Source organism: Cupressus sempervirens, chromosome 8 (assembly GCF_028749045.1).
Source record: "Cupressus sempervirens isolate cs-2001-9-10 chromosome 8, ASM2874904v1, whole genome shotgun sequence".
In the NCBI taxonomy this organism is placed as follows: Eukaryota; Viridiplantae; Streptophyta; class Pinopsida; order Cupressales; family Cupressaceae; genus Cupressus; species Cupressus sempervirens.
Genome location: NC_143125.1, coordinates 237,865,581 through 238,153,938, shown reverse-complemented (window position 1 = coordinate 238,153,938; position 288,358 = coordinate 237,865,581). Strand labels below are relative to the sequence as shown.

The window sequence follows — 288,358 nt, the reverse complement described above, 5'->3', positions numbered from 1 at the left end:
ATATTGTAAGTTACAAATTTTGATCAAGTTTTCTTTAAAAACTCTGTATATACCAAACAAATTAGTTAATGTACTCACAAAGTTAGTTAAGTGTTTCTGTCACTCATGTCAAAGGGGGAGATTATTAACCTCATAATGGTTTTTGACACTTGAGTACCAATACACTTAACTACTTTCTATATTGGAGCCGAGTACACCATGTATGCCAAGCCACAACAAGAGCCGAGTTAGGAAAGACTTCAGGTGCCGAGTGATCTTCATGTGTCGAGTAGTCTTCAGGTGCCGAGTGAAGATCAAGTGCCGAATGACTTTAAGTGCTGAGCAAAATAAAGTGTCGAGCAGATACAAGTGCCGAGTGATATTTAAGTGCTGAGTCATAGATGATGCCGAGAAATATAGAAATGAAACAAGTGTCGAGTAAGCCAGTTTGTTATTAGTGTCAAGCACATGGAATCAGCAAGTGCCGAGTAACACAGAATGTACATATGAGTTTGTAACTTCATTGATTCATATGTAAATCATTTTCATGGCCGACATGTGACAAATCTCAAAGGATTAAATGAAAAGATCGAATCTTTTATTTCTCCTATGCAATCTACATGCAGCCAATAAGAAAAATGATGAAGGCATGCAACCAATGGAAGAAGTGCAAACAATGAGCAGGAAATAGAGATTGAATATGGATCATAGATCCATACCTAACCCTAAATCCTCAAATGTCTTTATAAGGAAGGCAAAATTTCATTGTAAAATATATGAGTGGATATACAAGGGTGTGTAAGAAAAACTACTTTTAGAGTAAGGACTATCAGATCACAAAGGATCAAGATCAGAGAAAGCAAATCAAGTGCTTGTATTCAACAATCGAAGGATTGTAATCTATTAGGTTTATTGTACCTAATACTTTCTAGCAATTGTATTAGAATAAAAATCCTATGGTAATAGTTTAGCTTAACAGCTATTTCATAGATCCTTTGAATAGGTGATTAAATCCTTTAACAGGGTGACACTTCATGTAAAGTGTTGATAAATCCTCTAACCAGGTCACTATTGATACAGTGTAAAGCCTTTAATAGGGCAGACCATCAGAAGTGGTTAAAACCTTACTACTACAGCAAATTTCGTGGGTATCATCCCCACCCCAGTTTTACCTTCTTATTCCTGGAGGATTTCTGGGTGACCAAAATCTCAAGTGTTATGTGGTGATTCTTATGTGTTTCTCATAATTGTTTGATAGGTTTGTATGTATGCAATCTATTTTCTATTTAAAGATTTTAAATACATTACTTCTGATTCACAACCTCCCCCCCCCCCCCCTCAGAAGCATTCTTCCCATTTGAATATTCCAACAATATTTTTGATTTCTATCTATATTTTAATTGAATGGTCTTCTATTATTTGAATATTCTATTAGTCTCTCTCTTATTTTATGTATTATAAGAGCCTATGTGCCTTGATCCTTTCCTTTGAGAATGTTCGTGTAGGAAAAAGTAAAAAGAAACACCAATTGCAAGGCAAGTTACTTGAGCATACAGGCTCGAGTACACAGTACGGGACCCCATAATAACAGAGTACCAAAGTACTAATCGGTACGTATAAGGTACATTGACTCATTGAATTATATTGAAAATTTCATCAATGGTAAGAGTTCTTTTACATTATGATGAAATATATTTTTATGATAGACTATTCAAGTTTATTATAAAATATATGATCCACACATGCAAATATATATATATATGGTAGTTTATGAGAAGGATATTTTTCAAAGAATGCTATTTAATAACTTGATATTATATATCAAATATAAGCAAGACTGTATGAAGGAAAATTTATGATTTGATGCATATGAGATAAGTATTGGTGTAATGCCCCGCCCGGAGATCCTTGGAAACAAGGATGAAAACAAGACAGAACAATTTTTTATTTTTTTTTTACAAGTGTAAAAGCACATGAGACAACCTACACAAACCAAACGATCACAACGGAAGACTGAAAGACAACCAAGCACCAACAGATCTCCAAATGCCACTACCAACTAGAACACAATCACAAAGCCACAAAGACCTACCAAGCTGAAAGACATAAGCTGACTCTTGGAAACTGGCTAAGTCTGAAATCCTGAAGCCCTGAAATTTGGCTAAGTCTAAATTTCTGAAGCCTTGATTTTTCCTAAAATCTACACCTTAGCTCGTAGAGGTCTGATATATTTTAAGCCCCTTACAACACCTGAGAAGCACTAGGAAGGTAAGAAAACCAAAAGGGTATCTAAAACCAACTTTCAAACTTTATTTCGACAAGCCGAACTAGCCCCTATTTTTCGCGCGAAGACAGAGCACCAGTATTTCTTCTCGCGCGAAGACTTTCATCGGCTCGCACGAAGATTCTCAACGGCTCGCGCGAGGACTTTTCATCCTCACGCGAAGACTTCATTTCTCGCACGAAGATTCTCATTCTCGCGCTAATATTCTCATCCTTGCGCGAAAGAGAATCATCCTCCCGCGAAGATTTGAATCAACACGCACCCAAAAACATAAAAACAAGGCTAGAAAAAGAATGAAACAAAGTTCCTCCACACCGGGGAGTACCGGATCCACTTTTTGAGGTAAGGACACTCGAATCCAAGCTAAGAGATGGACAACTGGAAGCAAAGTCTAACCATCTAAAACAATAGCAAGGGAAGAACAGACAGAAACATTGCCATAAACTAAAGTAACATCGCAATGAGCATGAAAATAACCTCTTACATTTAAGCATAAATATCAAAGCAATAAACTAATTAACCAAACTAGGTACGCGGTTCCTCCCAACCATCAATGGCGTCATAGGACCATCGTGGGCCCTAGCCATCCCTCGCGCATAACATCCCAAGCCACCGATTAGATCATCGGTGCTGTCGTGATAGGGACATCACTACTAAACATGCTACAATATAAGTAATGAAATCTAACATGCTAGTAGTAACATAAGATAACCCTAAAATCGGATAACATCATCTACTACATGCTAATCATCATAATGAGGAAAGCTTTAAAACTAACATCATCTAAGCATGATAACATCATAATGAGAGCATAAATCACAAGAAGCATACTCCGTATACCGAAGTACCAAGTGACACATCCAGCAACGATCATGCTAGAACAATGGAACGTCTCTGTACACCGGTCCCTAGCAGTGGTGAAGGTAGCTACGCCTCCCAACCACGTGGCACCCGTAGGTCCACACCCGCCATGCTGATGGAGATGATGATCCAACCACACACACGCCAAGCAGTATGATGACTAAATCCAAGACAAAGACAATGCATAAACTACAGGTCCTGGTCAGACACCTCAATGGGCTACTACGTAGGGACTAACATCATGGAGAGTCGCTTGGCATCGAAAAGCCCAAGCTAGTATAGGCAGCTACTCTTCTCAACAGAAGCGCACAACCTAGGGCAGCTACTCTTCACGACGGAAGGCGCACAACCCACACATTTTAATTATCTTGTATTTATTACCACCCAAAGTTTTAATTTAATTATCACTTATATAAAACTTCCTCTGCCAACCGGGAATTAGTCACCAGGTTACAGGATAGAAGCCCCCTCCATATGCTAGCCTACCCTACCCATGCTCATCCAACGATGAGTGCCCGAAGGCATGCAAACTCCCAACCCAACCCCAATGATCACAACTTCTGGAAGTACCACGGAAGATCGGGCCCCGCAAGTCACCCGACAATATACATGTGTGTAGCACACCACCATCACAGAGATCATACACAAGGACAGGATGAGAATGCAAACAAAAGTCAATCGACTGAAAACATAATCGGGATTACGGATGCTACACACATCCCAATGCAACAAATGATGCAAAAGTGTTATGACTGGTGTCCAAACGGATCATCCAGGTCCACGAACCACAATGTGCCAAGAAAACCTGAGAAAACAAGGCAGCACGCAAAACGAGGTAAAAACTCTAAATTTTGGAAAAATTCCAAAATTAAAACCCATTTGGCCTTTGGGTTCAAAAACCCCAAAAATCCAAAAATAATTGAAAATGGACACCGTATGCAAAAACGGCCAGCATAACGGCCCGAAAACCCAAACCCCCATTTGAAAAATAGGTAAAGCGTTCATACCCGACCAACCGGGCAGAACTAGCAAACAGAAACGGAGGGGAACACTAGTTCACAGCCTCCTAACATATTGCTACAAGAAACGGAAGCAGAAATAGAGAAAAAACATTAAAACGGGAAGGCCCTACCTGACAGCAAAAAGGGCCGAAATTGAAACCCGTAGAATAAAATAAATACTCCGCCGAAACTGCTGAAACTTTCGGCAAAGCGAGAACTCCTTGAGCCGAATCCAACGGGACAAACCTTGCAAAGATCCCACGCTCACAGCTCCCGCAACGAGCAAAACAATAATCTTTCAGAAGAGGATTTCCAAATTTGCTCTCCAAACTCAATTTTCCAAAATGTGAGAAGTGAATAATGAATTCACTTTTCCAATATTTATTCATTTTGAGTGAATAACTGGTAATGGAAAATAGCTAGCTGGAGTAGTTAAACTCTGAAACAACCCAAACAAAAATAGGTTATTATCCGTAATGGAAATTCACCTAAGGCAAAGCTGCCAGAAATTAAATCCAAAATATTAAAAACCCAAAAACCCAAAATTACAGAAAAACACTTAACACTTTTGCGACAAATGCGAACTTCTAAATGCACAGACATGTTCACTGGTCTAATCACATAATGCAATTGAGTTCAGATTCACTAATCACTGAAAGGTTTTAATACAAAACAAGTAAATAAGGATACGTCGACCATATAGGAGCGACATTGGCAAAATATGAATAGCTGGATCACTAACTCCATAGGCCACTGCCAGGGATGTAATTCCTACACACTAGAACACATGATCAAGTGCAATTGCATATAATATAATAGCCGAAGCAATTAAAGCATTTAAATAACTCATTAATCCATTTACACCACTCACATTCGCATTAATCATAAAAGACGAGAATGAAGTAAATAACCATAGTATAGAATCCATCTCATAACATAGTCAACAATTAGGTCCAATACATCATATCACCAGATAATCAGTTATCATAGATCTACTGTCATCTCAAAATAACATCAACATGCAAATATGATAAACTAAACAGCATAGCAACAAAGCATCTATGGTACGGAAATCAAAGTATAACATTCGACCCTCAGGTCGTCTCAAGGTACAAATATCAAAAGAGTATCAAGTATCTCTCGAAACAAAAATAGACAAGCTACAGACTGTAAACACGAGAGGCACTACAATTGGTCCCCCACTAGTATAGGCTTATTCCTGGAAGCCAGCAAAAAGGTAGGGGTACAATCCCCTCAATCGTGTAGCATCTTCCCAAGTCGCAGAGGCCTCATCGCTCGGGTCCCATTGGACCCTTACCTGCTCTATGTCCCGACCTCGCAAGGTCAACCTCTGGTGCTGTAGGATATGAATGGGCTCCTGCCCGTCCGCTACCTGCAAAGCGTCCCAATCAAGAACATGGGTCACATCAAGGATATACTGCCGCAAAACATAAACATGGAAAACATCATGTATGCGCGATAGGCTAGGTGGCAACGCTAGACGATAAGCAACAGGACCAATCCTCTCGAGGATCTCAAACGGTCCGACAAAACGTGGCACCAACATAGAGCCTTTCCCATAATGGATGGGGCTCTTCCTCGGCCGCACTCTCAAAAACACCCTGTGACCAACAGAAAAGTGACGATCCAACCTATGGGCATCTGCATACTTCTTCTGCCTATCCTGAGCAGTAACCAAATGCTCCCTAATGCGATCAACCTGTTGCTCCATATCCTGAAGCATCTCTAGGCCCAAAAGAACACGATCCTCCAAACGATCCCAACTCAAAGGGGTACGGCATGGTCTACCATACAAGGCCTGAAAAGGTGACATGCCAAGAGAACTATGATAACCATTGTTGTATGCAAACTCAACAAGGTATAAATAGTCCTCTCACTTCACCTGCCTATCCATAACATACATGCGAAGCATATCCTCCAGAACTTGATTTACTCTCTCAGTCTGACCATCGGTCTCTGGGTGATAGGCTGAACTGAAATTGAGCTGAGCGCCCAACGCATGCTATAGAGATGTCCATAGTGTAGAAGTAAACACTGGATCTCTATCTGAAATGATACGACGAGGGATCCCATGCAAACAAACAATATCCACCATGAAAACATGCGCTACAGAAGAAGCATTGTAGGATTCTCTCATGGGTGAAAAATGTGCTACCTTGGACAACTTGTCCACTGTCACCATGATACAATCATGTCTCTGCGATGACATAGGCAACCCTGTAATAAAATCAATAGATATTGTATCCCACTTCCACTCTGGAATAGTATGAGGCTGCAAAAGACCCGCCGGATGCTGATGCTCTGCCTTCACTCTCTGGCACTCGAGACATCTAGCAAAAAAGTCAGCAACATCACGTCTCATCCCTGCCCAGAATTATAGCTATTTGAGATCAGCATGCATCTTCTTGACTCCGGGATGTGCGGAATATGTTGCACAATGTGCTTCCGACAAAACTAAGGTATGGAGATCACCCGACAAGGATACATAAATATGCCTTGAGTGTCGCAATAGTCCATCAGACTCAAGCATATAACCTATAAATCTCCCCTCAAGGGTATGTCCAGACTCGATCTCCGCCCTCACCTCCTGATACCAAGAGTCACTAGGCAAGGCCTCCAAAATACGGCTCCGCAAGTCCACTCCCAATGACATCACTGATACCTCATGTCGCCTCCTGCTCAAGGCATCTGCGACAACATTCTCCTTCCCTTTGATGTAATGAACATCAAAGTCATACTCGCATAGGAACTCCATCCAACGACGTTGTCGTGCATTCAAGTTTGGTTGAGTAAAGATATACTACAAGCTCCTATGATCGCTATGCAACTCAAACCTGTGTCCCAAAAGAAAATGCCTCCAACGGACAAGGGCATGCACTACGGCCGCAAGTTCCAAATCATGAGTGGGGTAGTTTAGCTCATGGTCCTTGAGTTTTCTAGACTCAAACGCAATCACTTGACCATCCTGCATTAACACCGCACCCACACCTTCCAACGAAGCATCTGTGCAAACCATAAAATCACCTACAGGATTAGGCACTGCAAGGATTGGTGCACTAGTCAAACACTCCTTAAGAGTAACAAAAGCTGCCTCACACTGGTCTGACCAAACAAACTTCTTCCCTTTCCTCTGAAGAGAAGTGATGGGATGGGCTACTCATGAAAAATCCTTCACAAAGCGACGGTAGTAACCTTCTAATCCCATGAAACTACGAACCTCTGAGACATTAGTGGGTGCCGGCCAATCCATGATAGCACGAATCTTCTCTGGATCCACTGCAATTCCATCACCAGTGATGATATGTCCCAAATACTTCACCTCTGACTGGAAGAACCCACATTTACTCAGGTTGCCATACAGCTGATGGTCTCTCAAGCACTGCAATACCTGACGTAAATGGACTTTGTGCTCCTCCATAGTCTTCGAGTAGATCAATATGTCATCCAAAAACACAATGACACATTGATCGAGGTATATGCGAAATACCCCATTCATCAAACTCATGAACACTGATGGTGCATTGGTCAACTCAAAAGGTACAACTGTGAACTCGTAATGCCCATATCGTGTACGAAATGTTGTTCGATGAATATCAGCCTCTTGGATACGAAGCTGATGGTATCCTGACTTCAGATCAATCTTTGAGAACACTCGTGCTCCCTTCATCTGATCAAACAAGTCATCTATCCTTGGCAAAGGATAACGGTTCTTCGCCGTCACCTTATTCAATTGTCGATAGTCAATGCACAAACGCAAAGAACCATCCTTCTTCTTCACGAAGATGACTGGTGCACCCCACGGGGATACACTAGAACAAATGTGGCCCTTGGCCAATAATTCCTCCAACTGCAACTTGAGCTCACTCAACTCCTAAGTAGTCATGCAGTAAGGAGCTCATGAAATCAGTTCTTCTCCTGGTACAAGATCGATCCGAAAATCAATGTCACGCTACGGTGGCATACTTGGAATCTCATCAGGAAACACATCAACATACTCACGAAGGAGTGGGTGATCATCGAGTGTTACCATATGGCTCTCGGCTTCCTCAAGATCACTGAGAGATACAAGAAACAACTGACAACCCTTTCGTACACTCCGCTTCAGCTGATTAGCTGAGATCATACGAAGCGAGACTGGTCATTGAACTCCCAAAAGTTTCACCTGCCCACCTGTGTCATCCACACACTGTACCACCTTATGATGGCAATCGATATTGGCCTGATGGGAAGCTAACCAATCCATGCCCAACACAATGTCATACGATCGCAGAGGTAGAATGCGTAGATCCACTGCGGTGGTGAAGGTTCCCAAATCCAAACAACTCCTAACCAATGAGTCAATAGCCACCTTAGAACCCGTGGCTAACTCAACCTACCATCTATCAACCTGACGCATTGCCACTAGCCCACATTGCTGAACAAGAGATGGTGAAATGAAAGAATCGGTGGCACCAAAGTCAAACAAAACTGAAGTTGAAATACCATACAACATACCTGTAGCCTCAACTATCGTACCTTGATGCTCAGCTTGACGGTTGTCAACCGTCGCAAAGACTCTATGATTCTGACCCGCATCTCCTACAGTAGGCTCAGATCTCGCTGCTCCCTTACCAGGTCCTGTAGATGGTTTGATGGGACAGTCATAAGATTTATGGCCAGGTTGGCCACAAGAGTAACAATTCCCAAAAAAGTTGGGTCCTGTCCCACAACCACTCTGAGTAGCACTAGGATATGGTGCACTACCTCTGCTGGAAGTCTGCTGACTGAACTGAGGAGGACGATCTTGGTGAGATTTCTGGCCTTTGTTCTGATTATCTCCTTTCTTCCCTGAGGTACCAGAATATAGCCCCCCTCTAGCCCTATGTCGATAACGACCTTTCTTACCCCCTTGAGGGGGTTCTGATTGGGCTTGACCCTTTCCAGTGGACTGGGTAAACTGAGAATCTTGTCCTGAATACCTTGCACTTTGGTTCTGAGAACCAGATCTGCTACTGAATCCTCTAGCCAAATTTTCCTCTGCAATACGTGCCTTCTCTACCGTGAGCACAAGACTCCTAGGCTGATGCATTCGGACTTCTCCAATGAGGGAATCCTTAAGGCCTCGAATAAAATGATGCGCTAAGAGAAAATCATCATTGTTGTAGCATGAATATTGCCTAATTTCAAAGAATCGAATCTCGCACTAATCCACAGTCATATTCCCTTGACAGATAGCATGGAACTCATCAGCACAGACCTCCCTGTACTGAGGAGATAAGAATCTCTCTCAGAATCTCTCCTCAAAAATCTCCCAGGTGAGATCTGCAACGCTAAGCTGAAGCTTCTGACTCTCAATATTCCACCAAATGGATCCATGGTCCCTCAACTGCATAATTGCACAACAGGCCCTCATGTTGGTTGAATATGGATACATGGTGAAGCAGCGCTCCATGTCTAGAAACCAAGTCTCAGCCTTGAGGCCACTTCCCTTACCATCAGAAGGTGGTGGTTTGGAACTCTAAAGGGACTTCATGATATCCAACCTGATGGAGTCCTCACTATTGCAGTCTCTACCACCCCGATGGTGTCCTCTGCCACCTGGTGGAGTAAGAGAACGCTCACAATCACGTTCCTCCTCTCTATGCTTAGAGTGATGGGAATCTCCATGATGAGATCCCTCTTCCTGATTTTGATTCTGCTGGCGCTCCTCAACACGAGGGCCCAAAAGAGCAAGAATCTCCTGGAGGACAGGCATCACCGCCCCTCCGCCATTCTGATCACCAATAGTACCAGGTTCTTCCCCTCCTCCCTGACGTTCCTCTTCATGGTGCTCATTTCCACGCTTACCACTACGGGTACCACCACGGCCACTAGGTCTACGTGCAGGAGGCATCACTGATAGGAAGCAACAAGATAATGTCAGAACAATCAGATCACAGCATAAGAGTTAGAACAATAAACCAAGGAGAAAACAGATAATAAAACAAGATAGCAATACACAACAGAAAGCAAAACCATAGTGGAAGCATAACACAGAGATCCCAATGTTGCAACATGGGCTCTGATACCAGATGTAATGCCCCACTCGGAGATCCTTGGAAACAAGGATGAAAACAAGACAGAACAAATTTTTTTTTTGTTTTTACAAGTGTAAAAGCACATGAGACAACCTACACAAACCAAAAGATCACAACGGAAGACTGAAAGACAACCAAGTACCAACGAATCTCCAAACGCCACTACCAACTAGAACACAATCACAAAGCCATAAAGACCTACCAAGCTGAAAGACATAAGCTGACTCTTGGAAACTGGCTTAGTCTGAAATCTTGAAGCCCTGAAATTTGGCTAAGTCTGAATTTCTGAAGCCCTGATTTTTCCTAGAATCTACACCTTAGCTCGTAGAGGTCTGAAACCCATCTCAAATGAATCGTCGCATATATTAAAATATATCTTAAGTATTCCTTATACTTAAACGATATATTTTAAGCCCCTTACAACACCTGAGAAGCGCTAGGAAGGTAAGAAAACCAAAAGGGTATCTAAAACCAACTTTCAAACTTTATTTCAACAAGCCGAACTAGCCCTTGTTTTTCGCGCGAAGACAGAGCACCAGTATTTCTTCTTGCGCGAAGACTTTCACCGGCTCATGCGAGGATTCTCAATGGCTCGTGCGAGGACTTTTCATCCTTGCGCGAAGACTTCATTTCTCGCGCGAAGAAATCTACGGCTCGCACGAAGATTCTCATTCTCGCGCGAAAGAGAATCATCCTCCCGCAAAGATTTGAATCAGCACGCACCCAAAAACATTAAAAAAAGGCTAGAAAAAGAACGAAACAAAGTTCCTCCACACCGGGGAGTACTGGATCCACTTTTCGAGGTAAGGACACTTGAATCCAAGCTAAGAGATGGACAACTACAAGCAAAGTCTAACCATCTAAAACAATAGCAAGGGAAGAACAGAAGGAAACATTGCCATAAACTAAAGCAACATCGCAGTGAGCATGAAAATAACCTCTTACATTTAAGCATAAATATCAAAGCAATAAACCATTTAACCAAACTAGGTACGCGGTTCCTCCCAACTATCAATGGTGTCATAGGACCATCGTGGGCCCTAGCCATCCCCCGCGCATAACATCCCAAGCCACCGATTAGATCATCGGTGCTGTCGTGATAGGGACATCACTACTAAACATGCTACAATATAAGTAATGAAATCTAACATGCTAGTAGTAACATAAGATAACCCTAAAATCAGATAACATCATCTACTACATGCTAATCATCATAATGAGGAAAGCGTTAAAACTAACATCATGTAAGCATGATAACATCATAATGAGAGCATAAATCACAAGAAGCATACTTCGTATACCGAAGTACCAAGTGACACATCCAGCAACGATCACGCTAGAACAATGGAACGTCTTTGTACACCGGTCCCTAGCAGTGGTGAAGGTAGCTACGCCTCCCAACCACGTGGCACCCGTAGGTCCACACTCGCCGTGCTGATGGAGATGATGATCCAACCACACACATGCCAAGCAGTATGATGACTGAATCCAAGACAAAGACAATGCATAAACTACAGGTCCTGGTCAGACACCTCAATGGGCTACTACGTAGGGACTAACATCATGGAGAGTCGCTTGGCATCGAAAAGCCCAAGCTAGTATAGGCATCTACTCTTCTCAACAGAAGGCGCACAACCTAGGGCAGCTACTCTTCACGATGGAAGGCGCACAACCCACACATTTTAATTATCTTGTATTTATTACCACCCAAAGTTTTAATTTAATTATCACTTATATAAAACTTCCTTTGCCAACCGGGAAGTAGTCACCAGGTTACATGATAGAAGCCCCCTCCATATGCTAGCCTACCCTACCCATGCTCATCCAACGATGAGTGCCCGAAGGCATGCAAACTCCCAACCCAACCCCAATGATCACAACTTTCGGAAGTACCACGGAAGATCGGGCCCCGCAGGTCACCCGACAATATACATGTGTGTGGCGCACCACCATCACAGAGATCATACACAAGGACAGGATGAGAATGCAAACAAAAGTCAATTGACTGAAAACATAATCGGGATGACGGATGCTACATGCATCCCAATGCAACAAAAGATGCAAAAGTGTTATGACTAGTGTCCAAACGGATCATCTAGGTCCACGAACCACAATGTGCCAAGAAAACCCGAGAAAATAGGGCGGCATGCAAAACGAGGTAAAAACTCTAAATTTTGGAAAAATTCCAAAATTAAAACCCATTTGGCCTTTGGGTTCAAAAACCCCAAAAATCCAAAAATAATGGAAAACGGACACCGTATGCAAAAATGGCCAACATAACGGCCCAAAAACCCAAACCCCCATTTCAAAAATAGGTAAAACGTTTATACCCGACCAACCAAGCAGAACTAGCAAACAAAAACGGAGGGGAACACTAGTTCACAACCTCCTAACATATTGCTACAAGAAACGAAAGCAGAAATAGAGAAAAAACATTAAAACGGGAAGGCCCTACCTGACAGCAAAAAGGGTCAAAATTGAAACCCGTAGAATAAAATAAATACTCCGCCGAAATTGCTGAAACTTTCGGCAAAGCGAGAACTCCTCGAGCCAAATCCAACGAGACAAACCTTGCAAAGATCCCACGCTCACAGCTCTCGCAACGAGAAAAACAATAATCCTTCAGAAGAGGATTTCCAAATTTGCTCTCCAAACTCAATTTTCCAAAATGTGAGAAGTGAATAATGAATTCACTTTTCCAATATTTATTCATTTTGAGTGAATAGCTGGTAATGGAAAATAGCTAGCTGGAGTAGTTAAACTCTGAAACAACCCAAACGAAAATAGGTTATTATCCGTAATGGAAATTCACCTAAGGCAAAGCTGCCAGAAATTAAATCCAAAATATTAAAAACTTGAAAACCCAAAATTACAGAAAAACACTTAACACTTTTGCGACAAATGCGAACTTCTAAATGCACAGACATGTTCACTGGTCTAATCACATAATGCAATTGAGTTCGGATTCACTAATCATCGAAAGGTTTTAATATAAAACAAGTAAATAAGGATACGTCGACCATATAGGAGCAACATTGGCAAAATATGAATAGCTGGATCACTAACTCCATAGGCCACTGCCAGGGATGTAATTCCTGCACACTAGAACACACGATCAAGTGCAATTGCATATAATATAATAGTCGAAGCAATTAAAGCATTTAAATAACTCATTAATCCATTTACACCACTCACATTCGCATTAATCATAAAAGACGAGAATGAAGTAAATAACCATAGTATAGAATCCATCTCATAACATAGTCAACAATTAGGTCCAATACATCATATCACCAGACAATCAGTTATCATAGATCTACTGTCATCTCAAAATAACATCAACATGCAAATATGATAAACTAAACAGCATAGCAACAAAGCATCTATGGTACGGAAATCAAAGTATAACATTTGACCCTCAGGTCGTCTCAAGGTACAAATATCAAAAGAGTATCAAGTATCTCTCGAAACAAAAATAGACAAGGTACAGACTACAAACACGGGAGGCACTACAATTGGTCATTATTGAGTATTACATTTATTTACTTATCACTTGAATTTCATTACTCACTATTAAAGCTATTTGTTTTGATCTATTCCTCTAAGGATGTTAATGTGGAATATGAGAGGCAAATTATTACAAAATTCCACATCATCACCCTCTCACATGAGGTGTGAGGTAAGTTATTTTCTTTATATTGTTATTTTCAAAAAAAATTATTAATATGAAATATTATTATTAGTAACTTTCTTATTATTGACACATTTTTGTATAGAATATCGAATAATCTATCAATGATCCTAGTTACAAAGAAATGAAATCAAAATATATGAAACTGAAAAATATATATGAAAAATGAAGAATGAAATATAATATTGAATTAAGGGATAGAGAGTGCAGTTGATTTTGCATAAACAAGACCATCCTAGTATTCTAATAACAATAGACAATGGAAAAAGAAAGAATTTAACCAATTATGATAGAAGGGAAAGCCATGTGATTAGATAGTACATAGGGGTCTATTTTCTCATCCACATCATGATCTCTTAAGATAGGGAGTGGGTGGAGGGAGAGGCAGAATAAATTCGAGCACCTGACAAATATCCTCCAGGGAACCGCTTGTAGCTTGTTTTATGCACCCTTTGTACCATCAATCTACCATCTCAAGATGATCGTAATAAGGAGAGAGAAAGATTCATATTCATTAGATTAGCATTCATTTTCTCATCCACATCATGATCTCTTAAGATAGGGAGTGGGTGGAGGGAGAGGCGGAGTAAATTTGAGCACCTGATGGATATCCTCCAGGGAACCGCTTGTAGCTTGTTTCACACGCCCTTTGCACTGTCAATCTACCATCTCAAAATGATCATAATAAGGAGAGAGAAAGATTCCTGTGTCAAATAATTATCTTCATTAGATTAATCTTCTCAACCACATTATGATATCTTAAAGTAGGGAGTGGGTGGAGGGAGAGGCGGACTAAATTCAAGCACATGACGGATATCCTCCATGGAACCACTTGTAGCTTGTTTCATGCGCCCTTTGCACGGTAAATCTACCATCTCAAGATTATCATAATAAGAAGGGAAGAAATCATCACAAGACTCATCTTTCTTTAGAGCTATTATATACTAATAATTATTTGTGTTTATAGGATCCATGACCAAAAGGAGTATTGAGGAAGTATATTTTTCATTCCTTTACTCTACTTCATTGTGAAAATCAACAAAGAGTGTATGATGTGACTGCATCGTGTATGCTTTGTGCCTTCATGCATCATGTGTCTACATCGTGTATACTTCGTGTCTTCATGCATTAATGTGTCTTCTTCATGTATGCTTTGTGTTTGCAAACACTCAGATATTTACTTCATGCATTATGACATTAGCCACATGCATACCTTATGTATTCTTTCATTCTAGTGTATAACTTGTATATTAAATTTACAATAAAGTTTTAGTGTAAACAATCATTGCTTGAGGACAAGCAATTTGAGGAAGGGTGGACTGTCATGTCCCCTAATTTGAGTAATATAAGTAAATTATTATGAATAAATAAATATATTATTTCTTAAATGTTAAAAGAAATATTGATATATTACTAATGGTATAATATATTATTAAAGGATAAATAATAATATATTATTGATATAATAATACATTACTAAGGTAATAAGGTAATATTAAAGGTCAAATCATTAAGAAATAAAATAATAATAATAATAATGTTATTATCATACAATATGATATTACATTATAATTATAATACGATAATAGTATTAAAATATAATAAATAAAAGATTGATAATATTAGTAAGGTAATCAACATATCAATTGTACACATAATAATAACAATAATGTTATTAATAAATTATCTACATTGTTATTAAATAAATATTGAATATATAAATATTAATAGAAGTGCATCAAGCATTATTATATATATATATATATATATATATATATATATATATATATATATATATATATATATATATATATATATATATATATATATATATATATATATATATATATATATATATATATATATATATATATATATAATTATGATAGTATAAAAATATATAAATAAATGATTAATGACATTATATTATGAAATGGACATGCCACATAGTTACATGCCTACAAAATCATGTACACATGCACGCACATGCATTAATGGGCATATACATATGCATGTATGGCTACATCTTACATCATCATGTCTTCTTGAGATCATTGATATGTCTATGATGAAATTCATTTTGGTATCATTGATATATGTATATATACTTACATGCTACAATGATGTATCACTTGATCATTCTAACATGTATGGATGTATCCATACGACAACATACTTCAATAACATTTTCAGAGATGGCATCATTAATCCATGGTTGGGTGTCACTGTCGTGCTGTGGATAAATAAGTAATTTATGATTGTAACAATTACTTATGTTAATCCATATGATTATTATAAGTAATTAAAATGTCTCAAGCAATGAATACTTATCGGCACTTGATTATTTTATAAGTCAATGAGATTCCCTTAGGTAGTACATTATCGGCTCACAATAACTGATCCACTTATTTTGTTGTTAATTAATCAAGGCAACCAGCATAACAAGTAAAGGCAACAGTTCACTATGCCTATTCAAATATTATATATGGAGAATGTTAAGTCAACAATTGAGGATACGACAGAGAGATGGAACGACAACACATTAATAGTTGTATAAATATTCAGACCCGACTGCACATCAAAATACACGACTCACCATTGTTGAAGCATTGCAGATTGCATACATAATAAAGTTATATCAGAGAAAACATGGCAAAAGATATAAATAAAGAAAGGAAAAGTAGCAAAAATGAATGATCCTAAAAAGGGTCATTACATACTATTATGAGGTATGTATCTTATCTTGTCTAATTACAAGCATTTTCATTACTTATTCAATATCAACTCTAATATAATATATGAATAGTGGTCCATGTTAGAGGCATTGTTAAAGATCCATTTTTACCCTATTCATTTTGGTGAACCTTTGATAGAAAAATCTTTCTTTTTGGTGTTAAATTTAAATCTTGCATTGTATTTCTTTCATTTATATGTTTCAAGATATAAAAAAATGCAAAGAAAAATTTTAAATATAAAAAAATTTACATTGTCATGCTTTTAGTATTTCAATATGTATGATTCTTGTTTGGAATACTATGATGAGGCTTTTATTGCAAAAGAGGATAGATTCCCTAATGAGTTACATGGTAGTGATGATGAAAATGGTTCGGATAAGATCTCCATTGAGATCTATTACATTTCCACAATCCATAATAATGCTATTTGATTGTGTCTAGTTTTTTTACATCAACATTTTTGGATCATACTACATGATCCATCATTAACATGCTAGAGAGATAAGATCTCCATTGATCCTATTCCTATTTCACTCTCCTCCACAACCTCTTCAATTGACCTTTACCATAGGGTGTGTGCATGGTTACCTACATGTTCTAATATATGCAACATTAATAAACCTAAGATAATATATCCTACACCTTTGATGATGGTAAATGGATATCCTCGAATAACAAGTAAGGGTAAACCTAGAGATCCTTTGGATTTCTTTGATAACAATGATTTTGTTTCACATGCTTATTGCACATGGAATAACCCTCAGCCTACTAATAAGATTTCTTTACTGCCTTCTCAACCTACTCTTCCTCAAGCTCCTAAGTTTTCTTTTACTTTTAAGGAGTATAACTTACTTGATCAATTATGTGCTACTTTTGCTAAGATATATTTATGGGAGTTGCTTCCAACTTCTCTGACATATTATGAGGCATTGCAAAAAGATTTATCCAGTCTTCCTTCGTCACTTCCTAATTAAAAGAACATTCATTCTATTTTAGATTGCATGCATGCTATGCCTTCTGTACCTCCTATTGTGTTTTCTAATAATGACTTACCTTCTATTGAGGTGCAAAATCAATATGATGTTCTTATGGTTGTTATTTCTATTAATCAGTATATTATTCAAAGAACATTAATTGATAATGGATCTAGGCTTAATTTTTATAGCATGGAGATACTTAAAGCAATTAAGGTTGATCTTATCACTATTCAACTTGATAATGTTCCTATATGTGGATTCAATAATATTGCAAAAAGAACTTTTGGCATTATTGCCTTACCTATTAATGTTGGTCTAGTTATTCTAAATGAGCCTATTCATTTTATGCCTAGACATCTCAATTATAACCTTCTTTTAAGAAGACCTTGGTTACATACTATGCATGCAGTTCCTTCTACTCTTCATCGCAAGGTTTGATTCATTTATAACAACTTAATGTATACATTACATGTAGATGATGTGCCAAATCCTTTCTTAAATGTATAATATATCAAGATCTTTGGGCCTCTTCAACCAAGTAAAGTGATTGAAAAACAACCTGACATTCAACAATTAGAACTTTAATCTTCTTCTTAGACTGAGGATGATTCGGGGACATTGGATTTTAATCCTACTTTCATTCGAGAATATAAGGTCTTTGATTTGGAATTCATGAAGCAACAAAGTGAATTTGAGAAACAAGTTTTTATTCCTTCACTACTTTCTGAGGAATTAAAAAGTAATTTTGTCATCACTTCAATTAATGAAACGATTGAAATGATAAAACTTGATTGTTCTAACATTGTGACATATGTCACTGCTTGGACTCCATCTAAAATAGCTGATTGGTATGGTTCTGGTTATTATTTTCTTAAGAAATTGGGATTTAATGGGAAAGGATGTGGTAAGTATGAGCAAGGTAGACAAGTACCTCTGGATAATGAAATTATGATCATACGTATGGATTAGGATTTAATCTATATAAACAACCATCAACTTTTCCCCTTAATGTTAATCATATATGTGGTGGATAGTTGAAATTGGTTAACCCACTTCTCATTGACATGAATCAAGCACCTACTTTGGATATTTTTCCTAAAGATGAAACCTTAATGGAATTTTTAGGGGTTTATGATGATTTACCTAAGTTCCATCATAAAAGAAGGAAGCCTTATTATTTAAATATAGATGCTTATTTGGAGAACATGATAACCAGGATATTCTTCCTTTACTAATGGATCCTATGATATGAAGTGATTTGATAATAAGTGAGATAGTTGATATTAAAATGGATGATAATAATCTTGAAAAGATAATAAAGATTGGAAAATTTTTTAATAAGGATGAACATATTCAATTGCATTCCCTTTTAGTTGAATTCAAGGATTATTTTTCTTGGACATATTCAGATATGTTAGGTATAGATTCTAAGATTGTTACTCATAATACTATTTTAAAACCAAATATAAAATTTGTGAAGTAGAAAATTTGAAAGATGAATCCACAGATTGCTTTATTAGTCAAAAGTGAAATTGAAAAATTAATGGATTCTGAATTTATCCATTCTATTGATTACTCAGATTGGATTTCAAACCTTGTTCCTATTTCAAAAGGAGAAAATAAGATAAGGATATGTAATAGTTTTTCACAATTTAAATCAGGCTTCCTTAAAGGATGATTTCCCATTACCCAATATTGAAATGATTGTGGATTTAATGATGGGTCATGCTTTGTTATCTTTTATGGATGGTTTTTCTACATATAATCAAATCTTTATTCCTCCTAAAGATCAATTTAAAAGTGCATTTATAACACCTTGGGGAAAATTTTGTTAGGTCATGATACCTTTTAGATTAAAGAATGCAGGAGCAACTTATCAACGAGCTATGACTTTGACTTTTCATGATTACTCCATAAGATTATTGAAGATTATGTGGATGATATCTTAGCAAAGTCTATATAAAGAGAAAATCATGCTACTATCTTGCAACAAATATTTGAAAGGATTAGAAGTTACAACATGAGATTGAATCCTAAGAAATGTGTTTTTGGAGTAGACTCTAGTAAATGATGCAGGAGCATCCAGAGGTATAAGGGCAATCCTGTGTCACCCAAAAAATATGCTTAGACTTAGTTTATGTTTCATGTCTTTACATTTTTGGATACCCATTTGGCTCAAATAAAGGTTCCAACTCTCATAGTTCAACTATCAGTGTGTTTGAAAATCCTGAAAAAATAGGAGCATGTATTTGGGCCATCATTTCGGTAAACTAGAAGGTGTGAATTGGCCAGATGAATGTAATCATGATTTAGAGCATTCTAGAAAAAGAATCAGGTCAATAGGCCCCACGATTTGAAAGTTATTGCAGTTTTTTGGGTTTTGGAGACCCCCTAAGAATGCTTCGAATTCAGGTTAGGGGCATTAAATGACCTCAAAAAGGGCCAAAAAATGGGGGAGGAGTGTAGCTCATCCATAGGGCTATAGAGCGCTTCGAGAGCTTTCCAAAAATGTAAACGGTTCGTCAATCGGACTACGGTTCAAAAGTTATGCCTCCCGGAAGTTCGGTTACCGTTTCTAGATTCTTCTAGAATTGCACTGACTTCTAACGCAGCTTCCGGAACCTTCTATTTGGTCGATGGATGCCTACTAGCACTTTCTAGAATGTACTCCTAGTCCTTAACCCTCTAGGGTCTATTTAAGGAGATTTCTGGCATTGTAAAAGGTAGTTCAGAGTGGAGTTTGAGAGGAGGTACCATAAGGAGAAGTTATCTCTAGATTTATGCTATTGTAAGCCCCTAGGGCATGTTTTGAAGTTTATTTTCCTGTACTGGTTGTACTAGCTTATTTTCTCAGTTAATATAATTTCCCTTTTCTTTTGTTTCTATTTTGTTCTTGGGTTGTGTCCCCATCAGTAAATTATTAGGATTTATAATCTCTAAGAGAGGCATAGAAGTTGATACTAAAAAGATTGATGTTATTATTAATATGCCTCCTCCTAAGAATATTTCTTAGCTACATTATTCACAAGGAAAGATACAAGCTATTCATTGCTTTGTTTCTAAATTACTTGATCAAACAATTCCTTTTACTTCCTTTCTTAGAAAGGATACCACTTTCTCTTGGAATGATGAATGTAAACAAAATTTTGAGCAATTTAAGGAGTATCTTGCAAATATTCCTATCTTGAAGCTAGCTAAATTTGATAAGCCATTTCATTTGTATACCTGAGCAACTCTAAAGGTCGTGAGAGCCTTGTTAGCTCAAAATGATGATACTGGTACGGAAAGACTTGTGTATTAAATTAGTTAGACTTTACTTGATTATGAAACAAGTTACACAAATTTGGAAAGACAATGTCTAGCTATAGTTTATGCATATTAGAAACTCAAGTATTATCTTATAAATGTTGAAGTCAATGTGATCGTCAAGTTTAATCCTTTGAAACATCTTTTCTCACAAACTAATCTCTTTGGCCATTTGGAAAAGTGGGTGATGTTACTTACAAAATTTGATCTTAATTTCATTTCGTAGAAGTATAGACAAGATTTAACATATTATTTAGTTGAAGCTCCTTGTCCTCATTCAGATACATGTTCTGCTTCTATAGAATTTATTGATGGTAATATTTTAGATATTCAACAAGATGATATTTGGAAATTCTATTTTGATGGATCTAAATGTACGACAAGTTCCAGTGTTGGTATTATTTTAATTTCTCCTAAAAAAAATCCAATTCCTTTATCATATAAATGAAATTTTTCTTGTACTAATGACATTGTAGAGTATGAAAGTCTTATAGGTAGTTTACAAGTAGCTTCATTCCTTAGCATCAAACACTTGCAAATATATGGAGATTCACAATTGAATGTTGAACAAATTAAAGGAGTTTATCAAACTAAGAATGATAAACTGACACAATATAAAGATTTGGCTCTTGATGTGCTTTCAAAATTCTCTTCTTATATGATTCAAATATTACCTAGGAAAGATAATCAACATGCAATTTCCATGGCAAGCATAGGTTCTTTGGTGGGTTTTGAAAATAATGCTGAAGACTTTTAGTTTACTATACAAACTCTTAAAAACCCTACAACTTCTAAAAAGATTACCTCTGACTGTTTCAATTTGCATTTGGATGAACGGTATTCTCATATTTTTTATTTTTTGAAAGATAGTACTTTTCTTGAATCAGCAACAAGAAACACATGTAATCGTATGAGGAAGCTTGTAGCACATTACATTATTTTAGGAGATATGCTTTTCAAATGCTCTTATGAAGGATTGTTATTAAGATATCTCAACAAAACTAAAATTTCAATAGCTTTGGTAGAAGCTCATTCTAGTTCTTGTGGAGGGCATTTTGGTGGAAAATCTCTGGTTAATAAATTACTTAGAATGGGATATTATTGGCAAACAATGGAGCAAGAGTCTTTTATGTTTATTAAGAAATGTCCTCAATGTCAACGAAATAGTAATTTGATTCATGTTCCTGCTCATGAGCTTTGTAATCAAGTTTCTCCATGGTCTTTTAGTATTTGGGGTTTTGACCTTATGGAAAAATCTCACTAGCTTCTTCTCAAGGACATACTTACATTCTGACTACCATGAAGTGGGTTGAAGGTATCCCTCTTTGTTCAACAACTACGGATGTTATTTGTGATTTAATCCTTAATAATATCATAACATGATTTGGTATACCTTCAGTGATAGTTTCAGATAATGGTACCTCTTTTAAAAACAAAGAAGTCATGAAATTCGTGGAGGAATATCAAATTCAACATAAATTTTCAACTTCATATTACCCTCAATCTAATGGTCAATCTAAAGCATCAAATAAAATCATTGAGCAGATTCTAAGAGAAATAATTAACAAGCATGCGAAACATTGGCATACTCAATTGACATATGCTTTACAGGCTTATAGGACAAGTGTTTGTACTTCCACGGGTAATTCTCCTTACAATCTAATTTATGGTATTGATGCTATTATGCCTTTGGAATTAGAAATACCTTCTTTTTGTATTTAATTTCATGGGATAATTGACAAAGAAATTTTTTGGGAACAATGCTTACAAGAGCTAGAAATGTTGGATGAACAATGAATGCATGCATTAGAACATATAAAATCTTATCATAAATATTTATAGAAGCAACATAATCACAATGTAATTAAATGAAAACTTTTGATTGGTGACTTAGTTCTATGTGAGAATCAACAAAATGTGAATGCTTTACCTAGTGAAAAAGGAAAGTTTAGCCCCAACTGGCTTGGACCTTTTGTTGTCATTGAAGATTTTGGTTGAGGTGCTTATAAACTAGGTCATGTGGACGATGTTTCTTTTAAGGAACCTATTAATATTATGCATCTTAAATTTTATTATCCTTAAGTTCATTATTTTCTTTTTGCATTTCTATATTCCTTATAGCCTTTGTTTTATAGGTTATGTAGTTTTAGTAAAATTACATATTGAATATATTTATGCACCTTTTTTTCTTTCTATTAAGTTTTATATAAAAAATAGAACTAATTAGTAAAGAAAATTTTTCATTCATGAAAAAGTGATTAGAAGTTCTTATACATATATGGCCAATGACCTTATCTATCTCTATGCCTATCACTGTGCTCTGATGGCTGATGGATGTTGGATCTCTCTAGCCTATAATAGGAAGAGGTAGTTCTATGTGTCCATGTATTTCTCCTAGATATGCTCATACCATGTGAGCACTCTTAGGAACTCTATAGCTTAGCTATCAGTTTCTCTTCCCTTTCTCTGCACATCCTTAACTCTCAATGGACAACTGCAAAGACATCGACATGCCTATCGGGATATCTATAGCCAAGAGAGGACTCTCACTCACTCACCAATAGTCTATAGGATATGCATGTATCCTTCAAAATCTTAGCTACAAAACTCCTCCACTCTACTATGCTAGCTATAGAATAAAAATCACATTTATCAATTTCATACTTTTTCAAATCAAATTACATATTTAATCATATCTCATATTTCATACCTGGGTCTCCCTCCTAGACATCACTAAAAGGTTTGGATGGTGCGGGTATGGAGTGACTACTCTGTCCATGCTCACTATGTCTAGGCCAAGCTGGTGGTGTCTTTGTGTGGGCGTGTGGGGGCCATCGAGATCTTAGTGGTAATATGTGATAAATGTGTACATCTTCACCAATATCACTAGTTGGAGGCATCTCCTTTGCTCTCTCCTCTGCTCTCTCCTCTACTCTCTCCTCCTCCATGGGATCTCCCTCACTAATGTGCTCCTCCTCATCTCTAATATCCACATCCTCCTTTATTGTACCATCATCGTAGTGTGTCCTCTATGAAACACCTAGATCACTTGTAGGATAATCCTCAGGGAAGATGGGGTGGGACCCTTGCAAACTCTAGTACTTGATGTAATTTCATCTCATGCCTAAATAGGTCACATTTTATGGTACCTCTATATCCTTTATATCATTGGCATCACTATGCTCTATGTCTACTTCCAATGGTCAGCGTATGGCATGGGGTCTTAGATAATACCTTGTCAAATGTACATAGGGAGGCATTTCTCTAGGGACACCTTATACCAAGTTGAACTATATCATCACCCAATCATAACAGTATGGCATCACTATATGATTCTGATGACCCTCTATTAGCTTTTGTTACTATAAGTATCTCATCTAGAATCATGTATTCGGCCACTCTGTCATCTGATAGTAGGGTCTCCATATCACAACTACACTTAAAATGTGGTCTAGAGATAATCTCCAATAGAGAATATATCCAAATTTATAGGCATTCTTTAGAGGATAAGAAAATACTCTTGGTGTGCTTGCATCTACCATCACTAGGATGTCCTATGCAATGAACATGTAAAGTGCTCAAATAGCCAATTCTATAAGAGTGTGCATATCAATAGACTCTCTCTAATATCTCACTAGCTGACATAGCTCATGGTATGGTTGGGCTAACATGTTGCGACCCCATGAGAACATAGTCCTCTCACCCTCCATCCTCCATATAACATGGGTAAGAGGTGTAGAAAATATGGTACCCTCCATCCTCCATCCTCCATCCTCTAATGTCACTATAATCTCTGATGAGGGAAGATGAAAGGAGCATGTATCCTCATCTGAGCTCTCTATTAGAGCCCATGACATGGCTTGGTGTAGCCTAATCTATGGTAGGACTACTATATAGTATAGTCCTACATCTCTCAATATGTGTATCTCATCTTCATCAAGATCAAACAATATCTCTTTGATGATAACAAGAAACTCTCCAAAGGGATGCTCTCAATGACGAACCATATCCTGTAAGCACAAAAAAACATCATATCAGTAATTTGTATCATAAAATTTTCAAATTGAACTTGACTAGGTCAAGGTTGACCTAACTTAGGTTAGGGTAGACCTTCATGGTTCAAGGTCAACCTTTCTGGGTCAAGGTTGACCTTGCTGGGTTAGGATCAACCTTCTTGGGTCAACGACAACCTCATCTTAGAATAAGTGGAAATCTGCAAGTCTATGTTAACCTTCTTGGGTCAAGATTGAAATTACTAGGTTAGGGTTGACCTTTAAGGGTCAAGTTCAACCTTTCCTACAAAAATCAAATATTTTCAAAGTACAGAAACAAACAATAGCAAACTCACCTTAGGAAGTGACCATCTGGTAGCTAAGCACTATCTTAGAAGATCCATGCATATCACTCGAACTTCTTCTCTCCTTGGCATCTTTCTTCTTCTTTTTAAATCTAGAAAAAGTATGAATGAGCAAGTATGACTTCCTTTTCATTATTTATAGGTAAAATTTTCTAGGTTTCTTTTAGGGTTTGCTCATGGTAAACTCAAATTCCCCTTTTCTTATGCATTTAGATAGACATTCACTCTTTTCATCATAACTTGAGTTTGGTAACTTTTTTTTTAGTGTCATCAGTGGCATTAGAGTTGTGATACACATACTTAACTCCTTGAATCAATTTAGGAAGGGTAAGAATCCTTCTAATTGCTTTAATAAAGATCTTTTCAACAAATTGCACATTCAAGTCTAGAGTTATCCTTATCACCCTATTTCAACCTTCAAAAATAGAAAGCTGACTCAGAGGGGCATAATGGACTTTATACACTTCTCAAGCATAATTTAGTAAGCTTTAGGTGATTTATGGTTTTTTTATTAACCTTATGTGTTGCAGATTCTAACAATCTTTTTGTAGGATCTTTACATTGAGGACTTGGCTATATCCTTTTTATTTACTATAATGTTTTCTTACTTTAGCTTGCATATTCATATAATATCATATCTGAGTTAAATTGGGTGCTAAATGTGTCATCCTAAAATGGAATCACTTCCATCTTGGTACATTTGGCACCCTCTTGTAGTATACTTATCATGATAGATTTGCATTTAGGACACATTTTGCACTTTATTCCTTCATTCTAGGTGAAATTAGGGTTAGGATCTTGAAGATTCTCCTTAATTTACCTCCTCTATGGCTCTATTTTCTAGGTAGGACCTAGGAATAGGCCCTCCTAGCCTTCATAATATTCATTATAGGATTTTGTGCCTATTCTTGGCATGTAGTCATCTTCTAATATCATTTCTAAGTTTCCAGGCATCCTTGAGATCTCTTATTTTCTACTCTGACTAGGTCTAGACCCCTAGGTCAACCCTGACCTAAGAAAGAGTTGAGTTTGTCCCTGATAAAGGTAGGTTCAAGATCGTCCTTGACCTTCTTCGAGATTTGATCCCCCTTTTCAAATTTTGGTCTCGAATGGCCCCAAAATCAATGTCGAGCTTTTGGATCCGAATGCAGAAGGGTTTTAATTTAAGATTCATTTATTTATTTTCCTTTCTTAGTTGGTGATTGTGATTGGACCATAATTTGAGGTGAAGTTTGAATTATGGGTCCTCAAATTACTCTAGGAGACTCACTTTGAAGCCTCTATATAAAGATTCTCATTTTGCATTGCTTTACAGCAAGAAGTCAGAGAAGTATGCAAGCAATGGTGAAATGAAGATGAAATATTGCAAGAGAATGATATATAAGATCAAGCAATTATTGATATTAAGTATTTTTTTGAATACACCATTTTGAACATCTATTTGGAGAAAGAGGGATCCTATCTTCCTTGATATGCCATTATCAATATTGAAGCATTCAAAGATGCAATCATAGGGTAGCAATTACAGATTATGAGTTTGGTGGGAGTTCTTTAGCCTTGGGCGCTTGGTATGCTTTTTTATCTTATTCAAGTCTATGCATTTCTTTCTCGTATATATTCATGTCAAGGTTTCAATCTATTGGATTAGATCTTGGCAATATTACACATTCAATACACACACACATTCTATTATATCCTACTATTTGTAGAGGTGGAAATCACCAAAATAGGGATTTGACTAAGGAAAACCCTATATAGACACCCCAAAACCCTATTTTTAGATATATGAAGGTGCTATTTTGAGAATTGGAGTGTAAATTTGGATACCCTTTTTAACAAACTTCCAAGATCTGCGAACAAAATTTTCATCAGAGCAATGCAGATCAAGGTCAATTTTTTGGGGCACAATTGTGCCTCGAGGTAAGATTGTGCCTCACTATCTAGGTTAAGGTCAACCTACCCTCAAAAAGATAAAATTTTTATGTGTTTTCTCTATCTTGACATTTCCAGTCTACAACAGGTTGCAAAATTTCCAAAAATTGTGCATAGGCATCAGAAAAAAGGTAATTTCAGATTAGTTATATTATGAGGTATGTATCATATCTTGTCTAATTTCAATCATTTTCATTACTTATTCCATATAAAATCTCAAATAATATATGAATAGTGGTGAATGTTAAAGGCATTGTTAAAGATCCATTTTTACCCTATGCACCTTCAAAAGTGATACTAAATTTTTTATACCAAAAATTTGAAATAACTTCAAGAATACTCATGATATGGTAATAAACCTCAATTGGGAAGATGATATATTCAAGTTGAACCTCCACATCTAAAATTAGGACTTTTGAGCTCATATGATAGACTTACTAGTAGAAAGCTTCCACAAATAGCAACTATGCACTAAGACAACCCCTATTTAGGAGATAGAAAGGAAATATTTTTGGATGATGCAAGATTTCTCGTCCACCCAGGATGCTCCTGCATCAAACACTTGAACTAATTTGAGAAGTGACCTTCTCACTTCTCAAACATTTAAAGGAAAACCAAGATGGTCAACCTTATACCTTGTTAACCATGATTAATCTTCTACTAGTCTCCCTTTCTATTTGACCAAAAATTATTCATAAGTTTTGTTCTATGTACTTCTACCAACATGATTGTCCAGAATCTCCTTAATCTTCTTTATAGATGAAGTAGTTGTTGGTGTTACTCTCATAACTTTCATATTACCATTTAGTGTCAAAAAGAGAATGTTAGTGAAAATTTTAGTTGGTGAACACTTGTCATGCCCAAATTTACAAGGAAAAATACAACCAACAATTGTTTTTTGAAAGGTGAACAAAAGGAAAATACATATAGACCTATGTATTGTTATGAATACTCTATCAAACTATGGGATGTTTGGAAAATAACAACTCATTCTTTCTCAAGTTCATTAGGATATTACTTATTTGATCATTGATATGGAGGTAATGCTTAACAACATTTAGGAATACTTTAGCCATGTCTTAGGGTTCATGGGCAAAATTCTAGGGTATAGTTTGAAGATAAATAATTCTAGTTGGTGTAGGAGGATTTGTTTCATGTGGAATTCTAGATTTCTAGGTTTCAAGGGAGACTAATTAGTTTTCTAACATTTGTTGAAGATCCAAGCTATAGCATAAGAGATAGATAATGTTATCATTTTGATTCCTCATTGTAACCTTGTTTTAAAATGTTGCATATATAAATGTGGAACACCAATCCTTTATCAATATAGTTGTAAGAACTTAATAATTTGTGAATGTGTATATGTGTATATTTACCCTAAATAATCTAATTCAATCTTCTTACCTTAATTCATTACATTCCATGCCAATTCTATTCCATTTTATTTTATTTTGTGTAGGTAACTTCCATTTTAAATAGATTCTTACATTTGCTTATTATGCCTTAATCTCATCAATATCCCATGAATTAGGTCATTAGATTAATCGTTAATTTTATATTTTTATTTATTTATTTATTATTGTCATTATTATAATAATGACTTCTTTTACATTATTTAAAATTTAAATTAAATATACTTGATAATAAAGTATCTTCATAAGCTATACTAATCCTACGTAAGATATTCTATGTACTAAATAATACTTAATATGCATACATATAGGTATGTATCAAACAAATACATTAAAAAAAATATTAATGAACTTATTTAATAATACTTTTTTCTAAACTTTTATCATCAATTAATATTTAAATTTAGTAATCCTAATACTGAAATAATTAAGCTTACATATAACTAATAACCTTTACTTACTTATCAACTTATCTAATTAATAATTACTCTTACTTACTCCCCCCCCGCACTAACCAACTTTCCTCTCATACACTCTAACACTTTTATCCATGATATAATACTTACTACTAATTAAGCATCTTAGATTTCTAACTATATCTAAATAAATTTCTGCTTACTAACATTTTTACCTAGCTCCCTTACTTTAACACCTATCTTCATTCCCTTTTCAAAAATGTGATCCCCTTTCCCCTAGACCCACATGCCATGCATGACATCATCATTTACTACATGATCTCCTTTTGGGGTGTCCCTCCTCCCTAGGTTTCAAAGGAAGGTCTTGTCTACATTAATAGGAGGAAAGGATGTTGACATGCTCCCACCTCCCTTTTCACTTTTTCTTCCTCACCTTTTTAAGATGGGTGATTTCCTTGGGAGAATGGGGCCCTTCCCATGTGGGAGGAGAGGGGGCTATGTGGTGTATCCAAGGGTGGTCAACCTTTGGGAGGTTTCCAAGGATTTAAAATATATTTTGTTTAAAAGTTAATATGGGATGTCCTTTCTAACCAAGGGGTGGCTATATAAGACTTATTAGTTTATTGACTTTTTTGTTTGAGTGATACTATACACATGATCCACTTTCTCTCAAGGGATACCTAGGCTAGGTACTTTGTTTTTAGATTAATATATTTTGAGTACTATCCATATCTTGACCCTTGGGGTATTTGCATGTGTGTGTGTGTGTGTGTGTGTGTGTGTGTGTGTGTGTGTGTGTGTGTGTGTGTGTGTGTGTGTGTGTGTGTGTATTGCTTCTAACATAAGGAGGGCAAAGAATAACTAGGGCCAAAGACACACCCAGCAATCCAAACCAACATTGTAGAGTTAACACAATGGAAGCAAACGCACAAAGAGGATAGCACCACTAAGAGAGAACAATATTTTTTTATTGATTCATGAAATAATCAGCATACATGAATAGCTGTAAGGCCTTCAGGGTTACGACCGAAACAAATATACATTCAAGATCAAAGTTCCAACATCAAATTCGCAGCTCCAAACACATATGCAACAAACTTCCTTTTTTGAATTCTGATCTTAACTCCCTCTAATCTACTCTAACTCTAAGCCTATATATGCTATTTATACTTGCCAAAATAGCTTGTAGATCATTCTAGAACATTACATAATAGAAAGGTCGACCCAATAACCCAAGAGATATTGCAATCAAAGTCAATCCTGCAAGTTGGTCCACATAGAAAATGTAGAAATCAAGTCCAAAATGCTAACACTCAACATAAACAGGATAACTCGACACATGAAGAGTCACTCAGCATACACTAGGTAACTCAACACATGAAGAGCAGCTCAGTGCACACACTGTAGAACTTGGCACACACTGTAGAGATGGGATAACACATGAACCTGAGTGTTAACATGATGTGGGGTAACCTCAACTCAGCTTAAACTGCAAAATTACTAGCACTTAACAATTCCTACAACTCGATAATGACTGAAACTCAAAAATAATTGGCAAAATGAGAAAAAATGAGCAAGATAACACGTTAACCCAAGATGCTCATACATCAGACAACTAGGGTAGAAATAAATGATTCTCTTGAATCATTGAGATATCACAACCTAAGTTGAATCCAACTTAGATTGATAAATCCATGTAACATCTTCAACTAGTCTATTTTTCCACTTCACCAAATATTCATAGTAGTCCTTTCCTCTTGTGCTTTTGCAAACTGTTTGATCTAATATTTGTTCAATCTCTTCAATCTACTTCTTAGGATATTCATCAAAAATAAAAACTTCATAATCTGACTCATGATACTTATATAGATCAACAACATTGAATATAGGAGATATATCCATTTCATTAGGTAACTCAACTTCACGAGCATTTCCACTATCAAACTTCTTCAAGATCTTACAAGGTCCAAACTTCTTCATCTTTAGCTTACTGTATGTTCCAACCAAAAATCTTCCTTTCTTCAAATGAACCATCACCTCATCACCAATTTCAAAAATATGATGCCTTCTAGACTTATCAGCATTCTCCTTGTACTTCTGATTACTTTGTTTCAACTTTAGCTTCAGTTCCTTATGCAAAGACTCCATGAAATTAGAAAAATCTTCTCCTGTAGAACTTCTCTTCTCTTCACCAGCAACATCTCTTAAATATAATACTCCTCTAGGCTTCATTCCAATAACAATCTCAAAAGGTGTCTTTCTTGTACTTCTATTCACAAAATTATTATATGCAAACTCAGCTTATGCCAATACCATCTTTGAATTATGTGTTTCATCTCCAACTAAGCATCTCATCAAATTACCCAAGCTTCTATTTACAACCTCTATCTATCCATTAGTCTAGGGATGGAATGTAGAACTAAACTTCAGCTCAGTAACCATCTTCTTCCACAAAGTTTTCCAAAAATAACCAACAAACTTACTATCTCTATTAGAAATAATACTTCTCGGTAATCCATGCAATCTAAGAACCTCTTTGAAGAAAAGTTTAGGAACATACTCAACATCTGATGTCTTCTCACATGGTATAAAATGAACCATTTTAGAAAATCTATCCACAACAACAAGTATAGAATCATACCCCTTTGCTATTTTTTGGAAAACCAAGACCAAAATCCATACTAATGTCACTTCAAGGTTTCTTAAGAATAGAAATAGGTGTATAAAATCCAATATTATAACTTACTCCTTTTGCAACTTGACAAACTCCACAACTCTTCACAAATTTCTAAACATACTTATACATCTATGCCCAATAATACTTCTCTTTCAACAAACTCAATGTCTTATCAATTCCAAAATGTATAGCCAATCCACCATTATGCTTTTCCTTAATCAGATTCAACCTCATAGAACTTATAGGGATACACAATTGAATACCTTTGAACAACACACCTTCTTGAATGAAATATTCATCATGCTTGTTGATATGATCTATCAGATTTGGTGCTCTACACTCTCTCCATGCCTCAAAAAAATCAAAACCAACATCATACAATTCTTTCATTTCATCAAACCCAAGAACTTCAACATTTATTTTAGGTCAACAAAGAATGTCTTCTACTCAATGCATCAGAAACTCTATTAGTAACTCCACTCTTATGCTTAATCACAAATGTAAAACTTTGCAAATACTCAACCCACTTCATATGTCTTTGATTCAATTAATGTTGACTTTTCAAGTACTATAAAGCTTTATCATCAGTATACAACACAAACTCTTTAGGAATCAAATAATGTCACCACTTCTTCAATGCTTGAACAATAGCATAAAACTCTTGATCATACATACAATACTTCCTTTTAACATCATTCAAATTCTCACTAAAGAAAGCAATAGGTTTAATACAGCTCCGATTGCACTATCACTTGCATCACACTCAACTTGAAATACCTTATTGAAATCAGGCAAAGCCAATATGGGAAACTTAGCAACCTTTTCTTTTAAATTCTCAAAACTCTTATCAACTCCATGTGTCCACTTGAATTCTTTTTTATCTCCTCTCATTGTCTCATTCATAGCATTACAAACAACACTAAAATTATTTATAAACTTTTTGTAAAAAATAGCCAAACCATGTAATGATCTTACCTCATCCACATTCTTAGGTGTAGGCCATTCCAAAATTGCTTTAACCTTTTTTGGATCCATCCTTAAACCATCAGCTGAAATAACAAATCCCAAATACACAATCTCCTCTTGCATAAGATAACACTTTTTCAGATTAATCAACAACTTTTTCTCTTCAATCTCTATAATACTTGTCTAACATGCTCAAGATGTTCTTCCTTAGTCTTGTTGAATATCATAATATCATCCAAATAAACAATCAAAAACTTACCCAACAATCTTTTCAGAACTTCATTCATCAACCTCATGAAAGTACTAGGTACATTAGTCAAACCAAAAGACATAACCAACCATTCATACAAACCACCTTTTGTCTTGAAAGTAGTCTTTCATTCATCACCTTCTCTGATTCTGATCTGATGATAGCCACTCTTCAAATGAATCTTGGTAAAATACTTTGCGCCACTCAAACGGTCCATTATGTCATCCATCCTCAATATAGGAAACCTATATTTCACTATGATCATGTTAATAGCTCTAGAATCAGTACACATTCTCCATTCTCCATTTTTGTTTAGTGCTAATCTAGCAAGTACAACACATGGACTCAAACTTTCTCTAATTAAACCCTTCTACAATTACTTGTGCAATTGTTTGTTAAGTTCTTCATTCTTTGTAGGTGTCAATCTATATGGTGCTTTGTTTGGAAAACTAGCTCCAGGAATTAGATCCATACAATGACTTATACTTCTTACTGGTGGTAAACCATTAGAAATATCTTCAGCAACAATATCCTTATACTCATTCAACAATTTTGTAATTTCCTCTGGTACTCGGCTACCACTATCTATTGCTTGGCCATTACTACCAACACTTGGTCCTCTAGGAACTATAGCAAAACAAACTTGATTTTTTCTCACTTCTTTTTCAAATTGTTTCCCATTAACCATGCAAACTTTTATCATAGTACAATTAACCTCATCTAGACTTTCAATCATAGGCAGCAATATTTGCGTCTTCCCATTCACCCAAAGAGTATATTGATTCAATATTCCATCATGTACAACATATCTATCATATTGCCTAGGTCTACCTAACAAAATATGACAATAATCCATAGGCATAATATCACCCAACACTTTATCAAAGTAATGTCCAATCTTGAACTTCACAACACATTGTTCACTTACCAATATCTTATGCTCATCTTTGATTTATGAAACATGATAGGGTTTGGGATGTTTCAGCCTTTGCAACTAAAACTTTGTAACCATCTCTTCTAACACCAAATTTGTAGAACTTCCACTATCAATGATCACCTTGCAGCATTTTCTAGCCATCTTACATTTGGTCTTGAAAAGACTTCTTCTAAGAATAGGTTCCTCATCACTTCCCTTATTACATAAGGTTCTTCTCACCATCAAATTTTCTCCAGCCTCAGGTCCACTTGGTGAACTCTCAATGTCCTCTTGAATCATAGCATTTCTATTATTTTTCCCATTTTTAGAAGATCTACATTCAAAAGATCTATGCCCTTCATTACCACATCTAAAACAATTACCACAAAAACTTCCTCTAGAATAAGAATTACCTCTTCCTCGGTAATATCCAGTACCTCCTCGATATGAACTACCACCATTCCACTTAGTCTTGTATTTGTCATCATTCTTCCATTCAGATTTTCCTTTATCTTGCACATAACTATCAGATCTACCAACTTCACCATAAGATCTACCTCTACCTCTCTAGAATCTATCACCTCTACCTCTGTGTCTTTGTTCATGCTTCTTTATCAATATCTCCTCAACCTTCAAGGCTTATTGATATGCTTCTTCCTCACTTTCTAATTTCACAAAACTTGTTTCATCTTGAATTCTAGATCTCATTCCATTTATGTACCTTGCAATTTTCTCAACATCATCATCCACATGTCCAGATCTAATGCCCACTCTATAGAATTCCTCAATATACTCTTTCACAGTCATGCCTTTTTGCTTCAAATTTTGCATCTTTCTCAACAAGCTAACTTGGTAATCAATAGGAAGGAATTTTTTCTCTACCTTGTTCACCATTTTTGGCCAAGTTCTAATTTTCTCCTTTCCTCTCCTTTTTCTATATGTTTGCAAATGTTCCCACCATAATAAAGCATGACCTTTCAGCATAGTAACTACAATCTTCACCATTCTATTATTAGGAGTGTTTTCATACTCAAAAAACTTCTCCATATCTAAGATCCAATCCAACATAGCATTGGTGTCCAACTTTCCATCATAAGAAACAACTTCTATAGTAGGCTTTGAAAATGCCCTAGACAATACTCTCAGCAATCTTTCCTCATCTTGATCTTCTTCTAGTTCTGGATTAGGATTTGGTGCTACTGCTTCATCATCACTCACATACTCAAGATGCGCTCCTCTCCTCTAGAATGTCTCCACAGCATCTAATATGGCTGCAATTTGTCTCAATTGATCCAATATAGCATTATCGACATTTTCTCTGCCATGAACCATCTTTATAAATATGGTTCCTGCAAGATCGTAACCCTCTACAAGTAATAGGTCAAATCTATAGATCTGCAACCCTACAAAGAAATCTAAATTAGGGTTCTACATGATCCAATATCCACAAGGATGAACCTCAAGCTCTAATACCACCTGACAGAAGGAGGGCAAAGAATAACTAGGGCCAAAGGCACACCCAACAATCCAAACCAACCTTGCAGAGTTAACACAATGGAAGAAAATACACAAAGAGGGCAACATCATAGAGAGAGAACAATATTATTTTATTGATTCATGAAATAATCAGCATACATGCCCAATTGTAAGACCTTCTAGGTTACAGCTAGATACAAATATAAATTCAAGATCAAAGTTCTAGCATCAAATTTGCAGCTCCAAACACATATGCAAAAAAAAATTTGAACTTTTGCATTTTTCTCTTTACTCCCTCTAATATGCTCTAACTCTAAGCCTAAATACTCTATTTATACTTTCCAAAATGGCTTACAGAACATTCTACAAAATTACATAATAGAAAGGCCGACCATATAATAGTTTAGACAATTCTCAAGAAAAGATCTCATCATAGATGTCATGATCAAAATCAATCCCACAACTTGGCTTGCATAGAAAATGAAAAAATCACATCCAAAATGTTAACACTCAGCATAAATAGGACAACTTGACACATGAAGAGTCAGTCGGCATACACTAGGTAACTCAACGCATGAAGAGCAGCTTGGCACACACACTTTAGAGATGGGATAACACGTGAATTTGAGTGTTAACATGATGTGGGATAACCTCAACTTGGCCTAAACTACAAAATTACTGGCACTCAACAATTGTTGCAACTTGGAAATGACTAAAAGTCAGCAATAATTGGCAAAATGAGCAAAAATGAGCAAGATAACATGTCAACCTAGGACGCTCCTGCATCAACTTCATGGGTAGGAACTAATATTTTATTAGTATTCTATATAGAAGATTCTTAGGCATAACTTTTTCTAAATATTTTATTGTTTTGTAATAGAAAGTGAGATTAATTTATACTCTCCATATAAATTCCAGAGAGGAAAAGGTGCATCTACAGAAAGGTGTTCACAATGAGACTTATGCATTATCTTCCATTTTCATTTTAGGAGAACATGATTATGGGTTACTAATGGCCTGACTTAACTTCCCTATTTCTTCTAATTGCAAGTTGGATATTATTACTTGCATCTATGTAATCCAAAATTTTATAGGTACTAGAACTATCAAAGTTATCCATATTATTTTACATTACATAGGATCAAATATAAATGAAACTAGAAGATGCATAATCTCATATATGGAGTTTATATTTATTGAAACATATTGAGTCATTACTCATATGATCCATTTTAATACATGAACTTTTATTTTCCATAGCATCAAGATACATAACAGAGAACTTTATAATAAATCATTAAGTTTACATTTAATAACTCTTACAATGTTTTCTTTCATACAAGATGTCTATAATATTTGACCATTGATTTAGAAGTAAATCTTCATAAGGAAAAATAACTAAATTTTCATAACTTCTATATGGGTTCACAACAATGGTTGTTCTTCTAAATGAACTGATTCTTTCCTTTCTATACAACTATGAAGATGGTACAAACTTTCTCTTGCAAACACAACTATATATAACCTAAAATCTCGCTTTATGCAATAGGAAGTAAATCTCTCTCACATTACAAAGAACAACAATGGAATTTTGATATCACAACACATTATGAGATGACATGGAAAGGGTTGATTTCTTCACAACACATTATTCTTCAATAATTCCAAGGGTGAAACCCTAATCTCTTCATAGGATCCATTCTTAGAAAAACTGCAAAACAATACCAAACTAGGAACCATGGAGGCTCACCTCCCATCCTAGGCCTCCCAAGAGGCCACCCACCGAGTTGGGGAAACAAAGCCCAAATAGGACACATACAAACATTTGCCTACATCCACACAACACAACACAACAATCCCTTCCATGGCTTGCACAATGATTCACCATTAGAATCATGAATACATTGGAGAATGCCATATCCATAATACAAATATCAAATTGCAATTGCATTTTTACCTATCAAGGCTATCATAAAAATCTCCTCCTTCCTACACAATCCCTTATACCTCCCAAAACATCAAAATGCATATGGCTTCAATGGAGCCCATACTCCATGAAAGAAAGAATAACTCCTCATCATGAGGTAAAAAATTTCAATTACAATGTTTAGTCCAACTAACCCCTTCACCCAAGGCTACTCTTCCCTTCCAAGGGTGAGTGAAGCCTTCAAACCCATTAACAATACAAAATTCAATTCAAAACAAGGAGATCAAGAAAGAAAACAAAGTAAATACATGTAGCACAATGCACAATCACACCATCACAACACAACACAAAGATTTACAATAACAATACATAAACCCATAACAACACTACATGCTTTCAGATTCATTATGCAATGCTAAGAATGGTCATGGTTTGAGCACCAGCCTTGGTCCAAGCTAAAGTCAATGATAGTTGATGAAGAGATCCCTTCTTCTTAGCCTCCCTCCAAAACCCTAGATGTCTCTAAACTTAAAGAGTGGGTGAACACCCCACTAGTTTGTCCAAGTCTCCCTAAAAAGGCTTTCCCACTATCAATTTTGGCAAAAACACCAAGTCACTCCCTCTTACAATCTTGTCCCCCCCTCTCCCCCCCCAAGTTTTCTATTTTTGACTTAGTGGAAGCATGGGGAGAAACTCATGTGACAACTCAATTTTCGAATTGGTGGAAGAATGCATTGGTAAAGGGTCCCTCTAGGCTAGCTAAGCATTAACATGGTCAAATTTAGGCCCATAACATGTTATCCTGACATATGGGTAGCTTATTTTCACACAAAGAACACTTTGGGACCACCTAATGACCCTTCAAAACCCTAGTCAAGTCTAAATTTGACTTTCCCTTGATATTGACTCATCCCATCCCTTGTCAAGTGGGTTTACTTCATCTTTAATAAGGTAATTAGTTTAAGGGTTAAATGCTACCATGACCAAAACCCTAGGTGACATGTCATTAACACATAAATATCTACAAGTGTCAAGTGACACATTAAAGCACATTACATACCATCATGATATGTCTGTAATGCATCTTTGAGATTAAAATTTCCACACACACATGCAAGCTTACGTTTACAAAATAAAATACATCACAATGAGGCTTTTGAATCTTCCAAAGATTCACCTTGGTTAAATCATGTTCACATGAGTTTGGACCTTATTTCCCCAATAAATTTCCATGGTTCCACTTCCTGTACACCAAACTCGAGCATTAGTAGTCCAAAGGAAAATCACATACAATGCATATCATATCGCATACAAATTCCAATGTTACGTAATCCATATTAACATAATTCAATTAAATTTCTTTTCTAAATCATTTCAAATAAAAAATTTCAAAACATTGCATATCACATTTAATCTTAAAACACATGATCGAATTAACATTTGCATCACATAAAAATATAATTTCTATCTTACCATGTGTAAAATTGCATCCATATTTGTTCGATCATTCCATACAAAAATAAATAAAATTGGTTCTTAATTCATATCCTAGATTGAAATTACTACTATAAATGCCGAAATCAATAGATAATATAAGCCACCATCCATCTAAGTCTCAAATGAATGTCAAGATATGCAAACCCTAAGTATCAAAATGCAAGTAAAATATCTATGCTATGAAGGGTCAGAGTGAGGCTTCACATCCTCCCCCCTAGGCATGTACTTCCTCTTAGAGTTCATCAAAAAGGTATGGATACTAAGTTTTCATCTAAGTTGCATCCTCCCGTGAAGTCATGTCCTCATCATAACAATCCCACTAGACTCTAACCTTGTCCATCTCTCTACCTTGAAGTGTGAGGGTCTGTCAAGCCAAAATGTGAATGGGCTCCAATGCTATCTGTTTGTATGCTCCACCTACAAATCATCATAATCTATGATGTGAAATTTTTCATAAATATACTTTCTTAATATAGATACATGAAATACATCATGGATGCATGATAGGCTAGGTGGCAGGGCTAAATGATAAGCAACTAGTCCTATCCACTCCAAAATCTTAAAAGGACCCACAAAGAAAGGTGCTAGCTTAGAGCCCTTTCCAAAATGGATTAGGCTCTTATGTGGTCGTACTCTCAAGAAGAATCTATCACTAACCATGTATTCTCTATCCACCCTCTTCACATTTGCATATTTCTTTTGTCTATCTTGGGCCTCTCTAAGACATTGTCTAATCAGAATCACCTACCGCTCCATATCCTTGATTAACTGGGGCCCTATAGATATCTTGTCTTCAATTATATCCCAACTCAAGGGTGTTCTATAGTACCTACCATACAAGGCTTGATAGGGTGGCATGCCTATGGAAGTGTGATACCTATTATTATAGGCAAATTCTACAAGATGAAGGGCTTCCCACTTGGACTGGTGGTCCATTACATACATTCATAATATATCCTCTAGGATTTGGTTAACTCTCTCTATTTTCCCATTTGTCTGAGGATGATAGGTCATGCTAAAGTTGAGCTTGGTACCTAGTGATGTTTGCAATTCCCTCCAAAAGGATGATGTAAATAAAGAATCTCTATTTGAGATTATCTTACAAGGAATTCCATGGTGTCTAACAATGTCTTGTAAGAACACCTGTACAACTATAGGTGTCATGAAGGTAGTGCAAATGAGTGAAAAGTGTGAAAATCTAGTCAAAATGTTAACCATCACCATGATGGATTCATGATGATGAGAAGACATCAAAAGACCAACAATAAAATCCATGGAGATAGTGTCCCACTTCCACTTAGGTATCTCATGTAGTTGCAAGAGTCCACCTGGATGTTTGTGCACTACCTTAACTCTGTAACACTCTAGGCATTTGGTTATGATGTTTGCAATCTATATTCTCATTCTTGGCCAATGATATAATTGTCTCAAATCAACATGAAGCTTCTTAATGCCTGGATGTACTGCATAGGGTGCTCTGTGAGCTTCCAAAATAATGAACTCATATAAGTCACCTATGGAGTGTACATAAATGTGCCCTTTATGACATAGTAATCCATCTAGACTTAATGAAAGATCAAAAAATCTTCCCTCTAAGGGTCTCTAAGAGTGGATTAACTGACAAACTTTTGCATAAAATACATCTTTGGGTAGATGGTGTAGTATGCACTCTCTCAAATCTATCTCAATAATCATAGAAGATATCTTATGATGCCTTCTACTCAAGGTATCTACAACTACATTATCCTTTCCCTTAATGTAATGTACATCAAAGTCATACTCACATAAGAACTCCATCCATCTTCTCTGTCAAGCATTAACATTCAGCTGTGTGAAAATATATTGCAAACTTGTGTGGTTTGAATAAAGCTCAAAGTGATGACCTAGAAGAAAGTGGCACCATTTTGCCAAGGCATGAACCACTACTGCAAGCTCCAAATCATGGGTAGGATAATTGATCTTGTGAGTCTTAAGTTTCCCAGACTCATATGCTATAACTCGGCCATTCTGCATGAGAATGGCTCCAATCCCATCCAATTAAGCATCTATGCATACTACAAACTCTAATGAAGGGGTAGGTACTACAAGGATTGGTGTTCTAGTGAGTGCTCTTTTGAGTTCATGGAAGGCCTTCTCACACTTCTCTATCCATTCAAACTTCTTCCCTTTCCTTTGAAGGGATGTGATGGGATGAGCTATCCTAGAAAATCCTGCCACAAATCATCTATAATACCCTGCTAATCCCATGAAGCTTCTAACTTCTATAACATTAGTTGGTGCTGGCCAATCCATGATGGCCTAGATTTTGGATGGGTCCACTGAGATTCCATCTCCTTATATCAGATGGCCTAATAATGCACTTCCCTTTTTGAAGAAGGCACACTTTGACAAACTACCATATAGTTGATTTTCCCTTAAGTGTTGCAACATGTGTCTCAAGTGCTCTTCGTGTTCCTTCTCATCACGAGAATATATCAATATATCATCAAGGAATACTACTACAAACTTATCCAAAAATTTATAGAACACCCCATTCATAAGGCTCATAAATATAGCTAGGGCATTTGTAAGACCAAATGGTACCACTCTAAATTCGTAATGACCATACTTGGTACAAAATGTAGTCTTATGAATGTCACTTTCCACAATCTACAACTGTTGATACCCAAACTTCAAATCTATCTTGGAGAATACTCAAGTACCTTATAACTAATCAAATAGGTTATCAATTCTAGGGAGTGGGTATTGATTCTTAATAGTTACCTTATTCAATTGTTGTTAATCAATACACAATCTGAGTGATCCATCCTTCTTATTTACAAAGATCACCAGTGCACCCCAAGGTGATACACTAGGATGGATATGTCCTTTCTCTAAGAATTCCTCCAACTAAATCTTAAGTTCATTAAGTTCACGTGTATCCATCCTATATGGGGATCTAGAGATAGGCTCAACTCCTGGCACAAGATCTATGTGGAAATCAACTGCCTTAAGTGGTCACATACCTGGAAGCTCTAAGGGAAACACATCCTCAAATTCTTGTAATATTGGATGGTCATCTAGAGAAGGTTCCCTCTCATCTTCTTCCTCATTATTACTAATAGATATTGAAAAGAACACATCCCTTTCATAGACACCACTTAAGCTATGTGGCAAAGATCATATGAAGAGACACTAGCCTTTGCATCCTTGAAATTACCGTAGGAGTACCATGATCATCAAAATACTCAACCTTCTTCTATTTCTAGTCCATCTTAGCATTATGTACAAATAGGAAATCCATGCCAAGGACTACATCATAAGATCCTAGGGGAGTAACATGTAGATATGAGGTCATGCTCATGTCTCCAATTTGAAACTGACAATCATGAATTAAGGAATTAACTATCACCCTAGCCCTAGAGGCCAACTTAAGTTCCCAATTATTATCTTGTCTAGTTGCAACTAGCCTATTTAACACTCCACTACAAAAGGAGATACAAAAGAATTAGTGGCTCTAGAATCAAACAATATAGAAACATTAATACCTCTGATTATATGTATGGCCTTAATAACTACGGCCTGATGCTTAGCTTGGCAGTTATCAACCCCTACAAATACACTATGGAACCTACCCATGTCTCCTACTATAGGCTCTAAAGTAGCTCCCTGTTGATTACCTGTCGTTGGTCCCTATGGGCACTCTCTAGCTATGTGACCCATACCAATGCAAGTATAACATGGTCCAGAAGTCTAAATCTAAACATCATGTGGCCTAGACTATTGTTTCCCCCTATCCTACTGGATCTACTATAACCACCTTTGGAGGACTCTTGATTCCTAGCTAGCTGTGCATATTGAGCTCGTGGCCTACAATCTTGTCAAGAACCCTACAACTACCACTATTTGGGCTTAGAGCCCTGATACCCTGGCCCTGTGATGACTTTTTCCTATTATCTTGTTGGGACTTTTTTTGTGTCTGTGCAGCCTTAGAGGACCCTATTAAGTGACCCTAATTACCCTTCCATGAGATTTTTGTTGTCCTAAATGTTGGGAAGCTTTTTGGTTGTGAGACTGATCTTGGGATTCCTGTTTGTTATGGAGATCTTCTACAACCAATTTTGTCTCTATTGCCTCCCTAAATATGCTCAAAAAAGCTAGGCGTACTGAATTCTGAAGAGACAAATTAAGACCCTTGGTAAATTGATAGATCCACAACTTCTCATCCTTCATGTACTCAACATAAGGAAGGAGCTCTAGAAAACTACTCTCATATTATGCCACAGTAAGGCCCCTCTACTAGAGGTCATGAAACTCCTCGATCTAACTCTATTTGAAATGCTCTAAAGGATACCTATCTCTGAATCTGGCCACAAATATATCCCAAGAAAGAGTTTGTACCCTTACTCCACGTATGGTCTCTACTTGTTTCCATCAATTGGAAGCATTATCTTGTAAAATATGTATAGCAAGTCATGCCTTCAAATTGCTCCCATAAGGTTGCAACCCGAAGCACCTCTCTAAGCTCTGTAACCATGCCTCTGCCTATGTACCATCTGTGGTTCCAGTAAAGACAGGTGGTTTGAGTAAAATTAATTCCATAATCTCGTTTCATATGTGTCTAGGTGCTCTCACTATTGTTGGTGGCTCCATTACTAGTGGTGGTTCAATCTAATGAACCAAGGCCTCTTTATGGTCACCTTGTCCCTCTACATCTCTAGGTGGGGGCTCCTTCTTCTTTCCCTATTATCTTTTATATGCTCCTCTATTCCTTGTTGCCTGGGCTATGGAATTATAGGTGGCATCCTTTCCTAAACTACTCTGATAAGGTTCTAAATGGCTATGAAAAGCTAATTAAAGTTTTGAGGTTTCTCAGGTAGGGGTACACCAATTCCATGTTCTACTTGTCCTAGTGCCACTTGTGCATCCCTAGGGACTCTAGCCCTTAGACAACCATTATGGGTAACAATAGGCATCCTACACACAAGTTGCAATTTTAATGAGTTAAGCATAATGGGTTAGGCTCTAGTTTTGAAACTAGGCTTTGATACCAGAATGTCATGCACAAATTTACAATGAAGAACACAACCAACAATTTTTTTTTGAATGCTGAACTAAAGGAAAATACATATAGACCATGTATTGTTATGAATACTCTATCGAACTATGGGATATTTGGAATATAATAACTCATGTTTTCTCAAGTGCATTAGGTTATTACTTATTCAATCATTGAGATGGAGGTAATACTTAACAAAATTTAGGAATACTTCAACCATTTCTTAGGGTTCATGGGTAGAATTCTAGGGTATAGTTTGCAGAAAAATAATTCTAGTTGGTGTAGGAGAATTTGTTTCATACGAAATTCTAGAGTTCCAATTTTCAAGGGAGACCAATTAGTTTTCTAACATTTGTTGAAGATCTAAGCTATAGCATAAGAGATAGATGATCTTATCATTTTGATTCCTCATCCAAACCTTGTAATAATACATTGCATATATAAATGTGGAACACCAATAATCTATCAATATAGTTGCAAGAACTTAATAATTTGCAAATGTGTAGATGTGTATATTTTCCCTAAGTAATCTGATTCAATTTTCTTACCTTAATTCATTACATTTCATGCCAATTCTATTCAATTTTATTTTATTGTGTGTAGGTAACTTCCATTTTAAATAGATTCTTACATTTCCTTAATTATGCCTTAATCTCATTAATATCCTATCAATTAGGTCATTAGTTTAATCGTTAATTTTATATATATATATATATATATTTATATTTTAATTTGTTCGTTTATTTGTTTATTTATTTATTATTATTATTATTATTTCTTTTACATTACTTAAAATTTTAATTAAATATACTTGATAATAAAGTATCTTCATAAGCTATACTAATCCTATGTAAGATATTCTATGTACTAAATAATACTTAATATGCATACATATAGGTATGTAACAAACAACTACATAAAAATTTGTTAATGAACTTATTTAATAATATTTTTTCTAAACTTTTATCATCAATTAATATTTAAATTTAGTAATCCTAATATTGAACTAATTAAGCTTACATATAATTAATAACCTTTACTTACTTATCAACTAATCTAATTCCCCCCCCCCACTAACCAACTTTCCACTCATACACTCTAACACTTTATCCATGATATAATAGTTACTACTAATTAAGCATCTTAGATTTCTAACTATATCTAAATAAATTTCTTCTTACTAACCTTTTTACCTAGCTCCCTGACCTTAACACCTATCTCCATTTCATTTTCAAAAATGTGGTCCCCTTTACCTAAGACCCACATGACATACATGACATCATCATTTATTACATGTTCTCCTTTTGGGGCATTCCTCCTCCCTAGGTTTCAAAGAAAGGTCTTGTCTATATTGATAGGAGAAAAGGATGTTGACTTGCTCCCACCTCTCTTTTCACTTTTTCTTCCTCACCTTTTTAAGATGGGTGGTTTCCTTGGGAGAATGGGGTCCTTCCCATGTGTGAGGAGAAGGGGCTATGTGGTGTATCGAAGGGTGGTCAGCCTTGGGGAGGTTTCCAAGGATTTAATTTTTTTTTTTTTTAAAGTTAATATGGGATGTCCTTTTTAACCAAGGGGTGGCTCCTCAAGACTTAGTAGTTTATTTACTTTTGTGTTTGAGTGAGGCTATACACGTGATCCACTTTCTCGCAAGGGATGCCTAGGCTAGGTACTTTGTTTTTAGATTAATATATTTTGAGTACTACCCATATCTTGACCCTTGGGGTATTTGCATGTATTAATAAATATGTACGTATATATATGTACAAACACACACACACACACACACACACACACATATTGCTTCATTGGTATGAAAAAATATTTTATTAGTATTCTATGTAGGAGATTCTTAGGAACAACTTTTTCTGAATATTCTATTGTTCTGTAATAGAAATTGAGATTAATTTCTACTCTCTATACAAATTCCAAAGAGGAAAAAGTGCATCTACAGAAAGGTGTTCATAATGAGACTTATGCATTATCTTCCATATTCATTTTAGGAGAACATGATTATGGGTTACTAATGGCCTGACTTGACTTCCCTATTTCTTCTAATTACAGTTGGATATTATTCCTTGCATCTATCTAATCCAAAAAAGTAAGGGTACTAGAACTCTCAAAGTTATGCATATTATTTTACATTATGTAGGATCAAATAATATATGGATTTTACATTTATTGAAACATATTGATTCATTATTCATATGATCCATTTTAATGCATGTACTTTTCTTTTCCATAGCATCAAGATAAATAATAGAGAACTTTCCAAAGAAATCATTCAGTTTACATTGAATAACTCTTACAATGTTTTCTCTCATACAAGATGTCTATAAGATTTGACCATTGATTTAGAAGTAAATATTCATAAGGAAGAATAACTAATTTTTCATAACTTCTACATGGGTTCACAACAATGGTTGTTCTTCTAAATGAACTGATTCTTTCCTTTCTATACAACTGTGAAGATGATACAAACTTTCTCTTGCAAAGAAAACTATATACATAACCCTAGATCTCACTTTATACAATAGGAAGTAAATCCCTCTCACATTACAAAGAACAACAATGGAAGTTTGATATCACAACACTTTATGAGATGACATGGAAAGGGTTGATTTCTTCACAACACATGATTCTTTACTAATGCCAAGGGTGAAACCCTAATCTGTTCATAGGATCCATTCTCACAAAACCTATGAAGTAACACAAAATTAGGAACCATGGAGGCTCATCTCTCATCCTAGGCCTCCCAAGAGGCCACCCAACAAGTTGGAGAAACAAAGCCTAAATGGGACACACAAACATTTGCTAATGTAGATATCCACACAACACAACACATAACAATCCCTTCCATGGCTTGCACAATAATCCACCATTGGAATCATGAATATGTGGGGTGAAGGTGGACTCTTAAAAGAGGAGAATGTCATATCCATAATACAAATATCAAACCGCAATTGCATTTTTTCTTCTGAAGGCTATCATAAAAATCTCCTCCTTCTTACACGATCCCTTATACCTCCCAAAACATCAAAAGGAATATGGATTCAATGGAGCCCACACTCCATGAAAGAAAGAACAACTCATCATGAGGTAAATTTTGTTAATTACAATATTGAGCCCAACTAACCCCTTCACCCAAGGCTACTCTTCCCTCTCAAGGGTGAATGAATCCTTCACACCCATTAACAATACAACATTGAAACCAAAACAAGGAGATCAAGAAAGAAAACCAAGAAAATACATATAGCACAATGCACAATCACATCATCACAAAACAATACAAAGATTTAAAATAACAATACATGAACCCATAACAATGCTACATGCTTTTAGATTCATTATGAAATGCTGAGAATGGTAATGGTTTGAGCACCAACCTTGGTCCAAGCTAAATGCAATCATAGTTGATGAAGAGCTCCCTTCTCCTTAGCCTCCCTCCAAAACTCTATATTTAAACTTAGAGAGTGGGTGAACAACCCACTATTTTTTCCACGTCTCCCTAAAAAGGCTTTCCCACTATCTATTTTAGCAAAAACACCAAGCCATTTGCTCTTACAATCTTGTCCCCCCTCCCCCCCCCCCCTAGGTTTTCTATTTTTGACTTAGTGGAAACATGGGGAAAAACTCATGTGACAACTCAATTTTCGAATTGGTGGAAGAATGCATTGGTAAAGGGTCCCTCTAGGCTAGCTAAGCATTAACATGGTGAAATTTAGGCCCCTAACATGTTATACTAACATAAGGGTAGCTTATTTTCACACAAAGGACACTTTGGGACCACCTAATGACTCTTCAAAACCCTAGTCAAGTCTAAACTCGACTTTCCCTTGATATTGACTCATTCTATCCCTTGTCAAGTGTGTTTACTTCATCTTTAATAAGGGAATTAGTTTAAGGGTTAAATGCTACCATGACCAAATCACTAGGTGACATGTCATTAACACAAAAATCTACAAGTGTCAAGTGACACATTAAAGCACATTACACATCATTATGACATGTCCCTAATGCATCTCTGAGATTAAAATTTCCACATGCACAAGCTTATGTTTACGAAATAAAATACATCACAATGAGGCTTTTGAATCTTGCAAATATCTTCCTTGGTTAAACTATGTTCACATGAGTTTGGACCTTGTTTCCTCGACAAATTTCCATGGTTCCATTTTCTGCACACTAAACTCGAGCATTAGTAGTCCAAAGGAAAATCACATAAAATACATATCATATTGCATACAAATTTCAATGTTACGTAATCCATATTAACATAATTCAATTAAATTTTTTTTCTTAATCATTTCAAATAAAACATTTTAAAACATAACATATCACATTTAATCTTAAAATTCATGATCGAATTAACATTTGCATCACATCAAAATCTAATTTCTATCATACCATGTGTAAAATTGCATCCATATTTGTTCGATCATTCCATACAAAAAAATTTGGTTCTTAATTCATATCCTAGATGGAAATCACTGCTATAAATGCCAAAATCAATGGATAATATAAGTCACTGTCCATCTAAGTCTCGAATAAATGTCAAAATATCCAAATTCGAGTATCAAAATGTAAGTAAAATATCTATTCTATGACGAGTCAGGGTGAGGCTTCAGAACACTATCACTGAGTCACTATATTGTCAAGCATGAAAGGAAGAGAAGTATAAGTTTGTAGTTATACCAAGTTCAGTGGTTACCAAGTAATTGAATATTTGTTAAGCAAAGACCTCACCAAGCAAGACAGATATAACCAAGAAGAAAGGTCACTAAGAGACAACATTTTTATTGAGTGGAGCATAGGACACTTTAATGTTTTGAATGGCACATAATACAATGTGAAATGATTATACTGAGAAGGAAATGATTTTCTTATAGATTGAGGAAATTATTTTAATAGATTTGTTGGAGAATGTGATTTGATTATTGAATGATTCAAAGGTAGAAAAGAGCAATAAAAATGCATAATGAAAAGTATGGAATGAGGACTATTTCAAATCATTGATTTAGATCAACTAATATGTTATAGATAATTTCATTACCCTAATTAGGTTAGATTTCAAAACAAAAAAAGATCACTTTAAAAGGAGGAACAAAAGAATTGTTACAAGATTGATGAAAAAGTTGATAGTTTGAAGTATTATTGTTGAGATAGGTTATGATAGAGGGATGAATTAATAATTATATTATAGAATAGATTATTGATAAGATGAGGCTTGAAATGAATACATCTCTGACAAAAGGTGATCAATTATTGAGCAAAACCAGAGATCAAAATCAGCAAAGTAAGTTGCATTGTACAAACATATACTATTATTTTCTAATCATTGTAGATGCCAAATCCTTTCATAAGGTAGACTTGACAATCTTGATGTAAATCTCCTAACTAGGTGCACACTTAGTTCAGTGTTGATACATCCTTTCACAAGTTAGATCTTAGTAGATCTAATTGTATACTCTTAATAGAGTAAGTCACCAGGAGTGACAGCCATTATACCCCTAACAAGGCATCCTCTTACTGCATTAATGATGGATTTGTGGGTATCATCCCCACAATAGTTTTCCCTCTAACCAAGGGTTTTTTCCTGACCAAATACTTATGTTGTGTGATGATTTGATTTTTTATGTTTTTATGATTCATGTAGGTTAGATTAGTTGAAGTTATTTTCATTTACAATTATTGTGTTAAATGTTAAATAATAACTAAGTTGTGGAAAGAAAAAGGACAACTAGAATGCTCCACTACACTTATGTGACATCATATCCATCACCTCCTTCATGATACTATATCAGATCTAAATGTTAAATTTTCATGAAATATTTAGTTTAGTAGGAAACTCTACTTCATAGGAAATTCTAGAATCATGCCTTTTTAGTATTTTACATGGTCCAAGCTTCTTAATTTCTAGCTTGTTATATGTTCCCACTAGAAAACAATCCTTCCTCAAATGAACCATGACTTCATCTCCGACCTGAAATTCCTTATGCCTCATTTTCTCATATACCTTAGCCTTGTAATCCTTGTGATGTGCTTCCTCACCTCCTCATGGATGTTCTTCAAAAAAAAAAAATCAAAATCTTCAGCGTCATCACTACTTATCTCTCTTGTATCCAACTTCCTCAATTTAGAAGCATTTCTAGGACTACTCGCATATACAATCTGGAATTTTTGTAGTGCCTACCCCCAGTTTAATTTTAGTTATTATTGTCAAACTCTTTTAGACCAGTTTATGTTTATGCTTGATGATCAGTGACATTATTTTCTATATTATTGGATATGGTTTTCATACTCAATTAATTATATAATGAGACTATTTTATTACTAGTTATTTCATGTATGCATCATTATACTTTGATGATAATTATTTACAGTGATTATAGCTATTTGATGATGTTAATTGGATTATTTGTACGTATTTTCTATGGATACTTACCCCATATTTGCATATGTATGGTGTACGTGTATGTTTTCTTTATGTTTGACATTTTTGATGTGGTTAAGGAAGGGAGTCATAGTCACTTGTTAGTCAGGATCTACATGATGCACCACTTCCTGCCATGGTCTGTTTAGTTTAAAATATATGTATTTGTACATGCATGGATTTTATGCAGATTGCAAGTACCAGGTATTGACTTCCCTGAATTGCTAGGATGAGCATACCCTATTGCAACATCTCAATGGTAAGAGAGGGGAGATAAATTCTTGAGTCCAAATCCTGACCTTAAAACCAATTGTCTTAGAAATTAGGACAAGTATTTGAGATGATTACCCTTTTGAATTCATCCTATGATGTAAATTCATGATTATAATCCTTGAGTTTGATCTTGTATTTTGTATTTTATGATGGGTTTTCATATTTCATCTTATGGGTCTATGGTGATTTTTCTATTAATTAAGTCAAATTAAAAGAATATTTAATGATTTAATTTAATGAAAAATTATTAAGATAATTTCAATTTTTTATTATATTTAATTAATTGAGTAATTATTTAAATAAAAGAATTAAATTTAAAGATAAAATTATAGTTATAATTTTAGAGCGTAATAATATTTATTTAATTTAATAATAATATATTTAGGAGATCACTTTTAAATAAATGATAAATATTATTATTACTTAAGTTAATAAATATTTTTATCAAAAAATGCTTCAAAAATTAATTAAAGAGAGAAAGAGAAATTAATTTAATAAAGATATTTTAAATAGAAAAAAGTGTGCATGAATATTCAAAAATAAATAAAATATTAAAAAGATTGTGATCAACGAGTTTTCTCATGATTTCATAATTAGTGCCCCAAATTTAAGGGAGAACTCCTTATCAGAGATTGAGAGTTCTTTTCGTAGGGACTTGGATTTTGGAGGAAGGATTTTCAGAAAAAAAGAGTTTCAGAGGAAAGAGGATTTTCTTGCATTCTTCATGCAGTTGTGTATTAGCATCAAATTCAGGTAGAATATTGTACTTTATTCACACAATGATTTATGTTCTTCAAAATTCATTTCTTCATCATGTCTGTTAGATCTATTTGCAGAGTTTTACTTAGGTTGAATCTTTTCATTGTGAAATTTATTGGTGTTCATATTGAATTCTATTAGTTTATGAGGATTGAGAAATTAGAAAACCCTCATTCTATGAATTGAATAGTTGGTATTTTAATCGAAAATTGTTTTGAAAATAAATCAAAATTGTAGAATATAAAATTGACTAGTTTATTGTGTTTTCCCTATCAAAGTATTTTTCATAAATTTCCATATATATATATATATATATATATATATATATATATATATATATTAAAAAGACAATTATGGGGAAGGTTTGTTTTTGTTTTATGAAAAACAAGATACATTTTTTTTTTAAAATATGTATTAAAAAATTATAATAAAAGAAATTAAATTGAATAAGGGTGGGGGTGAGGCCACCAAAGCCCACACCCCCACCTCTGCTCGTAGCCATAAAGGCTATGCACGATAGACATTACTGCTACACACAATAGCAATACTAGTACCACTACTTGCGACAACAATAATGCCTATAGCCGCACCATACAGTTAGGCTGGTGGGCCTTACAAGAATGCAGAAAAATTAATAATTTTTTTAAAATTATGTTACTTTTTAATTATTTAAAGATTTAGTTATTTAAAATTTAAATTATTTAAAATTTAATTTAATTTTTAATATGTTTTATTAATAAGTTTATTAATAATTTTCTTAAATTAGTAAAATATGATAATTTATTTAGCATTTTTATTAAAATATTTGTTATAAATAATTAATATAATTAATTTAGTTATTAATTAATTAAATGTTGATGAAACATTATAAAAGAAATTGATTATGGAAATTCTTTATTTAAAATTTAATATTGTTAAATAATTGCTAACTAATTAGTTAATAATTACTATTTACAATTTAAGATCTTTTTAGAGACAATGTTTGTTTTGTGAGTTAAAAATAATTGTGTGTTTTATTTTAAAACTAGAAATGGGTTAAATTGTAAGCGGAAAAATGTGAACCACATCAACTCAAAAACTTACATTAAAACAAAATGGAAACTTGAACCTTTCTATAAACTCAAATTGTGTGTCTTCAAAATCAAGCAAAATTATGGAATTATACAGTTTATTGAATGTTTTCTTGTATGTCAGAATTGGGGTTGAGTTAGAGTGTTGACCAGTGCTAAGATGTTTACCAAAGGCCGAGAAATATTGTTTTGGTGATTTCCTATAATGTTATGATATGGTTTATGTCTACCTTCTTGGATCAATCTTAGGATGATCATATTAGTGATGTTTGCACTTTGAGCAAGTGATTTTGGTACGTGTCAGTTGCTTGTTTAGAGACCTGATGTATGTGTTTTGGTCTTTTGAGATCATTTTTCTTTGTTGAGCTTAGGGTAGGTTATCCCTATGTAATGTCTAGAAGTGGCTTGCAATGGAGGTTGAAGCCCAAAGTGGTTGCCTGGGTAACCCACTGTAGGTTATTTTAATAAGTGAAAACACTACACTAAATGAGAGTAAAATGAATTAATAAGAGTCTTTGTATTTCCTCGCCTATGCCTCGAGTGCTAGTATAGACTAGGATGGGAGTAGAGAGGATGCTTGGTTTCACCCATGCATTGTTAGTATTTCTTGTTAGTATGAAAGGATACTAGTGTCACATATAGTCACTAGAGGCTGAAGTCAAGTCAGACCACCAAGGTAAACTTAAAGTTGACACATGTGATGACACTTGCCTACTTGCATAGTATATTCCCTATGTATCTTTGTTTGCCTCTAGGTTTAGATGTTGTTCATATCTTCGTACCCTGAGTAAGATTTCTTTTAGGTTTTCCCTCGACCTAGATATTACTTTTGACTTTTGGGATTGTTATCCTATTTGGGACTTGACACTATCTCCTTAGCGCGGAGGGAGTGGACCTTTTTGGGTTACCACAAGGTCAAGTGGTAGTTCCTTTTACTTTTACCATTGAGATCCCTTAGTTGATGCCATGGTTGGAGTTCCTTATTCTGCATTTCCTTTCATTCTATCTTTGTGTATTATGATGGATGGTTATTCCTATATTATGGATGGTTATACTTATTGTATGTACTTTAATTTCATGGATCTTAAAGAGATGATGTAATATATTTTATGACGTATATTCTTTCAGCCTTTCATACCCTTTGAGATGTACAGTGGATGATTGTGCATTCTGATTATTGCCAAGTGGCATTTAGAACAAATGTATATTATTTAATTGGATTTGAACTTGTAGCTAATCTTTAATGTAGATGTGCTATTTATTAGATTTAATATTATCTAAATTTAAATGTGATTCAACATCTTGGGATCCTTAAGGAATATAATCTGTTATGTGTTGCTTATGTATGAATGTATGTTATGCTTCCATTGTTTCATAATTATTGTTATACGTTATCTTTAAAAAAATGTTTGGTAAGGTTAGTGAACAAACTTTAGGTTAGTTTCTATGGGTCCCTTGGTGGGGTGTTACAATGGTGATTTACTAGTACTCCTATTGAAAAATTTATTATATGAAAATTATGCTTATGGTAAAATTAAATCGCATTCTTTTGACTTATCTCCAACCAAACATCTCAGCAAGTTCCCCAAACTCTTATTCACAACCTTTGTCTATCCATCAGTTTGTGGATGATGTGATGATTTGAATTTCAATTTTATCTTCAACTTCTTCTAGAATATAAAATAGAAATACTCAACAAACTTGGTATCTCAATCTGAAACTATGTTCTTTGGAAAACTATGTATGTTGTAGTATGACCACTTCTCTAAAAAACAACTCCACTACATGAATAATATCACCAGTCTTCTTGCAAGGAACAAAATGTGCCATATTTGAAAAATTGTCAACCACCACAAACATCAAATCATGCCCATTCTGATTCATTGGTGAACCAGGAACAAAATCCATGTTGACATCCTCCCACATCTTCTTTGTTATAGGAGATGGCTAATATAACTATGTATTCTACTTCACTCCTTTTTCCATCTAACATACTCTGCAACTTTGTACAAACTCCCTAACATCTTGTTGCAACTGTGGCTAGTTTTAATTCTCACTAACCAAAGCAATGGTTTTATCTCTACCAAAATGTCTAGCCAGTCATCCACTATGCTTCTCCTTGATGATAATTCATCTCATTGAACTCCTTGGAATGCACAACTAATTTTCTTTGAACAACGTACCATCATGGATTATGAAATCCAACCACTTTCTCCTATCAAGTGTAACAGGTTCTATACAAGATTTCCAAGCTTCACCAAAATCAAGATTCTCTGGATACAAACATGGGAGTTCCTTGAACCTAGCCACCACAATTTGCATCTCTATTAGGAAAATTTGTCTCCTACTAAGAGCATTTGCATCTCTATTAGACTTCCCACTCATGTGTTTCATAAAAAATTTGTAACTCTACAAAAACTCAACCCACCTCAAATGCCTCTAGTTTAATTTTTCTTGACTATTCAAATACTTCAAAGCTTGATGATAATTATACAAAAAAAAAATCCTTCGGAAGAAGATAATATATCTACTTTTTCAATGCCTAAAATACAACATAAAATTCTTAATCATAAAAAGAATATTTCCTTTTGGCATCATTCAAATTATCACTGAAATAAGCAACAAGGAAATATTTTTGGCTCAAAATAACTCCTATTGAATTACTACTAGCATCACAATCTACTTAAAACACCTTATTAAAATATAGAAGTGCTAAAATAGTTTTCTCTATAACTTTCTATTTTTAAAAATTGAAACTCTTATCTACTACTATAGTCCATTTAAACTCTTTCCTATCCCCTCTCATTATTTTAGTAAAAGGTCCACAAATACTACTAAAACCTCTGATAAACTTCCTTTAAAAGCTAGCCAGTCCATGAAAATATCTTACCTTAGTATTAATCATTGGAGTAGGCCATTCAAGGATAACCTTCGTATTCTTAGAGTCTATTTTGAGACCTTCTTCAAAAACTACAAATCCCAAATACACTAAGTCCTTCTTTAAAAAAGTACACTTCTTTAGGTTTATTAGCAAATTTTATTCCCTCAACTTTTCAAACACATCATGAATATGCATCATATGATCCTCTAATGTCTTATGGTAGATCAAAATATCATCTAGGTAAACAATGAAAAACTTACTCAAAAATTGCTTTAGTACCTCATTCATTAGCTACATGAAAGTTCTTGATGCATTGGTTAGCCCAAAAGGTATGACTAACTACTCATGCAATCCTTCCCTTGTCTTGAAGGTAGTCTTCCATTCATCTCCTTCTCTGGTCTAAATTTGATGGTATCCACTCTTTCGATAGATCTTTGTGAAATATATAGCTCCACTCAAATAGTCCATAGTATCATCCAACCTTGGAAATGGAAACTTATACTTGATCATGATCTTGGTGATAGCATAAGAATTTGTACACATCCTCCATCCTCAATTCTTCTTTGATTCTAATAGTGTTGGTACAACACATGGACTCATACTCTCTCAAATCAACCCCTTATACAACAACTTGTGTACTTCTATGTTTAATTATTTACTTCCTCCTTATGTCATTCTATGCATTGTGTTGTTTGGAAAATTGGCTCCTGTAAATTTTCCTTACTAGTGGTAATCCACTAGGCACATTGTCAGATATAATATTTGGAAACTCATCCAACAAATTTGCAACTGCTATAGGTACCTCTTCTACTTCTTCTTTTCCATATTTTTGAATTTTAGCAAAACACATATGCTCAATCCTCATAACCTCTAGGAACTTCTTTCCACCAACAAAACATATTCTGGGAGAACTACATGTCTTTTCTTCTTTAGTATTAAATGGCTTCAGCTTATGTTTCATTCCATCTATTGTCAGAGTGCAGGTATTTGCACAACCATCATGTACAACATGCATGTCAAACTACCATGACCTACCCAATAGCATATGACATATATCCATAGCTATGATATCACATAGTGCCTCATATTGGTAACTCCCAATATTAAACTTTACTAGGGATTGTTCATTAACCATGACCTTGTGGTCATCTTGTACCCAAGAAATATGGTATTGATGTGGGTGTTTTTTATCTTTAAGATTTAACTTAGCGGCCATAATTTCTAACACAAAACTTTCAATGCTTCCACCATCAATCATCACATCACAACACTTATCTTCACACTTGCACCTAGTGTAAAATAAGCTACTCCTTTGATCATATTAATTTTCACAACTTAGCAGGACTCTTATGCTAACTAGGACTTCTCCTCTTTCAACATCTTTAGAATGTGAGGATTTGGCATCTTTATCCACATGCACAACTCTAGCTTGGCATTTGGTTCTCCTATTTTTCCTTCCTTCACAGTAGGGACATTCAAATGCCCTATTCTCTTCTTCTTCATAGTGAAAACATGTTCCAAGAAAACCTCCTCTTCTAGATCATTTTTCTCTTCCTCTTCCTCTCTTATCTCTATTATTCAAATCATGGAAACAATTAGATTTATTTCTCCTTTGATTTTTACCACTACTATTTTCCTTATCCTTCTTCTTCTTATCATCATTTTGGCCCACCTCAACATCTTTCGCTTTGTCGACTCTCAAACTTCTTGTTCAAATTCTCTTCTACTTTTAGGGAAAATTGTTATGCCTCCTCAATACTATTCATTTGAACCAAAATTACCTCCTCCTAAATGGTTGACCTCAACCCATTAAGGTAATGGGAAACTTTCTCCTTGTCACCTTCTACATGGCCTATTCTGATGACAACTTGATAAAACTCTTCTTTATACTCCTAAACAAATCTTCATGCTTGCTTCAACCCTTGCATTTTCTTTAGCAGATCAAGATAAGAATCAATGAGAATGAATTATCACTTTAACTTAGCTATTATTCAATCCCATTTTGTATCTTGATCCTTCCCTCTTCTATTCTTCTTCAATTGGATCTCCTACCAACAGATCTTCACATGACCCTTTAGTTTGGCCTTTGCAATTTTGACCCTATCAAGGTCCTCAATATCCTCATACTCAAAATATTCTTCTAATTTATTGATACAATTCATCAATTCCTCTAGGTTAAGATTTCCTTAAAATGTGGTAACCTCAACCTTAGGTCTTTTCCTAATCTTGGAAAGGGCCCCAAAAACACTTTTGTTCTTCTAGGTTCAAAACTTCCTTATCTTCAATGTTTTCTTCTTCTTCTCCTTCATCCTCATTTTCATTTATTTCAACGCGATTCATCCCTCTATGAATTTTTTCTTCCAATGCTTGCATTTGTCTCTAGAGGGATCTAAAATATTTAGGTGTGACACTTGCAACCCCTCCACCACATTCCCCTTGTGGAGGCATTTTTGTGCTTTCACTAAAACCTTTGTAAAAATTACCTAAAATTGACAATCTGTCTACACACTCAACCCAAACAATGGTCCTAGTGCAAACTACATCATAGTCAATGATCTTTTTACACACTCAAGAAATATTTTCCTAATACCACTTGATGAAGGGTACTCCCCTTAATACCAAAAACACATAACAAAAATGTAGAAATAACAATAATTTGCAAGAAATAAAATATGGACTTTTTATTATCTTGACTAATGCAAAATTATATAATTTTAAAATACAATATGAAACCCACATGGGTGCCTTCCTTACAATAAGTTACAAGACATATCCATGACCTATCACTCATATTTGTCATAAAAACCCTACAAATCCTCCTTATATAGGCAATTTTACACCACCTAGGAAGGTTTTAGATATCAAATGCTAAGTCAACCAACCCTAAAATTACATATATAGTCAACTCAAAATAGTTATGAATTTTATTATGGATTTTTTGGATGGCCCAAGTTTGAAAGGCCACAACTTGCGATCTATTGAGTCTATTGGCTATATGACCCCATTCTAGAATCTTCATCCTTTAATCTAAAGTTTTTGACTTACACAACCTCTAATTAGTCAAGTTTCAAAGCCCATTTGGAGCATCTAAGGCTTTCAAAACTAAATCTAAAGTTTTTATGCTAAAATTTTATACCAAAAAACATAACTACATAAATACTCATGATATAGAAGTGAATTGTTGATCTCTGATTGGTTTTGACTAGTGAGTATCAACACACTTAAGCTATTTACTTAGTTCATGTCAAACTAGCGATACATGCCAAGCACAACATGTCAATATTAGACCATGTCAAGTTGCAATGAGTGTTGAGTCACTCATGTGCCAAGTAGATAGACCATGCCAAGTGATTCAGGAGCTAATTAAATAGTGGATGCTGAGTGATGTAAGTGTTGAGTCACAGTATACAGAACAGTGCATGCTGAGCATTAGAGACTTCATATGCTGAGTGACATAGTTTTGACATATTTTTTTGTAATGGCACAAATAACTATTTAAACTATTTTTGAGCTTACTTCAGATTAAATTGTGATATTTTTTAGATAAGGACAAATTTTTATTTGGATTCCCTATAAAAATACATGTAGCCAATCAAAAAATGGGAAGGATTAAGTGGAAAAATGGATGAATCTCAGCTATAGATTCATACCTAACCCTAAGCCACCAAAATATTTCTTAAGGAGGATGAAGCCCTAAACTCTTTATGATATAGAGTGTGTAAGGAATCAAAGGAGCAAACATGATAGCTTGCATGCAGAGCATTCATGGTGACTTAGAAGTTATGAAGAAAGAGTGAATTGTAGAATCAATTAGAGAAGAATAGACGATAGAAAAAAGGATATAGCATTGAGACATCTGATCGAGAAGGATCAAGAAAACATTGTTTAGAGGTGATCAATTATTAGGCAAGCAAGTGCCAACTGTAGGATCTATGCTAAGATGTTTTAATAGGTGATTTCAATCAAATCTCTTAATAGAGTAGTCCTAATAGGTTATATGAAATCCTTTAACAGGGTGCTTACTTAGTTGTAAGTTGAAGTCCTCTAACAAGGCATACTTCTAACAAGGTGTTGAAATTCTCTAACAAGGGAAAACCTTTCACAGGGTAGATCATGTTTCATGGTCAAAACATTGTAACCTTCATTGGATACACTATATTACTATAGTAGTGAAGATTTATGGATGTCATCCCCACCCCAATTTTACCTTCTCACTTGGAGGATTTATGGGTAATCATATATGGTGTTATGTGTGTGAATGCTTACATGGTTATATGATTTAGATTTATATGCTTTACATGTTATTTCAATTTACTCATTGAATGCATGTGATAAGATGAGTGGTGAAAGTGTTATGGGTCCAAGTTTAAACTACTGATTCACCCCACCCCCGGCCAAGAAGTCTACCTTTCCTATTGTAATTCCAATAATTGGTATTAGAACCTTGTTCTCTGAAAGAGAAGCTTTGCATCTTTGAGGAAAGATCTTGAAATGGAAGTCTACAAGTTGGAAAAGACTATTGAGAACCAAGAGATTGAAATACATCTCATACTACATCACCTAAATGAAGAAAGAGAGGAACTAAAGAAATTCTTCAAGAGAATGAAAGAGATTGCTATTGTGGAGAATGACACACAATATAAGGAGATAGACACTACCAAGCTATTTGTAGAAAGAGACTCTAATGAGTTTGATGTAGCAGTTGTAGATCTAATCGAAAAGAATAGACGAGTAAAAGCATAGATCTCTGTCACTATTTAGGTTACCAAAACCTATTTTGGTCAAATTTTTTTTTGCTATCAAAAATCATTTTTTTTCAAAAACTAAAAATACCCTTTTATAGATCTCAGATTCAATATCATAATTATATAAATTTTTGAATTTTTTGATTAGTTATAATATGTTATAATTTCAAAACATTATAACTCGATATGTAAACATTTCAGAAGATGCTCCCTCAAAAAAGGGGAAAAAATAGTAAATCATATCAAACAAATAAAAAATGATATTTGTCTCTAGAAGAGAGAGTCCTCTTCATAAATATGTAATTATTTTTCAAGAAAGTGTAGACTTGACAGGGAAGTTTTGACAGGAGGAAAAAATTGTTGGATTCTAATAAGGTCGAGCTTGAATACTTATAACAAATAAAATATATATCAAAAATCATTATTTATTTTTTTGTTTCCAAGCTATATATTTCATCTATAAGATATTTTCAAATCAGAATAAAAAAAGATGATTTGCATATACTTGTTTGATGGGAACTACACCCCATATTTTGTATAGTTAAAAAATGGACTTCAAAATAAAAGAAAATGAATAAATTCTTACTCAAAAAAATTATAAAAATCATAAGCATAAAATTCATTCAATTTAACACATTTTTTCAGTTTGCATCATCTTCAAATTCTAAACACAAATACCATTTTTTTTGTCATTAATGTTGAATTGTCACATTTTGATATCTTGTTTCTTTATAAAAGGTGACATGGGCTTGTGCTTTTACCCAGAGTCAAAGTTGAGGAAATCATAAATCTCAAGTTAGAGGAAGAATCACAAGCTATATTGCTGTGTGAGGTAACTAAACAAAAAAAGAAAGATATGAAAGACAAAGCTATGATTGAAGAAGAGAAAAGAATTATGGCCAATAGATTGGGAAAGAAGTCAACAAAGCTAACTAAGATTTCCAATATGAAATTGGATACTCTAAGTCAAATGATGAATGCCAACTATGAATTGAATGTCAAGGACATTGAGATAACTGCATTGAAGTTGCATAATGAACAATTGTAGAATGGCCTAAAGAGATAAAATGAATTTATTGAAAGTTTAGCCAAATGAAGCCATCAAATACTTTGAGCAATTATTGAGATCTCCTAAATCCAAGAATGATACATTAGGACTGGGCTACTCAAGCATTGAAGAAGGAGAATCATCCAAAAGTGCAGAAGAAAGGAACACTAGAGGTAAGAACTCCAAACCTACTTGTCATAATTGTGGTAAGAAAGGACATACTGCTAATGTGTGTAGGAGCAAGACTACAAATCAAACTGTCAAGCCTAAGAACATGACTCATTGTCATAAATGCAACAAGCAAGCTCATCAGGCACATGAATGCAAGACCAAGACCATGTATACATAAAGATTTGAAGGATATTGCAACAATTGTCATAAGTATGGACATAGAGCTTTTGAATGCAGATCCAAATCCATGTGGTCATCAAATAAGAAAATAAAGGTAAGGAACAATGGAAACTCTTATAATTGGATTATAATACAAGATATAATTGTCAGTATTGTCAAGAATATGGACATGTTCCTAAGAATTGTATTAGGACACACTTCAGAGGTAACTACAAAAGATGGTTAAGTCAAACTACATGTTTCAGTTGTTTGAAGACTGGTCACATCAGTAAATATCGTCCAACTAGGTCAAAAGCACCAAGTTGTGAATTTGATGGTAAAGAAAAGGCAGATGTTAAACACATCAAAGATGAGATGAACAAGACATAGAAAAAGAAAGATGTTTGTAGCACATCAAATGGAGAAGGGATCACTTCACCCAATGGGTCAAGTGATCACACCTCATCAAACTAGGCAAACAAGAGGTATGTGGGATTGATATTTAAAGCTATATCATACATCAGTTCCAAAAGGAGATAGTACTAAAAAGACTACACTAGCATGAATAAAGATGCAAGAAGTTGTTAGAAATTTAAGACAAATCTTTAAGTCTTTGATGTTATTGCTGAGCATGAAAAGTTTCCCATATGTGCCAAGTGTAATGTTCAAAGATGTCGGGCTATCAGACTAGGTAGTTGATGTCAAGCTCATAGTAGCTACCAAGTGATGGAAATGCTAATGGATGCTAAGTGAACCCAAAATTAGTTAATGTTGAGCTTACAACTGTGTATGCACTAAGCATTAAATGCAAGGTTTTCAAAGGGTATATGATCAATTTGAGCTCATTTTTCATTTTGAAATCAACAAAGAGTGAGAAGAGATAGAGGCAATCTAGAAATCAGTTCGAAGCAATTGTAGAAGATTTATGCAGCAATTCATCACCATTTCGTCTGATCTTGCAAGGTATTTATCAAGAACTGAGCTACACAATTTAAATTTTCATAAACCCTATCTTGACATAATGGCATCAAGTTCAAAAAATGTTGAAGGGAATGAAGTTTTAAATGTTTAGCTAGTTAGTAGTGAAGTTAAGCAACCTTTATTTAAAGCCATTCCTAATATCACTTATAAACAAGAACCTTCTGGCGCATTGTCTATTATCCCACCAAATGTGATAATGGTACAAGATGTGAGGAAATGCTACAATTGCAAGATAGGAAGCATTAGTGACATGGAAATAATAGGTGCATACAAAAGGTTTTGTGAAAATAGTATTTAGAAGGAAGAATACAAAATTATGGAGAACTTAGTTGAATTCATGATAGTTCCCTATGGCTAGAAGGATGACCAATCAAGATTACCAAGAGACTAATTCATAGAGTTACTAGCTATCCAACCCTAGATTGGCCTAAGACACTCAGAAGTGATTCCAAGGAAATGATTGAAAAGAATACCAGAGTAGTTTGGAATAAGAGAGGTATGATTATAGATACAATCACAAATCCTCGTATCAACTTTGTTGTAAGGGTAATCTCACACAAATTCTATCAATCCAGTAGATTGAATAGTGTACCCTGCATAGTTTTAGATGTGGGTTATAAGATTGTTAAGAAAGATCATACATATGATTTGGTAGAACTTCAATTGTAACAACTAATGGAGAACATTGGAGAAATAAGGAAAACCAAGAGTGCACAATGCAATTTTGGTTCAATATTGATTTGTATATTCTTTTATGTACAAAACACATTCCTCTCATTTTGAATAGTAGGATGGAAGAGTAAAAAATCAAGTGTAGTACAAATTGGTGAGTACATTGAGCAACTAGGAGAAAATTTTGAATCCTTAATGACTAGATGCTTTGAAGACTTCAAGAAGTCAATGAAGCAGAGACTAAGGATACCAGTTTCTTTAGTTGAAAAACATTATAATGATGTATGTTTGTGCAAGCTACCACACCAAGGGTAAGATGGTTGAGACCCTTAGGGTATGAGGTAAATGTAGATGAAGCCTCAGCAACCATAACAGCTCTACTTGTAGGAGAAGTAGATAAGACTACAAAAAAATTTGTAAACTATTAGATGGTAAAATCTAAGACTACCATGGATTTGAAAAATGCCTCTACCATGAAGAAAAAGGAAAAGATAGTAAAGAAATTGAAAGCAAAATTTGGAGAGGATGTCGAAGAGGAAGAGGAAAAGGAAGAAGAGGATGAAGAGGAATAAAAAATTCAAGCTCAAGAACCTCTAGCATTAACACAGGGCATAGGAGAAGACAAAGAAGAGGAGGAGACTAAAGGTGTCGAGGGAGAAGAAGTTGAGGAAGCACCTATTCCTATTGAGAAAAAGAAAAGGAAGGCAAATGCATAGCCAATAGAAAGGAGAAAGAAAATTGTCAAACCAAGTCAGCCTAAGCCCACTGCACCTACAACTAGAGCCAGTACATGAGCTACAACACAAAAGGCTAAAGAAAAGATAGAGTAGACAAAGAAAGGAGGTCAATAGTAGAAAAGATAGAGAAGGAAGAATGTGGCTCAACCAGATTCTAATGAAGAGAAGATAGAATCAAATGACAATAGCTAATTCAAGGTGGTAAGTTACAATCCTCTCTTAGATCTTGAGAACTTATGTGAAAATGTCAAGAACAATATAGATTTATCAGGTTTTAGTCATCTTGATTTTGAAAATTTGGGTAAAGAAGAGAAAAAACAAATGGAAGAGGCATTATATGCTATGATGTCAAATTTTAAGACAACACCGCTAGAATTTTCCAACTCAATACCAAAAAGTCTATATGAAATTATTGAGCAAAACTAGCATTATTGTCTAAATTTGGAAAGACAAATTAGGGAGACAACACTAGCCCAAGTAATGCCTGAGTTGACTAAGGGACAAATTACTAAGGTAGTAAAGGAATATGTAGTTACATTCACACCTAAATATAGAGCCTTTATCATTCTCCAAAATAATATTGAAGATGTTGTTAAGAAATCAACACAAATATGGAAACTCATTTATGGGTTAACCACAGTCAAGAAAGGAGAAATTGACCCTTTAGAGGTTAAAGATGATAAGAAAGATGATGACAAAGACAAGATAGTTGGAGGAGAGATAGAAATAACAGAAGATGATAAGGCAACTACTAAGCCTTAACAACAACAAGAACAAAGTATGCATGACACATAATTGTCGAGTATCAATCCTCCCCATGACATTATAATTGTCAAAGATGTCTCTGAGCCATCAGCTCAAAACATCAATCCTCTTACTATAGAATATTTAAATAAAATCTTAGATCAATCTACATTGCAAGCCAAACTATGTGGCAATCCAGTTTTGGTTAGTGTAGAAGAACTACAAAAGGTAGTAACTAATGTCACAAGGGAAAAGGTGAATCTACAAGAACCACCTTCCAGCATTCCTTCAGTTACAAATGTAAATCTTTGATCCAAATGATAGTAGATACATCTACCAAGGTTGATACTATTGAGAAGAAAAAGACACCATTGCAGGACAATAGAAGGAAATAGGACAAACAGATTCATTTGTATCTACAGCACAAGAATAAGGTGCAAGACAAGTCATAATGATAGACTAGGGAAAGCCTGAAGAGATAGAACCAAAAGTAAAGGAATAAGTGGCCATCCAAGCATTACTAGCTTTACCAACATCTGGTACTCCTTCCACACAAACTCTTCAAAAGCTAAGTACAGATGCTACGTTATTGTAGATCTCAATGCGAAGCCCAAGCTCATCAAAAGTTGAAAAGGTAATACATTTTGGAGATATAAGCCTTGATGAAGAAATTTTTATACCAAAGTTTGATTATGATAATATGACATTGGAACAAATAGGCATACTACAGCAGACCATAGAAAGGAAAAAGCATCAAAAAATGCTTAGGAGAGAACATAGGCAGAAGCAAGCACTTCAAGATATTAAGCACATCTTTCTAGATGCATTTAGTTTGCCAAATCCTAAAGAGACCAAGCCACTAATAGAACAACTAAAAAACATAGTGGAGAAGGTCAGTAATGAAGGCCTTGATACAAATGCAAAACTATTATAATGGTTTGAAAAGAAGTTTCAAAATGGAGTAAATGAGAAAATATCTAGTGACATAGCACTTACTCAAGTTGCATTGGCAACCAAGGTTGAGGATGTGAAGAAGGTACTTGAGAATATCTTCTCATTTTACACAAAAGTATGCAATCCTACACTCTTCACCCAAGAGACCAAAATTCACATTCTGCGTCTGGAAAGCCAAATATCTACATCAAGTGCAAGATTACTATCAAACCCAGCTTAGAGTAAGAAGCATTATGGGACACTACTTCAGACACAAAGTTAGTTAGTTGTCTTAATAGTAGATGAGGCTAACATTACAGCCAAACTGGAAAGCATACAAGCTACACTCACCCCACACATGGAGATATTGTTCAAGGAGCTAGGCTACATTGAAACTCTATTGAAGAAAGACCCCAATCTTTCTACTTTAGATGGTCTAGTACACCTTGTTGTCGAGCTTACAATCCAAATTAAGTCATTAGATGTTGCATGTGATAACTGGGATGTAGCCCTCAAGATAATAATGGATGTCCATAAATCTTTTCTATACCAACACATAATAAGTGTATGGCTCATTTGACATAAGTGTCAAAAAGGGGGAGAATAAAAGCAAGCGGGAGAAACACAAAATGGGGGAGTTATATCATTGAGAAAGAGATATATTTTTGGGTATATTATTGGGGGAAAAAGAGCACAAAGGGAGAGATATCCGCTAAGGGAGAGCACATCAGATGAAAGAGTATTAGTACCATAGGGAATTGAAGTCAAAGTGTATCAATAGAGACACATTTACTTAGGAAGGAGCACAAATTTTGGATACAAATAGACATATTAACTCACAAGGAGTTATCAAATTTTGAGGTATATAAGTTAGTGCAAAATTTTAAAATTTTGAAGTTCTGTATAAATGGTGAGTCATGGATGTGTTATGCTTGAGAGATTAAGGATAATATTGTATATTCAAGTGTTTTTGCCACTCATGTCAAAGGGGGAGATTGTTGATCACAGATTAGTTTTGACTAGTGAGTGTCAACACACTTAAGCTATTTACTTAGTTCATGTTGAACTAGTAATACATGCCAAGCACAACATGTAAATATTAGACCATGTTGAGTTGCAATGAGTGTCAAGTCGCTCATGTACTGAGTCACTCAAGTTCCAAGCAGATAGACCATGCCAAGTGATTCAGGAGCCGAGTAAATAGTGGATGTCAAGTGATGTAGGTGCTAAGTCATAGTATATAGAATAGTACATGATGAGCATCAGAGACTTCATATTTCAAGTGACATAGTTTTTGACCCAACTTAAGATTAAATTGTGATATTTTTGAGATAAGGATGAATCTTTATTTAGATTCCCTATGTAATTACATGTAGCCAATCAAAAAATGGGAAGGATTAAGTGGAAAATTGGATGAATCTCAGCTATAGATTCATACCTAACCCTAAGCCACAAAATTTTTTCTTACAGAGGATGAAGCTCTAAAATCTTTATGATATAGAGTGTGTAAGGAATTGAAAGAGTGAACAAGATAATTTTCATGCAGAGCATTCATGGTGACTTAAAAGTTATGAAGAAAGAGTGAATTGCAGAATTAGTTAGAGAAGAATAAAGGATAGAGAAAAGGATACATCATTGAGACATCTGATCGAGAAGGATCAAGAATACATTGTTGAGAGGTGATTTGTTATCATGCAAGAAAGTACCAAACCCAAGATCTATGCTGAGACATTTTAACAGATGATTTTAGTCAAATCTCTTAACAAAATAGTCCTAACAAGCTGTAAGAAATCCTTTAATAGGGTGATTACTTAGTTGTAAGTTGAAGTCCTCTAACAAGGCACACTTCTAATAGGGTGTTGAAATCCTCTAAAAAGGTGAGACCTAATAGTCTTTGTAAGCCTTTAATAGGGTAGACCTTTCATAGGGTAGATCATGTTTCATGGTCAAAACATTATAACCTTCATTGGATACACTTTATTACTGTAGTAGTGAAGATTTGTGGGTATCATCCCCACCTCAATTTTACCTTCTCACTTGGAGGGTTTCTAGGTAATCATATCTAGTGTTATGTGTGTGAATTCTTACATGGTTACATGATTTAGATGTATATGCTTTACATGTTATTTCAGTTTACTCATTGAATGCATGTGATAAGATGAGAGGCAAAAGTTTTATAGGTCCAAGTTTAAACTATTGATTCACACCGACCCCCCCCCCCCCCCCCCCCGCCTCTCCTAAGTTTACCTTTCCTATTGTAATTCCAATAGTGAACCTCAACTAACAAGTTGACATCTCCAAGATGAACCTCCACCTCTAAAATTAGGACATTCTAGGATTATATGACCAACTTACTAAGTAGCAAGCTTCCACAAATAGGAACTCTACACTGAGACAACCCTTATTCAAGAGATAGAAAGGAAATATTTTTGGTTGATGCAAGATTTATCTTACACCCAAGATGCTCTTACATCATAGTAAAAATTTCATAAACATTTATGTGCATCAAAGATTAATGGAAGACAACATCATATGTTTATGATTGTGTAATATAAAATATTTTATGTCTTGAACTTTAAACACAACCAAACCCAGTCAAAACCTATTTCAACACCCCACATTGTTAAGTTAGGGAGGACAATATTACTTTTAAATGGCCCCTTTTCTCAAAATGGACTTCTTATATTTACAGCAACAAATTTTCTGCTAAAATTGTTTACATATAATTTTCATTATTCTTATACCTTGTTAAGTTAGTACTAGGTCAAGCACTTATGACTTGAAGCCACTAATGAAGGGCACAAAGAAGTTGAGGGAAAGTTGAGATTGGACCAAAAAATGTATTTTGAGATGAGGGGGAGTGGGAGAGCATATAGGTGGAGTGACTAGATGCCTATCACTCATAATCTATATAGGTGGTAGAACTGTCATTTGGTTGCCACTTCCATACAAAGATTCAAGCCACTATATCAGATATTTATTCATGGAATGAATGATGAAGCACACTAAATATGCTCTAAAATATTCATGTCTTGTTACCAAAAATAGAGTTCTAGATGCATGTCAGTAGATTGTTTTACAAATTGACCGTAGGACACAATAGTGTACCAGAAAAAAATTTAATAAGTATATATCCATAAGCTTATCTTTTTGAATTTTTTAATTATAAAAATGATTAAAACCCTCACAAAATTAGAAATAACCAATTATAAAAGATAAATTAATAAACAAAATAAAATTGTCCAACCTTAAATTAAAAATGTAACTTTTATAGGTAGTGAATAATAGTGATAAGCAGTGACTAGCAACAACTAATAAAAAAAAAAGGACTATTGTAAGATACTTTAAAATTTTATTGGAAGAACCAAATACCCTTAATTGACATTTGCATCATAGAATTATGAAAATCTATGATCAATAATATCCAAAAAGATACTCTAGTAGAAGAGCCTAATAAAATAGCATAAATTATGATGAACTATTTTAATGAAATTTAATAACTACAAATCTTCAAATCTAATAGCTCAAAACAAAATGTAAGAAAATATTCCAAAAATCATAATAGATGAAGATAATATAAACCTAAACAAGAAACTCTCCAAAGAAGAATTCAAAGAGGCTCTCTTTCAACTCCACCCTGATAAGTCACCAGGACTAGGTGGCTTCCAAGCCTTCTTTTTCTCAAAAGATTGGGACATATTAGGTTAGGAACTTTAGGAAGCAACTGAGGCCACTAGGAACTCTGGATCATTATTAGCAAAAATAAATAGCACTTTCCTAGCTATAGATAGTAGTTTTCCACAATCCATTAGAATTATTAGTTGTGTTTTCTAGGTAGACTGTGTTACAATTTTTGCATCAACATTTTGGATCACACTCTGTGATCCATCATTAGGATGAGAGAGTTGAAGGAAAAAAGTGGAAAGATTGCAAACCCAATGTGGATAAAAAGGTGGGGAAAGGAAGGGGGGTAGGTGCACAACAATCGAGAATAGTTTGAGGTTCAACAATAAGGTAAATGAGTGGAGTAGAACCCAAAGAAAATATGTAGTTGGGTTCTCCTCCCCTTATTTACCTTATTGTTGAACCTCGAACTATTCTTGATTGTTGTGCACCTACCCCCCTTCCTTTCCGCACCTTTTTATTGACATTGGGTCTACAATCTTTCCACTTTTTTTCTTTAGCTCTCTCATCCTAATGATGGATTATAGAGTGTGATCTAAAACGTTGATGCAAAAATTATAACACAATCTACCCAGAAAACACAGCTAAGAACTTTCCTAGCTTTTATTCCTAAGAAAACCATCCACAAGGAACCATAAGACTTATGTCTAATAGCACTCCACAATACTATATATAAAATTTTATCTAGAGCTCTTACTAATAGACTTAAGAAATTATTACCCAAACTTATTTTAGAAGAACGAACAGGTTTTGTCACTAACAAGTTAATCCTAGATGATATCATTATTATTCATGAAGTAATTCATTTATCTTAGATTAACAAAGAACCATGTATGATAGTGAAATTAGACATCAAAAGTCATATGACAAAGTAGACTGGTGATTATTATGTAAAACACTTAAAACATTTGGCTTCTCACATCAATGGATATTAAACCTGATATTCAATTGCATCTCTACACCCAAAATATATTTATTAGTTAATGGTAATCCTGGAGGTTACTTTGGAATATCAAGAGGTATTAGACACAGGATCCTATATCTCCATTTATTTTCATAATAATGGTTGAGGCCTTTGGAAGACAAATTAAAATAGCACAAAGGAGTGGTAGAATTAAAGGGATACAAGTAGTAGAAGACATTCTCAAAGTAACACACCAATAATTTGTAGATGATACAATTCTCCCTAGAGAAAGCACAATAGAGGAAGCATGGAAATTTAAATATATAATAATAACCTATATGAAAGCATCAAGGAAAAATAATAATGCAAACAAATTAGAAATCTTCTTCTTGAACATAAATGCAAACATAGAAAATAACATAAGTAATTTAATAGGTTACAAAAAAGATTCTTTCCCTTGGAAGTCCTTAGGAATTTTATTAGATAAAGGTACCAGGGGAGGTAAATCCTGGAAACCTATAATCAAAATTTTCATAAAGTTGGAAAGGCAAATGGCTTAATAAGGCAAGAAGATCTATAGTAATAAAATTTGTCCTAACAACAATACCTACGTACCAAATATCTTATCTCCCTCTTCTAGTGGGAACTAAGAAAATTTTAGATAGTAAGCTAAGGAACTTCTTTTGGCAAAAGGGATAGAAGAATAAAAGAAACAACCACTCCCAAAGAACATGGTGGTCTTGGAATTAAAAATCTATGTTGGCAAAATGAAGCATTCAGATCTAAACTAATATGGTACATGTACCAAGAGCAAGAAATAAAATGAGAAAGAATATTATATTCAAAATATCTAAGAAATTTTGAGCCTATGTCTATCTTTAGGACTAAAAATCTGCCAAAAGGATCAAGAGTATAGAATTTCATGGTGAATTCTCGACCATTAATAACTGACAACTTAACTTGGGATATAGGAATAGGAGAGGATATCATATTTTGGAAAGATTTGTGCGATGGACTTCATCCTCTAGATTCTTTGAACCCACCCAAAAATATCAAAGCTATAAAAACTAACCTATGGGGAACAGAAGTAAATGATTATAAAACTAAAATAAATAATAACATCTACAAGGGTTGCCAATGGAAATCACATGAGGAAACTCAATTAACACAACAAGAAAAACATATCTTTGAGTAAATTTTAGAACAAAGGCTTACAAATCATAATGAAAGGAAAGACATATTAATATGGAGGGTGTCAAAATATGAAACATACAATGTAAAAAAAGGATATGATATGATAATTAAATCTCAGCAATGGCAAGAGATTGAGACCCCACTAAATTTATGTTGAGATAAAGCATGCCTTCCTAAAGGAGGTTTTTTTTTATGGATAGCCCTTCAAAATAGAATATTAATGGCAGGTCATTTTACAAAGATGGGGTTTGAAGGACCATCCAGGTGCCCTTTATGTAAAAAAGCATCGGGAACAACATAGCACTTACTATTTAATTGTTAATACACAAAAGAAAGTTGGACATAGTTATGTCAAAAACTAAATTGGCAATCAACATTTCCAAATTTACTATTGGACCATCTAATAAGTTGGCCCAAAAATAGAAGATAGAGAGTTTATAATAATCTTTGGCTCATATCTCCCTCAATATTACTATGGGAAATTTGGAAAGAAAGAAAGAGAACAATATTTTGTAATACATCCATGGAGATCCCTTCCCTTGTTAACAAAATAGAGCCAAGTATTATAGAAGTCACAAATAACAACTTAAGGAATTCTTTCAAAGAAGAAGGAACATTCTTATACTAGGATGTAGAGATGTGACATAATTGGACTAACCTTATTAACTCATTGTTATTATATTCAAAAGTAAATAAGATGGCTAGAGCATAATGAAAATGGATTTTTCCACCCCCAAGTTGGGTAAAACTAATTTTTGATGGTGCCCCAAGAAGAAATCCAAGAAACATAGGATTAGGATGCACCGTACATTTAGAAAAAGGCCTATGCCTCGCTAAAAGAGAAAAACCATTAGGGGATATGAAAAATAACCTAGCAAATTTGGAAGCCCTAATAGAAGGTCTAAGCATATGTAAGAATCTAAGGATTTTGAAATTAATTATAGAAGGAGACTCATAAATCATCTTAAATCCTATGAGACAGGAAAGCACACCTAATTGGCAACTACGGTCTAAATTAGAATACACAAAAAAATACTCAAGTAATTTGAGGAGGTATTGATAAAACACATTTTTTGGGGAGGAAACAAAGAAGTTGATAAATTGGCTAACCTAGGAGCTAATGGGGACAATAAATTGACCATAAATTCATCAGTATAGAATAAGGATTGATGTTATTCTTGAAAATTAAGGATTAAAACCATTCCCCCAAATAAAGTCTATAACATAATTCCATATCTTCTTAAGAATAGTGTGCTCTTTAAAATTCCCTTTAGAATAGATTGGAGAAAACAACAATAATGTTTCTATATAAAATATTCCTTTTTGTTAGAATTTACATTGAAATGATTATCATCACATAAGCTAAGAGATTTAAATTTCAAGATCACTTCTTATCAATATATAATGAAAGACCTCAAAGAGACTCTAGATGAACAACTATAACATCTAAAATAAGGTAGTCATCTATTTTATCCTAATGGTTACTAAGCATATATGTTTAAGATTCTTGGTTTGTAATGATATAAATATATTCTAACAATGATCTTGGCCAAGATGAGTCATGTTGAAGCATCACTCTAATTAGGAAAAGGAGGAATCACAATCCATTATTACAAGTCACTAACAAGGAAATGAAGGTATAGAATGCTTGAGATCGTTGGAAAGCTCTGAAGCAACAACAATGAAGGATAATGTAGAATACAAATGAACATGATTTATTTAATGTATAAATAGAAAAATCATAAAGAATGGTATACCCTTCTAAATCTTCTCAAAGAAAGGGAATGACTAATGTAAAGGGATATACAGATAGTAAAAGAACTCGAGATCAAACAAAGCATTTAAATGATACTACTAATAAACATGAGGCTAAAACTCTAGAATCTATAATAAGTGATAAAATAATGCACAAGCTGCAAGAAAATAAGGAAGAAATAAAAGATACAACAATAGAAAATAATGTACAAAATGAAAGTACTAATTTAGACAATTTAGGTATTATAATAAATAGAGAAGGTATAGACCATCCAAAGTGTGGTAAACAAAGCAAAAAACATGAGGAAATCTCATGTGTAGCTCAAAATAGCTATAGGTATGGTTGGAAATCAAAAAAATAATAATGGTTTATTTAAAGTGGGGAAGGGGAATTTTTTTCCCACATAGCCATAAAAATTACATCATGGAATGCTAAGGGCCTAAACGCTCCTAAAAAGAAGTGCTTGCTAAAGTGTAATTTATCATTATTTGAATAAAAAATTATCCTAATATAAGAAACCAAAATTTAAAAAAGAGGGAGAGAAACTTAGCAAGAAAGTGGTGTTGGAAATAATTGATTAATTGTGTATTGTCTTTGATGTTACACAAAATGTCATATCATTTCCAATCAGTGTATGCTGAGCTCACTCAGGCATTGAAATCAATTTCCTATGTTTGTCGAGAATTCTAGAGTTTTCCTAGTTTAGAAGACAGTGTCTACCAAGTAAAGTTTATAGAAGTTGAGTGTTAACCAACCTCACTCGATTAATAAAGGAAATGATGGATGGAACTAGTGCTAATCGAGCTCACTTGGTTACCAAAGGAACTTTGTAAATATGTAGTGTTAACCGAGTTCACTAGGTTAACATAGGAAAATCACTTTTGAGCTAGTATCCACTGAGTAGGGTCAGCTAACAAAGGATTTTCTTGTTTCAGCATATTGAGTTCAATTTAATTGTTTGCTGGTTCTAGTCGACTAAGAAGATGAATATTAATTATTCTAAGTTATATTCAAGTTGGCTTGATAATGTGTAAGATATTAATATAAGGTCAAGTTAAGGATTGAATGTGTTGAACATAATTGAAGATTTGATGATACTTAGAGGAAGCGAGTTAGAAGGATAAGCAGAATATTCATATACAGATGAAAAGATACATTCGATCAGGAAGGATAAAGTATACAAGCCAAAATTGAGATTTGTAATCAATAATTCAATTGCATCAGAAATTAGGTCATCTCATTATTACTCTCTAACCATTGTAGCAGTGATCTAAATCTCTTAATAGAGTTGGCTTAACAACTATTCATAAATCATCTAACAAGGTGGCATTTCTTTTGAATTGTCTAAGACCTCTAACAAGGTCACTCCTAACAACGTGATTAAATCCTATACAGGGTCACACCTAATAGTGTGTTTTGTAACCTTTAATAGGGTTGGCTCTATTAGTTTATGGTGACTAATTAGCAAAGTACTGTACATACTTCACAAATTCTTTGGGGCTTAGGGCATCACCCTGGAAAAAAAAAATTGGTACTATTCATAGATTCGCCATTCATAGATTCACCACTAAAGTAATGGCTAATTTATGGCTGACATGTAGTAACCCTAAAGTGGTTTAATACTTGTATAAAAGGGCTTAGGGTTAGGGATTGTTTCATAAGGTGTGATGCGAAATTGGTTCTTGTGACAGTATTGAGCTATAAAGGATTACAGATTATAATCAGGTTGTAATCACTAGATCATAAAAATATTGGACTTGTTGTTTGGTGGACGTAACCTAGGGTTTGGGTGAACCACATTAAATCTTGGTGCCTTGTGTTCTTTTCTGTTTGATCTATTATTTTCTGTTATTGGTTATATTTGCGTGTAATTGTTATTTATGTCTGTGGTTTAATCCTAACAAGTGGTATCAGAGCCTAGTTATTTTTTCAGTTATCCTCTGTAAGAAAGTTTCACAGTTGAGTGGGAGTCTCATGGTTGAGTGGGAGCAATGGAAAATGAGGGTAAGCTGAGGGTTGATAGGTTTAATGGGTAGAACTTCTAATTATGGAAGATGTAAATGGAAGACTATCTGTATTAGAAAGATTTATGGAAGTCGTTGGAAGGCAAAGCCAAGAATCACGGATCTATGTCAAATGATGAATGAGATCTTTTGGACAAAAAGGCACTTGGAAGCATTCGATTATGCCTAACACCATCAGTGGCATTTAATATTACAAAAAGAAAAGACAATAGAAGAATTGATGAAAACCCTAGTGACACTATATGAAAAGCCCTCTGCTTCAAACAAGGTATTTCTCCTTAAGTGTTTATTTAATATGAAAATGGTAGAAGGTGGATCTATTATAGATCATTTAAATGAGTTTAATATTATTTCTAGTCAGTTATCTTTTGTGGGTATCAATTTTGAAGAAGAAATTAAGGCTCTCTTGATTTTTTGTTATTTGCCTAAAAGCTGGAATCACTTGGTAATTGTTGTGAGTAATTCTATTCCTAGATCTAGTACCCTAAAATATGATGATGTGATTGATGTTATTTTGAGTGAGAAAAGTTGTAGGAAAACATCAGGTGGATCTACATCAGGAAGTGTTTTGAATGCACAAAGCAGGGGCATAACGACTAAGAGAGGAAGTAATTTTGGAAATCATGGAAAATCAAGAGGAAAGTCAAAGGGGAGAAGGTCTCAATCAAGAGGACCAAATGATTACTGGTACTATGGGAAATCAGGGCACAAAAAGAAAGATTGTTGGATTCGAAAGAAAAATGAAGGAGATAAATTAGATGTAGAGAAGGAGGCAAATGTGGTAAGTAACAAATCTGAAGAGGATGCTTTTCTTCTGTCTTTAGAAAATGTTGATGATTCAAGGGTTTTAGATTTTGGTGCTTCATTTCATACTACACCTCATAGAGGTTATTTCATTGATTATTCCCAAGGGGATTTTGGGCTTGTTTATTTGGGGGATAATGAACCCTATCAAATTGTTGGAAAGGGAAAAATTAAGATCAAATTGCAGAATGGGAATCATTGGCAAATACATGAGGTAAGACATGTTCCAAGGCTGAGTGGGAATTTAATTTCAGCAAGGCAACTCAATGATGAGGGTTGTGTAGTTACTTTTAATGATAAAAATTGGAATGTTTCAAAAGGTTCCCTTGTAATAGAAAAAGGTGTGAAAGTAGGCACCTTATATCTTTGTATAGGTCATATTGTTCCTTCTACTTTAATTGTTTCAAAGAAGAATGAATGTTCAAGAACAATTGTTGTAATTGAGCAAGGAGAAAAAATAGTTGTTGTAGATTCTGATACAGTGTTATGGCACAACAGACTTGGGTACATGAGTGAGAAAGCTATGAAAGTACTTCATTCAAAACTTAATATGGATTTCTGTGAAAGTTGTGTATGGAAAACAAAAGAGAGTGAGTTTTGAAAAGACTGGGAAGGAAAATAAAAGGGAGAAATTAGAGCTTGTGCATACCGATGTATGGGGACCGGGTCATGTATCTTCCCCTGGTGGCTCTCATTACTATGTTACATTTATTGATGACACTACTAGAAAAGTATGGGTTTATTTCCTTAGACAAAAATCTAATGTATTTCAAACTTTTAAGAAGTGTAAATGCTTGGTTGAAAATGAAACTGGTAAAAAATTAAAATGTCTCAAATCCAATAATGGTGGTGAGTATTACAGTCATGAATTTGAAGATTGTTGCTCCACTAATAGTATTCATAGACAAAAAATTGTTCCAAGGACTCCACAGGAAAATGGAGTGGTTTAATGCATGAACAGGACTATAATGGAACTTGCAAAGAGCATGAGGTTACATGTTGGGTTGCCCTTACACATGTGGAAAAAGGCTATCAATACTACTATATATTTGATTAATTAAGGACCCTTTACTCCTTTGGGTCGTGGTATTCTAGAGGAGGCATGGACTGGTAAGAAGGTGAGTTATTATTTTCTCAAAACCTTTGTTGTGAAGCATTTGCTCACATAGATTCTGAAAATAGAACCAAGCTAGAAGCTAAGTTAAAGAAATGTGTATTTGTTGGATATGGCATTAATGAATTTGGTTATAGGCTTTGGGATTTTGAAAATCATAAGATTGTAAGAAGCAGGGATGTCATATTCAATGAAAAAGTGTTGTACAAAGATTTGTTGCAGCAACATGAGAAGAAAGAAGATGATTATGTAGTGTTGGATAATACTCCAAAAGCTGATGTTCTAGCTATTCCTTATGATGTGCAACAACCACAACAACAAATACCACATACACTGGTGAATGTTAGATGTTCAACAAGGAAAACTAGACCTCCAGAAAGATTCTCTCCCTCTTTCTATTCTATTTTACTTACTGATGCTGGTGAACCTGAAAGTTATGATGAAGCTATGTAGGTGGATACTAAGATTCAGTGGAAGTCTACAATGAAAGATGAAATAGACTCCTTGCTGAAGAATAAGACATGGAATTTGTGCAAGTTGCCTACGAGTAAAAAGGATTTTTAGAATAAGTGGGTTTAGAGGTTAAAGAAGAGGATGGAGGTAAGAAAAGATTTAAAGCCAAGTTAGTTGTAAAAGGATTTGCATAGAAAAAGGGAATTGATTTTGATGAGATATTTTCTCCTGTTGTTAAAATGACTTCTATCCGTACTATTTTAAGTTTAGTGGCTACTAAAAATTTGCATTTAGAGTAGCTGGATGTTAAAATAGCCTTCCTTCATGGTGATTTGGATGAAGAGATATATATGGCTCAGCCACAGGGATTTATGGTCAAATGTAAGGAGAACTTAGTGTGCAAATTGAAGAAAAGTTTATATAGCTTAAAGCAAGCACCTCGGCAATGGTATCTGAAATTTGATAGTTTTATTCATGAGCATGGTTACAGTAGGTGTCATTTAGATCATTGTGTCTACTTTAAGAGGTTGGATGATGATAGCTACATTATTTTATGTTTATATGTTGATGATATTCTTGTAGCTAAGTCTAACATAGATCACATTAAGGTGCTGAAAAGCCAATTAGCACATGCATTTGCTATGAAGGATTTGGGGTTAGCAAAACAAATCCTTGGTATGAAGATTTGTATAGATAGGAATAATTGAACATTGACACTATCTCAGGCTGATTATGTTGAGAATGTGTTGCAACGTTTCTCTATGAAGAATGCTAAAGTTGTCAGCACACTTTTACCTAGTCATTTGAAATTAACTAAGGAGATGTGTCCCAAGACATAAGAAGAGGAGGATAAGATGTCCAAGGTACCCTATGCTTCAGCTATAGGAAGCTTGATGTATGCTATGGTATGTACTAGCTCAAATATTGCACATGTAGTGGGAGTCGTTAGCAGGGATATGAGTCATCTAGGAATTGAGCATTGGAATGCAGTCAAATGGATTCTCACATATTTGAGAGGAACATCCAATAAGTTTTTACACTTTGGGGGATCTACTACTAATTTACAGGGCTATGTTGACTCAGATTTGGTAGGGGATATTGATACCAGGTGGAGTACTACAGGTTATGTCTTTACTGTTGGTGGGGTAGTTGTGAGCTAAGGTTAATGCTTTATCCACTACAGAGGTAGAGTATGTAGCTACTACAAAGGTAGCCAAGGAGATGAAATGGCTTCAGTTCTTCTTGCAAGAATTGGGACATCCTTTGAAGGATAATTATTTGTTCACAGGTAGTCAGAGTGTGATTCATCTTGCAAAGAATTCAGCTATGCATTCAAAGACCAAACGCATACAGTTGTGGTACCATTTCATTTGGTCAGTTTTGGAGGATGGATAGTTAAAGTTGGAGAAGATACATACCAATGAAAATCCAATAGATATTTTGACAAAGGTAGTAACAATGGAAATATTCCAAAGGTAAAGGAAAGTACAAAGGTAAGATTCCTTTAATCTTTTTTTCTTGTAAAGAAGTTGGTCACATTGTTGCAAGGTGCCCAAATAGAGAAGACAAGGATGAAAAGAAAAGCAATAAGTTTAAAGGCGGGAAGAAATTCAAAAACTACAAGGACTACAAGGAAAAAGGTAAGAAATCTTGTTTTATGGCTAAAGATTTTGATAATAGTGAAGATGAAATGGTATATATTGTTGTTAAAGATGAATATGATGATGAAGGAGATAAAATGGTACTTATCTCTCATGTTAGAAAAATTGATACATGGATTATTGATAGTGGTTTCTCACATCATATGACTAGAAAAAAAATAAAGTTTGAACACATGGAACATTATGATGTTGGTAGTGTGAGATTTGGAAATAATGAGCCTTGTTGCATAAAGGGAAAAGGATATATCTCATTAATCAATGAAGTTAGATGTGACAATGATTATTGGGTTGAAGGACTAAAGCATAATCTACTGAGTGTGGAACAGTTGAATAACATTGGATTCAGGGTAGAATTCATGAATGGGAAGGACAAACTGCGGGATGGAAAAGAAAATTTGGTTGGATCTAGCAATTAAACAAAAGGTAATCTATTCTATCTAGATCTTAATGAAACTTCATGTTTTATTACTCATGTAGAAGAAAGTTGGTTATGGCACAAAAGATTATGTCATGTAAACTTTGATAATTTGGTCAAGATAGCAAAAACAGAAGACTAACAGGTATTCCTAGCTTGAGAAAATCTGATATGCGTCTATGCAAAAATTATCAAATTGGCAAGATGGGAAAAAATAGTTTCAAAAGCAAGAACTATCATTCTAAAGAAGTCTTAGAACTTATACATACATACTTATATGGACCTATTCGAATAAAGAGTTACAGTGGAGATAAGTTTTTCATTCTTTTTGTTGATGATTATTCTAGAATGATGACTATAATGTATCTAAAAGAAAAATTTGAAGCTTTTCAAAAATTTAAGTAGTATCTGGCAAGAGTAGGAAAAGAAACTGGAAAGAAGCTAAAATGTTTAAGATTACATAGAGGTGGTGAATTCATTTCCAATGAGTTTAATGAATTTTTCATTGAAAAAGGAATTAAGAGATAGGTATTAGCCTCTAGTACACCTTAGCAGAATGGTATAGCTAAAAGAAGGAATGGATCCATCATGGATTGTGCAAGAACATTGGTGATAGAAAAGAGTGTTGCAATCAAATATTGGAAGGAAGCATTCAATACTACAGTGCATACCTTGAATAGAGTACAGTTGAAGAAAGATTCAAACCAAACTCCTTATGAACTATGGTATGGCTACAAACCTAATGTAAGTTACTTGAAAGTATTTGGTAGCAAATGTTATATCTGAAAGGAAACTAGGAAAAGTAAATTTGATGTCAATGGTGATAAACGTGTAGGAGTTGATGAAATCCAACTCCGCAGTCGCCAAGATCACCTACATGCAAATAGCTTGCTGAAGAGAAACCGAAAGAGCAAGAGCATGAAGCAAACAATGCAAGAGGAAATATTTCACAATAGGAAAATGAGATTGCTATGTGAATGGAATGATTTACAATGAGAGAGAGACTGTTTAAAAAGGCCTCATGGAAGCTTGTAGAACAAGCTGGAAGGAGGTAGAGGACAAAAATGACAACTCAGCACATATCCTCAAAAAGTGGAATATGCTAAAAAAGGAGAAAACTCCCGAGTTGTCAACAACAACCACTACATGCATTAAATACTAAATATGCATTAACCTAAGTAAGCTTAAGTAATAGAATAAATAATTAATAATTAATTATTTACTCTAACACCCCCCCTTAAGTGCAACTTAGGGGAATGCCTTAAGCTCCTAAAACTAAGATGAAATGCATAATGGGTCCCGGCAACGAGGCCATGTTAGGTACCCATGTACAATGCAAGGAGAATGCAACCTCTGTAAGCGAGGAAAGAGAGAAAACCACATGGGAAAAACCCTCCCCCAAAAAAGAGGTAAAAACAACATGCTAAAAAAAATATGAAGTGAAGGAAGGAAGGCCTCAACCAATCCCCCCAAGGACAACTTCCGCCAGAAATGTTTCAAGAGACTCTCTCAAAACCATAAGTACAACCAGCCCCCCCATGAGAATAGACACCAAGCCCCCCCCATAATGATGGAGCTCCTGTAGAAATGGTCGAACCCATGAAACTCCAATTCGGAAGGAACAAAGGCACGAAACAAGGAAATCCCTGCGTGAGAGGAGCAATTGGAAAGCCTAGCTGATGTCCAGAAGAGAATGTATGAGGAACCGAAAAGGGAATCCCCAAGGCAGGTGTGATGACATTGTCATGAATGTCCACTGAAGTATCTGCAACAAGTGTACCTGGAGTCTCAATAAATGAAGCTGGAAGATTAGGTAGAGCGGAAGGAGAATCTTGTAGAGAGGAAAAGCCCTTATCTGGTTGTGGTGTGGCAGTCAAAATAGGGATCTCAGGAACAATACAAAGGTTCAAGTGTCCTGACTGCACCACACGATGCTCCAACAATGGAGATGGTGGACCAAAGTGTGAGAAGGTATAGAGATGAGTGGAAGGATCAACTGCCCCTGTAGCAATAAGTTCTCCTGTAGCACGATCTCGAATGAAGACTGAATCAATAGTGAACTCAACTGTCTTCCCTGATCCACTGCGTGTAATCTGAGAAATTGAGAGAAGGTTGGCAGACAAAGATGGAACATACAATACATCATTGAATATACCATCTTGGATGGGAACTGAACCTTTCCCACAGACTGGTAATGCAGTGTTATTCCCCATGAGAATGTGAGGAATAGGAGAAGCCTCAAGAGTGGAGAAGACACCTTGAGAAGATGTCATATGGTGAGAAGCACCTGAATCCAGTATCCAAGGAACCTGTGAAGAAGATGCAATGGAAGCCTGTAATGCATGACCCTTTCCAAGATCTGATGTAGATGTTGAAGAGGTGGAAGAAGCCTGAAAAGAAGACCCTTGTGAGGTAGAAGAGGATGGAGAGGAAATAGTGCTCTTCTGAAGGAGAGCGTGCAAATCAGCAATCTGTTTCTCATAGCCATCACATCTCTTCTGAAAACAACGTGCCTCATCATGAGATCCTTTCCCACAATAGGAACAGGTAGGAGTTGCGGTCTTCTTTTTCTCCTTCTTGTTAGAAGATGATGAACTAGTAGAAGAGGGATCTGATAGCTGCTTCAACTTCTGTTCCTGTGTAACCTTGGAAAGCAATGCCTGTGACTGAGAACTTGAAAGTGAATCCATTTGAGTAATCTTCGATTGTTCACGGGTTAACCGATTACAAAATATCTCAAATGAAGGCATCCTATGTCTATCACCCAAGGCATCCATAGTGGAGTAGAAAGTGGAAGAGAAGATCTGATACTGTCCCTTTAACTTTGAGAGTACCAAAAAGATACACTCATCATCTGTTTTGTTCTTCCCACATCCCTGCAAAAGTGTACGTAGAGATTTGAACTTCATCAAGAAGTCCTCAATGGTGGGAAAGTGATCAAGTGTCAAAGAAGTCAATTCTGCATCTAGCTGAAGTGCCCGAAACTCATTCACTTGTCCAAACAAAGTCTGAAATCTTAGCCAATAAGCCCGTGGAGTAGTCAAACCATCCAAGTGAAACAACAAGCTGTCTGAAATGTTGAGTGCAATAAGCCCCATGGCTTCATCCATCTTGTTCCTGTGTTGTAGAATCTCAAAAGGTCGTTGGAGATTAGGCTGATGCTCATCCAAACAAGACCATAGACCTTTTGACATTAGAAGTCTAGTCATTTGTGCTTTCCATGTGTGGTAGTGTGGTGTGAGACGGGATATAGATGGATCCGCCATTGAGAGAAAGAAGAAGACGGAAGTAGAAGGGTCTTAACTGAAGTAAATTACAGAAAAGAAAGACACCCCCCCACAAACGTACAAAAATATCTCCCAAATACCACAAAAAAACAACTAAGGAAAGCAAAAAACTGGAAAGGAACCTAGATTTGTTGATGCAGAAAAAACCTCTACTTTGAGACCAAAAATGGAAGCTCAAACGAACTCAAAATCGTGCAAAACTAGCACCAATGTGTCCGTCTCTGAGTCAGCTTTCTGACACTTCTTTTGGATCGGAAAAAGACCTCTGTATGCTCAAGTTATAGCCAAAAATCCGACTGCTGCTCCAAAAATACACTTGCAGGAAAATTACAGACACTGGCATAAATTTGACGGCCGTATGCCCGTCACAAACTAGTCGCCGGCAAAAAAAAATCCGATTACCGAAAAAAGACGTCACTGTCGGGAAAGTGACGTCACTATCTGGAAAAGACGTCAGCGTCAGAAAAGTGACGTCACCGTCGGAAAAGTCGCAGACGGCGTCGGAGGAATATCCGCCGGCGGCGGTGGCGCCCGAGAGGAAAACCCAGCGGCGCGATTGTCGTCGGCGGGGCTGACGCTTCCGCGGCAGTGGCGGAGGCTCCGCTGCGGCTGCGAAGAGTGGAGGTGGTGGAGTCCGACTGCGCGGCAGGAGTTTCGGGTGGCGCCGCAGCGGGAGCGCCCGGGAGGAGCGGCCTGTTGGAGGCGCGTGGGCGGTGATCGGGTGGCCCCGCGGTGGCGCGTTGGCGCTACTGCGGCGGTGCCCGTTTAAAATTTTTTTTTTATTTTTGCACTGTCGCGCGTCCGTACGATGGTACGGTCAGACCCGAGATAAAAAAAATTTGCCTTCCGGAGCTCTGTCTCCAAAAACGAAAAGTTTTATATGAATTTTGACTATAAATGGCCTTCCGGATCCAATGGTGATGTCCGTTTGGGCTGAAAGTGCTCCAAAAATTCGCTCTACCCCTGATTTGAAGAAAAATTGCACAAACAAACTAGGGTTTGTGACTTCAAATCACGGCTTCAAAAATCCTTCAAACAAGAAGCAGCAGGGAGGCTCTGATACCATGTAGGAGTTGATGAAATCGAACTCCGTAGTCGCCAAGATCACCTACATGCAAATAGCTTGCTGAAGAGAAACTGAAAGAGCAAGAGCATGAAGCAAACAATGCAAGAGGAAATATTTCACAATAGGAAAATGAGATTGCTATGTGAATGGAATGATTTACAATGAGAGAGAGACCGTTTAAAAAGGCCTCATGGAAGCTTGTAGAACAAGCTGGAAGGAGGTAGAGGACAAAAATGACAACTCAGCACATATCCTCAAAAAGTGGAATATGCTAAAAAAGGAGAAAACTCCCGAGTTGTCAACAACAACCACTACATGCATTAAATACTAAATATGCATTAACCTAAGTAAGCTTAAGTAATAGAATAAATAATTAATAATTAATTATTTACTCTAACAAAACGAATATTCTTAGGATACTCCTACAAAAGTAAAGCATAAAAGTGTTTGAATTTGACTACTCATAAGATCATAGAAAGTGCATATGTGAGAATTGATGAATTTGCAGAAAAGAGTGAAGAAGAAAGCAACAGAGAACATGAGGATTACAAAATATTTGTTTACTATGAACTTGATACTCTACCAAACCTATCTAGAATTTAGGAGGCCTCAACTCTCGAGTCCCCAAAATCTCCAAAATCTATCGATTTGCAATTAGTGCAACCTGAGTCACAGTCTAAAGGACCTGAGTTGCAGTCAGAAGCTACCAAGTTGTTGCTAGAGAAAACTGAGTCCGATGCACCCAAGTCAAAGATAGTGGATCATGAATAAGTCAATGAAACAAACTCCAAATAAAAAGTATCTATGTTAGTAAGATATGTCAAAAGGCATCATGCATCTTATTAGATCATTGGAGACAAGTCAGATGAAACAATGAATTTGAACCTAGAAATGTTAAAGGTGCTTTGGATAATGAAAGTTGGATTGAAGCAATGAATGAGGAAATAGAACAGATAGAGAAGAATAAAACTTAGACTCTTGTTCCTAGACCCAAGGATAAAAATGTAATTGGCACAAAATGGTTATTCATAAATAAGTTAAATGAAGATGGAGAAGTTTCCAAAAATCAAGCAAGATGAGTATGTAAAGGCTATTCTCAAGAAGAAGGTATTGATTATGATGAAAAAATTTCTCTTGTTCAAGATTAGAAGGTATTAGAACTTTACTAGCATATGCATCTCACAAAAGATTTAAATTTTATCAAGGGTAAAAGCACAGATCTGTGTCACCGTTTGTGATACAAAAACCTGTTTTGGTCAAATCTCATTTCTCTATCAAAACTCAATTTTTTTCAAAAACTAAAAATACCCTTTTATAGATCTTGGATTCAATATCATCATTATATAAATTTTTGAGTTTTTTCATTAGTTATAATATGTTATAATCTCAAAATATTATAAGTCGATATTTCAACATTTCAGAAGATGCTCTCTCAAAAAATGAAAAAAAAATAGTAAATCATATCAAAAAAAAAAAAAAAAAATTATATTTATCACTAGAGGAGAGAATCCTCTTCATGAATATGTAATTTTTTTTAATAAGGTATAGATTTGATAGGGAAGTTTTGATGGGAGGAAAAAACTGTTGGATTCTGACAAGGTCGAACTTGAGTACTTATAACAAAAAAAAATATACATCAAAAATAATTATTTCTTTTTTTGTTCACTAGCCATACATGTGAGCTATAAAATATTTTCAAATCAGAACAAAAAACGATGATTTGCACATACTTGTTTTACGGGAACTACATCCTATATTTTTTACAGTTAAAAAAGGGACTTCAAAATAAAATAAAATGAAAAAATTCTTAGTCAAAAAAATTATAAAAATTATAGGCATAAAATTCATAGAATTCTACACATTTCATCAGTTTACATCATCTTCATATTTTAAACACAAATACCATTTTTTTTGTCATTAATGTTGAACTTTCACATTCTGATATCACATTTCTTTATAAAAGGTGACACAGGTTTGTGCTTTTACCCTCAAATGGATGTAACATCTACATTCTTGAATGGAATTCTTGATGAGGAAGTCTATATAGAACAACCTGAAGGTTTTGTAGATCTTAGAATAAGATATATGGTTTGCAAATTACACAAAATATTATATGGGCTCAAGCATGCTCCCAGAGCTTAGTATGAAAGACTTGATAACTACTTGATAAAGATTGGTTTTCAAAGAACAAATGATAATAGCAATCTATATATCAAAGAAGAACAAGACAAGAAGATTGTGTTGGCAGAAATATTCATGGATGACACTTTATTTATAGGAAATGATGACTTGTACATGGCATTTTCAGAAGAAATGAGCAAATAATTTGAGATGTCTATGTTTGGAGAGATAAAAAAAAAATTTGGATTACAAATCTAGCAAAAGAAAGATGATATCTACATTACTCAATCTAAATATATCAAGGAGATACTAAAGAAATTTGGATTGGAAGACTCAAGACTAGTTGGAACTCCTATGTCTATTGGACATAAGCTTTCCAAAAATGATGATTCCAAGGAGGTAGGTCAAACCACATACAAATCAATGATTGGAAAATTGTAGTATGTAGTACATATAAAGCTTGATATTGCATTAGCAGTTGGTATGGTAGAAATATTCTTAGCAAATCCCAAAGAAAATCACATGATGGCAATCAAAAGAATCATGAGATATTTGAAAGGTACTGAAGACTAGCATTTATGGTACAAAAAAGGAGGCATTTTGGATTTGAAAGCACTCATAGATGCTAATGGGCAAGAAGTGTTGATGACAAAAAAGAGCACCAGTAGTGGAGCATTCTTTCTTGGTAAAAGACTAGTGTCTTGGACAAGCAAGAAACAGAAGTGTATTTCTCAGTCCACAACAAAGGCAGAATATGTGACAGTAGCAATTAATTATTCTAATATTGTTTGGTTCAAGCAATTGTTGGTAGGTATGAATATAGAGATCAAGGATCCAGTGGGTATATACTATGATAACACCAGTGCAAATAACATATCAAAGAATCTAGTGATGCATACCAAAACAAAACAAATTGCCATAAAATATCATTTTTTGATAGAATTGGTACAAGCTAAAGAGGTAAGATTAAAATATGTGAATACTAAAGAACAAATTGTAGACATATTCACTAAGTCATTACCTAAGGATGCATTTTTGCATCTAAGAGGTAAGTTAGGGGTCATTCCCCTATCCGAAGCTCACTAAATAAAGTTTAGTGATGCATCAACCAGAGCATGTTAAAGATTAGTCAGTTGATGCAATATTGACAAGGGCATATTGAAAATGAATTATTGCATGAGGTACATTCAATATTGTCTTTGGCATGAGATGTAAAAGGGGGAGAATTTTACTATCATATCTCATAGAAATTTTATAAAGAGAAAGAAATGTCAAAGAAGTATAATGAACTTGGTCTCATATCAAAGGCAGAGTTTTGCTGACAGAGGAAGGAACTGAAGGCAGAGGGAGTTCACACTGATAGAGGGAGTTGAGTTTTCATAGATAAGAATTAGAATGAAACTGAGTATATGTTCCCTAACTTTATTCTTTCTCTAAATTTTATTGTATTATGACATGTTGTGTTGCCATCAATTCCAAAGAGAGAGATTGTTGGAAATAATTGACTAATTGTGTATTGTCTTTGATGTTACACAAAATGTCATATCATTGCTAGTCAATGTATGACAAGCTCACTCGATACTTGAAGTCAATTTCTTGTATCTACTGAGCATTCTAATTTTTTCCTAGTTCAGAAGACAATGTCTACTAAGTTCACTCGGGTGACAAAGTAAAGTTTGCATAAGTTGAGTGTTAACCGAGCTCACTTGGTTAATGAAGGAAATGTTGGATGGAACCAGTGTTAATCAAGCTCACTCAGTTACCAAAGGAACTTTTGAATATCTAGTATTAACTGAGTTCACTTGGTCAACATAGGAAAATCTCTTTAGAGCTAGTATCTACCAAGCAGGGTCGGCCAACAAAGAATTTTCTTATTTCAGCATATTGAGTTCAATTGAATTTTTTGTTGGTTCTAGCCAACTGAGAAGATGAATATTAATTATTCTAAGTTGTATTCAAGCTGACTTAACAATGTGTAAGATATAAATATAAGGTCAAGTTGAGGATTGAATGTGTGGAACATAATTGAAGATTTGATGATACTTAGAGGAGGCGAATTAGAAGGATAAGTAGAATATCCTTGTAGATATGCAAAGATACATTCAATCAGGAAGTATACAAGCTAGAATTGAGATATGTAATCAGCAATTCAATTGCATCAAAAAATAGATCATCTCATTGTTAATCTCTAACCATTGTAGTAGTGATCTAAATCTCTTAATAGAGTTGGTTTAACAACTATTTGTAAATCCTCTAACAAGGTGGCATTTCTATTGAATTGTCTAAAGACCTCTAACAAGGCCACTCCTAATAGGGTGATTAAATCCTCCAACAAGGTCACACCTAATAGTTTGTTTTGTAACCTTTAACAGGGTTGGCTCCTAACAGGGCTCACTTCAAAAGAGTGAAATTCAGTAACTAGTTACAATTGGTGGTTTTTTCCAAATTGGGTTTCTATGTTAAAATCTTGGTGTCAATTGTGTTCATGCTATTTCTTTCACATGTTTGAAGATAAGTTAAAGTAAGATCAATCACAGATAATATCTTAAGATTTTCATGATAAGCATTTGTCGAGTTATTTCAGTATTTACTGAGTTACAACATTTTTCTTGTGTGTTTACCGAGTTCAACATAATTCAATTTTGATTAACATTTAAGGGATCTGAGATTTTTTTTTCGTGGTAATTGATTCACCCCTTCCCTCTCAATTACTCCTCTTATATATCCAACAAGTGGGAATTTGGAAAACAGAAATGATAGAATCAGTTGGGGCCTCTAGAGGAATTGGAATCATTTGGGACTTGAGGAAGATTGATTGCACATCACCAATAATTAGTAATAACTGGATTGGGGTAGGGGGATCTGAAGTTTCAAAAGTGAAATTCAAATAATACTTATAATTGTCTATGGACTAATACCTACAATAGATACTATAGAATAAAATTAGTATCTTTATGGAATTCATTAGAAAATATCTTCATAGGAGGAAATTTCAATGTCATTTTAAACCTAGAAGAAAAATATGGTGGTGTTGAATTGGTAACATAGGTTATAACATATTTTAGAGGATTGGTTTTAAAAGATAATCTAATTGGAATCCCTACCTCCAATGAGATATATACATGGAACAATAGAAGAATAGGTTTCTGACATATAGCAGAAAGAATAGACATGTTTGTTTATAAAGGTGATCTAAGCACATACATACGCATTAATGTAGGATTTGACCATTTTCCAGATAGGTTAGAACTAGTAGAACAACATAAAATGGCTAAGAATCCATTCAAATGCGAGAAAATGTAGTTTTATAGATGATAGTTCCTAAATAATATAGAACAATGATGGCTGGAGGATTAATTTGAAGGTTCTTAAATGTTCTATTTTGTTGCAAAATTGAAGTTAATAAATGATATTTTCATAGAAATATTAGACCCTTTATAAAATGGAATAAAGACCATTTGAAAAATATTTTCAAAGAAAAATTAGATAGTGAAAAAGAATTTTAAAAAAAAACTTAATGAAGAAGTAACAGAAACTCAAATTTTCCATAATAGCAGTCTTGATAGAAGAAAAATTAGTAGAATAGTTAAAATTAAGGACAATACTAGAAATGAAACAAATAACCCAAGTCAAATAGTAGATATCTCTATTGATTATTACAAGAGACTCTTAAATAATTATGATTCCTCTAATCTAATATCTTAGAATAAGGTGCAAAGTACTACTATTCCCAAATTACTAACCATAGAAGATAAAAAAATATTTAAATAATAAATTCTCCTTAGAAGAAATTAAACAAGCATTATTTAGTCTCAATTTAGACAAGTCTCAAGGACTGGATGGCTTCCAAGCCCTTTTCTTTCAAAAATGATGGAATATTCTAGGATACAACTTATAGGAGACCATTGAGGCAACCAAAAACTCAGGAACTCTCTTATCTAAAATCAATAATATGTTTCTACTATTAAAACCCAAAAAAAGTATAACATGAGGAATTAGGGGATTTTAGGCCTATAGTATTGTTCTATATGATTTATAAAAGTCTATCTAAAGAATTAACTAGTAGGATGAAAAAAGTCCTATGAAAATTGATCTCAAAATAACAAACTAGCTTTGTCCCAAGTAGGTCAACGTTTGATGGTATAATAATAATAATCCAAGAACTAAACCTTTCATTTTAATGAAGTTAGAGATTAAAATAGCTTATGATAAGGTTGACTGGCATTTTTCATGCAAGATTATGGAAGCCTTCGATTTTTCTCATCAATGGATTAACTTGATATATAATTTTATTTAAACTCCCAAAATATGCCTTCTTATTAATAGAATGCATGAAGGTTTCTTCAACATGTCTAGAGGCATTATATAGGGAGGCATAATCTCCCCTTTCCTATTTATCATGATGGTAGAAGTGTAAGGACCCTCCTCGTATGTAATTATCAAATATGAATTCTCTATTAAAACCATTATAGGAGATTTAAATGGATATGAAGTAATGTTTATATTGTGAATATCCTAAGGAAATTGAGAGCAGTTGACACATCCATGTTTTAATGCTTAGTGATTCGAGAACAACTATAGTGTCTCGATTGTTTAAACATTAAAATTTCACTAAAGATGATACAAGGTGTTTTCATCTGATGATGATGGCATTGATTATGTACCTTGATGATTAGGTTACATGCTTTTAGATAGTTCAGTATTCCTTAGCTAGAGATGTTTATGATGTTAGGTATATGCATGCCTAACGATGATTATTCTAGTATGTTAATCTGAATTAATGAATAAGTTATGTTATATTGATTATGTGTTTACTGATGATTAAATGTGAGTAGAAATGAATTAAACAACTGATTAATTGAAAGATGGATATTTTAGTTATGTGATTTCCCTGATACATTATATACATATATGCATGTGATTTCTTGAACTACTAATGTGTGCAATGAGTGTGCAGGGTATTTTAGCCGAGGAACTTATTGGGGAGACAAACTTGAACCCTTTGTGCCATTGTGGAAACCTCGTTTTTCGTGTCTTAATTGTATTGTGAGATTATGAATGTATCTTTCTGTAATTTAGTAAATGTTAATGTTCGTAACTGTGTTCTTATAGTGTCACTTGACACTCATGAATTGTATATGCATTTTAGCATGCTAGTTAGGGTTAACTGTGTAACCTTTGAACCTAAGTCAAACTAAGTTAGTGTCCTTTTCACTAATTTGTTTTTAATCAAGTTTAGTTACCCCTAATCTAGATTAGAGCTTAATCTTCATTTTGGAGTTGTTAGATGGTCCTAAATATTCTTAGCATTTGTTTGGTCCCAAATCAATTCCTAAGGCCTTAAATCATAAAATCTTAATACCTAAGGGGTATGGGTATGGGTTGGGGGCATTTTCCACCCCCCTAGCCCCTTTTGTTGACTTTTGAGGTCACTCAAAAAGTCTATTTTTTCCTTAGTGCGAAAATTGAAAGTTGTTGCCATGAGTTGAATAACCTCAACTCCACTTAGAGGTTAACCTTAGGTTTGGTTGAGTTAGAAACCTCTAGATTTTTAGGTGAGTGGGGGAAGTTATTGCCCTTTTTGGTGGTTGAGTTTGGATCTTATTTAGAGGCCCTTTTTGAGTAGTTTTGGTTGTTACCCAATCTCTACTTTTAGAGAGAGGTCTTGGAAGATTGAAGGCAAGGAAGGAAAAACTCTTCTCAATTTTTTCATTTTACCATTACCTCTTTGTGAAGTTAGGAGTTCTTCATCTCCTTTGCTCATGTTGTTTCATTGCTTGGTTCATGCTTATGTTATTTTGTTGTTCATTGGTATGCTTGTATGTATGTTGGGTGTGCTTGGGAAGGATTAAAACATGTTTTCTTGATTGCTTCTTCTTCATGTTTTGCTTGAATTTTGAAGTTTTCTTTGTATGGGTGTTTTGGCATTACTCACCCTCGGATAGAGCAGAAGTGGCCATTTTTGGGGAAAGGTCTTCAGTTGGACCCCAACAGTGTAGAGTCTCTTCTCAGGTTAAGAAGAGGGAGAGAGGGTAGGATGTTATGGGCCCCTACCTGTCAGCACAAACCACGTATGAGTTTTGGCATGTAAGAATGGAAGAATGGAAGTTCTTAAATTATAACCCCGATAGGGCATTTGTTTTGGTGTTGTGCTTGACGTCTCCTATTGGGAAAATCCACCTTCTCCCTAGTTTTATATCTATTGTGAAAACCCAATATGGAAATGAATGTCAAATTTTGTCTTTTTGTTATGTTTGTTTGTCACCTGGTCAGATTTTGTTCCCTCCACGATCTCAACGATGTATTGCAGAAAATGATATGGATTCCTTGATAAGGGTCATGAAGGAAATTTAAATTTCTTGTTGAAATTCAATTATGTTTGGGATTAAAATCCTGTGTAGAAATGTGTTTTCAACTTTTGTTGCAGTGGCAACGATGCCAAGTTTTCTTCTTGGTTCTTTCTCGGTAGAGCCTTTGAATCAGGTGATTCAATAAAAAAAGAAATTGACTAATATTCTTGCATATGATCTTTCTTTTAATTTGGTTTATACGCTTATGTTTTCGATAAATGGGTGCAATGGTGTCTTACCCCTCCTGTGTCATTCTTGTAGTTGAAATTTGTATTCATTTGATTAATATTAATTGGACGAAACGATGATAGATATAAAGTTATGCAAATTTGAATACCAAAACTATGTTAAGAAAACTTGAATATTTGAACGATAGATTTGTTTTTATTCTTTGAAATTGTTGGAATGAAAAATAGCTCTACGTGGATGAATCAACAAAACATTAAACTCTATGATTAATACAACTTTAAAAAAAAAAAATCCCCCTTGGTTAAGTAAATATGTATATAATGGACAATCCAATACTTGGAAGGAAAAATATAAATGGGTCTTAAAAAACAAAATTGTCATTTTGGAGCTAAAAAGCCTCTGGAATTTGTATGAGGAAGATTTAAATTCAATTTGGAACAGAGAATATTCCCTTCAAAACCCTCTTTTAAATCATTTGTATAATCTTGAAAATTAAAATTTTAAAAAAATAATAATGATAATAATAGTAAAATGCATAGAACATAATTTAAAACATATCCTATCCTATCAAAAAAAAAACGAACAACTAAACTTTACAATTACTTTTCTCCTTCCCCTAGGCGCAGACAAGTTGGACTTTGGAGTGCTTTAAAATTTTGATAAGACATAAGGATGGGAGTGGGGTCTTAGTTTAAGATTTGTTTTGACATGGGTTATTAACCCCATTGTTTTCTCCCATGCGCAATTACTCCAGCAGACATCCTTGGGATCTCGTACCCCCAAGCTGACTTAGCATTTGGTATAAGGGACAGCTTTATGGGGAAGTAGGTTTGATTAAGTCTTGTACCCATAATGTTTCTTTAAAATTCCTTGCACTCAACCTTTTTTATAGCCGCCCAAATCCTTGTTGTGTTTTGTGTGCAGCTTGGGGCAGCGTGGGGACAATCATGGGGCCTTATGCCCACATGGGCATGAGAAGGGATTCTAGCGTGAGGGGTTAAGGAGATTAGATGGGTGGGCATCTAGGATAGAGGGGATTAGTAGTTAGGTTAAGTTGTAGGCTTTTAATAAAGTTTCTTTTTAATATTAAGACTAGCTTAAGTTATTTTATAGTATTAGTTAGTAGTTAATTTTTAGGTTAGTTTATATCTTAATTAAAGTTTCCAAGTTAGATAGTATTGTTCATGTAGTTAGTTTTAAATGTGTTAAACATTAGTCTTAGTATGTGTTAATTTATACAAAGTTTTTAAATTTGAGTTAGTATTAGATTATTAAATAGTACTAGTTAAAGAGTAAATTAGTGTAAATTAGTTTTAGTTAAGTATGTTTAGATAGTTAATTTTATTTTTTATTTAATACATTTTAGTATTAGTATGTATATGTTTATATTAAGGGATCATAATTTATTTTATTTTTTTATGGAAGGTTGATTTTTTTTAAAGTATTTTTAGATTAGTAAAAGTTTTTGTTCGAGTTAGAAATTGTTAAGTTGTAGAAAATATTCGATTAGTAGATAATGTTAATATGTTTTGTTTTAATAGATTATAGAGTTAAAAGAAGATGTTGTTCAGAATAAAGTCTAAATTTGTTATGTTGTTTAAAGATAAAGGTTAGTAGTTAGAGAACGATTATAAATTTGTTTTAAATTATTATTAGTTTTAGTATGAGATGAAGCATACTATGTAATAATAGTTAAATTTATCTTTATTTATATTGCTATTTGAATAATTTTAAATCTATTGTTTTTAAATTAATATAAAATGAACCAAACCTTGAAGTCAATCTAATAATGAATGTTCAGATTTAACGACCTTTTTATACTTATTGATTATAAACTTAAATGGATATGACAGGACATTGTTAGGAGATCCCGTATCTGCTTCACACTTTATCTATACTTTAACATGTGCAAATAAACATATCAAACTTAGTGGTGTTATTAACCTTTTAAAAAAAATTTGTTGGTGTGTTTTTTCCCGTATTTTGGGCATGACAAGAAGCATTTGGTAGAGCAATAAAAAAAGCTTAGTTAGATGGGAAAATTTGTTAACCCCAATTGATATTGTAATTGATAGTGGAAAATTGTTAGGTGATGATGCTATGAATGTATGTAAGAGAGTCATATCAATTGTTATATTGTCATTGATGTCAAAGTTTTAGTTGGCTAGACATTATGCTAACTCAAGAATGTACCATATCATTATATTGATGAATAGAATTTGAATGATGAAGTAGATTCGAAGAAAGTATAATGAAGTCAGAGTTGATGCGTAAGGTATTCAGTAGGTACTTGAATGAGTTGGACAATGATTATGTAATATTGGTTTGATTGTTTTAAATTCATGTATTATTGAGAAGTATTGAATATCATAAACTTAACTGAGTCACGAGGTTAATGAAGGGAGATTGTATTCACCGAGTGACTATAATATTTCCCAAGTGATTGGTAAAGAAGGAAGAACATAGTGTTAGTATTAACCAAGTTTTATGTTTCCTAAGTAAATGTGAAAATTATTGAGTGACAGCTAAATGAACAAGTTTGGAAAAATGGAATCTAAGGCTAACTTTTGATGGAAATTTGGAAAGTTCAAGATGGTCTAAAGCGCGAGTAAAATTTTGTTGCAAGATCTATGATGGAAAAACTTCAAGAAGGGTCTGATGAAGATAAGGATAGGCACAAAGTTGTAAACAAAGTTATATTTTCTATGTGTCTAATTCATTGTATGAAGTAATTCAATTTTAAACCTATAATTGATGATTTTTATTAAGCGAAAAAAGATGGAAGGATCTAGAAGCATTGAGAAAACTATTTAAGGAAAATAAGATAGTTTAAATTGCTAATTTTGAAATGTTGCTAAGATAATTTCATTCTATTTTTGGTTAGAAGGCAATTACGCTAAAGTGTTAAAGTTGTAGTGAATGTGAATTATTGAAGGAGAAGAGTTAAGTGTTGAGAAATTTGAACCAAGAAGAGTAGAGAGAAGACAAGAAAAAGAGTTTGTGGAAGATAGAATCAGTCAAGTGAGTAAAAGACATAGAAGGAACAAAAATAGAGATTTGAACAAGCAAAGGTAGTTGCTTATTCTTAACATATCACTTTAAAATGTTATTATTTAGCCATTGTATCTTAAAATTTCAGAAGTACTGAGTGGACCTAACAAGTCTATAAAATCTTATATGATAACATCAATTAGTAGTGTTTGTAAGTCGTTAAATCAGGTCACTCATTTTAGTCAAGGATAGGGAGTAACAAGGTATACATGATATTTTGGTGAAATGCTCTAACAAGGTCACTTTAAAAAAGTGTATGTAACCTTTAATGAGGTAGTCTCCTAATAGTGATCACTTCAGAAGACTAAAAATTTTGGGTTGTCTGTCCCAGGTGATTTTTTCCTTAACAGGGTTTCCATGTTGAAAATCTTGGTACCAATTTGTGTGAATGTTATTTGTGTTGCAAGTTGATTTATACATTTTTATAGTTTATTGCAACTTGATAATATCTAAGATATCACTAGGTAATAACTAGAAATTTACTAACAATCAATAATGCAAAGAATGATTTTAGAATAGTTTGGAAAGAAGTGGATGATGCGTTAAGTATTAAGTCGGTTGTGTTTATCAAGTGATTAGATGTACATTGAAGTTATTGTTGTTGATTTTCATGATGCTTTAATGGTATTGAAATGTTTGAAGGTACTATGAGATAACTAGACAACACTGATTCACCACACCCCCCCCCTCTTAGTTATCTAACAATTTGGTATTAGAGCTGAGTGCTTGAAGAAAGAAGTTTAGAGATAAAGATCGAGATGTATAAAAGAGAGCCACCAAAGCTGAACAAGAAGAACTTTTCCTCATGAAAAGACTGAATGAAGCTAGATATTTTTGGTATTGGAGACAATATCACACACTAGCTGGAGAATGAATATGGCACACATGTTGGTCCCCTAATTGTGGAACAAATAAATGAAAAGAGAAAATCACAATAGTATGATGATTGATATTGCATTTTCTCTCAATGATGTTAAATTTGATGATGTTAAGAATTGTGTCAATGCTAAGAAAATTGAGAGGTAAGTATGATTACGTGAGAATGAAATAAGGTGAAAATGTTGCACAATATGTGAACCAAATCAAGGATGTTGCGACTGCAATCATAGCTATTGGAGGTTCCATATTGGTTTCTAAAATTTTAAGTAAAGTCTTGAGAACTCTTTTACCTATTTATGCTATCAAAGTTTCTACTATTCAAGAAGTAAGAGTTATACCTGAAAATGATTTGACACTTGATGGTCTAGTTGGTCAGTTGACTACATTTGAGTTGAGAAATTATGATAATAGTATGGTTATAATGGTAAATTCTTTTAAGTCTTCACTAACCATCAATAATCCAAAGAAAGAGAAGAAAACCAAAGAATAAAGTGAGTCTAAAACTGAAGATGATCTTGATGAGATTGAATCATTTCTTGCAAGAAGGTTATCAAGAGATAAAGGTAAATACAAAGGTAAACTACCCTTAATCTTTTTCAAATGTAATGAGGTTGGTCACTTTTCTACTAAATGTCCTAATTGAGGCAAGTCTAATAGGAATAATAGAAATGACAAGAACAATTTCAAGTACAGGAAGAACATGGATCACAAAGACGAAGGCAAGAAGTCATGCTACATTTTTGAAGAAGAGCATACCAAGACAATTTCTAATTATAACAAAGAAGTAGTAGAAATGGTCAATGTTGCAATCAAGGAAGAGCCAAATGGTGAAAGGTATGAGAATGAAATTGCCCTTATTCCACATGTTACTCAGAATTACTCATGGATTATTGATAGTGGTTGTTCACATCATATGACTGGTGATCTAAGAAAATTTGAAGAAATTGATGATGATGGAACTATTAAGTTTGGTAGTGATGGTCCATACTCAATAAAGGTAAAGGATCACTAATGTTGAATGATAATATCATATGTGATGATGCATATTGGGTTCAAGGACTTAAATATAATCTTTTGAGTGATGCTTAGTTAAAAAAGTTGGGTCATAAGCTAGAAATTGAGAAAAGGAAGGTCCAAATCTTTGATGATGAGGTAATCTAATTGGAAAAGGAATGCAAACTAAAGGTAACTTATTCTGCCTTGATCCTATAATTGAAACATGTTTATTTCCTAGAGTTGAGGATGTTTGGTTATGGCATAAAAGGTTGTGTCATGTAAACTTTGAAAGTATGGTGAAAATCAATAGAAAGAAAAGAGTAAGAGGCTTACCGAATCTACAAAAACTTGAAAATGTTATGTACAAAGAATGTCAGCTCACTAAGATGACAAAGTATAGTTTTTATAAAAAGATACACACTTCAATGATATCCTAGAATTAGTTCATACTAATTTATGTGGTCTAATTGAAGTTGATAGTTACTATGGTGATACATGCTTTATATTGTTTGTGGATGATTATTCAAGGATGATGACTGCAATGTCCATGAAAATGAAATCACATGCTTTTGATATGATTAAATGTTACAAATAAAAATTTGAAAAGGAAATTGGTAAGCCTTTGAAATGTTTAAGGTCTAATAGATGTGGTGAGTTTATGTTTGTTGAATTCACTAACTTTTGTGCTAAGAATGGTATCAAAAGACAATTATTTGCACCAAAGACACCACAATAGAATGGTATTGTAGAAGAAAAAATAGATCTATCATGGATTATGCAAGGAAATTGATGATTAAGAATGATGTCTCTCAAACATTCTAGAGAGAAGTAATCGGTATTGTTGTTTACACTCTCAACTAAGTTTAATTGAAGAAAGGAACAAACAAGACACCTTATGAATTGTGGTATGACCATACATTGAATGTAAGTTATTTGAAAATATTTAGAAGTAGGTGTTAAATTCAAAAAGATTCTAGGAATGGTAAACTTGATGTTAAAGGAGATGAAGGTATATTCTTAGGATATTCATCTAAGAGCAAAGCTTTTAAATGTTTGAACAAAACTACCAACAAGGTGATTGAAAGTGCAAATATAAGATTTGATAAGTTTGTAGAGAAAAATGATCAAGAAAGAAAGAAAGAACATGAATATTACAATAAGTTTTTTAATGTCTATGAAGATGCACTATATACTCTACCCAAGTTACAATACAAGCCTATCGAGTGTCACACAATAGCTACCGAGTCTTAGACAATTATACCCAAGCACCAAATAGTACAACCTATGCAAGAAGTTGAACACCTACCAAATGAAGAAAATATTGAGAATCAAAGAATTGAACCTATATTGGCCAAACATGTGAGAAAGAACCATTCACTTGAATAAATAACTAGAGATAGAGAGTTGGAGTACAAACAAGAAGAAAACTAAGAGAAGTACATGTTTAATAGATGGTTTTGAGCCTAGATCAATCAAAGTTGAAATGGATGACGAATTTTGGATTAATGATATGAATGTGGAGATTGATCAAATTGAGAAGAACAATATCTGGACACTTGTACCAATACCTGCTAATAAGAATAAGATTTAAACAAAGTGGATTTTCATAAACAATTTAAATGGGAATGGAGAAGTGGTAAGAAACAAGACTAGATTGGTTTGCAAATTATATGCACAAGAAGAAGGAATTGAGTATGTTGAGACTTTTGCACTTGTTTCTAGATTGGAAGGTGTAAGAACTCTATTGGCTCATGCTACCTACAAGAAATTCAAGGTATATCAAATGGATGTTGGTGACTTGTTAGATACTATGTAACTTGGTATAAACTACATTCTATGTTTACCACGATTGTACTCAGTAAACACTATTCTCCATTCAATTTAGTTAACACTAGCTTCACTTGACTTAAGTTGTTAACTCGGTAGAAACTATAAAGCTCGGCAAACACTGAACTACTCGGTTTGAACTATAGTGTTTGGCAAACATTGTATACAAAATCTGAATAAGTGTTGTCACTAATAACAAACTTGACTAAATGTCAACACTCTATCCCTACAAAGTTACCTATATGATTGTCACTTTCTTTCAAGATTGCAATATGTATCAATTCTACAAGCGAATTAATTAAACCTTTCTAGTAGTTCTGAATTTCTCTGACTTGCAAGGCTCAAAATTAGGAGATCATTTGAGAAATTTGAATTCATGGTCTCTATATTCTACCTTACTATTGCATAAAAAATTGCTTCTAATAAATGAATTTTTAAAAAATCAATAAACACAAAATTTCTCATAAGCAACTTGGATTCATTCTGCAATTTCCTCTAGAGAGGAACCATCACCACACCACCCTAAAAATAAACCCAAGTCTTTCCAATGTTGGTACAAGCTCTATTTATATTCATTATCCATGACCATCTTCTTGCCTATCTTTCTTATTAAGATTTAAAACCTATTTCTAAGGAGGGATCTCTAGGGTACCCCTATTATTTTCGATCTTCCATCAAGATTCGAATATGCAATAAGGAATAAAGTTAAAAGTGAAGAAAAAAATACAAAATTGAGGAATCCACGATACTACAAGAAGAATAAATGAGAATGAAATGTTGTATCTCTATAACCAATGCTGAAAAAATCTCTGTTGCAAAGTGCTCCAACAATCAAGCTCACAATTTTTTAATTTGTAAAAAGTATGAGTGAAAAAGAAAAGACCTCAAAATGAGGTAAAAATACAATAAATAGAAGTCTACAACCCTAACTCAGATTAGGAAAATGTGCATTAAAAATAAGACTCGATACTGCTCCAAATGGTGAGGGAATCAATCCAAACTATCCTCAAGTCAATCTCATACAGAAAGCTCACTGAAATGTGCCTTGATCTACTAAATTTTTTGTAAAATTCATGAACTTGGGTCTAGGAATCAACCTAAAAATATTGCATGTCAAACTCCTCTAACCATTGATGAATCTACATTAAATGGCATCCATAGTGAACTACAAGTGAGAACACGCCTTGACTACCTCACATATGTCCAAAAATAGCACATATGTGCTCACTAAATGCATGGGATAAAAGAAGTCCCTCTAGACTGAAAATGAACTCCTTGTAACATGCAGTTGACTAAAAAAGTCTTCCTTGGCTAAAAAATGAACTCTATGATGAACTTGAAGTCTCTCCTAGTCTTTGAAAATATAACAACCAGAGTCTAATTTTTTTTGGTCTCATTGAGTCCTTTTGTATTTTAAATAATTAACAATATCAAAAGTTTTATAATTTTAGCCTTTTGATATATTAATTTAACAGTAATTAATGCAAAAGACTTATTTGATGTAGTGCCTCTCATATTTGCAGTCTGTACCTTGTCTATTTTTTATTTGAGAGATACTTGATACTCTTATTGATATTTGTACCTTGAGATGACCTGAGGGTCGAATGTTATACTTTGATTTCTGTACCATAGATTCTTTGTTGCTATGATGTTTAGTTTATCATATTTGCATGTTGATGATATTTTGAGATGACAGTAGATCTTTGATATATGATTATCTGGTTATATGATGTATTGGACACATCTGTGGTTTTTTTGATGTGATGGATCTTATGCTTTGTTTATTTACTTCATTCTTGTCTTTTATGATTAATGCGAACGTGAGTGGTGTAAATGGATTAATGAGTTATTTAATGCTTTAATTGCTTTGGCTATTATGTTATATGCAATTGCACTTGATCGTGTGTTTTAGTGTGCAAGAATTATATCCCTGGCAGTGGCACATGGAGATAGTGATCTAGTTGTTCATATTTTACCAATGTCGCTCCTGTATGGTCAACGTATCCTTATTTAGTTGTTTTAAATTAAAACCTTTCGGTGATTAGTAAATCCAAACTCATCTACATTATGTGATTAGACCAGTGAGCATGTCTGTGCATTTAGAAGTTCGCAATTGTCGCAAAAGTGTTAAGTGATTTTATGTGATTTCAGGTTTTCGGGTTTTAAATCTTTTCAGATTTAACTTCTGGCAGCTTTGCCTTAGGTGAATTTCCATTACAGATAATAGCCTCCTTTTTTTGGGTCGATTCTGAGTTTAACTACTCCAGCTAGCTATTTTCCATAATCAACTATTCATTCAAAATGAATAAGTATTGAAAAAGTGAATTCATTGTTCGCTTCTCACATTTTGGAAATTGAATTTGGAGAGCAAATTTGGAAATCCTCTTCTGAAGGATTATTGTTTTGTTTGTTGTGGGAGTTGTGAGCGTGGGATCTTTGCGAGGTTGGTCTTATTGGATTCAGCTTGAGGAGTTCTCGCTTTGCCATCAGTTTCAGCAGTTTTGGCGGATGGTTATTTTATTCTGCGGGTTTCTGTTTTGGCCCCTTTTGCTGTTAGGTAGGGCCTTCACATTTTTTATGTTTTTTCTCTATCTCTGCTTCTATTTCTTGTAGCAATATGTTAGGAGGTTGAGAACTAGTGTTCCCCTCCGTTTCTGTTTGCCAGTTCTGCTCGGTTGGTCGAGTATGAACGTTTTCCCTATTTTTGAAATGGGGGTTTGGGTTTTTGGGCTGTTATGCTGGCCGTTTTTGCATACGGTGTCTGATTCCTTTTATTTTTGGATTTTCGGGGTTTTTGAACCCAAAGGCCAATTTTCAGGAGTCTGTTTTGATCTTTTAGCTTGGTTGATCTCTTATGTTTTCTTGTTTGTGTTTTGGTTAGTGGTGACATTTGGAGATTCGTTGGGTGCTAGGATGGTCATTAAGTCTTCCGTTGCGATCTATATGATCCATGTATGTTGTTGTCATGTGCACTTACACTTGTTTAAAAAATATATATTCTGGCTTCTTTTTCATCTTTGTTCCAAGGATCTCTGAGCGGGGCATTACATTTAATATTTTTTTATTAATATAATTAATATATATTAAATGATATCATTCAATAAATATTGAGTTCTAAAAACATTTACAATAACAAGCAAAATATTTGTAAAACTTTACCATTGTTTTATATGATAAGTGATAAATGCACAAATCACTGAATCACATATAAATAATAATAACATTATATTTAAAAGATGGAGAATAAGAATTACAATTCCCTAAAAAGCACCCCTAAAACTCAATATGTTGGATTTAATAAAATTAGGGCTCTGACATGAAATAGGAGAAAAATGCAAAACGAGTCTTATTTTGGCATTTTCACATTTTTTTGGAGCTCTAGAAGTTTCTTTCAAACTCAACTCCTTCAATCTAAGAATAGCCTTATTTTTCACAACTTTACCACTCATCCATCTTTTTATTGAAAAAACAATTTAGTCTCAATCGCAATCTTTTCTGTCAATCTAGGAACAAGCTCCCAGGCATGATTCTTCTCTATCAGATTTAAGTCTTCTTCCATTACCTTTAATCCAACTCTAATTTATGTATCATTACTTGTATTAAAGAAAAAGGTCTCAAATTTTTCTTTATTTATGAGTTACCCTAAAGCCTTTGAGTAAGAGTCTAGGATTGTTTTATTATGACCTCATCAATGTCTTCTTTTCCATGTAACATTATATCAACGACAAAAATATGATGAAGAGTACCTTCCATTCAACTTGTGATTTTGATTCCACTCACTTCCCCATTACATCTTGCTTTTGTGAGTAATCTTCCCAATGCTTCAACCATGATAATAAATAGAAAGGGGATAATAGATCACCTTGATGCAAACCTCTAGAAATGTCAAAGAAACATTCCAATGATTCAATTACAACTATAGATATCTTTGGCTAGATATGCAACCAAATATTAGGCTTAACCATTGTCTCAAAAAATTGAACACTTCTAGTCATTTACACAAGAATCTCAGTCAACCTTGTCATAAGCTTTTTTAATATCTAACTCTATAAGTTTTCAAAGTTGATGGTTTTGTTGGACCAAGTGGATAGCTTCTTGGGTTATTATCACCCCATCTGGGATTGATCTTTTTAGTACAAACCTCGTTTTTTCACTCTAAAAAATAAATCTTGATCTAGTTGGCTAAGACTTCTGTTAAGATATATAAATAATATTACATAAGAAATAGGCTTAAAATCTTCAAAGTTCAACTTTTTCATAATAAGAGCATGTGTTATTCATCATCTTTAATAGTCTTTCATAGTTTCTAATACATTCCACTAGTTATGTCACCTAATTGATTGCCAAAGAATGTCCAACACTTCTGGTAAAATACCGAGTTTTATCGAGGTATAGTTTCTTCAGGGCATATTCAATCTCTTTTTTTGTAAATTTTGCATTCAAAATCTTATTTTGAATACTTTTTATGATTTTCAAGATGTTTTGTAGTATATTATATTGGCCCACCTAGTTTGAACAACCTTTATTTTTTAGGATACCCTCAAAGTATGATACTTCTTCCTTTTTAATTCTTTCTGGTTTCTTGATTGTTTAACCATCTTGCCTTGTAGTTTTCATAATTATGTAAACAAGTTTCTTCTTGCCTTTGTAGTAGTGTGAAAAAATATGTATTTTTGTCTCCTACTAACTGTGTTTCTCTATATTTTTTATACCAATATAATTCCACTTTGACTATGATGTTTTCATATTTATTTAATAATTCTTTTTTTTCATATATATTTGTTGGTTCATACCTTCAACTACCAATTTTTTATTATTCTCTAATCTCTTTTTATAATTTATCCTTTGACTCTAAAATGTTCTGAATATGTCATTTAGTCCATTGAATGTGTTTCTCCTTACAGATTTAAGCATAGCCATAAACACAAAGGCTTTTGATCATTCAAATGTTCCTCTTTCCACCATTGTTCCAAATGATTCATGATATTATCATCCCTTAACCACATCTTCTCAAACTTGAAGGGACACATCTTCAGATACATATCTTCCTCTATTTTTAATTGGACTAGAAAATTATTTTGATCCCAAATCGGCAAAAATCGTTGCTTTGAAATTATACTTAAAATTATTCCACTTTCCGTTATAAGAGAATCTATCCAACATTTCAGCAATGTGGCTAAAACTTCTTTGCATGTCATTTCATGTATATTTTTCATTTTCTTATTTGATTTGCATAAGCTGATTATTATTCACCTGATCCCTACATTCTACTATTGTTCATGATTCTTTAGTCATGTGTCCCTATTTTTCATCTTTTCTTAATATTAAATTAAATTCCCCTCCAATAATAAAGTTTTGTTAAGGGGAATCTACCATCGAATTTCTAATATCAGTCCTTACTATTTGTTTATCTAGGATTGAGGCTGGTCCCCATATGCTAACAATGAAAAAGCTAGATTTACTCTCAATGCTTTTTATTCTTCCACATGTCCAGTTCTTGTCATGCCTTATTTTGTTGTATGGAATATTTGGAGGGCTCCATGCCATCCTTGAACCTCTTGAAACCCCTTTTTTCGGAACCCCATCCACATCTCAAGCCCTACGTTTCTTTCTAAGCTCATCCATCTCCTCATAACTCAATTTTGTCTCCTACAACATGATAAAATCTGTTTTAAAATTATATATACATTGTTTTCACTAAGTATTGCTCATTAGGGACATTTATGCCCTTAATATTCCATGTAATTACTTTCTTTGTGTTGTGGGAAGGAACTTCCTCCTCCTTGCATACATTAATTTGATGATCTTTGCTTGGCTTTTCGCATAACCATCCTTCTGTCCTAGCTCATTAGCTAATTTTCTCCCCCTCTTCTTTGCTATTTTGGCACAATCTAGGGAAGTTCTTCATTTTTCAATTGTACATAACCCAAGTCCCTCTTCATCCTCATTCTTGTCATAGTTTTCTATATCTTGTTGATCCATATCCTCCATATTCATCAATTCAAGAACCTTGTCTATCATGTATTTTTTTCTCCGAGTAATTGATCATCATCCTTTTCATCTATAATCTCTAAGCCTAGAAAAAAATTAATTGCCTCAACAATATATGTTTCCAAGTCTCCTCGTTTACCTCATTCTAGTGATAAGGTAGTTGCTTCAAATCTGAGTCTTTATCACCATTCTTTTTATCCTCAGGAACCTCCTTAATTAACAAGATTTAGTCTTTCATTGTTCATTTTGTATTCATTGATTCTTCCTCAATATTTTCTTATTTCTTTTCTACTACCTTTTTTACAGCCTATGCTTGTCCCAAAATTATTTTAAGGTACTTTTATATTTGTTCATACTAATGTCATTTTCTTGATGTGCATTAATGACTTCTCTTATATCGGTGTTCATCCTGAAACCCATCCTCCCCATCTCACTATCTAATGGAAGGTCACATTTAGGGGAATGTCATTGTATTCAAGATCCTTTCCATTAAAAGTGTTTTCTATAGGCATATGTCCCTCTTTGTTTATATTCTCATTTGTTTCTACAATTTCCTTAATATCTTGATTTTGGAAATCCTTATGGTATTGATTCAATCCTATAGTACTCTAATTATTGTTTGAAAACTTATCCTCCATACTAATTGTTTCCTTCTCCTTATTCTTCTCCAGGCTACAACTCACTTTAGTGTTACCACATTTGAATTTTACATATTTAGGATCCTCAATAGTTTTTAGGTTTGTGATGGAGACGACAACCCAAGTACAGAATGGACACAACAAGAAAGGGAAAACTTTATTAACTATGAAAATATGCCAATACACTTAGTGCGAAGAAAACAGACTCCGAGACATGCCCTATGGGCTTATAATAGTATAAATCTGGAGATAATTTCTTCTTCTAGTACCTTCTCTCAAACTCCACTCTGAACTACCTCTTACAATGCCAGAAATGTCCTTAAATAGACTCCCAAAGGTTAAGGATTAGGAATACATTCTAGAAAGTGTTAGTTGGCAATCACCGCCAAAATAGAAGGCTCCAGAAGTCACATTAGAAGTGAGCGCAAAATTAGAAGAATCCAGAAACGGTAGCCGAACTTTTAGGAGGCATAAATTTTGAACCATAGCTCTGATTGACGAACTGTTTACATTTTCAGAAAACTCTCGAAGTGGTCTATAGCCCTATGGAGAGCTTTGCTTGTCTCCCATTTTTCAGGCTCGTACAAGGTCATTTTGTGCCTCAAACCTGACTTTGAAGCATTCTTAGGAGGTCTCCAGAAATTGAAAATCTACAATAACTTTCTAATCGCAGGGCCTTTTGACCTGATTCTTTTTCTGGAATGTTCTAAATTACAATTACCATCATCCCTCCAAATTGCACCTTCTAACTCACCATAATTATGGCTCAATTACATAGTCCTATTTTTTTGGCATTTACACGTATCCCAAGGTGCTTAAAAACTCTAACCCAGAACACTAATAGTGGACTGTGAGAGTTGGAACCTTAATTTGACCCAAATGGGTATCCAAAAATGAAAACAAATGAAATAGAAACTATGTCTACGTATATTTTTTTGGGTGACACAGGATTGCCCTTATACCTCTGGATGCTCCTACATCAGTTTGATTGATCCTTTATAAGTTGATCTACAATTAAGCCTCCCATATTGTTATTAAATTTAATAATGATCTCTGATTTTAGAAGTCCACTTCTAAAAGATGAAATTTTTTACCCTTCGATAATCAGAATAATAGAAGAACATTGGATTAATTTTATAAGTAGCATTTTTAGTTCTAAGATCAAATGAATCTAGCTTTTTAATGTTAATATCCATGTCTAGATTAAAAAATCCTCCTCCATTCCTACTAAGTTACCCATGTGATTGTCAATTTCTTTCGAGATTGCAATATGCATTCAATTCTAAGTGATTATCCTCCATCCCTACGAAGTTTCCCATATGATTTCCAATTTCTTTCAAGATTACAATATGCATTCAATTCTAAGTGAATTAATTAAATCTTTCTAGTAATTCTAAATTTCTAAATTTGGGAGGTAGGAGTCTACAACACAACAGTAACTTGTGAGCCCCTCATGTGGGAGGTCTTGGGTTCAAATTCGCTTAACACATAAAAATAATTAATTACAACAAATAACAATAATTAATAGACAAGAGTCTACAACACAATGGTAACTTGTGAGCCTCTCATGTGGGAGGTCTTGGGTTCAAATTTTCTTAACACATAAATATAATTAATTATAATAAATAATATTAATTAATCTAGACTTCAGCCATTTATTGATATAAAAAAAATCTAAATTTGGGAGATCATTCAAGAAATTTGAATTTATGTTCTTTGTATTCGACCTTACTATTGTATAAAAAATTACTTCTAATAGATTAATTTAAACAATCAGTCAACACAAAATTTCCCGTAAGCAATTTTGACTCATACTATAGAGGAGACATCACCACACCACTATAAAAATAAACTTAAGGCTTTGCAATGTTGGTACATGCTCTATGTATATTCATTATAAATAACCATCATCTTGTCTATGTCTTTCTTATTAAGATTTAAAACCTCTTGCTCAAGTGGAATCTTTGGGCCCCTATGTCTTGGTTTGCATATTGGTTTCGATGCCTCCAAAGTGTTTGAGAACATCTTGTATACCTTTTTCTTCTCAAATCTATTATGATTAACCTAGATTTCATTTTTATTCTTGGGGTTTTGCCAATTTATAATTTTAGGGGTCGGTTTTAGGGAACCCTCTACACAATTTTGCATTGAATTTGTGTGGCCTGATTGGGATAATCTTGATTTTGTACCAGGATGCTTCTTTGCTCTTCTTGCTCTTTTTCTTTTCATAGTTCCCACTCAAACTCTAGTTTTTTGTGTAGAGGGGGAGCCCAACCCCTTTGCAGGACTACACTACTATCTCTAGACAACCATAGTATGCTCATGCCCACGTCAGCAATGATTTACACTCTAATGCTAAGGACCCGTGTTTACAGTCAATGCCCTAGGTTTTAAAAACCTATTATGAGAAAACTTATTGTTGGCTAATGGAGAAAAGGCATTCCATTGCATGGTCAAACCATGTTCATATGTCAGATATGTAAATCTTAGAGCTTGGGATGAGAATAAATGGTTTAGCAAGAGTGCCCTCCTTCATATAAGATCATATTCTTTATTTCCCAGGGTAGAGTAAAAAGTGTATATGTATATTCCTTGGAATTACTCTATATGATGGTGAAATTCTTCCATAAAATTGTAGCAGCCAAATTAGTATTCCAAAATTATCGTGAGTGTTGATAACATGACACCCCTTCCAAGCCAAAAAGGCCTTTTGATTGAAGATGCAAGCTCTATAATTGAAATGCACCCTTCACCAATTAATAATTGCTGCCAATGGTGAAAGCTTTCGGTGTCACGTAGCCATTAGATGATTCAAATGTAGCCTAAGATGAATGTTGCTCTCTGCTATGCTAAGTCATTCAAATACTATTAAATCGCCCCTTAATTTTTTATTCCATCATTGTATTCATTACATCCATAAAATATATAACAAATTAGTTTTTATCTCATCCCTAATATTGATCTGCCAAAACTCCAGGAAATTAACTATTGTCTCATGAAGGAAAAAAATTGCTGCCAATTGGAAAAGAAAATCGCTGCTAGTTGGTGACGAAAATCATTGCCAGCACATGCAAAGTGTGCATAGTTTTTCCATGTCAAGCTCCTATTATTTACTCTACCATGCAGCAATAATATTTGATAGTAGTAAATGACCACATATTTTCAAATTTGAAGGAAGTGGGCAGTCTGCAACTCCGTACTGATCCAACTCATCAGAGTTCGTGGGACATTGCTGGCATTGTTGGCTAGACTCAGTGGCCCTGCATGTCATTGATGTGTTTTGTCCCTCTTTTTGTTATTGATTGTCATGCCATCTAGTGGGCTTTCTTTTTAACTTGTTCCTTGTGTTGTTTGCCTTTGTCATTAGGTCATGTCTTGTTTTTTTTGTGTGAGTTTGGTTAGGTTATTTGGCTCCTTCATTGGCTTGCGCATGTGACTTAGAGCAAATGGATGGAAATGATGATGTTGCAGCAAGTGAACCGCTGGGTGACGATACAGTGTGTGTAAATGATGATAAAATGGTGGAGGAAAACACTTTAGGTAATGATAAACCAGAGGATTTTGGTAATGATGGAAAGGAAGGTCTCAATGAAGATATCATTGGTAATGCAAGCCCTAAAAAGAAGAGTGAGAAGCCTTCTTATAAAGCGGTTCTTATTGATATTTAAGTTCCAGTAGTATGTCCCACATTGGCTTGTTTTGAGAGTAAGTTTGAAAAGAAAATAGTTGCAGAGTGTTCTAATGGAGTGGGAAGAACCATAGCCCATGGAGATAGACAGCATGTCGGAGATGGTGGCAAAGATAGACAGCATGTCGGAGATGGTGGCAAAGCCACTCCTAGAGAAGAAGATGGTAGGAATCTTTCTGACAGTTTGAAAACCCTAACCTTGTCTCCCAATGAGGATATGGTTTAAGTAATTAGAGCATAGTAGAGTTGGTTAAGAAATATTGTCATTTTCTTTGTTTTCTTAAATGTTAACGCTTTACCTTCACATAAATTTCTTGGTGAATGGTTGAATGTGTAGTGCCTCTCGTGTTTGCATTATATACCTTGTCCATTTTTTATTTGAGAGATACTTGATACTCTTATTATATGTATTTTGAGATGACCTAAGGGTCAGATGTTATACTTTGATTCAGTACCATAGATGCTTTATTGCTATGTTGTTCAGTTTATCATATTTGCATGTTGATGCTATTTTGAGATGACAGTAGATCTATAAGGATATTAGGTTATATGGTTTATTGGACATATTTGTTGATTTTATTATGAGATGAATTTTATTCTATGGTTATTTACTTCATTCTTATATCTTTACACTTTCTGCAAACGCGAGTGATGTAAATGGATTAAATAGGTATTTTTATACATGTTTGTTTGGCTATGATATTGTATGCAATTGCACTTGATTGTATATTTTAGTGTGCAGGATTTATATCCCTAATAGTGGCACATCGAGTTAGTGATTCAGTTGTTCATATTTTACCAATGTCGTCCCTATATGGTCAATGTATCCTTATTTTAATTGTTTAAATTAAAACCTTTCGGTGGTTAGTAAATCTGAACTCATCTGCATTATGTGATTAGACTAGTGAGTGTGTCTGTACATTTGGAAGTTCGCATTGTCACGAAAGTGTTAAGTGATTTTCTATGATTTTGGGTTTTTAGGCTTTAAATCTTTTTGGATTTAATTTTTGGCAGATTTGCCTTAGGTGAATTTCCATTACAGAGAATAACCTATTTTCATTTGGGTCAATTCAGAATCTAGCTGCTATAGTTGGCTATTTGCCCTAATCGACTATTCACTCAAAAAGTGAATAAGTGTTGAAAAAGGAATTTTAATTCCTCACTTTTTCTAATTTGGATTTTAGAATTTGAGAGCTTTTTGAGAATCCTCTTCTAAAGGATTCGAATTCTGTTTGTTCTGGGAGCTGTGAGCATGGGTTCTTCGCAAGGTTAGTCTCATTGGATTTGGCTCAGGGAGTTTATGCTTTGCCATCACTTTCAATAGATTCGGTGGGTTATTTATTTTATTGCATGGGTTTCGATTTCTACCCCTTTTGCAATTAGGTAGGGCCTTCCCATTTTATTGTTTTTACTCTGTTTCAGCTTTTGTTTCTTGTAGAAGTATGTTAGGAGGTTGAGAACTAGTGTTCCCCTTCATTTATATTTGTTGGTTCTGCTTGGTTGGTCGGGTATGAACGTTTTTCCTATCTTCGAGATGGGGGTTTGGGATTTTGGGCTGTTATGCTAGCCATTTTTGCATATGGTGTCTAAATTCATTTATTTTTGGATTTTTGGGGTTTTTGTGCCCAAAGCCCAAATGGGTTAATTTTAGAATTTTTCCAAATTTTGGGGTTTTTACCTCGTTTTATGTTCCACCCTATTTTCTTAGGTTTTCTTGGCACAATGTGGTTTGTGGACCTAGATGATCTGTTTGGATATTAGTCAAAACACTGTTGCATTTCTATGTTGCATTGGGATGTGTGTTGCATCTGTCCTCTCGATTCTATTTTCGATTGAGGGACTTTCTGCTTTGTGTTCTCATCCAGTCCTTCTGTTGATCTTCATGATGGTGGTGCACCACACACGAGTACGTATGCATACATTTTTCAGGTGACCTGCGGGCCTAATCTTCTATGGTATTTTCAAAAGTCACGATCATTGGGGTTGGGTTGGGAGTTTGCATGCCTACGAGCACTCATCATTGGATGAGCATGGGTAGGATAGAGTAGCATATGGAGGGTCTTCTATCCTACAACTTGGTGACTATTTCCCATTGGTTGGCAGAAGAAGTTTTAAATAAGTGATAACTAAATTAAAACATTTGGGAGGTAATAATTATAAGATAATAAAATGTTTGGGTTGTGCACCTTCTGTTGAGAAGAGTTGTTGCCTAGGTTGTGCACCTTCTATTGAGAAGAGTAGCTGCCAATAGTAGCTTGGGCTTGTCAATGTCAAGTGACTCTCCATGATGTCAACCCCTACGTAGTAACCCTTTGAGATGTCTGACCAAGACCTGTAGTTTATGCATTGTCTATATCTTGGATTTAGTCATCATATTGCTTGGTGTGTGTGTTAGCCATGGATGTTGTTCTACGTGTGTTTGTGGTTAGATCATTATCTCCATCAACACAGTGGGTGTGGACCTACGAGTGCTACGTGGTTGGGAGGCATAGCAACCTATACCACTGCTAGGGGCCGATGTACGGAGAACAGAGACGGTCTATTGTTCTAGCTCGACCATGGTTGGATGTTTCACTTGGTATTTCAATTTTCGGAGTATGCTTTCTGGTGACTTATGCTTTCATTGGGATGCTTGTATATCATGTTTTGATGATGTTAGTTACTAACACATTTCCTTATTATGATGATTAGCATGTGATAGGTGATGTTATTTACTTGTAGGATTATCTTATGCTTTGTTGCTAGCATGTTAGATTTCCTTATGCTTATGTCATAATATGCTTAGTAGTAACATCCCTATTATGATAGCATTGACGATCTAGTCAATGGCTCAGGATGTTATGAGCAAGGGATGGCTAGGGCCCACGATGGTCTTATAATGCTATTAACGATTGGGAGGAACCACATACTTGATAGTTGTTTCAATCATTGCAATATTGTTTTCAGTACACTATGATGTTTCCTTTTGTACTTTTACTTCTTACTATTTGTTAGATGGTTAGCTGTTGTGCTTTCTGTCTTTCAAATTTGGTTTGAGTGTTCTTGCCTCGAAATGTGGATTCGATACTCCCTGATGTGGAGGTTTTACACTTTGTTTTACCTTCTTCATTGTCTTTTTAGTGTTTCTTGTTTTACCTAGGTGACCATGTGTTAGCATGGTGTGATACAAGAAAGTATCGCATGCCCATTAGGATTTTGTCATGCGATACTGGAAAGTATTGCACCCCCTTTTAAGAACTATCATATGATACTAGAAAAGTATCGCATGTCCTTGAGAGAAATATCGCTCAATTCCTAAAAGTATCGCCTTGCTTCCTTAGAAATATCACGTGCTACTAGATAGTATCGTCCAGTGTTGATTTAAAGTATCACCTAGATTTTTGCAAAAACCTATGCGGGCAGGTAGCAAGCACTTTTTGGTAAGACCTGATCTTTTTGGGAGTTGTTTTGAATACCCTCTTCAATGTTCTTCAATCCTTTGGTGTTGCATTTTGATTCCGGTTGTGTGTCTTATGTAGTCAATCCTCTGGGGTTTTAAATATATCATTTAATTTAATTCTTTATACTTAAGATATATTTTAACATATGCAACGATTCATTTGAGATAGGTTCTAGACCTCTGCATGCTAAGATAAAGATTCTAGGAAATTTTAGGGCTTCAAGATTTCAAACTTAGCCAAATTTTTTTAGGAGTTAGCTTTTGTCTTTTAGCTCGGTTGATCTCTTATGTTTTTTTGTGTTTTTGGTTAGTAGTGGCATTTGGAGATCCGTTGGTGTTTGGATGATTGTCAATCTACTATTGCGATCTTTGTGATCTATGTATGTTGTGGTCTTGTGCTCATACACTTGTAAAAAAAAAAATTATCTTGCTTGTATTTCATCCTTGTTTCCAAGGATCTCCAGGCGGGGCATTACAAAATGTAGTCTGGGGAAAGAAATTTGGCTTACATGTTAGTTTATGCAAAATGCTTCAAAAAGGACTCTTTGTTATTTATTTTTTAAATCATAATATGTAGGAGAGAATCCTAAAAAAAGGGTTTTGGAATGTTGGTCATTCTTTATTTAGAGAATATGTATTGTCAACAAATGGTAATTTTGAAAAAGTTATAAAAAGATCCATGCTGAATTATGTGGAAATTAAAAATCTCCAAGCTGAATTTTGGCGCTTTATTTCGCATATCTTGACTCCTTTAGGATTTGTTTTGTAGATTGAAGAATCTAGAGTTACTCTCCCCCATTTGAATGCTCGTACTCTTGTGGCACTTGATCCCAATGTGGTTTTTCCTGATATTATTTCTCTAGACCTAGAAGGAGAAAACTTCTCATGGGAAATCTCTCTATTATGTAATCCGCATGCTTGTTTTCATTGTAAGCTTAACGAACATATAAAGAAAAATTGTCTAGCTCTTAAGTGCATTTTGATAAAGCTAAGGTGAATGTTAATAGTGTTAAAGAACTTGTTCTAGAGATGGTTAATAATGATGAGGCCGTAGCCAAGGATGGTTTACCACCTACCCCGAAAGAAAATTTGGATAATTGTATTTCTAATCACTCTTTGCCCTCGAAGATTTCTTCTAAGCCTAATTCAATGGAGTGTGGTGGGTTTTTTTCTTTAGATAATCCTCTATATGATAGAGAGTTTGAGGTGATCTCGACTATTCATCCCAGAGATCTTTCTGGTGAAGTTCATCCCATGACCCTCATTGTGTCCTATCATGTTGTTTCTACCGAGAATAGCCTTGGTTTGATCCCTACTAGATTGAATGCTCAACAACTTGCCATCAGATCTATTAACGAGAAGGCATGGTTTATTAGAAATACTATTGTTAAACTAAGGAGGTTAGTACTCCCTCACTTGTGATTCAGAAGACTTTAGATACAGACCTGGGGGGTAATTCACTGATGTTGTTAAAAAAGAAAGAAAGACATTTAAGCATGAGGAGGAAACAATTGGGGTATGTAATATATATGCCCCAAATGATTACAGAGAAAGAGCTAAGTTATGGGATTGATGCTCATCTAAGTTGCCTAAAGCATATTGGATTTTTAAAGGAGACTTTAATATGGTGGACTCCAATTGTGATAAACTAGGTGGATTGAAACACTCTTGGAAAGATAATGAACAATACTTTTGGTTAAAATTCAAAAGATATTTTAATTTGATAGATCCTCTGGAAAATAATAGGGAGAACTTCAAAGACATTTGGTTCATCTGGTGCAATAATCAAGGAGGTCATAACAAATTCTACTGCAGATTGGATAAGTTATACTATGAATCTTCTTTTTTCTCCTTTCAATTTGAGGAGGATCACTCTCCAATAATTGTGTCACTTGTTGCAATGTCGGTTCACTCTCCTATTTCCACGAGGATCCTGATAAATAAGGATGAAATTGTAAGCGATGAGAGTAACAGATGCAAAGCATTTAAGTTAAATGCCTCATTACTCAAGGATCTTGACAATAAAGAGGTTATTAGAATTGTGACATTCTTGTCAAAAATGTGTAATCAGTCTCAAACACCAGTTAAGAATGGTGCCAACTAGTGGAATCTTGGAGAAAAAAAAATCAAATTATTGGGAAAAAAGTGGCTAGCGATAGAAATCAGGAAGAGAATGATCTTCAAACAAAATTAAATGAAGTAGAATATGCACTTCAAAATAAATTGGATGATCTATTGCTTTTGGATGAATTGGTCTATATCAAGCATCAGTTAGGTTTTCTACAAAGATATAAGATCCAAGGGCAAAGGATTCAGGCAAAAATAAATTGGCTAAGAGAGGGAGATATAGGATCTAGATTTTTTTTTAACATCATTAGGGATAAACAAAAGACAGAAATGATAGAAGATATTTAGGTGGAGGGTGGCAGAACAAATGACCCAAAGGTAATTAAGGAGGCCTTTTTCAGTTTCTATTCTAAACTATTTTCTTTAGAGTTTGGTCAAGATCAGCATAAAGAGTTGAAAATTTGCTTGAAGACGATCCCCAAGAAGGTTTCTAAAATTGAAAGTGATAACCTTTATAGAAGAATCTCATTAGAGGAGATTCAAGAGGCCATCAAAGCTATGGCTAATGACGATTCCCCAGGACTGGATGGGCTACCTGTCAAATTTTATAAAGATAATATAGAATGGATTAGGGAAGAGCTTTTGCTATTTTACAATGATGCCTTTGAGTATGGCTTTCTGGGCAGCACAATAAATAGAGGGGTCATTAAATTGCTTCCTAAAGTTGGGGATAGATCCCTAGTTAAGAATTGGAGGCCTACCACCGTGCTTAATTTATCTTATAAAATTATTGCTAAAGTGTTGGCTAAAAGAATTGCAGAGATTACAAAAAATATTGTTTCAGTCACTGAAATTGGTTTCATAAAGGTAAGATATATTTTGGAGAATCTTATCACTAGTTGGGAAGCTATGAATTGGGCTAAGGCTAGTGGGCAAGATGTGGTTATTATTCTTCTTGATTTTGAGAAGGCATATGACAGAGTTGAGTGGTCTTTTGTTATTGGAATGTTGAAAGCTTTAGGATTTCCTCCTTACTTCTGCAAGTGGATTGAAATTTTGTTTCAGGATTCTTCTACTATTATTGATGTGAATGGTGTATTATCAGACTCTATTGTCCTTCAAAGGTCTATCAGACAAAGTTGCCCTATTGCACCCTCCTTATTTGTGATTGTTGTTTATGCTCTCTTTTACATACTTAGGGATTCCTCTTTGGGGCCTCCTATTAAAGGCATCACTCTCCCTAATTCAGAGGAATTGATTAATGCTCCTTTCGTAGATGACACTACTCTCTATTTCGAATTGTGTAAAGATAACTTCTATGTGGCTCTCAATAGACTTAATTTTTTCTACATTGTTTCTAGAGCCAAAGTGCCCCCCCACAAGTCATCTATTCTACGATGGATGGAGATACCTCCTAGTTGGTTACTCAAGATGGGTTGGAAATGGACTAGGCCTAATACCATTACTAGATATTTGGGTATCCCATTTTCTTTCGAACCTTCCTTTTTCGATATGTGTTAGTGGATGTAAAGCAAGATCAATAGAAAACATATCATCGTTGGCTGGGAGAGTTCAGGTTGTGCAGAAGGTCCTTTCTTCCCATCATGTTTATTTTGCTTTGACTTGGATGTTTACTAAATCTCAATTTGGTATGCTTGAAAAAATTCTTAAAGATTTTTTGTGGTCGGATGACTTGGGATCTAGAAAAAGACATTGTATTAAATGGGAGTGTTGTTGCCTCCCCAAACAGTTGGGGGGCCTCGGGACTAAAGACATTAGAATACATGGGATTGCTCTTGTGGCTAAATGGATATACAAAGCTTTTTTGAGGAATGAACCGTGGAAGGTTCTTGTGAGAAACAATGTTGAACGGTTTGTGATTAAGAAAGGTAAACACTAGGCTAAAATTCCATTTTGGGATATTATTATGGGAGACTTTAAGATAAAGATTTTTGGGTCTAAAGTGTTTAACTCCCTGTGGTCTACATAGTCACAAGTGAGGGAGTTCATCTCCTATAGGAATGCCATTGGGGCACCTCCTAAATATATTGTTGTTGACAGATCAATCTAGTGGGGTTTGTATTTGAATAATAAACCTCTTGCTCTTACTTAGAGTTGTTCTGCAAAAAAGTGGAATGAGAAAGGCATTTCTCCAATTAGTGATTTAATGGTGAATAACAGGCTTGGGTCATGGGATGAGATATCCAGTAAGTTTGTTATCCCCAAATCTCAAAGGAAAACCTATACATTCCTATCCAAAGTGGCAAGCAAGGAGAAAGTTAGGAAAATTATGAATGGTGATACTTTTATCAAAAATATAAAATGGAAAGATGGCACAATTATTGATAACACTTCTGCTAAATAGATTTATGGAATGTTTAAAAATGATCACTCTATGTTCCTGCATATAGTTAATGTTAGGGTTTTGACTGTCCTTTCTCAAACTAGCATTTTTTCTTTGATTATTTTTTGAAGGGTCCCTATGAGCCTAAGGTTATTCATTTTAGATGATTGTTATTTATTAAGAAGCTTGTTGTCGGGTCATTGTTGTTTTCCATTAATGTTGAGTCTGTGACTTGCAAGTTGTGTAATAAGCTTGAAAGTTTTGAGCATGTTTTTTTATAGTGTATTTATGCAAATAAAGTCTGGGCCATTTTCATTGGGTCTCCAATTGATTGGAAATATAGTACTAGTTTCTCTTGGTGTGAAATTTTGGCTGGTTATGTGAGATCTTTGGACTTATCTTTTAGCATATTTTGGTTTGCTCTTGTTGGTGAAGTACTATGATTTCTTTGGAAGGAAAGGAACAAGGAGATATTTCAAAATGTCAGAAAGTGCCCTACTGAGTTTAATCTTAAACTCATACATTTTTACATTATGTCACAAGTGTCCTTCTACTTGGAGATTTCAAAGCCTAGATTCATGAAGTTGATGCACGATGGAGTTTTGCAAATTTACAAAGATGAAATCAAGGCAGCACAATATATTGAGAAATATCAAAATTTTCTTACACAAGTAGAGATTGATGAGCTTAGCAGTCTTCTTCTAGAGAAATGTCATCTAGATCTTGAAGTAAATGATACTGAATACAAACATCACTCCGAAGAGAATATGAGTGATAGAGGGGCAAATACATGTGTTGTCTTTGTAACAACACCTGTTGATACTACTGTTCAATTGGGTCATGGTTATCAGAAATCATAGAATATACTCTTTTTTTGTCTATGTTGAGCTTTCTAAATCCAATATTGTTTTGGATGCTCGTGTGAAAAATAATATGTGCAATTCCTTTTAGGTTAAGTCCCTAGATGGTTAAGGTACCTCCCTCCATTTTTGTATCTTGTTGAGGGTTGGTTTATGTTCATGATGAATGTTCTATAAATTGTCGATTATACTTTTTCAATATAAAAATAATAATATGCGACAGTATTAATCAGACAAGCCCTAATTTTGAGTGCAATATGAAAATGGTTGTCAGTAATATTGTAGTGAATACATCATCACACAATTATTTCAATATGTCTATCTGCAGCCCAAGTCCAGATAGAGTTTATGGTCTCCTCCAATGTTATGGAGGGAGCAATGCTTTAACTGTTCACAAATTAGAAGACCCTACAGTCGTAGCTTCTAGTATAGTTCAGGTCATGTATGAACTAGAAGTGTTTTGGATATTTTGAAAGTAGATTTCATGAATTATTAGGCGTGCCCAAAGGGACAGATCCTTTTATTTCTTACATTTTTCTAAATTTTTTATTACGTTCCAAGAATTTTAGAATAAAATGTGCAAGTTTTAGATGTGGTTCTTCCATGCGTAAGCATTGATGTTTGAATGTCCATTCACTTATTTTAACTTCTTTTGTTTTATTATAACATGTGTAAATCATATTGTCTTTCTTTTGCTAACAAATCTAAAAGTGCAAGTTTGAGATGTGGTTTTCTTCCATGTGGTGGCATTGATGCTTGAACGCCCATTCACTAAGTTTCATTTGTTTTATTTTTAAATGTGTAAATCATATTGTCTTTCTATTTGACTCATTTTTTCCCTTCTCATCTCTTTCATTCTCTATATTTTATATTGTACTTTATGTTGTCCATTTTGAGGAAAATTGAAAGGATTAGAAATGGACTACTAAAAAGAGAGAATTTGAAATTAGATTTTCGTAGTTTAAATAGTACTAAATCTAGAAAAGAATTCTTCCTCCATATTTTTTGTAGCAAAATCTTTTTATATCCTATTTAGTTAAAATTATATTTGACTGTCCACCTATGAAATTAAAAGAGCATTGCATGAATGGAAGAATAATGATGTCTCATTCCATCCCTCTTTCATCTCATTAAATAAAATAGAAAATGCATTGAGAATGACAGTGGAAAAAAAAGCGCTAGCAAAAATATTTTTGAAAAACAGATGTCAAATTTATAATTCGAGTGAAAGCCTAACAATGACAATGTGAAGAGGAACGAGGTACTGTGATAAATTTCACTGTTAACAGGCTAAAAATTTTGATATGGCATTCTATGATAATTTTCACTGTTAACAGGCTACAAATTTTGATATGGCGTTTGAAGAGAAAAGTTGGTATGTTAGCCAAGGAAAATCCTAATTATCAATAGTACTAGAGAACTTACAACCCAAGCAAACAAAAGGAAGACAACTATGCCAGCTAAAATTGTTAAAAATGGAGGATTGCTTCCATCATTGTCCCTCTCTCCTATTAATTTGGTTTTCGTTTTCAACTCGCTAGTACTCTCTTGAGAGTTGCTGCTAGAAAATTTTAGCGCCAACAATTTCCTCCTGAAACTGCATTCCCCTGCACAAATTGTCAACTCCAATGAGCTAAACAAGGTTAACATGTACCATCTTTGGAACATCAAAAAATTGACATACAAAAAAATACCTCACTACATCTTTTAGCTGGAATTCATGGATATTTATACATCTTTGCAGAATTCTAAACTTTAGAAATTGAAAAGATTCTAAAACAGAATTTGAAATGGAGAGAACAGTTGGCATTGTGGATGTTTTCCATAATCTACAATCTTTTTAGACATTGTAAAGGGGAAAATATTTAATGCACACAGACAGAAAATAGAAATTTGAAAGAAGTTGATAAAAGTAAAATGCATAGAATATGTAAAATTGTACTGAACACCAATACCCCAACACAAGGAGGAGATCCAATGAGTTGTCACTTGTGCCAATGACTAAAAATAATCTATAGCTAAATCGTATAAGGTAGATTAGGTCATCATTCAAAGCATGAAAGTTCCAGTTGGTTTTTGTGTTTGATGCATGGGTGTGGAATTGGTTATAAGCTCAGCTACCGATTTGTGTGTATCTGGCCTAGCTTCCGCATTCGATGCAGACGGATGCGTGGAGCATCCAGATGCCCTGCGGGTGCTGGCTGGAAGCCATCCGCAAGCATCCGGATGGGTGTGGAAGCTGATATTCCACACGCATCCAGATGCCTGCGGATGGCTTCCGGCCAGCACCTGCAGGGCATCCGGGCGCATCCACGGGGCTTAGCCGGCAAAGCAATAAAATATAGTTTATTTTAACTTAAACTTCCATAACAACATGTGACTAAAAGCATTTTTAAAGTGTTTTTTCACAATAAAACCCTAAAACGACCTTAGAAGTCAACATAGAAGCATCCACAAGAGCCATTTTTAAAAAAAAATTGCACCTACAGCCACTCCTTCATTGTGAAGCTAAATTCAGCATTTTCGAAGAGGATCGATCGAAGAGGGAGAGATAGCTTTCTCAAAGAAGTTTAAACCATTCAAGGTAAGTAAGCAATCCTTTTCTTGAGTATTTAGATGAATTTTTTTGAGTTTTTGATGATTTTTTTCAAGTTCTTGAAAAAAAATTTAAAGTTTTTCTTCAATTTTTTTTTTTTGAAAGATATGTAGAAGCAACTTTGGGTATCTATTTTAGTAGTTTTTCTCACTTCTTTCCACTTGTATGCATGATCATTGATGTTCATAGTTGTTAGGAACTAATTAAAATTCATTTATTTTCTTATAAAATAGGTTGCAAAAAACTAAGCAAGAATGGATACCGGTGGTAGTGCTAGTCAAAGTTTAGTGGGGGGCCAAGGAGGGGAAGGGACTGATAATTTCAAAATTGATGTAGGTTCTCCTTTGTGGAGACATACAACAAGGATATCACAGGTTTCAAGAGGTGGCTCATACTATTAGAAGTGCAATTATTGTCAAAGTAACAAAGGAAAACCTTTCAATAGCTCATATTCCTAAGTGAAGCTTCATTTTATGGGCCCTGTTGGCAAAGGATTTGCAATGTGCAAAGGCAAAAATGGTACTAGGATGACTAGTACGGAAATACTTTCATTTGTAAGAGAACAAGAAGTTGTTGATGCATTGATCAATAGATCAAAAAAAGCTACTATCAAGGTCCTTCTTCAAAGAGCAAGCCACAAACACCCACTGAACCAATTGCATCCTCCCAACACCCATTCTTGCAGGTACCTGTGCCAGGAGAGGATAAAGAAGAAGTGAAAATTTCAACCCGCAAAAGAGGCCCATTGGACACCGCATTTAAAATGGGGGCAAGAGACCGCGTTGATGAAGCTATTACACGTTGCCTCTATGCGAATGGGCTTTCTTTCAACTTGGTGAGATCACCATATTGGAAGGAAATGGTGGCAACAATCAAAGAATCACCAGCTGACTACACAAGCCCAGGCTATGAAAAGGTGCATACAACTTTATTGCAACAAGAGAGGGCACATATAGAGAGAGGCCTTCAACCAATCAAAAAATCTTGAAAAACTTTGGATCTAACTATTGTGTTAGATGGTTGGAAGGATACAAGAAACTAGCCACTAATTAATGTGATTGCAATTTCCCCCAAAGGGGCAATGTTTTTGAAGGCCATTGATTGTGAAGGGCAAGTGAAGGATTCGGAATTCATTTCTAGAATTCTCATTGAGGCCATCGAGATAGTGGGTAGTGAGAATGTGGTACAGGTGGTCACTGACAATGCCAAAAATTGCAGGGGTGCGGGTGCTTTGGTTGAGAGTCGGTATGACCATATTTTTTGGACTCCATGCACTGTTCACTCCCTTAACTTGATCATGCAGAGGATTGGCACTAAAGTAGATTGGGTGAAGAAAATATATGAAGAGGGGGAGGACATACAGATGTTTGTGACCAACCACCACATGTCACAATCCATTTTTAGAACATACTCCAAATTGGAGTTGCTGAAGGTAAATTAATTTTTTTTAATTATTAAGTTAGGTTGCTGAGACCTGTTTTGCATCTCATACAATCCTTATGAGACGACTCCTCAAGGTAAAAGATGCATTAAGTCAAATGGTCATCGGTCATCAATGGGGTGTATGGAAGATCTCAAATTCAGAAAGAGCACAAAGGATGAGGGATTTGATCTTGAATGAGAGTTGGTGGGCTCGTGTGGCATATGTAGTGGATTTCACTGAGCCCATCATGACTATACTCCGTTTTGCTGATACAGATACACCTTGCTTAGGGGATGTGTATGATGGCATGGACACCATGGTTGAGAAGGTAAAACATTCTATACAAGCACATGAGAGTGACCCCACACAATGTGAAGCCTTATGCAAACAAGTGCAAGCAATTATCAACCATCGCTGGAATAAGATGACTACCCCATTGCACCTCCTTGCATATGCCTTATCTCCTAGGTACTATAGTGAGGAGATAGCTGGTATGCCAGGTAGAGTTGAACCATTTGCGGATGAGGAGGTTGCTGAGGGGTGCCACAAAGCCCTTTCAAGACTCTTCCCACTAGAAGAAATGCATGAAAAAGTGAGGGAAGAATTTGGGTTGTTTGCTTCGGGGTTAAAGCATTCTCCATTTGCACTAAAGGACCAAAATAGAATGGGAGCTATCACATGGTGGTACATGTATGGTCAACCTTTCAAGCATCTTCAACCTCTTGCAATCAAAGTCCTATCACAAGTAAGTTTTTTATTTTGTTTTGTAAATTTGTTTTAAAATTTTATGTTTACACTTGCATTGTAGAATTTAGTGTTTCACACATTCTATAAAATTAATTTGCTTTTCATTTGTATGTTTTGTGACAACTATATAGGTTGCTAGTTCTTCTACTACTGAAAGGAATTGGAGTACATACTCCTTTATCCATTCGGTGAAGCGCAACCGATTAGGCTCCAAGAAAGCTGAGGACTTGGTCTTTGTCCACACCAACTTGCGTCTTTTGTCACGTAAGAATGATCATTACAAGGAAGGGGCAACAAAGCTTTGGGATGTAGCCCCTAAGTGTGCAGATTTAGATGCAACACTTCATGATCTTGTTACAGTTGGAGACGGTGATGATGTTAGTGTGGCACGTGGTGCATCTAGCATAAGTGGAACCATTCTTGGTTCCAATGACCTTTCAGCAGTTGGAGATGACAATGAGAATGTGGATTTTCTTGCAAATCCCTATGATTCAGAGTTAGACTCTGATTGATTGAATCTTTAGACTTCAATCATTTACCAAGTTTTTAAATTTTATTTTGTTGGAATCTCGAACATGACCTATTTGAACTTATTGTTTAAGAGTCAAGACTAAACGCTAATGTTGGACAAGCACATATTGATATTGATATATGAATATCATATGAATTTTGAAATATCTTGAATTTTGTTTAAGGGTTCAGTTAACTGTTAAGTATCATAGATTCATAGTCATATTATGATTTATCAAATGATTTGTTTTTGTATATTTCTTGCATTTCTTTGCATATGTTAATATTATAAAATATATATATATATATATACATTTCCTCCCGCATCTGCATCCAAAAAAAAAAAAAAATCCCCGCATCCCGTATCCACTTCCGGAATCCGCTTCGGAATCCGCATCCGAATCAGTAACTTAGGTTATAAGCTGCAAGCTTTATATAGCAGCTATTAGCAATGTAAGAAATGGCTTGTTGGATTTAGTTTATATGGTATCAAATCCAGAAAAAATAAACCATTCATTTTGAAAACTGAATGCCATACTGCTGTAGTAGTAAGGCATGCGATGTAAGAGGTAAGCTGAAGGAGAAAGGTATATCGAGAAATGAAAGGAATTTGGTAGTGTAATTCAAAATCCAATTGAGTTTCCAAGCTGCTGCATATATTTAGTTAATAAGTCGGAATTTGGAGCATATGATCTGAGCCATTTTGCTCTGATGACAGCATTGGCCCTTTCCATAATTAACAGCCATGGCATATGATTTATTATTTTTAAAGTTCGTGAAGTTTTATTCCTTTGAATTTTGAAAGTACAATTATCAGGTATTTAGGGTTGATATATAGTTTAAAGTTGCATTAAATTTATAGACTACCAACATTAATTAAATATTTATGCATGGTGGGCTGTGTTTCAAATTCAGAATTAGTTTTGACATTAGAAATCAGGAGCTAAAATTTTGTCAGATTGTCCACATCAACAGATCTGACTTATTGGTCTTATATTTTTGGACAATGATGTAAAAATGCAGGTCAAGTTGGACCACTGGAGTACTATCTGCAATTGTCAGTCATATGGTGTAGTCCTAACCATTAACATCATGGAATTCAGTGCTTCTCAATGGGATCTATACAGCACAGAAGTATTTTGATCTAAGCCATGTGTGGTGTTTCAAGTCATCTCATCTGTGCTTGGGCATGGTTTTCAAGATGAAGTGGAAATCTCAATTGAGCAAAAATACAGTTACCACAGATGGTGAAAAATGAACACAAATGTCATTCCGTCAGGCCAATCTGTGGTAGTGGCAAAATTATCATGATACAAGTAAAATGTGATATATGAAGGATTTGGCATTTGATCCTCTATTTCTTCATGTATAGGAGGTTATTAGAAAATCATAGGCTTCTTGTAAATAATGGTACTTCTTTGTTGAGGGCATTAGAGATTCTGTACTCCTTTTTGTTTGCCTTCTTTGTTCATGTTTGATGACTCTAATAGAAGAGCAAGGTTTTGGAGTTGCAAAGACTAATAGCAGGTGTTGATCACTTTGCAGCTCTGTATACAATCCAGAAACATTGCATCACTTGTAAAAAAGACAAGACAGTCTAGCATGAGGAGCTTTGCTCTCTCTCTTACTCTGGTTCTCGCCCTATTTAGGGTTTCTCTATTTATAAATTGTGTTTCAATTTTCTGTGAATCTCATTGTATTCTTGGTTTCTTATACTTTTTTTCCTGCTGCAAGTCCAATGAATAAGAAACGTGATCTAAAGCAATCAGGTCTTATGTACAAGATCTTCGTGGGACTAATTCATTGGAGCATTGCCAAGTTGTCTAATGTGTGAAATCATTCACCAAACTAGTATAATGGGGATGTAGAAAGAATTGGTGCAAATCAAGGTATGGGATACAATGCATCAATTTGAAGTTGTAAAGCCACCAATGACTTAGAAAAGCAAGATTGACAAGTTTACTGTTTATACAGAAACAAACTCACCAATCACCACAAGTAAATGTGTCACAATGTGTTGAAAGGACACACCACTTGTAGATGTCCATCCTAACATGCCCATTCCACTCCTATTGGGCAGGGAGGAGATGGGTGGAAGCATCCAAAGAGCATTGAAAAGGAAGAAGGCTGTCAATCTATCCCCACCGAACTTGGCATAGTAGAGGCTTGGGCATACCAAAAATGGGCCCAACCAGTGGAGTCAGCACCCGCAATCACCTCCTAGAAGCAATATGCCATACATGAAAATCTTTGATGGCCCTCAACCAAATTCACGAAGCACTGAAGCTGATGGAGGAACCAAACTAAATCGAAGATGGCCCCAAGTCTAAAAGGATGGGCCCTAAACTCAGCCAAAATGATACTAAGGGGAGTGGGTTGGTGGTACCTAATGATGCACTAGAGAAGGGTTTGGACTCTCTCCACTAAAGCCCAACCCAACTCCGAAAGAGAGGGGCCCCAAACCACAAACCCATAGAGCATGGCCAACCTAATCAAGGCGTTCGAGCCATCTTGGAAATAGTGTCCTAGAATTGATGCTGGAAGAACTGTGTCTCAAGCAAAGCAAGGGAACCATACCCCTTGATGGCACATGGTTGCATGACATGTCTCATTCTGAAATGGGAACCAAGAACTTGACCTTAAGACAAAGAAATCACAACCTTCGTGCCCTGGAAAAAGAAATGGTGATGAGAGGTTTTCAAACAATTGAAGATAATAATCCAAGTCTTTCCTAGGTTAACAACCAGCTGTTGCAAATCACAAAAAGAGGCCAGACCATCCAAAAGTTCTTGAAGACCCTCCAAGGATGAGCCTAGGAGAATGACATCATCTGCAAAAAAGTAATATGGAGATCAGATCTGATGTAGAGAACAACCATCACCAGGGAGCGAATACTCTGAAAGAAAAGCCTTAAGCTTGTCAATGTAGATGCCAAATAAGGTAGGAGAGAGGCAGCATCCTTGCTTCAGCCCAATGGTGCTCTAGATAGGGTCCGAAAAGCCCTACAGCATCTTGAATCTGCCCACCACACACTCATTTAATCTCATGATGGTCATCAAGAGAATCTTAGGAATCCCAATGTCTCTAAGTCTCTAAAAGGAGCTGCATGTGAAATCAAACGCTTTGTGTAAGTCCACAAAGCAATAGTAGATCTTTGAACAATGGTGTCAAGCCTCCTCAATAATAGCCTATAGAAACAAATTCTAGTCCATGGTCTGAAAGTCTATCTAGAAACCAGTCTGCTCCCTCGCTCGACACTGATGTCGATCAAGCTCCTAGGAATGAATATTGTGCAGCTCTGTGGCATAAAATTTAGAGAAAGTATGCCCAATCATGATGGTCCTATAGTTATTGTAGTCCGAAGTTGGTCCAACCTTGTGGATTGAATGGATAACATGCCACAACCAAGGAAGAGGGAAACTAGCATACACCATCATGTTGAAGAGAACCATGAGGAAGCAGCCCAAAACCGTGATGCCAAGCTTGAAGAGTTCCTCTTGGAACCCCTCCTCATCTACTGCGCTACTACTATTCATGGATCTAACTGCCTCACAAATGATGGAGAAAGTGAAGAGATTGCAATGTGGTGGGGGTGAGGTGGATAGGGCGATAGCTGAGGATATCATAAAGGGTGGAGGCATGCAATACCAAGGAGTTGTCCACAATGGAGGGGGGAGGTGATGTGGGAAAAGGGTGCATGAAGGACTTGGGGGATTGCAAGAGTGAAGTGCAAAGGTATCTACACTGCACTAAGATGAAGAAATGCTTCTTATGGTGAAGGCAACAATGGCGAGAGAGTTTTAGCTGGATGAACGAGGGGCTATGGATACAAGAGGGAGTTTGAACCAAGTGATGGAAGGATTTGCAATTTTTGTCGTATCACTGGTTCATGTGACAAGTATTCTTGCATTTGGGGCTGCGGGATAAAGTGCAACGGTGAGGCAATCAAACATGGTGGAGGTACACCCAGTGGTAGTGAAGGGATTCGAGGGGAGAAGTCATTGAAGGTGGAGGGAAAAGAGATCCTAGTCACCGTCATCAAAGGAAATGAAGGTGTGGGCGGGGAACAGATCTAAGGGGAGTGGAGACTCTAATGGTAAGGATGAGGGCATGATTGGTCAATGGGAGGCAGGAGATGGTGAAGCGACCGATGGAGGGAATGAAGAAGGCATAAGAGAGGGCACAGTCCATAAGATTCCCCCGCAATGAGGCCAACCTTGCCTAACTAGATTAGATGATGACCATAGCAGGAGGGTTCCCTCTCTGTCCTCTAACAAGCATTGCAGGCATAGTGTGTTTGGATCTAACTTAGAAGTGCAAACAAAATCTATCACTCAATCGTGGAGGGGGGGATCTGGTAATCATGAGTTCGTGTATTCAAGATCAAGGCAATGAGAATGTCACCCACGGCCAAACCTCCTATGTAGTGTGTATAGCATATGATGATGAGGCAGGAAAAAAGTAGAAAACCGCAATGAAGATGTCCCTATAATGTGTAGCTATCTGGCTGATATAAATATACATAATTCTCGCCAAACTAACAAAGTAAACCACAAAAATTGCACTCAAGAGGTTGTCCCTGACCAAGCAAGTGACCCTACCAGAACTCCTCACCTCCTCTCAAAAAGCAAACAACCATTGAAAATTGGTGACACTCCAAAAAGGACTGACGAGGCCCTCATTAGTTTAGGTAACTAAAAGGACATTAGTAGAAGTTAGAACCAATCACATCATGAAGAAGACTCTATTATGATAATAGATAATTTCTATTATCTTTGTTCAGTATCTAATGGTATCTATTGTAATCTTCTGTAAATATTAGAATGTTTCTAATACTTAGTTTTGTGTTTCTACAATAGAATGTTTCTATTCTTTACGATCATTTCCCAAAGAAATATCATTCCATTCTTTTGTATATATAGACTTCTCGGTCTCTATTTATAACAAGCAAGTATTTTACCAATTACTTAATAATATGGTATCAGAGCTAATACTTAAAAAAATTTCAACAAATTAATAATTTCTTCCGAAATTATTTGTTCAAATTTTTGAAATTATTTCAGTCTCTTCCTCTACAACCCACCTAGGGTTTCTGCCTTGAGAAATTTGAATGCTAGAACGAGTTTGGTTTTTAGCTCCAAATCACATGTGAAACGCCTTTTTTTTTGGCTCCAAATTGTGTCTGAAACGCATCTGGCTTTTTGCTCCAAATTGTGTCTCATCCTAGGGTTTTTCCTCTACTACACTTGTCATTTTCTGAGGCTGTTTTCTAGCCGACATGTGACCAACAAACTTGCATTTTTTAGGGTGAAATATTTGTTGCTTTTGTGACAACTCTTCATATTGCCTCTATTGTCTTGGCAAAAACACCCCTATTTTGCAACTAAAATCGGCCAGTTCTATCCAAATTTGTCATTGTTTCAACATATTCAACCTCCATGGCCACTAACCTTTTTTGCTCGAAACCCTAGTTTTTGACCTTGAAATTTTTTTGTGATTCTAGATTCTTGGTGGGGTTTTCAAGAGCTCAACTGGGTTGTCCAATTTTTTAGGTGCCTCGATTTTAGAGCCAGCTGATCTAGAAATCGACAACATATTCTTTTTAGGATTTTTGAGCTCTCTTCTAAGTCATCCTTCAAATTTTTTGGGTCTTCAGTTTTTTGCCTCGAAGAATGTGCCTTCACAGATACTCACACTTTTCAGTGGAAAACATGTTATGGCATCTTTGACAAATATTCTACTCGAGAGCAATTCAAAATTCAAAGGTTGAAAGTATGGCACTTAGAAGCAGCAGATCATAGCAAATTTTGAATATCGGAATACTGATCAAATTGTTTTAGGTGTTACATAGCATCCGACTGCCCTTGGTACAGATCAGGATTCATGGGATTTGAATAATCAAGAGGTGATGATGCTTCTCAAATTATATGTGACTGATGATTAGCTCACTTAGATTCCATCCAACAAGACAGCTGTCAAGATATGGGCACATCTCAAAGGTTATCATGAGAGTTTTGACAAAAGCAGAGTTTTCTTCTTGAAGAAAACTCTGTTTTCTTCTTGAAGAAAACTCTGTTTTCTATTATCATGGATGAGCAAACCTCACTCCAAACTCACCTGAATAGGATTCAGGAATTCCATGATTAGCTGCTTGACATCGGTCACAAGATGGAGGAAGAGGACATTGTGGTTATCACTCTCTGGAGTCTACCAAAGTCCTACGAGCATTTTATCAAGAATTTCAACATCACATCTTCTGGTGTTGATCTAAAGTTCGCTAATCTTTGCACACTTTTGCTTCAGCAAGATCAATAGAAACAACAGTTCAATAGCAGTTCCAGATCCACCTCCACCGAGCAAGACCTTGCTACCAAATCCTTTCAAAAGGATATAGGCAAATCTCAGCAGAAATCCTTTGCTCCAGACTCAAAAGGCTCCCAAAAAAAGAACATTCAATGCAACTATTGCCACAAGTTTGGGCACATGAAGGTTGAATGTCGGAAGCACTTAGCTACACTATCTAAGCAATATAGTTTGCAGCCCATAGAAAACAATGTGAAGCACTGAGCAAACAAAATTTGCCTCTTACGCTTTTTGACAGCTTTGTGCTCTGGATAGATTAACCATTAAGGGAGGGTATTATGATAATAGATATTTCTATTATCTGTGTTTAGTATCTAATGGTTATCTATTGTAATCTTTTGTAAATATTAGAATGTTTTTAATATTTAGTTTTTTGTTTCTAGAATAGAATGTTTCTATTATTTACGATTGTTTCCCAAGAAAACATCGTTCCATTCTTTGCATATATGGACCTCTCGGCCTTTGTTAATAACAAGCAAGTATTTTACCAATTACTTCATAATAGACTCCACAGACCATATAGTACCATTATCATTCCAACAATTGACATACAGGACACCATTGTGAGTTTCCCTCATGCCCAATGCCTCTTGGACCGTCATCCGGCCTGGAGACTGGTCTTGATTCCCATCCTGGGAGGAAGGAATCCCTGATAACAACCCTAAGGTCCTTGATAATGGCCCACTTCCCACTGCAGCTAGCCTCTCCAACAAGACTTCAAACATGTTTCATCTCAACTACCTACAATTTAGTGAGGTCTTCGTCCAAGAAAATCTTAACGGGAAGACTAAAGAGCTTCCTCCTCACTCTAAGAACCCAAAAACAGTCAGCCTATTAGTGATGGAGATTGTTAGATTATTGGTTGAGAGTAGTATTGTTGTTGGTTATATTTGGCATATATGTTTGCTCATTGATGTCAACATATATGTTTATCAAAGTACTTACTATTGTTTAGTGTAGAGATAGGTTTGGTGGTGACACATTTTAGTTCACTTGTGCTTGCAGATGTTACCAATTGATGATCAGAGAGTCTACATGCTCTGATTGCCATCGCATATGGTGGTGATTTGTTTTAGTAAAGTTACAAAGGATTTGATGTAGATTGGTTATTGTCAATATTTACTTATGTACTATTTCAGACAGTGGCTTGGTATTTCGATCAAAAAGTTTTGATGGAGCGAGATTTTGATAAGTGATTTAGGATATGTCATGGAGACATACATTCTTATGCTTCTGCAAATTTGCTTGAGGATTATTGGTTAGGAAGTTAGTTTTCCTATTGGACATAGAGAGGGAATTTATTTCTTGGCCGATAGAGTCAGGAACCATGTTGTTTGGATTTTTGGGATTATCTATTTGAGTGTTAGCATGTTAAATATTATTGTAAGGTATTCTCTGTTTTCTAGCCGATTTTTATGGAATCGATTGGTTGATGTAATCTATTTTAATATTAGGTCTCATATTGAGCCAACCTAATGTGTATGAGACTTGTATATGTAAGTGAATACATTTGTGAATTTGGCAGGTACGGTATGTGTACAGATGTGAAGTTATGGATGCAAGATTGGACTAGAGTAGAAATCAAAGAAGAGATATGCGTGGAATCTAATATTGTGCTTCAAAGGAATTGTATTGGCATAGTTGACTCTTTCGGTCAGTTCATTTCAATGGATTGTTGCCCATAGTGAATTGTTTGTTCACTATTTGGGTTGTTGCCCTTATTGTAATTGAATTGTTGTTCACAAAATATTGGTTTTATGTTATATGGTGTTATTCTCTTTTCATTGCTTTCAAGGATTCAGATCTGATAAGTTCTTGATGGTTTAATGTTTTGATTTGCTCATAACTGATTCACCCAAACCTCCACACCCCCTAGTTGTGTGTGGTGGATTGTTTTCCTAACAATTGGTATCAGAGTTCTTTGGCCCTCTCTTTGAAGCTTAACCACTTGAGGAGATCTGCAATGGCTTTTAAGAAGGATAGTCCAAAATTTGATGGAGTTAACTATGCACTTTGTAAAGGAAGGATGTTTACACACTTGATATGCATTGGTATAGAACACTAAAACATTACAAAGGATGGTTATCAAATTCTAGATCTTGATAATGCAAATGAAGCCCAAATGAAGAAATTTTATTAGAGCATGGTTGCCAAGGAAGCATTACTCAATAACCTAGTTGATACTGAATATACAAATATGATGGAGCATGAGACAGCTCATGAGATTATTACAATCAGTTTATGAAGGAGATAAGTTTGTGCAACAAGTGAGGTTACAAAGTCTGAAAAGGAAGCTAGAATTTATGAGGATGAGTGAGTATGAGAACATAAGGACATATGTGCAGAAGATTACAGAATTTTCTTGTGGAATTAGAGTTGTTGGTGGAACCATTACCAAAGATGAGATTAGTGTCTAAGATTCTCAAGTCCTCGCCATCTTTCTATGACACCAAGGTCGTTGTTATTAAGGAGATCAGAACAATTCAAACTGTTACAAGGGAATTATTGGTTGGTAAGTTATATGCTTTTGAAATGAATAAACTAGGAGATGCTTTACCTAAGGTAAAACCGACATTTATAGCCATTGCTTCTACGGAAAATAATCAGATTGATCATGATGTTTCTACAAGTTCTGCTAAATTTGGTGGATATGCTAGGGAATGGGAAGAAATTGAGGAAGCAAAAAGGAAGCAAGAGGAATTGGAAGCCATGATTGTTAAGAGGTTACCAAGAGGTGAAAGTAAGTATAAAGGAAATTGTCTTTGAAATGCTTGGCATGTAATACAACTGGTCATTTTGCATCTAAATGTCCGGAAAGAGTTGCTCTACATAAACCAAGGAAGTTTAAGCCTAGATATAATAAGATATTATGCTACTAGTGAAGGTGCTAAAGATGATGAATATGAAACAATCAGGAAGAAATTATATTCTTCTTGTTGATGTTCCTTTTATACCATTACATAACATATAGCAATTGAATACTTGATATAGAATACCAAACACTCAACCCTCTCTTGAAAAGTAAATACTCATAAAGAACATGAGAAAACTCCAAGGTTCCTTACACCTGTGGATACTAACTCAGTTATATTAATGTGATTTGTTGGTTAATCACATAGGCGAGCTTATGTTGTTCTTTCAAGGATGTCAAACTTTTGCTATGATGGTGATGAAATCTAGCTTTGCAACATATATTGACTTGACTTTCTCAATTTACCTTTCCAATTTATCTCACTTCCAACTTTGCTCTTCAAAAAACTCCAACTACTAAAATACTTGCTGCTTTACTTCTACTCCTATGAATGGAAAGATTAGCAGATGAACGGAGATCAAATCTGATGAAAGCTTGCCAGCAGCGCTACCTCCGTAGATGCAATGATTCAAGGGGAAAAAGATTAGATTACCATGCAAGGCTTCCTAACAAGCCACTAGGATGCTAGTGGCCTAGTTTATAGATCCCTATCAAACATCCACTAATATCACCATGCAACTATCCATCTATTCCTACTCTTGTTTAACAACTTTCTTGAAATAAAATCTACTTTAACAACTTCAATGGAATATAACTTTAACTATTGGAAGTAGAAACCATGCAATAACACCAAGTGTTCTTAATCACCATGCAAGACACAACAATGATAAGAGAAGTGATATTGGTATTATGAGGACAAATGGCCTTATATAGGGCCAAAAATACAACCAACGGTAGAGATTAAGAGGTAAAATCAATGATCTAGATCAAATCCCAGAAACCCTAACTAGGGTTGCCACCCCATTGGGCAATGACAAGACATCACCTCATCAATGGACCAATGAAAAAAAGAAAAAGTGGCAACCAATGAGATGGCACCAAAATGGTAACCAATCAAAATCAGACACTTATTCCTACCCAAGAAGAAAGGAGAATTTGCCACTTGGGCTTACATCAAATAATCCTCTAATATAATTCTACCCTTTTCTTTCATCTTCTTAGCCAAGGCAATGAACTTGGCTAGCCTATCATTGACTTCCTTCGTGGGAGGGCAAGGCATGTGCTTCATCTTGAGCTTAGCTGAATTCATCATGTTGCTTGCTGCTTGTAGTGTCTTATCATGATCCTTCTCATATTCTTTTGCATATCTGATAAAGGCACTAAGGGAGGCAAGGGTGCCCAAATGCTTCTTCCTAATGGCAACCTTCCCCAACTCATCCAATCTCGACCCCAACTCTGTCTCATTGATGCCCTCCTCGATATATTCAAAATCAAGTGCAACCCCAACATTGCTCATCATGGTTGAAATGAAAGTGTCAACGCCTAGGCTGTGTTGTGCAATCTCATTCCTTATCCCTTCAAGTATCCTCAATCTGATGGTCAAGGCAACAAACTAAGACTCTGTTGTACTCGTTCCTCCTTCATCCACTAACTTGGTTCTTTCCAAATATCTCTCTGGTAGTCCAATTACTACCTGTAGCTTGGGAACGACTAAGTCCTTGACTGGAAGAAAATCCTTCCACTCCCCTTCAAATGTTCTGAATTTCTCTCTAATAGCCACCAATGACCTAAATGTCGAGATAAAGGCAAGAAATTTCGCCCATCTTGAATTATATCACTAATCCAATCTTTGACTTCGTGTAGCTGAGTCGATATCACTTCTATGTTGCTCCCACTATCTTGCAGAAGGGTTGCCTAATGCAATTGTTGGATAGGTTGGCAATCTCTCTAATACTTGTTTTCGACCTCCAACTTTACAATCCTCTCATTTTCCTTCCTCAACCTTTCTCTAATTGAAACCATGCCTTCCTAGATCTCCTCACACTTCATGTCATCCGTGATTCTTCCCAAGTTATGCTCTACTATCTCATACCCATGGGCTACAATCTCATCCACTGCCTTGCTAACCTTTGGTATAGCAATCTTAACTTTTTGATGACCCTCATCATCACTCCTGATTACCTTTGCCACAACTTTTGCAATTTGTTTCTATTTCTCACTGTCTTCCTTTTCCATTGACCCTTGAATATCTTCAATTGTTTGGACATTCACCACCTCACCTCTTAGCATAAGCATTTGTTGCCTTAACCATAGTGGTGCAGTGCATCTACCCAAATCTGGATTCAGTTTGACTAGCAAAGCATCACCAACCCCAGGTACCTTGCTTACTTCCTCAATATCAATTGGCCTATCCTCTTCTTCACTAGTGACTGTTATATCATCTCAATGCTAGTTCTCTGAGAGAGGAGAGTATTCGGTACTATCACTATAACCACTTGATTCTAAATCAGAGCTCACCTCTACCGCGACCCTTTGACCACTTGTATTAACCTCTTGGCTCCTAGCCTCAATTATGTCTCCCTTGAAAGTGTTGCATTCTGGCTCTTTGCTAGAGGCTCCTAATGCTCTTTAGTTTTCTCAACCTCCAAATTTCTCTTCTTGCTCTTAACTGCTCTTTGTTGTTGGCTACTACCCCCACCTTTCTGTCCAACTGACTCCGCTAGACCTTCTTCCTCCGGTTTCATCTTCTCATAAGTAAGGGGCACCTTCCGACTTTGTAATTGCCTTAACTTCTCATTGTACCATGACTCAATGTGTAGATCAATTGTCCTTGTAACTGCCTCTAAGGAAGGATCCTAATTATCATCCTAATCCACTAGACCCAATTCTATTTCATCCACTGTATCATAATCTTCTCTTAGCACATTTTCATCATCCTCCAGCTGATCAAGAATATCAAGGCCTCTCCATCTGATTGCCCTCGTCATGCCCACTGACAACCTTGAGAAAGCTAGCTTCCTCGCATGAAAGTCATCCTGTGCATTGGACCAAAAATATTCTATAGTAGGAATATGTTTGAATGTGTTTTTGTGAGATACCTTGATAAGACCATTAGGGTCGAATCCCTGTCTTGCTCTATACCATCCTAGATGATACTGTTCTAACTCCTCCACAGCTGCAAAGGCAATAGGATTGGGGCAAGTATCATTGCCTATTCCAAATGAGAAGGTAATCCCTATCTCACCTTTAAGTTTCATCATCTTGTCATAATGCTCAAGTTGCCTGGCCAACTCCATCAAAACTATTCTATGAGATGGGTACCTTAGAAGTCACTTGGGACAAACTATACTTCCTACTACTCTAATATATGTGAATTGTGGAAATTGGATGAACCAACTCCCATACTTCATAACTTTTGCTTCCGCTTCTGATAAGAGCCTTCTGGTAGGTGTCCCTTGTAATATTCTTACCGTCTTCATAGCAAAGGTGTCATAATACTGTTCGAAATTTGTTCAGCGCTCCCCTCAAGTTTCGTGACAAGGGCTTAACCACCTCTTGTGTACTATAAGTTGAGTGGTTGTATCAGGCATTGACAGATCGATCTTTTGGTGCAACGGCAACCCCACTCTAACAAGTGGTATCAGAGCTTGGTCATAGGTTCAAATCCTCAAACCCTCGGATAATGCTGAGGCGGAGATTGTTAGAAATTTGTTCAATGCTACCCTTGGGATTCATGACAAGGGCTTAACCGCCTCCTATGTACTATAAGTTGAGTGGTTGTATCATGCATTGATAGATTGGTCTTTTGGTGCAACGACAACCCCACTCTAACAAAAATATCTTATAATCTTTGGTGTTGTGTGAATGAAGTTGTGGATAGCACTCATGTGCCAAACATTGCCCTGACGCATTGCTAATCACTCCTAAGGCCTTAAGTCCAGGATGTCCATATAGTCCCACAATTAGATAGAAAAGGTAGGGCCCCATGTAGAATTGCTTTTGAATTTGTATTGTCCTTAGTTGCAACTCTAAATTTTTACTTATAATTCTAGCCCAATCAAATTTTCTCTTTCCATTTTCAATTCCATCAATAAAATAGTACATCCAGTTCCCAAATCGCATACCTTGAGCCACGCCCATGATTTGGCTGAGAAGCACAATAAGGTCGCCATACTCTGATTTGAAATCCGATTTGGTGAGCTTTGACAACTTGGTAACTCTCTTCTTGCCTTTGTGTAACCAATTCTGTTTTAAATGAATGAAGTAGGCATCCTGATTATCCTAAAAGAACTTGGTTGTTTGATCCATCATTACCACTCTCATGCCTTTATGCTGGGGAATATTGAATAATTCTTCGACCACTTGTCTACTGATGTTAGCCAACACTCTCTTCCCTTCATCAAAAATGATGGACTTGTTCACAATATCCAACTGGGATGCACACTCCATTACTAATTCTGGACAAGGAAAGGTAGGCGGGAAAGTCGCCATATATACAATTCCGCTCTTGTAGATCTTCTTGGCCATGGGGGATTGTCCTTCCTTCGATCTATCCTTCAAATGTACCATGTCCACCGTGCAGATATTGGTGTCACTTATTTGCCTCACTTTCAAGAAGAAGGTGATCTTAGGCATCGTGTCTTCCTTGTCTTTTTTGGTATTCATTCCTTTGGGTTTTTGCTTGTACTAACATCCACCATCCTAAACACTTATTTCTGCCTCTTCGCTCTAAATGATGTGGATTGCACTTATATCCCAACTTCTTTTTACCAATGGAATCTAACTTATTTCTGTCTTTCCAAATTCTCTCTCTACACTTATAATCGCCTCTCCAACCTAGCGGTAGGAGTACCACTTATTTTTGCCTCTTCGTTATCTTAGGATGGACTACACTTATATCTCCCAACTTCAATCCTAGGGTGGTCTAGCTTATTTCTGCCTCTCTAAGTGTCCTATCATGAAATCTACACTTATATCTCCCAACTTCAGCCTATCAATGGAGATGATGAAGTGGTGGATGAATAATGCAAGAAGATAACGGAAACGAACCAAACAAGAACAAGGAATAAAATCTGCCTTTAAAACCAATTTTCACCTCTAAAGATGAACAAAAATCTTACCTTAAATCTGCCTTCTACTAACAATCGAGCCTCTTCAAATTCAGATTTGATCTTAGAAATTTCAGTCCTCCAAAATGTGATGCCCTAGAAAATGGATTACTTGCAAAAATATGCTCCTTTGACCAAATTTCGACCTCCTTGCCAAAGTCGCCCAACTAGAAGGAAAATTGCTGCCCTAAGGCAGAAAAGTCTGCTCCAAATCAGAAATTTGTCCATCTAAATTCGCCCACACTTGCAAAAATTAGACCTCAAAGCACCTTGCCTCTCCACCAAACAAAATCGCCATAGCTGAAGGAAAAAATTCGCTGCCCTAGGAGGAAAATCAAACCTCCAAAATCGTCCAATCTTGCCTAAAATCAGATCTTCACTCACAAATTCGCCTTAGGGCAGAAATCGCCCACCTGCTATGAAGGAATTCGCTGCCCAAAAATGGAAATCCTCAAGCCAAAATCGTTGTTAAAGGAGAAATTCACCCAGCTAGAAGAAATTGCTTAACACCAAGCAAGAGGAGTGGAAATGGAATGAGGAAATAAGTGGGGGGAAGCCCCTTCTTATATCCTCTCGTTGACCTCCAGAGTGGACCAACTTGCTTGGAGGGAAACAAAACTTAAGTTAAACCCCCCAAAATGGCCCAGTTTTAAGCAAAACATGAAAATAACCAAGCCCCATAGTCAAATTGACCCTTTTAATTGCCAGTTTGACCCAGAATTGCAAAATAGAAAAAAGGTAAGTCTAGGAGATGTCAAAATTTTCATTTAACAATATTTTGGTAATTAAAATATCATTAAAATTGAATCTAGCAAGCCAAAAATCAATTTTCAATTCCAAATTACCAATTTCCTTTAACATTTCTAAAATGCTCTCGGCAAAATTTCAGCCAAATTAATGAGATTTTTGCAATTTAATCCAATTTCAATTTTGCAATACAATTTCAAATTTAATTTTTTTAACAAAATATATCCTTCTCCTGGCAATCGAAATTCAAACTTTAAATTCAATTTCACTATCAAAATTCTTTTCACCAAAAAAATTCAAGATTTTCCAAAACGACTAAATCTAAAATTCATTTTGAAAATGTTCAAGCTTGTTCAATTAAATCAAAATTTCAAAATATGTCTAAGTCCAAAATTTGCAATTTTATCTTGCCAAATATTGTTTTAACTTTTAACCATAAAAAAAATGTTGTTGCTGAAACCTACTAGGCCTAAGGACGACATTACATGTTCCGAAAAATCAAGTTTCGCACAGGGTGAAAACAAACCAAATCCCCTTCTGGCCCAAAGGCGTCTAAGGTGTAAAATTGCCAATTCAAAAACCTCTAGACAACTTCAAATTTTGCTAAGGCAACTGAAAAATTCCCCAACACTTGCGAAAAGTGCCAAGGCTTGCCTGAAAAAGGGGGTCCCCAAAAATTTTGGGGCGATGGTGTGAAAACCTCATAACACTTACTTTAAAAGATGAAACGCTTGTAGTTAAAGAGAAAGCTCTTGTTACCCGTATATAGAAGGATGAATGGATAATAGATAGTCGATATTCCCATCATATGATAGATGATGTGAATAGGTTTGTGAAGGTTGACAAGTATGATGATGGTATTGTTGATTTGGTGACAATACTCCCTATTTGATCAAAGGACAAGGCTCAATTACTCTTGATGGTAAGAATATTATTAATGATCTCTTATTTGTTAATGGACTAAAGTGTAATCTTTTGAGTGTTAAAACATGTTGATGAAGGTTACAATTTACAATTCAAGGATTAAATGTGCACTATCACAAATGATTCAGGAGTTAAGATAGCAATTGGAACAAAGACCAAATGTAATGTACTTCATTTGAATGCATCAGAGAATAGATAATTGGTTGCAAAGATTGATGAAAGTTGGTTATGGCATAAGTGGTTTTCTCATGTGAATTTAAATAACATTGTGAAGATCAATACTACTGATGTTGTGAGAGATTTACTAAAGTTGACAAAGCCTAATAACACATTATGTAAGGAATGTACTAAACTAGAGCTACTTTCAAAAATAAGACATTCTACTATTGCGATTTTAGATTTGGTTCATACAAATCTATTATGTGGTCCGACTAAGATAAGGACTTGGTATGGTGAGAGATATTTCATTTTATTCATTGATGATTATTCTGTAATGATGTGGGTTGCACTTTTTAAGGAAAAGTCAGAAGCCTTTGACACATTCAAGATATTCAAAGCTAAAGTTGAAACTCAGTCAGGAATAAAGATAAAATATTTGAGATCAAATCATGGTAGAGAGTTCACTTCAAGATCAGTCAATGCTTATTGTGAAGAACATGGAATAAGGAGACAGATGTCTACCCCTAAAACCCCTCAACAAAATGGGAAAGCAGAGCAGAGGAATAGGACAATCCTTGATACTGCAAGGACTATGATGTTGAAAGGAAAAGTAATGCAGATATATTGGAGAGAAGTTGTTGCTACTGCAGTTTATATATTGGATAGAGTTCAGTTGAGACATGGTACCGGTAAGACACCTTATGAATTATGGTATGGATATGTGCATACAATTAAGTATTTTAGAATTTTTAGAAGCAAATATTACTTTAAGGGAGATGATGACATTGGGAAAATTGGTTGCATCAGGGATGAAGGGATATTTCTTGGTTATTCTACTATTGACAAGTGGGAGAATGTTAGAATAAAGGTGTCTCAACCTTTGAGTCCAAATATGCTATTTTATTTATTTATTTCTTCAAACCCACTATGGAAGTCCTAATGTTAAGGAGTTAGTGTCACAAGTTTCTATCTTGAATCTATGTAATAATAATAGCAGTTACTAGTTTGGTGGAAGTGTCATGGAGAGTTAATGTTTGGCAATTAATATTTATGGTGTTGTTCACTATTGACAATTGTTGTGAGGTAGGTGCTGCATATGGAATGGTGACCATTATGGATGAGTTATGCTTTGTTGCATTGGAAATTTCTATGTGCAATGTGTCATTAGTTTAGCATGTTGACACCACATACCTCTTTGGCATTAGAGAAGGTTTTGGAAACCATGGACTCTTTCCACTTGTGTTGAGCTCTATAAATATGTAGCTACTTAGTGCATTTGATGATGTTAGGTTGGATATCTTCTAAAGAGCATTTATGTGTCGGATATTCTCTAGAATTCTCTATTGTTGTACTTACGCTTGATGAGCACTAGCTCAAGGCATTGTATTGTAACTGTAATTGTTATTGTTGTTGATAATACAATTGAGTCTAACTTTTGGAGGGTGGGTTTTGTCCTAAAAGGGTGTTCCCACATATATCTAGTGTTGTGAGTTTAATTGCTTAAATCTAATTTTGGATGTATTTATCTAGTTTGCAATAACTTAAGGATCTATAACAAATTTTTGCAACATCTCTCTTGTTAAATTTAGCATTTGGAAGCATTATTCCATAGCTGACTTCCTACCAATGGCTACTCCCAAAGGGTTATTACAAAGGCTTTCACCTCAAACTTTTCTCTCACAAAGAAAAATGCAGTAACAAGGCATTAACAAGGGCTTGCACCTCAAACTTTTCCCTCATAAAGAAGAATGCATTAACAAGAGCTTCCACATCAAACTTCTCTCTCTCAGAGAAGAATGCATTATAGTACATCTCTAGAAATCATTGACATTGAGACCCCCTCTCAATAAGGGCCCCATTCTCCACAATTCCAAGCTTGTCTCAAAAAAGCACAAACTTTACTCTAGCAATGGGTTTGGCAAGAATATCGGTCATCTAATCGTCGATGCTATAGTGCCTCAATTGACTAGCATTTCTTTGCACCATATATCTAATATAGTTATATGCTTTGACCTATCATGAAATACATGGTTGGAATCTGCATCAGTCTTGGTGAATCTCAAGATCACCAAGTATCCATCTATCCAGGAATATCATGACGTACATGTCAACATAAAGGCCTTCCAACCTACAAACATCGAATTACATCATGTTGTCAGGTTTTCACACCATCACCCATTGCAAATGGTGACCCCCTCATTTTTCTCACACTTGTTAGGTTAGGTAGATTTTGACATTTAGTTTGGCAGTTTGGAGCTCTTAAAAACTGAGGGGCATCAAAGCAATCAAGTGGCCAAGTTGTGCCTTTTCAAAGTAGGAAAGTTGAAATTGAACTCTGTCAAGGTCATGTAATAATGAGTTGAACGTAAAATCCTAAGTGTATTTAAATTTTGGCTAGTCAATTAGTCCAAAAATTTGTAGTGCCCCTCCACTTGGACTTATCTACTTTGATGTTCAATTCTACTTTGGGATGTGATGTGGACTTGAGATGATTCTCTATTGATGCTTCTAGATATATTTAAGAAAGTTCATACTCTTAGGCATGATGGTACTTTCCTTGCTAGTTAGTTGATAGTTATGATGTGACATTGTACATGCAATTATGCTTTTATGAGTTTAATGATTATATATGGAATTATTGAGTTTAGAATTGCTGATATTAATTATGATTTAGTTCCACCATGTTTGATTTTGTATGGCTACATACCTGTGTGTTTCTTATGAATATGGGGTGGGTTGGATATTCCTACACTCTGTATTATTACATGTGAATTACAATTATAAGATTTATTGCTTACCAAATGGCAAAGTCGTTTCAAATCTATGACATTTGTTTCAATTGTATGTATATTGGTTTATGATAATGTTATATTTCTTTGAGCATATGATTATACTATATCATGTTACTAACAATACTGACCCCCATGGATTATGTGCATATGAATACACTGTTTGCAATGTCTGTAAGATGAGGGGAGGCAATCGTAGTTACTTCTTTGGAAGATCAACATAATGCCGCACTCCCCCTCCTTGTTTACCATTGTGCGGAGATTTGTATCTGTATATCTATATGTGTATGCTTTGTCTTTGTGATGCAATTGTAGGTACTAGGCACATTCCCTTGAATTGGCAAGATCAAGTGTCTTCTCTTGGTGAAAAATCAGTTGTTGGAGATGTTCTTTAGAACCACACTACCCTTTTGTTTGGTTCAAGAATTTATTGGGTTTTGATATTGCATCCTTGTTCATCATGGTCCTGCTTATGTTTTGGATATTTATCCTGTCAATATTTCACCCTTGCTCCTACCAAGTCAAAACAAATTGAGTTTTAATAATTAGTATAATGTACAAAATATAAAAGCATTAATTATATCAAGGAAAATAAAGTTGAAAAGAAAAATTTGTCTAAGGATGATAGCGTTAACAGTAAGTATGAGTAAATAATACATATAATAATTACACCTTAATGATAAGAACAACATAAGTGATATCACTAATATTTGATCATGTTGACATTAATGACAATTCTAATTTTGTAATAAGCCATATTCAATCATTACTAAGATCATTAATGTTAACATTATATGATATCTTAAAGTTGTTACCTTATTGACATTGAATTATTGTGAGAATGATATGATGGCGATATATAAAAGTTCTAACGACCATTATAAAATCATTATCATTATTAATGGACAACAATACTAGTATACATAACAAGACAATTTAAATGCATCATGAAAATGATAATGTCAATAGAGATCGTAATAAGAACATTGTCATTATTTTCGTTAGGATTACTTAAACAATGATGATAACAAATCAAGAGTAAGAAAATACTATAATAACAATTATGGGTACGATATCTTTAATAATAATAATGATATCGGATAAGGAGCCATCATTTCTATCTAATAATTGAAAGTTTGATATTATATTTAGCAAATACTTAATTTACCTTTGCATATATGAGATGCTACGTAAGTATTGTATTAACTTACATTACCCGTTCGAGTTCAGATTCAAAGAACCATTTCACCAATACGGCAAAATTTTGGAAAGGGATTTGGGTTCATTTCTTCAAAAACATGTAAAATATATATATATATACATATTAATGAAGCCTAGAGGCATGAGTTAAAACAAGAATGTCACAGCATCATAAAATACTATGATTTAAACAACAAAAACACCAGAAATTTTGAAAATTGTAATCATAGCATCATGAATCGTGATCATGCCATCATATATTTCAAGTTCAACGTCAAAGATTCAAAACATTAAAATTAAATCATAACAGCAAGTTCTAGTATCATTGTTTCAAGTTCAACTAATGGATGAAAAATTTATTAATATTCTTCTTCGTCATCTTCTTCTTCTTTGGCACTAGCTGACTCGGCAATAGAGCTAAGGCCAATGAGATTAGTAGCAGCAATAATAGTATTAGTGTCAAAATCTTCAATTGCAAACCAACATAAGCCTTCCATTTCCACTTTTTATGGTTAAGGATGTCAAAACTTTATTAAATTTGGCAAGAAAATGTCACTATATTAACGTCCATGAAGCCCAGTTTGTCGAAGTCTCAAACAAGTTTGTCCAGTTCAATTTGTTTGGGCCTGGCTCCCCTAGGTTCCATTTTCCAGCCTGCCAGTTAAAAATATGGCCTTGGAATTCAAACCCTGGTCGAACCAGCAGGCAAACTAGACCGGGACCAAGTACCAGTTCATATCTAGGCTGGTCCAACAGGGTCTAGCAGCGAACCAGGGTAACTTAGGTATAACCCTTATATAAGGCTTGTTATTGAAATAATAACACTCCTATTATCATAGATAATCGCGCTGCTATATGTGTGCGTGTGATATATATATATATATATAGAGAGAGAGAGAGAGATAACCTTATTGTATAATGATGTGCTCAAGAGTTGGTAATTCAAAAAAAGCAATATAACAATAATTGTATTATTATCATATGTTTTAAATGTCAAATAAAGTTTGATTTTCATGGGGCGCTTAGAGACGCGTTAGCCTTGGAAGGGGCGCACAGTGTACTCCAAGGGTCACATTGGAAGGGAAGGTGAAATGGTGGGGTGTGAATATAGCTAGCATTCTTGGCATGTTAAACAAGATTGGATAGATTTGAAGGAGGTCAACATTTTTTAACTTGGAAAAGAGATGGTGAAAGAATGCCAGTTTGGAAGCACGTGACAGAGAAGGGACTCACAGAAAGAAAACTGCCCTGTGATTGTGAAAGGAAGAAAGCGCATGAGTGAAGGGAGAGGACAATATTTTGTTTGGTGATGAAAAGAAAGGAAAAGAGAGAATTTTAGGAAAAAGAATGCAGGTCTGGGGAGGAGAATAAGTGAGAAAGAGGGCACATTGAAAAGGGACCACATGAATCTTAACAATAAGGGAAGGAATTTTTTTTTTTTAAACTGCGAGCTTGGGGCTGAGTAATTGGGCATGATTAACAAAGAAAGAGGGACTCATGAATGAGTAGTGTGGTTGGAAAGGGAGTTCATAAGGGCATTGGCTGAGAAGATTGAGGTGCATTAAAACAATCAAATCTTGAAACTGTAATCAGATCTTCTCTTCTTCATCCCATATCAATTTGCAGATATAAAAGTTATGAAAACTTTTAACATGTGTGTGTGTGTGAATCAAATCTTGTAAATGTAATCAGATCTTCTCTTCTTCATCCCATATCAATTTGTGGATATAAAAGTTATGAAAACTTTAATGCGTGAGTGTGTGTGTGTGTGTGTGTGTGCGTGCATGCGTATTTGTGTGTGTGTGTGTGTGTGCATGTGGGTGTGCGTTTGCACGTGAGTGTGCGTGCGTATGTGTGTACACATATATCAATTTATCTCATCTTTGAATGAGATTGGTTATTGCAATTCCAACTCAAACTGAAAATCAATAAATAGTTATATAACAGGGAATATAGTATAAGAGAAATCTTTTCCCAAGGTAACAAGATTGCTAATTACCTCCATTTAATCTGAACGGAACCTAGTAGTTAATTAGCTAAGCCTATATATGTGTGTGTGTGTGTGTGTGTGTGTGTGTGTGTGTGTGTGTGTGTGTAAAAACCCACCCTTGCTTCTGATTTGAATATTGATGCACAATATATTATTTGCAATATTTAAATATATTATAATTTTATTTTGTATTTTCCCATGTTGATATGTGATAACAATTTCAGGAAATACTGAATTGATATCATTTGCACTGAGTTGAGACAACCATTAATCAGAAGTACATATATAATATTATTAAAAAGCACCTAGATTGCAAATAAATTTGACAGTTAAGCCACCAAATTGCCCCCTCATTGTTCATGTTGGCTTCTCACTGCCAATACCCAGCCGCAAACAATAATTGTCCTTTAGCCATCTACAAAAAGTTGTGAAGAATGATGTGTGAGGCCTGGGCTGAGACGTGGCTCCCAATTACCACCACATGGCAGCTACGTTTGGGTCACAGGCCCAGCAAATGCTAACGCTGGCTGTCCCAATTCAAACACAGGGCTCTGATTTCTAAAAGAAGCAACGTCCAGCTTTTTATGCAAACCACCCTTATTTCCAATCAAAATCGCAGACCTTTCTTTATTAATACAGTCAGCAAAAACCAATATAGAAACTCAGCATAAAATGTCAACCTTCCACACCAGATCTCCAAGCCACAATAGACACAATAAGGAAAATATCTAACCAATAACAAATCCACTATACTTCAGCAGTGGAATGAAAACACTTCTCAGCTATAGCGATGAACAATAGAGAAGTTAAGCAACCTTAGTTATATCTCAGCAGCTGATTTGCAGGGGCAATTCTCAGAATTTCCAACCCTTATACATTAGCAAGGGCATACAGTTCAGAACCCGAGAAAAAGCCACAAAGGCACAAAATCAAATATATAATCAAGCGTGCATTTCCCAATGAAATGAGCTCTCAGTTATAAGCTTTCATTCGCAAAAGTTTCCATAAAACTCCACTTTAGGAAATGTGGAAGTTTCCCAAAAGAACTCAACACTAGAAACTTTCCAACTTGTTTTTTAGAAATATCTCTAAAAGTCATTATTATAATAATGTAACTCAATGAATAATAAATAAATAAGAGCTCATGCAATTATTAGCCTGATCAACCATAGGTGACGACCAACTGCCAAGCCACCCACTGCACTGCTAAGAATAGCAACTACTAAAAATAGACTTACTAAAAATAGTAAATCCATAATTGAGACCCCCAAAATGCCCTATCATCTCACGAGGATTGCTATGATGAGCTAACTCTATCAACCACACAGACTGGCCAAAAATGGGGACATTACAATCCTCCCTCCCTAAGATTGCTTGTCCCCAAGCAATCTCGAAGCAAAATGAACTCACAATCCACCTGGATCCCAAAGTTAGAACTATGTACCATCCCTTTTGTGTACAAGCAACTCCTATAGCACCAACACCCAAATAACAAACATCAACATCAGAATCATCTGAAAACTGACCCGAGGTGCTGATGAAGGCAACAACCCACCAAAAATCAACGCAACTAAAATATCAACTCTATCCACCTGAGTTCCCACCAAACTGATAATCACACCCAACTGCACTGTGGACATGGTAACAACCATAGGTACTTGAATCACTAACACCAACTCCAACCTCTACCAAAATGTCTAGGGTGTGTAGATACTGCAAGTAGCTATCAATCCCATCTACAAAAGTTGGTGCTAACCCATCCTATAATGGATGGTATAAAACTAGAGCCAACCCACACCAATGTGAAACCAAGTCCTCTACCTGTGGGTTAAAAGAAAAATGATGAGCACTCCTCACAGTGTAATGCCGATAAAAACTTCCAATCTCTATCAATGGTGCATTATCATCAAACTGGGAATTAGAAGATGGCTCCAATCTCTGACTTCGAACCATTGGTTGGGCAAGATCTTGGGTAACCCTCTCAGGAAACCCAACCTCAAAATCCCTGTAGGGAAGCATAGCATACAGAGTCTCTACAATCTTTCCCACCAACCTGTGAATAGCATGAGAGCCTTGGATGAGAGTAACCTCAGACACTTTGTATGGATCCTCCCTCGCATTCGAACTCTCCAATAGATACTCCATGAAAGACTCTGTATAGTAGAAATTATATGTGGAAGCGTCCACCTGCTCCCCTACGACCCATAGTTGATCCCTCTAAAAATGTGGCATTGCCAACTGTGTAATGCTATCAGCTAGATGAGATGAAGAAATAGATTCACTTCCAACAGAAGGAAGCAAATATGCATGAGAGCCCAACTCCGCCAGTACTCTCATCTCATCCTTACGGATGTGTCGGACACAACATCACATCCATCATTCCCAACCGTAGAAGCAAACTCACCACCAACCACAATATGCAACTAAACTAGATCTGGGGTTGGTGTGGTCCGAACATGCTCCAACTCCATGGTCACCTGATCCAATCGTGACTATGACTCTTAAGAGCCAGTTGAGTACACTGAAGAGATTCCAAAATCACCTCAAGCTCTTGGGTGAGCTCCACCACCTTCTCTTTCTCTAACAATGTCTCATGATAGGTGCTACCCCACTCCAGAAGGTAATCTCGATCAGCAACTAGCTGTGAGTAATTATGCTTCAAGATCCTAACAGCCTCTCGAAGTGTATGAACCTTTGCTAGAGAAAGAGTACTATCACCACGCTCATCAGACATGGAAGCACCCCAACCAGATGTAGCTAGCATCTGACGGACAACATCATGATGCCCAAGAGATGAAGAAATGTCACCATCACTCACCTTTAGCTGACTGCTCGCATAATGTCTCTGTAACCCCTAACTCCTATACAATCTCTTTGTCTCATTAACTGCATTGTGATAGGAAACTGAATTAGAATTGCCCACCACAAGATCACTCATACATGTGCCATCATCCTTACACAACTCCTCATCTGAAGAAATGGAAGCCCTCACAATATCAATCTCCTCGCATGTCTCAGCTTCCACCTCAAACGTAAGATCATGTAAACATCGATCCTGGACTCATCAAAAACCTCCTCGAAGTCATCACCCAATATCTGACAAGGGATATCATTCCTAGTGTAGTTCATAGTGTCATCAAATGTGTCCATACCATCTACATCCACATCTCTTGACTTCGTTGTAACACCTATATCACCAACATCATAGTTGGGTGGCTCCATACGTGCCTCGGTCCCACCTAAGGAAGAAACTACCTCCTGTACTAAAGAAATACTATAGTAGCTGACATATAAGTCACCAATAACAACTCCCTCCTTCGGCAAGTCTAACAAGTCAGTGACAACTACATCATCAACTGCCTTTGAACTATCCATAGCAACTACTTTGGGAGCCTCAACCTGCTAAAGCTCAATGCTGCTATCCATCATGGGCACATCCAAATGTCCCTATGAAACTAGTCCATCATCAATACTATGGATCCAAGACTAGCAAGTGTCGTACAAAATATAAGTACATTAACATTATGGACACCCATCAAGGAAAACTCAAGCTTCTTTCCCTACAACCTCGATGGCGGCCTTCTAAAGGCAAAAACCATATACCTTGCTTCCCTCTGAACTGTCACTGGATCCGACAAGCTCTCTGCCAACCTCTGTTGATGAAGCTCAAGTTTCTCCATACTCTCCTACAAGGCATTCATTTTTACATTAACTTCCTCATTACTCCGTCGATCTCTAGAAATACCAGTCCTATGTCTGTCCATAGCTAGAGAAATTAAAGTGTTGTTCACTCTAGTAATTAGATTTGAAAATCTTCAAAGTTAGTACCAAACAAAATAAAACTGAGCCCAATTCCTACAAGCTAGCAGGAAATCGCTCTGATACCACTGTAAAAACCCACCCTAGCTTCTAATTTGAATATTGATGCACAATCTATTATTTGCAATATTTAAATGTTTTATAATTTTATTTTGTGTTTTCCCATGTTGATATGTGATAACAATTTCAAGAAATTTGAACATGAGGATAAAAATCAGACTACAACTGAATTGATATAATTTGCACTGAGTTGGGACAATCATAAATCGGAAGTACATATATGATATTATTAAAAAGCACCTAGATTGCAAATAAATTTGATAGCTGAGCCACCAAATTGCCCTCTTATTGTTCGCGTTGGCTTCTCACTGCCAATACCTATCCGCAAACAATAATTGTCCTTTAGCCATTTGCAGAATGTTGTGAAGAATGATGTGTGAGGCCTGGGCTGAGACGTGGCTCCCAATTACCACCACACGGCAGCTAAGTTGGGTCACAAGCCCAACAAATGCTAACGTTGGCTGTCCCAATTCAAACGCAGGGCTCTGATTGCTAAAAGAAGTCCATCTTTTTATGCAAACCACCCTTATTTCCAACCAAATCACATATCTTTCTTTATTAATTCAGTCAGCAAAAACCAATGTAGAAACTTAGCAAAAAACATCAACCTTCCACACCAGATATCTCCAAGCCACAGTAGACACAATAAGGAAAATATGTAACCAATAACAAATCCACTATACTTCAGCAATGGAATGAAAACACTTCTCAGCTACAGTGATGAACAGTAGAGAAGTTAGGCAATCTTAGCTATACCTCAGCAGCTAAATTGCAAGTGCAATTCTCAAAATTTCCAACCCTTATACATTAGCAAGGGCATATGGTTCAAAACCCAGGAAAAAGCCACAAAGGCACAAAATCAAATATATAATCAAGCGTGCCTTTCCCAATGAAATGAGCTCTCATTTATAAGCTTTTGTTGGCAAAAGTTTCCATAAAACTCCACTTTAGAAAATGTGGAAGTTTCCCAAAAGAACTCAACACTAGAAACTATCCAACTTGCTTTTTAGAAATATCTCTAAAAGTCATTATTAAAATAATATAAACATTATTATAATAATGCAACTCAATGAATAATAAATAGATAAGAGCTCACGCAATTATTAACCTGATCAACCGCAAGTAACGACCAACTGCCAAGCCACCCACTGCACTGCCAAGAATAGCAACTACTAAAAATAGACTTACTAAAAATAGTAAATCCATTACTGAGACCCACAAAATGCCCTATCAACTCACGAGGGTCGCTATTATGAGCTAACTCTATCAACCGCACAGGCTGGCCAAAAACAAGACATTACAATATATATATATATATATATATATATATATATATATAAAGACAATTGGATATAAAATAGGATTTCAAGTGATTTGCATCAAGTTTACACAAATCAATGTTTATCAAATCATGAAATTAACCATCTTGGGAAAAAGGAACTAAGCATCCATAGGTAGTAATCTTAGAAAGAGTTGGAATACTTGTTTGATTGATTATCTCAGTTCATTGATTTTTTTCTTTGTTTATTTGTAATGAAGGAATTTTGTTTAATATCATTAATATAAAGCAAAAACGTAATTCTCAAGCATAATGTACAAGTTACTTTTAATAATACAATTTCTTGATGAATTTATATAAGAAAAAAAGGACATATTGTAATCAAACCCTTGTCCTAGAACGTGTTATGGTTTGTGACCTAGATTTGTGATTGTGACCATCTTGTCCTTTTGATGGAGTCTTTTTGTTTCCTAGAGGCTTTTGATGGGATGAGTTTTTCTTAGGAACCTTGTAACTTGTTTCTTGTGAGATTCTTTTGTATTATGGAATTTGGGCATTTCGATAGTTTTCTAATACTTGTATTTTGGGCCTATAGTTATATTTGTTTGGACCCTCATTGAGAAACTTCCCCTTGTCTTGCAACATTGGCATATTAATTTGTGATATTTTTGAGGCATTAATGGCTTTGTTGCTTATTGTAAAAGGGGAATTGTGATTTTTGTTCCACTATCTGTTTTAAGGATCCTCTTTTGACCCTTGTGATATTTGTTTTGGGAAGGATCGCTAGATGCCTAGTTAAGGGGTGGCTCACATTGGGGTCGAGGCCCAAAGTGGTCAAATCCAAGGTAACCCAGTAAAAGGGTTTGTTAATAAGTGATAACATAAAAAAAAAATATTGGGTTTGGGTTTCACATTAATAAAGTATAATGGTGTCTAGTCATGCCTAGAGCATGCAAGTGCTCTTTTGTGAGGATGAGTGGAGAAGGCCCAATCCAATCGTCCATGGGAGGTTGATTTGGCAATCCGACACCTTTGTTCAATGAAAATTTGGTTTTTTCTTGAAAATTTTGGAGTGTTGGGAACAAAAATCCAAGCATACCATGAATTTCCACCACTTTGGATGATTTATGCTCCAAAAATTTTGAAGTGTCAAATTTGTCCAATCATGGGTCATTTTTCCCTTGAAGAACAATGATGGATTGAATTCTTTTCCCTAAGTGTTGGAGGTGTCCGGACATGGCATGTTTTTCCCTCAAAAGGAAGTATGGAGAGTGAAATTTTTCGAAGTCTAGGAATTGTCCAGACTAGGGGTGATTGGTGAGCTTGAAATTTTTCTAAGTCTAGGAATTGTCCAGACTAGGGGCAATTTTCCCCCAAGGGTGAGCTTGCAATTATTCAAGTGTGAGAATTGTCCATACAAGGGTCAATTTTCCCCTTGAATTATGGAATGTTTAAAATTCTCTAAGTCAGGAAGTTGTCCAAACTAGGGTCATTTTTCCCTTGAGTGGCAGATATGGATTCCAAAAAGAATTAAGTGTCGAGGGTGTCCATATTTGGCTTGGATCGTTTTCCCATATTAAGGCATATTAAATAAAGTAAATAATGAGAAATTAATAAAGTGATGTGAGAAGATTCTAGAAGAGTATTAAACTTTTATCCCACATTGTTTGTGGGTGGTAAATCAACAAGCTAAACCCCTTTAAACGGCCATCAACTATGAGAAGAAATCATAAGGATCTATAAAGACAAAGACTAAGTGGCTGAAAATATGAAGCAAAAGGCCATGTAGAAGAGTGATCTAGCCTTGGGGGATTGAAGTCTAAGAGAGGAGGGAGGTAGCTGCCATTGAAAGGGGGCATAGCATTGCTGCGAGTCTGAGGTAAGTCATGAAAGTGACTGAAGTCTAAGGATGGCCTCCATGGAAGTAATTTTGTGCCAAACTTGAGACATTCATCCTAGCTTCTAAACTGATCCAGCTATGATTGCAGACTTATGCAAAGTACCTACTGAGACATTGAAGGCCATTGGAGGGCCAAATCAAGTTGCAGACCAAATCTGTAGACCATGTGAGGCTAAACGATTTTCCTTTAAAAAATATGGCAATTCAGTAGTGCTTGAAGCTGACATGTTATTGTCCCAAGGTTGATTCCCCACCACTTGGCACCGTTTTGCAGCCATTGAAGGACTGAAACAGAGGTATATTGCAGGTCTGAGTCTAAAAATTCTCAGACTGGAACGATTTTTGGAAAATGCATAGGAAATTATCTTGTTGCTGAATCTGCCCAAACATACTTGCCAAATCTTCCTTGGTCAAATGCTCATCATTTGGAACCAATTTCAAATATGGGGGTGCTGAGGTAATGAGTTATGAATGAAAGTCTGAAGAGTACCTCTGGAAGTTGACTTTTTTTCAACTTCAATCTGGGCTTGTTCTTTGACCACAATCTGATCATGAATGTGTTGCAAACCTTTTGGGCATGGTTTTGAGGCTTATCTGAGGCCATTAGAGGTATGAAAATCCTATGTTGCAGACCCAAGTCTGCAGACACCTGCAACAAAGGTGATTTCTCTTTGACATTTCTCATAAATTCTCAGCTTCACCAACTCATAAGCTTGATATTGCTGAGTCATTGTAGGGTCTTTGGACATCTAAAACACTAAGTGTGTCACTTAAATTCGTCCACAAAAGTGCATTTGCAGCCACAGGTATATAGACATTTTAAAGATAGCTCTAGAGGCAAAGTGTGAGTTTGATACTTAGTTATTTCATCCTTACTCCATACACAAATACATGGACTTCAAGGGATGTTAGAACTAATTTTATATTGGCTTCAGACTTACAATGAGTTGTCCTTAGAAAAATCGTAAGTCTTTAGGGTCTGATTTTATCATTCTAATAGCTAAGTATTGATCAAATTTTGTCTTAGGAATCTAATCCAACTGCTTATTTAATCTACACCCTTCTTTGGATGGAATTTTGAATTCATTGCATTGAATTCAAGGACACTCAAGAATTTAGAAGTCTGAAATTTATTATTTTGTTTTAAGTCCCTTGACACCATATTGACTTCGAACTTTTTACAAGGTTTGATGCCTGGATAAGGACTAGCAAGGAAATGAACAAAGGTAGGTGGAACAAGTTCAAGCTCAAGGCTAAGGATAGAAGTTGAAGTGCACTAGCGGTCAAGATCAAAGGAAGACTACACTTCAAGATGATGCACTTTGAAACTGGAACGAAGGAAAGAAAATTCAAGGATCAAGAAGGAATTATCCGAAGACCAAACCTTTATCAGGAAAGAACATGGGACAAGTCCAGATTTAAAGGTGTCCATGGACAAGTTCAAGGATTCAATCCATGTACATTCATGTGTCCCCATGCAAGTCAACTCTACAATTGATTAAATGTTTGAAGAATAAAGACTATCTTGCAAGGAGATCAACATGTTCTCTATTCACATCAATTTTCAATGTGTCAAACGAGTACACCAAGGAATGTTTGAGGATGATTCTAACACCAAAGTTAGCATACGAGCATGCATAAGGACATAAGGACTAGTCTGAAGTCAAGAGAAAGAAAGAGTTCAAAGACAAGATTCTCATCAAGGAAGTGATCCATATGATGATAGAATCACACAAAGAAATGGATTTCATGTGCGAAGTAAGATGTTAATGTGTTCAAAGGATTGCCATCCAAGAGAACGATGAAGAATTTATAAGGATAAGGAGGTGGAACTAAGATAAAGATTACATGAAGTTAGAGGTCACGGAATGAGGTGGAACTAAGATAAAGATTACATGAAGTTAGAGGTCACGGAATTACAACATAACAGCCTTTGTAGTATTGACATGGAGAAAATTAGTGAAATTTTGCTTAAGATCATTGATTTTGCTAGAAGGGAGAGAAGAAAGACTATATATCTTGGATGATGATGTGTATGATGACTAGGCAGCTTCCATGCTTCTTATTGTTCTGCAAGTCCTCGAATTTTCTCATTGGCTTATTTTTTGATGCTTCATTTCTATTGGCTACTTTTGGTTGCCCTAACTAGGGTTTGTAATGGATTAATCTAAGCCATTGATTTCAAATCAATCTTGCCCATTCACTGTAATTGGGGCTCCTATATAAATCTTGACTGTTCATTGAAAATGCATAGGAAATTATCTTGTTGCTGAATCTGCCCAAAGATACTCGCTGAGTCTTCCTTGGTCAAGTGCTCATCATTTGCAACCAATATCAAACATTGGGGGGCTGAGGTAAATGAATTATGAATGAAGTCTGAAGAGTACCTCTCGAAGTTGAATTTTTTTTAACTTAAATCCAGGCTTGTTCTTTGACCACAATCTGACCATGAATGTGTTGAAAACCTTTTAAGCATGGTTTTGAGGCTTATCTGAAGCCATTAGAGGTATGAAAATCCTATGTTGCAGACACAAGTCTGCAGACACCTGCAACAAATGTGATTTCTCTTTGAAATTCCTCATAAATTCTCAGCTTCACCAACCCATAAACTTATTGCTGAGTCTTTGTAAGGTCTTTGGACATCTAAAACTCTAAGTTTGTCACTTAAATTCATCCACAAAAGTGCATTTGCTCAAGTACTCATCATTTGCAACCAATATCAAACATTGGGGGGTTGAGGTAAATGAGTTATAAATGAAAGTCTGAAGAGTACCTCTAAAAGTTGGATTTTTTTAACTTAAATCCGGGCTTGTTCTTTGACCACAATCTGACCATGAATGTGTTTCAAACCTTTTAGGCATGGTTTTGAGGCTTATCTGAAGCCTTTAGAGGTATGAAAATCTTATGTTGCAGACCGAAGTCTGCAGACACCTGCAACAAATGCGACATCTCTTTGAAAATCCTCATCAATTCTCAGCTTCACCAACCCATAAACTCGATACTGCTGAGTCTTTGTAGGGTCTTCGGACATCTAAAACACTAAGTTTGTCACTTCTTCCAGAAAAGTGCATTTGCAGCCACAGGTATATCTACAGACATTTTAAAGATAGCTCTATAGGTGAAGTGTCAGTTTGATACTTGATTATTTAATTCTTAGTTCACCCACAAATACATGGACTTAGAGGGATGTTAGGACTGATTTTATATTGTCTTTAGACTTACAATGAGTTGTCCTTAGAAAAATCGTAAGTCTTTAGGGTCTGAGTTTATCATTCTAATGGCTAAGTCTTGATCAAATTTTGACTTAGGATTCTAAATCAATTGCTTATTTAGTTTACACCCTTCTTTGGATGGAATTTTTAATTCATTGCATTGAATTCAAAGACACTCAAGGATTTAGTCTGAAAATTAATATTTTGTTTTAAGTCCCTTGAGACCGTACTGACTTTGAGCTTTGAACCAGGTTTCATGCCTGGATCAAGGTCAGGGATAGTCACAAGGAAATGAACAAAGGGAGATCGGAAACAAGTTTGAGCTCAAGGCTAAGGATAGAAATGAAAGTACACTATTCCAAAGCAGTCAAGATCAAAAGAAAACAACACTTCAAGATGATACACTTTGAAATTGGAACAAAGGAAAGAAAATTCAAAGATCAAGTAGAAGGAATTATCCCAAGACCAAGCCTACATCAAAAAAGAACATGGGACAAGTCCAGATTTAAAGAGGTCCATGGACAACTTCAAGGATTCAATTCATGGACATTCATGTTTGAAGAATCAAATCTATCTTACAAGGAGATCAACTTGTCCCTATTCACATCAATTTTAAAAGTGTCAAACAAGTACACTAAGGAATGTTTGATGATGATTCTAACACCAAAGTTAGCATAGGAGTGTGTATTAAGGACAAAAGGACTAGTCTGAAGTCAAGAGAAAGAAAGAATTCAAAGACAAGAATCTCACCAAGGGAATGATCTTAATGATGATAGAGTCACACAAAGAAATGGATTTAATGTGCCAAGGAAGATGAAATGTGTTCAAGGGATTTCCATTCAAGAGAAAGAAGTCTAAAAACAATGAAGAATTCATAAGGATAAGGAGGTGGAATTAAGATAAAGATTGCATGAAGTTAGAGGTCACAAAGTTACAACATAACAGCCTTCCTAGTATTGACATGGAGGAAATTAGTGCAATTTTGCTTAAGTTCGTTGATTTTGCTAGAAGGGAGAGGAAGAAAGGAGTATATATCTTGGATGATGATTTGTATGATGACTAGACAGCTTCCTTGCTTCTTATTGTTCCCCAAGTCCTCGAATTTTCTCATTGGCTTATTTGGTGGTGCTTCATTTCTATTGGCTACATTTGGTTGCCCTAAATGGGGTTTGTAATGGATTAATCTAGGCTATTGATTTGAAATCAATATTGACCGTTCATTGTAATTGGAGCTCCTATATAAACCCCCATCCCTCTCATTTGTAAAGTAGGGACTTCATGGAGAATTGTTGCTAATATAATGCCAAATTTGATCTATTTTCCATTGTTTTAGTCTTGCGTGGTGAATTGTTGTGATCAAGTTTGCACTATTGCATGGTGATCCATACTTCCTCACTTAGCTTAGGATTTCATTTCATGTTGTTTAGAAGTAGTTTAGTTGGATGAAAGAATTGTCAATGTTTACTTGCTTGACTCAAATAGAAATGAGGCCACTAGCCTCTTGTTGATGGTAGGAGTGCCTTGTGTGGTGAGCTAGTGAAAGTACTCAACTTTTTAACTAATATCCAATCTTTAGTTTGCATCCTTTGATCGGATTGAAGAGGACAGATATTGATTTGAAAACCATTTGAGTATATCCTTAGAAGCTTGCACTAGGTGAGTGGAGTAGTTAATAAAGCTACATCTAGTAGAGTCCAAGTCCATCCATGATTTTTTTCATCCATATAAGTAGCTGTAAAAGTTCAGTTGAAGTGGAAAGGTTGGAAAATCAAACCATGTCTTCATTGCACAATGTGAAGCTAAATCATTTGAAGTGCAAGCACTTGATATTCATTGAATGAATAGTGTAAGTCCCCTAAGTCATTGCACACAAATCCCTTTATTTCACTGTGTGTGTATCCACAGTTAATAGAACCTTGAAGTTATTTCATGATCTTACATTGCAAGCTTAGAAATGAGAGATGACCTTATATCAAGAGAGGATAGAGTATTTAGTGTTTCATTCTAAAAAATTGAGTATTAGATTTTGCATGTTATTATGGAATAAAACTCACATCCCATGAATCGTAGTCCTCTGACTGCTACAATTTCTGATTGCTAGAGAAACCGTCTCGACATGGTCTACTCACATGGTGTACTCCATGTGAACCACTATGATCAAGATCCTTAGAAGTCAACTAAAACAAATCCTCTAGTTACTCCCTTGACACAGAAGCATACCCTTCTCGCATGGGCCCAACATGGAGGATATCTTGCTTCAAAAATGCAACCAAATTTGAATCGTCTCCAATGAATCCAGTGATGGACAAATCAGCTTGCTCCGTTGTTGTTGGCTTCACATCCTTGCAACACAGCAGTGGCTGCAAATCTCTTTAAAAAGATTCTTGTACACAAGCTCAACTGTCCCATTGTTGTTCTTTCACATAAGGTGATGTATCAAACACATAAATGGTGGACATGTAACAGGTATAGTCCTAAGGAAGGCGATGGCCCGCAAGAATACAAAGCTTACTATGCATGGTTGCCATTGTCTCGAGTTGCATTTCTAAATCCTATGGGGCACTACATACTCCTTAGATGAGATCCTTCCACAATCTTCCACATATTAAGCTTATTGTCATATGCCTCAGTATGGCCTTTCCACATATTCAAGTAGTTGTCACAATCTGATTCAGCAGCAAATCCAGTTGTCACGTGCCATGGATCAAGCTCCACTACCTTCTGTTAGATCAAAAACCTTGACAGAACTCTGATCCAAATAAGGAAACATCATCCTTTTTGAATCTTTGGGTGCTACAAACCCTCTGACTGTGTAAATCCTCTCCTCCTAGGTCACTCTGACGGGTTTATACCTTTTCATGCTCATGCTCAACAGAGGAATCCAAGTATCGAACGCAGGATTGTACACATCAATGTTGGAAACCCAAGGGTTGTGATGTTCTACACACAAATGTAGAGTTTAAACCCAGCACACTAAAATGTTGAGTTGGCACAATCATGGACTATTCACAGCATCAGAAAAATTCAAAACTACGACCCTTCATCACTGCCAACCACTTGTTGATGGAAATATTGTCATTGATGTCAAAGGAACAAAGAAGTTATGATTGATGGAAAATGTGAAATGAGTTATTATCTCTGATGTCATAACTCAATTGTTCACAAGATAAAAACTATGTTACCACATTCGTTGCATAGACATGGAATTCAAATGTCGATTCGTACCAAATTCAAATTCAGGTCACATTCGCTCCTAATTCGGCGTCTAACTAAAATATTCTGTCTAAATTCTTAAAGTCAAACCTTGCCCAACTTTCCATCGAATTTTAGTGACTTTTTCCCATCCTACACAAGCCCGAACAGAATTTGAGTGAACGTGGAGCAAATTTGCATGTTACATCAGTGATTTCGACATTATAAAAGCTTTTTTAATTTCTTGTTAGGTATATTCAACCTTTTAAAATGTAAAATGGCGTATATAATTGTATTTTAATATAATTTTTTACAATGTTACCCGTGTAACCTGTATATTTTCAGCTGTCCCCGTCCTGGAAATGTCTCAGAGACTTGGAGACACCTAGGGGACTTTGACTCTAAGTTCTAGAACAAACTAGACTTTGACTCTCAAAGTGACACAAATTTGGCACATAAATTCTGCCGATTCTTAATTTTTAAGGTTTTATTATGTATAAGTATATGCTTTATCCATGTTTTCATATAAATATTTAAATTTCACTATATATTTTAACTTTCCCTATTGTTATATAGCCATCCCTATTTTCCATCCCCCTCCATCCCTAAAATCAGCAAAAAAAAATGGGCATCCCGAAAACCCGTCCCACTGTCCTTTGCCGTCCCCATCCCAAGAACTTGGGGGAAGATAGATTTTTTCTCAATTTCCAAAAGGTTGCATGCATTGGTAAAAAGAAGGCTATGTAGGGCTTACAAACAGAGATAATAGGGTTATCCATGTGCATGTATTATTAAAGAATAAGGAGCTATCATTCAGAACCTTGTTTTATGATTCTTCATGTTCTAGCAATTTCTTCAATGCCTTGTACAATAATCTCTTGTTTCATATCGAAGTTTATTATAAGCAAATTATGGTTAGCTGAGCTCCCAAGGTGATTCAAACCTTGTTATTGTATGTAGTAATCAGCATATGTTGTTTCTCGTGCTCTTAATGACTAAATGAATTTGTGACTACTCAATGGCAAATCACCCATGCTAACCATGACATCAAAATCACTCCATCATTACATTGCATTTTAATATTTATTGAAGAGGATTGTACTATGTTGCTTTCTTATTAGCATAGTAATGCATGAACTTATTTGATGCTGCAAAATATATATATATATATATATATATATATATATATATATATATATTTTTTTTTTTATTTTTTTTTTTTTTAAAATCTTCTAAAAACGAACCTAAAACAAATCCAAACCCAACCCCCCAAAAAATTGGATGAATTTTGAACCCAAATCTTGATCTTGCATCAGTACCAAAATCCGAACCGGCAACTTGGGATAAAAAGAACATACTATTAGGAGAAAAGATCAGAATTATTAGTGTATAATCAACAACATATACATTTAAGTATGAGACGAATACAAAGACATAATATCGATACCAATGAGTACCATTAAAAGAAGACACACAAAAATAGACAAGAAGAATATAAGAAGGCTACAAATTAGTAAGGGATGATACCGTAAGTGATTTTGTCTTACAAGACAGACAACTAATATGAACACTACTGAAACATTCAGTGGCAAACTAATACACATATGCAATATGCACTCTGCTATCTCGACAGAAAGGAGGATCTACAGCCTTGAAGATTGATGTTGAAATTATTATGAATATGAAGCATTAATAAACAATGATGATATAGAAGATATTAACTGAAATCAAATCTATTTGTAAATAGAAGTTGGGACTTGTTTTGTGCAAGTGACAATTCAGCAAGGAACAATAAAAATTACTTAAGACAACGATAAGGTCCAATGAAATTCAATAGTCAATACAGAGGTGTCATCGGGAGTTTAGAGGACAAATGACTTGTAAAGTTAAAGAACAAACCGCAATCATCATGTCTTTCCTAGTCAGCGTCAAGGAGAAATATGCTGTTGGAGCGATAAGTCAACAAGTGACCATTTAGAAATTGTTCTTAATAAAAGAATTCATAAACAAGTGATCCAATTGCAATAATAAAAATAAATTAAATTTATTTATTAATCTCATGTGATTCTGATTAATTAAATTGACCAGGGATGTCTAATTTATCAAAAGACACCACTGGTTAAATTGAAGCAAGATATCTCTTAAATTTTTATAGAAAGTCATGTCCTTCATAAATCAGAATTGGGATTAAGAAATGAAAAAGTAGTAGTATGAAATAAAAGAAGAATGTGAGCCATGGATTAGAAGCAGAAGAGAAGATCATGTGTAATAAGAGCAATGATTAAATGAGTAAATATATAAGTGGTAATAAAAGAATATATATATATATATATATATATATATATATAGATATATCTATATCTATATATAGATAGATATATATATGTATATAGATATATCTATATACATATATATATCTATCTATATATATATATAGATATATCTATATATATACAAAGAACTTATATCATATATTAGAATATGTAAAGAGAGGTACGTTGAGAATGAATATATAAGAATAATAAGTGGGTAAGCAGGGTTGACAAAAAGATGTGTGCTGCATTATATCAGATCTTGAGTAATATATATATATATATATATAGGAGAATTATTAGAGTATGTGTATGAGATTGAAGGAAATATACAGTGTATGAGAATAGTGTGCTTTGAAGACAATATAAAGAAGGGTTTTCGCAGATGTGAGTGTGAATCTAAAGTAGATATAAATATCAATTTGAGGAAGATAAGTTGTGCTAAGAAAGTCTCCATCATCAGCTGAGAGAGCAACAAAGAAATAGGTGGAAAAGCAATTTGTGTGCAGTGGATTGGTGCTCATGAAGACAGCAATGAGGGTTGGTGCTTCCAGTAGATTGGTGCCTGCGAAGTGTGAGAGTTGGAGCTTCCAATGAATCAGTGCTCATAAACATAGGGGTTGGAGCTTCTAGTAGGTTGGATCCTACAAAACATTGTAAAAAACACGTTTATATAAAAGGCATTTATTTGTCATGGTTTCCTCCAGCATTGGTTTCCACGTAAATCATTGTGTCATCGTGTTCATGTGCATAATAGTTTATAAATTATTTCAGCATTTGAAGTTATTGTGGTGATTAAAGTTTTAAATTGCAAAAAATTGTGATTGTACTGATTCATTTGTCAACAAACACCCGCATTGGTTTCAGCATTTCAACCTAACATGTAATGGGCTCACCACAGATACCAAGAAAATGATGTGTCCAGTTCAAACTTATTTCATTTGGAACAGAGGTCATTCTCTTTAAATCAACCATCAGCTTAATTGCCTTTGCCTATGAGGTAGAAGCATAGTCACAAGGATAAACCGAGTCGTTTTCAGGAAAATGTATCCCCTAGATAGCAATATCATAATGTTTCATATGTCCGAACTTCTTGTAGTCGCACAACTATGTGTAATATCGTCTTAGTTTAATTACGGAAACTTGAACTTATCTATTTATTGAGCTTGCCCAATATGACATTGAAGCCCCAACAAAGCTCTCAAAGATTACCTAGTCCATCACCAAATAAATATAAAGCCTTTGAGTACTAAGACCTCCAATTTATGATACGCCAAATATCTTGTTATTTTCAGGTCTGATAAATAAAAATCCACCGCGCATCAATATATTTTCACCAACCTTCTCCGTCAGACCATTATTTAGGACTTCAGAAATATTTCTTTGGAATTTTCAGCCTCACAAAATATTTCTCATATACTTGGACGCTGCGATTAATGTAATCTCGAACCAAACTCAGCTATAACTTTCAGAAAGAATCGCCACCAAAAATACAGGATAAATTTGCAGCTTCACATCTTATTAAATTGGCTCCTTTAAGATTACAGCATGTTTAGCAAACGCTTTGTTTAACACTTCCTGCGATCCTTCAGCAATAACTTTGATGGACTACAATGACGGCCATACCTTTTGTCTGTTCTGTTCTTTTCAAACAGTGGCTTATCTCTTCCTTTAGCTAGTGGCACTCAAATGCAACTGTGAATTACTGAAATCTGCAGGCCACATTGTTCACAAGTAAGCAGTTCTGCATTTATTTATCCAGTGATCTTTTGCTTTAACTACAGACTTAGGGACTTCTCCATCAATCATATACAGCAGTTTCCATTGTTGCAGCTGGAATGTTAAACTGAAACCCTGGCAAAACATTCACCAATCCTCCTCAAGCATTAACACTCAACAGCTTCTTCCAGTTGCTCTATACAGAAACAGCTAGTAACTTCCCTTTTTTCTTTGTGCCCTGTAGTGTCCCCAATTTTTAATGTAATAATTTAATTTAATTAACTAATTAATTGGTCCTAGAATTTAAATAATATATTAAAAGGACCTTTAATTAGTTACTTTAATTAATTAATATGGGCCCAAGTTAATATCTTTATTTGTGGTTCTGATTGATTTATTATATTTCAGACCTATTTTAATTTTTAGTTTCCGTTGGTAAGTGTTGCTGTCGGCTATCTTTGCACACCCTCGAAAAAGTTTCCCCAATAGGTATTTAAGCACGGCTTGTAGGTAGTAGTTGGTATGCTAGTTGGATTATTTTCTTTGTACTGCGAATTCTTGTTGGAGTTCTCTATTGTTCGCCATTTCGGAAGTGGAAGATCTTCCCTACTTGGCTTTCTGGTTTCAATGGGATTCAAACCTCACCCTATTCCATCGCCTGTAATACTTTGTTTGGATCTGGCAAATTGGAGCACCATCTTTGTCTGTGAGTATAAATTGGAGAATATCGGTATTCAATATCTATTCATGCTTGGCATTTACTTGATGGTGTTGTATTCTAATATTACTTGTATATGAGTTTGTATTCTCTTTCCAATACAATACCCTGCATACTTTCCCTTCGTACTCCTCCCTCCATCCACCTCTCTGTGTACTCCTCCCTCCACCCCTCCGTACTTCTTCCTCCCTCCACGCGTACTCCTCCATCCAATCATACTCCTCCATCTACCTCCCTCTGTACCTCTCCCTCCATCCGTACTCCTCCCCCCATCTGTCATACTGCCTCCCTCCATCTGTACTCTTCCATCCTCCCAAATTCCCGTACGACATTCCATTCCTCTGTACAGGCATATCCATTCCACCCTATGACTTCCTGCTCCATCGTACGAATTAAACATTTTCCCCTTTAGACTTGGACAAACGGTAAGGTTCAGAAAAGGAACATTACAGTGGTATCAAAGCTATTGATCTTGCCAGTCTATTGAGATGATTGAGAAATTTTGGTATTTGGATCACTTATGGTGCCAGACAGCGATGGAGAGTGGTGGCTGAAGGCACTACAAAAGATTGGCAAAGAGCTCAGTGAGGGTGTTGATCTTCCATTAGATATATTGGAAGTATGTTTGTGTTAGATGAACCAATTACCTTCAAGATTTATACATAAAATCCTCTCGCCGATTAAGGATGTCTTAAGTCAACCCGGGCTTTTGAGACACCATGACAAGGATAAAAGATTAGCTGTTGCAGCATGTCTCAGTGAGGTCTTGAGAATTTTGGCTCCTAAAGCACCATATGATGATAACACCATGATGGAGATATTGCAATTGAAAGTTGACAGCTTTCATAGTCTTGATGACTTCAGTAGTGACCCTTTTGGTAGGAGATCTACAATATTGGAGAATTGTGCAAATATCAAAGTAAGTAACCTTCTCTTAGATCTTAAATTGCAAAATTTGGTCTATGATATGTTTCATCACTTTTTGGTCAACATCAAGGAAGATCATGATACTAAGATTCCAGTTGCTATGGAGAGTCTTATGATTTCGTGCATTGAAGAAATGGATGAAATATCCCAACCCATCACATCTATATTATGGGCTATTCATAATCTAGAATCTATCCCCTCTATAGCAGCATATAGATTGGTCAGTAATGTTTTCAAGCATTGTGAAGAAAAACCAATATCTCATTTGCACAAGTGGGAGAAAATGGATGACAACGATAAGGGTGATGCTTTAAGTGAGGAGAATGAAGGCATGATTATAGGGTCATTCCAGGAAGATTTGTTAAATCTTTCTACTACACCAACATGGGGAGAACACCAAAAAAATGAAGAGGTTACTTGCATGGATCTTGTGAAGACATGGACGGATCAAGTTGTGCCCATCATTGAAGCTGTACCCGAGGTTGTGTCTGTCACCAAGGCACCATACTTTGAGGAAGTTCTATTAGTTGCCGAAGTTGTGTCCATCATAGAAGCTGTGTCTATTGCTAAGGCTCATTCTGTAATCAAGTTTGTGTTTGCCTCCAAGGCTATGTCTATCATTGAGGTTGTGTTTGTTGCTGAGGTTGTGCGTCTGTCACTGAAGCTATGTCCATCATCATGGTCTTGTCTGTCGCTGAGGTTGTATGTCCGTCACCATCGTTGTCTGTCACCATCGTGTCCATCACCAACGTCGAGTTTGTGTCCGTCGACGAGTTCCTGTCCACACTGTCATGTTCGTCACTGACACAAAGTCTGTATCCTTCGTCAAGTTCATGTCCGTCACCATCGTGTCCATCACCGATGCCGAGTTCGTATCCATCATCAAGTTCATGTCTGTCACTATTGTGTCCATCATTGACGCCGAGTCCATGTTCGTTGTTGAGTTCATGTTTATTACTGTCATTATGTCCGTTGTCACTATCACCATATCTATCATTGTCATTGTGTCCGTTGTCATCACCACCGCCTTTTCTGTTGCCATGTTCAACATTGTTGTTGTCGTCATATATGTCATCTTCATTGTGTCTATTTTCGTCACCACAACCATGTCTATTACCAAGTCCATCATCATGTTCCTCATCCTCATTGTGTTTGTCAATGTCATTGCGTCTATCACTGACGTCAAGTTTGTATCCATCATCAAGTGTGTATCCATCATTGTAGTTGTGTCCGTCGACGGCGTCATGGCTGTCTCTGTCATCATTGTGGCTGCATCGGTCGCAATAGCTATGTTTGTCGTCATTAAGACATTGCTCACTGTCAAGGCTCTATCCATCATTGAGGCTTTAACCGAGGTTTTGTGTGCCATGGAGGTTTTATCTCTAGCTAAAATTTTGTTTGCAGCCAAGGTACTCTCCATTCAAGTTTTTTCTGCCAAGGTTCCCTTTTCTGAGGTACTCTTTGCTAAGGCTCCCATGATCGCGACACCCTTCACCAAAGCTCCAGTCACCGAGATACTCACAGTCGAGCCCCCCTTCATTAACATTCTAAGCACTGAAGCTCTCTTCGTCAAGGTTTCATCTATTAGGATTATAATAGTGGTCGTCGTGATTGTGTTAGTGGGTGAGTTTGGGTTAGCATCAACGTCTTTGTGCATGACCATACCCAAAGAGATCATTGAACATAATGACGTGAAAGATTTCATCAATTTGTGTCATTGGGATCCTGGTGAAGGCTATGATAATGTTTATATTAGAGTGGCGCAGTGGATGCTTAATGACAATGTGGTGCAAGGGAGGTTTGATAACAATTCACTCATTTTGCCTACATGTTTGGTTTGGGATCTTGGTGACTCAGGATACGACAATATTTATATCAGAGTGGCACAGCGAGAGTTTGATGGCAGTGTGGTGCTGCAAAGGATTGATGGCAATTCACTTGTCTTGCCCGCGCGTTTGATTTGGGACCCTGGAGCTGTTGGTGTTTCATCAGATAACAGATTGCTTGAGGGCAAGCAATCTTTGGGCAGCGAGGATTTGTCATGTCCCCAAATTTAAAATTTAATAATTAATTTTAATTAATTAATTAATTGGTCCTAGAATTTAAATAATATAATAAAAGGACCTTTAATTAGTTACTTTAATTAATTAATATGGGGCCCAAGTTAATATTTGTATTTGTGGTTCCGATTGATTTAATATATCTTGGATATATTTTTATTTTAGTTTCCGTTGGTAAGTGTTGTCGCTGGCTATCTTTATACACCCTCGGAAAGGTTTTTCCCAATGGGTATTTAAGCACGGCTTGTAGGTAGTCGTAGGTATGCTATTTGGATTATTTTCTTTGTACTGCAAATTCCTGTTGGAGTTCTCTATTGTTCGTCATTTCGGAAGTGAAAGATCTTCTCTACTTGGCTTTCCAGTTTCGGTGGGATTCAACCCTCACCCTATTCCGTCGCCTATAATACTTTGCTCGGATCTGGCAAATCGGAGCACCATCTTTGTCTGTGAGTATTAATTGGAGAATATTGGTATTCAATATCTATTCATGCTTGGCATTTATTTGATGGAGTTGTGTTCTAATATTATTTGCAGATGAGTTTATATGTTCTTTCCAATTTCTATAAAATACCTGACGTACTCCATCCGTACTCCTCCCTCCATTCGTAGTCCTCCATCTATACTCCTCCCTCCATCTATCGTACTACCTCCCTCCATCCATACTCCTCCCTCCATCCACACTCCTCCCTCCAATCGTACCCCTCCATCCGTACTCCTCCCTCCATCTATCATACTACCTCCCTCCATCCGTACTTCTTCATCCATCCATGCTTCCCCCAACATCTGTCAAACTACCTCCTTCCATCGATACTCCTCCCTCCATTTGTACCTCCCCCTCCATCCAGTGCTCTTTGTACTCCTCCCTCCACCCCTTCGTACTCCTTGTACTCCTTCCACCAACTTCCATCTTCCAACTTCCATCTTCCATCATCCATCTTCCATCTGTCATCTTCCATCTACCATCTTCCATCTACAAACTTCCATTCGCCATCTTCCACCACCATCTTCCATCCTCCCAAATTCTCATACGACATTCCATTCCTCTATACGGGCATATCCATTCCACCCTATGACATCCTGCTCCACCATACGGATTAAACATTTTCCCCTTCAGACTTGGACAAACAGTAAGCTTCGGAAAAGGAACATTATAGTGGCTAACACCATGATAGAGATATTGCAATTGATAGTTGATAGCTTTCAGAGTCTTGATGACTTCAGTAGTGACCCTTTTGGTAGGAGATCTACAATATTGGAGAATTGTGGAAATATCAAAGTAACCTTCTTTTAGATATCGAATTGCAAAATTTGGTCCATGATATGTTTCGTCACTTTTTGGTCACCATCAAGGAAGATCATGATACTACGATTCCAGTTGCTATGGAGAGTCTTATGATTTCGTGCATTGAAGAGATGGATGAAATATCCCAACCCATCACATCTATGTTATGGGTTGTTCGTAATCTAGAATGCTCCACTGTAATGTTCCTTTTCCGAACACTACCATTTGTCCAAGTCTAAAGGGGAAAATGTTTAATCCGTACAGTGGAGTAGGAAGTCGTAGGGTGGAATGGATATGCTCGTGCAGAGGAATGGAATGTCGTACGGGAATTTGGGAGGATGGAAAAGTACAGATGGAGGGAGGTAGTACAACAGATGGAGGGAGGAGTACAAATGGAGTATGATTGGAGGGAGAGGTACAGAGGGAGGTGGATGGAGGAGTATAGATGGAGGGAGTAGTACAGAAGATGGAGGGAGGAGTATGGATGAAGGAGTACGATTGGATGGAGGAGTATGGATGGAGGGAGGAAGAAGTACGGAGGGGCAGAGGGAGTACACAGAGAGGTGGATGGAGGGAAGAGTATGTAGGGTATTGTATTGGAAAGAGAATACAAACTCATATACAAGTAATATTAGAATACAACACCATCAAGTAAATGTCAAGCATGAATAGATATTGAATACCAATATTCTCCAATTGATACTCACAAACAAAGATGGTTCTCCGATTTGCCAGATCCAAGCAAAGTATTATAGGTGACAGAATAGGGTAAGGGTCGAATTCTACCGAAACCGGAAAGCCAAGTAGAGAAGATCTTTCACTTCCAAAATGGCAAACAATGGAGAACTCCAACAGGAATTTGCAGTACAAATAAAATAATCCAAATAGCATAACAACTACTACCTACAAACCGTGCTTAAATACCTGTCGGGGAAACCTTTTCGAGGGTGTACAAAGATACCCGATGGCAACACTTACCAACAGAAACTAAAAATTAAAATAGTTCTGAGATATATTAAATCAATCGGAACCACAAATACAAATATTAACTTGAGCCCATATTAATTAATTAAAGTAACTAATTAAAGGTCCTTTTATTATAGTATTTAAATTCTAGGACCAATTAGTTAATTAATTTAATTTAATTATTACATTAAAAATTGGGGACATTACAAATCCTCACCGACCAAAGATTGCTTGTCCTCAAGCAATATGCAAACTCTAGGATCCAAAACCATGCGCGGATGCAGATTGCTAAAAACTCCATGTTTCTTTAGGATCACATGTGCATAATTGAATTCAATTGAGATGAGTAGACCATCATTCAGGCTTTGCTGCACCACTCTGATATAAATATTGTTCCGTCCTGAGTCACCAAGATCCCAGACTTGAAATTCATCTATGTAATCCATCATGATTGACACTGGGGAATAGATTTCACAATCAGCCAACTGTAAAGATTGCTCCTGCAAATAATCCTTGATTGAATCCGCATCACCAGGAGGCTGAACAACTACCGGTAGAGCTTGCTTATTTGGAGGGTCACTGGTAGAACCAAAAGCTTCATCAAGTTGATTGTCGAGCATTGGTTTAATGTTATTTGTGGAAGTACCTTCTTCCATAATCATTTCCTTCATCTTCGATTCGGGTACCAAATAGATTATGTCTTTTTGGTAAATGACATTGCCAACCACCTTGTATTTGTCATCCTGCACTTGACCATCCAATAGTTGGCACGCAAAATTATTCTTGGAGTATTCAACTAACAGATGTGCCCTCCAATCGGATGGAAACTGAGCCATAGTGTAATCTAAGTCAAAGTTCTCCATTCTCCCAACAAGCAGGCAAAATCACAAGCTCTAATACCACTGTATGTTCATTTTTTGAACCTTACTATTTGTCCAAGTCTGAAGGGGAAAATGTTTAATTTGTACGGTGGAGTAGGATGTCATAGGGTGGAATGGATATGCCCGTACAGAGGAATGGAATGTCGTATGGGAATTTGGTAGGATGGTGTTGGAAGATGACGAATGGAAGTTTGCAGATGGAAGATGGAAGTTTGGGAGATGGAAGATGGCGGATGGAAGTTGGTGGATGGAAGTTGGCAGATGGAAGATGACAAATGGAAGATGACAGATGGAAGATGGAAGACGGAAGTTGGCAGATGGAAGATGGAAGTTGGTGGAACGAGTACAAGGAGTACGGAGGGGTGGAGGGGGGAGTACAGAGAGAGGCGGATGGAGGGGGAGGTACGGATGGAGGGAGGAGTACGGATGGAAGGAGGTTGTACGACAGATGTTGGGGGAAGTATGGATGGATGGAGGGAGGTAGTACAACAGATGGAGGGAGGAGTACGAATGGAGGAGTACGGATGGAGGGAGGTAGTACGATAGATGGAGGGAGGAGTATGGATGGAGGGAGGTAGTACAACAGATGGAGGGAGTAATACGATTGGAGGGAGGAGTGTGGATGGAGGGAGGTAGTACAACAGATGGAGGGAGGAGTATGGATGGAGGAAGGTAGTACGATAGATGGAGGGAGGAGTACGGATGGAGAGAGGAGTATGGATGTAGGAGTACGAATGGTGGGAGGAGTACGAATGGAGGAGTACGTCGGGTATTTTATAGAAATTGGAAAGAACATATAAACTCATATGCAAATAATATTAGAACACAACTCCATCAAATAAATGCCAAGTATGAATAGATATTAAATACCAATATTATCCAATTAATACACACAAACAAAGATGGTGCTCTGATTTGCCAAGTCCGAGCAAAGTATTATAGGTGATAGAACAGTGTGAAGGTTGAATCCCACTGAAACTGGAAAGCCAAGTAGGGAAGATCTTTCACTTCCAAAATGGCAAACAATAGAGAACTCCAACAAGAATTCGCAGTACAAAGAAAATAATCCAAATAGCATACCTACGACTACCTACAAGCCATGCTTAAATACCCGTAGAGAAAAACCTTTCCGAGGGTGTACAAAGATAGCCGACAACAACACTTACCAATGGAAACTAAAATAAAAATAGGTCCAAGATATATTAAATCAATCGAAACCACAAATACAAATATTAACTTGGGCCCCATATTAATTAATTAAAGTAACTAATTAGAGGTCCTTTTATTATACTATTTAAATTCTGGGACCAATTAATTAATTAATTTAATTAAATTATTACATTAAAATTAGGGGACATGACATGCGCTTACCACTTATTTATCTCCCTCCTCAACAATTGGCTTTTACAAATCCTCTTATTTCTCTTTGCTAAGTTCAGACCTTTTCTACTCTAATTATTCCCAGCAAACGACCTACTCTAATACCATAGTTTTTATGTGCTCTAATGATATTGCCCTCCCCACCAAAGAATAATGGTTATCGTCTCCCCTGAGCACTATAGATTAACTTATTATTTGATACATTCTAGTATTGAGTGTATTTCAATTTTTTTAAAGTAGAAGACTGTATCTTCCTTAATACCTATTGGTGGTGCCCCTTCACCATGGGTCACCACTCTTCACATGTGGGCCAATTAATTTTAAAAATGTCTCGCATAACTAATTATATATTAATTAATATATAATTATACTGCCAATAGAATTATATTACTCCAATAATTATTTTATCAATATAATTATATTACCCCAAAAATATTATATACATATATCTATATATATATATATATATATATAATCACAATAATTATATTAACAATATACTTATATTATCACAACTTTTCTATAATCAATGTCAACTTGAAAGAATCTGACAATAGCTACAATAACATTAACATTAAATTATATGATTGTCTTCAATCTCTTAAAAACATTTATTGACTTTTTTAATTAATTCAAAGAGTGGGTTGTCAATGTTTTGAAGAGATTGAAGACAATCATATAATTTAATGTTAATGTTATTGTAGCTATTGTCACATTCTTTCAAGCTGACATAGATTACAGAAAGGTTGTGATAATATAATTATTGTGATGATATAGATACATATGTCACATTCTTTCAAGCTGGCATAGATTGCAGAAAGGTTGTGATAATATAATTATATTGATAATATAATTATTGTGATGATATATATATATATATATATATATATATATATATATATATATATATATATATATATATATATATAGCTACAATAACATTAACATTAAATTATATGATTGTTTTCAATCTCTTCAAAACATGTATGGACTTTTTTATTTAGTTCAAAGAGTGGGTTGCCATAGGCCTTGTTTGCTTCCACTTCAAACATATTGTGAATTGCAATCTCTTGTAAATTATTTGGAGAATGTATAGTGATAGCATTGCTAAGGTTTGTTCCAATATTCCAAGCTCGTCTTAATACTTCGTTGATAAGAGATGCATTGAGGTCCCAAATTCTATGATTGTCTTTAATCTTGCCAAAACTTTTATGGAGTTCTTTATTCAATTGAAAGAGTGGGTTGCAATAGGTCTTATTGGCTTCCACTTCAAACAAGGGATTATTAGCAAGCAAAAAATTATCAGGTTCCCAAAACTAAACCTATGCATGTTGTTTGATTCCTTAATTTCATCAGTTCCTTCCTTGTCCTCTTGTTCCTTGAAGTGTCATGTCATTACACCTTGATTTTCTACTTGTGGGGTTTTAAGAACATCGACCAACTCACCCTTTTTCGCTTATGACATCTTGTTACCATTTTCTTCAAACTCACATCCTTTGGAGAATCATCCTCCATGGCCTTCAATGCTAGTGGTTGAGACCTTTGTCTAGGTAAGTGTATCTGTGAATGTGATGTCCTCATTCTTTGCATGACATCAATGAATAAATAAGCAAATACGTGATCAAGGGCAAAACTGAAGTAATGCTCCTATAAAGGAAAACCGTCATGTTTATAAAACTTCTTGATTTTCCCACCCACCATCCTCAAGGAAAGCATATAGACAACATGGAGTGTTTCCATAATAAGATCAAGTGATTAATGGCTACTCATACATTCACATGATTGGAGTCTAAGGACCTGAAGAAATAAAACTCAAGATATTGATCATTAAAACAATTATAAATCCCTAAAGTGGTGGCAATCCACCCAGGACAGCAACCTTATGAACAAAAGTGAATATTAACAGTGTCAATTGAATAATGATGAACGATGATCAATATATGAGCTACTGCAATCACTTTAAAAATTACATATCATCCATTATCTGCGACGGGGATTTTGGGTATTTACTATTTCACGATCAAAAGGTTGACATCTCAAACACTATCAAAGTCTCTAAGTTGACTACAATACTGTCTCAATTTACTGTAAATGCTTACAGTTCGTGGGGAAGCTTTCAGATACTAACGATATTTATTTTGTATTCAATGATATCGAACACTCAAATAATATCATGGATAAAGTGACTTGTTTTATATGGTGCAAGTACTCTAATTATGGCGGAAGTTTCTACATTCAATAATATAAAAGTAAGACGTGAAGTATGCTTTTGAGCTAAGACATCCTTTCGGCAGTTCCTTGTGAGAATTGGTTACCAGATTCCTTGTAACATGGGTTGACATTTGACTAGCCTCTCAACTAAGAATAATCATTATTTGTAAACAAATGGCAATCCATGGGTAGCAATAATTTCTATTAACAGCATTTTGCCACTTCAGAAATAATACTCCACATCGAGAATACATTTGTAATAATCGATTAATATTGTTGTTGCTGAAGCAAATTCTTTTTGGGTCGATTTCCTACAAGAATAGTGCATGTTAAGATTAAGGGAAAGAGCGATTCAAATAAGTGAACAAGACCCATCAGTAATAACATAGGGTTGAGACTAGTTATTACTTTCTTAAGGAAGATACCACGATTCCCTAAATCAGCACTTAAGGAATCAATTAGAATAAGGCATGACATCACTGGAATGATAACATTGAAACTAAAAGAGTTATTGTCTTCTGGTTCGATAGTCAAGCCAATGCATTCGAACCAAGTGATAAATGTGTTTACACCTAAAACATTCCTGCACTAATAAACATTCTTCATGCACCATATGATGCATCACACAACCTATTTCACAGATCTTTATAAAGCCCCTCTTGACTTTCATTCATCAATGTGCATTTATTAAAAATGTTTTCCTCTTGAATGACTCTTGCGAGAATAGCATACCCCATAATTGAAATAGAAAACTACTTTATGCCCATCAGATTCATTACTATTACGAAAAAGCCTCCATAAGGTCAAGAAGAGCCATCTTCATTAAAATTGCATCGTAAATCAAACTAAAAGATTAATATAACTTACTATTTACAGAAAAGTTTGATAAATACCTTCAATAGCTTTAAAAGCATAGCCACTGGAGAACCTATGAACAGATATTCAATGAATAAGGAAAGAAGGAAGCTACATATGCGACAAAAAATATCAAGAGAATGCTAAAAGGAAAAATTTAAAGTATAAAAAGGAAAATAAAATCAGTGCCACAATTTTTACTACTTAGATAAGTTCCCATAAAGAACATAGAAATCAGAATCATAAAGATAAGAATTCAATTAGTTTTTTTATAAGTATCTTTGCATACTCCTTAAACTGCCATTTTGCTTTAATCTGATATTAAGTTAGCAAATCTAACTGATATGGGCTTATATACTAAATATCCAAGCGTTTAGGAATACACAAAGCATACTCGCCAGAGTTTAGAAACCACCTTGTAACTTAACCATACCATTGAGGGATCACATTACACTACAGTGACATGCAACAATAAAATATTTCTTATGTCCATAGTAAAGGCTATTAGGGAACTAATTTTACTAGAACTTGAAGCAAGACATTTCATTACACTCCCAAAGCTGACAGTTTGATAAGGACATCTTAATGGTACCATGGAACAGGTTTAGCAGGTTTCAACAGATGAAACATGGCAGTACCAACTGAAGGGGTGCAAATATAGGAAAAAGTTTACTGATACAGACATTGTTCACAATCCCATTCCTTCGTATCTTGTATGCAGTGTGAGCCATTATGGCTCATTCCACATTTTAATTATAAAATTATATGCATAGTTACATGCTACATAGAAATAAGAGATAACAGTAATTAAAAGATAATGACTTATCATATATATATTACAGATTGATTATCATACTAATTGATATGAATAAAGATAAGGCATTTTGAGTATAACTTTTTCAGCATTGTGATGTACATGGTGATGTAAATCCTTAATATGCATCAGTAATGGACCCAATTTAGAATTCTGAAGGAATGAACACATAATAGATTATGGTCAAACTAAGGCATGTTATTCTTACCTAGAGATTAAAATATGCTGACATACATTTAATCATTCAGTTTCATGTCATTATTTGATTCCATTATTGGAACTATAAATCAGCAATAGCCAAGATGAGATAATGCATTTCCGGAAACCTAAATTAACAAAGACTGAAGTGAGTGGAAAAGCAAGTTGAAAAATTATTTCATATCGAAAGCACAGAGAACTAGGGATTGCTTCAACCACACGAAAGCTCACTTTTCCAAAGACCAAAAATAAGTGTCTTCGCTGGATTTTCACCTTCTTTGTGGTGTAGGATTTTGGAAAGAGTAAAAGCATCCTTGAGGTTTGAAATGAAAAATTCTAATATTGTAATCATCAAAAACATTAGAAATGATAAGATATCAGTGTCCGCTCTAGAAGAGCCAACAACTATTCATTTGACACCACTTTCGGCTCATACATTGTCTAGAGGGTGTTGGCAGTAGTTTCACCAATCTCAATAAACTATCTTTTGATATGTAGAAGGCATTGTAATTGAATAAATAAGCTCTCAGGTAGCTGTAGGGAACCAGCGGTCGGCACCTTAACCAATCATTTGGTGCTTTATATTGTGAATTGGTATTGGAAACTGAGCTAGCATTGTGTAGACATTACATGGAATGAAAAGTTATATCTCTCCACAAATTTATTGTGTCATGTGTTCTATCTGAATTATTATATTCTTTGTATTCTGTGTATCTTTGTGTTAATTCCGAGTATTAAATACATAACTGAAGGGAGTAAACATTTTGGCTCTACTACTTAATCAAACTTTGAGATCTGAAGGAAGGCCAGCAGGTAGGATGGCAGAATACAGGGCCACACATTCAAACAAATCATAGTAATTGGCAGTAACCACAAGGACAACAGAGAAGAAACAAGAGAGGATCAATTGACAGAGGATTTGGTGCACAGGTGGAAGTTTCAATCAATCAGCATGTGCAAACGGAGTCTCGAAAGAGAAAGGTGTCTACAAGCATGGTAGGCAACAAGCTCACGGTGCAAACTGCAGTTTATGATCTTCTGGGAAGTCTTCCAAGATTGTTGGCTCACAATTTGATTCAATTACAAGAACAACGTGAGGAGAAGCAATAGGCGCAACATCATCAACCTAGGATGTCGATTCCGGTTCGGGTTCAAGCTCGGGCTTGGAGAACCGGTTCACTAGCATGGAAAATTTTGAAATGGAGTTTGGGATCATTAGTACGAAAACGTGTGAAAATTATGCGTGTGTATTCAACCTAGAAGAATTAAGATAAGAATGCCAAATAGTATCAACAAAAACACTACAAACTTGTAGTCATAGTATCATATCTATTATCAACTTCAAAATATTAAAATAATATAGAGTTATAGTATCATTTTTGGACTTTTTAACAATCGGAACTTTAGTTTCAATTAGCTAATGGATTTTGTTGGTTCCCGAAACCGCAGATTGCAAATCCAAGATCCTATGACTTCTTCAATAGGATTTCACAATCAATTCTAGCCAATGAACGAGAATCACCTTGATTCCCCTGCACTTCAGGCTCCACTACACCTAGGCGGGTAGACCTTCCCCTCGAACCTGATCACATGGTTCAGTACTTTTCTAAAGTGAATTTAAGCTTTGGAGTTCTCCGGCTGGCAAGGTCCTTGAACTCGAGTAATATTAAACTAAATGTTGAGTGTTTGAATTGAATGAGTTGTAAATATTTGTAAATAATGGATCTGATGCTTGTAGGAAGGAAGTTATAGATTTTCTGACTTCAATAATAAAAGACCAGTGTCTTTGCTCATTTGGGCTATAGAGTCAACTTCAGTGAAGATTTTTACGTGCAACATTATAATGTTATATGCACTTATACTGTCAACAATTAAATAATCAAGATGCGACAGATCAAATATATATGCAATCTTAAATTAGTCTAGATTGAACTTCAACTCCTCTCGTAGGGAGACAAACCGAATACAAATATGGAAACAATTTGATATTTCACAATATCTGTGATGATCGAGTTTAAGATGCTAAATGACCGTGTCCACTTATCTGACATTTACATTGTACATAGAATTCAAAAAATAATTACAAAGGACGAATCATCTGCAGTTTAAATCTCCATGCTATTTAGAAATAAACAAAGGACATTTTATTTTATTACTAAAATAAAATAATTGAATAATAATAAAATAATTGAACTCATATTACAAAGTCATATTATGCTCCTTATCCTTCTGTACAAATGAATATATAAATATTTCTTTGTAGAACAATGAATGTTCGAATATGTCCTTTTTCTAAAATGAGTTCCACATTATCTATCTCATACACTTCGGAATGTGACTTTTCAAAATAAAAAGTCATCTCTTTTAAAATAATTAATACCTTCTTCCTAATTATAATCATGTCTCTTCATTAAATCACTTTCCCACAGTAAACTTGCAACTTTTCAGAATTAACTGGAAATTATGGGCACATAATGAATTCTTAAACATTAATGTCTTCAAATCCCTTGTTTTAAAATATAATTGCTCTTATCGAAATTTGAAAGTATTGTCGTCTTCATAGTTTTGTATATCGATCCAAAAGAATTGCATTGATTATTCTTTTTCATCCAACATAATACGCTCTCTACTACTCCTGTGTGATGCTTGGCGATTGGTGATATGTTATCGCAAAAGAGAAACAATCTATTACTTGTCATGGATGACGCATTAACCTTTAATTCTCTTCTTTGTCATGAATTCATAGAGATCCCGAAGAGTCAGTGTCTCTCTTATTCATAATTTCTTGATAGTGGAAAGCCATCGTATAATTTCCTCAGCGATAGTTGTCCAACCGCCTGGTCATTTCTTTTGTGGACCGCATGTGAGACTTACACTACATGTCTTTTAAAAATTGTATCTTTTGTTGTCGTAAGGTATTATTAGGATATCCTTTGCACCTTTTCATGTCCACTCTTCTTGTATTTCTTCAAAAACTATCAAGGTTTGTTTCGGATGGTGATTTGGCAAACCATGTATTTAGACTGATTATATTCGATCATCAAGAAGGATGAGCAGAGAATTCTGAAGAGCTTTCAAGGAAAATGATAATTTTACTTGTCATCGCTATGACCTCCTTACGACTATATGCTGGGTCATGTGGTTCCATATTTGCCTGTGTATTTGGAACTCCCATCATGGCATGGTGTGTTAGCTTTCATAGTTACAGATTCATGTCATCCATATTGATTGCTTTTTATATTCTTTGCATCAAATCTTTCTCTATTCTTCTTGTTGATCATGACTAACATTTGTTGTTGTTTTCCATCGATGTTTTATTTGTTCTCCGAATCACTATCTAGATGCACCAAAGGGTCAGTGATTTCTTCTTCAAATCCTCAATTAGCTTAAAGGAGAATATTTATTTGGAGACTCGTCCTCCTACAACTGCTTAAAGCAGAGCTTGACAAAATCTATACATACTGTCTACATGTTTAAAACTGGCTTGGTGTTTGTCGTACTAAAATATGTGGACACACTGTATCTTTTATGTGGCATGGCTTCTTTGTTTTTTATAATATATTGCCACTATATCAATATGATATGGGTCCAAAACGTTTTTGTTGCTTTATGAGATTGCATATAACACATCGCTCTAGCTTGACTCCATGATTGATGGTATTTGAAGCTGATATAAAAACCAAAAACATTTATTCACCAAATGTCTCTGCCTTTGACATGTCAAAGTGATCGCAACCTTAATTTCATTACTGGCTTTATTTCCATCATGAATCTCCAATATTATTTCTCAAATGGAGACCACAAAATTAAGGTTCCATCAGATTCTTTAGATCTTCGTCTTCTTCTTCCTCTTCATCAAAGGCATTAGTTGATTCACAAACAATGCCAATGTGAATGACATCACTTGAACTAATAACATTCTCACTTTCCAAATCCTCAAATGCTTATTACTGTTTCACTATACAGGGAGCTGTTTGTTTGTAATTAACATCCTACTAGAAAAATGTTATAAAAGTAGCTTGCAACTCCCTCCAACTATTGAAGATATTGTTTAATGTTTAAAATATGATTTATCACTAGAGAGAGCTTCAAATTAATCGAACAAGGATCATTATCAACTATTGGATATAAAAAATTCTCTAGAAGAAATCTTGAGGGCTAGTTTAATTTGATATTATAAACATCTTAACTTTAGAAGATATAGTTTTGTAATGTTAAAGATTTTATTCAAATTGTGTAATAATTATTTTTTGCACTAAATTACAGAAAGTTTCTCAGTAGAACTCTAGTTGGTTTGCACTTGGTCTACCTCGGTCTGCCGTATAGATCAACCATGCTTTGGCCTAGAGGAACTAGCCTGCTGGTTCAAACCTAGGTGGAATGCACAAGCCAATAGGACCAAGTGTCATCCGAAGGAACTCAGTCATTAACAGCTACTACAACAGTACACGGAAAGGAACCAAAGGAGGAAGAGCATGATACAAACAAACATACCTCTGGCAATTCCATCAATTAATGCCCCTTTTTCCAAACAAAGATAGAGAAGACGTACTAGGAGAGAGAGGGAGAAACATTATTGAGATTTCTCTAAAAGAAGGAATAGAGTAAAAGGAAACAATGATTACAAAGAATCGTCAAGGAGTCTCACAGCCCAACACGAAGCAAAAGTCCAAGTGTCAGTCGAAGTTGGAGTAGAGAAAAGTGGGAGCCAACCAATGGGGAAGGCGAGAGCCAACGTGTGGCACAAGTTGGAGAAGATTGCTAGAAACTTACCACTCCCCAACGAGGTAGAAGAGGATCTTGTCGACCAAGTAGATAATTCATTAGCACAAGCAATGAGGAAGACTTAAAGTCTACATGGATACAAAGTGAACCATTAGTGCATTCTGCATGTGACAAAGATAACAAAGAGAGAAACCTCAAGAATGACGTAGTTGAATTATTCGATAACACTAAATTGGAAATTGAGAACTTATTCATATCGAAGGAGTTAAGGATAGAGGAATCTGAAAAAAAGACTTTAGGAAGAAGGGAATACCACCACAAGGGAGGTGAACCAAAACTGCCTCCATTCGTAGATTAAGAAGTATATTTCAAGAAGCACCCACAACCACTTCATGTTATATCTACATAGTACATATTCAATAATCAAGTTTTTTTAACCATTTATTAAATACATCCAAGTTTATCTTGTAATGGATATTGCAGTATCATTAACTACTACACAAACTCACCACGAGGATGCATAACAACTCGAAATGACCTAAAGAGAGCATTCATAGAATTCAAACCGCTATGAGATGACAATGAAATAGTGACAGAAATCTATAACAAAGGAAAAATGAGAATGTATAACAGGAAATACGGAAAAAATGAGAATGTATGGGCTTCCAATCGGAGTTTTAGAGAGTTGGTTGGTAACTTGGAAAGCCAGTCAAATAATGGGCTGGAAAAAGAGATAGTTTACTACAGGATTAATCTCTTCTACATGGAAAAATGAAGATGGTACCCCCCTTTTCATATTCCAGTGACTACAATTGGGCAACGTACATCAAAAGTAAGAACAAAGTGCCCCTAGTGAAGGTCAATGACAATGACAGTACAGATGAAAGCACCAACGACCAATCTAAGACCATACAGGCCCTAAGATGAGACATGATGTAGATGATAGAGTTGAGGACCGAAAAAGAAAAAGAAGGTGCCAAGGATGGCAAGGAGTTGTGATCACCTCGTGCAAGATTGTTAGAACAAGCAGGGCAATGGAGACTATTGTGCAAATGATATGGTCCAAGGAACCATGAGGACACTGACTGCCCAAAGCAAAGGGAGTAAATATGTTTGAAATAAAAAACGTTGTGGAGGTATTGGTGATCATTGGACTCCAAACCAAAAAAGTGACATAGCTTAACCCCTGTGCAGAGAAAGAAAGACTTCGAGAAGCCAAGACTGTAAATGAACAAGAAATGGAGAAGGAATGAAGAACCTCACACAACATTGCCACTACCCCCTATGCTCAAAGTCTGAAAAAACCATCATGAGATAGATGTTGCAAGCTACCATGCTCATATGGGTATCAAACCTCCTAGAGACCATGCCACAATTGAAGGTTGCTATTACCAACGTATTTGGTAATAACACACTCGGCCAAGACAATGGCAAGCCAATAGAGGAATAAAAAGGCAACCTCGCCACTAACCCGATGTTATTGGTAGTAGGCATTGGGAGGAAACCTATTGGGGTTGTAGCTTGAATGTATTGTCAGAGGAGACATGGAAGGTTGCCACACCAAACCAATTGGAATGCTCATGTCATAGAAGGTAATCACAAGCACCCAACACTTCTTGGAATTTGTTGTCATTCCAATGGAAGGCACATGATGCCCTACTTGAAAGAGGTTGGCTAATTACACCAAAAGAAAACCATAACTAGAAGAACACATTCTTTATCTCAAGTGATGAGAGAATATGTCATCAACCTGCAAAATCAAGCAATCAGGCAGGACCTAGCATTAAATTCCAAGTTTGAAGACAAAGAGCTTAAAATAGGAGGGGGGTTGGAACCCAACAATGAGGGGATACCTGAACTTGGACATTGCTCAGAAGATCAAAGAAGTTACCTTAATGGGTTGTTCCACTAGCAAATGGGGGACTATGAACCTTCCACCCAAAATGCAATATGTTAGAAATTAACGAAGTTGGTGTAGAGAGTGACACCTTTCCTCTTGAGTACGGTGAGTACAAAGTGGGTGTCGCAAGGGTGGATGACACAATTTCCCATTAGTTCGAAAGGGATAAGGTAGTTAAGTATGAGGAACCAAAAATACAGAAGGTAAACCTACGAGAGGAAGAGAATTTGAAGGTAATCTTGGTCAGGGACGACTAGGACCTCGTACTCAAGACAACCATGTTTAGAATATTCATGGAGTATAAAGATGATCTTGCCTAAACATAAAAATGTTTAAAGGGCATACCACCAAAACTGTATTTAAACCGCATTCCCCTTGAACTATGGGCACAACTCATGTAGAAGAGATCCTATCAGATGAATAAAAATTATGCCACCAAAGTACTAGAGGAAACAAAAGAGATGTTTGAAGCAAGTATCATTTTCAAAGTGCAAACAAGTGATTGGGTTTCACCTATTGTCATTTCCCTAAAGAAAGAAGCAAACTACACTCAAATTTGTGTGGATTTCAGATGTCTTAACACGGTCACCATTAAGGGCCCTTTCCCAATTCCTTTCAGTAATAGCATACTAGAGGGGGTAAGCGGGGCATGAGATTTTCTCCTAGTACAATCAAAATCAGCATTGTTGCAAAGGACAAATTACAACCAAGTTTATGGTTGAAGATGGAGTGTTCGCATGTGACTAGATGTAATTCGGTCTATGCAATGCTCAACCACTTTCCATAGAATAATATTACACATATTTGACAAAAAGTACATGGGCAACTTCAAATCCTTCCTGGACGATTGGTCTATTTATAGTGGGATGGACACTCACCTTATGACATTGAAAGAATGTATGGAACAACGTCAGAGGACACAAGTTGTGCTCAACCAGAAGAAGTGTCAGTTCATGGTACCACAAGGAAAATTAATTTTCCACATAGAATGTTAGAAAGGATTGAATACAAACCCAGACAAGATTGGTCATCATCCAGATGGAGAGTTCGGAGGACGTATTAGGGGTCAAATCGTTCCATGAACATGTAGGCTACTATCAAAGATTCATAAAAAAATTCACAGATTTTGTTCCACTACACCAACTAACAAGGGTGGACCATTTATATGGGGAACAGAACAACAAATAGCATTCAAAGAGTTTTAGTCCGAATTGGTGAGCCTGCCTATCTTGGCATATCCCAATTGGAATAAAGAATTTTATGTACATGTGGCTGCCTCAAGATACACATTGGTTCCACCCTTGCACAAGTAGGCTCTACAAGGCTGGACCACCCCAAAAAAAAAATCTCAACCGACTGCTCTAGAGAGTCAAATGGAACTACAAAATGACAAAGAGGCACTTGACATGGTGCACTCCATACAAAAGTTTCGACAATCCTTGTTGGCAACACCATTCACTTTCTACATGGACCATCAAGCATTGATGTATTTGGTAAATAAGTTGATCATCCAAGGGAGAGCGAGTAGGTGTTTGCTCTTGTTGCAAAATTCCCCTTCAACATTGTGGTACAAGAGCCAAGTAATTAAAGATCGACTCGTGGATCAAATTGAGAGAACCTTCAAAGGAAGTGAATAAAGACTTCCTCGAAGAAGTGTCAGTTCATGGTACCACAAGGAAAATTAATTTTTTGCATAGAATGTTAGAAAGGAATGAATACAAACCCAGACAAGATTGGTCATCATCCAGATGGAGAGTTCAGAGGACGTATTAGGGGTCAAATCATTCCTCGAACGTGTAGGCTACTACCAAAGATTCATAAAAAATCACATATTTTGTTCCACTAGACCAACTGACAAGGGTGGACCATTTATATGGGGAGCAAAACGACAAATAGCATTCAAAGAGCTTTAGTCAAAATTGGTGAGCCTACCCATCCTGGCATATCTTAATTGGAATAAAGAATTTTATATACATGTGGGTGCCTCAAGATACACATTGGTTCCACCTTGGCACAAGTAGGCTCTAGAAGGCTAGACCACCCCAAAAAAAATCTCAACCAACTACTCTCGAGAGTCAAATGGAACTACAGAATGATAGAGAGGTACTTGACATGGTGTACTCCATACAAAACTTTCGACAATCCTTGTTGGCAACACCATTCACTTTCTACATGGACCATCAGGCATTGATGTATTTGGTAAATAAATTGATCATCCAAAGGAGAGTGAGTAGGTGTTTTAGAAGGTTGGACCACCCCCAAAAAAATCTCAACCAACTACTCTCGAGAGTCAAATGGAACTACAAAATGACAGAGAGGTACTTGACATGGTGTACTCCATACAAAACTTTCGACAATCCTTGTTGGCAACACCATTCACTTTCTACATGGACCATCAGGCATTGATGTATTTGGTAAATAAGTTGATCATCCAAAGGAGAGTGAGTAGGTGTTTTCTCGTATTGCAGAATTCCCCTTCAACATTGTGGTACAAGAGCCAAGTAATTAAAGATCGACTCGTGGATCAAATTGAGAGAACCTCCAAAGGAAGTGAATAAAGACTTCCCCGATGTTCACCTATTTCAGATTGCAGCATTGTCACATTGGTATGAAAGTGTTACAAGTATTTGTCCACATCCATATTTAAGCGGGACATGCGACCAATTGAGTGAAGGAAATTGGCTCTAAACAGTAAGAGATTCCAACTCAATAGCAGGTCATTGTACAAGATGGACCCAAATCAAGTTCTCTGAAGGTGTATAATGGTGAAGGAATTTTTTGGGGTGCTGAAGAAGTCACAAGAGGGGTTTGGTTGGAGATCACATGGGCCCTAACACTACCACATGAAAACTGCTACAAGAGGGACTATGGTGACTGATCCTTTAGAATTATCCCTCACTATTGAATCCTTAGGAGAGACTTTATCTCGTCCTAAGGCCTCTATGGGTATCCCTTTAGGATTACCCATCCCTATAATCCTTGAGAGAGACTTTATCTCTCCCTAAGGCCTCTATGGATATCCTTTTAGGATTATACCTCTTTGTAATCCTTAGAAGAGACTTTATCTCACCCTAAGGCCTCTATGGGTATCCCTTTAGGATTACCCATCTCTATAATCCTTGGGAGAGACTTTATCTCTCCTTAAGGCCTCTATGGATATCCCTTTAGGATTATCCCTCTTTGTAATCCTTAGGAGAGACTTTATCTCATCCTAAGGCTTCTACGGATATCCCTTTAGGATTATCCGTCTTTGTAATCCTTAGGAGAGACTTTATCTCACCCTAAGGCCTCTATGGGTATCCCTTTAGGATTACCCATCTCTATAATCCTTGAGAGAGACTTTATCTCTCCCTAAGACCTCTACGGATATCCCTTTAGAATTATCCCTCTTTGTAATCCTTAGGAGAGACTTTATCTCATCCTAAGGCCTCTGTGGATATCCCTTTAGGATTATCCATCTCTATAATTGTTGGGAGAGACTTTATCTCCTCCCAAGTCTCATAGTGGCTTAGTGTCATAGAATTTTTCTAAAGTTTTTCTACTTTCATGCCATAAAATTGTCAATACCATTCATGCATTTTGGTGTTTCCTTTTTTAAACTATGGTGCTCTCTTACATGGTTCATCGACGTCTGCCAGGGTGTTATTTTTTATATTTATTTTTTTTGTTATCCTCTTTATGCATCTCATTTGAACTATCATCATCTTCCCTTACATTTGCAGATATAACATATGCTTTTGTAATAATCATTAATTTGAAATAATGTTGGAAATATTCAAGATATGATAAGTTACTGAGAGGGGAGGGGTGAATCAATAACTTCAAAACTTTTCTTTAAATTCACCATAAATCCATCTATACTACTGCATACATTAGTACTGAAAGATAAAACATTCATTACACAAAAGAACACAATGTTTTGGTGACCCAGAAACCTTCCAAATAGAAAGTAAAACTGGGGTGGGTATGATACCCACAAAACTTCACTACTACAACACAAAGTTGGCCTGTTAAGACTTACATTGACCACTTCTGGTGATTTGCCCTGTTAGGAGCACAAAGGACTATTAGGTCCACCTTGTTAGAGGATTTACAAACATACAATGAAGTATGCACTATGTTAAGAGATTTTTACAAAGATTGTTAAGTCTACCTTGTTAAAGGATTTGGAAACTGATTCACCTGTTAGGATGAAGCAGTGGATCTACTTACAACTGATTGCTGATAAGATCCTTTATGCACTGATCACCTTATGTGATAGATATGACTTTTCTGCTTCTGTATTGACCTTGTTGCATTCCTTAAACTGCTGCTGATAATCTTTCGCATCCACTTCTCAAAAATTACTTCAATTATACTTCGAATACAATGATATCTTACAATACATCTTACATATATATATATATACCTTTCCAATTTACAAAACTACAAGGTTAGCCAAAATACAAGTGAACAACACATTACAAAGTCGGCCCAATAGTAAATAACTCGGGTTCACTGAACTAACTCGGTGACCTTCTGATACTCGGCATCCACTGCATTACACGGCATCATCATGCACTCGGTAGAAGTGAAGGCTCAATCCATACTAATCACTTGATGTAGTTATGAACTCGATGACCACTGGTGACTCAGTAGATGTAGTGTCACTCGGTAGATACTGCACGCTGAGTTTACCTTGCTTTACTCGGTAAACACTACTTCTTCCAACACTTAGTTTACACTGAATTTCCATGACACAAACTTACTGCTCGGTAGACACTGTGAAGATCGATAGACACTGAGAGGCTCAGTAGACACTGTTGTTCTTCACATTGCCTGTGTTCACTCGGTAGCCACTGTTCTACTCGGTGTAAACTACTGAACACTTCGAAGCTTGGTTAATACTGGAATGCTCGGTGAGTGTAGGAAACTGAGTGCTGAGCTTGGTAGTTTTACTGATATAGATAAGTGTTGTCACTAATGGCAATAATAACTTAATGCCAACAATCTCCCCCTTTGGCATTAGTGACAAAACACTTATAAGCCAAAACATATGTACACAATCTTACTGAATTTTGATTTTTCAAAATTGATCTTTGTAAAGCTGCTGCATATACATTCCTACATATATCTCCTTGATGACACATAATGTATATACAAAGATACTTACGTACATAGCTATACACATATACATGCTGACTCTATTGAGTGCTATCTCCCCCTTTCACTTATACTGATATTTCTCCTTATATACAGAGTTCTCCCTTGTTTTTGCTTATACTAATATCACTCCCCCTTTTTTGGCAATAATGCCAAAGGGCTACATATACTATCTATATAGTTACACCAAAATGAGATAGAAATTCTTGATGTACCTTAAGAATGAGGGCAAATGAATTATCCCAATTCTCTTGCAAAATTTGACAGGTGGAGAGAGCAATCTGAACTTCTGCTGATAATTGGATCATGTGATCAGCCACTGAGAAGTTCTGATCCTAGACCAATGTTTTGCAATGAGCAATATGTTTTTGCATTGTATCCATTATTGGCAAGACCATGTTCTAAATATCAATTAGGTTTTCTCTTATTCTTGCTTCTCTCTTAGAAGTTCTGCCTGCATGTCTGCCAGATATTTCACCTTGGTGTGATGAGAGGAGTTGGAGGAGGGGTCAGTCTACAACTTTGATGCACTTGATTACATATCAACATCAATCTTATTTAGCTTCTCCTTTATTTCTTTAGTAAAACCGGAGACATCACAAAGTTTGCCAAAAAGTGATGCTGCATTATTGAAAGAATTTTCAAAGTTACCCAAAAATGCGGACAACTCTACTTGTTTGATTGCAATTTGCTGAGCAATATGTTCTAGCACTTTGTCATCAAACTACTTTTCAACCTTTTCAATTAGTTTCTCTTGTCTAGAGGAGTCCTCATTATATTTTTGTACAGCCTCTTCTAACTGAATCAAAATGTGTTGAGTGGAATCTACTTCAACACCTATAGCTTTTGTAATTATATTCTTGGCATTCTCAATTATTCTATACTCCTTGTCCCTTTCAGACCTTAACTGCTTCTACATAGCTTTCTTCTCTATAAGTTGACTTGCTAACCTCATCTCTTCAATAGTAGCAGTGTCAAAGTCAATCTTAGGTATTACTATCTCTATGTCTAAGCCAATATCTTCTTCAATTCCCTTTCCAGTGATTAGAAGTTTCAATGGTTGCCTTTGTTCTACTTCTGTGATTACTGGTTTGACCTTTGGAACAGACACAATAGTGGAGATAGAAGGGCTAGCAGTGAAAAATGGTAAGGATTGAATACCAATAGGAGTACTAACCGAATCCAAAACTGAACTACTTCCCAAAAATGGTGCCACACTAGGTAGAATACCCATAGAAATATCTGAACTAACTGGAATCAAAGTGGATGTAGATAATGCTGATGAAAACAAAACTGTAGAGCTAACTGGAATTGATGAAGACAAAATTGTAGAACTAACTGTTGCACTTATTGATGATGCAGGAGCAGAGGGAGCTAACTCGGTAGCTAAAGAAGTAACAGTCAGCTCGGTGGATGAAGTGCTTGACACTTCCATTGCAGAGACCTGGAGCTGGGAGGTGGCTGGTGAAGATTGAGCAATTGATGTTACTGTTGTGCTCACAATCTCACTAGTAGAAGTTGTCTCCACAAATGTGACTATATGTGGTGGAGTGTGAGGAAGAGATGCAATTGCTTCGGCTGCTATTCTGACCGGATCATCTTCATCCTTTTCTTCCTCTACTACTTCTTCCTCCTTTTCTTCTTCTTCCTTCTCCTCCATTAGAGCATGCAAATCTCGTGCTGTAACTGTGATTGAAGGAGTATTGTCATCATCATCGTCATTGTTGTCACTACTGTCATCATCTTTAATTTCAACAGTTTCTTCTGATGGCTTGTTGAGATGATATATATCTCTCCAAACATCTGAGGCATGCTTAACCACTGATTCTATATTCTTCGTTAATATGAAGCATTTGTTAAGCTTTAGAATCATTCTATCTTCATACTCTTTTATTGCCTTCTTCACTTCTGCATCAATCAGATTTGGTACCATCTCAGCTGTTGTTCAAAGATGTCCTTTACAATTTGCACTGTCCTCTCCCATCTGACATTGATTTTAGCAAAAAGATCTGTATGGATTTGAGGTTGTATTTGTACAGGGGAGTATTTCCAAATACCCATCTTTTCCACAACTAAGTCCTCAATCTCTTTTTGCTCCACTGGAGTCCAAGTCTCATATTTGAGAACTTTGAAGTTGCAAATTCCCGCTCCAACTCTTAGCTGTTTCATCCTTTCCTCAAATGTAGGTGCAGAGTGGATAAATACTAGTTCACTTTTACCTTTCCTAGATCTTTTGGTGAACACTGCAATTAGTTGCTTCTAAGGTTTGGTGATAATCACCCTACCTTTCTTCCTTGCTGGTTCCTCTTTCTCTGATTCTTCTTCTTCTTCTTCATATTCCTCCTCTTCATCCTCACCCTTGCCCTCGATAAGCATTAGAGGACCTTCAGCTACCTTTAATTTAGCAATTCTCTTCTTGCCTCTGCTAAGAGCTTGAGGAATCTTAATACTAAGCTCTATCCTCTTCTTGGCTTCCTCATATGTGCCAAATGCAAGAAGATTAGGATTGGCTGGCTCATTTACTAATGCCTCAATGATGTCTCTAGCTTCATCAATGTTAATTTCATAAGGCAATGGTTTTACAGTTACCCATGCCACTCTTGGTATGACTGCTTGAATGTACACTCTGTCACAGTCCACCATGAAACATATATCATCCTTGTAGTCTTCTACAAGCTTGGGTGGGATACGGAATATGTTGTTCATTTTCTCCTTAAACGCCTCAAAATAGTTATCCAACACCCTTTCAAAATTTTCACCCATTTCTTCAATAAATTCATTTATCTAATAAAGAACAAGGGTGTCTTTCCTCCACACAACTGTGCCCTTAGATGGAAAGAATTTTTGAACATAAAAGAATAAGCAAATAAGAAATGAACCGAACTTGAAAGAATTGTTCTTGGAAGTCTTCACACTGTCAATGTTTTTGTTCAATTGCTTCAGTAACACATCTGACAGATCATATTCAAGGTTCTTCTTTATAACCTTATATGCTAGGTCAATTGCCTCACAAGGAACACTGTTCAACTGACTCGAGCTGTAGATTTTGTGTGCAATGATGTGCATGCCAAACCTAAGCTCAATGTCAATGACGTTGTTTATTTTCAAACCTCTACCGTCCCACTCGGCTAGGATTTTCTTTTGCAGTTCCTCCCGACCTAGGGCTTTGGTTGTCTTAGCTTTACTTAGCATTAGCAGACCCGTAAGCTTGTGTATCATCTTCTTTGTAATCAAAATGGGTTGCTCCAACCATAATTGCCCATTGTGAAACCGACTCAATACGTACCTTATCCACTTACTTAGGAATTCCGTGGCATGTGAGAGATATGAGTTAACCCTTTCATTTCCAAATGCTTATGCTCGGGTTTCAAAACTCAGTCGACACACATTTCAGCTAGGGCATTATCCATTTCTAATGTCCCTAATTCTTGAACAGTACATTTAAAATGAGTTCTTATATCGTTAATCAAGAGTACCTTTGACGGTATTTGCGACTGAGCACCGTAAGGATCAAGTGATTCAGCAACGGTCGGAATGAGCTTTAAGTTTGGTGCTTTCCATTCAATGCCCTTAACTAGCATTTCAGAACCCTTCTTTGGTTTAGTGTTGCTTCCACTGGTAGACGCCATTACTGCTTGGTAGACGATAGAATTCGTGAAGATCTCGCTGCTAAATCGCTCAAATACACTGTAATGCTCTTTCAAATCGCTCTACTCTATAAATGCTATGAATGCGGTGAAAAAATGAAGTCGAAATTACCCCTTTTGTTGAGAAATTTTCATAAATGCTCGGCGCCATAATGACACAATGCATGACAGACTGTCATCCACTGACCTAACTCGAGAAGAGTATCAACTTGGTAAACAAACCAAATTTCCTTCACTCCCGACCTCGCTCAGTAAGGTCTTCAACCAACTTTCCTCGATGAAGTCTGATGCAACTCGGCAAAAGATAAACTTTATGTGATCCTTGTGTATCTGGAATACTAATTGGATTATTTGCTTTCTTCATATTTGTTGGAATTGCTTATGATTTTCTTGCTGAGTACAGCTCCAATACAATCTTAGGAATTTAGTTTGAGAGGATGGAGTCACCCACCTCTTGAGTGACTTCACTTCCATGATTTGAGCTTGTATCCTCGGTAGATTTAGGAATTCATTGCTGCTTCATTTGTTTCCTTATGTGGTCAGCCCTTGCTTTCTTTTCATCTTCAACTTTGCTTATATTCATGCAGTTTTTAGCTATATGACCGAGTTCAATGCATGTGTAACACCTAATAGTAGTATCCTTTTTTCTTAGGTGATGCCTTGCACAATTTATGCCAGTGTGTCCATATTCTCCACAATAATGAAATCTGCACCAGGTATTGTAGTCCCATCCAAATATTGCCTTTACAAGTTGTTCAACATGATTGGATGATTTGGATCTGCATTGAAATGCCTTGTGACCATGCTTTTTGCATTTGTGACATTTACCTTCAAACTTTGGTTTCTCCTTGCATTCATTAGCTTTGCGACCATGCTGATTGTAGTTATAGCACTTTCCATTGAATTTTGCTTTTCCATTACTCCAGCATTTGTTTGATGTATGACCAATTTTCCCACAATGATTGCATGAGGGTTTTTTATTCCTTTTTGCACCTTGCTTGGAAAATTCACCTTCATCTTCATTGTATCCAAGTCCTGCTTTACCTTTTTGCCTATGAAGATTCTACTCATTTTGCTAATTCAAATGATTCATGTCTTCTTGAGATTTCATCATTCTTTCATTGATTTGTTTTTCAGTATTTAGGTCATTCTTCAGTTTTTCAATAATTTTCTTTTCAGATCTCAGTTCTCTCATTGTTCTTTCATTAATTTCTCTTTCAAAATTTAGATCATTTCTTATTCTTTCATTCTGTGCTTTGAGAATCTTGATTTCCTCATTTGCTTCAGTGATTTGATCATTAAGGTCTTCATGCTGATTGGATTGATTTTGTTCTTCATTGTTTCTTGCCTCCAAGTCTTCATTTGCCTTATTCCTTTGTTCCAAGATTTCACACATTCTTATTGACTGAACTTCTTGTTCTCTTTTCAATTTTCTTACCTCTTCTTGCAGAGAGCCATTCTTTGCTAGGAGTTCTTTGACTGCCTCATTAGCTTCATCTGAATTGCTTGATGGGAAAAAGTCTTCAATCTTTTCTTCAACATACTGATGATCATTCATTCGTCTTGCAAGTTCCTTCCTTTTTTTCAGGGATTGGGAAAGATGCTCTTTTGCTTCCTTGAGTTATGGCCATCTCCAGATCTAGCTTTTCATTTTCAATTGCCTTGTCAAGTCTGAATATCTCCATTTGTTCTTAGATATTTGCTCAAGCTATTAAACTTTATCTTGAGAACCACAATGCTATGATACCAATTGTTGGAAATATTCAAGATATGATAAGTTACTGAGAGGGGAGGGGTGAATCAGTAACTTCAAAACTTTTCTTTAAATTCACCATAAATCCATCTATACTACTGCATACATTAGTATTAAAAGATAAAACATTCATCACACAAAAGAACACAATGTTTTAGTGACCCAAAAACCTTCCAAATAGAAAGTAAAACCGGCGTGGGTATGATACCCACAAAACTTCACTACTACAGCACAAAGTTGGCCTGTTAAGGCTTTCGTTGACCACTTCTAGTGATCTGCCCTATTAGGAGCACAAAGGACTGCTAGGTCCACCTTGTTAGAGGATTTACAAACATACAATAAAGTATGCACTTGGTTAAGAGATTTTTACAAAGACTGTTAAGTCTACCTTGTTAAAGGATTTGGAAATTGATTCACCTGTTAGGATGAAGCAGTGGATCTACTTACAACTGATTGCTGATAAGATCCTTTATGAATTGATCACCTTATGTGATAGATATGACCTTTCTGCTTCTGTATTGACCTTGTTGCATTCCCTAAACTGCTGCTGATAATCCTTCGCATGCACTTCTCAAAAATTACTTCAATTATACTTCAAATACAATGATATCTTACAATACATCTTACATATATACCTTTCCAATTTACAAAACTGCAAGGTCAGCCAAAATACAAGTGAACAACACATTACAAAGTCGGCCCAATAGTAAATAACTTGGGTTCATTGAACTGACTCGGTGACCTTCTGATACTCGGTGTCCACTACATTACACGGCATCGTCATGCACTCGATAGAAGTGATGGCTCGGTCCATACTAATCACTCGATGTAGTTCTAAACTCAATGACCACTAGTGACTCGGTAGATGTAGTGTCATTCGGTAGATACTGCACGCTGAGTTTACCTTGCTTTACTTGGTAAACACTACTACTTCCAATGCTCGGTTTATACTAAATTTTCATGACACAAACTTACTACTCGGTAGACACTGTTGTTCTTCACATTGCTCGTGTTCACTCAGTAACCACAGTTCTACATAGTGTAAACTGTTGAACACTTCAAAGCTTGGTTAATACTGGAATGCTTGGTGAGTGTAGGAAACTGAGTGCTGAACTCGGTAGCTATACTGATATAGATAAGTGTTGTCACTAATGGAAATAATAACTTAATGCCAACAAATAATACGCTAATGCTTTTCCATAGCTATCTTACATCTTCACATCTCTCATCATATTTTATTCTTGTAAATATTTGGTTTATCATTTTCTCCCTCATAGATTTTTGTTCACTAATTTTCCATAGGTTGGCAAGATCAAGCTCTGATACCACTGTAATGTCCCCTGGTCAACTATGTTAGAAATTGCGAACAATTGCTTTCACTTTTCCTTCAACTGCAATCAACTCCATTATTAAGCTATCTATTGTACAACTGTTCATCCCCTCATAGATTTGGAGGTATTATAAGGCTTCCAATTGTGGCTTGTATAATCTAATATAACAATTTGAGTCCTCTGATTTCAAATGCATGTGTATCTATCCAAACTGGATATTGGAAGATTTACTACTGATAATTGTTACAAGATTCAAGAAGAGTTGGCAGATTAACGGATTTCTGGATGATTTCTTGATTAACAGAGGAACAAATGTGTTCCTTATAAAGAATTACAAGGACGTTGTTTCTAAAAGAAACAACGTAGACTGAAGACAGAATTAGAAACAAAACTAGAGACAGGATAGGAAACATTCCTATCTAGACTGAAGACAAAAGAGACGGGATAGGAAACATTCCTATCTAGACTGAAAGACGGACTATAGACAAGTAGTTGACTATTATAGAAAGTATAAGATATTATCTTAATAATAATCACTTATCAATATATATAGGAACTAAGAATGTCTGATTATAACCTGCCTTGAAGATTTCTAAGAATTATTTTGCTTGTTCTAACAATAGTTATCATTCGTCACTGTGCCTGTATCTTCTGTCTGAACCTTTTATTCCTTAAACTTATGATATCAAAGAATAATATTAAGCTACACGATAAGTCAATATATTATTGGGTTATCATAATTTTTATCACTGCCAAGTGCAATTTAGTTATGTCTCTCTTCCTTAAATCTTTATCTGAGTAACTCTTCTTCAGTCTGATATATATCTATGTGTGTTGAACAGACCTTAATCTCCTCTTAATATGTAGCTATCTTCTAGTGTGACTCCCGATCAATAATCATCAATGATTCACTTAGTGACTGCGGTATCTCTTTGCTTGTGCCTGTATAATTTCATCGGAGTCTCTAGCTGTGCCTTTCTATTGTTTGGTATTTATGTACCCTATGACATCAGTTGTTGATTGATTCCTTACTCGTTCCTATTGGTTCTCGCTGTAGGGATGTTTGAAAGCTGCTGTGATTCATCCAGATTCAATGTCAAATGTATTAGTGACGATCGGGAAGTCTATGCATTTGGATATTTTGTCTTGGTGTGAGATTACTCTGATGTACTCGTCTGCTGCTAGGACTCTGATAACATTTTATCGTATATGAGCAACATAACTATAGTTACCTATCTTGCCATCTGCCTTGTAATGATAAATTCTGACCTAGATCACGATATCTTTTGAAATGATAATTGTTTGTTTTACCTCCTCCTTCACGATATATCCCCGGTGACTGTTCAGTGGTTTTCTTGCTCTTATTCCATTGATTGTTCTCCTTAAGGTTTCTAACAATCTCTATCGTGTCTGAAGATTAATTCTCATTACTGCAGAATATATATATAACTAGCATAGTCATCCAATGTTATTGTTTTTTATATTTTCACCTTACTCCTAACCGTTGCCAAATCATATCATTTTACCATTGTTCCTGACCAGATTCTTATCATTCCTTCTATCTTCGTATTTGTTTGACCTAGTCGCTACAAATCTGATATTGTTTGTCACATATTTAAACAGTCAACATAAAATGGTAATCTTCATTTCCTATGCTATCCATAACATTAATGGATTTTTCCCTTTTCTAACTAGCTGCCTGTTTAACAGTCAATGGTACGATGACTCTATGTGATCACTGTTCGTATACCATTGCGTGAATGTAAGCTCCACCCTTTGATATCGTTATTTGTACCTGAATATATATCTTTTCCTGAACAGTCATGACTATTCTTAGAGTCACTTATAATATAGTTTAATTATTAATTAATACAATTATATTATAAAATGCCTTGATTATTGGTTATTATTTGTATTTTCCAATTATATCATTCATATATATTATAATATTATTTAGTATATATTTTCTTTCATAATAACAATTCAGAAATAATCGTATATTTGATGTTCTACTTCTAATCATATTATTGTAATATATTATATTATTATATTAATATAATATATTGTATTAATAATATATTCATTATTTATTAACTAATTATTTAGTATAGATGATATTATAATTATATCATAATTATATTATTATAATTATATAATTTACATTTTGCCACTATATTAATTGATATAATATAATATTATATCAGTTTGATATCTTGTTGATAATAGATATATATAATATTTATTTATTTATTATTAATATTACTTGTTAACTTTAGCCTTTGAAATGGGGACATTACAGTGAGTATTCCCTTCTTTCCAGATGGTTCTACTCTTGTTCTTTTCTCTTCAAGAATATGAATATAAACAGGAAACCCAAATATTCTTAGGTGAGTTAGATCTGGTTTGATGCCCATAAATACTTCTTCAGGAGTGATGTTTTCTAATACTGAGTGAGGACATCTATTCTGAATGTAAACTGCAATGTTAGATGCTTCGGCCCAAAAAGAAGTATGGAGATTTTGGTCGTGCATCATAGCTTTGGCTGATTCAATAATTGATCTATTTTTACGTTCTGCAACTCTATTCTGTTGAAGATTATATGGTACAGAAAACTCCCTTTTAATCCCAACAGTAATGCAAAAATCTTTTTAAATTTTAGAGATGTATTCACCTCCATTGTCTAATTTTGATATTTTTATTTTCTTTCCTGACTGATTTTTCAACTAGAGCTTCGAATTCTTTGAATTTTGATAATATTTCCATTGATTCCTTTTGTTTGAGGAAGTAAATCCAATTTCTTCTAGAATAGTCATCAATAAAGATTACATAATAGAGACACCCATTTAGAGATAGTACAAAAATAGGACCACATAAGTCAGTGTGAATAAGTTCAAGTAAAAATTTTGATTTATGAATACTTTTAGGAAAGGATTGTTTGGTGTTTTTGCCTAGGGCACATCCTTTTCAAATGCTTAAGTGATCAGATTTGAAACTAGGTAATCCTTCAACAATTTAAGTTCCATGACTTAGGGCTAAATTTTGTTGATTACAAAGTCTATATAAACTTTCGTCTCTAAATCCAATAGATATAGCTTTCTTGATGTTAGAATTCTTTGGCCAAGATAGAACTCTGTCCTCTTAAAAGGTGATTCTTGTTTACCGCATAGGTTAATTAAGAATTGCACACAGATAATGAACATGAACACGAACAGCAGAACTCTTCTTATTATTATTCGCATATGCCAGAACATTACATTATGCTTTCATGATAAGATCTAATCAATACAATGCTTCCCGAAAGGGTTATAAATACTTTTCGAAGAACTTTCCCGAAGGAGTCCGTTGCCCACATACAACATGTCGCTACATAGCAAAAACCTTTCCGAAGGGACCCGTCGGCTACATAACAAGAACCTTTCCGAAGGGACCCGTCGGCTGATACACAATTTCCTTTCCGAAGGGATCCATCGGCTGATACACAATTTCCTTTCCGAAGGGACCTATCAGCTGATACACAATTTCTACCGATGACATCATCCCCCCCAAAAAGAAAAGTCGTCTCCTGACAACTATTACAAAATCTGAGACAAATCAACAACCAAAATACATTGACTGACTAACTGGTCTTCAACACTGTCACCTTAGCCAATCTGACATCTGACCCTGATAGGCACCTGTGCCGCTTTCTGCCTTCCAATTCTGAGTACACTAAACCAAGTGTTGCTGCACTGCCTCCAACTGGATGATCAGCTCCTCCCGAGCTCTCTACGCATCCACCAAGACAGCGTCACGGCCAACACCTACTCTCAATGCCTCTAGTACACAGACACTCCATGCCTACAGCAGCTCCAAGCCTTCTCAACTGGTCAAACTCCCACAACTGATATCCGCAACGACTGGGGGTCCTCGCCGCCAAGACCAAATTAGCAATCTGAAACCCACACAAAACTGCACGGAACACACCATTTCTGTCATTTTCTGCCGATTCTACACTCTTTCTGGCAATCGTTGTTTCTTCCTCTACCCTATGGCATCATCTGATCCTCATTCTGAGCATTCTTCATTTGTCAACGTTTTTTTTTTTTTTTTTATAGAAAATCTCCTGTCACCCTTCTGTGCTACCAAATAGCAAGTAGAAGCCATACGCCAAAACCCCACTCTTCAAAATCTGTAATCTTGCAATCCAAATCTGTACACATGATATGCTTGAAAAATCCGTACAATTACCTCGCATTCCAAATTATAATTTTTGTACGCTGTCTTTACTTCCAAATTAAAATCCACAGTGTCAATGGCTTTCCTCAAAAATCCATACAGCACATGTAGAAATTCGTACTGATCAAACCCTCCAAAAAATCCGCAGTCACTATACTAGAAATCCGTACCATAACTTTTGTTGAAAATCCGTGTTGGGATACCGTACGGTGATTTCAATAAATTTTGTACGGTGCATAGTTAAAATAGCTTAAAATACCGTACATTCATGCGTGAAGGAAACTGTACAATTTTATGCCAATCCGTATGCTCTTGCCAAACTGAAAAATCCGTATGGCAACCTTTACTTAAAAACTGTACACTGCATCATCATTTTAAAATCTGTACGATACATATCAGACTTGATGCTTTTCCGTACACTACTCGAAACCTCCAAAAAATCCGTAACAAGATGCAAAACCTGGCGAAATCCGTACACTAGACTGGAAAATCCATACACTTCCTTCAAAACCGTACGGTGAACATTTAAGAATCCGTACGGTGCTTTGTTTCCAAAAATCCGTACAGTAGCTTTTTCATCACTTCTTTTTTTTTTTTTTGTTTGCCATCTTTTTTTTTTTTTCATTTTTTTTTCAATAGCAAAGTCAGTTTTCCCTTCGACCGTCGGCATCATCGGTCTGCAACGACGAAGGGGTCGCCCGAAGGCCATTCCCTGATGCAGAAGTCTTCCGGCTGTGGTATACCTTCAGCTTCGAGCCATTCACCGCCTGAAGCACTTCTTGTCCATCCAAAGTCCATAATTTTATTGCTCCATTGTCCCCTACTGCCCGGATTTGATACGGCCCGACCCACTTAACTTTGAACTTGCCTAGTTTGATCTCATTCCAGTCATCGTACTTCAACACCCACTGTCTGAGTTGAAACCTGCTACGCCTGTTCTGTGTCATCTCCATATCGCCCAGTTTGTTCCCGAAGCTCACTACCATGGACTCCGTCAGCTGCCCCTTCTATCTGTCACTAACACATTCACTCTGTACTGCTACAACTTTTATTGAACCCTTCCTCTGTTGCCTGTGCAAACCGTATCGTGTGTCTTCCTTGCCGCCGGTACCTTTCTGCTATATCTGTGGTTCGACGTAATACTTTCTTCCTGCGCAATCGTACAATAGAATCTTTCTTTCTTTTGGGTTCGTACTGTATGTTCTGTCCTTCAGCTTCAGTCATACCTGCGTTTCCTTCTTCGGCTTTTCTGTGTTGCTTCGAACATTCATTTCCTCCTTCGGCTTCTCCATGTTCCTTCAAATATTCATTTCCTCTGTCGGCTTCTCTATGTTCCTTCGGACATTCATTTTCTACTTCGGCTTCTCTATGTTCCTTCGGACATTCATTTCCTCCTTCGGCTTCTTTGTGTTCCTTTGGACATTCATTTCCTTCTTCTTTCTTACCTTTGTCGATCCTTAGCATATTACAACTTGGAAAGAGCTCATAATCCTCTATCTGCCAGTGGTAAAGACCATTTACTGAATCCAGATCGTCATCTCCTTCCAATCGTAGGACTCCCTCCTGATCAAGTTCCATACTCTGCCTCCTCTCATCATCTTCTCCTTCGGAATCCGACGATAGAGCTTCTTCTCCAACCATCTGAGTGTATAGATCGATGACACTTTCGGCCTTTGCTTTCGAGTGATAAAGTATTTTTCTTTCAATCGTGCTTTGCCTTGGCTTGTATCAGCCACCCACGGCCCAAAATGACATCATATCCTCTCCACTTCAGTGGGATCACGACAAAGTCCAACAGGAATGGTTGTGTTCCAATCGTCACTGGTTGCACTGTGAGTACTCCAATGGCTTGATTCCATGTTGATCGGCTGTTAACAACTGGAAGGTAGGTGGCCACAATGTCGACTGTCCCAACTTTTTCCAAGTGTCTTTAGGCAACACATTGACACAGGAACCTCCATCCACAATCGTTTCCGTCAATACAGTCCCGAGAATTCCCATTTTGATGACTGTCGGGTGGCATCCAGATGAGAGGGCTAACAGCATCGGATCTTCTGCACTTGCGCCACTTTCCTTCTCCTTTTTGTCCGCTGTACTTGCTCCACTTTCCTGCTCCCTTCCCTGTTCTCTTGGTAGTTTAGCAACGGGAACGATGTTTGTGAGTGCCAATCGGAGCTGAGGCATAGTGAGCAACAGATCACTTATCCTAACGGATATCTCGACTTGCAATATTTGCCGTACAATGTTCTATTCTGTGCAGTTCCGTACGGAGGTACTCGATGTGTCCTTTAGGTGTGCCATTTCTATCTGCGTTACTTTTTGGATCTCTGCCCGTGCTTCCTCCAGTCTCTCCTTTTCTTCCGCCGGGTCCGGGTACACTTTCGCTTGCTGCCGTGTGATGGCCAGAACCTCTTCTTCGTCCGTCCCGACGGTGATCAAGTTTACTCCCGACTTCGGACACCTAGCATCTTCATGATCACCAGGTCCACACCATCTGCATAACAACTTCAGTGTGTTTGCCGTTGTACACTCTCGGGCAAAGTGACACCACATATTGCATCCACGGCATTGAACTATCGGCCGACCATTGGCACCGTACTGGATTCGACTCCTCCCGCCATTATTGTTGTTGTTTTGACCGCGCTGATTGTTTCTATATCCTCCCGATGTGGCACCTTCCGTACTGGTATTCCCATTCCCTCCTAACGGGGATGCCTCCTGTGTCAGGAACACTTGCTGCGGTGTTCTTGTTTTCAAGTTGAAAGGGCATTCCTTTACCGGGTGTCCCATAATTTGGCAAATCTCACAAAATTGATCTTTCGGGCATGATCCCTTCGTATGGCCTTCTTTCTTGCACTCTGTGCACCATAGGTCGTTGCCCTTAGTCTCCTTGTTCATGTTTTTGAACTCCCTCATCATCTGAAGCATGTCCTTCTGAAGAGCACGGACTTTCTTGCTGCTGCCTTCATCGTCGCTGCTATCTTCTCCTGAAGGCTCGTCGTTATCTGAATCGGATGAGCTGGTCTTCTTCTTCTTCTTTGTCTTCTGCTCACTTTCGAGGTTCATTGCCCGATTGTACGCTTCAATGTATGTCGATGGTGGCACGATCTTCATCCTTTTTCGCAACTCGGGCGAAGGCCTTCAATGAACCATCTTTTCTGAAGCCCATCTGCCGATTTATTCTCCATTTTACTGATTAAGTCCTTCAACCTCCTGGCGAAGACCCGTACTGTTTCATTCTTCTTTTGTTTGGTATTGAATATCTCCGCTACAATTTCATTATCATCGTGCAAAAGTTGAAATTCTGCAATGAACTCCTTAATGTTATCCCAACTGTTTAACTTTTGTGGAGTATCAGTAAACCAATCAATCACAACACCCCGTAGGGTAGCGGAAAATTGTCGGATCCATTCGTTTGTATCTGTTATGCCATTTGCCCTCCAGATTGTTTCACATGTTTTACAATGTCGAATGGGATCAGTTGCTTCATCACCATCAAATTTAGGCAACTTTTCTTTCAGACCTGCCATTATCACTGTATGTTGGGGGTTTTGTTGTGTACCTGCACTGTTTTGCACTCCCGCGCTGTTTTGAGCACCCGCGCTGTTCTGAGCTCTCGCGCTGTTTTGAACACCCGCACTGTTCTGCACACCCGCGTTGTTCTGGACACCCGCGCTGTTCTGCACACCCACGCTGTTCCGCACACCCGCGCTGTTTTCGGCTTTCGCGCTGTTTTCAACACCCGTGCTATTGTCAACACCCGCGCTATTTGGTGAAGAAGAGGGTTCATCAACTGAAGCTATTCGTTCCGGAAGTATATCTCAGACGAAGAGGTCACTCCACGCTTGTGCTCCTTCGGCACTCCAAGCCATGCAAGTCGATCTCCTTCCGTCAGGATTCTCTTCCCGTGGCATATGCAGGTTCAGAAACTCCTCCCTCGCTTCTTCCACCAAATCAAGCCATTGTCGTGTCTCCTTCAACAATCCTTTCGCGCTCTTGTTTCCATCGGCAATCTTTTGAAATCTCCTTCAATGCTCTGTCTGCTGTGCCAGAATTAAATTTTCCTACGCGATGCGTATGTCATCTTTTTCCTTCAGCTTACTCTTATCTTTGTTCAACTGATTCGGCATTTAATTCATATCCGCCTACCTACGTCCCAAGTCCATCGGGCAATGGCGTCAAATGTTTACAGCATAGGTTAATTAAGAATTGCACACAGATAATGAATGCGAACACGAACAACAGAACTCTTCTTATTATTATTCGCATATGCCAGAACATTACATTATGCTTTCATGATAAGATCTAATCAATACAATGCTTCCCAAAGGGGTTGTAAATACTTTCTGAAGAACTTTCCTGAAGGAGTCCGTCGGCCACATACAACATGTCGCTACATAACAAAAACCTTTCCGAAGAGACCCGTCGGCTACATAACAAGAACCTTTCCGAAGGGACCTGTCGGCTGATACACAATTTCCTTTCCGAAGGGACCCGTCGGTTGATACACAATTTCCTTTCCGAAGGGACCTGTCGGCTAATACACAATTTCTACCGACGACAATTCTGAATCTTTGATCAGCAAGGCCAGAGATAGAGACCAAATTCCTTTTTATGCCGGGTACATATAAAACATTTTTAAATTGGAGAGTGATGCTTGAATTTAGATTAATTGAGCATGACCCAATACCTTTAATCGGATGAGTAGGATTATCTCCAATGGTTATTTCTTCTGAGGAGTATTTTGAGAAGCTTTCAAATTTGTCTCTAAAGCCTGTAATATGTCGAGATGCTCCACTATCTATAATCCAAGTGTTTTTGTTTGAGTTTAATTCAGTTGAGAGAGCTAGATAAAATGCAAGGATTTCTTCTTTTTCCTCTTTCTCTTCTTTGACTTCTACTAGTGTTGCTTGAATCCTTTTTCATTCTGGGGAGAAGTTGTGAGAGTGACCAATTTTGTCACATTTGAAGCATTTTACTTTTGACCAATCTCGTTTCTTATAAGGTTTGTCAAATTCTTTCTTATTATGTTTGAATTTTCTTTTCTTGTTTGAATTTGCATGAAGAGCTTGAATGTCTCCCTCTTGATTTATGCTTAATCCTCTTGAAACTAATCTTGATTCTTCTTGAGCGCATTCATTTTTGAGTAATTCAAACTTAGGAAGTTCAGGTTGAGAGCTTAGACCTCAAATGAAGGTTTCCCATGATAGTGGAAGTCCTCTTAAAGCTATCATGCTAAGTTCTTTGTCATCAACTTGGCTTCCAATTGGTGCAAGTTGATCTTTTAACTCAAAGATTCTTAGAAAATAGGATGTGATTGACTACCCATTACTCATTTTTATGTATAGAAGATCTTGCTTTAAAGTTAGCAATCTCCTAGTATTATTGATTTCAAATGTGTTTTTAATTGTAGAGAACATCTCAAATGCAGTTTGAAGACTGGATATAGAAGGGAGAATGTGATTCTTCAGGGAGTCCATAATAATTTTCATGGCCTTGTTGTGTCTTTTCCATGTCGTTTTCTCTAGATCATTTTTAGGAATATTTTTGTTTGATTCTATGCACTCTTCTAATTCCATTTCTCTAAGTATTATCATGACTTGAATTTTCCATGATGAAAAATTTGATGCTCCCTCAAGTCTATCCTATAATCTTACCTGATTAACCATTTTTTATTTAGAGAATAAAAATTCTAATATTGAAATCTAAGATTTTAGTTTTAATTCTAAATAATAGAATTTCTTATCAGGATGGCTCTGATACCATGTTAATGCATAGGATTTCTGATAGATCAGATTACTTACTTGATCTCAGATTGTGTATTGCAGATCTTCAACTTCAAAATAGTATTCTATGCTTGGAGAATATTCTACTTAAATAAAGGATTGATAATCTAGACTTCAATAATATGCGAGAGAGAGATTGCTAGGACTGCATTTATGACTTGTGATTGATATATGATTAGTCCCCACCAATGCAACAATAAAATATCTATATATATATATATATATATACAACGAAGAGTCATGTGCCCGTAGGGGCATGACTCTACGTGACCAAAGGTCATGTAGGGTCATGACCCTACGTGGGCATAGCTACTCGATTATGCTTTTAACAATAATGCAATTGCAAGTTAATGATCGATAGTAGTAACATGCCCGATACATATTATAAACCAATGCATCAAACCCAATATGAATCGGTGACAGTAATATACTCACTAACAAATGGAGCCCGATATGAATCAGTAGCAATAATATTAATTACATATATAAATGTATATAAGCACATGTATATATATATATAGATATCTATTATTCTTACCTGCAATATAATTCATAAAACCAGATTCAAATGTTCAGTATTACTTTGATCGATGCTATACTTCAACACAGGAGGCTACTTTTGTGGCCTTACTAGTAGCACCTATAGGCAGAGCTATTATTCCAACAAAGGGTGTGGTCCCTACAACCAAAGGTGCAACCCTTACGGCTAAAGACTTGATCCCCACGACTAAAGGTTCAGATGTAGCCACCATGTAAGCCAAAGATGTTGAAGGGAAGAATATGAAACTTGTACATTGCGATACCACGGTTGTCCCTGCAAGGGAGGTAATGTAGACAATACAATGGATAGTCTTTTGGACAAGTTCGAGATGGGCATTGTTAAAATCCCACCCCCTCCAACTATTTTGTTGATGGTCCAGCACTTCCAGCAGACGTCCAACCTAAGTTGGAGCCTATAGTTGGGGAAAGAGGTGGTACAAGTAGATGTGATTAAAATTGCAAAAGAAAGCACACATCATGCCAATATCTCCCAACAACAAACTATGGAGAAAGGGGATGCTAGTAGAAGGGTAATGTCTTATAATGATTACACTCAAGTTTCAAGCTTAACCCATAGGATGTCATAGGTTTGTTGCATAGGGATTTTGCAGAATTAGAGGGAGTGGTTGTAGTAGCATGTGGTATGGATAACCTCACCAAACAAGTGGACATGGGTCCCATCTCAGCTGAGGTACAAATGCTTTTGGAGTTCATGACACAAGGATGCCAACACAAATTTGCAAATCATTTTATAGCTCAAGGATGGTCACCCACACAAACATCAGAGATGGTAGAGATGTAGTGTAGATCATACACTCCAAAGGGGTAGAGTGGTATGATGGGCACCCTCCATAGCATGTACCATGTATTCAAGGACACATTCCCTCAATTACAAAGAGCCACCCAGTACGGGAGGAAGGCAAAAGAGGAGCGTTATAATGAAAAGGAGAACTCATTAGCTGTGCATCACGAGCTTGTTATCCAAGAGAAGCTCACAAAACTGGGAAAACATTCTACTACCCTAGAGGAATAGTTAGAACAGGAGCATGTAGTGAGGTAGACAAAGCATTCACAAAGTAAACATATAGATGCATTAAAACATGAAGTAGGCACATGATAAAAATATGAAGCAAACACGGTATATACTATAGACACATAATACATGCAATCTTGATTAATGCCTTACAGTTCACTAGAATCAAGAAGTTTACAAAGTTTGCTTCTTCAATAGAATCCTGCAAACACAAGTGATCATTAGTACACATGTATATATAAGTTTCAAAGAAAACGTGAGTCTTGATAAATTACTCCAAGCCAATCCCATACTAAGTCCAAGAGCAGCACTTAGGTCCCTTTGGCCTCAGTGGCGGTGTTTACGCATTCACACGAGGTGGCCTACTTAGCGAGATGTTGTTTTGTTTTGCTCTTATTATCATTCTTAGTTGAGAAGAATTCTTAGGATGTAAACAAATTGTTTAGGCACCAAACTCAATGATCTTCCTCAAGGTTTCAGTGGATCCAAGCCCTTAATCCCATCTTGGAATAACCTCGAGGCAACTTGATCTCATTCTGGTCAATCCTCAAGGCATCTTATAGAGATGTTGATCCTTACCCATCTTGCAATAACCGATTGGTTGGACTAGCCTGAATACACATTTGTTCTCTTTCCAAGGCTACCTTTATAGGTAAGTAATAAATTCTAGGTGAATTGAAAAAGTCATGATACTGAATAAGGAAGCATGTTGAGATACAGTAAGGTGTTTATAACCAAACATCAATAGCCTTGTACTGGTATGTTTCTGGATTCGATTGTGTTAAGATACAATCGAATCCAGAAACATACCAGTACAATGTAATGGATTGTGGAAATTTGTTCTCTTTAATCAATAGCCTTCCTCGAGGTTTCTTTGGATCCAATCCCTTCATCCCACCTTGGAGTAACCTTGAGGCAACTTGATCCCATCTTAGTTAATCCTCAAGGCATTTTACAGGGACATTGATCCTTACCCATCTTGGAATGACCTATCAGTTGGATGAAACAGACCTACACTGTATCTAGTTCTTCTAATTCAGTATTATAATGAGTATGATGTTATGCACCAAATTAATATTAATGACAGAGGGTGTGTGGAACCCTTACCTCAATGTTTCGAGGTCAAATTAATGATTTAGAGCATCTACCATGTATGCTTATGTTCTGACGCTCGTCTAGATATACCAGATGAAGATAATTATTGGTATGGGAATTCCCTTAAAACTTGTTGATGGCAAACTCACCAAACTACACCCAACAATTTTACTTAAATTCTGTAGAATAGTATCAGTTGCCCCTTTAAGTGTGCTTATCTCTGTTTCCACTGTTCAATATAGTTACAGATTATTTTAAAATTACTCTTCGAAACCAATTTCTTCCAAACTAAATTTTCAGCAAATCTGAGGCACACTCTCGTCTGAAATTAATGTTTGACAGTAACAAGGATACAATCAGTTTTTCCAAATATTATTCATAAAATGTTTGGATCTTTCCCTTTGCATTCATACGCAATCTTTCTTTGAATACTTCTGTAGCAGAATTAAATACTCAAATTAAATGCCTGGCTCTGAAACCACTGTAACGAGCCCTTTTCTATGCAAGATCTGATAACTTTATTGAACCTTCCAGCTCTCACTTATTCTGTTTCTTGTTCACATTACAACAGAGGTATACCAGTTTTGATTCTCTAATGCTATAAGCTTGAGTGATATGAGAAACCACACTTGGTCTTAATGTTTTCTGTGAATGCTCCTGGACTGTTAATATTCCTTCCTGCAACCATACACGTCCAGATCTTAGGCTCTAATAGCAGACATCATGTAATAGTGATCTGCCAATAAATCAAATGCCAAGTCTCAATCTTCAGCACGACTTGCAGGTGTTATTATTTCCCATTAGCAGATACATCTTCCTCATAAATGTGCAGTCCAGGGACAAGTTCGACCAGAGTAGTTTGTAAAAAACATCCAAAAATCAACACTCAAATTCAAGTTGAAATGTGGCTCTGTCTGGGCATTGAACAACAATAACTTCCCTTTGACTCCTTGCTGTTCCCATAATAGAATGTGCAGTTTCAACCCAATAATCAGACCCTGACAAAAAGTATTACCTGCAGATGAATTCTCATGTCACAAAACACAATGAAAATCTCCCTGAATGATTTGGACCAACTTCCATTGCTTTTCTTTGATAGGTGACTGCTCGTTGGATTTAGATTGCAAAGGCATATTGAAAATGTGATGTTCAGCACTCAGCATGCCTATCCACAGTAGACTTGTATCATGAATGGTCTCTACACAAGATCTTTTCAAGTGTTTCCAATAATATTCACCTGAGATGTGATCATAGAATCTGCGAGTAAAACCTGGATACCAGTGTTGTAAAATATATGCTTCTTGTCCCTCTGGGTAGTTCTGATCTGTTATAGTTTGGATTAAGTCACCAGTCAGCTGTATCCTCCAAAATAGTTTGGCGAGTATTATTTATTTGTTTAAATTTTTCATAGTTCGAAAGAAACCAATATAGTGGTTTTCTCAAAAGGTGTCGTTTAATAAAAATTTGATTTCTTTTAATTCTCACAATGGTAATAACGAGTCAAGACCCACTTTTTCTTTATTAAAAAAAACCTTTGACTCCCCAAACAATAATGTTAAACCTCAAATATTTTGGCTCCAGTAATGTTGATGACAGAAATCAATCTTCGAAGTATTCAAGTGCTCCCTCTCAGACATATAAAACATTACAAATAGCTTTAAAATGATTTCCTGATTAGAAACATTTGTGAGCCACAAATGAGCCTTTGTCAATTAAGCCGTGCACGCCCAAGGCTCAATTAAATTAACCGCCAACTTAAATCTGCCGAATTTCAGAATCACCAGAAATCACAATGAAACCCAATAATAAATTGACCAATGTAAATATAATAATCAGAATCAAAGAATCTTTATTTCCACAATATTCTACAAATACTTCAAAAGTACAAATTCCTCTCTAATATAATCTTTTGTGTAAAATAATCAATGGTAAAACTTTACAGACTGGCAGGGATGTTGAAATTTAATGCAGTAGGTTTGCCCCTAGAGCCAAAAGCCCACCTACCACCCTAACGGCTAGCAACAGTCAAAAAATATTCAATGCGGTAGGTGAGTTCAAATTCGAAATGAAAGGGAAAAGTTTTTGCCAAGAGACAAAAAAGGAATGAATCAATTTCATTCGATCAGTTGAAGGAGTTGCAGAGTTGTAGAAGAGCAAAGAGAAGGATTGAATCAGTTGCAGAGCAGAGAAGGAAGTTGATCAGCAGATCAAGTCAGAAGTTAGAAGACAAAAGGCAGTTCCAGTTTTGTGTTTGTCGTTACACGTGTTGGATCCTTTTGGTTATTTTGTAAGTTTGTATTGATTCGACCTGTGAAGCAGTGATTGCTCCAGGCATTGTTGTATGCAGCCATTAGAGCTGTAAGTTTTAAGTTTTAAGTTCTAAGTTTTATCAGTTTGAAGATTTTAGAATTTTTTGATTGAAGTAGAATGCTCCCAGATTTTGTAATAGTTTTTTATCTTATTTGAATAGAAAACAAGCAAGCAAGCAGGCATACTTGGCAATCTATTGTTCTTCTTCTATTTATCAATGCATAGTATTTTACATTTGAGAAGTTCATAGTTGAAATCTTCATCCTTCGGCTCTCTACGTTTTAATAGCAGTTTGGTATACGGCTCACTCGATCTAGTCTTTGACCGAGTTCTGTCTTTATAGTTTGTGCCGAGCTCACTCGGCATACCTTGTTGTTGAGCATCATCTTGTAGTGGTGACCGAGCTCACTCGGCATACACTATTTCCAAGTTGCCCTTGTGTGTCAAGTTCACTCGGTTTCCTCTTGTGCCAGACTTACTCGGCACCTACTGCCTGTCACTTGGCATCCATTGGTGCTGAGCAAAATTGTCACTCGGCACCTTCTTGTGTCGAGCAAAATTTTAGGGCTGTGATTTATTCTCACATGGTATCAGAGCTTTGAGGCCCTACATCCACAGTGAGTTAGGGCATTTTTTTTTCTGGGATATTTGACACGGCAGAAGATACAGGAAAGATATGGCAGTAGCCACTGTCCTTTAATGGACAAAATTATGATACAGGGGTAAAGAAGATGAAAACCATAATGGTTGCAAATGATTTGTGGGAGTTTGTGGTTAATAGGTTCAATTATGTGACAGACCCAATTCAGTATGCTACCCTCAACAATAATCTAAAGACTCACTTGAAAGAGTCAAGGAGAGAGGATGCTAAGGCATTAAGTCTGATTGAGGCAGCAATGACAGAGACAATTTTTCCCAAGATTGCAGCAAGAAATTATGCCAAGGAAGCATGGGATATCCTTAAGATGAACTTCAAGGGGATTGATAAGGTCAAAGTAGTAAAGCTACAGATGATCAAAAGGGAGATTGAGAACCTTCAGATGAGGGATAATGAACCTATTGCAGAGTTCAACTCACGAATCTCCACTTTGATAAACCAGTTCAAATCAATTAGAGAAGATTATGATGAGCAGAGGATTGTGGAAAAGATATTAAGGAGTTTACCTCAGAAATAGAGGAAACAAAGGACCTTACCACATTGACCATGAATGAGTTGATGGGAACTCTTCAAACCCATGAGCACCAGATAAATAGATCAGAAACTACTTCTCAAGAGTGGTCTTTCAAGGCTCAAGAGAATTCAAGAGGCAGTGGGAGAGGAAGAAATGGTCAAAGGAATGCTGGTGCAGAAAGCTCAAGGCAAGCAAGCAACCAAGAGGGAGTAAACACCTCTCAAAACAGCTCTAGAGGAGGTAAGAAGAATTACAACTCCAATAAGAGCAATGTTGAATGCTACTACTATCATAAGTATAAGCATTATGCAAGTGAATGCTAGAAGAAACAGGGTGATCAGTCAAAGCAGAATGCTAATGTGGCTGATGCGAACATGAGAAATGCAAACAATCCCATAGCCTTCATCATGTGTAAAATAGGTGAAGAAGGAAACCCTGAGGTATGGTACCTAAACAACAATTGTAGCAACCACTTGAGTGGTAATGAAAATTTATTCTCTTTCATTGATAAGACTTTTAAGTCTGATATTAAGATGGGAAATAATGGAACCATTCTCATAGTGGGCAAAGGATCTATCGTGGTCCGCACCAAGCAAGGTGAGAAGAAGGAAATACAAAATGTATATTTTTCCCCCGGTATGAAACACAATTTGATGAGTGTTGTACAACTCATTCAAAATGGATACAAGGTGCTGATGGAAAATGACAAGTGTGTCATTCATGAGAAAGATGGGAGTAATAGATTACTTGCAGTAGTCCAAATGACAAAGAACCGAATGTTCCCATAGAGACATGTTTCTCTTCTCAAGTCAGTGTTGTACCTCCCAAGCATGCATGTACAGTAGTACATCAACAATCAGCTCTTAGGAGTGTGATTGAAGGCTCCTCCAAGCTTTGGCATCTCAGGTATGGACATCTTGGCTTTGCTAGTTGAAATTTGTTGTCCAAGAAAAGAATGGTAGATGGTTTGCCAAGCATAGTAGATTCTTATGACAAGTGTGAAGCTTGTATTTTGGGTAAGCAACATAGGCTTCCCTTTAATTTTGAAAATTCTAGAAGGGCTAGAGCACCATTAGAATTGGTGCATTCTAATTTGGTAAGCCCTATGCAAACTACTTCTATTGGGGGGAGTACTTATTTTATGACATTCATAGATGATTTCAATCATAGGACATGGGTGTATTTTTTGAAGAACAAATCTAAAGCATTTGATAAATTTGTTGAATTCAAAGCCCTGGTTGAAAAATAATGTGGATACTATGTTAAGCTCCTTAGATCAGATAGTGCAGGGGAGTATACCTCCAATATGTTTGTAAATTTTAGTAGGAAAAATTGCATAAGGAAAGAGCTTACAGCCAGTTATACTCCACAGCAAAATGGAGTGGCTGAGGGGAAAAATAGGACCATTATTGAAATGGCTAGAAGCATGATGAAAGCAAAAGGGCTCCCAACTGAATATTGGAGAGAAACTGTAGCAACAGCAATATATTTGATCAATAGGTGTCCTACAAAGTCAGTTCATGACAAGATTCCTCTTGAGGCATGGTCAAGGAACAGATGGACAGTTGAGCACTTGAGAGTGTTCGAATGTGTAGCATATGCACATGTGCCTAAAAAAAAAAGGCAAAAGTTGGATGATAAAAGTGTGAAGTGCATCTTTACAGGGTACAACTCAGAATCAAAGGCCTATAGGCTATATGACCCAATTGCCAAGAAGATCATCATTTCAAGAGATGTGGAGTTTCATGAAAATCAATCATGGGATGGCTCGATAGATGAATCCTCAAGCACGTCAAGTAAAGTGCCTACTATTGAAGAGGAAGAAGATGACATTGGTGATCAGCAAAAAGATGGAGCAGCTAGCATGGATTGCAGACAAAGGCAAAAAGGGAAGCAACCCTTAACATGCCGAGCAATAGCTCTGAGCACTTCAAGATAGCCTGAGCTAGTATGCAAAACAGTGGCAGCAGCAATATTGAGAATTCAAATCCCACTTTCGCCTCCCTACTGCCAAGAAAGACTAAGAGTCTAAGGGAGAAATACAAAGATATAAGGTATGAGGAAGATTATGATGAGAGTGTAAATTTTGCATTATTTTCTAATAGTGATCCAATTTATTTTGAGGAAGCTGTGAATGAAGAGAAATGGTCTAATGTCATGGATGAGGAAATAGATGCTATTGAAAGAAATGAGACATGGGAGTTAACTACTTTGCCTCCCAAGAAGCAAGTAATTGGAATGAAATAGGTTTACAAGACCAAGTGCAATGCTACAGGAAAAATAGATAGGCATAAGGCACGATTAGTGGTCAAGGGGTACAAGCAGCAATATAATAGAGATTATAATGAGACATATGCCCTGGTTGCAAGAATGGAAACTGTGTGTGTTGTCATAGCAATTGCAGCCCAACACAAATGAAAGGTATATCAAATGGATGTGAAGTCTGCCTTCTTGAATGGTGTATTGAAAAAAGAAGTTTATGTGGAGCAGCCACCTGATTATGAAGTTGCAGGTGAAGAACACAAAGTGTACAGATTGAAGATATGAGCTCAAGCAAGCTCCACAGGCATGGTACAACAAGATTGACTTATATTTGATGAGCAATGACTTTAGCAAAAGCAATGGTGAGCCCACTCTTTACATCAAGACAGCAAATGGTAATGTGTTGATTGTTATCTTATATGTTGATGACTTAATATTCACTCGAAATGATAATTTCCTAATTGGTGAGTTCAAAGAGGCCATGAAGAATGAATTTGAAATGACAAACCTAGGTCTCTTGAAGTACTGTCTAGGCATAGAAGTAAAACAAATGCATGATGGCATCTTCATCTCTCAAGAGAAATATGTGAGGCAAATCTTGAAGAGATTCAAAATGTAGAATAGTAAGGCAGCCCCAATACCAACAATAGTAGGTCTGAAGTTGAGCAAGGAAGATTGCAGCAAAAGTGTGAATCCAACACTATAGAAGAGTATGGTTGGAAGTTTGATGTATTTGACTGCAACTCGGCCAGACATGATGCATGCCGTAAGTTTGATTTCAAGATTTATAAAAACACCAAAAGATTCTCATTGGCAAGTGAGAAAAAGGATCCTAAGGTATGTGAATGGTACCAAGGGATTTGGAATTTTGTATACTGTTGTAAATGATTTCAAGTTGGTTGGTTACACGGATAGTGATTGGGCTGGAAGTATAGATGATAGGAAAAGCACTTCCAAATACATGTTTCATATGGGATCAGATGCAATTTCATGGGCATCCAAGAAACAGCCTATTGTTGCTCAATCTACAGAAGAGGCTGAATACATAGCAGCGAATGCAGCAACATGTCAAGCTATTTGGTTAAAAAGGATCTTGACAGATTTGAATGAAAGGCAAGAGGATGGAACCATAATTTATTGTGACAAAATCTCCTCAATTGCAATGTCCAAGAATCCAATCTTCCATGGGAGAAGCAAACACATAGAGATCAAATATCACTTCATTAGAGAGTTAGTGGAGAATGGAGATATCAAAATGGAATTTTGCAAGTCTGAGCAGAAGCTAGTAGACATATTTACTAAACCTTTAGGCATTGGAACTTTTGTACACCTAAGAGACTATCTTGGTGTAGTTGATTTGGATCAGGAGTGATCCTTGTTTGGTTTGGCTCGGGACAAAGGGGGAGTGTTAAAATTTCATACAGTAGGTTTGCCCCTGGAGCTAAATGCCCACCTACCACCCTAACGGCTTGCAACAGTCAAAAATATTCAATGCGGTAGGTGAGTTCAAATTCAAAATGAGAGAGAAAAGTTTTTGCCAAGAGATAAAAAAGGAATGAATCATTTTCATTCAATCAGTTGAAGGAGTTGAAGAGTTGCAGAAGAGCAGAGAGAAGGATTAAATCAATTGCAGAGCAGAGGAGGACGCTGATCAGCAAATCAAGTCAGAAGTCAGAAGACAGAAGGAAGTTCCAGTTTTGTGTTTTTTAGTTTGTGAAGCAATGATTACTCCGGGCATTGTTCTATGCAGCCATTAGAGCTGTAAGTTTTAAGTCTTAAGTTCTAAGTTTTACTAGTTTGAAGATTTTAGAGTTTTTTGGTTGAAGCAGAATGCTCCCAGATTTTGTAATAGTTTTTTATCTTATTTGAATAGAAAGCAAGCAAGCATACTTGGTAATATATTGTTCTTCTATTTATCATTGCATAGTATTTTGCATTTGAGAAGTTCATAGTTGAAATCTTCATCCTTCAGCTCTCTGCATTTTAAAAGCAGTCTGGTATATTGCTCACTCAGTCTAGTCTTTGACCGAGTTCTGTCTTTACAGTTTGTGCCAAGCTCACTCGGCATACCTTGTTGCCGAGCATCATCTTGCAATGGTGACCGAGCTCACTCGGCATCCACACTATCGAGCTCACTCGACATACACTATTGCCAAGTTGTCCTTGTGTGCCAAGTTCACTCGGTTTCCTCTTGTGCCGAGCTTACTCAGCACCCACTGCCTGTCACTTGGCATCCAGTTTTGCTTGGCACCTTCTTGTGCCGAGCAAAATTTTAGGGTTGTGATTTATTTCTCACAAGGGAAACCAGCTCTAAAACCCATTTGTAATGTCCCCTACTAAGACATTAAATTATTTATTATAAAATTTTCCATTCAGACTTTTATAGACCAAAGATTTTTTTTTTCCATCTTCAGTGATGATTTCTCAAAGTTTTTATATTCTATATATACTCTTTCATTCGAAGAGTCATGTCTTTACATAAATAATAATTATATTGTATTGATAATATAATAATAATAACATATATTATATTAATAATATAGATTATATCAAATATAATGATTATATTAATATTATAACTATAACGTTATTAATATTTTATTATTATTTGTATTTATTTATTATTTATCTATATATATGAATTTTATCTTGACGGGGATATCACAGCAAGGGCATCTTCTCACCCTCCCCCCAATAGTTATATTGTAGTACATCAGCCTGGTTTTACTTTGTCATCTAGAAAACTACTTTTTGTGGGGGATTGATTTTGGCAGTAGTTTTACCAATCTAAATAAGTTAAGTTTTGTCATGTATAAGGCAATGTAATGAATAAGTAAGCTCTCAAGTAGTTGTAGGGAACCAAAGGTTGGCACTCTTGACCAATCGTCAAGAGCTTTATATTGTGAATTGGTAGCAAGAACAGAGCTAGCATTGTATATACATTACATGGAATAAAAAGTTATATCTCTGCCAATTTATTATGTCTCCTATCTGAATTATTGTGTTCTTTCTATTCTGTTTATGTTTTTGTTTACCCTAAGTGTTAATTACGTACCTGACGAAAGTAATTAGAGGGCCATTCAAGGGTTGTCAATGTTAACACCATGAAGGCAAATTATGTATCAAGCACTGAAAAAATGTTTCTAAGAGAGGAGACATTATTGAGATGGATGCTATTTGCAATGAGGTTCACTTCCCTGGCTGTAGAAGTTCACCTAGGGGATAGTGCAATATAAAGAAGAAAAAGAATCAATGATGATGACAATTTAAATTGAAGTGAAAAAAGAGAATGAGAAATAATGAATGGGCGAGAGGTTGTACTGTCCCCATTTTTATGCAATCTTGTTCTGGAGGCATTAGCCAGTTTTCAGGGTTTTCCATAGGTTTCCTAATGTGTAGGGAACTTTAGAAAATTTCACTGTTTTTGGTGAGCTTAGTTCTCAATTCCAAGGGGTTTTTAACAGCAGTTTTTATTTTTAGAATCTTAGTAAATTTTTGCATAGCAGCAACCTTTCTAGAGTCTTTTAGGTTTGTTCTCTTTGGTCCTTAGAGAACTCTGTTATTTATAATAAGAGGTTGTATGGCACTGATCGTTTTGGATTGTTCAGGGTTTGTTCTCTTTGGTTCTCAAAGAACACTGTTATTTATAGTATTTGCTTGTGTCAGCATCAGTTATCATACATGCCTTAGTGAGTTTAAGGTGGTGGAAATTGTTCTAACATTTTCACTTAAGTGTTTCAAAGGCAGCTTTTAATATTTTAGTAAATATTTTGAAAGTTGTCTCAACAATTGGGACACATGGGCTATGGGAGACATAAGTTGATTTCAAAAGTTATAAGGGGGATTTTTACAAGGGAATATTATATGCAAATATTTGAATTTTCCCTACTTCCTCCCCCAAATCCAGATATTGAGATTTTGGCTCTCATTCTATCATTCTATTTGGGCACTTATAGCAAGATCTTGTTGGAATGAACCTGGAGAGTTCTTTGGATTGTTGAGGACAAAAACCCTCTTCAATCATACTGGTTGTGGTGCAAGACCCGCCCTAGCTGTTTGTTGGTTTCAGTTAGAACTTTCCATGCTAGCTCAAAGTTTGGTGATAAGGGTTTAATGACGATGAAGGTTTATAAGGTATCTAGATTCGGGTTACCTTGTTTTGGTGTGATTTACAATTTTTCTGAGTGAAGTCCTAGTTTCAAGAGGTTTATAGACATTTTCCAGTGCTGGTCGTATCATTCCAGCTACCCTGAGATTCACATTTTGGCTCGTATCTGTGAAGTAGAACATATATTATTCTAGGTGGTCTTGGAAGTTATCTTATGGCTAGACAATGAGGATGCATATATAATATACGGGATTCGGACATTGGTTTATCATTTATTTTCTAGCTCAAGTCACCCCTTGCAGGCAATGCCCAACTGTGATAGTGGCACCTGGGAATTTGTGAGGTATTTTACTGAGTTTGAAGGCTGCAAAACCATCATTTGGAGGTGTCTAAGGGTTTTTAACAGATCTGGACGAGTTTGGACGGTAGAAATTTTATACAAATCACCCTTGGTGTATGAGGATGCCAGAATTGCTGTAGTGTACTTTTCTGAAGGTATTCCTGAGCTTAGGAAGGCATTAAAGCCTTTAAATTCTGATCTTACAAGTCTGCAAGTGAATGGTGTTGTTGTGCTGCTGAAGTAGACTCAAAATATACTCCCTGGAGCCTTGTTCGGAGCATGAATCAGACCTCAAACTTCTATTGTGTGTTGCTCTTCACAAATCACAATCAAATCTGCATTCTACAGGCATGCAAAATTTGTAATCAATCTATCTTTTGACTTTATGTAACATGAATTTGATTAAAAAAATAGATCACTTGGTGAGTCTACACACTTGCTCTTTCAGTATGCTATATGTTGAATGCTTTAAAATGTCGTCACAATGAGAACATGAACGAAAACTGAAAATAATAGAGATAGTCAGAAAACAATGCATTTCCCTCCCTTACAATCTTTCACATCAGCAAACAACTCTCAAAAAGGAAATCAAAGCCCAGTAGAAAGAAAAGGAGGAAAAAACCAGTATAAAACATACAAAATGTGAAAAATCAAAGCCCAGTGGGAACAGAGACAGGAAGAAATTATATTAATGTCCTAAAGTGACAAAAAAAACAAAAAACAATATAAAACATTAAAAATGCAGAAATCAAAGCCCAATGGGTCAAGAGAAAAATAATAAAGAAATTATGTTAATGTCCATGAAAGACTAAAGGGGTCTCTTCCTCAAAAAACAATTACTTAACTCAAATTGCAATTTGTGAAAACAACGTGATGCCCAAATGAATGAATATGCTCATAGATATACATTCCACACCATAATAGGGCCCATTGGACCCATATAACCAATTTGGTGCCCAGATTTGATTTTTTTAATTTATTATTTATAATCTTAGTTACCACATTCTTTCCTCACAGGCCAAATTCAAGTTTTGATTTGCTCGGAATTCATATTCGGTTCGAATTCTGTCCAAAGTTGTTATTTTGACAAATTCCCTGCAGATTCGGTATTTCGAACCCTGGTCAAATTTGAAGGAATTTTGACCGACTTTTCAAATTGACTGAGGAGTTTGGACAGAATTTCAGCAGCTTGCCAGCGAATTTGGGGGAAAATGCCAAATTTGGTTGACTTTTCAATGTTTTCATAAACTGATTTTTGGTCTATTTAATTCATTCAACCTCCCCAAACCTAAAACGATGCACATTTTGGTATGTTTGCAGCAGCAGTTTTACGAATGCAGCAGCAGTTTTTAAGTTTTATGAAGGCAGTCTTTTTGTTTTCTCTTAGCCTGCATTCGCACTTCAATGTTGAGCAACAGCTGTTGATTCTTGACTGCAGGCAGCAATTTCTAAGGGTAGACTGTTGACTGTAGCAAGGTTGATTTGTTGTCTCAGTTCTGGGTCTGCAAATCTGGGGCAGCTTTCTTCTGAAAATTTCAAAATAATAGAGATAAAAAAAAGAGGTGTTGTGATTGTCCAAATAATAGTAATACTATAATTTATTCATTGTTGATTGTGGTAGTTTTCTGAGCTTTTTGTACATCCATTAGTTACAAGTTACAACTTATAGTTTGTGTGCATCCATCCGTTACAGTTTTTGTGCATAAATGAGCTTTTTTTATTTAAACTTTTAGTTTTATTTGTTGTGTATTATTTGTAGATTTAAAAAATGGCTGCAAGTGCTTCTAGCACCCAAAACTCTAACTTCAAAATCGACAGATGCTCCCCACTTTGGAGATATGTAAAAATGATTCGACCAATGCCAAGGGGAGGAGGTTATGAGTGGATTCACAGGCAAAGAGGAATTTAGTAGCTCTTATGGTAGAGTGAATGCATATTTGTGCTTCAGTCCTCAATAAGGCATTAAATTTTGTACCGAGAAGCCAAGAGTATACAAAGTGCTACCTAAAACCATCCTTCCAAATCACATTGTGAACAAATACATTCAAGAACAAAAGCAAGTAGAGGAAGCTACTAGGAGGGAAAATTCTTCTCATCCATTGGCAAGTGGCAGGCTTTCAAAGAAAGGAAAGATATCATCTATGTCTTCAAATACCAATCCTAGTGAACCACCTGCAGAGGCCATCCATTCTTGTGTCCTCCTCAACAATAGGTTGTAAGTAAGAGAGCAATGAGACCCTTAATAACATCATTTCAAAATAAAGCTAGAGACATTGTAGATGAAGCCATAGCAAGTTGCGTCTATACACATGGATTGCTATTTAATGTTGTTCGCTCATCGTATTGGCAATTCATGATGAGAGCAATGCATGAGGCTCCAAAGGGGTTCAAGGGCCCTGGTTATGAGAAGATACGCACCATTTTATTGAATAATGAGGTGGTCGGTATAGAGGCTACTATGCTTTCCATCAAAGATTCTTGGATCGAAATAAGTGTGACAATAGTATCAGATGGGTGGAAAGATGTGACAAATTGCCCTTTGTTGAATGTTATTGCTGTTGAAGTTTGTAATTGCGATAGAGATCATCATATCTGGTTTTATGAGATAGAAATATGTTTGTTATGACCGTTATGGTCATCTTCAGCTGAAAGAGATATTGGTAATTATATTTAAGCTAATATTATGCAAAAAGACATGTGTCATACATCATGCAAAGAGGCATGCATATGGAAATGTGAAGGGTTGAATATGTGGAAATATAAAGGGTCTTATTTTTGGGACTCAAAGAGACTTTCGTTTGAAAGATGAAAAGTCTTATACAATCTATTTATATGATTGCTTGGTATATTGTAAATCAATCAAGTGAAAGCTTTGTACTTGTACATTTTATATCAATAAAAGAGATATTTTGCTAGTTTGGTTGGGTTTTTCCCTTCAAGTGGAAGGGTTTCCCAAGGTAAATGTATTGAGTCCTCTGTGTTTTGTTTATGCTCTTTTATTGTTTATCTCTATTTCTAGGCTAAGAACTTAACAATTTCAATGTCTACAAGAGGTGCAATGCTTTTGAGAGGTAAAGGATGGTCTTTTCATTGCAAACATTCTCATCCAAGCCAATGAGCAAGTTCTCTCTCGGAGTGTTGTTCAAGTAGTAACTGACAATGCCAAGAATTGTAGGACTGTCGGCTTATTGGTTGAGTAGTATGAACACATTTTTTGGACACCTTGTGTTGTGCACTCACTCAACCTAATGCTGGGAAAAATTATAACTTAAGTTGAGTGGATAAAAAAATGTATGAAGAGGCATAGCATATCCAAATGTTTGTCAGGAATCACCATATGACGCAAGCCATATTTAGACAATTCTTGAAATTGGAGCTCTTATGTTTTAAAATTTTAATTTTAATTTTAATCTTGACTCAAATTTTTAATTTATTAATGTTTTGATCTTAAAATAGGTTGTTGAGACCCGCTTTGCCTCCAACACTATCATTTTGAGACACCTTGTCAAGGTTAAAGACACTTTGTCTAGAATGGTAACCAGTACTAATTGGAGCATATGGAAGCAATCTAATAATGCCAAGGTAGTTATCATTAAGGCATTAATACTAGATGACTCTTTGTGGGATCGTGTGTTAGTATTTTTCATTTCAATCTTCTAGGCTAAGTGGTTTGTTTCCATGAGAAAATGAAGTCCACGGAGAGTTAGTCCATAGGAAAGTTTGTCAACGAGAAAGTTCTCCACAAAAAATTTTATCCACAGGAAAGTTCTCCATGGGAAAGTTTGTCTGCAGGATAGTTCTCCAAGGGAAAGTTCTTAACGGGATAGTTTCTCCATGGAAAAGTTTGTCCACGGGAAAGTGCTCCACAGGAAAGTGCTCCATGGGATAGTTTCTCCATGGGATAGTTTCTCTACGGGAAATTTTGTCCATGGAAAGTTCTCCATGGGAAAGCTTCTCCATGGGAAAGTTGTCCAGAGGAAAGTTAGTCCATGGGAGAATGTTAGTCCATGGGAAAGCGAAGTCCATTGGAAAATATTTAGTCCACGGGAAATGGTTTCGTCGATGCCTTACTTGCAGTCTATCCCTTTAAATTGCCAAGTGTTGAACTCCTTGGCAGTATTTCTTCACTGCACCCCTTGTAACTATTGACACTCTCTGTGTGGGATTCTTAAATTTTTGACTGCAAGATGTAATGATCATACTTCAGTGGTTACTTTCAGGCAGGTAGCAATGAGAACATTATGGACAAGTTGCATACCCATGTCAAAGACACGATTTTGATATGCATGCAAAGAGTGAGGAACATAAAGAAGTTTTTCAATTCTTCAAGTAGAGTGTGAATCAGAGGGTGAAATTTTCATTTGAAGCGAGAAGATAGTGATAGAAAATGAGGAAGGAAGAAATTGTTGCGTCTTTATTCTTGTCTACAACATTTTATCACTTCATGATAAAACAAGATTAAAAACTAGTTGTAATATAGTTACTTCATCAATTAGCTAGAGGTTGTGGCCTCTAGAGGCCTTAGTCTGATCAAGTTGAAGCCTGCTTTTTGTTGAGAAGGTTGGATGAGTTGTAGCCCATATTTGCAATGATTAATGATACCATGGTTTTAAGCCAAAAGGGTTTCCATGAGATAAAATCCCGTGTCTTTGTTTTTCTTTGTGTTCTTTCAATTGCATTTACTATTAAAATTTTGAAATACTATTTCACCCCCTCTCCCTCTCAACATTTCTTAAGTTTTTCAATTGGTATCAGAGTCGAGTCTCTCCTTCGAAGCTTAAAAGCCTGAGAGTAGATTTGTCCTGTGTCACCATAAGTGCTTTAGAAGGTCTTGCCACAAACCGTGCACCCTTATTTGATGGAACCAACTATGCCTTTTGGGTTGTGCATATAAAAACGTACATTATGTCATTAGGTTGTGATGTTTATCTTAGTATGGTCAATGGATACACCATTCCAGCCCAACCACCCACTGATCTTGATGATGAAAAGGATTTTGAGAACAATGCTAAGGCCATGAATGCCTTATTATGTGGACTGGCTGAATCTAAATTTTTGAAAGTCATGCATTGCACCTCAGCCAAAGAGGTATGGGATAAGTTGTTCAATGCCTATCATGGAGATGTCAAAGTCAAGAACGCCAAGGTTCAAATACATACGGTTTTTTTGAAAGTCTTCGCATGAAAGAAGATGAGAGCATTGTTGCCTATTTTCTTTGGGTTGATGAAGTTGTCAATGCATTGAAAGGCTTAGGAGAAAATATTGTGAAGAAAACAGTGGTTCAAAAGATTCTTCGCTCTCTTACCATGAAGTTTAATGCTAAGGTATCTGTTGTTCAAGAAATGTCTGATTTAGATACTCTCACCATTAATAAGTCGCATGGTATCTTAACTGCCTATGAGATGAGAACCAATGTTAAAGGCACTTCCAAAGGTGAGATGACATTCAAAGCATCTAACACTAGTAAGGACAAGGAGAAAAAACCAAGTGAAAACTCAAATGACGAAATAATAGACCTTGTGAGGAAGCTGAAAAATGGTCTTAGCAAGAACATAGGTAAAATCTCTTTGAAGTGTTTCAACTGTGGGAAACAAGGTTACTTTGCATCTAAATGCCTTTTTGAGAAAGAAGATGACAGCCAAGATGAAAGGAATGAAAAGGCTAGAAGATGGCAGCAAAAAGGGTATTATACTCTAAAGATGACAGCAATAATTCTTCAAGCAGTGATGATGATCCTCAAAATGATGAGATTTTGTTCATGGCTAGTGATGATTTGAATCTGGAACAGCATATAAATTGCAGAGTTCCAAAGTTTGATGGCTCAAATTTCACGATTTGGAGCTTCAGAATGATGACCTACATCAACGCTCTTGGTCTTGAGGTTTGGGAATGTGTCTCAGCTGAATATGTTCCACCCCTTAATCCTCTGAATTCTGAAAAAGGGGCGACCGTAAATGCAAAGGAAATGAGTGCTATCATAAGTTGTCTCGAAGATTTTCTACGTGACAAAGTTCTACATCTCAATACTGCCAAAGAAATTTGGGATCTATTATACAATACCTCTGGCAAAGATCTTCAAAAGGACATGGCACGTATGGCTATGGAGGACACTGAACTTGAAGACCATGATTTCTTTGAAGACATGGTTATGGATGATGATGAAGTGGACCTAGAGCTTGAATTGGTTGCAGCTCTGGCAGAAATGAAGAAGCTCAAGAAGAAAAAATAGAATCTGGTTGATTTTCTGCAAGTAGAGAGTGAAGAAAAGTTGAAGATTGTTATGACTCTTAGTGAAGCTGAAAAACACTTGACTGATCTAAAAATTCAAAATGAGGAGGGCAAGATAATTCGTGAGAATCTTGAGAATCAGATTTAGTTGAAGGAAGGCAACATTTCCAAGCTAGAAGCTGAGATTCAATTAGAAACACTGGTAAATCTACTACCTTGTCCAGTTTGGAGTTCTCAAATAATAACATGTCCTTCGATGACATTCTTGCCTCTCAAAAATTAACTCTTGACAAGAAAGGAGTTGGATGGGAAGAAGGTGAAAGCTCTCTATCAAAAAGAAAGGGTCAACTAAATTCAAACAATGGTCAACATGCTATCTCTAAACACATGCAAGCTGACAAAGTGAACAAACCTTTCTTTTATGGTTATTGTTTTTCATCTAATTACTTTGGGCACAAAGTCATTGATTGCAAGGCTGGTTATAGAAGAAAGACCTACAACTTTGAAAGGAATGCCTTTGGTTCTTTTAGGAGATTTAATCTAATATGCTACAGCTGTAATAAGTTTGGTCATACTTCAAGGTTCTACAAGAATTACGGTACAAGGTCACTCACAAAGGCTGAAACTAAGAGCATGCCAAAAGTTGTCAAGGTATGGACGAAGAGGAACCAAGAGCAGTCTCTCGAGGCTATGGTTGTCTTAACTACTCTTCTAGCTAAGAATGAAAAGGATATATGGTACATTGACAATGGCTGCTCAAGACATATGATAGGCGATTTAAGTAAGTTTCACTCCATTAATCCTATGAAGAGTGGAAAAGTAAGATTTGTTGGTAGTTCTTCTGCTAGAGTTGCTGGAATAGGTAGATCTCTTATTGAATAATGGTCAAACTACTGTTGAAAATGTTCTCTATGTTAAAGTGCTAAAACATAATTTGTTGAGCGTGAATCAAATATATGATCAAGGGTATGATCTTGGTCTCAATTAAAACTCTTGCAATATTAAGAAAGTGGGAGATGTCAATGCAAATGCAACTAAAGCAGCTAACAATCTTTACACTCTTGAGGACTCTAATACTGAAACTTGTTTTTTGAGTACTATGGATGATGCTTGGCTTTGGCACAAGCATCTTGGGCACATCAATTTTGACAATCTAGTCAAGATCAGCAAGAAGGAAGCAGTTAGAGACATGCCAAAGATAGAGAAGCCAACTGATATTGTTTGCAAGAACTGTCAAGAAGGCAAGCAAACTAGAATTTCCTTCAAACCAAAAGAACATGGCAGCTCCAAGCCACCAAAGTTAGTGCACATGGACCTTTGTGAGCCAACAAGGACAGCAAGCCTTCAAGGTGAGAGGTATTTTATGTTGCTGATTGATGATTATACATGAATGACATGGGTTGCTTTTCTAAATGAAAAATCAGAAGCTTTAGAAAAATTCAAGGTGTTTAAAGCTCTAGTTGAGAATGAAATTGATTTGAAGATCAGATGTTTGCGTTCTGATAATGGTGGAGAATTCACATCTAATAAGTTTATAAGCTTATGTGAACTTCATGGCATTAGAAGACAGGTTCCAACCCCAAGAACTCCACAACAAAATGGTGTTGTGGAAAGGAAAAACAGAACAGTCCAAGAGATGGTACATTGTTTTATGAATCAAAGGAAAGTAAGTGATACATTTTGGAGAGAAGCTGTCCATACAGCTGTGTATATTCAAAATAGGTCCTTGTTAAAGTCCAAGTTCAGCAACACTCCATAACAACTTTGGAAAAGTAAACCAGCTATAGTCAAGTATTTCAAAATCTTTGGTAGCCCATGTTATATTAGAAGAGATGAAGATAACTTGGCTAAGTTTGATTCTAAAGCTGATGAAGGGATCTTTCTTGGGTACTCCTCAAAGAGCAAAACTTGTAAGTGTTACAACAAAAGGTTACATAAAATTGTTGAAAGTGCTAATGTTAAGATTCATGAGGTCACTAACAATTCTAGTGCGAATATGGACAGCCCAAATGAAGAAAAAAATCAGACCAGCACTACTGTATCTTCTTCATCACCTCCTAGTACCTACACAACACGGAACAGCCAACAAAAGTGTTGAAGATGCCAAAGAAAAGACTCAATCTCGGAGTGCAAAGGAAGGTCCTTCACATAACAAAGCTGAAACCTCACATGGGCATTTTGAGCATGATATTCAAGGTGAAATTGATGATTCCCCTTTATTTAAAACTTCTAAGTTTGTTCAAAAGAATTATCCCTTAGATCAAGTAATAGTTGAAAGAAGAACAAGGGCTACTAGAAAATGTTAATTATTTTGAGGCTGATGATCTTTTGTTCATGTCTTTGTATGAGCCATAATGTTATGAAGAGGCAGCCAAGGATGAGAACTGGATTGCAGCGATGAAGGAAGAGATAGAGCAAATCAACAAGAGCACTACTTGGGAGAATGTGCCAAGACCCAAGGACAAGAATGTGATTTGGGACAAAATGGGTGTTTCATAATAAGGAAAATGAAAAAGGTAATGTTGTGAGAAACAAAGCTCAATTGGTTTGCAAAGGCTACTCACAAGTTGAAGGTGTGGATTTTGATGAGACTTTTGCCCCCATTGCTAGGCTAGAAGCAATTAGAATATTTCTCGCTTTTGCTTCCTTCATAGCTTTTAAGGTATTTCAAATGGATGTCAAATCAGCACTCTTAAATGGTGACTTGAATGAAGAAGTTTATGAGGAACAGCCGGATGGTTTTGTATTGACTAATGATTTGGACTATGTGCAAGCTGAAAAAAGGCACTCTATGGCTTAAAACAAGCCCCTAGGGCCTGGTATGACAGGTTGGACAACTACTTACAGCAGCAAAGATTCAAGAAAGGGTATGTGGATAGCAATTTGTATGTCAAGAATGAAGATAACAACACTCTTATTGTTGTTTTCTATGTTGATGATCTGATTTTTGGTAGCGATAACTCCAAAATGAATAAGAAATTTGCTGATTGCATGAAAAATGAATTTGAAATGTCTATGATGGGGGAGCAATCTTATTTTCTTGGGCTGCAAATTAGTCAATCCGCTGAAGGTATTTTTATTTCACAAGCTAAATATGTCAGAGGGCTGCTTAAAAGGTTTAAGATGGAGATTGCAATCCGGATAGCACTCCCATGGAAACCAAATGCAAACTAAGCAAGAATGATGTATCCCCTAGTGTTGACCAAACTTTCTACACGTCTATGGTAGGAAGTTTTTTATTAGTTAGTTCCACCAGACTAGACATCATGCAGGTTGTTGGTCATGTTGCTAGATTTCAAGCATCTCCCAAGCAAGTACATGTTAAAGCTGTTAAGAAAATTTTTAAATATTTGAAATGCACTACTGAATATGATCTTTGGTTTCCTAAGAGTTCTGATTTCTCTCTTACAACCTTTACAAAATGCAGATTGGGGTGGCTCGGTGGATGACAAAAAGAGCACAAGTGGGTGTCATGTCCCCTTTTTAGCGACACAATTCCTACAGTAGATTTGCCTATCACCGACTCTCGTAGGCAAATAATTTTGGAGAGAGAGTCATCTCGTCGCCAGAAGATTGCATTTTGCTACATTCAGTAAATGGGGTCTACATATTCTAATGATGAATTAAGATTGCACTTTTAATTTAATAAAGTTATTTAATTTTTATAAAAGTTATTTGATAATAAAAGTGCATTATAATAAGATATTATAAAGGGCGATTCTGGAAGCTTCCAGTGACTTCTCAAAAAAAGTGAATAAATAGAGGACAAGAGGCACCCATTTGGACAAGCGGTTTTGTGGATTCGACTTTAATTTCAATTGGAGCAATTTGTAGTCATTTGGTCTGCAAATTCTCAAATTATCCTTGGAAACAAAAACTTCCATGGGTAAGCAATTTTGAGGATGTGGAATATCATCCGAATTATTGCAACCTGAAAGTGATATTGCAGTCACTTTAACAGAGCGAAAATTTGTGGCCTAAGGCCAAGTGGGAGATTCTTGAAGAATAAATTGCCATCCTTCAAGTTATTGCAAGATTGGAGGAATTCGTAATGAAAGCCAGAATATCGATTGGAATCAGACAAGTCTGATATACGTCTCAAGACAGAGAGGTGGAATTACAGTCAAAGTCGGGAATTACAAGCAGAGTTCGTCTTCTAACAAATAAATACAGACCATCTGAATTCCGGCAGGGTTAATCACGAGGTTATTGCAAACAACGATTTATCTCCAAATAAGCAAATTTGCATTTCCGAGCCAAGCGTCTTTTCTCATGCATTTTTTGTCACTGTTAGAAGACCTCTCTCATGTTTTTTCATCACTAGAAGGCCAGTTAATGTCGCAGAGTTGAAAATTTGTGGGTATTGTTTTCTTGCGGAAGATCCAGGGCGAGTTTAGGGCCAGAACGGGAATTACCTGCATTGCGATTTGAAATAAAAACTTACGCAATTGAATTGCTCAAGTCGAAAAATCACGCCATCATTCTTTCCGACCACAGTTGGAACATTTCCGTCGGGTATCAGAGGGTATTCTTGCGGGGGTCGGGACTTCCGAGTTTTCGAAGTTAATCTCTGGTGATCGGGTCAGGAGTTTATTCCGGAGTCGAACTCCGTCATTCGAATCCGCAGTATCAACAGAGGGCACGGGCCTGGATTGGAATCAGTTAAGTGCAATCTTTCCTTCGAAACAAGACAGAGGCGAACTTGAAATTCGTTCCAGCTCAGCCTGAGGATTGCCAACGATATTTCATGGATGGCTCGAAATTCAGGTTCTAATAATTTCTAATAATTATTAATAGTTTGTTCTTGGTACAGTCCAAATTATGATTAATGCAGATTTAGCATTTGAATAAAAAAAATTGTAACAATCAGACTTCTTAAATTTGATTATCGTTGCACCCCATTTGATGAATATTGTTTAAGACATTACATATATTTAGTGATCGCATGCCATCATTCAGTATTGGTTAGTTTCCCCTGTGATTTTTAAATAAGAACCATTTCAGTGGGTGTGCTTTCTTCCTAGGAAATTGTTTGGTTTCATGGCTCAGCAAGAAACAGCCTTGCACTTCTTTATCTACTGCTGAAGCAGAATACATTGCAGCAGTTTCATGTTGTACTCAAGTAATTTGGATGCAGAACACTTTGATTGATTACAAGATTCAGTTTGATAATCCCATCTACATTTATTGTGATAATACGAGTACCATTTATATTTCTAAGAATCTTGTTATGCACTCCCGCACCAAACACATTCTTATTAATTATCATTATTTGAAAAAGCAAGTTGCTAACAAAGCGGTCAAGCTAGAATATGTTTATTCAAAGGAACAAGTTGCTGAGATTTTTTTAAATACCGTTATCTCGGGAGCGCTTTGAGTATCTTCAAACAAGCTTGGTGTTCTTCTACCTAATTAAATAGCATAGTTCAGGGGAAGATTGTCATTGCTATATCTCATGGTCATTGATGTAAAAGGGGGAGTTATGTTGTATGCTTGCAAGGGGAGTTGTATGTTCAGCTTGAGGACAACTCAATTTCAAGAATATTGTGGTATCAATATGGGTTGTCATCAATGAAAAATAGGGGGAGATTGTTAGTATTTTTCATTTCAATCTTCTAGGCTAAATGACTTGTTTCCACAGGAAAATGAAGTCCACAGAAAGTTAGTCCACAAGAAAGTCTGTCCTCGGGAAAGTTCTCTACAGGAAAGTTAGTCCACAAGAAAGTTTGTCTACACGGAAAGTTCTCCATGAGAGAGTTTTTCCACAAGAAAGTTCTCCACGGGAAAGTTCTCCACGAGAAAATTTGTCCACGGGAAAGTTCTCCACGAGAAAATTTGTCCACGGGAAAGTTTCTCCACAAGAAAGTTGTCCACAAAAAAGTTACTCCACAAAAGAATGTTCGTCCATAGGAAAGTGAATGCCACTAGAGAATATTTAGTCCACGGGAGATGGTTCCATGCAAGCCCTTCTTGCAGTTTATTCCTCTGAGTTGCCTAATGTTGAACTCCTTGGCAGAATTTTTTCATTGCACCCTTTGAAACTGTTGACACTCTCTGTGTAGGATTTTTGAATTTCTGACCGCAAGATGTAATGATCATACTTCAACAGTTACTTTCATATAGGTAGCAATGAGAACATTATGGACAGGTTGCATACCCATGTCAGAGACGGGATTTTGATTTGCAAACAAAAGTGAGAAACATAAAGAGGTTTTTCAATTCCTCTGGTAGAGTGTGAATCAGAAGGTGAAATTTTCATTTGAAGCAAGAAGATAGTGATAGAAAATGAGGAAGGAAGAAATTGTTGCATTTGTATTCTTGTCTACAGTATTTTATCACTTCATGATAAAAAAAGATTAAAAATTGGTTGTAATATAGTTATTTCATCAGTTAGCTGGAGGTTGTGGCCTCTAAAGGTAGTTGCCTTAGTCTAATCAAGTTGAAGCCTACTTTTTGTTGAGAATGTTGGAGCCTTAGATGTACTAGGTTGTAGCCCACATGCAATGATCAGTAATGCCATGATTTTTAGCCAAAAGGGTTTCCACGAGATAAATTCCTGCGTATTTGGTTTTCTTTGTGTTCTTTCAGTAGCATTTACTTTTAAATTTTTGAAATATTTATTCACCCCCTCCCCCTCTCAGCATTTCTTAAGTTTTCATTGTGTTGAGTACCTTCTAAAGTTCATCAAGCCTATATTGAGCATGATCCGATACGCTGACATGGATAGGCCTTGCTTGGATGAGGTATAGGATGGTATTGCCTCCGTGATTGAGGATATTAGAAATATCATAAATGAGAAAGAACAAGATCCTAATTAAAATTTCTTCAAGGAGCTACAAGAAATCATGGTAGAGAGATGGAACAAAACGACTACACCTTTGCATCTACTTGCCACTTTGCATTGAGCCCCAGGGTCTATAGCCAATCAGTCCTCAATGGGAGTACCACTAGAGTTGATCCACGAAGAGACCCTGAAGTTGCTCAAAGGTACAAGGCAGCCCTTCCAAAACTCTTTCCTAAGCACCTACCTCGTGCAATGAGGATTGAATTTATGATTTTCGCGAGCACTGATGATTGTGGTCTTGAAGCTCTTGAAGACAAGAACAATGTTGATGCTCATAAAAACTTGGTCTTTGTTGCACTTGCAATTGATGATGGTGATTGTGAGAAACTTAGTGATGATGAAGCTGATCCTAACGTTGTGCTTGATGTGGCACTAATTGTGCTTCTAATCTGCAAGTGCATTAATGTGATGATTTTTTTGATGATTTTTGATGATATCTGATCACATGACTGATTAGTAATGTTGACATTACTGTTTTCTAACTAAAACATTGATATGGTGGTGTATTTTGACATTTTGTTATGTCATTCGAACTAAATCATTAATATATATGGTGGTGTATTTTGCCAAGTTGCTTTAATATTAGCATAGTGATGTATGAACTTATTTGCTGCAACATATTTTTGCATACATATATAAAAAAAATTAAAGAAAAATCCTTGTATCGATGAACCCAAAACGAACCCAAACCCAGCCCAAAAAAACATTGAGCAAATATTGAATCCGAATCTCAAACCCGCATCTAAACCGGAATCCGGACCAGCAACTTTGTTAATAATATCTAATTAATAATATCAAGTTTCCACAATCCATTGTTAATGATGATGTTGCTTCTGGATTCGATTGTGTAAGTTTTTTTATCATCAACGTTTCGGATCACACTCTGTGATCCATCATCAGGATGAGAGAAGGAAGTAAAAAAGTATGCAGACTAGCCAAGCCCAGCAGAATAAAAAGAAAGAAGAGAGGGGGAGGAGCACACAACACGAGGCAGAGAAAGAAAGAAATGAAGAGAAAGAATTTTTTAAAAAGTGGGGGGACAAGAGAAGAAAAAACAACAAGATAGAAGAAACACAAGAAAGAGGGAAGAGTAGAGAAATAACTCTTTAATTTATGAATCTATAGCAATAATTTTTAAGAGAGAATTAAAAGATTAAAAATATTAAAAATAAAAATAAACATAAATAATTGAAAAATAAATTAAATCAATCTAAAAATAAAAATAAAAATAAAAGAACCAAATGTATAAATATATATAATTATAAAGGAGAGATCGCAAAAGAACCCGAGACCAACTCGAAACACGAGACAAAGTAAATGAAAGCAAAAAATAAGAACATAAAAAAAACCATAAAAATACAAAATATTAAAAATAATGAATAAATTGATAAAATTAAAAAATTAGAAAAATAATAAAATTAGAAGACCAACAACATAAAGAGAAGCAAGCCGCACGCGAAAAGAAACAACCAAGAGACCGAAAAGAAGAGGACAGAAAGGAAGTAGAAAAAACAAAGAAAAAACAAGACAAAGAAGAGCCAACGTACCAGGACACCAAACCACAGACAGGGGAGGGGGGGCTATCCATGCTGTTGCCGGCAATCGAGCGAGCGAAGCAAAGGTTGCCACGAGGGGTTCAAGGACCACCCATCATCTCTATTAAGGTTGAGGGGGTGGTGGCTAATTTCAATGGCTTCTTTGAGCTTTCTCTTGAAATAATTGCTCTCTTTGCAAAGGATTTGCGCTTGCTCCAAACAAATGTGATGTTTGGTGGTGACAGAGTGCTCTGCTAAGGCCGATTTTTGGACCTTATCATGCAAGATGTCTGCCCCGTGCTCACGTATCCTGGTCCGAAAAGAACGACCAGTTTCTCCAATGTAGGGGGTGCCACATGAGCACACAATCTTGTAGACTCCTGAGTCAAGAAATGAGTCTTTGGAGTCCTTGAGCTGCGGGACAAGATTACTTAACTTTGAAAGGGGTTTAAAAGCAACTCGGAGGCCCCTTTTTGTTAAGATTTTGGCAATCTTTTGGGAGATGCCATCCACAAAAGGAATGGAGACATGCAGAGCGGGGAGGTTCGCGGACAGGGAAGGCCTAGAGCAAGAAAGGAAGAAGGATTTGGCCTGGCGAAGAGCCCTAGAAATTTGCTTGCACGGATATCCATTCAAGGAGAAGACCTGACGAAGATGAGATAACTCACTATCTAAGTGTTCTTCATCACATATTCTGAAGGCTCTCAAGGCAAGGGTTCTAAGGATGCTGGCTTTATGGCTGGGGTGGTGGTGGGAAGAGGAGTGGAGATATAAGTCAGTGTGGGTGGATTTACGATAAACCTGCCTACCAAAGGTGCCATCCCGCTTCCTGATGAGAAGAACATCAAGAAAGGATAAGCGGTTGTCTGACTCTAGCTCCATGGTAAACGATATGCCAGGGACCAAGTTGTTGATGTGCTTGTGAAACTCCTCAAGTTTTTCAAGCCCATGTGGCCAACACACATTGGTGTCATCTACATATCGTTTCCCACCAACCTAGATGGTGGAAACGATATGTAGATGACACCAATGTGTGTTGGCCACATGGGCTTGAAAAACTTGAGGAGTTTCACAAGCACATCAACAACTTGGTCCCTGGCATATCGTTTACCATGGAGCTAGAGTCAGACAACCGCTTATCCTTTCTTGATGTTCTTCTCATCAGGAAGCGGGATGGCACCTTTGGTAGGCAGGTTTATCGTAAATCCACCCACACTGACTTATATCTCCACTCCTCTTCCCACCACCACCCCAGCCATAAAGCCAGCATCCTTAGAACCCTTGCCTTGAGAGCCTTCAGAATATGTGATGAAGAACACTTAGATAGTGAGTTATCTCATCTTCGTCAGGTCTTCTCCTTGAATGGATATCCGTGCAAGCAAATTTCTAGGGCTCTTCGCCAGGCCAAATCCTTCTTCCTTTCTTGCTCTAGGCCTTCCCTGTCCGCGAACCTCCCCGCTCTGCATGTCTCCATTCCTTTTGTGGATGGCATCTCCCAAAAGATTGCCAAAATCTTAACAAAAAGGGGCCTCCGAGTTGCTTTTAAACCCCTTTCAAAGTTAAGTAATCTTGTCCCGCAGCTCAAGGACTCCAAAGACTCATTTCTTGACTCAGGAGTCTACAAGATTGTGTGCTCATGTGGCACCCCCTACATTGGAGAAACTGGTCGTTCTTTTCGGACCAGGATACGTGAGCACGGGGCAGACATCTTGCATGATAAGGTCCAAAAATCGGCCTTAGCAGAGCACTCTGTCACCACCAAACATCACATTTGTTTGGAGCAAGCGCAAATCCTTTGCAAAGAGAGCAATTATTTCAAGAGAAAGCTCAAAGAAGCCATTGAAATTAGCCACCACCCCCTCAACCTTAATAGAGATGATGGGTGGTCCTTGAACCCCTCGTGGCAACCTTTGCTTCGCTCGCTCGATTGCCGGCAACAGCATGGATAGCCCCCCCTCCCCTGTCTGTGGTTTGGTGTCCTGGTACGTTGGCTCTTCTTTGTCTTGTTTTTTCTTTGTTTTTTCTACTTCCTTTCTGTCCTCTTCTTTTCGGTCTCTTGGTTGTTTCTTTTCGCGTGCGGCTTGCTTCTCTTTATGTTGTTGGTCTTCTAATTTTATTATTTTTCTAATTTTTTAATTTTATCAATTTATTCATTATTTTTAATATTTTGTATTTTTATGGTTTTTTTTATGTTCTTATTTTTTGCTTTCATTTACTTTGTCTCGTGTTTCGAGTTGGTCTCGGGTTCTTTTGCGATCTCTCCTTTATAATTATATATATTTATACATTTGGTTCTTTTATTTTTATTTTTATTTTTAGATTGATTTAATTTATTTTTCAATTATTTATGTTTATTTTTATTTTTAATATTTTTAATCTTTTAATTCTCTCTTAAAAATTATTGCTATAGATTCATAAATTAAAGAGTTATTTCTCTACTCTTCCCTCTTTCTTGTGTTTCTTCTATCTTGTTGTTTTTTCTTCTCTTGTCCCCCCACTTTTTAAAAAATTCTTTCTCTTCATTTCTTTCTTTCTCTGCCTCGTGTTGTGTGCTCCTCCCCCTCTCTTCTTTCTTTTTATTCTGCTGGGCTTGGCTAGTCTGCATACTTTTTTACTTCCTTCTCTCATCCTGATGATGGATCACAGAGTGTGATCCGAAACGTTGATGATAAAAAAACTTACACAATCGAATCCAGAAGCAACATCATCATTAATATCTAATTTTTTGTTTTTTTTGTTTCTTTTGTTTTTTAATTTTCTATTTTCTATTTAGTATTAATAAACACATTTACAAGATCCACAATGACTGTGTCAAAGTTGGCCATGGTGCACAAACAAACAAATCAGTGTTTTGCAACAAAGAGAGCAAAAGGAAAAAAAAGCTAATTTCACAATTAATCCATCAAAAATGCTTCTAACATTCTCATTTTGCATGTAGCGTCTTAATTGTCTTAAACAACCCTCAAAATGTTAAATAAAAATTCACAATTATGAAAGACGTGTGCTTGTCAGCATGACCTAAACTGAAAAAAATGCTCTTTTTCTTGCTTTAAGGTGCCAAGAACGTGTTCTAATGCCACTTGTAATGAAATTTTCAAATTAGTATAATTTAGCACATGAGATAAGAAGATGCAGATACTCAATTAGGGTGGTCGATAGTAATCCCCTAATCCCATGAGACAGACTGACCTTACAATTGATGTTCTTAAGGACTAAAGGCCCAACCTATTCAACTATAGTAGTTCCTCCCACCCACCACTAGAATCCCTGCCTTTACTTTATAATAGTAGGGCTCGGGCTTGCTAGATTAATAAAGAGGTTACTAACTCCCATGGGGGCCGGGGAAATAATATAATAGTAGGGCAACGGCAGGGTCTAGTCATCCACCACCCAATCAAAAGTCCTAGGTCCAGGTCGACGATTCCCCGCTTATATTATTGGAGTTTTAGATCCAGTATTAAGGTGTAGTCATCAATTCTAGCTATCAGTTGGGTCGATAGCCCTATCAATATATGGCAGACATGAGAACCAACCAAGGTAGGCCCTACTCTTTTATAGGCGATCGGGACCTAATTGTAAACTATCGGAGCCAACCAAACGCCTATAGCTCCAGTGCAGCAGCAGGGTGATGTATCGGGCAACCTTGAGCATGGTAAATGAAAAAAGATATTCCCTATGCATGCACCACCCTGCCCTTTAGAATAGCAGGGGAAACTGGTACTAGAGTAGATAGAGGTGCTAAAATAAGATTTATCTGAGACATAGTTACCACCCTGCCCTTTAGAATAGTAGGGGAAACTGGTACTAGAGTAGATAGAGGTGCTAAAATAAGATTTATCTAAGACATAGTTAGGTATCGCATATCCAATACATTCATCGGTCAAGAACGCAACATTTTTGTCATTTATTCTCCTGCAACACTTAACTAGTTTTTTCCACATTGGGAAAGGAAGAGATGGGGAAAAGTACTAAGTGGACTGGAGGACTAGAGGCTCCATTAGCAAAGATTTTGAATAAAGTTGGAAAGCATTGTCAGAAGTGAACTAACCTATGAATGAATTCTACAATCCCTATTAACAGGTAAAGTCTTCGTCAATGGAGGATAAAGAAGATTAAGAGGCAAAGGAGTTGAGAGTGGCTATGAAGAAGCAAATAGGTGTGTAAAATGAATCTCATTGACAAACATGCATGAAGGTAAAGCACTTGCAAAACAAGGTTGTATTCCTATGATTTCTCAAAATTGTGGAAGGACTATTCATCAGTAAAGTTGCTAAGTAGACTCAAGCATAGAAGCAAAAACCAATTAAAAACCCAATAAACCACAAGTACTCAATCGCCAACTTTCCAATGCCACTCAAAATTAGAAAGCCTAGTATAATTCATAAACAAGTCAACACCGATTCAATACAGTAAAATCTGGGAAAACGTGAAAAAACATGTGAATTAAATGCTTTTTTATTGTAAAAATTATGAGATTTTTCAAAATGGCGAAGTATTAGTTTTCTTATAAACTCCTCAAAATACTTTTTAGCATTTTTCCACAATGCTCCCAAGGATGAATCCCCTGCCAAAAAAGCATGGGTGACATTTCCACAATGATGGGTAAGACATCCACCTTCAATCCCTTCTAGGGGGTTAAAAAAGGTTAATATCCTTGATACTTCTTGTTTCTTGAGCACCACAACTAGATGTTCCTACAACCCAAACATTTTTTGTTATCTTTTATTTTGAATAAAAACATAGTTTAAGGAAAAAAATGCCTCAAAGAGCCCCAAAAAAACTATAAATAGAAAAGCAAACTCATTTTGACATTTTCTAATTTGTGAAGAAGAGCAAAAGAAAGAGAAGTGATAAAGGAGCAGTAGTAGAAAAAGGCAATCAACCAACAAATTCGCATCATTTGGGGTAAGTTACCATCCATCATTCATTTATCCAAATTTCTTTACATTTTTTTTTGTGGATTTTTAAAGTTCTAAACAATTAGGGGGGATTTTTTATTCTACGTATATTTTAAATTTTCAACCAAAAAAACAAAGATAAGAAATAGTGAGAGTGAAGACATAGAACTTGATGTTCAACAAAGAAGTAAAGGTCACAAAAGTATGGCTACCACTAAGGATCCGTTTGGATCGCAAATTTGAGCTAGAATTGGAATTCGGAATTCTCAAAAATTCCTAATCCACTGTTTGGGTCTGCAAAATGGGAATTGGAATTTGGGAATATGTGGATTCGGTATCCCCATTTGACCCCCAAAACAAAAATTTTGTCTCCCCTTAAAATACTTGTTATTTGGAATTCCCATTTTAAATCCCATTTTTTTAAATGAAGATTCTAAATAAAGTGAAATTTTTAATTGAATTTGATATCTGGATGATTTTAGTTTTAAGATATTGGTGATTTTGTGGAGCAAAGATTGTTCAATGGCTGAAACATATGAGAAACTTGATACGAGAGGGAGTTACAAAGATTTAGATGCCAGGTTGAGCAGCATTCTGTTAGAAGAATCAATGCATCTTTTCTTTGTGGCAATGGTTTGTGTTGAAGACAAAAATATACAAAGGCAAGAAGTTGTTAAGATGCTTGCATATTGTCCAAAGACCAAACCCACTCAAATAATTTTCTCCTTTTACTAGCCGTATAATCATTGATTAATCCCTATGTAGATCACCTATAATGTTTAGTTTTCCTCTTCTTTTCAAACCCTCATTCTGTAGTGCAGTTAGGTGGACTTAAAAATGGTCAAAGAAATACAAGCTGGCATCTATAACTAGCAGGCCACATCACCATTATTCACTATGACTGCAAATTAGGACTCGTACCCACATGTTCCCATTGTATCTTATACTTGCCATTGATAGCCTCAGAGGAAGAGTAATAGGCTACTTTCGATTTGTGAAGACAACGACCACAGCTTAATGTGGGGAAGATGAACATTATAATCCATCCTGCACAACACACCATTTTCAACTCCATTATTACATATGTTTCTCAGATGGAAAGTAGGGAAATCATTCATTGCTTTATAGGAAAATAAAATGCAAGAAAGCCATTGAAATGCTGGCAAAACTGAATTAATTGTTCAATTGAAGGAAACAAATATCTGTTGGCCAAGTATAATCTCCCACTTTTTTCTTTTGTTCTTTTTCGAAGCCCTTAGTTTTCTACGTTCTGATATGAAATGCAGGATTTCGAGTTTTGAACCAAATAGGTCCCTAATAACAAATTCCAAAAACCAAATATTTTTGGATTTGAACCAAACGGTCCAAAATCAAATTCCCAAAACTTATCTGGATTTCAAGTCCCTGAATCCCAAATTCAGAATTTCGGATGCCAATTCTGAAATCATATTCCACCAACCAAACAGGCCCTAAGGGTTCTCCAAGGTGGGAGTGCTACAGGGACTAGAATTCAAGAAACCCATTTGAATGTCCTCAACTCCGAAACAATATGCAAAAGCCTTGTTTAATCCCAAAAAATGTCTCTTACAATTTGTGACATGCATAGGCAAAGATAAGATAAATATTCAATTGGAAGTAGAGTATAGCTATGTCATTTGTTCAAGAATGACCACAAGGGAAGCTGTACAAGAGTTTATTCTCATCTATTGTGTGTAAGTGTATTAGAGGTAAATGGTTGTGTAAGAATCTCCATAGTTCAACCTTCAACAAACCAAAAGGTGAGGATCAATAGAGCTGCATTAACCCAGTTTGACCCTACTGAATAGTAGATGTGGTATGGAAAGGACGCACCAAAGTCAAAGATACTTGCCACTCACCACCTTCATGGGTTGTCAATTCCTCAACTACAAGGAAGAATTGGTCCAAATATAGCTTAATTCAATCAATCAAGACGAACAACCTTATCTCTAGACAATCACAAAAATGATGGTTGTATATAGAGCATTAAGGCTATATGATCTACAAACCCACATAGGGGGAATGAATCAAACCCAGACTTATGCTCTATTTTTAATGCAATTCTAATAGAGGTAAATGCCGATTAGAGAGCACTACATATGTTCTACGTTCTTTAGTTTTGTAGTTAAAACGAGAAGCCCTTGGGCATTTTGTTGTAATACTTATTTAATATATATATGTGCACGTTGACAATGAAAGCAATTAAACTTTGTTAATTTGTTCTGAAATCTCAATTCAAGTCTAATGTTATTTATTAAGGTTTATAATATCTATGATGAAAATCTTATCAATATTATCATACAATTCCATTTTCCTAATATTTTAAAAAAAAACCTTATTTTTATAGTTGTCCCCTACCATTCCACTAAAAAATGGCCTCAACAACCATCCTTGCAACACATCCTCATGTGTATTGCTATTCCTATCAAAACTTGGGGAAGCATATTTTTTGTGATACTGCTATCAAGATTCAACTATGTGGATTTCAAGTAAAACACATTGACTCACATTTCATGAGTAGTGGTTCACAAGAATCCCACCTCTCATGAGAATGAATGGAACACTTAGTATTTGTTGCATTTAGGTGATGCTCACAGAGGTGAAGCATTGGGCTTTCCTAGGAAGTCAACCAACCCAGTACTGCTCCAACTCAAGCGTGTTGACTTGATGGGTTTGGAATGATTGATTTGAAGTAGTACTAGGGACAATACTACTCCAACTTAAGCATGTTGAACCCATCAAGTTATGCACATTTGAGTTGGAGATAATACTACTCCAGCACAAGCATGTTAACTTGATGGGTTCCACATGATTGATGTGCAGTAGTACTAGGGACAGCACTACTCCAACTCAAGCATGTTGAACCCATCAAGTTACACAAACTTGAGTTGGAGATAATACTACTCCAATGCAAGCATGATGAACCCATCCAGTCAAATGTGCTTGAGCTCGAGCAGCTCCAAGTTGGGTGACCTTGTTAATGTCATTGTAGCTATGGTTGGATTCCTTCAGGTCAACACAGATATCATAAACGTTGTGGTAATATAATTACTATATTGATTATAATTATATTATTTATCATTATATTATATATTATATTATATTATAATAGATAATATAATTATATTAATCATAGTTTAGAAACTCGGTATCGGCAATATCTCGGCCGGCCCAAAATTTTTGAAAAACTCAGATTCAGCAAAAACTAGGTAAAAAATTTGACAATAAATCGGCAATTTTATCAAACATTTGAAAATATAAAATTTCTTAAAACATACTTAAAAACGCATACATACACCAAATTTGTAGAATATATAATAATTTGAGAATTGAGGTATCCACCATATATCATTCACAGTTTCAAGTTAAAGAGTAATTCATCACAAGAGGAATTTAGTACTAGTAGATTAACATACTACTAGAATCGTATACCAAAAAATAAGTAGAACATCTGAATATAAATAAGTTCAATACATAGAAGTCAAACTCTATGAAACTACTACTTCTGAATACATATTAAGTTCAAGTTTTGCTATCAATGAAAACTGAAAGTAGCAATCATAAATTGCATCTACAAGTAAAACTCAAATGAGATCGTTGCTACTGGGTGGGTGGTGTTGAAGTAGTTGTTGTGGCAACATCCTCAACAGGTGCCCTAATAGGTGCCTCACAGTCAACAAAAGCCTCTGATGGATGACCAAGCTCATGTTCCTCCTCACGTGCTACTACATCTGCATCCCACTCATCTACTTCTATGTCAAACTCAGATAGCTGCTCATCTGTCAATAAAGGTTCACCAACATCCGCATCCTCACTATCAAGAGGAGCAAACCAATCGGCTCAACATGGATCAATGTCATCCAAGTCCAGTGCTTCATATGAAGGTTGCCCTTTCACCTTCTTCTTAGGCAAGAGAAGGTTGTACTTCACATAAACCAAGTCATTTAAGCGCTTTTGAGTCAACCTATTACGTTTCTTTGTGTGTATGTTTTGAAAAGTACTCCAATTTCTCTTGCAGCCAGAAGCACTACAAGGTTGCGATAAAATTTGGATGGCAAGCTTTTGAAGATTAGGGGTTGTGGCACCATAATCTTCTCACCATAGATCTGCAAGGATTAAAAAAACCATTTATGATGTGGTAAAACTTCCAATAAACTTCACGAGCAAAATAAATGGTATGATAAAACTAAACACGTGTTCTTTTTTACCTGGCTGCAAGGTGTATCTCCTACGTTTGCAATCAGGAGAAGAAAACAATGGCCCCTCTTCCCTCTTGTAGCTCTGCAACTCATCAAGTATGAGGTCTCGGAGGTCCGTATCAACAACCAATCTTCGAATACATGTGTCCAAGCCAAATTGAACCTCTACATCAGCTTTAAAAGTGCTGGAAAAATAGTACTTGGGGTTCAAGAAGTAGGTAGTTGCATGAATGTGTTGGTGGAGTTGTCAGTTCCACCTACGATCAATGATGTTCCATATGGGTCTATAGTTGGTCTCATTTGACCTATACAAGTGTTGAATGGCCTCTCTTGCACTATCCATGGCCTCATATAGAAACCTCATGGGGTTTTTATCCCCATCCACAATTTGTAGAACCTTCACCAACAGTTCTAATACCTAGACATAATAAAACATAAAAAAATAGCCAAAGAAAATATTTCAAAATTGAATACTAAATCATCAACGAATACTTGAAAACTTACTTAGAGGGTTTCTTCCATCAACTTTTCAAAGCTACCATCAAACACAATCCTCACAATCTTCTCTACTTCAGGCTTCTTCGCATAAGGGCTCTCCACGCTTGAGGTCTAGCAATGTATCAGATATGCTTTGCAAGTTTAGAAAATTAGTAGCAAAGCCTGTGACCCCTGCCCGTACAAGATCCTTACCACTAGTGTGCTCTCTCATAAGACTCAAGACCCATGTATGATTGTAGATGTACTTAGCAATATTCCTTCCATCTTCAACCACCTTCTCCACCCAACTCAATTTCCCTAAATCCTCAAGAAGAAAGTCAAGACAATGGGCAGCACAAGGGCTCCAAAATAATGTGGGATGTCTCTCCATGAGAAGTCTACCAGCAGCCACATACGCAACTGCATTATTAGTCACAATCTGGATGACATTAGCCACTCCCACTTCTATTACCACCTCATCCAATATGTTACACAAACTTTCTGCATTTTTTACTTGATCAGAGGCATCAACATATTTTAGAAATACCAACTTGCCCCCTAAAGCAACTATAAAGTTGATGAGCATCTTGTTCCTGCCATCTGTCCACCCATTAGATATAATAGTGCAACCTTTCTATTCCCAAACTTTTCTCTGCTCTTCCACAAGCTGATGAATATTTCTTACCTCGTCCTATAACAATGGCCCACTCACCTCATAAGGAGTTGGGGGCTTGAACCCCTTACCAAACAAAGAAATGGAAGTTACCACTTGATCCCAATACGGACTACATAAAGAATTGAAGGGAATATTATTGCGGATCCAAAATCTTGTAATTGCCACCTTTGTCTTCTCATGCATCTCTTTGTTCCATGCAGTGCCTAGCAAGCTGGGTTGAGTACCAAGAGTGTTACGTGGAACCCAAAAGTCTGCTAGAGACCCACTCATACTTCCCGATCCTCATATCCAAGGCCCAATAGAAGAAGAACCCTCTCCACCTGTTTCTGATCCTGTAGAACTAAAAGTCCCCATTTGGGCTGCCATGGCCTCAAATGTCCTCTTTTTTTCTGCCTTACCTTGTGCATATTTTTATAGGCTTGTCAAAGCCTCTCTTGTAACCTCTTTCGAACATTCTCCACACAGTGTAATATCATTGCATGGAATCTTCACAAGATGGTAATTTCAATCGGATTATCCCTAAAGTCATTTTCTTATGGGAATGGATACATTCGACATGTCCACTGATTACCCCCGAGGTCCCATGTTTCCATAAAGGATCCTTAGCTTTGCCACCACCAGTCATCATGTTTCTATAGGTATGTCACTGACACAAGTCTATAGTTGCACTCTGCAAGTATAAGAATGAACAAATTAAATAAGTTTGATATCAAACATAATTTGCAACAATTTTAAAACAATATGAATATATACTTATAGAATTTAATGATTAAATAAAGTTTTGAAATAGTATAGTGATATTCATTAATTTAATGACATCTATTTTTGTATTAAATAAATACAATATAGAAAGTTTTAATTTCATGAGCTTCATAAAATATTGTACACTATTACTATTTTTACTATTTAGTATTTAGTATTTATAGTTATTAATTTTAAATTTACATAAAATAATAATAAATACAATATTACAATTAATTATCAGAAAATAAAATACTATTTACTATTTACTCATGATATCAAATAAATTATCATCCTTAATAAATTTATAAATTAATAAACATGTATTCTGAAAAAAAATTGCTAACCTAGATTGTTCAAAGTCGAGACTATGCTTGTGCAATTGTTTAGAACTTCAAAAAAAAACTAGGAAGCTACAGATCTTTCCTAATCTATGGTTTTTGCTCATCAACCATCACTCAGTCATCACCATCCACGGCAAGAAGATGGAGCTACCAGTCCACGGCAATCACCCAGTCTAAGGCAAGAATAAAGCTACGAAATTGCAAGACAAGACCAATTTGTTAAAATGTTAAAGACAAACCTAAAACACGACTTTATTGTCCATTGAAACCTAAAACTTTTTTTGGCATTTTGCATTGACCTGGTCCACGATTTTAACTGGCAATTTTAGCAGTATCTCGCAATTTTTATTGGATTTTAACGCCACAATTTTTTGATAATATGTAATGTCCCCTCTTTAGTTCGACATGACATTGATCATGGATTTTGCCTATTCCAGACTCTCGTAGGCAAATGGTGTGGAGAGAGAGTCAATTCTGCGGATCAGATGGTCATATCTTGCTCTTGAAGAAGTGTTAAGAGGTTATATTTTATTATTATGTGTTATTGGGGCCTACATGTTATAATTTTAAGTTGAGTTGCACTTTTTATTTTATAAAATTACTTTATTATAAAAAGTGCATTATAATGAGATTTTATAAAGGATGTTTCTAGAAGTTCTAGAAAAAGTGCATTATAATGAGATTTTATAAAGGATGTTTCTAGAAGTTCTAGCAACTTCTTAGAAAAGTGAATAAATAGAGGGCTGGGCCTCTCATTTTGGACATGCTTGGATTTGAGATTTCTTCTACTTCTTCCATTGTGGAGCAAATTTGTAGTCTCTTGGGTCTACAAATTATTTGATCTTTGGGAACGAATCACTCCCTTGGATTGGCGACTTTGAGGGTGTGAAATATCACCTGAATTGTTGCATTTGAGGAGTTGGTAATTCAGCCACCTCATTTGGACTTCATTGAGATTCAGTTATAAGGGTTTACTTTGGTTGGAATAAGGGTTTCAGTTGTGCCCTAGCATTTGTGGATTGATTAACAGGGTTTGTAGACACAGTTGTGCATTATTTTCAGACTGCCAGTCCAGGGTTTGGACCCACTTTTTTGCTCATATCTCCTAATTGGCTTGACGGATGAATTTCATATTTTAAGGGGTTATTCAACAACCCTAGGCGCCCAGATTTATTGCTTTTGGAGTGACAAAAAACGCTGCAATATTTTTATCTAGCAGCCGTACCAGGCCGTACCTGTACGGCCCTGTCAGTTAGGCAGCAGCAACAATTTTGTGAGTTGGTTTGGGGCAGATTGTGAGGTCTTCGTGTGGCATTAATTCAGCATTCATATCCGGCAAAATTGGAGCTATTCCAGGTGCACAAACTGAAGTTTTGATTGCCAAAATATTGCATGTTCTGGATTAGAACAGTCAGCACTGTCATTGCATAAATAGTTATTTCCAGTCATTAATAACTGTTGTAAAAGTTTCGTCATTTGCATTCCAAATCTGAATTGGGTTATTGTTCATGTCATAACATTGCATTGTCAAGAGCTTGATGTGTTAGAAGTGCATAGTTGTGACAGTCTCTCATTGTAATCAGTTCTATTTGCTGTCATAAAATCAGAATTGCATTGGACTTCATATTTGAGTTTCATATTGTCATCTATCTCTTAGATTGGTAGTGTTATAATCTGGAATTGTTGTTCATACATTATTGGCATCATATATTGAGGTTTTGTTGTACAACAATTAGTAATATTGCAGCCTTATTCGGTTACATGCCAACTGTTTGACAAAATTCCTAAGTCCAGTTTGAGGGTTTCAGTGGCCTTTATAGTAAGGGTCATTACATAATATCAGTGCTGATTTAATAGCCATTATTATCCTTTTCCTAGGCATCTCGCAAGATATTGCAATTTTTTCAATATACCGCACGTATTTTGAACTATGATATTAATAATAGTATTCTATAATTATTATATTGTATTATATAATTATGATCATATAATCATATCCATTATATGTTTATTATGGAAGAGTGATGTCCCTTGGTGAAGAGAATTTTTAATTTAGATATAAGCAAAAAATCAACATGCTATAAGAGCATATTTGAACTTTTGGAATTATGAATGGTTTGGTTTTTTGAACAATTGAATGAGCCAAGGATGGCTGAAAGGATTCCTTCATGGCTCGGCCAAATGCCATTACTAAAACAACTATGGATGGCTGAAAGTCTATGTGAGGGTCCCAATCCTCTTGCGGTAGGGAACATATCGTCTCTCACCCTTTTAGCCATCTACGAGAATTTCCCACAGGTAATATTCTCTTAAGTCTATGATCACTATATCAGAGATAACATTGTGTTGTAAGGTTTTCACACCATCACCCCAAATTTTGGGGACCCCCTTTTTCGAACAAGCCTTGGCAATTTTCGCAGGTGTTGGGAATTTCTCAATTGCCTTAGCAAAATTTGGAGTTGTCTAGAGGTTTTTGAATTGGTGATTTTACACCTTGGACGCCTTCAGGCCAAGAAGGGGATTGGGTTTGTTTTCACCTGGTGTGAAACTAGATTTTTCTGGAACATGTAATTTCATCCTTAGGCCTAGCAAGTTGCGACAACAACATTGTTTTCGATGGTTAAAACGATACCTGGCATGATAAAATTGCAAATTTTGGACTTAGACAAATTTTGAAAATTTGATTTAATTGAACAAGCTTTAACATTTTCAAAATGAATTTTAGACTTAGTCATTTTGGAAAATCTTGAAATTTTTCAGTGAAAAGAGTGTGAAATTGAATTTAGAGTTTGAATATCAATTTCCAGGAAAACGATTTATTTTGTTAAAAAATTGAAATTGTATTGCAAAATTGAAATTGAATTAAATTGCAAAATCTCCTTAATTTGGTTGAAATTTGGCCTACAGGATTTTAGAAATGTTAAAGGAAATTGGTAATTTAAAATTGAAAATTGATTTTTGGCTAGCTAGATTCGATTTTAATGATATTTTAATGGCCAAAATGCAATTAAATGAAAATTTTGACATCTCCTAGGCTTACCTTATTTTATTTTGCAATTATGGGTCAAACTAGCAATTAAGAGGGTCAATTTCACTATGAGGCTTAGTTGTTTTTATGTTTTATTTAAAACTGGGCCATTTTGGGGGGTTTAACTTAAGTTTTATTTCCCTTCAGACAGGTCAGCCCACTCTGGAGGTCAACAGGAGGATATAAGAAGGGGCTTCCCCTCTCTAATTTTCTCATTCTATTTCCACTCCTCTTGCTTGGTGTTGAGCAATTTCTTCTAGCTGGGCCAATTTCCCCTTTGGCAGCGATTTTGGCTTGAGGATTTCCATTTTTGGGCAGTGAATTTCTTCCTCGAGGCTGGGTGATTTCTGCCCTAAGGTGAATTTGTGGGTGAAGATCTGATTTATAAGTGTGGTCCATATCGCTTAGAGCGAAGAGGCAGAATAAGTGTTTAGGATCATGGATGCTAATACAAACAAGAACCCAAAAGGAACAAATACCAAAAAAGACAAGGAAGACATAATGCCTAAGACCACCTTCTTCTTGAAAGTGAGGCGAATAAGTGACACCAATATCAGCATGGCAAACATAGTACAATTTAAGGATAGATTGAAGGAAGGATAATCCCCTATGGCGAAGATCTACAAGAGAGAAATTGTGCACGCAGCGGCTTTCCCTCCTACCTTGCCTTGTTTGGAATCAATAATGGAGTGTGCATGCCAATTCGATATTGTGACCAATTCTATCATTTTTTATGAAGGGAAGATAGTGTTGGCTAACATCAGTGGACAAGTGGTCGAAGAAGTATTTAATATTCCCCAACATAAAGGCATGACAGTGGTAATGATGGATCAAACAACCAAGTTGTTTCAGGATAATCAAGATGCCTATTACATTCATCTAAAGCAGAATTGGTTACACAAAAGCAAGAAGGGAGTTACCAAGTCGTCAAAGATCACCAAGTCGGATTTCAAATCAAAGTAGGGCGACCTTATTGTGCCTCTTAGCTGAATCATGAGTGTAGCTCAAGGTATGCAATTCGGGAATTGGATGTACTATTTTATTGATAAAATTGAAAATGGAAAGAGAAAATTTGATGGGGCTAGAATTATAAGTGAAGATTTAGAGTTGCAACTAAGGACAATACAAATTCAAAAGCAATTCTACATGGGGTCCTACCTTTTCTATCTGATTGCGGGACTATATGAACATCCTGGACTTAAGGCCTTAGGGGTGATTGGCAATGGGCTGAGGCAATGTTTGGTGCTTGAGTGTTATCCATGGCTTCATTTGCACAACACCAAAGATTATAAGATGTTTAATGATGCGTTTGTTATGAAGATGGTAAGAATAGTACAAGGGACACCTGCTAGGAGGCTCTGATTAGAAGGGGAAGCAAAAGTTACGAAGTATGGGAGTTGGTTCATCCAATTTCCACAATTCACATATATTAGAGTAGCAGGAAGTACAGTTTGTCCCAAGAGACTTCCAAGGTACTCACCCGATAGAATAGTTTTGATGGAGTTGGCCAGGCAACTTGAGCATTATGACAAGATGATGAAACTTAAAGGTGAGACAGGGATTACCTTCTCAATAGAATTCTGCAATGATACTTACCCCAATCCTGTTGCCTTTGCAGCTGCGAAGGAGTTAGAACGGTATCATCTAGGATGGTATAGAGCAAGACAAGGATTCGACCATAATGGTCTTATCAAGGCATATCACGAAAACACATTCAAACATATTCCTACTATAGAAGTTTTATGGGCCAATGCACAGGATGACTTTCATGTGAGGAAGTTAGCTTTCTGAAGGTTGTCATTAGACATGATGAGTGCAATCAGATAGAAAAGCCTTGATATTCCCAATCAGCTGGAGGACAATGAAAATGTGCTAAGAGAAGATTATGATACAGTGGATGGAACAGTATTGGGTCTAGTGGATTGGGATGATCATCAGGATCCTTCCTTAGAGGCAATTACAAGGACAGTTGATCTACACACTGAGTCATGGTACAATGAGAAGTTAAAGCAATTACAAAGTTGGAAGGTACACCTTACTTATAAGAAGATGAAACCAGAGGAAGAAGGTCCAGCGGAGTCAATTGGATAGAAAGGTGGGGGCAGTGGCCAACAACAAAGAGTAGTTAAGAGCAAGAAGAGAAATTTGGAGGTTGAGAAAAGTAAAGAGCATCACGAGCCTCTAGCAAAGAGACAGAATACAGCACTGTCAATGGAGAGCATAATTGAGGCTAGGAGCCAAGAGGTTGATACAAGTGGACAAAGGGTCACGGTAGAGATGAGCTCTGATTCGGAATCAAGTGGTTACAGTAACAGTACCAAATACTCTCCTCTCTCGAGAACCAACATGGAGATGATATGATAGTCACTAGTGAAGAAGAGGATAGGCCAATCGATATTGAGGAAGTAAGCTAGGCGCCTAAGGCTATTGGTGATGCTTTGCTAGTCAAACCGAATCCAAATTTGGGGACATGCACTACACCACTATGGTTAAGGCAAATGCTTATGCCAAGGGGTGAGATGGTGACTGTCCGAACAATTGAAGATATTCAAAGGTTAGTGGAAAAGGAAGATAGTGAGAAATAGAAACAAATTGCAAAAGCGGTGGCAAAGGTAATCAGGAGCAATTATTAGCAAGGCAGTGGATGAGATTGTACCCCAGGAGTATGAGATAGTAGAGCATAACTTGGGAAGAATCATGAATGACATGGAGTGTGAGGAGATCCAGGAAGGCATGGTTTCAATTAGAGAAAGGTTGAGGAAGGCAAACGAGAGGATTGTAAAGTTGGAGGCCGAAAACAATTATTGGAGAGATTGCCAGCCTATCCAACAGTTGCATCAAGCAGCCCTTCCACAAGACAGTGGGAGCAACATAGAAGATATATCGGTTCAGCTGCATGAAATCAAAGAATTGGATCAGTGATATAATTCAAGATGGGCGAAATTTCTTGCCTTCCGTTATCTCGACATTTAGGTCATGGGTGGCTATTAAAGACAAATTCAGAACATTTGAAGGGAATTGGAAGGATTTCCTTCCAGTCAAGGACTTAGCCATTCCCAAGCTACATGCAGTTATTGGGCTACCGAAGAGATATTTGGAAAGAACCAAGTTAGTGGATGGAGGAATGAGTACGATGGCGTCTTGGTATGTTGCCTTGACCATCAAATTGAGGATACTTGAAGGGATACGGAATGAGATTGCACAGCACAATCCAGGCGTTGACACTTCCATTTCAACCATGATGAGCGATGTTGCGGTTGCACTTGATTTTGAAGAATCAAGGAGGAGGGCATTAATGAGACAGAGTTGGGGTCAAGATTAGATGAGTTGGGGAAGGTTGTCATCAGGAAGAAGCATTTGGGCACCCTTGCCTCCCTTAATGCCTTTATCAGATATGCGAAAGAATATGAGAAGGATCATGAGAAGACACTGCAAGCAGCGAGCAACATGATGAATTCAGTTGAACTCAAGATGAAGCACACACCTTGCCCTCCCATGAAGGAAGTCAACGACAGGCTAACCAGGCTCATTGCCTTGGCTAAGAAGATGAAAGAAGAGGGTAGAATTATATTAGAGGATCATTTGATGTAAGCCCAAGTGGCAAATTCTCCTTTCTTCTTGGGTTGGAATAAGTGTGATTCTGATTGGCTACCATTTTGGTGCCATCTCATTGGTTTCCACTTTTCCTTTTTTTCATTGGTCCGTTGATGAGGTGGCATCATCTTCTCATGGACCAATGGGGTAGGAACCCTAGTTAGGGTTTCTGGGATTTGCTCTGGATCATTGATTTTGCCTCTTAATCTCTCCCACTAGTTGTATTTTTGGCCCATATATAAGGCCATTTGCCCTCATTTGTAAAGGGTTGAAGAAAATTGTTAGATAATACCAAAATTGCTTCTCTTATCATTGTTGTGTCTTGCATGGTGATTAAGAACATTTGGTGTTATTGCATGGTTTCTACTTCCAATAGTTAAAGTTAGATTCCATTGAATTTGTTAAAGTAGATTTTTTTTCAAGAAAGTTTTTAAGCAAGTGTAAGAATAGATGGATAGTTGCATGATGATATTAGTGGATGTTTGATAGGGATCCATAAACTAGGCCAATAGCATCCTAGCGGCTTGTTAGGAAGCCTTGCATGGTAATCTAGTCTTTTCCCTTTGAATCATTGCATCTATGAAGGTAGCGCCACTGGCAAGCTTTCATCAGATTTGATCCTCGTCCATTTGCTAATCTTTCCATTCATAAAAGTAAAGCAGCAAGTAGTTTAGTAGTTGGAGTTTTTTGAAGAGCAAAGTTGGAAGTGAGATAAATTGGAAAAAGTAAATTGAAAAAGTCAAGTCAATATACGTTGCAAAGCTAAATTTCATCGCCATCACAACAAAAGTTCGACATCCTTAAAAGAACAACGTAAGCCCGCCTACGTGATTAACCAACAAATCACATTAATATAACTGAGTTAGTATCCACAGGTATAAGGAACCTTGGAGTTTTCTCATGTTCTTCATGAGTATTTACTTCTCAAGGGAGGTTGAGTGTTTGGTATTCTATATCAAGTATTCAATTGCTATATGTTATGTAGTGGTATAAAACCGCCATCAACACATTGTTGGTCAACTTTCTTTTGTTTTTAGAAGGATACGAATACTCTGTTTCATAACTTTATTCTCTAGCTCATCTGAATACGACGATTATTATATCTGCGGTGATCCACCAGAGCAATGACCATATTATCATGGCCTATGGGTCTACGGCTTAAAGATAGAAGTAACATCAAATGCACACACTAAAGTGTAATGTCCCCTTCTGGGATATACCCTTGTATTCCCTTCTAATTCCCAACTTAGAGTTTGGAGTATATTTTTATCCCCCATTGTATCTTACTTGCATTTTAATTAGCAGTTTATAATCTTCCTTCAATACTCTTCTTTTATTTGTTTATTTGCCTTTGCCCTTATACAGAAAGCTTCTTTTACTACCTTTTATATGGACTTATACATCTAACTTTCTTTTTATTAAATTCCTTCATATAAAAATTACATTAGAATTAGCCTGCATCTTATACTAAGATGGGACTAATCCACTCCGTATATTTTTGGCCTTCTTCCCCCTTAAATAGCCCTTACTATGTGACTTCCAATGACCTTTAATTGTTGTTTATAAACTGTCCTTTAAGATTGTTTCCTAAATTTATGTTGGTGGGCTTAATATGTTGTCCTTTCCGTTATTTCGGCACCTTTATGCCTTCTGAATGTTTTCTTTTTTTGCTCCTTTTTTATTATATTTATTGCTGCCTTCCATGTAGGATCTCCATTTCCTTATGTTGTCAGTTGCTCTTTTTTTATACTCTGCTCCACATTATTCAATGCTTATATCTCCTATATACTTCTCCATGGTTTTCCTCTTATGATAGTGGTTGGTATATATTCTTGGTCAAAGGGCTAAAGATGACATCTTTTCACAAGACATAGGCCCCTCCAACCAAAAGGGGGTGGCATCCAATCGATGCTTTATTGTTTTTTAAATTTATAATAATGTGATCAATGAATAAGATATGGACTTTATATTAGCAGTGTTCTGAATTGTGAAATATATATTGAACATTATTATTGTCTCGGAAATATACATATTTAATTATTAGATTGAATAATTAAATATTTGATGTGATCAATGGATTATGAATATATATTCATTTATTTGCAAGGACTCTCTAATAACATTAAAATCAAGATGTTGTGATCATGAGAATTGTTCACCCCATGATAATCGATGTCTTTTCTATTGAATCAATATTATTCCATGATTTCATTATCTCAGTAGGGTAACGATATATTTAAGTAATTATTATTCATATATATAACATATATTAATGATGATATTATATTTATATTTTAAGCATGCGATATATTACTATTATATTTTTATTTAGTATATAATCATTTATAGTTGTGGGATTCCATTTTAGGAGGGGTCATGACATAAAGTCTGCATTAGCATTAAACCAAACACATCTTAATCGGCAACAGGTCAGTGAATAAGAGACAAAGTCCAGTGCATTACAACCATCAAGCTTCCAGATCATACACTGCAGTGATTGACATTTGTAAAGATACACTACATCATAGACTCTGCACACATCGGGTGTCAATATTGTTGTAGACCACTTGGGATCATTCATCAAGCGATGCATATGCCAACAAACATCACTTATCTCAGTCATCCATGACACCATCATCCAGACACATAAGGACCAGTATTATTCATATCTGATTCAATACTCACAGTACAGGTGGTATCTTTGAATTGCCGCATACATATCACAGTCCTTGGACCCCAGCACAGATCGAATTCTGTGATCTGTATATCAGAACCACCAATATATGAAATCTAATCAATTGATATTCCTATTTGGATCCGAAGGAAGTTGGTTTAACAGCACACTGAATGAAAACCTTAAATGCGTGACTCCAATCAGAGAATGCAAAGCATGCGATTATATATGATTGACAATCTACGCAGAGACAATGGTGTAGTTGAGCAGCCACAATGATATGACTGCACTCTCTAAATGATCTCACTATGCCTGAGCTGAATGCAATCAAGAACATCCGTGAACTGTGTATGATATGAGAATTGCGTATGTGATATGATATACAAATCAGAAGACAATCCGGGCAGCATAAAATTTTAACAGAGCCTCTGTTATACTCGTGGATATATCATCTGAAGCAGTACTTTCATGTTGTATGGGTCTCATTAATTCATTGTTGCCAAAGGATAGAACTGGGGCAACTCCATTATATCCATCGCATACTGTTTTCAAATTCTAATACATCCACGTTATCAAGAATGAACAGATAGCTAAGGGTCTCTGGTTTTCTTGAAGACTCCTTTCGTATTCATGAGTGGTCACCGCTGTATTCAACTGACTTAATAAGAGTGATCATATAATTGATGGGACCCATGGTATTGACAAGGCAAAGATCCAATTCATCGATGATCATATCAAATGAATTGATATAAGATGATACCAGTTCTATATTTGTGAGTATATAATTCAGAACGGATATTGTTATTGCTCAGTTTGTTTATCCACTTCAAACGGTTTTGCTATGTACAAATAGTCTCGTCCCAGTATCTTCCGAGGGCAGACATAGTTCTTAGCATCTGCTGGAAGTTTAAGTGAGGATGTTAAAATCCTTCCTCAGAGCTTTCTGTAGTATGCTTGCAGGCCCGCAATTTAATTCTTTGGTTGGAGCTCTATCATTCAAACCAGTCTCTATTTCACCATCATTTGGTGAATGAATTTTTTCACTACCATGATGGGAGGTATTTTGGGCCTCAAATAGTTTACTAAGTGAAAGGTATAGTGTGAGCACATGGTCATGTGATGGTGTTTGCCATCACTGGTTGCTACATTGTTTTCAACTAGCCACCATTTGCATTGGATCGAGCATGCGTTGTATCATAGTCTGGTTTGGTGATTGGTTAAGATTTACTAATTTGGATCTCTGCATGGATTATTGGATTGATGGTGATATATGACCATTGAATGGTTGATGGAATTTATTACTTCAATCGGCTCGTGAAGGTTTGCAGATCTGTCTTAAGTTGCCATGACAAGGAACCAGGGTTTGGCTAGTTGTTTTGCTTGCATTAAAACGTCAACACTCGTATGTGGTGGGTATTAAGAAGGCAAGGATCCAATTCATTGATGATCTTATCGAATGAATTGATACAAGACGATGCCAGTTCTATATTCGTGAGGTGTATATAATTCAGAACGGATATTGTTATTGCTCAGTTTGTTTATACACTTCAAACAGTTTTGCTTTGTACAAGTACTCTCATCCCAATATCTTCAGAGGGCAGACATAGTTCTCAGTATCCACTGCGAGTTTAATTGAAAACATTAAAATCCTTCCTCAGAGCTTTCTACAGTATTATTGCAGGCCCACAATTTTAATTCTTTGGCTGGAGCTCTATCATTCAAAGCAGTCTCTATTTTGGCTGACACTCCCATCAACCTTGGTGATCTACCGTGTATCAACAGCATATTGACTGGGCACCATCTTGATTTGAGTGTGGAGGCATCTAATTTGTATTGGTTGGCTGGCATAGTTGACCCTATTGATTATAATTGTTCAATAAATTGAGGTAAGTTGCAACTATTATGACAGTGTTCATCTTTTCTGCATAGTTTAAGAGTTAAGATCTTTGCATGAGTTTTTCTAAACTGGGTGGTGTGTCTTCCATTTCCTTGGCATGGAGTCCTTAGTTTGATATGAGCATCATTTGGTGAATGAGTTTTTTCAGTACCATGATGAGGAGGTATTTTGGGCCTCAAGTGGTTCACTATGTGCAAGGTATAGTGAGAGCACATCGTCATGCGATGGTGATTTACATCACTGGTTGCTACATTGTTTTTGACTAGCCACCATCTAAGTTGGATCGGGCATCGATTGTAACATATTCTGGTTTGGTGATCTATTAAGATTTTTTAATTTAAATCTCCACATGGATTATTGGATTGGGGGTGATTAATGACCATTGCATGGTTGATGAAATTTTTTACTTCAATCAGCTTGTGAAGGTTTGCAGATCTGTCTTAAGTTGCCATGAGAAGGATCCAAGGTTCGGCTAGTTATTTTGCTTGCCTTAAGACATAGACATTCATATATGGTGGAGGATGTTTTCACTAACTCAGTTTGACAAAGGCTTGTGGATCTTTCAAAACCAGGGTGCAGGACCTTCATTGGAGCAGCCTCCATCAGGAAGAATATCTGAGTGCTTGCTCCTAAATACTGAGATAAGTAATTATAATTATTATTTCTTGAGTATCACTTTTATTTGCTTGTTGTAGTCAGTCTCTTATCTACAATCCCATATGTACTATAAGAGCTATTTGCCCCGTTCTTTTACTTGGTCTCTAGGGATGAGTTTTGCAAGAAAAGAAGCACGATGCATTAGGAATGTTGCTGAAGCATCTATGTAGGTGATGCTAGCATCAAGGATTACAAAGCAAAGTCGAGACAAGAAGGCTCTTCCAATGAGAGGGAGTAGACCATGCCAAGATGGGTTCTCTATTGATCAGGAAACTATAGCAATCAAAGGAGGACTATGACTCGTGGTATAAAGCTCCATATGTGTTGGCCAGGAAGCCTTTATGTGGACATCTAGGTCGTGATATTCCTAGATAGATGGATACTTGTTGGACGAAGAGATCGTAAGGTTGATATCAGATTTAGGAGACTGACAATCCATCAAAGGAAACCTTGGACGAGGAGGCCAGAAGATTGCTATCAGATTCAGAGGAAGTTTGACATTTCATCAGAAGCAACCTTGGATGAGGAGGTCAGATAGTTGATATCTATTTCAGAGAGAGCCGCATCGCCATGAAGATTTGCTTAATGAGTTCTTCTCTGATATGGTGGATCCACCCTCTAATATAGTTCATGGCAGATGTCATGTATGTGATGCCATGACTACACCATGAAGTAATATTTATGAATAGCCATATTGGTGGATATCACATGAGAAGATTTCCATGGATAAGCCATAAAGGTGGACATTACATGTGGAGATATCTAAAAGCCATAATGGTGTATGTCACTTTAGGTGATATTTAAGGATAGCCATAATGGTGAATATCACATGAAGTGATATTTCTATTTAAACCATAATGCTGGATATCACGTAAAGTGATATTTATAGATAGCCATACTGGTAAATATCATAATGATGGATATCACGTAAAGTGATATTTAAGGATAGCCATAATGGTTATACATCAAGTAAAGTGATGTTTGTAAGTCATAATGGCTAATAATGAGTAAGGCAATATCTTCTTCAAATATCGATGTATTCATTAAGGAAGGGTTGAAGATAGCGTCAAGAGAATGAACTACAAGTTATCAAGAAGGATTCCTGCCTAGCTAAGAGGGAGTGTTAATGTTATTGTAGCTATAGTTGGACTCCTTCCAGTCAACATAGATAACATAAAGGTTGTGATAATATAATTGATAACATAATTATTATAATATATATCATTATATGGTATTGATAATATAATTATTATTGTATTGATAATTATTACAATATATTGATAATAATTATATTAAATATTTTATATTATATTTATAATAATATTCTATAATTATTATATTATATTATACAATTATGATCATATAATTATATCTATAATATGATTATTATGGAAGAGTGATGTCCCTTGGTGAAGAGGCACCCCCAACATATATGAAGGAAGACTCATTCTTCCTTAAATGAATTTTTAATTTAGATATAAACATAAAATCAACTCTCCCAAGAAGGCTCAATGCTTCGCCTCTATGAACATCACCTAAATGCACCAATGTTAGGTGTTCCATTCATTCTTGTGAGAGATGGGTTCTTGTGAACCACTACTCATGAAACATGGGTCAATGTGTTTGACTCAAATACTAAACACCTAGATCCATATAGCAATATATGACTTGTTGTGGAAAATACCTCCCACTTTTCAACATAATTTTTTCCACCACGCAACAATTAAACATTCTTTCAATATTTTTATTTTTGTCAGTTTTTAATTTGCCACATTTTTTCCCATTTTAAACTCATGTAGGAAATTCCATTTACACTTTTGATTTGTCATAGTCTAAGTCACAGGATACGCCAAATTTCATTCATGGAGTTCGAATTTCAGTGAATTTTTACTCTTTTTGAACTTCATCCAAATTTTATGATATTAAACGCAATATTGTTATTTATTAAAATATTATTTTAATTTTAAAATAATATTGAATTATTTGGTTTAATTATTTAGCAATGTCAAACTATTTTGACAATTTTACAATTTTATGGATATATTACTTATATTTAAAAATAAATAAATTTATGTAAGTTAAATTTAATGTTGATTTTTATCTGAATTTTTACCCTTGCCAAGTTTGGTCCAAATTTTATGATCAACGAACTTGAATTCGAATTCGAACCTTGTGACTTAGGTCATAGTGTTGCAAAATAAGTATAATGCTACTATGGTCTCAACTTCAGTCACTTTGCTTGTCTTGATGGACAAAGGATTTTGCAAAGCTCTGCCATGAGAGCCTAGAGTATTATTCATTGAAGCCTTGCGGAAGTCATGTTGGTAAGCAGTCAAGGAATTTGTTATATGGTTGGAGTGTGGCAGGTGCTTAGTTGAGATATAGTGGGGGGATTTCTGTAGTGGTTGGGGCTTGTGAGGTTGATTTGTCTAGAGCTACAAGCAGCAACACAAGCAACATGAAGAGGTGTAACCAACATTTATTTGAAGAGCAACTAGACCAAGAACATTAGTTGGCAACTGATAAGAAATCCAACTTTAGTTGACGAGACCAACTTTACTTGAAGAAGAGACCAACTTTACTTGAGAATTGAAAAGAGTGTAATGTTCCCGTTTTGGTTGACATCGTTTTGCATGTCGGATCAGTCTATCACGGACTCTCGTAGACTGGTGGTTGTGATGAGAGAGTCATTCTGGCGTTTATTTGAGGATTGGATGGCTTATTATGCTCTTGGAGATATTATTTTATCATTACTTTTTATACGCGGCCTACATGTTATAATTCGAAGTTGAGTTGCACTTTTTATTTTACAAAGTTATTTAATTAAAAAAGTGCATTATGATGGGATTTTATAATGGATGTTTCTAGAAGTTCTTAGTAACTTCTTAGAAAGGGATGTTTCTAGAAGTTCTTAGTAACTTCTTAGGAGAGTAGATAAATAGAGGGCTTGGCCTCTCATTTGGACAGACGGGATTTGGTAGCTCAACTACATCTTCTATGAGCATTTGTGGAGCTTGATAGTCTGCAAATATTCAGCATAATCCTTGAGAACGATACCTCTCAAGAGATTGCATAACTAAGGAAGTGAAAGACCTTCTGAAGGGTTGCACTTTGGAAGTGGTATTCAGCCATTTCAAGTTAAGCTTAATTTGTATACTCAGACTACCTGAGGGTTTGAGTTTTTGGAAGTAGTCCGAAAAAGAAGTCCGAAAAAATAGTCCGAAAAAGAAGTCCGAAAAAGCAAAGCGAAAAAAGCAGATCCGAAAAAAGCAAGTGAAAAAGCAGATCAGGAAAAAGCAAAGCAGAAAGGTAGCATTGGAGAAAATTATTATAGCCATCTACAATCAACAAAAGCAAAAAAGGCAGCATTGGAAAAAATTATTACAGCCATCTACAACCAGGTTCTTTTGTTAGCATTGCATTTTAAGTGTTATAAGTTTCAGCTGTAGGTGTGCATTATACCAACATTATCATTTTGTAATCCATGTAAATGCCAAAAGTCTTGGCCATATTTCATGAGCATTGTATAAGAAATTTCATTGCAATTAAGGAGATAATAGTTGCTGGTGTCATTTGAGCAATTCAATATCATTATTTATCAGCTAGTTAGTTTGCATACCAACTGTTTGTAAAAATCCCAGTTGGCTGTAGGTGTTCATTTCTCATGTTTAGATCATATATATGCATTGTATATTGCCAAAATTAATTGCACATTCATGTTAGGTCATTGTTTAGTTAATTCAGAGTCTACTTGCAAGCATTCTTATTGATGCTAAGTGAAGGAAAGAGCCATAGAAGAAAACTGAAATTTTATATCAGTCACATGACCCTTGTATGCAAAGTTTTTTCTTGAACCTTTCTCAGCATTTGGGATCAGCTTTGAGCAGGCTCATTACAGTGGTATCAGAGCAGTTTCCTGCCAGCCTGATTGGGTTATTTCATATTGAATTCAATTAACAGTATGGCTTTAACAGGAGACAAGGATTTGGAAGAAAGAATGCACAATGTAAAGAAGAAATTAAATTGTCCATTTCAACGAACAGAGGACCTTCTAAGAACTTTGGAGGAGTTGGAAACTTATTTAGACAAGTTTGATCAGTCAAGACCCAATGCTATGCAAACAGCTTTATCTCCAGCATTTGGTTCGTTGGTTAAGCCCCAATTATTGAGACATCATGATGAGGTAATAAGACTTACAGCTCTCTCTTGCATTAGTGAAATCATGAGGATAATAGTTGGCCTTAATTCTTATGACGATCAAATTATGAGAGAAGTACTTCATGCCATGGTAAAAAGCTTCGAAAAGTTGGATAACATCCGGGACCCTTATTTCACAAAGAGGGCAAGATTACTTGAAGTATTTGCAAGGTGTAGATTTGAAAATATTATGCTGGCAGTAGGTTGTATTGGTGACATTCGCAGGATGTTTAATACATTTTGGAATATTATGGACGAGTTTCATCCCAGCAGGGTATTAGCATCAATGCACTCCATCATGTTCACAATCTTGTTTGAGGGGGAGGATGAAATTTCTAAACTTTTGGCAGAAGACTTATGGTATGTTTGGACAAAAGAGAGGAATTTTTCACCTATGGCATGTACGTGGTTAAAGAGCCTGATTGATAAGCCTAAGGATCGTACCTTTCCTATGACAAGCAGAAACTTGTATGAGGAGTTTAACAGACATGCGGATTCGATACAGGGAGACATTAGCACATCTTCAAGTAATGGTTTATCTGCATCATCTTCACAGGCAGAAGGGGTTACAGATGTTGTGCAAGTTGAGCCACTTGCATCAAAAGGTGATATCACAAGCACATCGGATTGCGTGATTGACACAAATAGTGATTCCAGTACAGTTGAGCTGGATGAAATTACAGCAGTTGAGGATACTGTCATGTTTGAGGATAGTACAGTTGATCAAAAAGTGAGCATTCAGGACTTTGCAGAAAATGAGTATCAAGCATAGTTGGATGCTTCTTCACATGAGATAGAGGCTAGTAGCTCTTCACTTGGTTTGGCAAGCCAGCTGAAGACAAGGGACAAGGATATTGTCACAGCTTTATCTCATCATGACAGGTTGCGTGGATTGATTGAGAATCACATTTGGATGATTCAACTGCAAGAAAGATAGAAAGGAGTCACAACAGGTTCTTCTTGTGACGACTTACAGCAAATCAAGGAAGGCATGGAGGCAATGAAGGTAAGTTACATAGACCTACTTTCAGATTGCGATCATCTCCTTAATCTTGCAAGGATCTATTTAGATGCATTGAAGAAGGAGGAGGAGGTTGACCGGCTTTCTCATGAGCTGGAGGATACTCGGAATTCCTTGGTGTGTACTCAGTTGGCTCTCCAGGATCCTGAGAGACATGTGGACGAGCTTTGTCTTGAGGTGAGTTCAGTTCGAGAGTTAGCGCGTATAGCAGGGACTCAATTTTCTTTTACAGTCAGGTCACATGTTGATGATGATATGAGTATGTCTAGCATTCACACTCCGGATTCGGAGATTGTAGACAGGTGCGTGAAGTCAGTTGGTATTGTTCACATTACTCAGGTGAGAAGTTTACTTGAATTGCCAGTTGGTTTCCATTTATGGATTAGATGTTGGGATCCTTATCTTAGTACTTGGGATCATTTTGACTAAAGATATCTATCATTCTTTGGTAGTAGTATCTGTTGTACCATCATGGACTTGATTAGTAGTTTGCCAGGTGTAGTTCTCATCCATGCCAGCAACTTGTCTGATGCTGGAATTAGTTTTTATACACCTATGTTGGGCATTGTTCATGTATCCAGTTGATCATTCTTGTCGGAATGGATTGATGATCTCTCAGATATGACAGAGTTTACAAAAGAGTCACAAGATTTGATTATTACAGATGACACCCATGGGGATGTTGTGGACAATGTTGAGGACTTAGCCTCTTCAGCAGGTTCCTTTGATACAAAGGTTTATGTTGATGCTTCAATCACTCCGTTTGATGATACGAGTTCAGTAGTTGGTCTGCAGAATTTGGATGGCAGTATTACAGATGATAGCTACTCTGAGGTTACTCCTTTGGACAGTGTACCAGGAGTATAGTGTAGGAGTTCGACCAACCAGCACAATCATGTGTCTAGTCAGTTGAGAGTTAGTGAGCGAGACATTGCCATCGTTTGTGAGCATTTTGATGCTACTTGTCAGTTGTTAGCAGTTTATGGATGGGGTTCTCCTACTAGTGATGAGGAGGGAGGCAGTTTTCTTTCCTTGATAGAGATCCACTCTTTGTGGGAGGCTATCCAGATTCTGAGAAAGAATTATATGCAGTTGGTAGCCGACAGAGATTATCATATGGAGTGGGGCAGTACAACATATGACGCATTATTGGTCAAGGAAGATGAGGTGAGTGAGCTTACTCAACAGCTCGAGGTGACTTATGAGTTTCTTAATAGTACACAGTTGGTTTTTGAGGAGTCACAATTTCATTTGGCTGAGGTGACCATCGAGTTAAAGCAACTTCAGTCTTTACCAGATCCTGTACAGTCACAGACCGCGGTGTCTGGTGATCCGAGGATGTCCATGGTCAAGGTTGATAGAGGCAATGGAGATGAGAATATATTTGTCCACGACACTAGTATTGGCATATTTGGTTCACTAGAGGCAGGTTCAGCTGAGTTGGGCGCTGCAGCTGAGCATTGTGGTATGTTTGACTTGGAGGGCACAGAGACTAGTGATGTTGTTGTTGATTCTGTGCCCTTGGCTATATCATCCTCTGACTTAGCTAATGATCAGTCATAGTTGGTTGTATCACATCTGCAGGATGAGTCTTTGACTGAGATTGGTTCTTTTTACCGGCATTATACTGCAGGATATGTTCATCGGTTTGCTTTTGATCCATGTGTTGAAGAGTTGATGGCAGACAGGTTTGGTTTGGGCTCTCGTTTCTACTATCTACCATGTAATGACTATTCACCATCAATAGTGCATGGGTGTTATGGTTATGAGACAGTGGTCGGTGATCTGCAAAGTTGTGTTCACTGCAGTAGATGTATAGTGTGTGGATTCTCTATATTTGGTGCAGTTTCATGTGGGAGTGGTCACCATTGTAGCAGAGTTGGAGTGTGCATTCCGCATAACACGGTGGGTTGTGTGGATGGTGTTTATTATGTTGACAGTTTGGGTGATCTACTCTACTTGGGGTCTGATATTTCGAGAGTTTGTGCCTCGTGGGTTCCTGACTGTGGCAGTAGTGGATTTGGAGTTCAGTTGCACAATGATTCACAATTCATTCATGGATTTCTTTTGGTTATATTTCAGAGGTTGTTGCAGGAGCCTACGTTGACTGATAGCAGTATAGTTCATGACTACATTTGGTATCCAGGTGGAACGACTAGTTTGTTGTTCGGCCATTGCTTGGGGACAAGCAATTTCAAGAAGGGCGGACTGTAATGTCCCCATTTTGGTTGACATCGTTTTGCGTGCCAGATCAGTCTATCACGAACTCTCGTAGACTAGTGGTTGTGATGAGAGAGTCATTCTGGCATTTATTTGAGGATTAGATGGCTTATTATGCTCTTGGAGATATTATTTTATCATTACTTTTTATACGCGGCCTACATGTTATAATTCTAAGTTGAGTTGCACTTTTTATTTTATAAAGTTATTTAATTAAAAAAGTGCATTATAATGGGATTTTATAATGGATGTTTCTAGAAGTTCTTAGTAACTTCTTAAGAGAGTAGATAAATAGAGGGCTTGGCCTCTCATTTGGACAGACGGGATTTGGTAACTCAACTACATCTTCTATGAGCCTTTGTGGAGCTTGATAGTCTACAAATATTCAGCATAATTCTTGAGAACTATACCTCTCAAGAGATTGCATAACTGAGGAAGTGAAAGACCTTCGGAAGGGTTGCACTTTGGAAGTGGTATTCAGCCATTTCAAGTTGAGCTTAATTTGTATACTCAGACTACCTAAGGGTTTGAATTTTTGGAAGTAGTCCGAAAAAGAAGATCTGAAAAAGCAATCCAAAAAAGAAAATCCGAAAAAACAGTGTGAAAAAGAAGATCTGAAAAAGCAGTTTGAAAAAGCAAAGTGAAAAAAGCAGATCCGAAAAAAGCAAGTGAAAAAGCAAATCAAGAAAAAGCAAAGCAGAAAAGCAGCATTGGAAAAAATTATTACAGCCATCTACAATCAACAAAAGTAGAAAAGGCAACGTTGGAGAAAATTATTACAGCCATCTACAACCAAGTTCCTTTGTTAGCATGGCATTTTAGGTGTTATAAGTTTCAGCTGTAGGTGTGCATTATACCAACATTATCATTTTGTAATCCATCTAAATGCCAAAAGTCTTGGCCATATTTCATGAGCATTGTATTAGAAATTTCATTGCTATTAAGGAGATAATAGTTGCTGGTTCATTTGAGCAATTCAATATTATTATTTATCAGCAAGTTAGTTTGCATACCAACTGTTTGTAAAAATGTCAGTTGGCTATAGGTGTTCATTTCTCAGGTTTAGATCATATATATGCATTGTATATTGCCAAAATTAGTTGCACATTCATGTTAGGTCATTGTTTAGTTAATTCAGAGTCTGCTTGCAAGCATTCTTATTGATGCTAAGTGAAGGAAAGAGCCATAAAAGAAAACTGAAATTTTATATCAATCATATGACCCTTGTATGCAAAGTTTTTTCTTGAACCTTTATCAGCATTTTGGGATCAGATTTGAGCAGGGCCATTACAAAGAGTCCAACCGATAGGCTCCACATTCATGGTGGATTAGTTGGTCTTTTCTTAAGATCATTTCTATGGGATGGTCAGAAGCAAATTGTTCAGACATTTAGCCAATTCAGCTGTTGATCGGATTTCTGTCTGTCTTTTGGTGGGGCCAGCTGTTCACTCTCTTTTTGTTTGGTCTTTTTCAGTCCCTAAGGTGTCTATACTGCACAGCTTTCACTGTTGGTTGTTATTAAGCATATGTTATTATTTGTTTTATGTCTTTGGGCCCAACTATATCCCTCATTGTAAAAAACACAAAAAAAAAACTGTACTTTTTAAGTTTAGAGCCTCTTTTATCTACTTTGGTCAATTGTGGATGCATAGACTTTCATTTTATTTCAATGATTTCATTTCTCCTCCCATATTTTTTATACTTTTGTGTTATCTCTAGCTTTTGATATTGCTTTCTGCATATTATCTTTAATCCAATCCATCTCAATTTGCCTCTCTTCTTTTTCATTGTTTGAGCAGGCAGAGGAAAGGTGATTTTTTCATATATGTCAAATTCCTTTTGAAGTTGGGATTAGTATCTCATTTCCTTGATAGGTAAATTCTCCATCAGATACATGTTAAGATTATAAACTCATTCGGATTGAAGTTATCAGTATATATATATATATATATATATATATATATATATATATATATATATATATATATATATATATATTTTTTTTTTTTTTTTTGGATCAAATTAATTGTAATAATTCTAATGGAATCACATCTTTACTGAAAGTTCAAATTAAAAGACTAACCGATAGTTATTGATCGGTGTTTATGAGTATATAAAGTCAAGCCCATGGAGGGCCATGACTCTCCATGGCATATGCCACAGGAGAGTCATGTCCATCCGTGAACATTGACTCTCCTTGTATATAACTAGTAATGCTATCAGTGACTGAAGGATCATATCAATATCAAGGGCATAGTGATTACTGCAGTCACCCGATACAAGTCATCTCCATTATATCATATTCAAATTTGAATATTGAACATTACAGTTTAACTGAAATATATATAGATATAACAATCATCCAAGTTTGATACATATAAGTGAATTGATTTTTTCCTCTATAAAGATCTGATTTCTTTATCATGGTATCAAAGCCTCATTAGAGGAAAATCATTGGAAACAAATCGAAATAAGATTTCTCTTATTATATCAGTCAGAGTAAATTAACACTAAGATGGTGAACGGGATCAAAGTAGAAGATAGATTGGAAGAGGCTGGAAAATTCTCTTCATGGGAAATACGGATTACAGCCTTACTTGAAGAACTTGAGTTAGAATCCTTCATAAAAAAAGATCTAAAGATGCCTGAAGAAGAACCTGAAAGGACAACTTGGAATAGACGAAACAAAAAAGCCAAGAAGATTATAATCGATGTCATTAGAGATCATATTCTCCCTTCAATAGCAAGATTGAAAACAGCTTATGAAGTATTTAAAACTATAAAAGATATATTTGAAATAAACATAGGAGAGGCAATAACGACTTATTTCTTAAGAATTGTTGAAATGAAGGATCAACTTGACACCATTGGAAACAATTTAGACGACTCGTAACTTTCACTAATTGCTCTAAGAGGATTACCTATATTATGGGAATCATTCATCCAATGTGTAAGTTGCCCTTCACTTCCAAAATTTGATCAACTCACGAACGAATGCACTCAAGAGGGGTCACAACTAATATCAAGAGGAATCTGCACAAATAAGGAAGGAGATATCCAAGCACTACATACAAACTCTAGAAACAAAATAAAGACGAGGAAGTTCAAACCAAAGAGAGGAAATAATTTGCAAAATCACAAGGAAAGATATCTATCCAAAGTATAGTGCTATCGATGTGATAAGTTTGGTCACAGTCAAAGATTTTGTCTAGAAAGGAAGGAAAAACAAGCTACCCTAGCTGAATCTCATGAAGTGGAATCCTCTATTCTATTTAGCCTTGTCAAGTGAATTAAACACAAGTAATGATACTTCGATAATAGATAGCGGAGCTTTAAGACATATAATTGGATTCAAAAATCACTTTGAAACATTCAGAGAGTATTGCATAGAAGAATTCACAATTGGAGATAATTCTACTTATTCAGTAAAAGGAATTGGGACCTGCTCCTTACAAATAAAAATAGGAGAAACTCTTCAAATAAAAGATGTGCTATTTGTAACAGGGATAAAAAGAAACCTAATCTCCATTTCAGGTCTAGCCGATCAAGGATACTGTGTCACCTTCAATGAGGATAAAGTGTTACTATGGCCTAAAAACTCCAACATAAAAAATGTCATTAGTATAGGATCAAGAGATGGAAGCCTATACAAATTAAGTATTAAAGCAAAACAACAAGCACTACATCATGAGTCCATAAATCAAATGGACTTTGGCATAGAAGATTAGGGCACCTTGGCTTTATTGCCCTTCCTACCATAGGGAAAATCACCACAGGCATACCTAATCTCGAATCTGATCACATTATTATTTGTAAAGGGTGTGCCCTAGGAAAAAATAAGAAAAGATATTTTCCTTTAAGTAAACACAAGTCAAAAATTCTACTAGAACTTGTTGACACTAATTTTTGTGGACCCATGTCAACACCCTCACTAGGGGGATTGTTGTACTATGTGACTTTCATTGATGATTACTCTAGAAAAATGTGGATGTTCTAAAACTTAGGGTCTAGTGAAGTATTACAAAAATTTAAAGAATTTAAAGCCCTAGCGGAAAATCACACTAGAAAGAAAATAAAAACATTAAGATCAGATAATGGAGGTGAATACACATCTAACATCTTCAAAGAATTATGTATTTCTATTGGGATTAAGAGGGAGACTAGAATACCTTATAATCCTCAACAAAATGGAGTTGCAGAAAGAAAAAATAGAACTATTATAGAGGCAACAAAAGCCATGATTCATGACCAAAATCTCCCTATGTCTTTTTGGGCTGAAGCATCATGTACAACAATAGACATTCAAAACAGAAGTCCTCATGTAACATTAGAAAATGTAACTCCCGAAGAAGCCTTCACAAGGAATAAACCAGATCTTAGTCATCTGAGAATTTTTGGTTGTCCCGTCTACATTCACATTCCCAAAGAGAAAATTAGAACCTTCCGGAAAGAAAGGCATATTTGTTGGCTATAGTGAAACAACTAAGGGATACAGAGTATATATTCCAGGACAAAAGTCTATTTAAATCAATAGGGATGTTAAGTTTGACGAAGATATTGCTTTCAAAACATCCTTAAACAAAGAAGACAAGAAAATTGAGAATCAGAGGGAGTTCATCATAAAAGATGATTATAATACTGAGAATCAAAGGGAGAACACTATAGAAGATAATTCAACTGGAAATCTGAGGGAGAGTTTTTTTGAAGACAGAGACACACCTGCATCTAATACTGAGATTAATGAAGTTTTAAATCACAAGAAAAGACCATTATGGGCCAAGAAAATGACTGAAGACAACAATGTAGAACCATATGAGATTTCTAGAGAAAATAAGAAAACAAAGAAATCAAAAATGCTATGTTGCCTTAATAACAGAACTCCCAAAAACAGAACCAACTAATGTAGAGGAGGCTTTAAAATTTCAAGCATGGAAAGATGCAATGGTAGAGGAATATCTATCCATTCAAAAAAATGATGTCTAGGATATTGTCCCTAGACCTAAAGACAAATCAGTTGTATCTTCAAAATGGTTGTTTAAAATCAAGTATGCACCTAATAGAAGCGTTGAAAAATACAAAGCCAGATTTGTTGCAAGGGGTTTTTCTCAAAAGGCCAGAATTGATTATGAAGAAACATTTTCTCTAGTTGCACATTACACCTCGGTAAGAACGATAATTGCCATTGCTACATCCAAAGGATGGAAAACACATCAAATGGATGTAAAGACAACCTTCTGGAATGGCATCATTGAAGAGGAAGTATATATAGCACAATCTAAAGGGTTCACCACACATGAGAGGAAGCTTTATGTATGCAAACTAAAGAAAGCTCTCTATGGTCTTAAGCAAGCTCCCAAGGCTTGGTATGAGAGGATAGACAGTTATCTCTACAAGTTAGGATACTCTAAAAATGAAGTTGATCCTAACATATATTTCAAAATATCTAAAGAGGACATGTTAATTCTTGTTCTTTATGTTGCTAACTTATTGATAACTATCAACTATGGGCCGCTCTCCCCGCTCTCCCCACTCTCCCGCCCAGGCGCTTTTTCAAACTGGAAGATCTGCTGCGACTCCCCTGTCTCCGTCCTGTTCCAGCGTGGCTGCTGGAGTCGCTCCCGCTCCTCCTGCGGGTGGGGCTTCTTCTGTGGGTGGGGCTAAGGCTCTTTCTGCATCTTGCTCGGCCTCTACTGCGGATGGGGGTAGGGTCCCGTTTGCCCCTCTATCGGCTTCTGGTTCTCCTGCTCCTGGTTCAGGCTCTTTTGGTTCCGGGGGAAGAACTTTCGCTGACGTTGCTGCCTTTGAGGCTGGGCTTCATGGTGCTTTCCCTCATGTTAACTCATCTGGCCCCTCTCTGGTTTCGCCTGTAAGTGCTTTAAAGCCTATTAGGGTCCCTTTGGATCCAGATTCAGTTGAAGACATTTTCCAAACGGTAGATGACCTTTCTTCTTTTGCTGCAATTTTTCACTTCCGTGGCTATTGGCCCTCCCTTGCTGATCTACATGGCTGGATCTCCAAGAACTGGTTGCCACTGATTGATTATAATGTTCACATATTTCCATGTGCTAAAGGTTTTTTTATAGCTAAGTTTCAAGATTCTAATGACAGGAAAATTATTTTATGTCACAATAATTTCTCTTGGCAGGGCAGATTTCCACTTATGGCCAAACCATGGCATATGGATTTTGATCCTCTCTCGGAATCCTTTAATAAGTACCCTATCTGGGTTCGGCTCCCTAATCTTCCGATTCATCTTTCGCAGGATTCAGTTTTTGAATCTATTGGGAACGCTATTGGGGATTTCTTATATGTGGATGCTGACACTTCGGATATTTTCCACTCGACCTGTGCTCGCTTCCTTGTTGACTTGGATGTTTCTAAAGGTCTTCCTGAGGCGGTCTGTTTGGATTCCCCGAGGGGGTCTTGGTCTCAAATGTTGGATTTCGAGGGTATCCCTTTTCGTTGCAGGAAATGCCACTTGATGGGTCATGTTGCTGCTCGTTGTGTAGCTGGGAAATCCAAACCCAGGCGTTCCCCCTCTTGGTGGACTGGGGCCTCCTTTGAGCATTATACGATGAAACAATCCTCGGTTGCTCCTGCGGTTTCGGAGGTTGAGGCTAGTGTTCCTTTCGTGCCGGTGGTTGCGGAGGTTGCTTTGGCGTCTCATCCTATGGATTCGGTGGCTATGGGCAGCGTTCTTTCCAAGCTGGTGGTTAAGGATTTGGTCTCTCCCCCTGCTTCGGTTGACCCTCCTAGGGGTCAGTTGTCGTCTGTCTCTCATAGGGTGTTTGTTGAGGCCTCTGCGTCCCCTGGGTTCCACGGGTCTTTGTCCTCTGAGGATTGGGTGACCGAGGCAGCGAAGTTTGAGGACGGTTGGATTGCGGTTAAAGGGAAGAAGGCTAAGCCTTCTACTCCCCCTTTAGATATGACCATTCGGTCGCGTAAGGGTAACCTCATTTTAAAAGGATAATCTTTTGTTCCCTTATGCTGACTAGTTCTTCTGGGTTGGTGTTATGGTCTTGTCTCTGGTTTTCTGGTATCTGGTTTAGATAGCCTTCCTAGCTGCTTTGCTCCAGTCTGTTTGTCCTTTCAGATTCCAGAGTTTTTGGTTATTTTTACTGGTCATATTTGCTGGTTTCAGGTCCCTGCAAAACCTGGTTTAGTTGTTTGGCTGGTTTCAAGTCCTTTTAAAACCTGGTTGTGCTTAATGGTTTATCTTTCTCTTTGATGTAATGGGTTTTGGGGCCCCTTCAAAACCTGCTTTTACCTTAATCTAAAACTTATTGATAACAGGTGCAAACCACCTTATAGCCAAATGCAAACAAGACTTCATAGCTGAATTTGACATGAAGGATCTTGGACTTCTACATTATTTTCTGGGTCTAGAAGTGTAGCAACAAGAGATCTATATTTTTCTAAATCAAGGAAAATACACTACTGATATATTGACCAGATTTGAGATGATTGACTGTAAGCCTCTTTTAACTCCAATGGAAACTAACCTTCATAAGGTTAAAAGTGAAGCAACAAATTCAGAACCTGTAGACCCTACTCACTATCATCAAATTGTTGGATCTCTTATGTACTTGGTAAATACATGACCAAATATCTGCTATGCTATGAATGTGTTAAGTCATTTCATGTGTGAACCCAAGAAGATCCATCTAATGGCTGCCAAGCATATTTTAAGATATCTACGAGGAACAATTGAACTTGGATTGAAGTATACGAAAACAGAGTTACAACTTCAAAGGTGTTTTGATTCAAACTGGGCAGGCAGTTCTATTGATCATAAGAGTACTACAGGATGTTGTTTTAGTCTTGGATCAGCCATGATATCCTGGTTCAGTAGAAAACAATCAGCAGTTGCTTAGAGCTCCATTGAAGCTAAATATATGGCTGCCTCTATGGGAGCACGTGAAGTAGTATGGCTAAGGAAACTTTTATATGGACTATTTGGAAAACCACTAAAGCTCACTATAATCCCCTGTGACAATCAAAGTTGTATTAAATTATCAATTAACCCAGTTTTCCATGATAGCTCCAAGCACCTAGAGATCCTTACCATTATATAAGGGACATGGTTGACAAAGATGTTATCAAGTTGATTTACATTAGCACTGAAGAACAAAATGCAGACATTTTCACCAAGCCTCTTGCTAAGTTGAAAACTGAGTACTTCAGAAACAAACTTGGTATGACTAAACTGTAACTTGAGATTAAAATCTCATATTATGGAACTTATTCATGAATATTTTAATAAAATCAATATTACAATATTGTGGGTGTGTTGTGGCATGAGAGATGACAATTTTTTATGCGGATATGGTCGCTATTGTAAGGTGACGATTTTATCAATAACTTGACCTGTTATCATGTGTCGCTAAATTGATTGAAACACTTGATGACGGATGTATCAAAATTGACTACATTAAATTGAAGTCTCGAATTGTGTTGGATATCTTGATACAAGTGTTATCACTAGATCTAGCTCCGAACTAGTCTAGAATTTTGATAATGGTTGTATCATAATTGTGATGGTTTGAAGACTTCATTATCTTCATCATCTAAAATTTATACTAGTGCATTCTTGAGTCGTATGATTTCAATCCTCTTTCTTCTAAGAGGGAGTGTTAATATTATAGTCTCATTCGGATTGAAGTTCTCTCTCTCTCTCTCTCTCTCTCTCTCTCTCTCTCTCTCTCTATATATATATATATATATATATATATATTGATATTCACTAACATACATATTTATAAATTTGGATCAAATTAATTGTAATAATTCTGATGGAATCGCATCCTTACTGAAAGTTTAGATTAAAAGACTAACCGATAGTTACTGATCAGTGTGTATGAGTATACAAAGTCAAGCCCACGGAGGGCCATGACTCTCCGTGGCATATGCCACGTGAGAGTCATGTCCCTCCGTGAACATTGACTCTCCTTGTATATAACTTGTAATGATTTTGGTGACTGAAGGATCATATCAAGGGCATAGTGATTAATGCAGTCACCCAATACAAGTCATCTCCATTATATCATATTCCAATTTGAATATTGAACATTACAGTTTAACTGAAATATATATAGATATAACAATCATCCAAGTCTGATACATATAAGTGCATTGATTTATTCCTCTATAAAGATCCGATATCTTTATCAGATCTTTCCCAATTAAAACATGCTTTTGGTAACATAATCTGCAAATTCTTCATTGATTATTTCCACATAGTCTATAACTTTTGGGTTTATGTATTAGGGCCCAAATATATCCCTCATCTTACTAATGAATTTTTAAAAAAAAAACACAAACGAAAACATAATTTTAAGTTTTTAGTCTCTTTCATCTACTTTGATAAATTGTGGATGTATAGAATTTCGTTTATCTCAACGATTTATTTTCTCCTCCTATGTTGTTTAAGCTACGTTGTTATCCCTAGCTTTTGACATTGCTTTCTGCATGTGATATTTAGTCCAATCCATTTCAATTTGTCTTTCCCTTCTTTTACACTCGTTTTAGCAGGCGGGGGAAAGGTGATTCTTCTATTTGAGCTCAATTTAATTTTAGCCCTTAATTTTCACATACATCAATTCCTTTGGTAGTCAACATTACTAGCTCATTTCCTAGATAGGGTAAATTCCCATCAAATGCAGATCTTTTCCAATTAAAACCTGCTTTTCGTAATATGATCTACAAATTCTTCATTGGTTGTTTCAAGATGTTGGAAAGTCAATCTACCACCAAAAAATTGAACCAATGAGAATCAGTAGCTGCCAAGGTCTTAGGTTAAATTCCTAGCTGGTTCATAGTTGTCAACAAGGCCGAAGACCCAGCAAAATGGGCTAGGTAGGACAGTGTGTGGCTAAGAGGTGGCTGTTGAAAAGCCAATCCAGACTTTGGAAAAATAGTATAGAACTTGTGAGGGGCAGGTAGCTACTGCTTGGAGGTTCCACGTTTACCTTGCAGCAAGCAAGGCTCCCATGATTCTAAACCACCTAGCCCTCAAAAAAGGATCTCACATGCTACAAACAAATAAATTCAATCACTCCACATATACCATGATTTGAAATTTTAACTTCAACAGAAACACCATGATACAAGCACTCTTATAGAAACATCGTGAGACTTTACAGTATTCATTTGCAAATGCATGCCCCCAAACATCATAAGGCCTAAGCTCTACGATTGGGAACCAAGTTTCTGTGTAAGTGCATGAGTTATTTCTTAGACTGAGAATGTTCTAATTCTCTCCGCAAGTTCAGACCTGCCTCTTATGCCTATTTTTTTTAAATGTAATTTAGCCGTATGAACAAGAAATGAAAAGCAAGCCCCAGAAGCGAAACCATTAGCAAAATCAATTAACGAGGCAATAGTTTACAAGAAAGCTTCTTGCGGAAGTAGTCTCAAGTAAAGCTCTGACAGAAAACAAATCTATCTCTGTCGGTAAACAGATTTGTCACTTGAAAATGGCCCAAAGGAGTGTATGTGGCAAACTGTTCACAATAGTTGGATAGGCCCTTGATATGTGGCCTTCCTCTACGTTTAGAGGGGGGCAACTCCCTCGTATGATATAATTTTGAAGTTTTTCAAATAAAGATGAAATCAAACTTTAAAAGATCAATAGAAAGCCATTGATGATGAATGCACCAGACGACTTCAAAGCTTTCCTGGACTAACTTAAACTGCTAATTACAACAATCAAGATCTATGCTTGAGAATCATTACTAGCACAATATTGATCCAAAGATTCATAAACATCTGCACAATACCATGAAAATGCTCACTACAAAGAGAATCAATATTTCTAAAAAATTAGATTCAAAAGAAGAGAACTCAAATTGCACGTTCCTTTATTTTCTTGCACCAAGAACCTAAGAGGAATTTTCAATTACAAAGACAAAATTTGTATACACTTTCCAAATATTATCTTCTGATCAAAACTTTAGCATACTGTTCTCTTTTTCTAAAGTCCAAAAAGTCCCTTTAAAAAGCCAAAAATGACTCCTTATATAGACATAGAGGTTAAGAACTACCCCTTCGTGGTTAATAACTACCTCCAAAATACGTAATTTAGGAGAGGTTAATTAACCTCTACAAAATTAACCAAGTATGACTTGAAACTTAGACCTTACACCTTTCGAGGGGAAGATTGAATAACCAATCCTTGTTGATCTCCTTTTGATATTTGAATGATTTATTCAAATGAACGCATATCCTTCTTTTCATAAAGAGATCAAGAGCATGAGGCATGTACGAGTGCACCAAATACTAACTTTATGTTCACGATCTCTCCATTTGTGCTTATATTTACCAACTGTGCTTTTCTTTCATGATGACATCTATTGAAAGGTTGGCCCTTGTATAAACACAAGTACCAAAATTCTCATCTGTCTTGCAATTATCACATATTGTGTGAGAGTATCTCATAGCATTCCATTGAAATAATTAGGTGCCTGGTCTATAATTTGATTCATGCCTCCACAAATAATTGATAAAAGTTGACGAACTTTATGATTCATGTAATTACTGCATCCCCAAGAGATGGCATTCTATTGTATGATTCCAATGCATTGACTTCAGCGACCTGCGCATGTAAGAAATGTGCCCTTCCTCTATAGTTTTGATGTAATTATGCAATGGTGAACATATTCTCACAATCCATCATTATCCTTGACATATATGTATCCTCCTTGAGACATTATTTGAGATGTATCAGACGCTTTGTCAATATGGAGGGAATGCTCAATTTGTGGAGTCTGAGATTACATCTCATCACATTATATCTTCTACTCAAACATTAACATCTATTTGGTACCTTCTCATATTTTTCATCATCCTTATGTAAGACAACACTTCCTCCTTGGCACTCATCGAGTTAGTGATGGTCTATTCCTCATGATTGCATGATCTATTTGACTTCTTCCTTTGGGTAACCCATTCATAAGATGTAAATGAATATACCTTATGCTCTGCCTATCATATACATTCCACATCTTTTAATGATTCTCAATATGTCTCTGCAATCTGTTCCTTCCATTGGTGTTGAGTGTTTCAAACATCCGCCACCCACTCCAATTTCAACACTTTAATATACTATTAATGCCTCACATAATAATGTCTTCTGTAACAATGCTATTCAAGCCGAATCAAGGGTGGCAAATGAGTTTTAACTCACTAGAGAATTTGAATGCTCTTTTCCAAACCACATACATTAACTATATATTCATATCTGGTGTTTGCATAAAATATTCTCATAAGGACCGTGCGGTTTATCTTGCATTCATGATTGAGCATTAAATCAAACAATTCCCGCTCATCCTCTTCAAACTTACTTCTTGAACCTTTACCACATCTGTGACTATGCTTGCATCGTGCGATGGAAAATGAGTGTGAATGAAATTTAAGCAGTGTGGTCTCATCTATGCCCAAACTAGAGGTGAGACATAGATCATGATGCAATATTCCCTAATACTCGCAACTATCCACCGATTGCTCTAGGACTTTCTTCTCATGTTGACATCATTTAACTCATATTATGTGTGATATTTCTCCTATCAAGTTAGTTTTCAAATATTCCTTCCTCATGTAGGCTCTAAGTCATTGGGAATTGATTGTCTAACACCATCAAATGTGCCGCGAGCTGAAGATCTGGAGTATTGTATCAAATAATTGCATGTGCCTTGGTTCATTCTTTTAACAATTCATGGGCTTTGGTTCAGTTCACATGCCTTGGTTATGTTTCCATGATGCGTGTCCATATCAGCATCCATGTATCTTCGAGTCCTTCTGTCAAACAATTCTCGTACTAGTTACAAAATTATCCACCTCCAGATTGATTCCATATTGGGCCTCATAGCCAATGCTTATTTGGGTGCTTTGCGCAATATTCAACGTGTTGAGGCAGGAAGAGATGACTCTGATGGAATCTTAGATGACTTCAAAGGAAGATGATGCGATCTTTGCTTTGCGCCAAGAACTTTCACTAGTTTCAAATAACACCAATGAGGTTCCCCTGTTGTGCACCTGCTCTCACTTTTTGCAGATTCATTTAAAAATTCTAACTTGAACATGGCATTTTGTGGAATGCTATCACATTCCTCATTTTTGGTTTCATGTTTCACCTTTATATTCACCACACTTTCACAATGAACATTTGATCAAACATATTCTATGTTATCCATCGATGTCTCAAGTATACAGTTTTAGAAGACATTTTGACAAACAATGAACATGCCACTTTGTTGTTGTATCCTCCACTGTTCTGAATATTCTAGTCTTGACTACGTGGGCTATCAAATTGGTGGTGAAAGCCATTACCAGCTTCTTCACATCTTCGCCTCAAACCAAGACTCAAGGAGCATGTGAGTTGGAAAGTTTGGATGAATTACTGATCCGGCAATTCACGCATTTTGTTCATGATCAAGTCAATCAATAGACATTTTGTCAAGCAATTGTCGCATCTTCTTCTTCATGCCTGATCAAGGTGCCACAAACTCCAAACTCTCTTCACGTAGTGAATTCAATTCATTTGAAAGCAATTTAATAACACCATCCAATGTGTCACGGGCTGGACTAAGGAAAGGGTAGAGGTTCATTTGTCAAGAAAGTCACATGCTCAGGTTAGCAGTTGTTACATCTATATTCAAATGCCTTTCAACTCTTGGAAAGCCAAACTAGCCCATTGCTCACTGTGTGGATTCTCTTTAATATATATGAGTAAGTAGTTTGAGAGCTTTTCAAACTCAGACGCCTTTTCTTTGATTTTGCATCATTACCCATTGTCTCTACCTTTCATTTTCTTTACTCTTATCAATTGAAAGGTTAATAACCGTCTTAAAAATACATGTTTTGAGCCTCTAACCTTAACCTTTTCAGATGAGAGGTTAAGGTTAATGGTTAGGAATACGTGTTTTGAAAATTTATCTTAACTTTTTTTTGATGGAGAGGTTAAGATTTCAAACTGAAACGCATGTTTTGGACCACAAACCTTAACCTTTTTAAAGGTTAATGGTTTGGAATATGTGTTTTGGCCCCCGAACCTTAACCTTTTTAAAGGTTAATGGTTAATGATTTGATTGAAAATACGTATTTTGGTGTCTTTCATTAACCATTGATAATTTGAGACTCAAGAATCAGAATCCAAAAATTCAAAAGGCGTAATGGAACTGGGAACAAGCCAAAGATATTTGAAGGGCGAAATTTCTTAAAAGCTCTGAAGGAAAGTGACCATTTTAATGCTTTAAATGAGGCATATTCTAAAAATTACAATAACTTTTTTTTTTAAAAGGCAAGGATTGGGGTAATTTTGATCTGGGCAACAATCTCAAAGCTCAAAAGTACCCGCACCAAAATTAAGCAGGCCCATTTGACCAGCCCTCTTAAGCGAAGTATTTGGAGATTGAAAAGATTTCGTCACTATGTACGCTGCAAGGATTGTCAGAAAAAAGTATTTATAGTTACCTGGTATGAGAAAAATTCTGTTGGGTCAGCAAATATGCTCGTTTGCGTGATTTCGAAGTTGAAACTTTGAACGCAGAGAAAATGGCATTGGAAGGGAAAGAGGAAACAGCATTTACCGCCATGACCGACATCCTAGCCTGCTATCGATAATTATGCTTCCGAATATTTTAATTTTGTTAAAAAAACATAGTACTAACATGGTACGTTGATTAAACAAAATGTTGAAAACCAAACTTTTCAATGTTCCTTTAGTTTTAATGTTAACATTAAGTTTGATTAAAAAAAGCTGCCAGTGTTTTTTAAATGTACTATTCCATTCACTTCGTACAATTAATGATTTATTACTTTAATATCAGTCAATTAAAAAATAACTATTTCTTCTATAACAAATATTTACAAAGTTACTATATTAATTTGTTATTATAATATATTATCTATATTATTTATCTCAAGGATAATTATTAATTTGTTATTATAATATATTATCTATATTATTTATCTCAAGGATAATTAGTTGATTTATTAGATGTTATAGGACCCCTTTTTTTTGGTCTAGTTAATATAGTTTTTTAATATTAACATTGTTTCTTTTGATGAATCATTTATACATACTTTAATGTACTATATATAAATAATTACTTATTATTTCAAAATTAGGTAAGCTATCAACTATTTTTTTCAAAATCATATATATGTTATCATTTAATTATTTTTCTCAATATATATTTTATTTCATTTTTTAAAATAATAATCATGTCATTAATTTAATTTTCTTAAATATTTTTAGTGATTTCAAAATTAAACAAACATATCAAATTAATATAAAGAAACTTTATAATACTAAATATAATATAATACACAATTCACTATGAATATGACTATATGTCTACTTTTTACTCTTTAATTTACTATATCTTTAACTATTAAAAAGTTAATTATGTTTGGATCATTACAAATTTACTATAACAAATTTTATTTCAATAAGTGATTATCTTAATGTTACGAATAAGTGGCATTTTATTGTAAGTTCTTGCTAGATGTTGTAATTTCTCTCACTCGAATTTTAAAAGAAGAGAAGGTACAATTATTGAGGTAATGGTAATGGAAATTATCACATAAGCTTGAGACAAAATAGAGAGCTTCAAGGCCCAAAATCAAGGTCTTTGAGATTCCAAAGGTTTTGGAGATTACCATCTTTGCAAGTGTTGCATTCAATTAATCAACAACTAAGGTAGGTCCTCATGTGGCTGCTAGGCTTATTTTGGCTAGTAGTCCCTGCTCAATTTTTTTAACAATTATTTGTGTAGCAGGTGGCCTCATGTTTATAAATTTTGGTTGTCTATTTTCATCATATTGATCTTTAAAATGACTTTAAAATAAAATCTTTATTAAAAATGGTTTGGAGAAAAATTTGGAGACAAATGAAAGGAGGAAAAACAAATTGTGGAGCCATGTATTGCTTTTCCCAATTAGCAATGGTTGCTTATTTCCACACTCCCCACTTTTTCAATGCTTATTTTCATATTTAAGCGGTGGATGCTCCACCAAAATAGGTGGAGATTCTATTTTATCGTTTTCCTATCATGTAAAATATGCATGGGAACACTCTGGCTACTTCAAATTAAGCAAAACTTAGAGATAAGCAGTCACATGGGGACCTGGAGTTAACAATTGGACTTTCCATTTTGGGATGCAAGTGATAAGTGGACCACATTCATGAACTATGGCACATAGGTTTTACCAATATATCATAGTTTATGCACATTGTCATCCCAGATGCCCTTATGATGTAGTCCAATTCGCCCATACTCTCTGAGATTGACCTAGATAACAATTTTTTCTCACTACAATAAAGACATTTGATGTTTTGATTTAGAAGCTAGATCTTTGCGGCAATGCTTCATTGTAATTTAGTTCAACTGAGATCTAAAATCATATTTGCTATGTCAAAAAAATGGCACATAAAAGAGAGTATTTTAACATGTGAAACACTACCAAAGGGAAAAGATTGTCAATTTCTTTAAATACATAACTGATAATAATATTTACTTCTAGATTAGGAAATAAAAAGTAGTTCAAAAGCTTCTAATTTTTGTTGCAGGCAAAGAAGTCACTAATATCATTTATTTCTAGATTTAGGATTATGTAATATCTTACTATTTATTACATTGTCATTGTTAACAACATAGAATAGTAAAATTTTGGGATAAACCATTTGCCACGATTTCAATGAGTATTTGTGGTTTGAATCTGGACAAAGCCATATAAGTTGAGGTTCTATTTATTTCATTCTAAAATAAGTAGGTTGTTATTTGCTGAAATAGGACATTTTTCTATGTTTAATTTTTTTTTTGATTATTTTGGTTTGCTTAGCTTTGAGGTTATTTTTGTGACAATTCAAAAAAATAAAGATTTTTTTTGGTCTAGATGGCAACATCTTTGCTTTAGGGCCTTCAGATTTAGAGTCCTTGAAGAGTTGGTTGTATTCCATGGTCTTCTCTTCAAGGATAGTGTGACATTGTATCAAATGAGTCCTTCCTCATTTCTTATGATTTATGGCATTTAAGTATTTTTTAATATTTGAAAAGATTGTTTAAAATGGAATCGCAATATGGATGATGTTCTCTAAGAATCTACGAATGATGAAAGCCAACACAGAATCTAATGAATCAACCGATTTGTCAAAGTCCAAGTAGAGTCATCTCTAATTCTCTATTGGAGGAATTGGATTTAACAGAAATGGTAATACTCTAATTGGGCTTGATCATTTAATTGATCTCCAAGGTTTTGATAGTAGATGAATGAGACAAAATGCAGGAGCTATCTGAGTAGGTAGGTGAGTTCTATTCACTATGAAAAATTGAGTATTTGTGGTGGCAATTCTTTGAAATATCTACCAAAGATGGAAGCTAATTGCAAGGAGGTGGTCATGGAGGATTGCATAAAAGATTGAAAAATGCTAGAAAATGAGAACTCGAGCTAATTAAGGGATGAGTTAACTCTTTGATAAAGCCATGCTTAGTACAGTATTGTTCCATGCTAATATTTTTTTTTTTATAGTAGCATTGGCCATGGGCAACCAAGAAATAGAGATTCACCTATTTTGAATATTAATTGTAGTTAGCTTGGTTTTCTTTTGTGTACAAGAAAATAACTCTTTAATCGGTTTTCAAAGCTAGAGGGTTGCTCAATATGTTGTCTATATTTCTTCTCAAAGAATGTGACCTTTTTGGCATTTATGGATGGGAAGCATTCTTCGCATGATTAATCATTTTACCTTTGGAGCTATCATGTAAGTTCCCCAATGAAAAACGTTTAAGATTATTCAAACACACCCATTAAAATAAATTAAAAATATAAAATTAATTTACAAAATTAAGGGAAAATATTTATTTTTTGAATTATTAACATGTAGCCTGAATGCTAATAAATTATTTTTACATCATTCAGTGATAAAAAAGAGTGCAAAAAATAGATAAGATAATGTTTTTTTTGAAACAAACCTGTTAAAATTAAATTAAATTTTAAAATTAATTTACAAAATTATAGAGAAGTGTTTGGTTTTTGAATTATTAGCATGTAGCTTGCATGTGATAAACTATTTTTACGTCATTTGGTGATAACAAAGAGTTGTAGAAAATAGATGAGATATGTTTTTAGTCTATTGTGGATTTTATTTCAATTTTTGTATAATTGAAAACATCACAAAATTGTGGTTATGAGTTTTTGAGGGTCATACAAGCATCAAACCTTAGAATTTTATTTAATTTGCAATTACAAAATATTATTTTAAGATTTAGAATTTGTAAATTACATTTGTGTACTATAACTACATTAGCCACACACACACACACACATATATAATAGGTGATTTTTAACTTTATTGTACACAAAGATATGATATGATGTGGATAATGTGATTGTGGTAGACTAGAAAAATATATGCAATATGTGATATTAAATTTATATAATAATATTTTTGAGGAGGCGAATTAGATACTACTTCAGGTTTTGATACTTATGTGGGTCCATAAGGGAGGTATGGTTATGTTGTGTAGAGATTAGAAAAGAATGGTCCATTATAACACATAGTCATATTGCATTCGTCTATTGAATAGTATAGTATCATTTGACATGTCAACTATCCTTAAGCATACATTCTGACTTGTCATTACGTTGACATGTATAATGGAAATAAGGACCCCAAAACCCATATCTAGTCATTTAGCATTAAGAGAATTCCTAAAAATTATTCATGAAAGTCATTTGTTAGCAAAAATAGTTCCTCAAACATTAAATTGTGATGTTAAAAAAGTTTTACTCTATTCTAAATAACTAATCTGATTTTATACCCAAATCTAGCAAGTTGATTCCGTACAGATCACTTTCAAGTCAATATTGCCTTGAAAGTAGCTTTTTAACTTTTGTATAAAACAAACAAGGAAACATTGAACATGTTTATGTATGTATTTCATGGATACTATATAGTCATTATTAGTTAGGATGTGTTTCCAACTTCATAATGATGAACTTTAAAATGTCTCTTTGTCACTAATTTACATGTATAAATCAAGAATAATCTAGTGTTATGATTTTTTGTGAAAACTTAAGCTTATTTGTGTACAATTATTAAGCACTATGAGTTCAACCTTATAGATACTCATATTTTGATGAGTGGATTTCCTTCTTGAGTTTCTCACCTTCAGTCAATAACCATGTTTCAGGAATGCTTTTGCAAGGGTTATTTACAAACTCTATTTGTTCTTGTGCAGGTATTATTTTCCATTTTAGTCATTTATATTTTAGTGATAATGGATACTTTTTGGAAAGAACTACCTACATATTTCAAAAGTAAGATGAAAGACAGAAAATGGGAAGGACAACAAATAACAACAGATCGTGTTACCCTAGTATTTTGTAAAATATTTAGTTCGATGATTTTTGTTTTTTAGTGAAGTACATAATATTATGAATGTCTTAAGAAAAACATTTAAAAATAAAATGTGTGAATATCCAAGGCCCTAAAATGATGCTAGGATGAAGAAATGATACAACATACGAGCACATGGATAGTTATCACTAGTTTGTTTTGCTTGGGTATTTTAGTACATTTTTCATAAAAGTTATTATAGTTAATTGAAGGCACCACACTTTTGACAAATAATCCAAATTTTCCTCCAAACATGTTCTTATCGTTGTGTATCATAGACACCCTAAATCTAAAATAAAGGGTGAGAAGCCTTTTTAAAAAACAAAGAGAGATAAGGAATGAGGTTAGGAGAATGTACCATATATTTTGCTCAAGATAAGGGCTTAAGAAGTTTATTGTAAGCCTTGATTACTTGCATTGATTTCCTTCTCTTTCTAGTCCCCAATACATTTTGACAATGGGCCAAAGATATGATGTAGACATCAAAAGATAACTGAGAGTAACAAAATATTTTTTTTAATAAAATCTTAGATATGCTTGTGTTTATACAATTTTATACAAGGAAATTAGGTAATAGCAGATCTTTTATTTACAACTCATATTTTCCCTACATTTGACCAGGTAGTTATATATCACCATTCTACAACTTTATCTATTATATTTTAAGTTTATTATTTCTTTTGTGTGACATAGCCATTTCTACCATCTCCTTCCTTGTCTTCTATTTTCCAAAATTTTCTTGTGTGTAAACTAACTTGCAACTACTTAGGAGGAACTAAGCTACTCTACAACCCTTGTTAGTTCTACAATAGCATGGAATACTCATTATGTTTTACATAAATTAGATTTGTTTTTATTAGTTCCTTCCTATATAGGTAATTATGCCTATGTCTATTAATTTGTACAGTAATAATAATTTTAAAAAAACTTAAGGTTGGACAATTTGTTTTTTTTCGTCTTTTTTATCAACAAAATGATTTTGCCAATATTCATTAATTTTTAAATTTTACATTGATGTTTATCCCCGTTCAAAGTGCATGCACTATGAGGAAAAGAACGGGGAAGAAAACCCCTAGTCTAACTTAGGACCTGAATGTCCTATCTATTTTATGATACAATTGCATCTATTTTTTAGCAAAGGACTTTTAGAAGGCATACCTACTCTTACATGAGAGACAAAACTTAGTACATCATTATTGTATCTTCGATCTATCTCCTTTTTACATTACTAAAATTTGACTTGTATTCTCATTATTAAACTTCTTTCAAAAGTTTGATTGCTTTTTAGAATTCCCTCTTTATTATGTCCTCATGATTCTAAATTTCAAAATTCATGTCACAAAATGTTTTTTCCTGCATACTTTCTTTTGGCTAAGATCCTTGTTAGTAGTAGTGAATCATAAAAATCACATTGAATCAAAAATATTTATGTAAATAGTTGTTTTCTTAATAAATAGAGAAAGTATCTTTTTTTTAAAACTGCTTTTGAAAATTGAATTTATTTTATGATAAAGTAAAAATTGAATTATTAGGAAAGTTACTATTAGCAATGTCTTGTACTAAGAGGCACGAAGAATCCTACATAGCCTAATTCTAGAAGAGGAAATGCACATCTATGCAATATGATAATATAGAAACAAATTACAATCAATTAATAGTGGGTGGCTATTTAAAGAGAAAGCCTAAAAGAAAAATGCAAAGAGACACCATAACTCAAGACATCAAAAATCCTACTTATTGTGTAGAACCTATGAAAGGATTGTTCATCCTAGAGTAATAACTAAACTAATTGAATATTAATGCACCTTATTGTCCATTCTAGATGAGAAATATATATGATCCTAAAGCTTATATCCTATATTATTATATAGAGGACTTTTACAATTATTGGATTATTGGCTAATTTGATTGTTCTTTATTAGATAAACTCCATTGTATACTCCTTCATTTGTGAATCTATTTTCTTCCTTATTTCCTTCTCAATATATGTGTTTGATGTTCGATTCTTCAAATTTGTCAACTATCTTTAACGCATATTTAAGTTTAGAGTTTAATATCCAATTTGGCATACTTATTTTCCTTAGTGCATTTAAAATGATTTGTGAATCTCCTTCAATAACTAGCTTTCTTTCACCCAATTTCAAACTAAGGATCTATCCTTCGATTAGAGCCTCTAATTCTACTAGATTATTTGATAGTACCCCCAGAGCCTTGGATCATTTTATTATCAAGAAGCCTTTATCAGAGTGGATAATTCAACCTAGTCCAATGGGGCCTGAGTTGCCTCTTAAGGCTCCATCAAAATTTAGTTTAGCCCAAGATTTTGGGTGAGGTTCCCATTTGCATAGAGTCCTAACTTTTTTATTATATTTTGAATAGGTCATAGATGGGTTAATGAGCTTAAACCAATTTTTGTGCATTTCTACATCCCACTCAAAAAATGAGCCTTCTTCTTTGTTAGAATTTCTCAAGTTATTGTTTTCTACTTTACTAAGAAATATAATTGCATCCATACTTTCATTTGTAAATATTATTCTATTTCTTTCCTTCCAAATTTCTCACATAAGTATGAATGGAGATATTTTCCATAAGTTATTGTAGACCCTAGAATGTCCATTTTTGGGCCAACTAGTTAGAATTTTCTTGAATTATCTAGGAATGTAGTTGACTAGTTAAGTTTTTGATGCAGGAACATCTTGGGTTAATGAGAAATCTTGCATCAACCAAAAATATTCCTTGTTTTCTATTTTGGTTTGTTGTTCATGAGGTAATCATTGTTTCTTTTGGTTTCAGGTTGAGCACAGTTTATATCATGATGAGGACTATCCTAGATCCTTTCCTAAGTGTGTGAATCTGATGTTTCATATTCTTCAAGTTTTGTGTTATTCTTTGCAGTCTTTGTATCTTGTAGTTTTCATCCAATGAGGCATGATGTCATGATGTCTTATGTAATTGGAGGTCAACTCCTAACTCCAATGTGGACCTATCCTTAAGTGTGTATGATCTTATGTTTTCCTTTGCTTGGATTTTGGTTTACTCTTTCAAGATGGGACCTATAATGTAATTAAATGCTTGACTAGTCAACTGGTGGCTTAGCTACCAATATAAGAAGCTTGGTTAGATGTAGGAGATGAGGAGTTGTTAGAGAAAGATAGGAGATGCAATATTGGATTTTGATTTTGTAATTCATCTGTGTATAAGGTTGCAACCTTGGAAGGCCTTATAGCTGGGCATGTTGTTCTCTTTATATGTGAAGTGAAATAATTACCCTATGAAATATTGCATGTGGTTCTTTTTGTGTATTTAATTAAGTTTTCATGTGTTACTCTGAGAAAGGGGGTTGTTGGTAGGTTTGAGTTGGTTTATTCCACCTTGATCCTTCCCATTTCTTCCTTCCTTGCATCATTTTTTGACATAACCATTACCAACACTTCCTAGAAAAGGGACATTGGAACAACAAATGTTTAGTCGTCTTAGATTCATTTTCACATAAAGAGAATCTTGAGGGTCCCTTGAAGCCCATCTTGGTAAACCTTTTTGTCATTAGAATTATCTCTTGCAGACTTGCCCAAAGGAAAATGTCAACCTTGGGTAGACATGTTGCAATCTGTTGGTTAACAATTTGTCCCTCTTGCTAACTTGGTTTTACCTTGACTCTAGATACCGAAAATGTAAGGAAACAAAAGGATGTCACCAAAAAATGGGTCAGTGTATGTGTTATATCACTGTCCTCTAAGCTATAAGGTATAGCTCCCTTATATGTAATATATGTAATGAATTGTGTTTTCAATAGATCATTGGGATGAGGAGTATGCTCTTAACCTGAGAGCAAAATAGGATAAACCAGGATGCTCATAACTACAAATGCCCTAGGCAAAAATAGATTTGGGCAACCTATAACACCTAGTGGAATAGATATCACAAGTTACCTTAAAGCCCTTCTAATACTACTCCTACTCTAATCTAAATGTAGATTAGTCCTACTGAAATGTAATCTAGGGAAAGAGAAAAGATGCACGTGAAAGATGAAATGGAATCCACCTTGACTAATAACCCTCCACTGAGATGGAATCTAGTAAGATATCACCAGCTTCAAATACTTTTGTCCTACAATCCCATAGAAACTACTCTAAGATGTAAGGTTAGCTCAGCCAAAGGAGACAATGAAAGAAACCTAGACATGCTAGTCCTAAATAGATATAGAACATCACATTACCTAATTGACAACATCATAAAAATCCTTCACTCCATCTAACTTTTTGATTCTCACTCAACATCTAGAAATATAGGGGGAAAGTTAGATAGAATTTTATAATCCTTTCTATTAACTTAGAAAATTACATATATAGGCCCCCTCTTAGGGTTCTTGGCCAGTTACAAATTCATTAGTTACATTAATAGAGCACTTGAATCACTAAGAAATCCAATAGTCACTGATTACAATTCACTTCATCAAAGAAAGAAAATAGAAATGAATAGAAACCCTCAAACTGGTTCATATTCTTCTCTTATCTATAATAATCACCTTGGCACCAAATCCTTATAATTTGAATCTCAATGATCACAGTAGGTTTAAATCTCTACCGTTGATATCCTACCAACGTTCATGATTAAAGCATGAAAACCCTTTTTACTTTTCTCTATTGACTTCTTCACAATTGTCATTCATACGATGCCTTCACTTGATTGATGATGCAATGATTAACCTGGTTTATTGTTCATAGTATCGTAACTTAGAACTTCTACTTTTGACTTAACCATGCAACGGTGTGATAACCGTATGAAATTGACTATTATCATTTATTGGGACTTCGCAACTTGACATGTCTTCATTCTACTAACCACAACGAATTAGCAAAAATTGCACATTAATCATGATCGCACTTTCACAACATTAAAATTAACTATCATTTCTAACTTGTGACCTTGCGATGACTGTTTGAGGTTGATTGTTATCACTTTTGTTGGGTCACAACTTGAAATGTATTGAACACTTCTTAACTGGTGACCTTGTGATTGTCCAATATTTGAATGCCCTAGGTTACTTTTTGTAGCTTTGCCACTTTGAGTCCAAGTTACCTTCAACTACTTACAACTATACCACCTTTAGCCTTCATTGCATCACAACCTTAACCATAGGTTACTCTTAACCCTCTATAATGATGTGATCATTCTATTTTTGCTTTGTCACTACCTTAACTCTTGGTTTCTTCTAACCACTCACAACCATGTGATCATTGGTTTTTTCTTATTTTCCATGTTAGACCAAGGTTGACTTAAACTACCTGTGACTCTACAAACACAAGCTTTTCACTTGTTGCGACACTAACCTCAGATCATCTTTAACCCCTGATGACCTTGCAAACAATAGTATTTGTTGCTTCACCATGTCAACTTTGGATTACCTTAAATCACCGACGAACATACAATGATCATTGATCTTTATGATCTGAAGGCTAGGAAGATACATCTCTAAGTACCATTATAATTCCATCTTAAAATGCCATCTGTCGATCAGGTTTTCATCTGATGATCTGGATGTAATCTTTGAACCATTTGACTTGTCAACTTTGTAACATAGACACATGGATTAAATGTAAGCCATCAATTGGATTTCAAATAAATTCATACCACCTTTAACTAGGTTCTTTCATAATTTGTAAAGATTTATCTACTTCTCTTACGATCGATTTAACTTCTTTCATTTTCATAATGTTCATGTGACCTGCACCTTAGACCTAAGCTTCGATCCAAATTGTTGGAATTACAAGTGGGAAGAGAGTAAATTTTTAAGAGGGTGGGGGGTGGGGTGAATCTGGAGTTTAAACTTGGACTCATAAAACTTTCACCATTCATATATCACATTCATTAATATGGTGAAATAACATGTAAAGCATATGCATCAATCATGTAAACATATAATCAAACACACACATAACACCAAATATGGTTACCCAAAAACCCTCCAAGTGAGAAGGTAAAACTAGGGTGGGGATGACATCCATAAATCTTCATTACTGTAGCAATAAAGTGTATCTAATGAAGGTTAAAATGGTTTGACCATGAATCATGGTCTATCCTATGAAAGGCCTACCCTGTTAAAGGCTTACAAAGACTATTAAGTCCTACCTTGTTAGAGGATTTCAACACCCTATTAGAAGTATTACTAGTTAGGACTTCAACTTACAATTAAGTAAGCACCCTATTAAAGGATTTCTTATAGCTTGTTAGGACTACTCTATTAAGAGATTTAACTAAAATCACCTGTTAAAATGTCTCAGCATATATCCTGCAGTTGGCACTTGTTTGCCTGATAAAATATCACCTCTACAAAATCTCTAATTGATCCTTCATGATCTAATGTATCAATTTTGTATCCTTCTCTATCTTTTGTTCCTCACTTAACTAATTTTGCAATTCACTCTTACATCTAAGTCACCTTGAATGCTCTGCAAACTATCTTGTTTTCTATTCTAATTCGATCATTCACCACTTGTACATTGTCCACTCATAAAGAATTTAGGGCTTCATCCTCCTTAAGAAGACTCTGGTGGCTTAGGGTTAGGTATGAATCTATGGTTGAGATTCATCCATTTTGCTGCTTAAACCTTCCCATTTTCTGATTGGTTGCATGTTATTACATAGGGAATCTGCATATAGATTCGTCCTTATCTCTAAAAGATCATAATCTATTCTTAAGTCATTTGAAAAATGGTTTACATAGTTGTTTGTACCATTACAAACAAATATGTCCAAACTGTGTCACTTGGCATATGAAGTCTCTAATGCTCAGCATACATTGTATTTTTGCCTCTAACTTGACACCTATACTACTTGGCATCCACTATTTACTCGGCACTTGAATTCACTCAACATGGTCTATCTGTTTGACACTAGAGTGACTCCGCACATGATTGACTTGATAGTCATCGCGACTCGACATGGTCTTATATTTACATGTTGTGCTCAACATTTATTACTAGTTCAGCATGAACTAAGTAAATGGTTTAAGTGTGTTGACACTCACTTGTCAAAACCATTTTGAGATCAACAATCTACCCCTTTCACATGAGTATCAA

General features: G+C 35.9%; 1 protein-coding gene across 2 annotated transcripts; it reads right to left on the bottom strand.

Moving 5' to 3' along the window:
• Positions 1 to 119,370: 119,370 nt before the first annotated feature.
• Positions 119,371 to 276,585, bottom strand: LOC149542388 (uncharacterized). 2 transcript variants are annotated; one of them, XM_089796201.1, is made up of 3 exons: positions 276,350 to 276,573; positions 174,300 to 174,334; positions 119,371 to 119,787 (listed from the first exon to the last, which is right to left on the bottom strand). In XM_089796201.1, exons 1-3 carry the CDS (start codon positions 276,478 to 276,480, stop codon positions 119,561 to 119,563), a joined length of 393 nt encoding a protein of 130 aa, XP_089652327.1. In that variant the 5' UTR covers positions 276,481 to 276,573; the 3' UTR covers positions 119,371 to 119,560. The 2 variants fall into 2 exon arrangements, with proteins under 2 accessions (XP_089652327.1, XP_089652328.1); XM_089796202.1 differs by lacking the exon at positions 174,300 to 174,334 and having other exon boundaries at positions 276,350 to 276,585.
• Positions 276,586 to 288,358: the final 11,773 nt, after the last annotated feature.

Excerpts from the sequence above, each read along its gene's own strand:
- LOC149542388 (XM_089796201.1), bottom strand. The coding sequence starts at position 276,480 with ATGTCGGTCATGGCGGTAAATGCTGTTTCCTCTTTCCCTTCCAATGCC. Across the intron at positions 174,335-276,349 it reads CAGAATTTTTCTCATACCAG|GTTCTCCAGTGGCTATGCTT; the intron begins GTAACTATAAAT and ends ATCTGTTCATAG. Across the intron at positions 119,788-174,299 it reads TGCTTTTAAAGCTATTGAAG|GGGAATGCAGTTTCAGGAGG; the intron begins GTATTTATCAAA and ends CAATTTGTGCAG.